Here is a 288,358-nt window from a genome sequence, read left to right on the forward strand (position 1 = left end):
GGAAGATGAACTTTATTATCGCGAAAGGCAGCGCGCGAGACGATCGCGATACGAGCTATAGGAATTCGCTAATTATGTAATTATGAGAAACAGATACCGAGACCCGACGTATATCATCGAGAGCATCTATTTCAGATTGGGATAATTATGCCTTTTGGATCAAGAAATCGCCGACTTGGGTAAAATTGTTAGCGTTTAACAGACGTAAAATAGTTTATCATTATTTCTAATCATATACGTTTTGCACTCACGTGCATGTAAGGTAGTTTATAATTACATATTATGTCTAATTTATAATATATATAAGAGTTTCGATATACAATTGTAAATATATCATTCAACGTTTCTCTCCTTAAAACGTGCCAATAAATAATCGTGTTAGTTTTCGGATGTATCGTCCAGCATCGTCTACATTGTTCGGCGATGATTCCACGTGTATAGGACCAATTGCCAATTGCAGCGGCTTAATGCAATCAGTAAATTGACGCCAATGTCGCGGTCGACTGCTTTCCCACAAAGTTTCAAGCGGAAGATCGACCCAATTACGCGTTAAAGCGATAATTGCTAAATTTATCGCCGTCGCCACCGCGCCGGTCAAGCGATCTCCTCCATTGGCCTGAGACGAGCTATTAATTGTCTAATTATCGTTAATGCTGACCCTCCGACAAATCACCCTCTTCCATCTCTCATCTCAGACGCGATTCCTCCACGGGGCATTCGGCTTGTACCACAGCTCGAATGTCATTTTATATTAAGACTTTTATTAATTAATTAAGTAGCAAGTATGGAGTAAATGCTTTTACGACATAACAACCGTGAAGAATGCTCCAAAAAATCCAATTAAAAGCAATTTTAAAGATACTGCGAATCCATTTTTAATAACGTTAAAAGAAGAATGTGATTAGATTTGAATGATGCATATACGCAACAAGCGAATCAAGCTGGATTCTGTCCTAACGATATTTCACGTTGAAAGTATCGCAGAGTGGTCGCTAATTGGTTAATGAACGTACGGATGACTGCTTTGAATGAGTCACGGGTAATCGATCTCGGGTTGTAAAATTACCGGAGTATCCCCTCCGTATTCCCCATCACGGACAGGATGCCACTTGGTCGCTACCGACTGCCCATCGCGTTATAAATTCCAGATAGGCGAATTAGAAATGCTAATTTCGCCGTCCGGAGGTAAGATGATTAGTTTTTGCACTCTCTCCGCGTCCGGCTCTCCGGGAACTGTGCCTCGCGCTCGTTCCAAATTAGTCGTACGGTCGCAGTATGAAAGTCCGCGAACGAAAGTGGACTCGATAGAGAAAAAGAGAGAAAGGGGCGTAAGAGAGAGAGAGAGAGAACAGCGAAGCACAGGGGGCGAGAAAGCGAAAGGAAGAGGACGGGGAGAAGAGGAAGCTCCTTCGCGGCCGCCTCTTGCGAACATCACAGAGCACCCGACCGCAACTCGGACTACCCTTTTACTTTATTTCATTTCGTTTTTAATTCCTCCCAATTCCGCGCCACTGTCAAGTCTCACCGGCGCGGCGCGGCGCGGTGTGGCGCGGCGTGGAGCACGGAGCACAAAAAACGCGGAGACGCGTCACAGGATCCTCCCAACTCCTCCTTCCGCGCGCCTGTTAATCGCTAATTCGACTCAAAGCCTGGGTTTACACTTGGCACCTTATCGCATGACATTTCTATCCAACGTTGCTATCATTGTCGTTGCAACATAACGTCTAATAAAAATTGTTTAACATTTACATTACGCCCGTAACGCTAAATATACGAAATGCAATGTCTGGTGAGTGTGCAAACTTAATGTAACAATTCTAAGGAGATCTACTTCGAGATAAAACTTTTGAGTCGGCTGCTTTTTCCTGACCTGCGCAAATTAAAGTTCTAATATGATCTTGTTTTAAGAAGAATGGTGACGTGGGTGCAGAAGAAAAACAAGTAGAATAAGAACGCAACGAACAAGAAAATTTATCTACAAATGCAACGCTTGATGATTAACATCAAAGCATGCAAATGTTGGAAGTTAACGAATTATCTTGCAATTTAGTTCAATGTATAATATGCTCCAACGAATATCAACTTCTCACGATTTTTCTGTACCTCTCTCGACCGTTTCTAATTTCTTTCTAGACTTGTATAGTAATCCGGTTACCCGGAAGAAAATCGCCTAATAGAAAGTAACTATAATGAAAAGTATAAATCTTTATTAATCGTTCAAAGCGAATTTTATGAACTGATCTGTTAAATGTGGCCCTATATATGGAAGCCGTCAATCACCCGAGCAATTACTCCAACGTATTGAAATTTCCTTTTACGGTTCCCCGTCAGAAGCCATCGATATCGACTTTCAAGCTGCTTTGCGTAACTCTTTTTACGGTATATCCCTTAGCGTAACATTGAAGAAATAGAACGAACTACTATGAGAACGAAAACGAGAAGTCGCTAACTATGAGGATTCCCACTCTTTCCACTCGCCGTAGACGTAGTGCTAATGTCATTATAATGGCCCGTCAAGTCGGCCAGTCATCTGTCTCGAAATTACCAAAAATAAAGGATTCGCTCGTATACGCGAGAGCGGATGGACTTCTATCGGCTCTGGAATTCCACGCTTCTCGCCGTGCCTGAAATCCACGGAGAAATTACCGGAGAGACACGTGACAAACAAAAAATTCCGCGTGATAAGATAGCGATATATATTTCGGATGTCGAGGGCATTAAAGCCCGAAACACCACAAGTGGGGAACAAGTTTTCAAGGAGTCAACAACGTGGGAATAAGGGTCATAAGCCATTAATGAGTTTTTAATGGATGTCCTTCTCCGCGCTTTTCCAACTCCCCGTCGGTGTATTATTTTTAAGAAGTGTCTTCTTCGGGTGTAGGGGAGCGTCATAATCGAACATGTCGATAATGGGTTCGCGTGTCTGTTGGAGGAGGACGGCGGCGGACGGAGAGAGTCGCCGCATTTTCGGCGACAAACAAGACTGGATATACATTTCGTATACATTACGGGTCGGTCCTGTTCGACAGCTGTTATCGATGCGCGACGCAATGATCGACTAAGCCCGCGGGCAAACTTGCCCGCTCCTCCCGTTTCGGCCCCGAAATGTCCGATCGCTTATTGGGCCACCTTCCGCGGGCCAAAAAGTTCATCGGTGGACATATCTCTCTCCCTGCGCCCTTTCTCCACATGTCCCTCGGCCGTTCGCCGTTCGTGGAACGACGTTTCCAATTCGCGTCGCGGCGATTTTTTGTAATTAATCTTGAGACCGCGCAAAGGAGGAACGCGAAGTCGAAGAGGGAAAAGGAGAAGGGAACGGGGAAGATCCAGGGAGGCACGATGCCTGGAATAAACGAACGGGTAAATAAAAGTAAGGAAGGAAGAGAAAGAGAGAGATCGAGAGAGAAAGAGAGGGAAGGAGGGAGGTGGCAGGGCAGAGAGCGAGAGGACAGACGAAGAGGGAAAAGGGAGAGATCGGAGAGCGAGGGTGAGAGGGCAGGACGAAGACGGGAGCACGGAGACCAGTCTGCCGCGGTGTATCCGCTTTTTGCGGGCGTCAGATGACAGTCGCTTATTTACCGGAGCCCGCGGCCATCTTGCTGCGATCCGAGTTAAGGAGGAGGCCCAACGCGCGCAGGAAAAAATAAAAAAGGAAATAAAGAAAAAAAGAGGAAAGAGAGAGAGAGAGAAAGAGAGGTTTAAAGCGAGGCGATGAATATGGACTCGGTTAGGGAATTAATCGATCTCGTGCATGCCCGCGAGAATCCCGAACAAGGAGTAACGACGAGGAGGACGGCGGCCCGCGGGAGGAAGGAAATTGCACGTTGACTGTAGGTGCACGCGTGCTGTGACCGCGAGAAGTGTCCCGGAACGAATACGTTCCTCCGTCTTGAAGCGAGAAGCGAGTGAAACGTAAAGGAGGTATTTCGAGAAAGAAAAAAATGTTTCGATCTTACGTAACGTCGATGTTTAAGCTAGTCCTGGCTAGCCACACTTATTTTCGAGTTCTTAATTCGCCACACTCCGGTCCGTGAGATCGCTCGACTTTGTCGCATTGTCATTTTCATTCTAATTAATATTTTTAAGCTTGTATTACTGTGTAGAAATTGGAAATGCAGACTCTGAATAACATGTTTATTCAGATGATAATATCAGGTCAAGAAAATGATTTGAATTTAAACTGAACTTATTATAAAGAAACCAGAAAATTATTATGTGAAAACTAGAAAACCGAAAAACGCGTTCAGCGGTCCACTGGACCGGAGTGTGGCGAGCTAGGGTTAAGAACAAACAAGAACGGAATACTTATGCGATTTGTGAGAACTTACACAGAAAAAGAAAAAGTGTCAAATCAACACTTATACACTCGTATGTACAACGATCTATAATCTTGAAGTGAGATTATATTCCGTTAAACGAAGAAAACTTGCTTGAACGGTCATTTATTTAGGTAAACGCAGTTTTATGTAGTTCAATCAAGAAAAAAAGTTGAAAAATAAGTTTGGACTTGACAGTTCATTTTTTTCTATGTACGGTATTTCTAGCTGAGTCTTAAGAATTTGAGACTTTCTCGCTCTTCAAATCCTTCGTTCGGCGCTGATTTTCGTTCTGCAGGAACCGGGGTACGTGATACGCTATAGAGGGCACGGATTTCCGGGGTTTCGGGCGCCTCGCGATCCGCTTAATGAGATACCCGTGGCTACCGCGGCTCCGCGCTCATTAACCATCCGGAGCAAGGGCCCAAGGTTATTCAATTAACGAACCGCAAACGCGAATAAATTAATTATGCCGGCGCGTCTCGGGATAGATTAGAACGCGCGATGTGTCTATGAAAAGGCAGGTATCGCGTATACTCGTGCGGAAGGAGAGAGAGGAGGAATAGCGACGATGCCGCTGAGGGCCCCGGCTTAATTACGGCCTCTCGCTAACACGTTTCTATATCTCGCAGTCAGTACCGTTTGCCACACTTCAAAAGGCTCGCGTACGTTTAAAGGAGCCTCATTATTGTTCTCGTACTTTTTTCTATCGCGTTAGTTCCGCGGACTCCACCTCGTTCCAAGGTAATTTCTTGAAGCGAAGGCGCACGATAGGAGGATAAGGAGGCGAGTAGTTTTCCATTACCATATACAGCTGTTTTTAGTATTTATGTAATCGTATAATACCGGCTCATAACAACGATACAACGATGAGCTGTCGAGCTGTCGATTTATACGTGTGCATAAATATATCAGTTTTTTTTAATTACATGTAACTCTCTTCTTGAGAGAATCAACTTGTGTTGCCACGCTTTATTATAAAAGTGGACGCCACGAAACAACTTGGATACAAGTTGTGCAATGTGTAGTTCCGTCATCATTCTTATACCATCGTTCGTCATATTTTAAATTTGAGAAACGGATCTCATCGGATGCCATATATTGGATGATCTGATACTGCGCTTAAACTCATCTGCGTTGCTTTTTTTTCGTGTTATTTTCGCTCGTGTGTTATTATCAACGTGTGTTGCATCGTAGAATACGTGTAAAATAGTATTTCACGTATTGATTCAACACGCTTTATGTATGTTCGAATTAACGTGTTGTTGATATTTATCGTTAAAATGCTGCGACTGAACTGCCGCGTTAACCCGAGAGAAATACACGAAGTCGAAGAGAAGCGAAGAAAATAGGACACCCCGGCAGCGGTGTATTTAGGATACATCCTGTCATTTGTCATTTCAAGGGTTTGCGCTTGACTCGTCAGCGATTCCCCCCATTGTCTACGCCACGGAGATAGTTTTGTCCTCGAGAAAGAGATTATAGTGACACTCGTGTGTATCGTTGCAAGTTTCGCGCAGACTCCGAAATCGTGTGGCGGTCGCAGGCCGCACCGCCGCGATGCCGCTGTGAATTCGAGCGACCCTCAAGCTTCGCAGAAAGAAGCTCGCCGAGGTCGAGAGTGAATGGCAGCTCTTAATAGTGTTTCTCCGCGACGACCGCGCGCGATCTGATTCTCTCTTAGAGCTAGAAAGTCGATCAAGAACCCCGGAAAGATACGCGACAGCGAAAAAAAATAATTTCAGAATCTACGTAATTTATACAGATATAGGTATATCGTGCGCTTCGTTTGCCGCGCGCTAATACGGCAATGTTTAACAAGCAATTCCCTAAACAAAACCGCGATCCGTTCTGTCAAGATTAACGCTCGCATGCGGGTCGGTTCGCAGTACGAATTACGGAAAAAAACTTGATGACCCTGACATTTGTAAGGATTAGAAAGAAAATCAGTAAAAACGGCAGCTTAACCCTCGACGTTGAAAATCTGGTCGTACCCTAATAATCCAGAGCGATTTCTCAAAAGACAATCTCGCGCGTCCTTTTTGCATTTCGCATCAATTTTGCCTCGTTGCAGAAATAACGCTATTCACGTTTCGTTCCTTTTCAGTCTACCGACACCAGTTTACCACGAAATATAAATATATTTGCAAAATTATCTTCTTTATATCATAAAATATTTCAATTTTATTATTTTTTTTATCACTAGTTTATTTTCATTATTAAGTTTATTTTTCAAATTTTATTACAATAGCAGTTGATTGTGTTTCAACGTTCAGAAATTATTGTCCTAAATATGTTACTTTTTTTTTTAGAAAACATAAAGTGTAAAGTAATGTACGATAAATTAAATTCACGCTTTTTGAAATCGTAGACCATTCGTTAATTATCCCATATCAAATACCAAAATTCGACTAGCCACGTAAACCCCGTTGCCTTTCGACCGGTTTACAACGAAGTTTAATTACGCGGTGCCAAGTTTGATGTAGTTAGGCCCATTGAACTGCCGGCAAGATTGTTTTACGAAGTAAATGAGGCAATGATGACTCGAGGCTTCGGGACCACCTAGCAGCCTGACGAAGTCCTTCCAGGCTTGCCTTTAAACTCCTTGCAAACTAATTAACGCGCGACCAACGCACGTATACACACATACACACACACAGCCATACATACGTACCCTGTATCTTCTCTTCTTCTTGCTTGCACGCCGTAGCTATCGCAGACTTTTAGAAAAATTTCTTGAGAATTCTGAAAGCCCGCTTAATCTAGGCTGCTATTATTGCCTGCTACATTATTAGAAGTGTGTGCATTAGACTTTTCATATACGTTATCTTTTCTGTAAATTCTCATTCATTTTATTTACGTGTAAATTCATATGCTCCGAACTTCAGTATTTGATCGATCACTGAAAAATTATACACTTTGATTTTTTTAATATAAAATTCTACTGCGCACGTTAAACGAAATCGTAGAACATATATAAAATAAAGATCTTGTTTTTCTTTATTAACTATAATATGTAAATAGATTGATTATGTAATACGGTTTCTCGCCTGCCTTCACGCAGCAAAGTCGCTATATTTAGTGAAATGCGTATCGTGCTGTGGAGATATGTGCTTAAATAAAATAAAATAAATTAAATACATATAGACAATGTGCAAAAACCATGGAATCAAACACAGTAGCAATAAATATTTCAATCGTATTATCAAGCCATATATTTATACAAACGAATTAAATACATGATCTATATAAAACTATCATTAAAATTTTCGCGTTAATGTACATTCGGGATGGATATATGGACAATTTCGATCATAAACAAACATTTATAAATCGAGGAAAGAGGAAGCATGTCCACGTTTCTACTTTATTTCTTCAATCGCACAGAAATTTAATGAATTACAAAGTTATTGTACTAATGTATAAATCAACAAGCCTTTTACGATCTTTGTCTCCACTACCTTCAGCATCTTTCCCTTACAAATCTGATCGTCACTACTTTTCTTAACAAATAGATCATACAGCAGTAAGTTTTGTAAAGACACAACAGCATAGAATACTCTTTTCCACAATTTGTCGGTAACGGATGCGTGTATATAAGGATCAAATATTTATATATTTAATATGTATGTATGAGAGAGATATATATGTATATACATTAATGTATAGATTGTGTATAAAAATATCTTGCATTAAATCGGCTATTATTAAACGTTAAAGGAAATTTGCTACATTATGTTCATACAGATCAGCTCGGCACCAGTTCCGTTCCTGAAACAAAAATCACATAGAAACCTTAAGAGGCGAATAACGACCGACACGCGCGTGAATACACGACACAGAATAATAAATAGGACAGTTTTCGGTCGTCAGACATCTGAATGCTAGCTTATAATATCAACGTGTGGGTTCTAAACACTATAGCGACACGTCGACCCGCGCGTTGCTTCCTACTCGATCTTGCCAAGGCTGAAATGCTATATATCTCTCACATGCTGAAACTGCTATTAATAGCTCATCTAATCGGCTTCTTGCTATTAAGCATCTTAAGAATTCCTCATTATTAGCAATAAATTAATAGATATTACAAAAAGCATCTTTCAACACCTCTTTCTTCTGAAAATTAGTACAGTTAATGTAAGCGTTAACAAACACAAGCGGTATTTCCATTTACATTCCCATTACAAAAAGTGGTCGTACATATCAAGAAATTAAAAGATTCTCACTGAAACATATGTAGGAATAATAACGTTAAGCATTAATATAGCATGCACGAAATAAACATTAGCTCGATATCTCCGACATACATCCTCGTTCTCTGTAAAATTTTCGTTTCTATATTAACTTCATATATATTAAACGTCACATTTTTTCCGTACAAGAGACCAAATTGCTTGTCGCTTTTTGCGTTCCGCCCGTCTCCTCTATATCTTTCCTCTTTCTTTATTTCTATTCCCCCCGCGCAAACTTTCTTCTAGTCCGAAGGGAATTTTCTTTATAGAAAATAAGCCAAGCGAGTCGATCAAAGCTCGCTCCGTTGTTTCATAGAGGGTGGATCCCATCAAGATTTGTATATAAACGATCGTATGTATGGCTTGTAGACGTGTTCGTCTCTCGTCTATACACGTCGAACGTCGGATTGACGAACTGTGTAGGACGAAACGCCTTACGCATGACTGACCCTCGTGAAACATTTTTCCGCACGCTATGCGGAGAATGGAGTCTACCCTTTCGCGTCCGTTCTTCTTTCTTATCTATCCACAGAATGATTTCCTAGAGTAATGCGGAAACGTAAGGCCGTTTCAGTTGACGTGTACGGATTATGGGCTCGTAGCGAAGTGCTTACCAGCAGAAATCATGTATTTCCGATTCCTAATTTAGAATACAGAAGCAAAAATATAATGAAAAATAATAAGATATTATTAACTAAATACTCTCAATATTAAAAGTAACGAGTGAAAAGGAAAAGCAGGCTATGAGAGTTAAACGTTATTTGTGCATGAGTTTACGTTATGTATTATTGTGTAATATTCAATTCATAATTTAAGACAAATTATAAATCGTACTAGTTTCGGCTATATTTTGAGCCATCTTCAGCGATCCGGTAATAAATAAATTAAATCATCTCAAGCTCTCCGTAAAGTATGAGTATTTAACAATTGAATGTACAAAGACAGTGATGTAAATTTCAAGAGAAACAAAATTCTGCTGATATTCATAGTCCGCAAAATATTCAGATTAGAAACGACAACAAGAAAAATAATAAGATATTTTCTCGTGAAGAAATGCGCCAAATAAAGTCAAATAAAAAAAAGTATACATAAAGTATACTTCAAACGTAATAAAAGAATAACACTCTTGTATAAAAAAGCCATAAGATTAAATGTTGGCGTAAATAGTCGCTGAAAGATGGAATTAACGTTTTTAACTGTTTCACAATTGCCTTATTCACGTTTTTCCGTAGAGATAAAGCACGCGACGCTAGAAGGACGGACACAAGTGAAAGGAACAATTCGCAAGTATAGCCACAGATATCCTCTAACTCTAGTCGATGGTGTTGCTCGTGGCGCTGCTTAAAATCACATTAAGGATGAGAACGGCGCCGAAAATGATGGGGCGGAGGGGGTAAATGTGCTGCAGGAGAAGAGATTAAAGCTGCATGAAATCGAGGATTATCACGAAAGCTATGCTCAAGCACATTTAAGTAATACAAAAATCAAATCGACAATCAACAGCAAATTATATTGCATGACCGCATATACTCGAAATTAAATGGTTTGCTTTCGAAAAACGTGTGTTTATAAATTATATAAATTAATAAAAATATATTTTTAATACATCTATACATTTATAAGATGTATATAATTTAAATTAAAAAAGAAATGCAAATCGATATCTATTTATTATAATTTAACGAATTTTCAACACATGCACTCAGCGAATTCATTCATATAAGATATCTCAATTAAGAGAGTTCAATTAATCAATGATGTCTCTTTCTCGATACGTAAAAAGAATATATATTTGAAAACAAAGAAGAGAAAAAAAAACGTAGAGATGTAGAAGGAAATAATTAATTGTACTGCGATCAATGAGACTCTTTCCTATCGCGCTGAAGAACCGAGAGAGAAAGTCTCCCCTTCGTCCTCCCCTTGCCTCGTCACATCTTCTTCTGTCTGTCTCTCGTCGTAGCTGACTGTGACAAATAATTACCGAGGCTTAACATAAGCCAGAGGCGGTATACTTAGCTAATAGCAAAAAAGAGCGGCGTTGGCCTCCAAGTCGCTCTACGCGCGAGCGGTCGACGCGTTTATGCCGGATCCACGGGCGAGATGGATTTCCGCGGACGATTCTGAGCGCTCTGTCAGCTATCGTGACGCATTCACGTGTGTACCAATAAAACCGAAAATCAAGACAATGAAGATTCTTGCACAACATGACGGATCTGTTGCCTGTGTCACTGTTTATTCCTCATTTATACACGATTTCTTATTTCTATATTCCCTGTTCCTATTGCCTGTTGCCTGGCATTGTGCAAGAGCCTTAAAGCACGTACGAATGTCTGTGTCATTCGATATTACGAGGGCAAATCTTCGAAAAATGATCGCGCTGCGAGCGTAAACGAATCCGACTCTTGTACCGGTAAAAATATGATTGCTCTCTCTTTTCAAATGGCACGGTGTGGATATATGCTCAGGGCCCATCTTAAATGATATAAATTAGCAGGTACTGAAAATGCTGTCTTTCTCTCCTTTTCTCTCTCCCGTTCTATGACTTTCTTTTTCTCTTTCTCGCTCGTTCGCCGGTCTCCTTCGTTCTCGCGGGACTCCGGTTTCTGAGCTAACTTATACTTATTATTGCATTACCTCGTGTTCTAGCATAATTCCAGCCTGTGCCGGAGGTAGCGGGGAGATGATGAGAGAGCCGGAGAAAAAAGTCGAGGAAGGCGATGCCTTCTTCTTTTTCTTTTATAGAATTCGGCGCATATAATCCGCGCCTCGAAGTCGAGTGCGCGTAATTGAGCGCATTGGTGACAGGTGCGTCGCCCTTTTCTTCTGCCTTGCGTTAGCGCGAGCAACGGACGCGTTAATGTCTTCATTACGACTTCATTCATCAAACTATCGCGCCGTTTTTCCCTCAATATCCGTTTACATGCCGGCGATTCTGCGTATCTCCTTCGTCGCGCGGAATAACAGTTTCCGTTCGTCGCAAAAGAGATTTTATTATTTAATAATTAAGATTTGCTTATTATTAAATCTAACCGAATATCATAATAATTAAAACATTGCCGTAATGTGAAGTAAAATGTAAAATACTTATTACTTAGAATGTTAATCTTTAAATGTTAATATTAAGGAAATAAATGGTATAAAACATCAGTCACGTTCAATAACGTTATACATATGTAATATATCCATACAATTATTTTTCGTTTTTTGAGATGTAAAAGATGACAATAATATGAAAGTTTTGCGAAACAAAAATATATGTCGTAACGCGCGTTTGATATTATATTGACCGCAAAAAATGGCAACGGTAAGAAATATTCGAAAAACGAAAGAAAAGAGCGTGAGGCTAATATATACTACTAATTTACACGAGCATCCCGTTCGACACTTCGCACGTACCCGACATCCACCCCTCATCCCGTGAGAACTGGAAGGGGTGGCGCGCTCTCATGAATGCGCCGCCGTCGAGTTTCGTGAGCTCCTTAATGAACCTAGTTCGCGAAAACCATTAATAACGAAAGGACTCGGCGAGGAGCGCGCGCGCGCACGCGGGCAGGAAAAGAGGAAGCCGATATTCGGCGAGGGCCCGAAACTGCAGATCTTTCGTGAGAAACTCTCCGGAATGGCGGCTGCTTTATACCTTCATTATTTTTTTGAAGATCGACTGCATCGTTCGTCTTGTTCGAACACGATCGGAAAATCATGAAGCCGAGAGAGTCAGAAAGAGAGAAAGAATTAGCGAAAATAAGATTTGTTTGTTACCGAAACAGGTCGGATCGAGGATGGCCTGTTTGCAGAGCGAATGAAGCCTCTGACGATAAGGCTCTTTTCCCTCGAAAACGGAATACAGGAAACCGAGAGATAGTCAGTCGGCATGGCGAAGGGTGTCGGCTAGCCCTAATGCGACGTATCAATATACGTGGATGGTGGTGATGGGCCAATATCGCATAAGTGGCTCGATTCGCAGTCATTTGTTACATTTTGTTCGGTCTAAGTAATTTAAGAGTCACCGTTTGCCTTCCCCCGCTCTCTCTCTCTCTCTTTCTGTCTCTCGAGAGGAGGGCCGAGCGACGACGAGGGATCGGGAAGAGAAGACGGAAATCTAAGAGAGAACGGGAGAATAAGAAAGGGGAAAGGGTGAAGGGTGGGTTAGGATGCTTGGACCTTGGTGGAAGTTACTACGACAGGAGGGGGGTCGGGCACGGGGCGAGGGTGGTGCACTTCGCCTCCATTCTTCGGCAAATCGCGGCATATTTGTCAGATTTTTGTTCGAGAACAAAACCTTACCGACCACCCCTGGCGCGAGTAAAAGGGAGAGAGGGAGGGAGAATGACGGAGGGATGCGGCGCCTTAAGTGGATTGGCTTCGTTCGTATATATGTATATATATACGGTGTATGTGTTTCTACGACGAATGCCTTAATTTCAGCCTCCCGCCAGAGGATCCTCGTCGCCTCCGATCTTCGGCTACGCGAGAGAAATCTCCGCTCTTTCGCGAAATTATATAGTATAGTATTATAAATGATACGCGCGCTTGCATATCGTTAACGTAACTATCCCACGCTCCCGAGTCGCATAATCGAGCGCGCACATCGAGTCTCAAGCGTGAGCAACGAGTAATCATAATTGCAAACTAATATAACGCAACGTAACATATCTGGTCTTGAAACCTGATTCACAAATTTTACGATATACTACACATATATGTGCACACATTGTATAACATACATATGCATGTGCTCTATATCTCTAAAACACCTATCGAGAGGAAGAAGAAGAGAAAAGTAGATTCCACAAATTTGTTCTCACTCACCCTTGAAGCCCTTCTCTGGCGATAAAGAATCGAAATTATGCGCATCGGACTCGACGTCGGTCTCATTTTCTAACGGCGCGTCAATCTGAAATCATAGATGTTCACGATACGTTATTAACAACAGTCGTAAGAACAAAAGCTCTTATTTTTATTACAAACTATTGGTTGCTAATCAGCTTCAAAATGCAGAAGCGATGTATGTATACGTTCTTAGGTATGTAATAAATGTTTGTGCATAATACACGTACTCATAACTCGTGATGAATAATAATTCGACTTTTTTAACCAAAGCAATATAATATAACAAAAATGTTTTATATTATTTTATTTGGAGCATTGGCTTTGGAGGAAGCAGAATGATCCGTATTAAATTTGAGCATCGGCTACACGTGTGAACAGCTGCCAACGGCTATAACAGCGTCTTCCCACGCGTCTTCTCGAAGCACATGTGATCCACCAATCTACGCGCCCCTCTATATATAATTACACGACTATACATTTCGTGTAAACGTGTAAACTATTACGATACATACGGTTGATATTATATACTGCACTGTAACATAAAATAATGTTAACACTATTGAAAAACTATACGTATAACAAAGTGTAAAAAGACGCGGGAGTAAAATAAACCGTACGTCGCTCATCTAACCTGTAAGCGTGTTAAAAAATAAATTAACAAATAAATTTTCATAAATTAGGTACGTGCGGGTGTACACATCGATATAATAGTACGTAAGATCAACACAAGATACAAGATCAATAATTAATTAGATCAACTTCATTTGACATAACTTAAATTATGATATCCTTATTTGACAAGACCAATTCTCATAATAAAAACCACCGAGTTTGTTAAAAAAAAAAGCGATACGTCACATTAAGGAAGAAAAAAGAATTTCTAATCGTTTAAAAAGTCGGCATGAGAATGCGAGTAAGCGGCACCCGCGTAGGTGTGATTACACGCCTCCGAAACCCTTTTTCCCATAGAACTAAATATAGCGGGTGTCATCTCTCTCTCTCTCTCTCTCTCTCTCTCCCTCCGATAACTTGGACACACGTGTCTCGCGCGACGTCGGTATAGCGGACTCACATCTGGTCGATGTTTCCTGCCGGCCGCAGCATCCTCTGTGCAATGTGATTTATTTTCAAGTATATGATCCCAGAGATTCGCCACGACGAGAGATCATCGCGGCGGCCGGAGCGGATAGTCAAAGGCAACGTGAAATATACAACGCGGTTACGAAAATAAAGCAAGGCCGATTAGGGGTAAGTACAATCGTGGCGTAAAATTGTAGGATGTATGTTAAACTTTTCTGCATATACGTATGCGCCTATATAGCCTATCGATACCTGAAAAATAATACTTGAAGTGAACCGAGTCTTAACGCTAAATCAAACTAATAGATAAAAAATAAATACGCGTGCGTACGTGAATCTAATAATGAAAATTATATTATTAAAATATCAAATTATATGGCAAATATTAGTTCCAATAAAAAATTCTAAAATCTCTCAAAACCTATCCGAAAAATTGACTTTCTCAATTAACGGGGACTGCGCATCGAAAACCTCTTCGCCAATAATTTTCGATCGTATAATAGCGATCGCGCGGCGTTGTAAAGCTGTAAGTCTACTCCAACGTCATCGTCGTCCGTCGACGCTTCCAATCGAGGCCGCTGGCGACGGGAGTGCATAGTCTCCGTGGTACGGATTCTCCGAAGTTCCTTTCTTTCATCGCCAAACGTTATTCTTGGGCCTTCTATTCCCTGGCGCGCGTTTTCCCCCCTTCGTCCCTCGTCTTCGGCCGCACGCTGGAGAACGCGTAAAGAGGAGGACGAAGGAAGGGAGAAACCAGGTAAAGAGCGTTCTCTCTACACGGGTATAAGGCCAGTTTTGAAATGCTCGGCAATATAGTGAGTTCGTTATGAGACCTCGCTCCGACGTGGTATGGCTCATAATTGTAGACTCGGGGCTCGAACCGTGCACCTCCGGGCACTGCGTTCTCCCCGACTGACACCTATTGTCCGCAGAAAATGCCGCGGATCCGTATACGAAAATCGTCGCGATCGCTCGTCGACGAGCGCGGGAGGATCGTCTTAAGGACGTTCTCTTGTGATAGTCCCTCTCAAAAGTTCCGCGCGCCGGGCGAAAGAAACTGCTGTACGCAGCGCCTCTCTGGAGAGGGAAACTTTTTACTATGACTGTACGCGCACACATAGCGACGCTCTATCTGTATATACGCCCATACTAGCTTACGTCGAGGATACGGCAACACTGCGCCTCAAGCTCAGAGTTGCGCGCGCAGTAAAAGCAACGAATGTATAGCCGCCAAGCTCCGAGCCTAACCTCTATCATTCTGTGTTGTGTAAAAAATTCCACTCAATTTCGCATTTCAAACGGCAGGTTTGCCAGGAAAAAGGCAGAAGAGAGTAAAAAAAAGAAACTTACAGCCATGTCTGCAGTTAAAAAAAAACGTATTCAGAAAATAAATAAAATGATTTATACATAATTGACCTTCATTTTGTGAATAAAAAATTTATTTATAACTGGAATAGAAAAATAAAAACTATCTATTACAATATTGGTAATGTGGATTATAATCAGAATATTCAGAATGTAACATTTTATTTTATTCTTATTTATTACAATATGTAACATATTTTATTTTATTTCTAAGCGCTTTTATCTTTTGTAATTTTTGGTTTTCTATCACCATTTTAGTTTTCTATCACATTTTATTTTATTTCTAAAAATGGAGGAGAAGAGGGTGTGTACACTTTTTACACTGCAAAATGTGAACCATATTGTATTAACTTAGTAATAATTTTATTTATAGCTTTTTTATTTTTCGTAATTTTTGGTTTTCCATTTTCACATTTTGCAGTGCAAAAAGTGTACACAGCCTTTTCTCCTCCATTTTTATACACTTCTTTCAAGTTCTCAAAACTGATATTTTGTTTCGCCATCCTTTTCAATAAATCTCGGGAAACAACACCTTTTAATAAATGTAACTTTTCTAAATTTGCCTTAATGGTATCATATTCTAATTGATCTGATAGACAAGTTTCGTATGGTTTCATGTATTTTAATAAATCATCTTCTTTTTTAAGAAATTTAATTAACTTCTGAAGAACTGAAACATCGAAAGTTGCATTATGAAAGTTTTCCAGAACGTCAGGACCTAAAATGTCTTGAGCTAATGTTGACAATTTAAACAATCCTGGACCTTTCCGTTCTGGAAAAGCTTTTTTGAAAACTGTCAACGTGTCAACAAATCCAACTATATTAGTAAGATCTAAGTGAACATTATTTTTAACCATTGCTCTGAGTAGTCGCGGAACATCGAACTTAGCGTTATGTGCGACGAGTACATTCATTTTCTCTGAACAACTTAAAAATCGATTAAGAGCAATTAAAGCATCTTTTATATGAATCGTGGAAACTATTTCATTATTTAAATGCAAATGTCCTTCTATAATACTTAAACCTGTTATATTCATTGCAGCAGGTGAGATAGGTTGCGTCGGGGTTACATAAACATTGAATTCGCGATTTTCTGATATTGCAGCTATTTGTAAAATGTCGTCAGTCATACTTAGACCACCAGTTTCAAGATCAAAATAAATTACATTATAAGCAAAAAATACTGATTCGGTAACAGTTGTTTGTGTAGGTGTTACATTCATACCACAATTCGATACATTTATACCACAATTCGATACATTCATACCACAATTCGATACATTCATACCACAATTCGATTTATATGTTACACCTTCTGAACTCTCCATTTTTTTTCTTAACTGTTCTCTCTTTATTACTAATTCAAGTCTCCGTAATTTTTTTTCTTTAGTAGATTCTCTTATTGCTCTTGCCCTTCTTTTCTTATCATATGTAATAGCATATTTAGCTGTGTGAGTGCCCGGTGACAATTGCAATTTTTTTTTAATATCTAAAATTGAAGCTTCGCCGTCATTTTTTGTGCATACTGCACTCGCAACACGGAAATCTGCTGCAGCGCTTTTACTGTGACATACGTTTTTATGCGCTTTGTGGGCTATAATATTATTTACGCTTTCATTTGCCTGACTAGAAGCTGCGACAGAAAACTTTCGAGCGTTATTAGCGTATTTAGAAAACAACGCATATAAGGCTGCATATAATTTTTCATCTTTTAGCTGTATTGTTTGTGCTCCGGAATTATTTCCCCGCCTGCACCAGTTACCGCAATTTTCATGTTGATTATAAATGTGATCGGGAATACTCCGGATGGCACTTGCAAGCTCTGCAGTTTTGCCTTTGTTCTGCGAGATTGCATAAGCAAAACATTTTTTTAAATGTGGAATTGCACCTTTTTTATTTAATTCTTTATGACTTTTTACTAACTCGTACAATTCTTTTCCGAAATTTTTTACTAAATGATTTTTATCTGCTAATTTGTATATAACTTCGGAATTTTCTTTTCGCACAGCTGCTATTGTGCTACTATCCTCGTCGCCAATAACAACTCGAACTTTCAAGCCTACATCTTTTAGTACTTGGCTGTGATTAATCAGTTGCGCTCCAGCATCCGCCTCCATAGCTTTTGCGCTTCCGTGATAATTTTTGCGGCAGTCATGATCTGCTTTATCATGTCCCCGGTCACATAATGCACACTTCCTATTGCGAGTAGCATAATCCAGAATCTTTCCACTCAAAAATCCGATGATTATTCCATAACCATTAAGGCTATCGTAGCTTCTTCCATTGCCTCTCTTGGTCCATCCCATGTCGTATGAAATTATAATATTTACTATATCTAATAATGCTGCATCCAACTCACAATTTAGATTATTATTGATGTCGGAGGATTCAAGGATTTGTAAATTAGGATAGATGTCATCAACTATTTCTGGCGGCCTATAAAAAAGTAAATAAATAGCAAATTATAAAAACATACAAAATGAAGTAGATCACAATGAAGATTTTATTTATGATTTCGTGTACTTAAAAAGTAGATATAAAAAAATAGTGTAAATTTTAGGATCACACGATGGATGATTTCTTCAAAATAAAATAAGATTAAAGTCAGTAAAATACATTGTTATACGTACAGTACATTTTTGGTACAAATCAGAGTAATCGAAGAAATCATCTTATAATAATTTTCTATGCGTCTACACATTTTTGACACAAGTCAGTAAAATAGATTGTTATATATATATACAGTACATTTTTGGTACATATCAGAGTAATCGAAGAACATACAGTACTATTGATACTTCTAACTTTTTCATTAGAATAATAATCTTATTATGTAATATTTCTAAAAATATAGTAGAATACATTTAAACATTTTTCATTAGCTTAAGGTAACATTCTGACCAAAAAAAATTTTTTCCTTCTTTTATGTTACCTTAATCATAAAAAGCTGTTGATTATTTACAATTATGTTCTTGCATGCATGTTGTATAACTACAATTATGTAATTACTGTAAAAAAAGTATTAATTACAATTCTTCACATAATCTCTTGACATTCTGGATGACAAGACGTCTCTCCTCTTCTGCAGCTCGTCTACAACTTTCTTTTGCAGCCTTTTCAATTGCTGGTCCTACTTCTCGTTCGTACCGTTTGTACAAGTCATTTGATATTGTTGGGATATTCATAACAGCCAGTAACTTATTCAATCCAGTACAGCCCATACCAGAATGTACAGCACCTGTCAAAGAGCATTTGAGGTTATTTTCAATATATATAATTAATATTTAAATAATGTATTCAACTTTATAACAGATGAATTATTATGTATCTAAAAGTAACAACGGACTTACCAAATACAGCTGCTGAATTGATGTCAGAGTAAATACGTTGTTGAGCTTGACACTCATGCTCTTTATTGGTACGAACTTCATTAATTCTTTTGCATTCACAACAGATAATTAAAGTAGAATCAAGTCCTGTATATTTTTCTTTCAAGACTTTATCTAAGTATAGGTATTCATTGCACTTCGAACATCTCAAATTTTTTGCAAGTACTTTGAGGTCTACGATGCGTTTCCCCTCACAGACATTTTCATCGCATTCACATAAAATATTCTGAATACGTCTTTTTTTAACTGCAGACATGGCTGTAAGTTTCTTTTTTTTTACTCTCTTCTGCCTTTTTCCTGGCAAACCTGCCGTTTGAAAATGCGAAATTGAGTGGAATTTTTTACACAACACAGGATGATAGAGGTTAGGCTCGGAGCTTGGCGGCTATACATTCGTTGCTTTTACTGCGCGCGCAACTCTGAGCTTGAGGCGCAGTGTTGTCGTATCCTCGACGTAAGCTAGTATGGGCGTATATACAGATAGAGCGTCGCTATGTGTGCGCGTACAGTCATAGTAAAAAGTTTCCCTCTCCAGAGAGGCGCTGCGTACAGCAGTTTCTTTCGCCCGGCGCGCGGAACTTTTGAGAGGGACTATCACAAGAGAACGTCCTTAATAGTCGCCCGGTGCCGGCGACGATTTTCGCGGCTCGCCGCGGCACGGTTCGCGCGCCCGCCGCTGTCTGCCGGCCGCGAAACGCGCGGAAGAAAGGCAGGGCGGACGCGGACAAAACATTTCATGGCCGGGCATGAAAATTATTAGCCCGAGAATGTCTTAATCCCCGGCAGCGAGCCCGGTCCCGCGGTCTTCGGCTTTAACATAGAACCCTTTTTTTTCACCGGCCGGGACTCACCGAGAGAAATGCCTCGGACGCGAGCTGCTGACGGTGCGCGCTCGCGAGGAGATGCGGCTAAAATGCTGGAACGCGGCGCAGTTCGGCGCGCATAATGTATGTGCTACGTCGAACGCGGCACCCCGTTTATTTCCAGGTTAATGCACGGTTTAAGGTACGGCGCGGCGCAATGCGCGCTTTTTCCTTCGCGAAGATCGAGATATACCGGGGCTATCGCATGCTTTACGTGTTTCTAGCGTCGCTTTGGAGAGCAAATGCACGCGGGTTTTTTTGCTCGGGATGTTTGCGATCGAAAAGAAAAAATCCGCGGAATGGTATAGACGCGGAAATTATGCAAATACACGTATCTTGATAATAAAAAAGAAGCATAAAGCTATCTTATAATCATGCTAAATGATTAACAGTTATGATAAGAACAAACGCATCTTGTTTCATTGAAAGGATAATTCGTTAATCAACATTATAGATAATTTACGAGATTTGTATTTCAAATTAACGTATACAGTTTGGTTCGTTTCAGAAAAATATCACATATTTTCTTTCTCTCTTTTTCAAATTACTAATATCTAATTTTGTGAAGATGTATATGATTAAACACATACGCTTTAAATATAAAGGCACACGTGGAATATCAAACGTTCTCACCACGCGAGAGAGTGAGTATCTTTTGGATTTACTCAAATATCATTAGAGTAGAAGTCTTAAGTTATTCCCAGGCTGTCCTGAGTTATTTATCTGTCTGCACGGTGAGGGTGAATCTTACCTCCTCTTTCTCCTCCGCCTGCTCAACCACGTCTTAATAGTACGAGCCACAGAGTTAATAAACCGACATAACGGCAATTCTCTCAGCGCATCTAGCTTCCTTCAATTTTTAACCGAGAAAAGTTAATTTATCTCGCATTTTCATTAAAATCAAATTTTTTCTCAATGTAGACAGTACGGAGAAAACGCGTTACATGTACATTTCTAAACTTCTACGATCAAGACAGAAAAAAAAATAAAAACTCTGGGATTCATGTTAAAATATGTACAAAGATCGAGATACGTTTATTTGCAAAATCCAAAATGTATATTTGCGACCGAGCAATAGGGAGATCAGGAAAACCTTTTGCGACCAACATCTCAGCTCGTTCGTTTTCGAAAAAGAAAAAAAACTTTTACGTCATAGGAGGTTTTCGTGGAAAAACGGGAAAAAGCTACAGGAAGAGACTTAATACAAGCTAGGTCGGTGGAAAACCGCGGAGTGCATAAATTCAAAGTAGATTAATATTGTCTCCGTGGCTGTCGCGGCGCCCAAACTTATGGCGCTAATTCGGCGGAGGAATTATTACCGGGGGCTTGCCTCGAGTCATCCCCACTGGCACTCGCGTGTTTTGCGAAAAGGGGGTATCTTGTCTTTAATAGAAACCGTACGTGCTTCACGGGATTCCATGCAAGCAACGCGTCTGTTAATATTTGAACCTCGGGACGTCCCGCTAAGAATTGTCCCAATATGACGAGAGATATCGTTAATACTTATGAATTATCCGAATATATCTGCAACAAACTAAACAACTGTTTTTTTTTTTTTTATTATGGTGTAATTACGCGAGTTCTAAAACTTGTTTTCGTTCATCTGTTTATGAAATATATACATGGAAATTTTACTGCAATGTAAAATCAAAATTACTCCATATTTAGTACAATTATGAAAACGAAGGGAACCTAAGCTGAACGTTATCAACGGGCGCGGCAAAAAAAATAGCTTTCTGAAGGTCTTTTAAGTAAATTAAGGGCACTTCGCATTGTCTTTCGTTCCGAGAAAGGACCGAGAAAGACGGCAGATTACAGCTGTTTAGCATCCTCGATGAAAAACTTGCTGGTAATTATTCAAATTATTTTCAAGGGTCACGCTTTTCGGTAGACCGGATCCGTTACGTGGTGAATGTCTTTATATACCGTCTCTTTCTACGTTTACTGGCTTACGGAAACGATGCAGCGCTCCTGCCGACAGTCACAAAATACAAACAAAACATTCAACATAACTGCAAGGTGTCTTTCAGGTGTTCCACGCTCCCGGACAATATCATTCTTAATCTAAATTATATCTCAAATGAATGTTAAATCTAACGTATAAGAAATTTATTTATAAAATTTTTTTATTTTTTTTACCGTTGCACGAGATATCGACGATCCCCGTAAAACAACGCGAATGTAATTCCGGATATCTATCATCGCGTGATAGCGTGAACGTAAACGCCGATATAAACGTGAAGAATAAAAGGGAAAAAACGTGGAGAAAGGAGGACTGTAGACGATAGAAAAGGAAGTGGAGATTAGGCGGGGAGGGACGCGCTTTTTAGACGGTCACTGACATTGCGGAGGTGTTGTGTGAGAAGTGACTGATGAGTTTTCCGCTCGATTGGATAACGGGCTAGGCCAACACACTCGCCCGTTTCTGGATTTTTTTTCCAACCTCTTCCCCGCAACACACGATGACGTTTGACCTGAATCCCGAGCAGACCTGATACGGCAGTGCTACGCGATCTCGAAACGTTGAATGTAAAGACTTTTATTTCAATTTCATTTTTTTATGCACGCTTATAATAACGTAAATAATTTTACGAATCTTATCCATTTGATATGTATATAGATCTTATAGATCTTACATGTACAGATATAAAAGCGAGTGTCGACGATGATGGAGATAAGAATCCAACATGATCAATTTGTAGCTTGATAGAAACAACGGTACGTGATACGGATTACCGCGCGTCTAATATGGAGAACACTGGAAAAGATATGCTGCCGATCGGGCGAATGAACCGTCGCGGACGCGGCACTTTAGGCCACGTCGTCCATAAAGAACGGACCATGCTTCCGCCAGGGACAAAGACTGCCTTCATCACCGAGCACCGACGCTCTTTGCCGTCGTGTTCGTCGTCGCTTGCGCTTCCCGACTCGGTGAAATCGAGCGACGCGCCGATCGCGCGCGTTGCGCGAAGACTTCTGCCGAGTAAATGTCAGACACGCGCGCGCTGAGAAACAAAAGTCGTGCAGCAACGAAATATAATAACGTTTGTAAGTCCTCCATATTTCGAGGTATTTGTCACGAATGTTGTGATTTCAGATTGCGATCGAAAAATGCGAAATTATATACATTCCTTGATCGAGTTTATTCACAGGCAGACATTCTAAGGAAATAAACCATTCAAACACTAAACGTGAAATATATTTTGGCAAGCAAAAGAAATTATTCGATAATTCTTCCACAATTTACTTGTTGATAATTATGGCATATCTCGATCTATTATTCGCAACGGATTAGCGTACATCATTTTTGTTCTCCATAGTGAAATTGATTAACAATCGGTTTTTTAACAGGTGAATTTAAATATGTAACGGAACAAGCAAGTATATATAAAATCAATCAAACAGAAAATAATTAGTTCGTTTATAGACAAAATATAGATATTTAATTCAAGACTAATAAATATTGCGATATTTGTTATTTCTCAGTTGCGCATCGATCCTACGGCACACACACAGCGGCAGGTTCGCTATTCCCCGCGATACGGTATCCTCTGCTCAAAGTAACGTAGAAGGGGAGAAGAACTGGCAAATTGCAGAGCGTTAGAGATCGCGAGCGCGATTTAGTTCCGCGACTGCGAGAAAGAGAAAGAGAGATGGATGAAGGCGGCGAGGCAGAGTAGAACGGCGAAATCACCCCTCGAGGAAACGCTCGGATAGTCCAGGGTGGTCTTAGCGTGTCGCTTAGCACCCTATCTGCAGGGATCTTCTCTCGGGCCAACCCCTACGGAGCTCGCTTCTCTCTCTCTTACTCTCTCTTACTCTCTCTTTCTGTCCCGCTTATGTCAGCCTCTCTTCCTCCCTTGCCGCGCTAGACCTCATGGGGGCTGCGTTTGTCGTGAGCATTACTCACTTTCTAGACGCCTACTTGCAAACCCCATCGAGTCGTCCCCGAGGCTCAGTGACTACATTAGGGAACAAATCTTCCTTCTCTCGAGGCAACGACTCCCGCGACTCGAAAGGCGACACACACGCTGATAGAATGGATTGTCCGGTCGGAGGCCCCCGCATTGTGACCGGCCACTCTCCACGTTGTCTACGATAGCGAAACGCCTTAGCGTATGATTTGTTTGTCTGCTAATTCGATCATGCTGCTGTAGATTAAAGTTGAAGTGGTGCTCCCTGCGTGTTTTCGATATTTCTTAATCTATCGTTGCAATACGTCACAAGTGTTCTAGAAAATTTAATATAATCAGAGAATTGTTTATTCAAACCATCAATTTTTTTCTAACAAACATCTACTATTTAAAAAAATTCCTTTTAGTATTCTAAAATCATCCTTAAATCATCAAAAAGAATGATTTTTTAAATTGTTTTTAACAATAAAGTAATTTTATATTAATATAGAGCAGACTATGTCAACAATTTGACAAACTTCTAAAATATCGTCGAAAAGTCGTCGTCGTGCTGCGGAGGACCTCCCGGCCCGTATCGCAAGGGTTTTGAAGTATTCCGCGGCCGGGATTAACGAGATCCACGTGTCCGGTATTATCGGCACGCACCCAAGACCACTTGTTCGAAGGAGCAACCTGTAGAGGCTGGCATACCAAGTGCGTGCGCCATAAGGAGGGAGCGACGAAATTCAGGGTTAGCCGTCGCGGCCAAACATAGAACCGAGGCGTATGTGGGAACACGTGTACGCGTTTCCATAAATATCTCCCCGTAACTCCACGCACTCCGAATGCGGGATGAAAGAAGGCATCCACGGAAGCCCGTGTAACCGGGTCTTGTCCCTCCGCCACTTCGAGCTGTCTCGATTAGCGCCTCGCGAGTGACAATGACCCCACAATTGGCGAGTATTCGATTTTCTTCGTCTTAAGACATTTTTAGCATAATAAAGTTAAAACGCAAAAAGTTACAAATAAGGGATATTTTTTGAGAGATATTTTAAACGTTAAATGTCTCTCTTGAAAAGATTGCCGAGCCCGAAGCACTTACGAAGCGTCGCGTCTACGCCATCGAAATTCGATTAATCGAACCGCTGAGAAGTACACGGAATTCATAGGACGTCGAGAGGCGAAATGCCTGGAGACCGACGTAATAAAGTGTGCTCTCTTTCTGGCGGCAGGAGGCCCTCATTCAGGAGCCGCCACATGTCCCTCTGCGAAAAGAGTAGCTCTTCCTCACGTCATCTGCCGAGACGAAACGGGACGGGGACGGGGACGGGATGGGGACGAAACGAGATGAGACGAGACGAGATGAGACGAGACGAGACGAGAGACGGGCAAGAAGAGAGGGGACGGACATCGAGAAGGACGGCTGACGAAGAGAAACAGAGAGGCCACCGAGAAGCCGAAAGCTAAACCCGCCGACGCGACGGTGGCGGTGGGTTGGCCGGCCGTAGCGAGCCGTCAGTATCAACAAACAGAAGCTTAGTTGTTACCGCTGCGAGAGGGCGAAAGGTTGAAGTGGACAGGGATTACACGACACACGCTACACGGAAATCGGCCTTCGGTTTTAAATCGTCGCTCCCTATTTCGAGCGCGCTTCAGCCACTTTTGACGTAACCCAGTTGACATAATTATCGTTTCTCGCTATTATACATCACAGTTCTATCAAATATGGAAATATCCTCGATAACATTGCAGGTTCTCCTCATCGAATGTCTTTCATTCGAAGCACATAGTTCCGCTACGTGCCCATTCGCAGCACGATGCAAAATAAGAATGCAGCATCCGCCCTCTCGCTGCAATCATAACTTATTCAGCGTTTAAGGGAACTCGATATACGATACGAGAGACGTCGAAGGCGGAGTGGGGGAGGGGAGAGGAGAGGAATCGGGCTCATAAATCACGGCATTTTCAGATTTCCTTTTATCAGCGACTCTCTCTCTAACCGCACCGGCGGTGGCTACGGTTCGCGACCGCCGTTGACCCAGCGCCATAAATATCCCTATTAATATTAACTTAGGCTGTGGCCTAGGAGAGGCGAGAATCGCGAGTGACCGAAACCGAGCGGACAGGAAAAAAAAGGAGAATCGCGGCCTGGGGGGAGAACGGGACGGGAGAGAAAAAAAATCTCGTATGCCCGGGGGCGAATCTCATATAGGACGCAGCTGGGAATTGGGCAACGTCCCGAAAAATTCATGGAGGAGCCCAAGTTCCAGGGAGACGCGTCCGCGCGCGAGCAGAGATCGCTGCTGCACCTCGTTTCTTCCCCCGCTCTTCGCCGGGGAAGCACGAATTGATTACCGCTCAACGGATCCTCGAATGTGCAGGGCCGCCTCCGTTTTCACTTGGTGTCACGTGTTTTATACGGCTTACGGCGCACGTTCTACGTTCGCGGTTCGAGCCGAGGATGACGACGGCCGCGGCAAAAAGCCAGTGTCGCGAAAATTCCGACATCGTTTTCGTTTACCTCCTATATTCAAAAAGATCGGTATTATACGGTGTATCGGTAATAACTAATGGTAATACATATATATATAAATGGCTTTTACGCGGTATCTAGCGGTGGGGAAGGCCGATAATGAAGAAGCCAATATTGAACTTCTTGCGCCATTTCATTCTTCAACGTCTATTAAGCCACACTTTCTTGCCGGGTATCACGGCATGCACCTGTCGTCGAACGGTCCACGCTCTCGGCGTCTCGCGCGCCCGTAAGCGGGATCGGTGATCGACGCGAGAAAAACATAACGTTATCGAAGTACAGCTTGTATACGCGCGATATGTAAACGATTGTAAATTAGATGCTGAGTTCACGAGCGATTACAGGGAGTTTTTATCAGATAACGTCACGAAGTCTCAAGTAATAATCAAGTATCGAAGCGAAGCGGCGTGAAATAGCGCGCCCGCGCGAGTAAGGCGATTCGCTATAATTATCGTGGCTAATGTCTCAAACGCGACGATCAAACGAGACGACCGACCGTTCTCCGTTAAGCTCTCTCGCCCGACGAAATACGTACGTCGTCCGGAGAATTTCCGCAGTCTACCTCGATTATTTTCAACGCATTCAAGAGCGAAATCGATGACGATGACGATGCCTTTTGAGCCTGCATCGGCTTAATTGATTTATTTCTGAGAGGGTCCACCGAGACGCCGCGGTTACCCTATTGGCCAACGCGAAAAAGGGGGCAGCGTAGCCCCAGCCGAGTCCTTTCGAAGGACTCTTTCACTCTCCGCACAGCCCTTTCTTCGATCTTATCTTCCGAGGCATCGATAATTAGGGACGATAATTACGGTGTACCGGCTACTGACCTCTAGCTACCGGTCTTTCGGCGATGAAAAAAAAAAAGAGGTGCCGCGACGATAATCGTCGCTAATGTAACGTTGTAATATCTCGATGTCCTTGCCGATGTCATTGTAACCGCCCGCGGACGACCATTCCGATCTGATCGCAAACGTACGTACGTCGAGTTCTTTTTTCTCAACGTCGCGTCTATAGTGTGTGTCCTTAAAAGACTCATAAATTTTTTCTCAAATCGATAGATGTAAATGCAATGACACAACCTTCCGATAAATCGACGCAAAGAGAACAAAAGTTATGAATTTTTACGAATCCAAGGCAAGTAATTAAAAGCCCATTAGATCCGCCACTTAGTTATTAGCGCGGTACATGCCGCGCGGAAAGGTCAAGTGTCAATAGCACGCGATTAAAATTTTTCACACAACGCTCGTTTCTCAGTTATTTTGCTTTAACATTCTTCGTATATAGAAACATATTTACATTAATTTTATATAAAACGGCATAAATTTCTTAAAGCCTTGTCGTGGCGAGAACTTCGTCAGTGCCACGTATGTGTCACGTATGTCGTGTATGATTTCTTATTAATCATCCGACTTTTTCTTTTTATTCCTTGATGTATTTCGAAATATTTATTTTCTCAAAAATGTAACGGGGAGAAGAATAATCATAAAAGAGTGACGAAGACACCGAACGCATCTAGTTCTATTACATGAGTATGGTCATTTTGTGGTTTACACAGGAAGACTCAATAAGGATTTATGGATCTTGAAGACCGAAGAGCACACTGAATCAGAAAGGTAACTTTTCGGCCGGTCAGGCCTGGTTGTTATGATTCGATTTTAATGCCGAGTTCACCGACGCGGATAATTGTCGCCATTACCTGCACGAGAGGGCACATTTACTGTCGTTCACATTGGAGAGAACTCGGGACTCGGTCTCGCTCTCAATCTCTCGTGTAAACGGGATTCTCGTTTGTCGGTAGGATACAGCGGACAGAAAGGAGCGGAGAGAGGAAAAAGTAAGGATAAACACGTGTCCATTTTCCAGCAGGAGGACAAACGTAAAAGAGGAATCGGCGGGTAAGTCGATGGAACGAGCGACATTTAATAGGGTAACGTTGTATTCGACATTGTTAAACCAGTCGTAAAAATTACACTGATTATGATTAATTACCTTTGCTCATCGTTACTGCCACGAATCGTATTTTTATTTTTAATCCTCCGTATGATGAGGATTTAAGGGGGCGAGAATTTAATCGAGAAAGTAATTAATTTCTAAAATCAAAATCGACGAAATGTGAGTTAAAGCGAAACGTCCGGCTGGAGATACAAGATTGCGAAAATCTATAGGTCTGCGAAGCGCGCATAGTGGCCCGACCGCGTGACTGTTCCGCGTGGACCCACGACGGATCGGCATATTTTGCGGGCCGGTTCCGACGCGGCGCGGCGGCACGTACCTTTTTATCGTGGGCCGCGGTAGCGAGGCCCTATCGGATGTTTCCAATTTTCTGTTGGCGCTCCTGAAGGGAGAGACTCGACCGAGTCCGTCATACGGGATTCTCTCTTGTACGAGAGAAGCGGGATGGCGCGCGAGATGGAAGGATCGCAGAATGGACGAGGGCGGGAGGGAGAGCGCGAGAACGAAACACGGGTGTACGAAAGAAAGAGGAGCATAGAAAACGAGGGGGGAGGAGGGGAAGCGGGGACGGGGGAGGGCGGGAGGAAGAGGAGAGGGAGGAGGAAGGCGAGCGCGTCCAACGCGGACATTCGTCACACGACATCAAACGCGGGTGCCGCCCGTTGGAGACTCGAGACTCGACCGACCGACTCTAAAGACCCCGGTCGATCAGCCATGAAGAGCAGCCTCTGACGAGGAATTGCAAAAAAATCGGGAAAAATTAAGGGTGGATCAAAAACAGTCTAGCCAACTCCGACATTGTGCGCAACTCTGTTGCTATTCTTTATCCCCTTTATCGTCCTTGTCCTCGATTACGACGTTTTATTTCATCAGAGCGAAAACGCGAATGTACGTGTCTTCATTAATATCTCGTCGCGGCGTGCGTTAATTATAGCTCGACGCATGCCGTTACTCTTCATATCTTTATCTCTAACGCGTGTCGCTCTCGCGACGACTAATACAGTTCACTTTCTGTCGGTACTAGAGGTACGCGCGAATTGCGCGATCGAACAAAAATGCGATCCGCCTTGTCAAGCTGCGTCAAGAATTTCGAACGCAATTTACAATTTGAGCTTCGAAAGCTGCAACACTCACGGCGCGCGCGTAAACTAAGACCGAATACAACGACTACTTGGAAGAGAGATCCATTTGCGACGAAGAAAGATCGATTAATCATGACGTGTAACGCGCTCATAAAAGCGCGCAAACAAACCGGATGGTGGAAAGGGAACGGTAGGGAGAGCGAAAGTAACATGAAAGAAAAGAGAGAGACAATCGACCTCGCGCGACGTAATGTCGTTGATCTCCTTCGGTCGACCGGATCGACCGAAAAAAAAAAGGTAGTGATATAATGTAGATACGTGGCAAGATATATTAACTTTGTACTTCGACGACCTTGAATTATTGCACGGACGATGACGGAGCGGAGCGGTAGCTGATATCTTCGCGAGACACTCGATCACCGATCTACGCCGCAAGTCATCCTGATCACTGTGCGTGCCACGGTGCCGGACCGGTAGCAAAATCAAGGACTAACCTTGCCTGAAACGCTTTAATCCGGTCTATCCGCCGCAGATATAGAGTATCCTGACAATTCCGACATATCGTTTGATATCGCGAGGCAGGTCTAAACAGGAGCAAAAGAGTTTTTAATCTATTGTGTTCTTGCAGTTTCTTTAGAAATTAAAATTTTTCCTGGGGCTTCGAGAACAGTTTTACGTGTACGTACATGTATCCCGAAATTAAGTAACTTCGACAATCGCAAGAATTTCAGGCTAAACAGAACGTAGCGATTGCCCAAGAAAGATTGCAGTCTCTCCTAAGCGATATGGTTTAAGTTACGGGAACAGCCGATCGGAACGGCCTAACTCCGGTTTATGCGATTATACATTATGCTTTTGAGTCGCATTAAGTTCGTCGTCCGGCGAACGAGCGGATTTTACGACGGAAGATTTCGCGAAACAATCTCGTTCTCGAGGGAGAGCTTCTTGCACATCGGGAGTCGGGGCCCCACGGTTATTCGCATAACCGCAAATAATTACCCGCCCGTTATGTACTTTTCAGTCACGTTATGGTTAACGATAGTTAAAAGCAGCTAGACGTGCCTCGGGATTTATCACCGTCGTTATATTCCCGACCACGGGAGAATCGACAGTTCCTCGCCGCCGTTTCGTCGAGCGTACATACATATAGAATTCCGGAGCAATTACACGAACCGCGAGAGATCCGTGTGAGAACAAAACGCGGAGCGAAAGTCAGGACATTTTTATTACTACGACCGATTCGTTCGGGACTTGATGTATTGTTCGAAAAGAGGAAAAAAAACGGAATGATAAGCCATTTGTCGTGTAACTTTGTCACGTCGGCGGTAATCAGCGCGATGGGACGCGGGAAGAAATTTTTCTGAAAACCGCAAAACCCATCGAAGCGTTTCAATCGGTGGAAACGTCGGCAGGTTGACTAAACTGGATTCTCCGGAGGCAAGACAGCAATTAGAATTCGCAGCTAGTGCAAACCGCAACCGGTGAACCAGTCCAGTCCAGCGAGGAGGCCGCGTCTCTCTCTCTCTCTCTCTCTCTCTCTCTCTCTCTCTCTCTCTCTCTCTCTCTCTCTCTCTCTCTTCCTTTTTCTCCCTTTTTCCCCCTGCCCTCTTTGTTCTTTCCGAACGTAGGATAGCGCGACTTGGGTTAACGGTTTTTGAGACTCTCTCTGTCGCTGATGCTGCGCGCACGCTGAGCTTAGCTCGCCGGTTGCTTTCATAAAGTCAGTCGACTGTGAACCGAGAGGAATGTATCGGAATCCTGGAATTATATTCCGCCGAACGAGAGAGAGCACCGAGAATTTTTCCTCCGCGACGCCGCCGTTTTCGCGGAGACGGCTGGCTCTCGACAAAAACCCGCGAGGGTTGGACGAGAGCGTTCCGCACGAGGAGTGCGAAAACAACGTGGCATATGGATAAACGTGTAGACGCCCGATATCATTGTCGCACGTTTCTCGACTTTCTCGCGTATAAATCAAGTCGGATACCCGGGGCCTGATTGGCGATAAAGTTGCAAGTTAACAACGATAACTATGTAAAACTATAAGAGTAAAACTTTCTTGCGATTCATCGGCAAAGCATATGGACCGAGTTTAAAATTTATTTGCGCTTACAGGAATTAGTAGCGACCGGTAGATTCGCCGAGGAGTGTAAGCTTCTCCTCGGGTAAGCTGCAATTTCTAACGACTTCGCTCTCCCGAGGCTAGGAGGGCACAGTTAACACTTCTAATCTCAAATAAGGCATTTTCGGCTAATCCCGGCGCGCGAAAACGCTGGCGTCGTTATCTAGGGGAGGCCATTGCCGGTCTCGGTTACTTATCCATTGTCTCGAACTTAAGGGAAACAGTGGCTAGATCTTAAATCTAAATTGCATCTGTTTGTCACTGTCCGGCTAGTCAGGCGGAACAAACGTATCGTTGTAACGACAATCGAGACGTCGTTGCGGGCCATCGAGGCGCCGCCGCGCCGCGCCGCGCCGGGATGAATCGTAAAACATTAAATGATAAAGTGTAGAATCTCCTGAGTACTTCTATTTTCCATAACGTGGAGATCTGCACGCATCAATGCATGCCGCTGCGTGTGAAAGCAGATTTATAACAACGTGAACTTAACGAGTGTACGCTTCATTGATCTCGAGAAGGACATTCGCACGCCGTGTGTCCCTGAATTCTTATAATTATACAAATAATTTTGCAAAAAGGACTTCTAGCGGTAAGATTTTCGAAAATACGCAAATTAGTTTCTTTCATTTCGCATATCTTTTATTTCTCCTGATTTAATCTTTGTTCAATTTGCTCGTAATATCTCGATAAAGAAAAAGATAAATGAGAGATAAAAGAAAAAAAAGGTAAAAGAAAAATATAGCTGACTTGAATCGAAATTTACCTTTAACGTAAGTAAAGCTCCAGGAAATATTCCGAGAGCCGCCAAGCTCAGATTATCGTCGATGAGTTCGTGTTCTCCTAACATTATATGCTGGTCGTACGGTCCAGCTCCACAAATCTGCATCGTCTGAAAGAAAGCAGAATTTTCCCATTTTATTTACCGGTGCCATTAAATCGAGTTATAATTTAACAAAAGAAAACGATTTCATCGGTTTCTTCAAATGTATATCGATCGATCGTGGATAATTAGTCTTTGCAGAAAGGTAAACGTGATTACTTCCGTTGAGAAATCGATGCATACTTTTGTTTCCCGTCAGGATTAGCTACGCCCGAAGACATCTGAAATGTATTTCAATACACGAACGCGCGAAGGTACTGCTCGTATAAGAACGAAGTTTGCGGCCGTGCGGAAAAACGAAAGGGTAGGGAGGAGGGGGGGGGGCTATTTGAGATTCTAGAAGTGGAAGAGTGCGCGAGACGAGCGTGAGCCTCGGTAATTGCTTAATTTGTGGAACCCGCGTAATGTTGCGTGGAGGGATACAGCTTGCGCCGCTGGGCTTGTCCACGGCGTCGGTGCGAGAACGTGTAGCTCGGTTTCTGTTTTACGATCGTCGAGTCGAACTGCGAAGCCGAGAGCCGAGCCAAGAAGCCCCGGGAGGAGGAACGCGAGAGAAGAGGCATCGCGAGGGCGCCGGAAAGCGACTAAGGGGGCGGGCGTCGTGTACAAAAAGACGATTACGAGCACACGCGCGATTGCGCTCGCGTTGCGCGCGTTTGGGCGTACAACAATCATTTTTCGTCAAATTATTCCCCGCTGAAAGTAACGTAAACGGAGCCGTAGAGTCGTCGCAGATGTTACTTGTCGCTGGATCGACAGTGTACGTTACGTCAGAACGTATCCTGCACGTGTCGCAAATGTCTTGCCGGACTTCGTACAACTGAAGAGAGAACGATGAGAACGAGGGGGAAACAAGAAGAGGCGATCAGGGTCAAGGAACCTCGGAGGCTTCCTCGTTAAAGGAAGGCGCCCAACGAGCGCGATAAATAGAGGTGGGTTTAACAAGGTTGCGAAGCGGCGGCGGGAGGCCAAATTGCCCCCGATGGTCGAAACTTCTGATATTTACGGATCCTGACAGCCGCGTCGCGCCTGCTGCGTACGTGCGTCGCTCGTCCGGAAGCCGCGACGGATTACCTCACAGACAGCTGCAATTGATAACGCGAGCTTTCCAGGACCTCTCTTTCTTTCTCTCTCTCTCTCTCTCTCTCTCTCCCTCTTCAACGACTTCTGCGATTTGCTTTCCAATCTATATCCGTGAAAAATCCGCGACGCGGACTGTTCGGCCGCGTTTTTTGCTCGGCCATAATTTTCCCGTGAACGAGCTATCCGCGCGTGGACGAACGTTTTTTCGTCCCGATGGCCATTGCGTCCGTGCCGCGGCGCAATGAGAGTAAGAAAGGCGATCGAGCGGTACCGAGCGGCGCGGGGAGAGAAAAAAAATGGAACTGGTGACACGGAATGTGCTAAAAAGTAATATTTACAGGCAGGCCACTTCATAGGCGTCACACCGGCGATTACGTAAAGCTTGCCCGCGCGCCCGACGAAGATCAGCAGCGGCTCTAGCCGCTATTGTCCCGATTCGCTTGCCCGCTAGCTCCGCGACATAACTGCATTCGACCATGAAACTCAAATATTTTTATTGGCGGTGCTTTTTGCACGACGGTAAAAAAAAAAGGCAACGGAGCGCGCGGCGTGACTCGCCCGCATTTTTGTCGGACGCGAGAACCAATCCGCGAACAGTGACACCCTTGAATCGTAACGCCGCCGCGGGATTTTCCAATGAAACAAAAACGTCATTTGCGCGCTTTCAAAGTGTGTAATTTTTTAATTTCTTCTAACATTACTGATAAGACTTAGCTCTCACGAGTTATAAGTATCTGAAGCCCGATCGAATGATTTATTTGGATTATTGACTTTCGTCAAACGAGAGACGAAATCAAGTCGAAAGACACAGGGCTATAAAAAGGGGGGAACGACAGTGAATGAGAAGAAGAGACGGGGCCTCGTATTTCCATTGACGCCGACAGCCGCTCTCGCGGGCGGGTATTAAAAGGGGACGTGTGTTCCACGGGGTGAAAGAGGCACGAACAAAAATTCAAGCTCGCTCCTCCGAGCTCGTGGTGAATAGATAGAGAGGAGTATCGCACACGCGTGTGTGAGACGGAGAGAGAGACACGCGAGATGAAGAGAGAGACCGAGCCGGGAGAAAGAGTCAAATGGAAGGTTGAGTGGAGCGAAGTGGAGTGAAGTGGAGTGGAGAAGTTGGAGACCTGTTATTAGCGCGAGGTTTATGCTCTTTCGAGTTTTTGCCAGTGGCTCCGTCAGGAAGGAAGGGCGGGGAAGAGGGGGAGGAGGAGGAGGAGGAGGATGAGGAGATGGCTACGGCCTCGCAATATAAATACGCTTAATAGTTTAAGCACACTGCCGGAGCCCGAGCATATGCTAACCAGCCATAACTACGCTTTACTACTCTTTCGTCCACCACGAGTCTCGGAGAACCGGGCAACCGGACCGGAGATAGCCAGGCCGAAGGATAGCGGCCGGGTTCGGGCAAACGCGTCTCTTCCCATTTCGGTTCGAACAATAAGCGCCGTAAAATACTTGCGCCGCAAATTGATTGATTATCCCGGGATAGCCCGCTTTCGTCAGGTGCGGCGAGCGCAAACAGATCAAGATATCGAATGGACTTTTTCCGATTTCTCTCTCGCAGCTATCTCGCTCTCTGTCACGTGAACGATTGTCACCGCTGCCACTAATAATTCCTCTTAATGATTTTTAGAACCTTTTAGATCCATATCGGATGCAATTTTTCTATAGAACGAAAGAAGTCTGAAATTTATCCGAAATTTGAGATACATCGCCGTGATAAAAACAAACATATTTTTTCGATTGTATTTTATCTCATGGGGTAGTTAAAGATTGAAATTGGTGTTGTAGCTAAATATATTAACAAGACACTTACCATTACTTTGAGTTCTTTCAAAGTAATCTCAGAAGACACTTTGAGTTCGTGAGATCCTTTTAATTTTCTCCTACTTCGTGATGGACGTGCCTTCCCCATCTTCGGCCTTTTTACCGCTACCTGTGACAAATGTTCGAAAAATCCGATAAATCAAAAGGCGCGCATATCTAAATAATTTTCTCTATAGCAAAATTTTTGCAGTAATAAAAACTCTTTGTTTGTAAAACTTTAATGATGCTTTTCCTATTTTAGTACCTCTTCAACATAAATGTTACAAAATATGTGTAAATGTAATGACACACAATATATAAAATGCACTTTTTCGTAATATATAAAAAGTAATCGTAAATATAAAATGTCTATTCTATATTTCTTTATTCGTCGGAAACTTACGCATATAAAAAAATATTAAATACAAAAAAAAAGAATGTAGTTTATAGTTAGTCACGTATATTATAAGCGCGGTTCTCCACAATTATTTCTAAATCAGCTTGAATCAAAAGCGAGCTACGTAAAAGGAAGCAGATAACTCTTAAGGTCACTTTGAGCAGAGACGTAATAATACTTATTACATCGTGAAATGCGTGAGATGGCATCAACTCGCCGTTATCGGTTAGAATTAATCTGGAAAGACGGCCGCTTCCAGGACACTTGATGACTCGGCACGTCGCGTCGGCCCATTAACAAAATTTCGTCTGAACGAGCCGATATAACTCGTTCATGCATATATATAAACGATATAAGATTTTCAATTTCTAACTATATCGCACGTAAAAAAAACGTAATAATAACGGGGATCGCGGTATAAATCATATTAATTATCTCATAAAAAATTGTACGTAATTGTATGTTACGAAATTGATGCCGAAGTGACGATTATCCGATAATGTATGCCGCATTTTTTAATTGTCTTCTTGATCGTACATATGATCAATTTATGTCAATAACTTTCATTCGTATCACAATTTATTGAATAATTGATTTAAGGTATTTTTGCCTTACCTCGTAATCGTTGTCCGTCTTAGATTCTTCGTTTTCGTCGATACATTTGACGTAGATTGTCGCTCTTTCGTATTTCAAGCTTTCTAGGCGTTCCTGTTCGATCTTCGCTAACATGCAGGCTGCGCACGGACCTGAAACAATAGGAGACTTTCCTGACGCTCGATGGGTTTCAAGCAGATCAATGTTACGTTTAAAAATATCTATTATTTTTTAAAAGCATTAAATATTTTCTAGAAATTCATTTATCACGATATAAATCTTGTGATAGTTCCTACTTCTCTTTTTAATATTTCAACAACTCTTACGTATAAGATTTATATCGTGATGCATCAACGCAAGAAAGTATTACCGCGATCTTCGCGACAATACGGAAACTTAAACCTGACGCGGCTCGACGCGACGCCGCTATTAACACCCCCCGGGGGTCAGATTTCGTTGGCCTCATCGAGCCCTCGTCGAGAGAGAGAGGACCGGGACGCGGGACGGCGCGGCGGCAGTTAGAAAGTCAAGTTAGAGGGTGCGCGCTCCGGGCGGGTTGGGTGGCGCTGTCGGTGGTGGCTCTTATCCCATGTATAATAGATTGCTTACGGCCGGTGAGATTAATACAGTAATTAATAATATACGGTGACCAGGGTGGTGTAAGAAGCGGCCATTGTTGCTGGCCGGACAGCACAAAAAGCGCTTCGGCCGCCGGTCCGGAGCCAAAGCTCGTATCCGAGCGTTACTCTCAGAGCGTTACGTCATGTTCAGACAGTTTTCCGGGGCGGTGGGAAACGCGCGGGAGGAGAAGGAGGAGGAGGAGGAGGAATCGTGACCCCGGCTGAATGCGAATTCGCGTCCACCCCCGCGTTACCGCTAATTACCGGCTCGTAGGAGCCAATAAGAGAACGCTGTAAGAAGCTATTTGCCCATTAACGAGTCAAGGAGATTAACGCGGAGCGTCGTCGTTCGATATACTTTCTTCTCGCGGCGAGAGAGAAGATTTCGCAAACGAGAGAAATAAATGTTGATCGTTTGCCCTGTCGCCGCGACCGGTGGGAGGGGGGAGGAGACGGCGGATTGAAAACGACGAAACGTTCCGTTCACGCAGCGGCTAATTTCCCCGCAACGGTAACGAAGGATAGGACGGAAGGACCCGCACGCCAAATGAATTCGAAGGTCCTCCCGTCGAATTCCTAATTACCCGCCGCCGGCGCGGCGCGGGGATGTCCGTGCGATAGGATCGTTTGCTATCGGGTTTAATCGGAAATACGGGAAGCTTAAGCTAATGAGAGATTCGTAGGGTCGCGAATGCAAATCTCTTCCGACGTACTACAAACAAAGTGCCTACCTATCGAGAATGCTGGCCGCACTTTTCCAGCCGACCGGGAACGGGCAGTCGTCTCTCACGCGAAAACTGTAGGTACGATCATCAATTACATTCCGTTCGCATAAACTCGGCTTTTCATCATAAGAATACTGTGCAGAAGTAACGAAACGTCTCTCGTACGAGCGTTTCGAAAGATGAGCAAATCGGCAGAGAAATGATTTTATGGCAAATGATACACAAAAGTCCGACGGTTTGTATAAGACTAAAGGGCGATGCAGAGGAGATCTAGTGTATTTCCCTAAAGTGCCATCGAAGAGCAATCAAACCATAAAGAGCGTCGAAACGGAGCAGAAACTTGCGCGATGTCGACGGAGAAGAAGTTTCGGGAGTTCCGACGAAGAGTCAGATGCCTTCGGATTTTATTTAGACCCGGTTAAACAACCAGGCGCTCTTGGAAGAACTCCTTGGTACCGCGATGTAAAACTTTTGGCAAACGATCGTCAAACGCCGCAATCACATCCCTAAAATATAAATACATAAATACGATAAGTGCAATTTTCATCGTTATAAAATATCAAATATCGTAAGCAGAAGTTTTATTAATATCAATGTCAATAAAATTAATATCAATGAAGTTTTATTAATATCAATGTTATTTTAATACAGATATCTCTCTGCGTTTTAAGAAATTTGAATAGACACAAGATTATATATTTCACATTTTATTTCTTCTTTTTGCAAAGTTTGGTTACAATTAAATTAAGGTAAATTAAAACTTAAAGTTCGTATACATCTTTCATACACAGTGAAAAAAGAGAAACTAACTTTGGCTAATGCTAATCAAAATGATGTATCACATAAGTAGCTAGAGAGAGATTTTATCCAATTATATACATTTAATTAAGATGTCCAGGCAGGTCTTTTCTTCGGCATTGACGAGTCGAACAAAGTGCTCATCTAATCATGGTGCTAATCACACTCCGGCCGATTGACGATCATCGATCAAGGGAAGCAATTACACTGTGATTACAGATACGTTGAGATAAGTAGGCGAATCGGTAGGACGAGGTCATTTGGTGCGAACAGTTAGCGGATGGGCGGAGAAGAATCGTGAAACGAAATAGGGGCGCTAACATTCGGATGTTAAATTGAAACGAGATACTATACGGATCGCCATCAAGGGATTTGAATTCCCTTCGAAATTTCCGTACTAATTATTTATATATCCGTTTAATTCGAATTGATTCCTAAAATCAAATGAAAGAATAAAATCTTTTGCGATAAAGGTGTAAATATATTGATCTTGAATTATCTCGAAGCCAAGTCAGAAGACGCACACGAGTCGCTCCGGCGAACTCTTCGATCAAAATCGAAAGCGCGTTAAGCGAAAAGACACCGGGTTCGCTATTATATTAAAAGGGCTGAACCGACTTTCATTCATAACTCCCGAGTCACCCCGTGAATGAAAGATTGATGTTCCCCCCAACCGTCGTGACTCGACGACGAGAACCGTTCACCCTTCCCGAAATATGTTTCGAATTCTTCGGAGTTTCCGGGAGAGAGAAAAGAAGAACCGTTCAACCCCAGTGAGTAAATAATGACTTTGTGCTTTGTAAACTGTTATTATTAAATTAATTGAATTTAGCAGCAACTAACAATGAAGATACTGTGCTTAATATAATAATGCTAATAAGCTAGTTGTAGCTGTATCTTTATACAGTATAATTAAACGATATACAACCGTTATGTTATACAAAAATGACAAGTAGATCTTTTGATTTTAGCCAGATGCTCATAATTTTTTTTGTACCAATTCGCCCGTTAGCGAGCGCCAGTAATTGGCAGCTAAAATCAAGTCGAATCTCTCAAACGTAACTCGGTGCAGGCGCCACCAACAGCGCAGCATCGACGTCGCGGGTAGCCGAGGAAGATCGACGTGGTAATAATGATTTCGCTAACGAACGTCTTCGAGAGCCACAACAAAGTCGAGGATCTAATCCTCTTACGGGATGACACCGAGCCCAGCAGTAGCGAGGGCATTCGACGGCATTACGCGCGTCTCTCCCGAAATCCGCAAAATGCGATTGTCACCCTGCGACGTGGAGATAGAAAGAGAGAGAGAGAGAGAGAGAGAGAGAGACGCTGCCTCGTGCGACGCGACGTTCGCAAATGAAGTGCTCCGCGAATGATCAACGAATTCGTTAATTAAACGTGAGATGTTTCGCCTCTACTTTGCAAATCGCTGGATTCGAACCGACGAACACGCAACGAGGTGTGTCAGCCGTAACTAACGAACTCCGGTTTTCCTCGGTGGCGTATATGTTTAAAACTCGTTTCTCGAATTACCTACTGCGCGAAAGAACGCAAAAATGATTATTTTTACCTGGAGAATTTGTCACGCAGTGACGAGACAAATTAGCAGTGTTAATGTTTTGCTGCGCCGAGTCGTTTCGTTTTATCCCCCTTTTACGTATACAGTGGAATAAACAACGACTGAAATATATACGCACGAAGGTACGCACATTTGAAAACTTTCTGCAACGCGAGGGGACAAACTTGGACGGCGGACAAACGCGGCGGTTTAAATCAAGCGATATGGACGATTAGACACCTCCAGATTATCGAGGGTCTCCTTCTGACGGGATCGGAAGATGCGGTCCTAGGACGTCGTTGGAAGAGGGGATCTGAGAGCAAGCCTTATCCTTGTTTTATCTTGTTTTCCTCCCAATCCCCCCCCGCCCCCGTTTTCCACCCTCGCATCACGGCTCCGCACACTCCACCGCTGCCGGAGGAGAACGAGCATCGGTCATCTAGGCGCTCCATTTAATCCTGGAGGAAAAGGACCCCCCGTAGGTCTACGGACAAGTGGGGATCTCCTTCGGGATAACAGAAGCAGCGAGGGGGAGCGTTCCGAGAGAGTGAGACCCAGCGGCAGGATGCGCTAATTCGTCCCTGCGAAATTTGTCCTGCCCGACTTTGCTCGTTTCCTGCGCGATTACGCGAAAACGCTGCTTTTTCCGTTTCCCCGCACGCTAATGTTTTCGCTAAGCCTCCCTTTTCTTATCTCATACATTGGTCGTCGTAAAAAAAAAAGAAAATATCTATGCAATCGTCGCGTTGACCAAAAATGAGTTTACGATTCTCGCTACTTAGTTAGTCCGACGTCGTTAGTTAAACAGTGGTAGAGCGCTTGAAGTTAATTGTAAAGTTGTTTTCTCTTTTAATACGTAAGATAGTTGAAGTTGAATGAAGTTGAATGAAACGATTGCGTTCCATTTCCGTTCAGTGAAAGCGCGATTATCGGGCGAACGAGGTCCGTCGAAATAAACTCTTAATCAAATGACAGCGTCCTGAGGCCTGTAAGTTTTCGAGCGAAAAAATTCCGAATATAGAAGTCGGTATCCACTACGGTGCAGCGACTTTGACCGCACGGCAGCGCGGCTCATAAGGGCATGTTCATTGGTCAGCGGATGTATATATTAAGACGTGTCCGGCGCACTTGTCGCAGGGTGGGGACAGGGGGCTAACAAATGTCTCTCCTGAATCGTTTGACCCCTTGGTAAGTTCAACCCCCTCAGGAAACTAAATCTCGAATCCAGGCCCGTCCCCAGGCCCCCGCCCTAGCCGCACGTTTATGGAAGGACGGACGGTCCGCTGCAACGTAGGCGACCGCATTTCTCGGGGAGGGAACTAATCAGCAAATTCGTGTTCTAAATCTAAATCGCCGTCCGAATATTAATTCGAGGCCGGTCTCTCTCCTATACCCGCCACCGCCGTCGCCGCCACCACCACCGCCGCCGCGCCGGTTTCTGCCCCCGTCTGTCTGCCCCGCGTGCACGGTTTTCTCGGTCTTGCTCACTCGTTCCTCATCGGTTTTGCGATACAACCAGTGCCGTATACCTTCGCCATGAACACGTCTGATTTGTGGTGCCGCCTGGCGCCTAAGCGATATTTACGAGCGACGTTTCGAAGAAACGAAACGGCGAGCGGCAACACGCCGCTCGCGTTTCTAGAATCAACTTCGATCTGGCGTATAAGGCGGCCTTCCGGAAGATTGACGCGCGAGACGCAATTTACATAATTATCGACGCGCGATTCAGAAAGAAATTTCTTTCTTTGAAATTTCATACTTTCTTCCAAATTGTTGTAGAGTATTTTTATATACATATATATATATATATATATATATATATATATATATATAATAATTGTGTGTATGTATGTGTGTTATCGAAAAGTAAAAATAAAAATCTATTTTATAGATTGAACTAGAAAAGATACGCGGTGTAATAAATTCGAGTTTCAATTGAAAAGTCCAAAACAAGAACGGAGATTTATATAAGATTCGTTTCATCAGGTTTAAAGCGCACTTTATGAATCACGGAATTAACTCTATCGTACATTAATTGATGCACTGTTTAATTTGTTTAAACACCTCGCAGATTATTAGTTTTGATCGCGTAGAATTCTTGGGGTCCAACCAACGATTAAGACGTCTCACATCAAGCTCTGGCCCGAGGCATTAACAAACGAGCTACGAGGCAACATTTCTTTCCCTCCGCTTAGGTTTTCCAGCATCGCCGTCGTCATCGAGCTGGTCGGAGGAGCAACGAGGCGTAGAGGGTGGTATTCAATCGCGTCACCTCCGGTTCTGTCAACTGGCGAGCGGGTGGTCTGGCGACGGGGGTATCGGGGGTAACCGGGTGATTGATACGAGGTTGGACGGTGCCTAATGTGCTTCCACGATCGAGGGAGACAGTGGACAGAAGGGGGAGAAAGAGAGCGAGAAAAGGGGAGATCCTTGAAGGCTTTAAGAGTAGCACAACCGGCTAGGACTCGTTAGTCAGGGCCGTATCAGTCACCAAAAGCAACCCCCCATTTTTTGCGCTTGGCAATCCGTCCCTCTCCCTTCCGCGCCCACCCCGAGGCCCTTCCTGTCCGCAAAGCGCGTCCTCAAAATAAGCTAAGTCGCCCGTTTGTGTCCGCAATTCCTCCTCGCTTCGCGTTCTCGAATATCATCGACATCGAGCAGTAAAGATAATTTGATAAGAACGCTAGGGATACACTTGCGAAAATAGACATGTAATAAATATAATATAAGAGATATATTCAAAAATGTTTAGAAACCTTTTTCTTAAGCATTCGATTTTTCTTCTACGTTTACACTACACTAATGCTCAAGTAACTGTTAGTGCTAAATGCGTAACGAGAATATATATTAGCTCGATTATCTCGACATTTGTACACCCACAAAAATCGTCGTTTTAACTCTAAACATCTCCATTTAGTCGGCGGACTTGTCGGTGTCCCGACCGGTGATACCGGGGCCATTCGATTCGCCGTCAACGAGAGGCGAGGTCTTTGCAATTCAGATGTTGCCGTCGGCGGCAACGACGGCGACGGCAGCGGCGGCCGCGTATAGCTTCCCGTCGCTCTAAAGGAACCCGAGGAGCGTCTTGACAAATGCCCCGGAAAAAAAAGGTGGCGCACTCGCGACCGAAAGACGGACAAGACAATGGGATGTTTAGAGATCCCCGGTTCCTCGCGCACACGATAAACGCCGGCGCGGGTTTCGGCGGCTAGCACGAGGCAGGACGTTGAGCGTCGTACTCCTTCTCGCATCACCGGTCCCCCGGGTGTTACCGTCGGAACCCAATTTGCCTGCCAGACGGCCGACAAGGATCGCTCTCGTCCAAGGAAGCGCCGCGACACGTGCCCGAAGAACCTGAATGAATCTCGATCGCCCCTCAGAGCATACGCGCGTACGCGCTCCATTCTTCATTCCGACCATCCAAATCGAGTTTGCGCGAATAATTGTACTTTCTACAGAGATTGTGGGATTCTTAGAATTTATGAGATTTGTAGAATCAATTAAAGGAAATGCAGATCGCGCACGATCGACGAAACAAAAACGTCGAATAAGTAAACATTCCGAGGACGGCACGTCGCGTGAAACGGGGGTGGGGAAGGGGGGGGAACTTTTGAGAGGGCCATTTGCGGTCGTCTCACCCGCCGTATCCCCGGCGCGGCGTGGCGCTGCTTTTTCTGCCAGTTAATTTTCAGGATACTTCTTAATTATAATGAGACACTTTGGGGCTTGGAGGAGAAAAGCCAACTGAGAAGACGGGAACGCGGAGGGAAGGGGGTTTTATGTAAATCGGCGGCTAATGTCTTCTGGCATTATTCCTTGGGTTAGGTTGGGAAAGAGGCGGAGTAGGAAGCTCATGGTAGCGACACACACGTACGGTTCTCCGTTTATCTGTATAAGATATATCGCTGAAACGCGATCCGAACCGAGCGCAACTTTTATATCACGGTTATTATCGGCGAATATCTCCGACGCACGTGCGTTGGAGTCATCGTTCAATAATAAAGTGCCACGAAGTGAAAGAAAAAAAAAAGTAAATCTATTGTACTCACCGGGATTCGTCTGATAGTCATCCGCAATCTTCTTTATGATAATAGGATAGTCGGCCTCGTAGAATTGCATGAGCTTCGACCATTCTTCCGCAGTTACTATACTGTATCTGTAACAATTAAATAATGTTCCGCTGTAATTCTAATCAAACTTGCACAGCGAAGTTTTCGATATTTATAACGAAATATTCGTAGAAACATACCGCGAGGGAAGAAAGAGAGAGGAAAAGATATATACAGTAGAACAAAATAATATCTGAACATCCAGTTTTCTTACAATAATTTCATTCGAAGGAATAATACATAAGTACAAAAAACATACAGTATATGCAATAAGTTACTTACGGGCACAATTCGTAATAATGAAACTGGGTGTGCAAATATTTTTTTGATTCACTGTGTGTGTATATATATATATATACATAGAGAGAGAGAGAGAGAGAGGCGCGGGAGGCAGAAAGAGAGAAAGAGAGAAAGCACGATTGGACGAGAGACGTATTTGCAAGATGGAATTTGCGATTTTCCGACAACGCCGTAGAATCCGTAATGCTTTTTGCATCGTCTCCCTTAATTATACCGCAAATTAGAAATTTCTTGCTGTGCCACGGCTCCAGCTTTTTGCCCTTGCAATTGTTCGCTCGATCCTGGCATGGTTCCTGAACCTCGTATCGCGAGAGAATCTCGCGTTAGTACGCAATCAATAATATTTCGCGAACTATGCTGCGCTATTAATATCCATAATTTCGAAACTGTCTATCCTTGGAGCAGTGCCGAGATTATACGATATCGCAAGAGTTATTATTAATTAATCTGGGAAAATTTATATAATCGTATAAACATTAATCACGAATAAACTGCGCAACGATGTAAAAAAGCACTTTAGCGGTTCTAGACTTATTCGCTATTACTCTTCGCAATTTACATCTCTCACAGTGATCGATAAAATATACATACCATGCGAGATATCTATCAATGATCGATCAATCAAGCGCGATTAAAGACGGCCGGGCCGGAGCCGCGCGATATAGACGGTAATTTGGCGCGATCGTTTGTCCCTCGGCAGGACGATGGACAATTATACAGCGACGCGACTCGCGCAATACGAAAACGAAAGAGAAGCCCCGAACGGCACGAAACGATGACGACTCGACCGATAATTAGTTGCGCGACATTAATTTCGATTCAGCGCAATATGCCGCGCGGTCTCATTTGAATTTTCACGGGGGCAAAAACGCGCGGACGAGCTTGTCGTCTCTCCTGTGTATTTGCCTAACGCCCGAATAATGGTGGATGCATCGAGGAGAGACGATGAAAGGAGGAGAAGAGAGGGGAGAAATCGAAGTAGAAAAAATATATACTACGCCAGACTACGCAGCGTTTCACGAATTTCCCCTCTCTCTCTCTCTCTCTCTCTCTCTCTCTGGCACGCGTTTTTATCGCATCGTCTTCAACTCGAATAATCCGTCGACGTAATCTTATATTCTCGATACATAAAAATGATATAGACATGGCTAAGTATTACTAAGTGTTAAAAACATAAGAACTAAATGTAGGAGATAAACTAGTAGCGATTAAAATAATAAATCAATAATCAAAATACTACGTTTATGTAAATTTGTCTGCTAAAAATCAAGAGATGTACTGCGAAAAATGTTGAGTAATCTACTCTTTGTCACTTCGACGGAAACGCGGTACGTCATATTTAGGTCAATCGCATTTTCAAGCATAACGTAACTGTAACGTGGTAAACTAATAATTCACAGAAGAAATCAGTGAATATTCGCGACAGATACTCCCGACAGATACGAGAATCGCCATCGCGGGAGGAAGGGGAGAAAAGGGACAAGATGGCAAAAATGATTTTTTAACGGTCTCGCCGAGACGGTGGAAAAGCGGACGACTTAAGCCGCCGGCTATCTTAGGCAGATAGTGGACAATGGTTTAGCATAATGGTCGGGGGATGTTGGATGGCGCGTTGGCCCCGGGGGCGTGCGAGTGACATTTTCGCGTATCCATCACGTCACAGGGGCCGAGGAACGAGAACGGAGAGGCACGGAGAAGGAGAGAAAGGCGTGCCAGGAGGTCACGCACTTTCGCTTTATAATATAGTGTCCTTCGAGAAATTCCCGTCAAGGAAAAATGCTCCCGAAACCACGGAGAGCCACTCTCCGTGTCCCTCAAGCGATTGACTTTATTTCCCTCCCGAAATACGATTCCCCTCCGCAGGCTTCGCGCGCGCGCGCGCGCGTGTGTGTGTGTGTAACGAGGCGTGCAACATGTATTTCAAACAAATGTTTTCTGGAAGGTATACACAGCGGATACTTACAGTTCGTTGTTAATTCTGGGCGTATGCAGGAATCCTTTATGCTCCTCGCAAAGGAGCGACGCGTTCTGGATGCTTGCCGGGGGCGTTCTCGAATAGATCTCTGCGTATCTGGAATCAAGAAATATACACGAGAACGTTATTAAATCAGAAATGACATCGTCAACATCGCGAATAATTTAGGCGCATCGTGTGAATAAAATAATGTATAAGCTCTTCAACATATATTTTATAAATTTGTAACAATTTTTCGAACTAATATTATTTTTATAATTGTTAAACGTCCTTATCCGCATATATCCGATTATAATCCACATCTTTAATCTTATTTAACTAATAATAGATTACAATTTATTTGCAATACTATATCTAGTGTAATTATTATGGGAAAATTTTCGTGCTTCTGTGGGTTCTGTTATTCGTATGACGAGATCCACTTGAAAAATTTCGAAGTCTCTGTAGCTACGTAGTTGCGAGCGAGTTAAATGTTCTCGATAATGCGAGCCCGTCCGTGACACGATCTCACGGATTACGAACCAGAAAGACGACAACGAGAACGACGACGGCGAACGTTTCCTTCGGGACTTTCCGGAGGTGATGTTTAAGGGACGGGGTTGTGCATCATTTTTCACATACCACAAGGGGGCGGATGGTTTTTGCCATCCCCCTAGCCGACGACCATCCAGATAATGCTCTTAAAGACGGATATCTCTCGCGAAGCGAGCCAGGTACGCTGTCATGCGACTCTTCCACGAGAAATAAACGGAAATCTTTTTGAATTTGCGTGTCACGACACGTGATGCGAGAAAAAAATCTAGGAATGAATCAAGCGCGATTCGATTAAAAAATTGCGAGCTAATTTTATTACTCCACGAATCCGGTCTTAAAGATCAGATCAATTGAAGAATAATTATGAAACATTTAATTCAGATACACCGCAAATAGTTTAATCTAAAGAAGAAAGTATATAATTGATCAAAACTATACAGATGAAAAATCCTATTAATAATTATAGAATATTTACAAAAATATATCTTTAAGAATCTCTTGTTTCCATATATATTTCAGGATAAATCTAAATCCAAGCAACGAATTTACCGTCAAAATTCCAGAGAACGATATCCTGGATTCGCGATACGCTCCACAAAAGAAAACCTTAAAACGAGATGAAAAATATCAGAGATATACATCGGAGCAGCCCAACGGAGAACTCGCGGAGGTATCGACGCGCTTTGCGGAAAGGCGACTATCCGAAGCCGTAGTTTAAAAATGTCCCTTTCCCCGCGTACCCCGGGCACCCCCCGAGCGCCGCGTTTTCCAGAAGCGAATGCGCGTATTAATTATGAGCCTTGTTCAAACAGTAGAACAGAGGAACGCCGCGCGGCAGGAGCGAATGGAGCCGCGGAGGGAGGTGGTCACCCTTATTACGGTCGTAGCCGGGACACCCCCCGGTTTCTACTATGTCCCTCCGTTTCTCCGTCTCTCTCTTCCCTGTTCTCTCTCGCCCGCGTCCCCGCTTTTTTATTTCTGCTTCGAGGCTTTGTTTAACTTCTGTCGCGAAATTTTTCCGCCCCGCAACGATTATTGCTCCCCGGAGATCGCGGAGATGGAGGAGGAAAACAGGATTCTCTGCTCGGTTGCCGGACTTTCCTGCCTTTGGACGACGCCGACGTATAGGGATGCAATCGGACACACGTAACATGTCCGCAAACGAAAACGTTCGGGAAAAAATCGCATCTTTGGCAATGGATCAAGGTGACGTATTTCTAAGAAACTTGAATCATATATCTTCGCTTATCCTCTTCTAAGAAGGGCATGTCGTAGGTATTGTTGTCACTTTTCCGCGATGCCGATTGGTTCTCTTGCTGCGCTTATACTTCATTTGCAGCTGTCATTGTATATTTTGACAGTTGTGTGTATCAAGGGTTGTTAATAGTGTAATAGTAATAGCATAATGTTAAAGCTAAATAGCGCGCGCGAAGCGCGCGTCTGTAGTATCTAGTACAAGAAAAAAAAACTCGAGAACACAGAGAACTACGAACAAAAACGTGCGAGCTCGGCGAGCCCAGGAATGTCAGTTATATAGCAATTATAACTGCTCCTGACATACAGAAAACAGTCATGGTGAATTGTTAGTCGAGAGACTTCGGTATATAGCGAAAGAATTAACGAAGGCGTTCATACAGCGGCGGCAAGGTCCGAACGAACGAGTTACGGATCGTTCGACAGGAGAAAAACAGTCGAGCCGAGTCATTGTGGTCGGCAACTTATATTGTTCGATACCGGTGCATAATATCCTGTTCTATGCACGAACAAACCTAGTGACAGCATCATTGTGGATGGCCTTAATCAACCGAGACGACCGAATCTCGCGCCGGTACTGGGCCAGTCCTTGCAAAAGAAAATGAATCATTACACGGATACAATCTGAGAACCGGATTATAATAATGCAAGGAGAAAATGTGCTGAAATGTTGATGAAACTGAAAAACATCGACACGATGCATTAATGTAATTAAATATCGACAGCGATTCTTCTTCCTGTACTTTATAATATTGTATTTACTATAATTCTATTAAAAAAATTATCCAAAATATATATATGTATTGCACATAATATTACAACAAATATTATACGACCGGGGTTAGAATCGAGAAAAAAATATTTTAAAAAATCAATTACAATATAAATGTCGCATTCTTTTGCGAGTTATATTGATTCTTACATTTTATACGATTTATATTTACTTATACATTCCGTTTCATTCTTTTATCTGTCCCTCGCATTGCAATATTGGCCCAAACTCGATGACAGGCGTTGTCATTCGTTCATGGACGCGTACGTATAGCTTTATCTTGCCCGGATTCTACTCTCGTCTTTCTATTCGCGCACGTACGTATACGGGCCAAGAAAAATTCGTTCCGATATAATCCGTCTCTCTCTCGTCTGGCCTTCCTTTCGCTCCTCGCGCGCTCACGCTCGTTCGACGAAACGAACCGCCTTTATCCCGCTCCTTCTCGCGCGCGCATTCCTCTCCAGCAGAAATAAATCTTATGTTTTCGCGTATAAGCGGCCTTTTAATATCACCACCCTTGATTTACCGCCGCAGACCGTGCATCTCCACGCATAAGAGAGACCGAGAGAGCCAAGCCGTTCCGCTGACATTTATCTTCCGGGCAACCCCGAGACCCAAAACGAGTGTCCCTAGGTTTTCCCTGATTTAGCGCTCCTCCCGTCAGTATTTGACTAGATGATTCTCGATCTCTCCCGGAAAGATTACCGCTCTTGTCAACGAATTATTGGCCGCGTTCGCGAGAGAGGCAAACTAATGGATCGGGACAAACGCTTATGAATTTTCACATATACATCAGTCGAAGAAAGGAACGGATATTATACCACTATCAAATATCAATTGTCACATTTCGCGAGAAAATATTGAGATTGATAAAATCGTAACTTATAACCGTAGAGAAATAATCGTAATTGTAAAATCAAGATTACGTATACAATTTACATTTCGATGCGATCATTACATCGACGTAATTTTACATTTATTGTTTTAGATTCGTTTATTTGTTATATTCATTATTTTTAACGAAAAAAACACGACAAATATATTTCCAATCTTTGTGCTAGCAATGAAGAAACCGAGAATGAAATGTCAACGAGATTCAGCGAACGATAGATGGATATACGCTTCTGCAAGATGCATCCTACGCGTCCGCTCTGCAGCATCCGGTTATGCAGCTCCGGACGCCGAGTGCATTGGAGCGTTGCGGTCATTACAAGAGGGCCCCTACGTGTCCGTGGTAAAAGGTCCTCGGTGTGTCCGAGTATTAAAAAAGGAATCCCAAAAGCCAGTCGTCAGATAGATGGCGAAAGAGCGCAGGAGAAGCGAGGAGCGCGAGAGGGGAAGAAGGGCAGAAGCAAGAGAAAAACAATGTTGCTGCCCGGTTACCGCGGGACACACTCGGGGAAAATAAGAGAACAACGTTGTGCGAGCCCGCGTATGTCCACGCTGATCATGAGAAACGAACCGACACGACGATGAGACAAACCGTTGATGTACATCAACGGACTTTCCCGTCGCCGAATATCCTCCGTCAGATGCGAGGCAGACTTAAATTTCCGGCGGTCGCGCACACGTAAATATCGATTTCAAGGAAAATAATAATTCGCACGAATAAAAGCGAGAAAAGCAAAAAAATATATATATATTATTAAAATAAGAGCGTGAAAATATTTGTATTCTACATATCCTGGGTATAAGTAATGTTCGAATTTTCTACCTAGAAGACCCTAAGTAGGCCAACTGTTATTAATAACTTTCTTTTCACAGTATCGATTTACGATCGGAGATATAACCGAGATATATACTTAATGCATATGAAAAGACGAACGTGTATCGTAGGCACGTTCGTATTTCGCTCGCGATTGATCGACGATGACGCCTAACTGTGTACCGGGCATCGTTTCTAAAACATAAACGCGACAAAAAGAACCAGTGGCTCGCGAGTTATTGCAAAAGCTAGCTAGCTATATGACTTCGACGTATATCCAGGAGGTCGTAGCGATTTAATGCAGGGCATTCCGACCAAGTTCGCGACGCGCCCGCGGCATAAAGAACCGCGATCTTCGCCTCTCCTCTATCGCTAAAGTATTTACAAATTTCGCTTTGTAACGAGGCTTCGTTACAACGGTACGAGAATTGTACAGTCAATTCGCATTCCGTGAGCTATCGGCTTGGAAAGTAGGAAAGAAGAACAGTATTTTTGGAAGTCATGGTTTCAAAGTCGAAAGTAACGATGATACTCCCGACCTAGTAAGGGGGTACATTATTTTCTCAATTATTTAGAAAACGGTGAATTTAAATAAGATGGCAGTTTTCCAATGCGGAAATATATCAGTGTATCAGATTAAAAACATAAAAAAAAACAAGAATCATCCAGATTCTAACGTCTTACATGCTTCTTTTTCTCTCGCGATTCCCGGAAAGTGAAAAGCGCATCATCATCATCACGACTCCAAGCTGTCCGATCACCGGAGGAAATGCTTGAGCCTTCGTTAAGTGATCCGGAGTCAGTGCCGCGCGACCGCTGAAATCGCCCGAGACCGAAAGAGGCGAGCGGCGCGGCGGCATAATACCGCGAAGAGCGAGAATGCGAAAGGTGAGAGAGAAAGAGAGAGAGAGAGAGAGAGAAAGAGAGAGGGAGAGAGAAAGAGGGACAATGGCCGGGCAAAGGAGAAAGATCGCGGCAAGCATAATGCGAGCAAGGAGTCTTCGATCGTTGTCAGCGGGCGGAAGCCGGCCGGCCGCGCGCTCAGCTCAGCTCGGCTCGGCTCGGTTCGGCACGGCACGGCCGCGGCGCGGCGCAGCGCAGCATAGCATAGCACGGCGCGGCGCGGCGGTGCGCGCTAGAATAACGAAAGCTAATTATGCGCTCGGCTCGAAAAAGGGGAATCACGGCAAAAACCGTCGATAATCGACATCCTGCCCGCAGTCCGTCGGTCAACAGGACTACCGCCGGTGTAACTTCAGACCGTCCTCCTCCTCCCTCTCCTCCTCCACCTCCTGCTTCTTCTTCTCCACGCTGTTTCCCTTCTCTCCCCCCTACCCCGCGCGAGGACTATCCCGCGCGACCGAAGATCCTCTCCCCCTCTGAGCAAACAAGAAGACCGACCGGAGGCTTTCGCCGATGTAATATAAAAAGGGGGTCCGTGGAGGATGCTCCGCTTCTGGTTGTCCACGGCCAGGCCTCGCTACGCGGGGTACATTATTATCGAGAGGCGAAAAGATATGCGACGTGTTTAATTGGTGGAAAGTAAAAAGCGAGCAAAAAGTCAGACCTTGGTAATCGATCATCAAAAATCGCTATCGCTGAAGTAGCTGTAAATAATAATTCATCGCTTTAACCGCGACTGAGGGGTGAAGATTGGAAGATTTTAAGGATTGTGGAACGTTAGAGCGAAAGATAACTGAACGAAGACTCGAGCAAATTCGCAACAATCATCAGAAGTAGGAATCTATCGATCGTGCGGAGTGCATCGTGCTTAATTTGTTTCACAAAGATAAGCAGATGAATTAATAGGTATAGGAGAGTATAAAAGAAATGTTTGCAATTCAATTCCTACGTCGTTCCTACAAACGTGAATTTTCTTTAACAAAGTCCGGGTAATAGGAAATCCGACGATAAGGCGAAGTCAACAGCGAAAGGAAACCCGGTCGTTGATAACTCTATAGGCCAGTTATAACGTAATGCGTCTGCTTTACGATACGTTACAATACGCTATAACGCGCGTCCGCTGCATGGCCGTTATTTCCTGAACACATTACACTTGCGCGGGGCACTGCTGCTTGGTTGCAAGGCGGCTAAGCTCGTTTTTTTGCCGGATCTCTCAATGCCGATCAAGCGTTCCCGATCGGAGAACAACACGCGTAGGTTGCTAGCCAGGCGTGACCACTGGGCTACCGCGATACACCACGAAAAACGCAGCCACCCGCCATGCTTGGTCGCGCCCGTCTATTTACATTGGCACCGTTGCGGAGAGAGCACAATCGGCGGTATGAACGTGCTCTCCCTGATATTCCCCTCTTCCCTTCCCGAACGAATAAAGTCACGATCGTTCTAAAAATTGACGATTCGGAGTCTGTGTAGCAGGTAGGCAATCGATAATTAAAGATACGCGAGGCAACATGCAGACGAGGCCGTCGAGACGCTAATGAAGAAAAAGAAAAGCGACGAAATTATGAATAGAAAATGTATGGAACGTCGTTAAAACAGTTCTTGTAGTTAGAAATAATTATATAAAAGATATTCAAAGCAATTACTCTGCCAAAGGTTCAAGACACAGCAACGGTTTGTATAAAATAATCCTATATATTTCATTAATGCTGTAGTGATTAAAAGATACTTTGAGCTTTTAACATCCTTGTGATCTGCGATGTTCAACAGAAAAACAACATTGTTTTACTTTCTATTGTTGATAAATTTTTCAAACTAGTGATACCGAGTCATAGAATATACATCTCGAACTTTAGACAAATGCCATAAGATTCCGTACCAATAAAAGCGTAACTTAGAAACACGAAAGTGCATCAAGTTGCGTACAATTTCTGTATGAACCTACTGTTAACCATATTTGTATAGAAAACTGCGGAGAAAACGTATGTAGAATAGCGACACGCAGACCTTAGATGAAGAGAATATGACGAGGAAAGAAGAAGGAAGGGAAAGGGAAAGAGAAAGAGAGAGAGGCGGGCGAAACGTTCAGCTCGCTTTACCGAGCACTGATGATAGTTTTTGCTCGGTAAGATTTTTTGCTTCTACCCCCGCGGCCACCCCCAAGGGTGGATGATATATGACCGCCCCCGAGACACTGGCCACCCCCGGGAGAATGAGGAATAGAGGTGGAGAAAGAGAAAGAGAGAGGGAGGACACATCCTGATTCAGAAAGAATTCCTTCCATGCGCCGAGCGTGCGTTCGCGAATCTACGAATCCAATTATCGACGAAAATAATAAAGATCAATTAAAACATCATTTACCGTTACATCCGTGTCGCGTGAAAAAATTTGCCTAAACACAAGCCGAGAATATTCGCGCGCGACACGCCGATTTCGAACATATGTTGGAAGACTCGTCGAAGAAATCGAACAATGTGACGATCGCGCAATTTCCCAACCAGGATCAATTTCCAAGGGTCCTACCGCGACGACGGTGGACTTTATTTCTCGAAAATTAGCGAAATATCAAAAGGACGAGGGAGGGAAGAAAAGCTCAGGACAGGCTCGAGTTTATGGTGGTAACGCGGCGCGCGGAGGTCTCTCGCAATGAATCAATTTATTTAAGGGTAGTTGGATTTCGCGAGTCGATGCACGACGACTACGAGCCACCCTTACTCCAATACCGAGACTCACCCCTCTTTTTCTAACGTGGCTCGTTTCGTCGAATGATTTATAGTTTTCCTTCCGCGAACACCCGTCCACCCCCCCTCCCCGTCCGTCGTGCGCTGCGCTCCTCTCTTTCCGCTGCGTTCGCCTCGGAGAAGCAGCGGCACCCTCCTGCCAAATGTACGCAAAATAGTCGGAATTTCTTCGGCGTTTCACCCCTCGTTGGAGAGGAAAGGGAAACCCATGCGTCGGGCCGCATCGAGTTATCGAAATAGCGGCAGACGCGACGCGCGCTTTTCCGTGAGAGCGAATCAGCCGATTGTCGTCTACCGATGAACAAGAGCGCAAAAAAATAACAAAAAAAAAAACAAAAAACACGTTGCGTACTCTTCTCGGGGAGAAAATTGAGTCTTTGAGTGGATTTGTACGCGCGAAAGATTTGCGTTCGAGCGCCAGACAGCCTAGCCGGCGTAAATGGCCACCGATGGCGAGCTGGACGAAGGACGGCGAGAATAATTAGTCATTTACGAGACCGTAAGTGGGGCCGCAAATCGGTCCTTCGCGGAGGGACGACGACGACGATGTTAGGGACTCTGCGGGGACGACGGCGTTATCTTGAAATTATTAATCATATCGTAACGCGCGCGTCGCGCGAGAGACAGCCGAAGTAGGGAGCGCGAGAAGGACGAGGAGAGACGAGAGACACAAGCTACCGGCTCCATGGACTTATCTGGCACCTTAATCAATTCCCAGTTATTAATTATGGCCTCTGCCCTTCCCCGACCACCTTTCTCCTCCACCTCCACCTCCTCCTTTCTACGTCAGCCTCGCGCGGCGCACGCTTTCGAGACCCATCGACGACGACGGCACTATTGTCCGCGGTGTTACAATGCGGTGTCAACAAGATCGCGGTCACATTTTCCCCGAGTATGATCATTAATAATTATTTACCGAAGTGCGAAAGTCAGGTTGGGGACGCGTGGCGGCCCGATGGGCGCCGACATCACGAGAAAGGTTGCATTCAGGTGCAATATAAGCATCGTACTCGTGCGTTTTGCCAGAAGAACGGAAAATTAATCGATCTTTCACGAATAAAATTATACATATATAGAATAACTTATCATAAATATCTGATACATTTGAAAAATAAATGCTTTTAATATTCGTAACCATAATTTGAATTTAAAATAGTTGTATTATGTCATTAAAAATGCAGCAAATTCATAGCAGGCTTTGTATAATATAAACTTCGTGCGATGTAGAATTAAATATCTCGCTATACTACTGTGTCTATTTATTGTTTCGTAATTAATTATATCTTTATGCCCGATATATCGAAGAGAGTATAGAAAGTGCATTTCTCAAACGAAAAATTAATATAATATTATAATCAACAGTTCCCCCATCTCACGGCTCATTTACGAAGTGTAGGTTTTTAAATCGCCAATGTCGCGGGGAATATCCATGCACGCGCCAAAAGAAAGAACGAGTGGCGTCAAGTGGAAGTTGAATGATCGTTTATGCAAATCCTAATCCTTTCGAAGATCCATCCGAGCGACGTTGACGGATTGGCGGGGGACTTTGTTTGAAGCTAGTTAAACGGATTGCAATTCTCGCCACCATTTGTTCTCCTAAGAACGCGGAAGTTTCCAACGCGCCCGATTAGCGAGTCTTACCTAATTATCGATAAAAAAGGTAGTGGAGGAAGCAAACGATTGCTTATCGTGAGAAATGAAATGAGATAATGTCTATATGCCTTCCGAAAGTGGACAGAAATCGATCAAAAGTAAGAAAACACTCGATTTACTTGTCGTACATGGTAGTCATGGCACACACACACACACACACACACACACACACACACACACACACACACACACACACACACACACACACACCACCCACCCAAACCCACCTACCCACCCACCCACCCCCCCACACACACACACATACATACACACACACACACACACACACACACACACACACATACATACACAACCACACACACCACACACACACGCACACACACACACACACACACACACACACACACACAATTGGAGTTCACTTTCAAAATAAAATTATATAAACTTAGTTAAATACTAATAAGTAATGTTAATTTTTATATTTTTGAGCGAAAGATTACCTACTTGTCGAAAAATTGCTTCTCTATGCTTTTAAATAAACAAAACTATTATTTGAAATTACTCAAACTGATATAATGCGCGATGAAAGAAATAAAAATGCATGCTTTCATGTGCATGCAACTCTAGAATACCTAGTATAAATATAGAAAATGTAATATACAAGATATATATGTATATGATGAGTAATTTTATATTTCAGGTATTGCAAAAAGTATACTATGCACTATATAATATAACTATGTGTAATGGAAGCAACGAACTATGGAGTTTTGTTCGAAAAATACAAAGAACGATTATACTGGCAGTGGTGGCGCAAAAAAGGGGCGGCATGCCCGACCTGCTGAAAAATTAATCACCGACGTCACAAAGGAGTCGGTCGAAGACAATGCCAGCGGTCCGGAAAAATATTTTTCACATTTTCTCTCCCTCGGTTAATAGCAAATTCTCGATAATGGATCACGGACACTCGCAATCTCAAGGAATGGGGACGAAGTAGCGAATTATAAAGTTTTTCTGTACGTGCAGTCTCTCCAAATCAAAATTTGATAGAACGGACTTTTTAATTCCATGAACGCCAGAATTATTTTCCAAGACACTGTTGAAAATTTATCACGTAGAAACGTAATTAATCTGTATTCATCTACATCGCACGAAAAAAGAAGAACGTTACAGTATATCCTCCTTCTTACTCGTGTAACTGCTTGTTTAATACGGGAACCCGACCACTTATTTCGTGGTTTTCATACCCCTTCGCGTATACCGTGTACATACCGAAATCGCGCGTGACACGACAAACGTGTAATCCGCGAGAAGGGTTGATCCCGGTTTAGCTTGCACACCGTTGAATCCACGAGATTTAAGCCCCGGCGAATTTGAATCTGTCAATCCGAAGTGTCCAGCCCAACGTGTCGCGCCGCGCGAGAGAATGTATAATAAGGGAGGGCATGCACGCGGATAATACCGTTCTGGATGTTAAAAGACTTTTTTTTCACTGTCGGGAGGATCCCGACGTATTTACGAGATCATATTCGGGCAGAGTCGCGCCGCAAAATCTATCTAATACTCCTCTGAAATATTTAGAGAAAAAATCTCTTTTGTTTGAAAAAGGACGCGTCCGATAAAAGCGACGATGTTCCTCTAATTCTCGTTTCGCGATAAAAAAAAAAAGACGAAGAGCACAGCAAAGAAATCTGACATCTGATTATAACCGGAAGAAAAAGTGATGTTTAAAATGATCCTTAAAAATCACCTTTTTGAGAAAAAAAATTTTGAACTGAACAAGATACCATTAAAAAAGTAAAATTTTTAAAGTAGATCATTATTTGCAAATAAACTATTACATTACGACATCAAGTTTTCAAAATATTGTAGATTAAAGTTCCAGTTACATTCCAATTGCCTATTATAATTTGTCAATAGTGATTGCTGCTGTTGCTAATGATAAGCTGAAGGAAGAATTGTTGCAGAAAATGATAAGACGCATATCTGTGTGTTACAAAAGTTAATGCAGTTGCAACAAAAAATTGGAATTTGATTATATAAAAAATCGCAGAATTGTCCGAGAAATATAGAAATAGAAACTTTTTGGCCTAAGAACGTTGCACTGCAATGCGAGAGAGAGTGTGTGCGCTAAACCGAATTCGATTTTCGAACACTACGTTGAGCGCAGCCAAAGTTCGAAATTGACTTCAATAGATCTTAATTCTGAAATAATTAACATTTATTATTTTATTGATCCAAAACGGATCATAACAACGTTATAAAAGTATACATATTTGTAATCAGTAAAAAATTACCTTTATATATATATATATATATATATATATATATATATATATAACCTGATGATATTTTTTAAATATTTTTCTATTTCTGCTCAAAAAGGGGATTTTCTGGGCGTCACTCTTTTAACTTCTTTGCGTTCAGATATTTAATTAATAATAAATTGTGTGGTTTATAAAGCATCGTGCATCCATCTGGAGTATTTACCGGCTTGATATTTTAAATTCGCAGATATTTTTGATCAACGGACAGAGTAAGAACGAAAATAGCTCAGATTCATTCCCGGTGGGAGCGTACTTGAGAAGTGCGTGGGACGTTTTCCCCAAGTGAAGTGTAGATTAGGGAGAGACGGTTATCAGAAAGGTAGAAACTCGAAGAAGATCGAGCGAGAGTCCAAATTGCATTTACGGTCTTGACCGTGGAAGAAGGCGAAACGATATTAAGACACCGGTGGCCCTTCGTCGGGGTCGATGTATCATTTGCCGGCGGGTCGTTAAGCGGTTTCAATTAGTTTTCTCCCATGCTGGCCCTCCCCCGCAGCCACACGAGCGAGGGACGAGAGAGCAAAAGAGAAAGAGAGAGAGAGAGAGAGAGAAAGGAGCCCGCCACCGCCGCCCAGCTTAATCGCGCGGTCCAGTTTTTTCTCATAATTAGGAAAAGCTCGTTAATACATCCCGGATATGTCTACCCTTCCCGTTCACCCTCCCTTTCCAACGTTTACGACAACCGGTTTCGACCACGGTCGACGAGCGCGAGATCGAGCGCACGTCACTGCGTTTCTCGCAAAAATTTCGCGATCATAGGAGGAAAGTCGAGACAAAAATTCGCGTTCGAATGTAGAACGTTTGAGAAAGAACGCGAGCAAATAATTGTACAGGGCAGTTTAAATTGTAACTCAATAAAACATTAGATATTCTCCAAACGCATCAACATGTTAAATTTAGAAAATAGTGAATTTATCTTAGAATTTTAGAAAATCTAAGATTAAAAAATACTCCATCTCTTCGTTAATTTTACCTGGCACAAATTTGGTACTATCTTTGCATCCGAATATTTGAGAAGAAGCACAAGTAGATAATTATATAGACAAGTTAAATTACATATTGATGAAATATTTTTACTCGATACAATTTTATCTTAATAGCAATTTCTATTTACGACACATATTTTCTCTCAAGCCCTCCCATTTTATTAAATAACTATTTTATTAAATATCTTCTCGTATATTATTTACCGATATTAAAAAAAAATGTCAAAAAAATATTATAGTGGCGAGCGATTGAAAAATTGTGTCGACGCACGCAATTTTCAAGACAACTAGCGTCATCGTAATTGCTACGTACGAATGTAGAAAAAACACTCGCAGTTAGTTACCAACAGCCAAGATTACAATGTAACGTCTGCAAATGTAAGACGTCGACAGCATATTGTAACCATAAAATGGTAACTTATCTCGGGAGATTTACACATTGTAGTATTAATTTCTTTTTTCGAAAATAAAATTGTCAAAATCCGGAATTATATTAAAATTAATTCATAAACGTGAAACTTAATTTTTACAAAATAATATATTGTCTAAATGGAGAGATTATTACGATGCACATTCATTCAAATATGCAATTATGATGCTTTTCGTCGATGCCACCGATTTGACATGAATAACATCAAATTTAAGCTCACCGAATGAAGGAACGCCAGCCGTCCAGGAAGTTCTTCTCAACGATGTAGAAGAATTTCTCGGGATCGTCGCACTTGGAGATTTCATTCCTATTCCTCCCGTAGTACAAGTCGGTGAGCTCGTCTTTCTGCTGCTTCGCCTTTATCTTGTCGTCTTTCTTCGCTCTTTGGGCATTTTCCATCCTCTCCTGAGAATCAACAATACACAGATGTAATTGAAAGATACTAAAAAAATATTTCAATAACTTATTCGCACATATGAAAAAGAGAGATTTAATCTACCTCGCAGATTGAACAGGATGGCGACCCAACGGGATATTCCTTCGAGTCTGGAAAATATTTTTTGAGAATCGTCCATGCCTCTTGAGGTATCACTTTTCTACTGGAATCTGCCGTTTTGAGAGACTTGTGTTCGCACAGCAAGTCTTCATTGAAGTTTATGATAGCCTCATTCTCCTTGTTCTCCTCGACTTCCTTCGGGCAATCGCTGCCGTCTTTGTCCGTACACTTGCTCTCCTCCTGCAGAGTATCCTGACAATCGTCTACCTTTTGTTCCACATCCTCTTGGAACGTTTCCATAGCTAATCTTCGCCACGATCGCAGTGAATCGGTACCGATTATATAGCTCGTCTCGGCACTAAAACGACAGAAATATCGTCACACGGTTATTATCATTGATGCTATTACTTCACGTTTTTTTTTTATTATAGCAAACGTAAAATTTACGAGAAGCTTACGATTCTTTAAACGTGCGAATTAACTCCCCGACTTCTTTGTGGTCTCGTTCAAGCGCTAGCTTGAAACGCAGTAATTTGCAGCGTCGTTTCACGCAAACTTCGCACAAAAATGTCTGATCTAATCGTGGACCTCCTTGATATTTGTCGTAAAGCATTTGGGCTGCTGCTTCCGGCACGCATTTCATACGGCTAACTTTCAGTGGATCGAGTCGATAGTGCGAGCACATTAAATTGGAATTGTCGATCGGACGAACGTCGACTGCAGAGGAATGTCCGTTCAACCATTTCGACAGCCAATCGGTTGGTATCCAATAATAATTATCCCAAGATACTGTTGACTGAATTATATTATATACATCTATTATGAGCTGCCGTTTGGAATTCTGATCCTCAATTTCTTTTTGCTGAAAAAAAAGGAAGTAATGTAGCATAAAAAATTATATAATAATTCTAGAATTGTTTCTACGTAATACAATCGATATATTTGCATACTTTTTCTTGTTGCGCGGCTAACAAGCTCAATTCATGTTTAACATTCTCTTGTCTGACAAGTTCACGCATCGTGCTACTTACTTGCCAATTCTCAAATTCCATCTGTAGAGAGAAAAATACGTTTAATCGAATCATATTTTGTTGAACAAAATCTAGGTAATATCTAAAAAAAATTTATATCTAAAAAAACTTACCTCTTCGTAAAAATCACGTTCTCCGCAACTCATAGCTCTGTGCGCATCGCCATTCAGTCGTTTGTAATCAAGTTTAACGACTTTCACCACTGGCTGTTTCAGACAGTGAACTTTATTCTGTAATTGTTCCAAGGTAGAATCGAGTGTGTCTTTACATCCATTTGTGCTAGCGACAGTCTTTTCAGTTTCACTCTTATCCGTGGTAGGTATATCAGTCTTTTTGGATATCGCAGCTTCATCTGTTTCTATTATATTCTCCGAATCCGATTTTGGTATCGTTTCAGGATTTTCTTCTTGAATTAATGGTGCGTCTTCAATATCAGGTTTCTGTTTCGTTTCGTCTAAAGTTTCATCCGATTTTTCTTTAACTATAAGCTTCTCGGAAGAAACGGTATCACTGGGAACATTCACCTCTGTATCAAGTTTCTTCAATTTCACTTTCTTCGTGTCATTTGTTCGCCAATCTGCAGTTAACTTTTTATAAACCAACATATAAGCCGTGTTGGATGACAGGAATCCTTTTGGAACACGTCCACGTTTCATTGATTTATCTATATACAAAAATAAAGAAAAAAACTGACTTTCTGTCTTCTCGGGTGTGAGAAGCCACACATTTCCTTCATTTTTTTCTATTAAATACAGTGATGAAAAATTAATTACCATTTACACCATCCTCGATTCGTTTATTCTGCATTTTTTCAACTTTATCGTCGCTAAATTGATACCATTCCCCGCTTGAATTACATATATTCGCGATATAATGCCCAGAATGTGCAGATGGACCTTTGTGGCTCAATACAGCGACCAGACTGTACAGATGAGTTTGAGGCTGACACCTAACATATTCCGACATATCGAGGTCTTCGGGAAACTGAATATACGAATTCAATTTTTTCTTCTGCCCGGAATCTCTGTTGTAAATAACTGCGCCATTATTTCGGACAGATCAAACTTGCAGTTTATCGTAAAATTCATAAAAGCCCAAGACTCACCTGTGGAATACAAAGCGCATTAACTGAATATTCAAAGTCTCCGGGAGGGACTCCAGTCGTATAAATCGCCTGGCGTCCTTCTTATCGTTACAAGTGACACAGTGGTATTGGTTCGCCCCCGTCAGCTGTTCCTCCAACAAATAATTGTCGATCGCCTCTTTCAGAGTCGCCGCCAGCTGCAGATCCAACTCGTAGAATGTGGTGGACGTCGGATACTCGGTGCTGCACGTGGAGCAACTGGATCACAAACACAAAATTCTAATTATCCACTAAAAAGTCATCTCTCTCTCCGTCGGATCAGTTGGTCGCGCCAGTCATCGTAGCGAGCAACGTGTCCTACCATGTTATCATCTGTCAAGATCATCAGCACCATCATCGCTTAGGAAAATTCTCATTGTTCCACTTCAGAAAACCCACCGATTGATATAGCTGTATTTTCCCTGAGTCAGCTTCTGCAGCATCGGCTTCAGCTCTGAGTTTTGCTGTAGCTTTCCTTCGATATGGCACAATAGCAGCTTGGAGAATTCCTGTGCGTCTTGTTGCGTTCTGGTATCCAGGGATAACGCGATAGCGAGATTGATCGGGTCGAGGAGGCTCCGATTGCCAAAGTGCATCATTGCGAAAATGTACTGCAATTGGCCGACCGCGGTTACCGGATGGTAGGGTATTCCCGCTTTCTTAGACTGGTACAACGCCTCCTTCTCCTCCGGATCTTCCGTAATATCCCATTTGTATATTATTCTCCTGTTGGCATTACATTTATCAAGATAACACGCGACGCGCGTACGCGAAAGATTCAAGTTTTAATCAATACATACCTCATGTCTTCGTTGTGAAACCACATTTGGATTAAGCTATTGACGTAGCAAGTAGCACCTAGATTCTTTAAGCCAACATACTGTGTCGGATCGCGTAACTCGGACAAGGAACTTTCCAACGACACCACCTCGGCCGGCTGGGACTTCATAAACTTTTCTTCTCCTAAACCTGTCAGACATTGGGGATTATAGGTGCAATTACGTCTGAAACAGCAAGATGACGCGCCTTAATTAAAATATATATTTACGGTAAACGTTACAATATTATAATACATTCACACAAATTCTCTTTCGTCCCGTGGAATATAAATTTCTAACCTACTTGCAGTTTTTGCAGCTCTTTAATCCAATCCTATATGCAGATTCTAAATGTGTTTTCTCAATCTCGTCTGGACCGACGGATTCTACCCATGCCCACGCTAACTTATCCAGGTCCCCCTTCTTCGTCGGCGGCATATCTGCGACATAAAACGTTATTTCAACGAAAAAGCTAATCATACAGTCATACGATCCGTGTAATGCGCAGTACAATAACAGCATGACGATCAATGTATATTACACATCAAGAAAATCAAAAAATAATAATTCATCCTTTCGTCAGCAATGAATTCAACAAACGCGTTAAAACAAATTACTTTTATACAAAATTGTACAATTTCACACAAGATGGATATATTCAAGTTCTAAAAATCTAGTCCAGTTCTAATAATCTCCACCCCCCCCCCCCACGACTGAATAAATTAAATAAATTAAGTTATTATTTATATTCTCAAATTATCATGTTTTATCACGTTATCGCGCAGTCCGCTTCCCTCGGAACGTTCGTTCTGGTCGAAAAAGAGTTGAAGATCGGGGGGGGAAACACACGTGCTCGTCCCTTAGAAACTCCGTATTTTTTTCGCGCCATAATAAAAAAAAAAGAACTTGTCATTCGGGGGTGGCAGTGTAAAGGGACAAAGAGACTTGTCAAAATGGGGGGGGGGGCGATCGACGGCTCCGGGGAACGCGGGCGTTATCGGAGCGCCCGAGGGAAGACCAGACGCGGGGGGCACACGCGATAAACCGGGGGTACGGCGACGCGGCGTCCGCGTAAACGTGCCTCTGGCGTGTGTGGCATCGAGGGGGGAGCGGGGGCGGAGACGGGGGAGCGGGGGCTGCCTTACCTCCGCACGATTTACGACTCTAGGTTATGGAGAAACACCGCCGCGCTACTCCCGCGGCATTGTCCCGCGAAACGTCCCGTGTGCCGCGCGCGGCGGGGCCCCGTCCCGTCGCCGTCGAGTATCTCGAGAGTGCCTCTCCGCGAAGTGGCGAAGTGCGCCGAGTGCAGCCGCGCGGGTGTCAGCGATGATCGCCAATCGCCACGGTGGTGCGCGATTGGGAAGAAAGAGAGAGAGAGAGAGAGAGTGAGAGAGTCAGAAAGATGAAAAAAGAGAAACGACCGAACGCTCCAACCGTCGGATGCGGTCGTACGGTCGGTCGGTCGGCTCGGAGCGCGCGGCGCGCGGCGCGCGTCAAATCAATCGGCCGGGATTTACCGACGCGGCCGGGGTATCCTTCGAACGGGAATAACCGCGCGGAGTTGTCAAACCGGATGAGTTGGATAGATATAATAGTCGGTGCCGCACCGGCGGAGACTGCCAGAGCAGAGAGTGCAGTGACCGAAACGGCGCTCGCGGGAAGCGGGGAGCGCGCCTCGCGCTCGGAACGCTCCCTCCTCCCCGCGGGATTATTGTTAACAACCTGTCAGTTTACATATACGAGATATACCCTTATCTTTCGTAGATACACGCACGGTATGTATATATATATGGTATATATGCTCACGAGTCACGCGTCTCGTTTTAAACAACCGCAGCAGTGCGCCGGTTGAAGTAAACGAAACGCTTTTCTGTTCGTGTATTTAAACTCTGCTATTTTTGTGAAAAGTTTGCAGGACGATTTGAAAAATGTCCAACACGTTTCTGTATTTCGCTTACGGGAGCAATTTGTTCTCCAAGAGGATACGTCTATCTAATCCGACTGCAGTAATGAAAAACATCGGTTACATAAAGGTAATTGGGAAGAGAAAATAAATATATACGTGATTTTTTTAGTTATCAAAGTTTGTATGTCGATTGATAAAATACTAGTTGATTCGATGTGGATTATTGCAAACTTTGTGTACATATGGATATGTATATGTCAGTCACGTATCTGTACTTTAAAGGTAAAGAATCGTACCTCCAGTCCCTCCAGTTTTTGTCAAATTTGGAGTTAATTTTTTTTTTTTAATATACCAGGAGTTAAATTGCATAATAGTAAAGGATCTTATATGTCTATTGTTACTAGTACCTAAGATATAATTGTTTAGAAAAAGTCTTATAAAAAATCTTCATAGAAATAATAAGCTTTAAATTTTGCAGTTTTCTTTAAATTTCTATAATAATAATAGAGATATGAGTCTTTACGTCTGATAAGATACAGATATATGGAGAAGTATTTTTTAAATAATATAATTTTACTCAATAATATAATTATAATGCTGATATGCTTTAAAAATGGTAATAGGGACGAGACAAACACACACACACACACACACACACACACATATATTGCATGCATAATACTAAACCTTGAAGATAAAGTAAGAATACAAAGAACAAAGATAAGATTGTGCCTCATTTTCAAAGTTCTATACATAGGAAGATTTTTGAATATACATTCATCAAATACAAGAATCTTAAAAAACTATATACATATAGAGATATATACAGAGATATTTAACAGTAATGCAAAATGTATTTTTGGATTTGCAAATGTAAACTAGAAATTATACTAAATGTAATATTAATTATTTGTACAGTTATTATATTTATTTACAGGGTGGATGCGAAATCATAGTACAAATGAGAACAAGATTATTTCTTTTTTTTTCCGATTAACGGATTTTGCTATAAACTGCCATTTCTGTTTGTAGACATCGGCAATGATTTGTTTCCTATCAGTTGTATTTATCTTGCTTAGCTCTCAGAAAAGAATTATTTTACAATTTTGACTTACTTTGGCACGAGAAATTACCTTGTTCTCGTTTGCACTACGATTTTGCCCGCACCCTGTATAACATATATATTTTTTTATATTTTTGTACATTATATATTTTTATTATATTATAGAATTTCAGATTGGATTTTCATCGATATTCTAAACGATGGCAAGGAGCATCCGCAACAATTGTGGAAACAGAAAATTCAGTCGTGTGGGGTGTAGTCTGGGAATTGAATAAATGCAATTTAGCTACGCTAGACAATCAAGAAGGTGTTCGCGATGATATATATCATCCGATGACAGTGAATGTTGAAACTCCTGATGGCACAACTTTAACCTGTAGAGTGTACCAGCAGTGTAATAATCCAAAGGAACATATAAAGCCAGAAAATTATCCAATGGATAGGAGGCCCTCGCCATTATATCTGTACGTAATATAAAAGAAATAACAATAATTTGAACATGATTATAACTAGTTGTATCTTCAACTTTTATCTAAAAAATTTGTCTTGATTATTTTGCGCAGAAATATGATATTAAAAGGAGCCGAAGAAAATCATCTTCCCACCGACTACGTGAAATTCTTGAAAACTATCCCACATAATGGATACAAAGGAGAATATGACGTTAGGTAAGTAACAAATTGAACCATCATAGATTCTTAGAACATAAAACTTTCCTTGTATAATAAATAGTTCTGTATGGGTATAATATAATTTCTATTAATATCTTATGTATACAAAATGCCATGTGAGCTTATCTGTTATCTAATCTTCTTTCTGTTTTTCCATGGTTATGTACAATGATGCATCGCAGCCTTTCCCTGATTGGAAGTTGACTGTTACAACATTTTTATTGTACGAATACTTTTGATAATACGGATCGAGAATCACGTATTCCAATGCTGTATCTGCCGTCATTTCTTCCAACTTACATCGTGGAATCTTCATTTTAAGAAATTCTCTTTTGTTTACCTAGATATGTATGGTGTAAACATAACAAATTAAAATTCAAAAAATAAAAACAGCGATATAAAAATATTAAAAACCCCACATATAAAATTTTACGGTTGTATTCTTCATATTATTATATTTTAATGATATTGGAATATATGTCATTGGATATATACTTACATAAACGTTCATTACGAGATTGTAACCCATGTCAATATCTGGCCATTTCTGTCCAAACAGATCTTTGTTGAAGTCAACTTCTGTATTATCTATAAGATGATGCTTCGCAGAACGAAAAATAGCCCATAATTCGGAAGCAAAATGCGGAGCGAATGGAGCGAGCATTATAATTTGAACAGCTAGCGCTCGTTCGAATTCGCGACTTTTTCCCAGACACTCTAGGCTAACTTTTCGTAAGCTATAATTACAGATTCAGATTTATATATTCAATGTATATTCGAATATTATAATCAGAGTTACTAAACGTATAATATAATTATTTACCTATTTGTAAGACCTTGCATTCGAGATATTGCTACACTAAGTTGCTGCGATTCTACTATATTAAATGTCACGTTTTTAAGAAAATAATTTCGACTGTCAAACATGTGCGCATCGTCTTTGACGTATTTAGGATCGGTAGGTTTGCTTTCGAGTTCCTTTGGAGATATTTTGTCGCGTTCAGCTTTAAATCGTTTAACAAGGGTCCAAAGACGGTTCTGCCAATTGTTTATACCGATAATAGCTGCAATGTTATGTGAATAAGTATGTTATCTTTCAATAATATCACCACTTAAACAGTTGACTTTTAAGAAACTTACTGTTTTCTGACCAATTTCTAGTGGACGTTGGTGCAACATCGGCCAGTATTAATAATCTTGTCGTATCTATTCCATATTTATCCAGCAAACTGAGAGGATCAACTCCATTATGCTTCGATTTTGACATTTTTTCCCAGCGCATAGAGACAAGTTCTCCAGACTTCGTCTTGTATTGATCCCCTTTGACATTTACCTCATTTTCTGGCACGTATTTGCCAGTACTCAAAACTTGACACGTTTTACCCATTACTACCCCTTGCACAAGAAGCTGTCTAAATGGTTCTCTGCATGGTAAAAGACCTTCCGAGTGCAGGAAATGACTCATAAACCGGGCGAAGTATAAATGAAGCACGGCTAAAAGATGCAAAATTTATAAAGGATATTTTAATTCGAGATATAAATGTCGAAATACAGTAATTAAGAAAATGTTGCTATTATACCATGTTCTTTTCCACCTATGTAGAGATCCACGGGAAAAGTTTCCTTAACTTTTTCTACTGAGAACATCTCTTTTGTATTTTTGGGATCAATAAATCTTAAAAAGTACCAGCTGCTATCTACAAATGTGTCCATCGTGTCGGCTTCCCTAGTCGCCTTTCCTCCGCACTTGGGACATTTCGTCTGCAACCAATCCTTCATGTCGTGGATCGACAATCTTTTATTCGAGCCCGAGTGCGTCATTTTTGGCAATGTCACGGGAAGTTGATCGCGAGGTACAGGTTGCGCGCCACAATTTGTACAATGAATAACAGGTATGGGTGTACCCCAATACCTCTGCCTAGAGATTAACCAATCCTGCAGCCTCGAGCTCACTGGATATCCGCCTATTCCCCATTCTCTAGCTTTTTGGAATACTTCAGATATCTTTTGCCGTTGCTGTTCGTAGCTACGTATCGAATGCCGGGAAAATGGTATTCCAACTAACTCCGAGAATTTCAAATCGTCCATCGATGCGGAAGGTATACCCAAACGAGTGTCTCTCCACGGTGGGTAAACGACTTTGTCAGTGATAAAAATCGGCAATTCTTCGCCGGAAAATGGATTTATTATTTTTGCGTTTAAACCTTTTATTCCGACGTCTATTTCATACGTGTGTTCTTTACGATGTAAAATACTTTGAGGGGATACAGCGACATACTTTGCGTACTCCACAAATTCTGGCATATCGATCCATATATTTAATGTCCCTGGGAATTCTGGAATTTTGGATACTAATTTAAAATCAATATTAATGCCATTGCAATCGCCACCTATCCAGTGTTTTTGAATTTTTATAATATCTTTCCATTCCTTCAATGTTGGATCGTCTAAACCTTCCAACAATGATCTATGACATAATTAATTTATTAATTAAAATATTAATTCTTCAGAACTTTATATATGTGAAACTTTCGAACTTACTTTGCAAAAGCGGTCGTTCTAATAAACCACTGCTTCAACAATTTTTTTTCCACGACCGCACCGGACCTCCAAGATCGCTGATTTGCATCTATCTGTTCCTCCGCTAGGACAGTCTGATCGACAGGATCCCAGTTAACGTAGGCTTCCTTTTGATACGCCAAACCTTTATCGTACAACTTGAGAAACAGTTCTTGGGTCCACTTGTAATAATCCGCGTCGCAGGTTGCGAATTCTCTATCCCAATCAAAAGAATAATTCAGCATCTTTAATTGGTTGCGCATTGTCTCTATATTTTCATTTGTCCATACGGCAGGATCGATTTCTCTCTCAATAGCAGCATTTTCCGCTGGCAATCCAAAGGCGTCCCAACCCATCGGGTGAATTACATTCTTACCTAAATTTATTATAAGATTCATTATGTCTCAGGGTAAGCTCGTGCCAGATTTAACAAATAGATAAATAAATAAAATCATAGATATTGTAACTTGTTGCGAGGCCTACCTTTCAGTCTATAAAATCGAGCTACAGTGTCGCTTATTGTATAAACTCGCACATGACCCATGTGCAAGGCACCCGATGGATAAGGAAACATTGAAAGAATATAAAATTTATCCTTGGCGTTATTAACACTGGGTTTGTGAAGATTAATTTTATCACTCCAGCATTTCTCTATCGCCTTTCTCATCTCTGACGAACATATTGATGAAGTCTGAAAAAGACAATATTTCAATAAATAACGTGACACGTTCAAAGCGAGATACAACAGTTTGAGAAACTTCACTAATAAAGTTTACTATAAGGTGACTACAAAATAGCGTTAAAAACTTTTACTATATTCGCGAATATATGAACAAAATAAAACCAATCTAGGTATATTTAACATTTAAATGCCCTGCAGAAAATCAATGGAATAGACAATTAAACAAAAATACCGGCGACGTATCAGCAGTTGACAGTGAAAACGACTGGTGAAAGAAGTGATTTAATAATCTTCGTATCTTCCATCGCGACATCACTCTGACGGAACAAGGTAAGCCTTGCATTATCGTGAAAATCAGATTCTTCCCGTGTAAACAAAAAGTGAGAAGTGAGACGTGAGACACGCGCTTGTATCGCGTCCAGGCGCGCACATAACCTTTGCACTTTGCGCCACGTGCGCTGCCATTTTTCTGTACGACTGCAGATAAATTACCGTTTGTGGATTAAAGAACGATTGTTTATTTTGCCGTTTCCATAACGTTAAATATCTTCGGATATTAACGTTGCAATTATTATTCCTGAAAAACACGGCGAAAGATTTCATTTTTGCGCAATAAAGATATTTCTGCTCCGAAAAGCGCCACTTTCGTTCCGCCGGTCTCGCGCTCCTTTTCCGGTTCGTCTCGCGTCCGTGAGTTGGTGAGTGAGTGGCGTAGGATTTTAATCTGCGCGAGGTATCAGCATCGTATATTATATGTAATATGTAACAACGGGAACGCGTAATTTTCTGTATTTCCAATTGCTTTCGCCTCATATATGTAATCTTTGTAACGAAATAGTTAATTTCTATTTGTGTTTAGTTTACACCGCGAAAGAGAGGTTAGGATCCGAGTTCAATGCTGTTGAACTTTTGTTTCCTTTGGTGACACTTCGTTACAGTTTTTTCTTCAATCTCAACAATTTAATGCTTTCAGTATCCATAATTTTGCGACAAATATGGATTGTTTATACACAGTGTCTACTTAACACTGCTTATGTGAACTGTTACAGATGCTAACCTCTCGTTTTTGAAATTGGAATTACAATGAAATTCAGAAGAATTCAGAATTAAATTAGTTGTCACATGATTACTTACGAAAATATTTAATATTCAGTTGCGCGTGGTGCACATTCAATTACCAAATTTTTGATTCTGTTGCAGATATTAGGCGTCAACCATGGGTAAGGGAAATAATATGATTCCAAATGGCCATTTCCATAAGGATTGGCAGCGATACGTCAAGACCTGGTTTAACCAACCAGCGAGGAAGATCCGTCGCAAGCAAAAACGTGCCAAGAAGGCACGAGCTCTCGCCCCTAGGTACATACATCCACCAAACATTTTGCATCATATCGATAATTGATATTTCCAGATCCAACCTTAGTTTATCGAATGTATATTTAATGCTTCCATAAGCGCGCGATGAAATTTACCTCTTGTTTGCATCTTGCTTCGGTAAATATCGTTGATCGTCTTCTTTTAGGCCTGTAAACCTTTTGAGACCCATCGTGCATTGCCCGACATTCCGCTATCATACCAAGGTTCGCGCTGGTAAAGGTTTCACGCTCGCCGAACTGAAAGCTAGCAGTCTGAACAGGAGATTCGCTAAGACGATCGGAATTGCGGTCGATCCACGTCGTCGCAACAAGTCCATCGAGTCTCTGCAAACAAATGCTCAGCGCTTAAAGGAGTACAAGGCTAAACTGATCCTGTTCCCCGTAAATGAGAAGAAGGTATGACATTCAAATTGTCTTATTTCTCGTATTACATTATTTTGAGATTTTTGAAAATATATTATGAAGAAAAATACACTTTTATGTTACGTATTCGTTTTATTTTAATTTATTTTCTTAAATTTTAGCCGAAGAAGGGCGATGCAACCGAAGAGGAGAGAAAACTTGCGGTTCAGATCAAGGGAGAGCCCATGCCAATCCGACATCAAGCACCCGCCAAGGCGAAGGCACGTCCCATCACCGAAGAGGAGACCAAATTCTCGGCATACGTAACCCTTCGCAAGGCACGAGCTGACGCGCGATTAGTCGGTATCCGTGCGAAGCGCGTTAAGGATGCGTCCGAGAATCCCGACGAGGTGACTAAAGTTGCAAAGGATAAGAAAACGAAGAAGTAGTTCTCTTTATAATGACACCTTTTTTCTTTATGTATATACAAAAATAAAATTTTCCTTTGATGGAAAATAATTTTCTCCTTTTTCTGGAATACCTTGCAATCATTTTTTTATTTTTTATTTATAACAACAAATGGATGACAGAATGTTTTATCAAAATTTGTTCGGTATTTGCAGCAAGTATGAGAATTACGTTAACAATTACTAATTATATCAAGCGTGTGTTTCTCCATAATTTTTTTATGTTTTTCCATGTAAATGCAAAAGTCAGAAAGGGAAGATTCCTGCATTGCCGAGTCTCTCCACATTGCACATTATTATAATTATGCAATTTATGGCTGCGTTCCGATATTCACTGTCAGTACTGAAAATCTATAGTGTACGTTACGTAAACTATAGATTTTCAGTTCTTGCAGTGAATATCGGAAATCGGAACGCAACCTATATATGTCATGATCAACAGTTATAAAATTTTTTACAAAAATAAACAAATTATGCTAAACACTTATTCGATTCTAAATCAGAGTATGAAAAATGAAACACTATAAGTTTTAATAAATTATTTTCTGCCAAATTTTTTCATTAATCTTAATAAATGATCAGTAGAAATCCCACTTGATGTCAAATCCAATTGTTTTAAAGATTTACATGATGCGAAAAAAGATATAATGTTGTGGACGTGATTAGAATTTTTATATTGTATATTACGTAAATTTAAACATTTTAATTTAAAGAGACTATATGATCTCGTGTTATTCTTCTGAGGCGTTTATCTACTGCAAATTCGACAACAATATTCATTGCCCCGATCGACGCGCTGACCGACGACGATCTCGTTGGAAGAGCTATAGGCGGGGCATTGTGTAATGTATGTACGTACATACATACTTTCGTATGGTTTCGTCCACGGAAGTCGTCATACCATCGCGATCCGCAGAGAAAAGTCGCATGGTATAAATTGTTGGGGGACTTCAAATTGATTTCTTCCAAGCGTTGACAGGAAGAATCTCTTGAGCCGAAGTTTTTTTTCCAGGATTATCTGGATTATACATTTCGTATATGGAAATTCTGACTGATAATATGCATTCACCGGATATTATACTCGAGATAGACACATGTGGGATATATTTGCTTCATCTGAGCAAAGAAGTCGCCATTGTGATCATCCATTATACATGAATCGCTTTCAGTTTAGAATGCTGCTCAACAATTGGGGTACATACATAACTGTCGCAAGTATGGTTCAATCGTAAAGAAAAAGTGAGGATCAGCTGTCAAATTAAATTAAATTAAAATTGTGAATATCCCGATGGCAAGAATACTTGTAGTTGACGAAGAGGGTATTCTATCTTGTCTAAATGGCTGTAGGAATATACCTTGCAATTTTTTTTTTTTTTTTTTTTTTCTCTTTTCAAATTTATATCAACAAACGGATGACAGAATGTTTCATCAAAATTTGTTCGGTATTTACAGCAAGTATGAATTACGTTAACAATTTCTAATTATATCAAGCGTGTGTTCTCCATAATTTTTTGATGTTTTTCTATGTATACAAAAGTCAGATAGGGAAGATTCCTGCATTGCCGAGTCTGTTGCACATTATTATAATTATGCAATTTATATATGTCATGATCAACAGTTGTAAAATTGTTTTTAATATTTGATTTAAAAAAAAAACATATTTTTTTTAAGAGAAAAAGAAAGAGAGATTGTGTGTATATATGTTACATACTACACGACTGTCAATCATTTATCCGTCGTGCACGTGTGCTTGTTTAATGCAAATCGCCGTCTCTGCGTGTTGTGTCGCCATTGTAGCGCATCTGTCACCTCCGGTAATTATACATCGGAAGTTAGAAAGAAATTAAACGCCCGTCGGGGGGGAGGGGGGGCGAACGTTAGATTCGTCGCGGCCGTTCGACGTTCGAGCCTCGAACGGCAGCCGAACGATCGAGTAAACCGAGATTGGCTTTGTCCGGAGTGAAGACGCTCGTCGAGACGTATACGCGGTTGGCCGCGAGGTTATGACGGCGGCCGTACGGGAGATGAGGTACGACCGATGTTTCTTGACGCGAGCTGATTGCGTCGGCGATGTGAGGAATTAAGCTCGGGGACTCGGTATCTCGCTAATATGATGGAGCTGAAGGTGTGGGTGGAGGGAATTCAACGCATTGTATGCGGCGTTACCGAGACCACCACCTGTCAAGTATGTATCGTCAGGAAGTTGACGTCATTCTATTATGTATACTTCGAACATGTGTGTGTACATATTTATATACATGCACACAGCTGTTATTTTTGTTTGTAACGGCTAAAATGAAATTAATTACACCATATTGTAGAGAAAGCCTGTCACTTTTCATTAGCACATGGGAATAGCGTGCATGTGAATTTACAAAAATAAATAAATATCAAAAATTTAGTTGGTTGCACAGTTCAGTGATTGTATTTCGCAACAGCGTACTTGTTATCATCGGGAGAATCATGTTTCCAATACTTTATATCTTATAAACGCTTGTGCCTGTTTTTAAAAGCCAACTGAAGAGCCAACTGCTGATGACAGTTTGTTTGTAGGATGTGGTGTACGCGCTCGCTCACGCCACAGCTCAGACAGGTAGATTCACTTTGGTGGAGCGCTGGCGAACCAACGAGCGTCTGCTGGCTCCTTATGAGAATCCTCTCAAGGTCAGGCATATAATCCAATACAATCTACTCTCAGATATCGCAAGTTTGCAATTTATTTCGTGGTATTAATTAATTTTGAAACTTTAATAAACCAAAATGCTTATATATCAGTGCAATCGCACGTATGAGAAGTGACAAAAATTGATGACGTACGATTTATGTGGATTAGATTTTGATGAAATGGGGCGAATACTCTTCGGAAGTTCAACTGATTCTGAGACGTTCCACGCCGGAAAATAGCAAAACAAACGCATTACCGTCACGAACTTATGCAACGCGCGCAAATGGACTGCCAATATCGTTGCCGGAGCATGGAACGGGTACTGCTGGGATGCAGGACGATAGCAAAAATGTGACAACCACGCAAAGTTCAGATTTCGATGATACGCCAGGAGGATTGGAAAGGAATAGAGACACTAGAAAATCTCTCACATTTAGCGGGTTTCACGGAAGTATCACGGAAGGTAGCACAGAGGTAAGTTTACATTCTTAATTAAAAAAAAAAAAGAAAAGAAAAGAAAAGAGAAAAAGACATTACACGCATTAATGATAAACATTTCAATACAAATTATTTTGGATAACTTCTTATGAGTTTACCCATGTCTCTGTCTACATTGTGAGTTTTCCATAATTAATTTTTACATCTACGTATATAAAAAAAAATGTTATTTTAGATTCAAATGGAAAATAATGTAGCTGTAGTTCAGCCCACGCCGCAGTTGAAGAATAAAGATTTAAATGTTCGAAAAAATGTACAAAAACCAGCACAGTCACCTACGCGAGGAACCAATACCGAAAGTGAGTCGTTCTATTCAATTCATTATTTATATTAAATATTATTTATATTATTTTTAAATTATATCACGCTGATATATATATATATATATATATATATATAAAAAATCGTATTTCAAACTAACTCTCTCTCATATGCTGCAACGATTCTCGTGATGTTACTTGTTTCGTTATTAATTCGTCGCTTTTTCCCTCAGTCGCGACGCACCTGTCGCAAAAGAAAGTGCGCGAGGTCCCACCTTACAGAGAGCCTCCAGGCCCAGCTTCGCCACCTGGCTTACGCACCTTGCCACCTTACCGGGATCCACCGCCGCCGAATTTAAACAGTCCTGGAAGATCGCAGTTCGTGCACGGCAGTGGAAGTCCTCATGTGCACAAGGACGATCAACCATCTTCTAGTAATTCCATGAAGCTGAAAAGAAATCTCATCCAGGTTTTGTTGCTATATTTACACTTGATGTAATAACTTACGATTATTTGTGTGCACATTTACAATATACCCTTTATAGGAGTTTCAAGATACAAAAGTGCCTACGCAATCTGTTAATCCGCTTTCTGTCACGGCACAAAATATGGCAACTGTTGCTTATACTCAACGATACGTTGAACTTATAAGACTAGTCAATAAGCAGCGGGACACTATTAACGCTCAACAAGCTGATTTAACAAAAGTAATACATATTCTTCGACAATTTAATTAATATATTATAATTTAAAAAATACCTATTTTTTCTAAGTAATTATTTACCTGCTTAAGATTATATTTGATTAATCTATCTACAAAAATGTGCGGTAAACTATAGTAATTACTTATTTTAGTTTGATGCAGAAATATTATACTGGGAAACAAAAAATAGGGAACAAATGCATCAAATGGATTATATTTCTCAAGAAATGAATCGCATTGAGTCTACTGGTCGTATCATTGAGGAACAGGTAACGTTTATTTATTTTTTTCTTGTCTACTGACCATATATTACACGATGTTAATGTCAATTATAATTATCAATTATTGTTAATCAGCTCAAAGAATTGGCGCATGTGGAAGAAGAAAGCGAGATAGTTAGACAGCAGGAAAAAACACTGAAGTCAGAAATAACATTGCTCAGATCAAAGCTTGCCAATTGTGAAACGGAACTCCTTCAATGTAAAAATAAAATTAGGTAAGTGCAAGCAATGTCTTTCATAGAATCGTAAGAATTGTTATCTCTTAAGTACTCTTTAATACAATACGTTATATTCTAAAAGATTACATTGCGTTAAAATTGAAATATGAAAATTATAATTACAGGTTAGTTATGGAAGAACTTGCAATGGAACAACACAATATGAGCCGCGAATCAGATGAACGGCAAATTATGGAAAGAAAAATAATCAGTGAAGTGGAGCATTTGCAAAATGAGGTGGAACAAGCTAAACGCGCGACTGAATTAGCTTCGCAACATGCCGAATCTTTAAAATTAGAAGTAGTTAATCTGGAATCGGCGATTGTTGAGAAGAAATTACAAGTAGAGAGATTGGTAGCCGACATGAAGGAGGCAAATCTACAAAGTTTAGCTGTTGCATGCTCAGATGAACAAGTCAAATCTTTATTAGAAGGTTTTTATTTTTATATATCACACGTTTGTAATGTCAAGTTTGTTTTGCACATGTAACTGTTTGACAAATAAGATTTTTTAATTATTAGGTGCCCATAAACCTGGCAGTACACGTAAGATGATAGGATCACCAAGGCAATTGGAAACTGCAGTACCCACAAGTAAGAATCCACATGGTGTGTGGGTATAAACAGAGAAACCAACATACCTGATAATATTGTCTTATATGTGAGAAAGCATATCAAAGAATATACGTTAAAATATTTGTATGTTTATAATTTTTAGTAAAGTACATAAAAGTACTTAATTTATCTTCATATCTTTTATGCATTTATCTCTCAGTAATATTAATTAATATTATTATTATATGTGTCATTAATAAGTTCTTATCTTTATGCATCTTAATCTATTATCCCATTTATTCACAAAATATTTGTGAAATTATTAATCAAATTTGCAGTAAAGTATTACATAAATTATTATATGTTAAATATTCTCATATTTTTGCGAATACTTAATATATTTTACATTTATTCTTACATGATTATAAAAAAAGAAAACTATTATGCTTTTAAGTATTATATGTACTTGTTAGAGCAAATTTCTTCTTCGTGATCAAGTATAGCTTTTCAGATATATAGGTAATTCAGTTTATGTAGGAAGTAATCTAAAAATCAAAATTATTAGTACACCTTGTTAATTTTGTACTTATTATATTTATATTTTACACACACACACACACACACACACACACACACACACACACACACACACACACACACACACACACACACACACACACACACACACACACACACACACAGTTATTTTATATTTTTTACACTAAGAAATATTTTGCCATAATAGATTTAATTATAGTTTTGTACTTTTTCTTAAATAAATCACAAACGTTAATAGGGGAGTTATTATTAATGATTCATTTAATTACATAATATTTTTAATATTTTCATAAATTATTGATATATGCCGTGTTAATCGTAAAACTGTAAAGTTGTTTGAGAAATCTGCATTTGAAATTTATTAACCAGAAAAGTCATGTTTGAAATTGCAAAAGGATTTGTTTATCTGAAAAATCTTTCAAACATTCAAGGTTTGTAAATTCGTAACTTTAATATATGACGCGGGGCACATAGTATAATTTCATGTTTTAAAAATGTATAATAAAAAATGTTTTTATGCAACTCGATAATCTTGCAATTTCGCGGTTTTGGCATAGCATCAACAACATTTGTCGCAAGTATATTATTTTTTATACATAAATGTCAAATATTTTTATGACATATTGATATTTTTATTAAGGACACATTTATTTTGTATACCTGTAGTTATGCCATTTAGAGAGAATTGAAAAATATATATATATATATCTTATAGTATATGTGAACAATGTTATAATTAATAATGTTATAATTAATGTCTGCAATACATTTGAACAGCTTAACTGTGCAATAATTGATTATATGATCTTTGTCTGAAAAATAACAAAATGTATTTTATGCATTTATACGCAATTTATGCGTTCTATAATAGTATTGTCATAGAAGAACCAGTTTAATTACTGTGTAATTAAATTTTTCTGGTGAAAATAAATATATGTTGCACAATTTACGAATTGTTAGAATTAATTTCTCCCTTATTTAAGAATTTTTATTTTACGTTGCCCTCTGCTTCGAGCCGTTTTCTTTTAGTTCAACTTTACCGATTCTCCTGCTTTGTCAATTTTTGAGATTCATGAGTTTTGCGATTTAATATTCCGAATTCTCGGAATTGCAATTCTTGGACCTTCGAAATATTCTGAAAATTTTAGGAGTGTTACCTTTTTGCCAGTTATATGTATTCTCCTGTGAGATACTTCATTGACTTTCGGGATTTGAAATCCTGAATTCTTGGTTCGCAATTTGTAGAATTTTAAATACCACTTTCTCGTTAATTCTATTCCTCTGATATTTTTGAAAGTTTAAATTTTCGTGATTTTATGACTGCCGGTAATTATCGCTGGTAAAGTCACTGATATCTTTACCGACTGTGACAATTATTAGTTTTGTTTGTGAAATACACGATACTTTTTGGATCGAGTAACGTTCGACATTTGTGATAGGTTTGCAAAAGCTGATAAAATGAGTTTGTGGGTTGACAAATATCGTCCAACGACGCTTGCGAAATTGGATTACCATCTCGATCAAGCGGAGGACTTGAAAAATATGGTGAGATATTAGGTCGAAGTAATATTGGAACATTGTGTGGAGAATGAGAGGTTAGCCGGCTTTAAAAGCGCGCCTTCCAAAGAAAGACAATAACAAATGTTTTTCGAAATAGAATAATACAATAGTTGGATGAATATGAGTTTTTGGATGATATGTATTTCACGAGTTATGAAATGAAAAAATTACATTAGCTTTAAAATTTATTTTAATAAAAAATACAGATTCAAATTATATATCTTCAAAAAATTATTTTTAATATAGAAATAAAAATTTTGCTGGAACGCATTACAGAATTATATCTGATTAGATGGAAAAATATGAATTATTTTTACTTTATTTCTATTTTTAAATGAACCCCCCAGGTGCAGAAACGAGACTTTCCACATTTATTAGTACATGGACCCTCTGGCGCAGGAAAGAAAACTCGAATATTATGTATTTTAAAGGAACTTTACGGGGCTGCGGCTGAGAGATTAAAAATAGAAAACATGCAGTTTGAGGTAATTAATTTTTTTCTTGTCTCAATTAATGTTACTGTCATTTAAAAAATCTACCTTTACTGTATTACAACAGTTGGTTTTTGCACATTTATGGTCATCAGTATTCTGCAGATTAGATAGAACACATAAGACTCCAGCAAACACAGAATACACCTTTGATAGCAAATTGTCGCCAATTGCTATCAAAGGTGTATTCTGTGTTTGCTGGGACATTAATTGAAAGATTATATTTGATAATTTGCTATCCTTATATACTGCGCTTTCAGACACCGTCTAAAAAGAAATTGGAAATACTGACGATAAGCAGTAATTACCACACAGAAGTAAATCCAAGTGACGCAGGGATATACGACAGAATTGTTGTCATGGAATTAATAAAGTCGACTGCGCAAACCCATCATATAGATATAGGCCAGAAGGAGTTTAAAGGTATTTAAGAGAGAAAACGGCATTAGAACATTTTTCATTGTTATGCGTTACAAATGTTTTGTGTGACAAAAATAAAGACTATTATATAGAAAACTAAAATTACAATTTTTTATTACACAAATAGTGGTGCTGCTGTCAAACGTGGATCAACTTACGAGGGATGCGCAGCACGCGCTTCGCAGGACAATGGAGAAGTACATCAGTACGTGCCGACTGATTCTTTGCGCGAATTCAACGTCGCGAGTTTTGCCCGCGATTCGATCGCGATGCGTGCGAATCCGAGTCCCCGCGCCAACTGCCTCCGAGATCAAAAGCATTTTACACTCGATTTGCAAACGCGAAGGACTCACTCTAACCGATGAGTTAGCCAATCGGCTGGTTGAGGCTAGCAATAGAAATCTTCGACGAGCAATACTGATGCTCGAGGCTTGCAAAGTCGAGCAGTAAGTAACACGAAATAAATATATAGAGATATATGTGAAAAATTCACTGATTTTTAAATCGTCAAGCTTTTTTCTTCATAGCTTTAAAGAGTCTTGTTTTGGTTTTCAGATATCCATTTACTGCCGATCAAAAGGTAGCAGAACCGGATTGGCAAGTGTACATACGAAATACAGCCAGTATGATGGTCTCTGAACAGTCCCCCAAAGTGCTTCTGGATGTACGCAACAGATTTTACGATCTGTTAACGCGCGCTATACCGAGCGATCTAATCTTCAGAGGATTGTTGCAAGAATGCGTAAAAAATTGTGACGATCAGTTGAAACGAGAAATTATCGATGTCGCGTCGGAGTATCAGCATAGAATGATACGTGGTTCAAAACCAATATTTCATTTGGAAGCTTTTGCCGCGCGGTTTATGGCGATTTACAAGAAATACATCGAATCATCCTTGGACGGTTTTATATAAAACTGTCTGTACTTCTACGATCTATTTGTAAAATAAATATTTTTTATATCTTTGATAAAACGGTCACAATACAGCAAACTCTTAATCTAAGTATTCTTTATTAATTATTTAAAGTATATAGTTTTTTTGTGTAATTATTTCTGTATAATTTCACAGGTTTTCATCTCGCTTTCTGTATGTTGTGATTGTCCTAAAAAATTCCCGTTTTTTAGTCCCTTATTTAGTATTATTTCTTCGTTTGTGCCTTAAGACTTATACTATCTTTTTATAAAAATAAACAAATTATGCTAACCACTTATTCGATTCTAAATCGGAGTATGAAAAATCGAACACATATAAGGTCTAATAAATTATTTTATTCTGTAATTGAGTCATTAATTCAATGCAGTTATAATATGATAAAACTAATTTTAAAGAATTGTTTCCTGAAGAATGTACGTCACTTACATCGCTGCAAGTGCAAGTGCGGAGATTGCTGCCAGGGCAGATACCACATATCCAGTGCTATACACTTTCTTGATCGATAGAAACATTCCCAAATCCCAAGCCTGCAAATTCATAAGAACACACATGACAATTTATTGATATAGCGTTAAAATGTAAAATGCTAATGAGATTATCGTGCCAACTCCTGAACAATAATGGAATGTAAGTTAAATATAATAATTGTCGATTTACATTGCCATTTTTAAATTAATATAATAAGAATTAGACAACCATACACACAATTGTTTTCAACTTTGTCTTCAACTTTGGCATGGACGACATATTCCCATAGACAAATATCCTCTATAAATTTGAACTAATTCTCATCATATTGATTTGAGCAACCATCCTTCTTAAAATAAGACCACATTTATCATATAATTATATAATATTGCAGTCACATACCAAATGACGTATTCCATTGAACAAGTGATAAGTAGCAGGCAGAGCAAGTAACATTTTGCCAGCGAACAGTACAGGCAAAGGCAAGCACAAATTATCCACTGTTTCTATAAAGCAGGGGACACCGCCAGGTATAAACAACGTGCCTGAAACATAAGATTTACAGATTCAACAATATCCAACTTGGGCATACTCGCATTACGTACACATTAGATAAACTAAACTGAATATATATAAAAAATTAGGATTATATATCTTACCTAAACCAAGGAACATTGCGTAACTGGCGAGCATAATACCAGTAGTGCGATGCGTTATTGAGAGCACCGTCGTTAACTGAATTTGATAGATGGTCATGTGCGGCGATAACGGTCTCTTCAGACGCATGTTCTTCTCATCGTGGGATTCGCATGTCGCGCTCGAAAGTAACGGTTTCGAAACCGTGGAGCTGAGAGGGCTGAAACAAGCATACGCTTTGTCAACGTCTTATTGCGACTTGCGAGACACAATCAATGGAAAATAAAGTGACAAGATTCATATGATAAACATGAGTATTCAAACTAAAGCTACGCGAGTAAATAGCGTTCCGTTTAATCCACACGTGATAATCTTGTGACTACTTTCGTAAAAAATAAATAGAAATTATATTCTTTATACTCTGACAGTTATGTAAATAAGAGGTTATGCATTATGTAAGGACTTACCTGCATGTGTATATGCTTCGGAAATGTCGAAAATCGACGTTACGCCGGCAGAGAAGTCTAAAAGAAAACATCGTTTTTCGTTTCAATCGAACAAGCAACATGTTTCAAAATAAAAAGCAAATTTACGGCATACCTAGCGTAGACCAGCGCCATATTTTTGTTGACGTTTGCAAATTGGCAAATATACGCTGCACTTTCGGCGGTTGATAAGCAAGTGTGTCAAATCGCGGATAGCGGATACGATTTTTATAAATTATTGCAACGAGATTGATGCACAGGAACTTTAACGCAGCAATAACGCAATGTCTCTTTAAACGTCATAAATAATTTCAGATGACGTGAACAGACTTGACAGTGGAAAATTGTCAACCAAGTTCAAGTCTTGTTTGACGTCGAAAAAGAGATAAAAAACTGATAATTAAGCAAATCGGCACGATCTTATACTCGGACTAGATTTCTTGATTTAAATTTTAATTATTTACTTACAAAAATCTTTGTATCACATATATCTTAAAAAAATATTTTTAAATTTTTATATGTATTTATTTATTTATTTTCGAGATCGACATTACATGGTCTCTACATTTATAAAATATTTTTTGTACATATGTATATGAAAGACTATTGTTTTGTGTAGATGTCTCGAAAGCGCATGTGTGATTTAACAAGTTTTATAAAATTCAACAATTCAATTTTACCATTAATTTTACCATCGCAATTAATTTAATTTTACTGTCTGGAATAATACCAGTGCCATTGCTATCAATACTCCGCTCTATTATTTGTCTACTTGCGATACCTATCACTAAACGACTGAAATTTTGATTGAAATCGAGATTGAAATTGAATCTTTGGAATATATAAGTTACTTCATCGTTTAGAATTGTAAAGTCATCTTTGATTATTTCATATAACTAATTAGTAATTTATAATATATACGTTCGATTTAAGTATGACGATAGACACCCCTGTGAAAGTCAAGAAATAAAATCTGAGATAGACACTTAGCTCATGAGAAATTGTTTTTAAAATTGTTAAATTTGCTTAACGTGAAAACAACGTGACAATTCCTGTAATTTAGAGAGAGAGAGAGATATATAAGTAATTTATAATTCCTGAACTGTACACGCGTATGCATATGTATGCTGAAATTAGGGTTTTAGTAACAGAAAATTTATCAGAGTAGTACAACTGGTTTATCATGACCATTGCTACATCAATAGAATACTAGAATATTAATAGAATTCACGCTTTAAAATCGTAATCATTTTCACATTGAAGTACATAAATTCTACGCGATCTCCATCCGTTTTGGATTGGAATCTATCTTTTAATTTGGTCTTCCCAGGGACCAACTAAAACATTTCTCGTTCTTTCTCAACGAATATCTATACATCTGTCTATCAGTTGCAGCATGCTGCCGATTTACTTGTGCTTACGAATGATGTACTCACAAATAAAGAAGGCTCATCCCAAGTGTAAATCGCATAATGTCAAAGTTATACAAATTTGTTGATAAAGATTGATAGAGTTTAAGAGGAAGGTTCCTCGTTTAAGAGTGGAGAAGAAAAAGTTCAAGAAAAAAAGACTAATTAGAGTAACAGAAGTTTTGTGTCAAATAACCGGAACTTCACAGTCTGGTATCAGTTGTAGACACAGCGATAAGATTAGTCTTATTCCAAACCTTAAAAACCCCCCGTTATTTAAATAATCAAAATGTGAAATTCATCATTTATAAGCTTAATCTTTGCGATATAAGCACAAATATTAAATACCCAAATTTTATGGATTATTGGGCGTATATTATTTTGTCAGTTCTTGCTTTTCTAGCAAATTTGCTATGTTACATAAGATTTGATTAAATTCTTACGGTTTTAATTTTTTCAAATTTGGTATCAGATCAAGTTCTTTTAAAGAACTTCTAAGCCCTTTGCTTTATAGGCACAAATATCAAATATATCCGAATTTTACAGATCGTTGACTGTGTATTATTTTGATCTGATACCAAATTTGGAAAAATTAAAATCGTAAGAATTTAATCAAATCTTTTTATGTATCTTCATTTCCGACCAAGTACATGCAAATCAGATCTGTATAGGTTTGGCATATGCCATGCATTTATACTTGGAAACCTTCCCTTGTCAGTCGTGCTAGCAACCGAGTACATTAATCTACGAGCTAAGACTGTACTATTTAACATTATATTATGTAAATTTTGGCGGCGGCGTCTTCCCTTCGACGTTTCGTGGGACGCGCGTCGCAACGTAAATAGTAACGCATGATCTAGCCACTTATAAATCGGTAAACACCTTTTTATCCAACTCAGAAATGAGGAGGCTGGTGTTTGAGATGGGTAGAGAGCATGAATAATCACGGCATATGAAGGCCGTCGCCCGGTTTTTCTGCGGCTTCATTCTTTTAACAATCATGTTTCTACGGAACAGTATGTTGTCCGATTGCTCAGCATCGGCTAATATGAGCACTCTACCAGGCATCAGACGCTCGCGGATTATGTCCAACATCTCAATCGTCTCCTTGGCATCCGTTTTCCCCGTTACATAAATCTGAAAAGAAAGACCCATTGCAGACACGTGTCGAGAGCTTACAATCTCACGAAAGCGCTATTGTCAGCGGCTTTTAATAGCAGAGGCACGCACCTGCGTCGGGTGATGATATTCGATTAGCGATAACATCATTTGTGGACATGCAGCCGGACAGCTCACAAGTTTGTTGCCGAACGCGCACAAAAGTTTCTCAGCTTTATTCCTGAGATCATCGCGATCCAGGTAAATCGCTAGGCGCAACATATTGGAACACGCGATTGAATTACTAGACGGCTGCGCGCCATCGTCAGCTGCAACAAGGACGTTAATAAAATTTATTAAACTGACGACTTATATGTATGTGAATTCTAGAAGAATGTAGTGAAATATTTAATAGATAATGTTGTAAAGATTTGGATGCGATAATCTTTACGGCAGAATTAGATTTCGCTTGACTTTGTTCACTTGATGTAATGGTCACTGCGTCACGTGCGTTAAATCTTGCCATTTAATGACCAAACTAAAATTATTAGAAAAGCAACCAAACGCACGTACAGTCTTTCATTCGTGTAAGTATTGAAGACTCCTCGGCCATAGCGAAGTAACCGCCATCCTCCGAGTCCCAGAACAATCGATCCTGAGTATCCTGCAGCTCTTCGGCAAATTCGATCCAATGCGGGTCGAAGGTAGCCTCGTATAAGTCGAGCAATCCCTTCACGAGGAACGCATAATCCTCATGGAAGCCAGGTATCGGGGCGCTCCTATAAATCGTATCATAGATTTTGTATGCGTCATATGAATGCAGATGTATAACAGTATTTACCTCTGTATAATTTTGTCGTCCGTCCTCCTGCGATAACAACTGCGAAGCAGTATGCGTTTCTTTTTATCAAATAGATATCGCTCCACGAATGTGGCAGCTTCTGTCGCTGCTTCAACATACTTCTTGTTTTTCACAGCTATTCCAGCACGCGCAAGGCCACTTATCATAAGACCTGTAAATAGATTTAAAAAATCGCAATTAGACATTACAGAAATGAGTGTCACGAAATCTGTCACGGCGACGATGACACAAACTTATCATAATTCATTACCGTTCCATGCTGTTACGATCTTGTCGTCCAGGCTGGGCCACGGTCTATTTGTTCTGTCGAAAAACAATGTAGTACAGGCCTCGTTTATATACTTTTGTGTGTCCTCTACGCTAAGCTTAAAATGGTTAGCGGTATCCTCTATTCCCGACTCCATCCAAAATACGTTCTTGCCTGTAAGCTCGCCATGAGGATCCTGTATTGCAGAACAATACCGCATTCACAAATTTTGCTTTAGAAATATCTTGTTTTACGATTTCGATTGCAAAACATACTTGTGGGCTTTCTACATTTCCCTCCTTCCGCACTGAGAATTGTCGGCAGATAAGGTCAAAATATCTAACATTGTCCTTACCAGGTACTTTCTTTTTTAAAAGAGTCTTAAGACTGTCATAGGTCCAAACATAAAATGCGCCTTCCCGCTTCGCTGGCGCATCTGACTTGGGTAGCGAGTCCGCGTCCTCCGCGCTGAAGAAACCACCTTCCTGAATAATGTACATGCTGTAAATATTTTATATCCTCCTACATGTTTGTCGCTCTGTACAACTTTGATTTCAAAAAGTCTAAGTGAGGAAAAATATTTCTTGTAAATTAGAATGAGCATTGTATCTAGGAAATACATTCAAAATACTGCTAGACGAACGAACGAAAAAGCAATATATAATACCATGTGTTGCAGCATACGTAGGACGTACACCGCGATATCGTCCACGATATCGGAAAAGAAGGTATCTTTCGTAATGATGTACGCGTCGGCGTAGCATTGTATTAACAGAGCTTGATCGTAAAGCATTTTCTCAAAGTGAGGAACTCTCCATCGTGCGTCCACGGTGTACCGGTGAAATCCCTGAAAGACGAACAATTTAAAACTATTCGATTCGCGTGTTGTAATAGCGAAAACGAAGGGGCCTTACTTTCCCTATGTGATCGTGAATTCCACCGTAAGCCATTTTCCTCAAGGTATTCAGAGTTGCATCTAAAGACATCTCAACCAACATGGTAGAAGTACTTAGAACGTGCATACTGAGAAGAAAATTTAAATTGCACGGTTCGGGAAATTTCGGTGAGTTCGGGTTCGTGGCGGATGAGCTGCCAAATCCGCCGTATTCCTTATCGTATATGTTCATTAGAACGTGAGCGCACAAGAAAGCGCAATCAATCGCAGGAACTCCATCGTCCTGTAGTGTCACAAAGATCGATGAATAAGATACGATGTTAAAATAGTTTCGAAGTCTCGAAATCTTTAGTAGCATTCGCTCACTTTCACGTCATGTCTGCTCGAGGCCAATTCCTTCAGACGTTCTGCTATAGTAGTGGCAGACTTGACCATTTTGTTTTTCTCCTCCGTCCACTAGAACAAAAGAAAATATCATTTATGTATCTATAATTTTATCCCGTAGGACGAAAATAACATTTAATTCGCACAATTATATATGACAAATTAAATGCGAATTCGTAACGTAAATCAAGCAAAAATGTTCGTATCAGATAAAAGTATCATACATAAGAAAGTATGTGCATATACCTCCTTCGCAATTCGTGTCAAGTACAACGTAAACATTGCAGAGTCGAAGTATGTTCCGCCCGTTAACGGCATCAAATCCGGCGTCAGGAAAACACTCAATGGCCAACCGCCATGGCCTCTCAATCTCTGTAAAATGTAGATACCTCTTCTTCAGAGTACATTCAACAGAATTAAAATATATAATTATAAGTAGCATATACATTTCGCTGTTTATTCTTGGCCCTCACATAGTGCATAGCAATAAATTTGACACCTACCTGTATAAACATCATGCACATCATGTCGATATCGGGCCTCTCTTCTCTATCCACTTTGATATTAACGTAGTTCTCGTTCATAATTTTCGCGACTTCTTCGTTCATAAACGATTCCTTCTCCATCACGTGACACCAGTGACACGTAGAGTAGCCGATCGACACAAAAATTAGCTTATTTTCCTTCTTCGCCTTTTCCAGGGCCTCGTCGCCCCAGGGATACCAGTCCACAGGATTGGTCGCATGTTCCAATAGATACGGCGACTTTTCCAGCCTCAAGCGATTCTTTTTCACTTCAGGCTGATCGGTTTCTTTCTCGCTATCCCGTCGGGATGTCGACGCCGTTCTGGCGGATGTCGACAGAATAGACACTGACTGGCACAACCTGGTTTTTTTTAAACGTGATTGATTAATAATCATCTTCAAACTTTAGTTTTTACCAAACAATAAGCAATACAATATAAATATAATAAATAAAATATATATAATCGTGTGCATATATGTGCGTAATATATAATTACTTCTTCATATCGCACTCAACGGAGGGTAGAGCACTTTTGGTGAGATACTTTTTGCGATACCCTTGCGTTCCCGCACTCCACTGTTTTTTAGATAACTCAGATATGCAGCGAGCTATTGATGATGAGTTACATCTTCCCGAAATCATAACACGCTTGGCATGGAGAATACACGCAGCGAAGATGACCCTGGACACACAATATATACAGCGCCGGTTAATTATTAAATAATAATTAAATCAAATTAATTTCAATTATTAATTATGAAATAAGCAGTATTATAATAGCGTTGCTCATTTAATGGGTGCATAATATCCAGGCAATAATAAGCAGTTCCTTTCAATAAAAATAGAGGATTTATATAGAAGTAAAAATCGAAATTTCTGAATTATTTCGGTAAATATTGGAGTAAAAAGTTTTACGTTTTATTTCTATGAAATTAATTGCCAAACGTGCAATTTTCCATTTAAAATAAAATAATTAAAAATCGAATACCACAGAGACAATACATATATTTTTCCGCATCTCAAAAAGTAATAATTATTAAGCAGGATGTATATGATTATATCGAATGCAAGTACGAAAAATACAAGAGTCAAGCTCAAGCGGATCATTCACCTTTTCTTTTATCATTTTCGTGATTTTTAATATCTCCTTAAATCATTATAATCTATATATAGTTATCTAATATATCGCAACTGAACAATTAACTTCAGCAAAGCAAACTCCTCTTACTTGATATTATATATTATAGAAAAACACAAAAATTCGTCATTTTCGCGTTTACAGCATTCGGAAGTCAAAAATTATCTAAAATTACAATGCGTAAGTACGGTAAAAGTATAAAATTGAAATATATGAATATACAAATTGTTTAAGTATGTCTAAAATAAATAGCTATACTTCAGTAATGCATTCTAGAGCATACAGGATGGCCTACTTAATCCGATATTCAAAATTCAGAAAGTGTATTGAATTTAAATAGAAAATTTAATGTATCAGTAGCACAGAAATACAAGATTCAAATCTCCGGGATATTCAGGGGGAAAGGGAAAGCTGGAAGTTAAGAGGGATTTTGTGGGTGGAATGCCGTAACAGAACGGTGAGGGATTCGGAGCGATTCGGGGGGAAAAAAAGGGATGCTACTCCATCCGTAAAAATGGTGGCGAGAGAGCGAGAAGGGGGGGGATACTCAAATATTTTGTGGAAACGGGAGATAAGAAAAGAGGTCCCCTGCTGCATTTCAGGGGCATGTGAGAGGGAGTGTTTTCACGGCACCCGTTGCATGACGTTATGCCTGGGCGATAGTGGATATATCATCGGGTCGACATCCTTGAGCCTCGCTTGAATTTTATATATTTCTATGCTAAAATACTTGTATTTTTAAAAGTGCATTGAAGTAAAATATTCGTCAAAAACGGCGAGTACTTTGCGAGATGTAGCTCGCGCATTTAGAAACGCGCTCTCGCAAAGCCGCGTTGTCAAAATTCGCGGGTCACCCGGTACAGCAAGCGAGAATAAAAAATGGCGGATCCACGTTCTATCGAGCGATTATCGCCGCGACAGCCGCGACAGTGCTGAGCGCGATGTCCGGCGGTCGCGAGAAATCGCCTGGCGAGTCGCGAGTCGCGAATCCGTGATCGTCGAGCTTCCGACAGCGGAATCAGATAAGAATAATAGATAAGCGCACGTCCGCGCTGATAACGGCGATACGCATTACGTACGGGGAGGTGCGTTCGGTCCAGCGTAGATTCGGCGTAACCTCGAATTCTCCTCGTCGATTCGCGCTGCCAGATAGCGCGCCGATGCCGATAGCGGGCTAATTGCTAATTGCTGCGCACTTCGCGGCATATGCATGCGTCGAGTGGTCGAGAGCTCGACCGAGCTTGCGCAATGCGCAACGTGGTCACGATGTCACGTGACCAAGCGCGCCGTGCGCGAACCGATTGTGAAAGATGTTTTCCCGCTCCATTAATAACAGCAATAATAAAGAGAAATTACATTGATGACCCGATGAAAATGCCCATTATGTCTGTTTCTATCTGATCAACTTTAATCTCGATTTAATGTACTCTTTTTATCTTTTTCTAGTTCTGAGATTGACCTGCATTGATAGAACTATATATATTGTTCGTATATTAGAACGACTTATAGAGACATGCTGAACCGGCTGCACTAGTTCAGAGTTTATCTTTTTTCCTTTTAATGATGTGAAGTAAAAAAGATAAACTCTGAATTATAGAGCAGCCTGTTCAGCAATAGAAAACAGACTCATAAATATTTTTAACCAAAAATCACGTTCTTTCCTTAAAAAATATATGTCGTTATCGGAAAAAGAATTAATTCTGGGATACCCTATTTAATTATAGCAGATGTAGGAATTAAACAATAACGCTACATGTAATGGTTCGCGCAATTTCTAATGCGCACTTTTTTTAATTTATTGATTATTGAAAAAACACAGGAAAGAAATCCTATGACTCTTCCTTTGTACTGAACAGTTATACAGAACAAGTTTTTGATCTCGTTTAGTAAGATGAGAAAACAATATATTTTTTTGCATTAACGCTTCGTGATTGCTTTACTCAGGGATTACTACGCGCGCTAATCGATAACATAATCACTTTTAATATTTCTTCGTTTACGGGAAACGTGTAGTTAAAATTCGGTATAAGACAAGATTCGGTCTCTTACGTATTTTTGGACACAAGTTAAAAGTAATTTGCTAATACTATGCATATAAAATATTGTGGAAATAATATTACATTCTCCTGGTATATATAGCTGCAACTTCGTCAGAATTAATTAAACAAGATTGGGTACTGGAACACTTATATTTGAACTTCATTTTACGATAATTTGTACCATTGTAACGTTTAATTTGGTTAACTGAACAGCAACTTCTCCTCTATCATGGTATCACGAGTTTAGAACTTAAATATGAATGGACTATGCAGAATAGTCCAGCAGTTAATTGAGAAATGCGTTAATGAGCCATCGTAGAACTCGAGAGAATTGGAGCAATCATCTTCGGAGCAATCGGTTGCTTAGAAAGAATTACATATTACATCATCAATATGTCCTTACGCTAAACATGCATTTTGCTGCCTTTCAACAATCTCATACATGTAACAGCGACAGTTTGTAAGCGCTTTTGCCGTTTATCATCCCAGTAATTCTTACATTATAATTTGATTTTCACCAAAATAAATCACAAGCAATTATTATTGTTAATATAATATTGGTCGCCCTTAGCCAATTCCGCTAATTCTTATAATTACAACGAACGTTACATTATGAGATTATTGATCAATGATCCCTATCACCATTTTGTACGATAAGGTTACTCCTCTGCAGAGATTTACAAACGTATGTAACAGATGATGTTGGTTAAATGGCGCCTTGTAGCAACGCGAAGAAACGATTTCGAAAGCCGTATTTAAATAATTTATAATCTCAAGTATTATACATATTGCTTTTTCTCGAGCGTGCATCTTGGCATTTGTCACAAATCGTCAGTAACATAATAAATGCATCAAATACATTCGATGTACGAATTATTCGCAAAGTTTAATAGAAAATGTGATGTAACTTGATATTTCTTTACAAGAGAATGTAAACTGTACTTATCACGGTTCTCAATATCTCAATATTCTCTGGTTGAAATTCAGTCTTATAAACAAAAGGAGTTATCTACATACTTAAAGCAGACTATCTTTACAGAGAAAGAGAGAGAGAGAGAGAGAAATCATTATGTCTTATATTACATTCTTGAATTATTGGGTACAGAAACGACCCTTTGCAATTAAATTAAAACTCTACTGAAAACTTAAGCTTGTATTTCGATTATTTACCAAAACACACATGTTTCTGGCGAATGTTAGGGGGAAGAGATTTTGCCTTTCTTTTTTTTTCATATAATAAAATGTTCGAAACTTTGTGTGTATATAATAGTTGCAATGCATTTTTTAAATAATACTTTAGACATTTGAATCTAAAACAGCTGGAATTTATTATTGCAAAATACAATAAAATATAAATACATGAACAAAGAATCTTATAAAATAATGTGATGCAATAAAAATGTAAAACAACGGCAGTAAATCGATAGAATATTCGCATTTTTTTCCATAACGTGATCTGTGCGCTGAATTGAGAGCGAAGAGATATCTCGAGAGAAATTAATAATAAATTAAATAAATTAAATACCGAAGATCGATGCGAGATGATTTCGTGGAATTTCAGAGAAAGGCAAAGTCTTTTTACAAAAATGCACATACATTACTTATATAATGCTCATCGATCGGCGGTAGCGTTTTCTAGTACTAGTTATAACAGGAACCGATACAGGAGCGGGAGGTGTTACAGGCGTAACTGGCGTTATCGGTGTAAGAGGAGTTAAAGGAGTTTCAGCCATTTGGGCTGAAGAGGGGGGCCTGAGCTACCAAATGTAATTTTCGGTTTGTGGAGATCGCATTACTCCCACGCCTCCGCCAAGCCTCCTGTAATTCATACAACCACATAGTTTCCATTGATTCTGTTCCGGATCGTATACTTCAATTGTTTTCAGATACGCAGTTCCGTCGAATCCGCCTACCGCATACAATTGACCGTTCACTACCGCTAGACCCACCTGAAATACACGATGACGATTGTTAAAATCTAATTTATCATTTTATAATTGCGGTTAAATTTTGAAATTCAAATATTGATGTTGTCTATTACACGGACAAATCATCTAACTGCTCTTTCATATATTTTCATGTTTCAAGATATCTGTAATCCTTATAAATAAAAAAAAACTTACTCCACTTCTCCTAGATGTCATCGCTACTATAGGACTCCAGGAATTCGTATGCGGATTATAACGTTCCGCGCTGGAAAGCTCCATACAATCGTCTCGTCCTCCCACAGCATAAATTACATTATTAAATACAGCACAGCCTAGATGTTTACGTCTCGTAGACATCGGGGACACTTGGGACCATTTGTTCTGTCTTGGATCGTATCTTTCTACCGTATTAAGAGGTGACTGCCCATCAGACCCGCCGATGGCATATAAATAACCTCCGAGCACTGCAACCGCCACTCCCAACCTTCTGGTAGTCATTGGCGACACTTTAGACCATTTGTTTTCTTTAGGATCGTATCTGCGAAGTTAAATATATCGTTACAAAGTGCTAACACACTATTTTACATATTTTTATATGTATTTGGACATTTGTCAGAAAATAATTAACATAGATACTTTACCTTTCAACGTGATTAAGGCATTGCACTCCATCCTGGCCTCCAACCGCGTACAGAAATCCATCCAATACAGCAACACCCACGCTGGTCCTGCAGGAAGTTGTAGGAGCGACGTCGCAAGACCACTGATTCGTTTGTGGGTCGTATCGCTCGATGCTATTTAAGTAGCTTTGTCCGTCATGCCCGCCGACCGCGTATAACAAGTCATTTAACACCGCTACGCCCACTCCGCATCTCCGTTTGCTCATCGGTGCGACCATTTTCCAATCGGCAGTATTAGGATCAAATCTCTCAACGCTGGCAATAGCGTCACCCGAACACCATCCACCAACAGCGAACAACACCTCCCCCCGTCTTGTAGGCTTCCTGGGTCTCGTCCTAGGTCCCTGCATCAATGGTCTTTCTTGCGGCAAAAGTAGGTAATTCTTCGCTTCATCCACGAGATCTCTGCAAGCATCATCAGAACGAACCAATAGATCCGATCCGACGGTGCCGACTAAAAATTTTGGACTGAGTAGTGGCAGTCGCACGTGCTGCAAGACTTGTGCCAGATGTTGCCTTCTCTCCGTGACATTGTATTTCACCCAATTCATCACGGCGCTAAAAACCTGCTCCTCCGTACGTACGTTTAATTCATCGGATGAAATAATGTCTACCAACTGTCCGACAGGTAGCAACAAAAATTCTTCGCTCTCCATTACCTACAAAGTACATAATAAAAGCAATAAATATCTCTAAATCGGAAAGTAACAACTAACGTCATATTTCTTGAACGTGTCATACCTCTTGGAAATTATGTTGAGTAAATTTATCGGCAATACGCAGAAGTTCGCGGCACGAGTGGGTATCCGCGAACGCCCGAATACCCAAGCAATTTGATGGATCTAATTGGCGTTTGAGAAATTCGCAACATATATCTTGAATTTCTGCTAATTGAAGAAGGCACGCTGCTGGAAGGAGAGTTTGAACATTAGCTTCTTCGACGATAATGTGAGAAGTGTAACAGAAGTCTATGAGCAACTCCATAGCCATTTCGTCTATGTCGCGTATCGTTACTTCAGTCTGTCTAGATTCCGCCAGCTCCCCAGTAAACATGGCCCTGAAAGAACAGAGAAAGAGAGACATCGAATTTGTCACAAGATTACGCAGTTCACTGCAATACGTTTAAATTAATTAAATACAAAAGAAAAATATCAAACGCGCGTTTGCGCCATTATATTATTATTACCTGAAGTATGGGCTACATGCTGAAAGGATGACGCGATGGGCGAATATCTTTCTGGAGCCGACATTGAGAACAACGTCGCACAGCTCCCGATGACGGCGTAGAACATTAAGCTCGGTTAGCGTCGCGCGAGGATGCTTCTCAGAGGTATGACTGAGGCGTGCTGGGGAGGGAGCGCGTTCCACGACTATTTCGCCCATCCTCTGCGAGGATGGGACGCCCGCAGCCACTCTCCCCGAGGCACCCCTAGTCCCCCCGGCTAGCTGGAGGCGCAGCGGGGGTGACGCCCAGCCCCACACGGAATCTATCTGCAACACCATTCACCAACCACCGCAGGTCTCAAATGTGCCTGCAGCAGGTCCCCTAATGTTGCGTGGTTTCCCTAGAGCGACAAGATGTATCTTTAATGTCGTGTGCAAATACATATTCCTAAGTAAATAAGATATTTGTTAATCATTGCTTGGTGTAGATTAAAGTAATTTGAAGATACTGATTAAAACTAGGAGAGGGTTAAAAAAAAAATACATACATAAAACTTATTCTAAATTCTACGAGAGGTACCAAGGCTTTATATAACTATGTGAATTATTCAGAGCAGTGATAAGTGCGATCTTTCTTTGAAATAGCGTGTGTGTAGACGGTGTCTCATTCTGACATCTCTTTACGACATCTCTTTTCTTTCTAGCAAATATATCTCCAGGCATACCGATTACATTTTTGTGATTTGAAAGCCTTCACACGTTGGTTAGTTAAAGCTTCTGAAAGCTCGCATGCACTCCACATTCAAAATCCAAACAAACATAAAGAGAAACGTGTGTAGACGGCAGCCTTCCCACTGAAATTTCCAGGGAATCGACAATGCAAAGTGCGAGAGACCGAGACGAATGTTTACGTCGCGGCCACGATCGAGAACAGGCTGCGAATTTAACGTCTCGCGATATCTCTGGAACACCCTCGCACCTCATCTCATCATAAAAGAGGATCGTGAGGAACGCAGGTGCAAGAAGCATGTCGCTCGCGAGGAATGTGTGTACAGTAGAGATCAGGATTACCGCAGGTGTGTACGCACTTTCGTTCGCTTTCCTCGGACCGCCAGGCGATATCAATGAGAGAGGGAGAGAAAGAGAGAGAGAGAAAGAGAGAGAAATAGAGCTGTCAGAGCACTGTGCTCGCGGTCTTCGGTTTCGGTGCTCGCCGACGTTTTTGTGTCAGCGACAGCGTGGCTGCCCGTCGCGTAACATCGGACGATTCGGACGTCGCCGACGGCGCCGTTGGCGTTTGCGATCGTGGTCAAAAACACACTGCCGCACTGCGAGCTATCACGAGGATGCTCTCATTTTGACGTTTTCCCGTGACGATGCATCACGGCGCGCGTCTCTCGTACCCCGACCGCTGTCGTGAACTGTGAACTCGCCTCGCCTCGCTCGACTCGACCCAACTTCCATAAGATAGAAGGGGTTGGACTGGTTAGAGAAGGAGGCACACTCTCGCACTCGATATCGCAATTATGCCGAGTCTCGATATTTCGATAATCGAATATTTCGATAGAATGTGAATCGATCCAGACAGCATAAAATATTTATGATAAATATATTTATAAATATTTTATAAAGATTTTGGAATAATACAAAAATTATTACCAACAATATGTAAAATATATTTTAGAAATGTATTGAAAACTATTTCTTGTGTGTATATACATTGAAATGTTTTTTGATATCCTTTGGCAATATAATATAAACATTTATTATAAACATTTCAATCCATATTAGATATATCTCTGTGACAAATATTGAAATATTACTTTTAAAAATATTCTATTTGACTCGCATAGTATCAGACGTGATACAAGATCAAAGTTTCATATTCAAATATCTCGTCATTATTAGTAGAACGTGATGAATACGAAACAAATTGATTTCGGGACGACTGCATAGTATCGCAATTTATTTAATTAGTAAGTAAAACCTATATCAACCCTGTATTTATTTTTTTTAATACATTTAACATTTAACCATCGCACGTAGATTCGGCATTCGCACATTGACGATCTATTAGAACGCATATTTCGCAAGGCTTATTCGGCCGAAGTAGTTTTGCGTAAATATTCGACAAAGTGATTGTATGTATGATATTGCAAATATTGCAGATATCAATTTTTACAAAAATCTACAATATCAACTTGTATATTTGACTAACATATATCAGGATCATAAAACGAAAAAATGACTGCTATATGAAGCAAGCGTATAGCATTTATTGTTGAAATGAGAAAACGCGAAAGTAAAAACGGGACGCGTATTATAGTGACGCTGCGCGCGGCGCGCGCGCTTTTTTGGCGCGTGAAGTTGCCCGCGCGGAAACGAAGCCGCCGCCATATTGATATTACGTTCTCTTTCCATTTTCCAGAAGGCGGCTGACACGGAACGGATCGGCTCCCGAACGAGTGGCGTCGCGGCTCATTTTAATCGGTAAGTACAACACATATTAACCTTTGTATGCGTTATATTCACTGCGGTATCTATCGCGCGGTATAGATTTAGAGCTCGGGTGTTGATATTTCCTGAAAATATACGTACGTGTTCCGCGGTACTTGTTCGGCCGAAGGCGCGCATCGCGTCGCGCGAGCAAATATCGCGAAAGTGACGATCGCATTTTCGAGTGTCGCGAATATTTGCACGCTATTCGCTAGAAAATATGTAAAATAACAATCGCGACACAATCGTAATAATAGGCGAGCTTGTAATATTTGATTTTCAAGTTTGGAAAATTCCATTGATCGCAAAAGTGAGAGTGAGGGATGTGTAGCGAGCGTAGCGACGCCGCGCGCCGCGGCGCTTATCGGCGTGAGAAGTTGACCGCGCGCGAGAAACGAATTGCGCCACCGCCATATTAAGTAATTACGTTTTCCTTTTCCAGAACGCGACGAATACGAGACGGATCGGTTCAGGAATGAGTGGCATATGACTTATTTAATTGGTAAGTATGTAACATGCATTAACTTTCTATTTCACATTTATTGCAATATCTATTGCGAAGTATATAGATTCGGCGCTCGGATATTAATATCCCAGCGAGAAATTAGACGTCGATTCGATGGGTTATTTCTCGCTGGGATGATAATCCGTTTGAATGCGTATTTCAAAAGCCTTGTTCGACCTATTGTAAGATCTATCGTGCGAATCAATCTATAGTGACGCCGCGTAGCTTTTAGCACCCGAAAAACCTTTTACGTCATCTTACACAGATATACATTTCGTTGCACTTTTATTTGAAATATCGTTGATATATATCGAATGTGCCATAATTTCTTTTACATTTATTTCTCCGCTGTCGCAATATAATTAAGTACGCGTCGCGTGTGATTAATATGTCGAGAGTATCATACAAAGTATATGGCAAAGCCGCGCGAAAAAATGTCTACTTGTGAATAATAAATAAGAAGTTTGATGCGTGTAAGAATTATTTAATATCAAATCAATTTATATGCTTCAGAAGAAAACGATGCGGAAAGTGTCGCATCGAGGGAGTTGACAACCCGAGAAGACAGCCTCTGAAAGGAAGAGGTGGCCTGGGAGAGGCGTCAGGTGCCAGCGGAACAACTTTGTGGTAAATATTATTTTTTATTTTGTATAAAAGTATTTTTTTGGTTATCCTTTTTGTTTCACCATAATTTAGAAATAATAGTTAGAAAAAGAAGAGTAATTTAATAGTTTATAAAAATTGATTCTTGTAAATATTATTTTCAAAAAATGTATAATTATTTAAATAAATATCTAATTAAATAATTAATAAAAAGTTCGATGCCATAGAAATTATGTTTTAAAATATTGGGTGTTTTTAAACACCGTTTTAATATGATTTTTATATTTGTATGTTACAGAATCAACGTAGCTACGTGGCAGATATAATTCCGCGGTTGCGCATCAGGGTCGGTGAGTGATAAATTAACATATTTATTAAAATAACAGATGTGTGGCAATTAAATTGTAAAATATACGTATCATATGTATTAAGAAATGTATGCAATTTGATAACAAAGTATTGCTTCTTAAGATGAAAATTATGGGCATAGCACGGACATACACTAAGCCTTTCATTGGCAGTGCCAGAAAATGTATATGCTAAATAGTTCCAATGTTGAAAATAGATGCGAGTGGCATATCAAGCAGTCTAGTAAAACGGTAAGAGCCTAAGTAGAATGGCTGATTCATAATTTTAAGACAATGTTTTATGTTTTAAATCTTTGTTCTTATAATAGTAACACACAATACTTAATTGTCTTGTGTGACACAAGGCATATTGTGCGTTACTAAAAACAAAGATTTAAAGCATAAAATATTGTCTTAAAATTATAAGTCAGCCATTCTGCTTAGGCCCTAACAAGCAAAACGCCGCAGCGCCGCTGGCGTAGCCGCTCTCAGGTTTCTCTCTGGTTCCAATATTCACTGTCGTTAACTAAAAATGTTTAGTGTACGCGACGTAACTATACATTTTATATTAGAGTGTATATTGGAATGCAACCCAGAGAGAAGCCTTTTCTCTGACGAGGGGCCGATAATATTTTACTATCTTCGGTTAACTTTATCGGCCAATTAATTTTAAGAATTGCCGCTGTATATAAAGTTTAAAACTGATCATCTCTATCCTAATTTCTTGGCTGTCAAAAACCTATATTGCTATTGCCACGTAAAAGCATTGCAAATGTATGAAAACCATGTGAGCTTGTAGTTTTTTTCTGCTATTTTTGAAGTTTACTGTTGATAATTCTGGGGATTTAATCGGGGCCACTATTTCCAACGTCTGTTAAGTTCTAACCGACCGTTAACTTTTAAGAATATGAAAATTTAAGTTGGATATTTTGAAAGTTGACGGTCGGTCAGAAGGTGGAAATACTGGCCTTCGGCCGATTACGTTAACCGGAGGTAAATAATGAGAGAGCGTTAACATTATCGATTGTCGATACAAACTTTTCAACCGTCAACATATATAAATATCTGAACACCTATATAATACTGCAATAGTAAATTTATGATTTTTTATTATATAAATGCTTCATAAATAAGCATTTATATTGACAATTTAATTGTTATATTATTATTTATATTGTCTCGCAAAACTACATTTTTTCTACTTATCACTGTCATAGATATTTAAATTTGAACGATAAATAATATACACATAATATATATAATTTCAAATAAAAGATTAATTTATTAAATTTGAATTTTGCAATATATACATTTATAATTATATTTTAAAATTTTTTACATAAAATATTAACAAATTTTTATTATTGTTAACATCTGTTTCTTTCTGCACTTTTCTATAAATAAATTTTGTAACATATATATATATATATATATATATATATATATATTAGAAATGGCACAAATTAATTAATTAATTTTGATTTTGATTGAAATATACAACGATTCCGATTCGTTATTCATTGTTGCGGCACTTCTGATATCTGATGTAAAGTGCAATATTACCATTTATTTAACTTTTTGTCACTTTTTCGTCTTTATACTTTCACCACCATGTTAGTCGAATCTACTTGGAGACCAGTCGTTCTTGCGACAGACGTGACGCGATTTGTAAACGTACATAGCATCTCTCAACGGTGAAAGCGTCAATCATTCGCATATTATTGGCCATCACAATCATCCTTTCGAGATTTCAGAATTTATATATGGGTATGCACAACACGGGGAAATAACATTAATTTATACAAACATACATATATATATATACAAAATGCATATTTCGTCGATTATTTATCATATACATATGTACATTCGTTATGTACATTTATTACACATGTGTATAAAAAACGTTGATTACATTATATAACGTACATATTTCCCGTTTCTTCATGTGTAACTACCGCGGGAGAAGTGAAGGAACAAGAAAGAGGGTGCAATGCGCATGTGTGTTCCAGGAATTATATTACAAGACAGAAAACATTGACTTTTGTTCATGTTATTAATATTTGTGAAGTAATAATCAATCAATCAAGAAGTAATCAATAATTAATTATTGGTTTAATAATCCAGATGTCTAATAAATAATACAATTGATTAAACTACTTATGTTTTTGCACCCCGTGATAGCATTTTAATTGAAGCAACAGCTTTTTTTTCTCAGTGTATCATATCTGCTTTATTTCAACACACATAGACAGAAAAGAGTTTATTAAATATTTCTTTCTCTTTTGTGATCCTTATTCCATCAAGAAGTTGAGCACTGTTAAATTCATAGTGTTAAATAACACGCAATTTGAATCATTTTTAATCATTCTTATAGGTCACTACTGCTCTTACTCGCAATATTTCGTCAATTTAACTAAAACACGACGTTAATTTAACTAAATCAATGGAGTTTAAATAATACTGTTTTGTGTTAAAATAATAAATTTTGACACACTTAGTAGTTAAAAATAACAGAATGTTATTTAACTCAAGATATTGATTTAAATAACTTTCATCCTTTAATATTGAACAGTAAGGGAGTTGAGGGAGACATTATTGCGCAAATTTTCTTAACGAACACAACAAATGGACAATGCGATCGGAAAATTCTATCTACTCGAGAAAGCAGATAAAGAAAGAAAAAGAAAAAAATAGCATTACAACTTTTTATCGTTCATTATCGAGCACGGCCGATATCTGCGGCGGTCGGTGCACGTACGATATAATTTTCATTTCTCCATGACAGAGAACACGAACGCGTTTGAAACGCAAAACATAACAATGCGCGTCGTCGTTTCATTGCTTGTATATCGAAATAACTCGATCGTATAGTCCTCCCTGGGACACGTGTGCATACCGCGAGCACCGTTCGTTAGTACGTAGTCGAGCGATAAAACGACGCTGCCGTACGTCGTCGTCGTCGTCGTCCGTCGTCATCGTACCTGCAAAGCGTTTGTGAAACATTAAAAGCCGCAATATGCGACGTTTGTCGCCTAATGACGCCCCTCGAGACGCCGCCGCCACGATAATTATTATTAGCGCGACGGCTTTATTGACGGTACACCGGAGAATACGTTCTCATCGTCTTTCTCTCTCTCTCCCTCCCTCTCTCTCTCTCCCTCACTGTGGTGGTACGTTATAATTCTGCGCGATGCGACGACGTCACTTTTGTTAATGTCGCACGGGGAATACGGCGATAAGGCGCGCCGACACCGCGCGGTTCAACAGAACCGCTGCTCGTTTGCGCCGCAGTAATCTAGAATTCAGATACATTCGATATATCTTGTTTAATGTCTCGTTTGCTTCTTTTTTTTTCTTTCCAATTCTTCGTATTTCGACGCTGGAGAAAGTACGCTGCTTGCGCAAAATTATAACGAAATCTCTATGTGCGATATTAAATTTGGAATTAATGTTGGGTACAATGCTATTAATCTCTCCAGGAATATTAAAATATTTTCTATAATTACAATTACTATATATACACATATATATAACTTGGAGTGTAAATTAATGAGAGAGGAACAAATAAAGAGAGCCTTTAGCTACTCTAATATATCATTGTTTTAAGTGAAAAATGAATAAATCCTTAGTTTATATGTTAGTTCCTTTAATTTCATAATTTTCTAAGTATCAAAGATCGGCAATCGTTAAACTCGTCAGCATGCAACTTTCAGAGGATTCGTGAGAAATACGTTTGAATAATTTACAACTAAGCAGAATAAACACGAATGATGGTGCAAATTGATAAGATCGCGACCATTGTAAAGTAATCGCGTTATTGAAGCGTTTTTATTAAAACCGCCCTTGTATCGATCAGTCTTTACGTTTTTCTTAACTTATTTGTATCATATCGTCCTCGCGCGTTTAGGAAGGTCTAATATTATTAAGCGCCTGTATATTTATATAGTTCGAACGACACGATTATCTTTGCATCACGTTCTTTAAATTCCTCAAACACAATCAAGACTTGAAGAAATGAAAATACTGAAAAATTTTTAAAATACTTTCAAAGAAATGATAAATCATGCGAGGAATGAACATACCGCAAATGCAACAAAATTCTTAAATGCTTAAGTATAATTAATGCAAAAAGTACGCGCATGGACGTTGGTTTGCTGAACAATTTGCAATTAATTAGGCGCTTCGTGCATGGGTTCTATCATTCGAGGTTCTATCACCGCGGGTATCGGAAACCGCTACACAGGTGTTGCCATTGATTCCCGCTGGGAAATTAACACTAACGCGAGCACTTTACATCACGAAGTCAGACGTCAGGTGCGCATTGACGTCTTAAAAACGCTTTACATTGCATCCGGCATCTCGAAAAGAGTGCTTAATATAAGTGAGCGCGCAGATGAAATGTACTTATGTTATTACAAATGTATAGGCACACTATAAGTTTCACGAAAATTTCACGATAATTGCAGCGAAAGTGTTATACCACGTAGACTGCACGCGAGTCCGTATACGCATTCTTTTCTGTAAGGCAGAAATTTGCGCTGTTTAAATGCGCACGAAGTCTATCATTATTTCCGTTGCGGGGTTCGAGGATGCGAATTCAATATAATATTGCGTGTTGCGTAAATCACGTTTCGAAATTTCAATCGCGTGACGTGGCTGTGATCCTTTATTTGATCTGCTACACACGCACACGTTTCTCCGCTGCCTCACCAATTTTTTACCTCAAGCGCGATATTTATAGAATACAGAAATTCTATACGCAATTGACAGACTACGTACGGCTATTTGTATAGTTTTTCCATCTCTCTAGAATATCAATCAATACTTACACAATGTCATACGATTTTAATTGCTCGGTCGACAACGCGCGTCTTATATGCGATGCGTTGTGGTAAGTTGCGACCACGATTGTGACTTTTCTTTATACTGACGTGGAAAATGCTTTTTCTCTGTACCGCAACTTATTACCGTTATTAGATAATATTCGCTGAAAAAGTAATGAAGAATGACTTCAAGGAAATTGTCAACAGCTAGATAATACAGTATGGTTTGCCATCGCGCAATAGCGGTAAATGTTCGGACGTTTAACTTTGTACAGGTAAACATAATCACTCTACGTGTGCGTATAAATATACTTACATACGTATCAATTTTTAATCCCTAAATAATCCCATAATCCCGCATAATTACGGCATTAATCCCATAAGATATACCGCAAACATTTAAAAACTTGCATTATATTGTAAAAGTTATTATAATTTTTTAAACGTAAATAAATAATTCATTTATAACAATTTATACTATAATTTTTTAGACGTAACAAATAATTTATTTATAACAATATATATTGTAATGTTTTAAATGTAACAAGTAATTCATTTGTAACAACTTTGTTACGTATATACATACAGCAAGGCTATAATCAGTGGATTATTTGTTATACGTTTAAAAATTATATTGATATTGCAATTTATTTGTTAAATACAACTGCTCTCATATCACAAGATTTCTTTCTCATTTTAGTTGAGCTTGGCTTTTTAAATTCATATTTTAAGATATCCCCGAATAATTACACTAATATACTTTCGTACATAAAACTTGTTTAATGTCACTTTTACTAGAATATTTTCTTGTATACGACTCTACGTCTCTCGTGGACGCATTTACTCGGCGAGCGCATGCATCATTTCGAGATCTCCCTTGATTTCGACTTCAGGGGGGAATCAGGTGCGAACGGCACGGGACGCGAAATCGGCCGAAACGGGAGCGTGCACCGTAAACGTGTAATTGACGCGAAAGCGTAATCGATAGTGCATTCAGCGAACATCCGTGTGGTACGTGTGTACATACACGATGTACGTACGCGCGTGCGGATGCGTCGTGAAACGGTACGGAAGCGAGAGGAGCAGCAGGTGAGAGATAGAGCAATGCGTGAGGGCCGTGCGCTCTCGTGCAGAAAATACGATGCACGCACGCACACACACACACACGCACACACATATACATGAGGCGTACGTCTCATTCGCGTGCCGGAGACACCGTTCTTAATTCCGGGGTCCTTGGAGGACTTAATAATGATAACGACACCGATGTGCCAGAAAAGCTCGATGTAAATAATCGCGGGGCGTAATCGCGGCTCTCTGTGTAGGTCGCCGCTCGAGTTTATGAAACTGCGAATGCGTGTATAATGTGTATCGTGTGTCACGTTACCCCGATCACACGCAATGACATCAAAAGTCTTAAATGCATGCAAACTTCACCGCGCGGAAATTCAGTATATTAATATTCGACAGCTAATTAATGGTTCTCTCTTGATGAAGTTCCTGGAACTCGTAAAGCACAAATATATTTCCAAATACTTTTTTCTTAATATCGCCCGATACTATGATAATATTTTCTAATTATAGTAGCTATATATTTAATTGTTATACCGATAGCAAAAAGCAAGTACGTAAAATGCGAGGCATAGATTGAACTATTGAAAATTATTTCAAAGATTATATTTGTATATAAAAAATGAAGATGGAACATTTTCTAGTCTCATTTTCGCATAATATATAAGTTCTAAAATAATTGTTGTCGACAACTCAACTATCTACAGGAAAGAAAAAATTCTGGATTTTTAATAAAACCGTGCTATTATTGCATAATTTCATGTGAAAGTTTTTAAATTTGATGTTACAACAAATTCTTATGATTGCGTAAAAATTGCCGAAATACGAGTTACACATATATGAAAATAAATCAATAGTAATAATATTTCAAAAATGTGAAAGGGGTCGAAATAGATATATGTTTTTACTATAGATGAATAAAAAGTAAATAAGGAATAGCATGCAAGAATGATATTCGATACACATAATACGATATTCAAATTCAATATTTCAGATATAGTTGGCAAATGAGTTAATTCACCTGAGGATTTCTTCAATCTTCTTTCAATGTTCTTTTGAGAATGCGCTTGATTCAACGTCTCGAGACGCAGGTACCAAGACGAACCGTGTAATTTTACGAGGCTTAAACGCGGTTACCGGGTTTCCGCGGCGAATCTGTTCCGAAGACAGGCATCATTTGCATTTTTCGTGCGTATCATTATCCGCGTGGAAGTCGCTGTCGAGATTGAAGCCACGAGGGGAAGAAAGAGAGAGAAAGAGCAATGAAGAGAAAAAGAGGATATGTGCGCTCGAGAATGTCGACATCGAACTCTTGACATAGGTGCCGACATTGCGCGAACGTCCATATAATTACTGTGAGGTTCGCTGATCGCACCGGTAAATCGTTCAGACTTACGAGTACCTATCGAACACATTGAGAGTTTCGCCGTTGAGACGATTAAGGCAACTAATTTATGTTCTCCTGAAACACTCGGATCGGGTAATTAATGGAATATGTTGCGATTAACGCGAGATTTTCGTGCACCCGAATGTAATAATGCTTCTCGTCGTTTACGTCGCAGAATCGTGCAGCTGTTCAACAATGCAACAATACCCGAAATTAGTGTGTATTATAGGTCGTCTCTAAAGTAGGCTTCAAAATAATCGATAAATCGACTTTTTATTAAAAACAAACTTATTCAAACGATTCGAGAAGACGATACAAAGCTGCTGATATTCCAACAAGCTCGATTAACTTCATATATTAGCGTATGATAGACACCTTGTCACGGATATAGCCGCGATCAATTCAGTTCCACTTTGGGCGTAAGCTTGATATAAAGCTTGCACATTTCTGCGCATGTCTTATTTCCGCCAGTTACGCAAACGTATAACACGCACACGTTATTTATGTGCATTATAATCGCACAATAATCGCGTCATACGTTCGTATCATATTAATTTCACGCGATACAACGGTTCATCGGCGCGAAAGCGAACGCAGCAACCGGCCTCGATTGAAATTTTCCTTGGAAATCGCTGAAAGAGGCCGAGAAAGAGAGAGAGAGAGAAAGAGAGAGAGAGAGAGAGAGAGAGAGAGAGAGAGAGAGAGAGAGAGAGAGAGAGAGAGAGAGAGAGAGAGAGAGAGAGAGAGAGAGAGAGAGAGAGAGAGAAAGAGAGAGGAGGAATCCGGCAAAGCCTGCCGCACGTCGCGTCGCGCATAACGATAATGGAGATTACAAACGCCAGTCCGTCAGTTTCTCATTCTGGGAGCGACGTGTGCTTGCGCAATATGATTAAAAGAAGCAGATTATCGTCGGCGAGGGGGCACGGGTTGTCGGCCGGCGCGGCGCGACGGGACAGCAAGGGGCGCCGAGGGGCGAGCTCGCATCGAGCGGAGTATAGACACGAGAACGATCACTTATCGGGCTTTATTAATTTCCTTGATGGGGCCTACGTGTGACGGATTGTATGTAGGAATAAAGCGGCATAATGCCGTCGGTCGATCGTTTGTGTAGCGTCGCGGATAACGAGTCGATCGCGAGGCGGAATAACGGCGCGTGTCTCTCGTCTAGGTATGTTGTACATTATACTTATACGTCTAGACTGCAACTCGAGCGAGGACCTGAGATCTCTCTCTTAAAAAAAAAAAAAATAATAATATGAATTAAATACAATATTAGTATAAAATAACATATTTCGCGAAACAAATGCGATAACTTTCGAATGTCTTTATACGATAAGACCGGGATGCATAATTTACATTTGCATGTCTCGAGCGATTAATGCTTTTATTATAACAGATGGGGAGGTGGAAGAGAAAGAGAGAGAGAGAGAGAGAGAGAGAGAGAGAGAGAGAGAGAGAGAGAGAGAGAGAGAGAGAGAGAGAGAGAGGAGAGAGAGAGAGAGAGAGAGAGAGAGAGTGAGAGAGAGAGAGAGAGAGAGAGAGGAGAGAGAGAGAGAGAGAGAAAGAAAGGAAAGGACATACTTTATTTTTATCTTCGATCATTTGCGTGATATAAGGCGAATGTGATCGTGCGGTACAGGTGCAGAAATGATTCCTATAAGATACGTAACTAATTCCGAATAATAACGGTGTGTCTTTTGTTTCGTTATACAAATTTATGAATAATGTAACATATATCAGCTACTTCTTCATGTACATATTATCATATTATTCTGTCTCACTTTTTTCATCTATACTTACAACAAGTGATTTGCGTTTAGATATGATATCCAGTCGCGAAGAACGTTTAGAGTACAAGCGACTGCGTACTGTCATGCAACGAGAGATAAACAGAATATAATATGTTGTCTAACAATTAATTACGCAACAAAAATTTAATAAAGATCTCCTACGTTGTTAATATACGTCTCGCTTTAGCTGAGTTTAAATCATAGATAACATATCAGGTTTTCTGGGTCATAAGGCAAACACACACACACACACACATTTAATAAAGAACAGTTAATAACTAAAATAAATAAATATCACAAAATAACTAAAATAAATATATATCACATAAATATATAATCATCGACAATAGCAACGTGAAGATTCAATTTTGTTTACACCAAATCTAATTAATCTACTCGAAATAAGACTGTGAGACCAAACATCTTTAGCAATTAACTAAATGTGATTAAAATTTAATTTTTAAATATATTACGTAAGAGCATTTTTGTATGCGTGCACTCTTGCAGCGTGATTGACAGCTCTACTTTCAATATCGTAGTGCGGCCTATTCTAAGGAAATTCTAATTGCGAGCATAAGAAAGCGATAGCTGGTTCCGTGTTATAATAACGATTACATTCTCTTTTTTGAAAAGAGTATATATCATTAAATTATCATTTTATTTAGATATCGTACATTTCATTTTTTTTATTGTCTCAGTTATTTAATGTTATCAAATAATATTCACCAGTGCACAGTGTATTGAGATAAACGACAATGGCTGCTATATTAAATATTATTAGTGCAAGGATTCTAGATAAAGTTATTTTTCCGTGCCTATTTTGTAGTGCGTATTTTACGATTACGAGAAACAATTGGGGAAAATTATATCGACGACTATAGGTTGAATCGAGGTTCAATTTTAATAAAAGGGACGGCACACGTTAATGTCAGGATATCGCGTCGCAGTCCCACGAGTCTCTTTGTAACAGGTCAAATAATTGATGTGTACATAGCGCACTGTGGAAACAGTACGTCACCTTGTCACAAAGAAATCGAGAGTCGAGGGTGATGTGGGTGGCAAATGTGGCGCGATCGTCGATTGGAGCTTCTTTACTGGGATGGATAGCATGAAACGTGGAGGGTCGTTTCTATAATACGTAAATAATTATCTAACTATGATTAGATCTATATTTTGAGGAATCATAATTTCTTTATTTAAGAAGACCACAAATGAAATAATAGTTTTATAATGTCTATATACTATTTTCTGTGTAATAGAATTTTATGTAAAAATATATATAATAATTTGAAAACTTTGGAGATTAAATAGTAGGTATTATGTATAAAAAGATTATATATGTTAGCATTACGAATAAAAAATGTGACATTGAACCGCGAAAGTTAAGAGACAAATCTTTAAATGCAAAATGTACACAAAGTTCTCTTTGTATAGAAAGTAAGTTGCACCTTCTTTTCACTTGCATGCATTAAAAAATTGTTTTAAAATCCATAATTATAAATCGTACGATATCGACAACGTTCTAATCAAACAAGAAGTATAATAAATTCTGATATACGTATTCTTTTTGGTTTGTTCGGGTGTTCGATTGCGAAAGAAAATGTAGCAAAATACGCGAGAAACACGGAATTGACAGGATTATAAATCTCTCAATCTTCGAACGTGGAATCACTGATACAGTACTATACTTAATAATCATAAATTTATGCGCAAAGTAAAATACAATAATTCGCTTGTACTTTATTTGGATATTGCAGCATGCTGTGAAAGATTTAGATTTTATATTGTACATCGATATCATCCGAACTGCAAAAATTAATAACAGACGACAGATCGGTACGCAATTACCGTGCTCCGAATGCACGAGCCAACGAGCGATGTTATTCACGACAGTAATCGCAGTTGCGCATTGATGTGCTTTTCGCCCGCAATCGTTTCGTGCGCATCAAATATCGCAAACCACGCTCGCGATGCTCTTGATTCCTAATCAAATGCATTCATGCGGCGAGGAATCGTCGCACCGGTGTTTGCTCAGCTTTACACGCGGCTTGCGTGATATATTGCAAAAAAAAATTATAAAGCGCGGGAGAGTAAAGCAGTAACGATTGCTTATTTAACGGTAGCGGTATAACAGGGCCTAGACCGTTATCTAGTATCCAGGCGCGTTATTTCCCGTCGATGGCAGATTTCATGGCGCGAATAATCTCTTTGAGAGATATGAGATAATCCTCCGTGAAAGTTTAATAGAATATTGAACGGTCCGAAGTTGAGTTTATCATTAAAAGAGAAGATTCTTTAAAGTATTAAACAACAAAAGCTTGTGCTTCCACATCAATCTTGGTCAATCGAGTGGTCAATTTTACGCGTAAAAAGATATAATAAATTTTCAGAAACGACATTTATTTTCTAGAATAGGAACCAAGGTGTTTTATTACATTCTGATGATTCTGTACTTTTTACACATTCTTTTACACATTCTTGTCTCCGACAAGAAGTTGTAAGGCGAACTGATTGCAATGTGAGTTCAGCCTGTCGCGATCACTCATAGATCGAACTATAGTTTTCCTGAATTTCCCGCAGAAATCTCATTCGAAATCTTGTATCGAAAAAATAAACATTACGTCACGGTAATTTTGATATGCTACTTTTGTTTTTAAAATATTTTTTCGGTTTTTCCTTACCTTTTTCAGAAAATTTTGAGTAAATCTATACATATATATATTATCCTCATACTATAAATAAATTACAGAATAATAATATATAATTAATAACAATGACTTTTAATTGGGGTGTAAAAATCACCCCAGACAACCATTTACGCAAAAAAAAGAAAATCAGGCGCCGTACCTGAAGTTGATTTGACCGTACGTCACGGTGCGTCAACAACGGCGGGTAACATTGTCGTTTGGTTGCGTCCGCTGAGTTGTGTCTCCTGATTTCTAATCGAACCACGAAGAGCGGCCGGCTCTGTTTGCTCTGCGGCATATCGGCACTTTCGCGTGTGTCTAACCGCGCGCGGCGCGGCGGCAGTATACACGCGGGTGTATTATATCTGCCCGGTTATACCACGAACGATTATTTGCCGTGTCATACAGTACGTGGCCGTATATGCGCACATTATGCGGGATACACGTCGCCGTTAGCGGCGATGTGTGCTTGCGATCGGTATCGGGGTTCGGGCCGGCGGCGACGGGTTGTATATCCTTCTTCCTCTCTGTTCCATACTTCCATGGCGCGATCGCGCTCCTGTGGCAGCGCGGCGGCCAGGATAATGAAAATAAAGTGGTGAATAAAGAAGCGTGGACGAGCGCGATCGATAGGAGCGGGTCTTACGCGAGAGAACCTACCCTTCGGCGACTCTGGGTAGCCGCGAAAGATCGAAAGGGCTCGCGCGACGAAAGGATAACAGGTGCGCTTTGCGGGAAGAGTACGCCGCACTAACGTTGTTTGACGAAATCGAACGGAGGAAATCATTTGTTCCGAGGACAAAGGATTGAAAATACATGAAATACTTGTTGAAATAAAAGAAAATATTTTTTTCCAAAAATAATGCCCGTTCTAGACTGGAAGATGATCCTACTCGCGGCTCATTCTAGTGAGTAGTGTAGATGTCTACGCCACTTACTAGGATGAGCCGCGAGTAGGATCATCTTCCAGTCTAGAATGGGCATAAGGAAAAGAACATACAGCGTGTCGCGCATCATATATGCCTATAATTTTTTTTCTTTGCGAGGAAAAAACTATAATCAATGTACGTAGTTCGTTCCCTGATCGCGAACAAAATTTATCTGTCGCGTTTGTACATGGATATTACGTCAGGAGGCTGTTAAAATAATTCGTACGGAGAGATGCGCAGTTTTTATTTTAGTCACGCAGATTTTTTAAAAGTAAAAACTTACGAGGTCAGACATGCCAGCTGATCTTGAACGATGAAATCGTGAACGCAAGACTGTGTAACAGGTGTTTGCTCGCTGATACACGTAATATTCCGTTGGCTGTTAGACAGACGGACAGTTATAAATTATGAAAGTTCCAGGCGGTGGACTCATTAAAAAAACCTTTGCATTTGCATTAGTTGCCTCAATCAACGGAGTGTCGAAATAAAAGCTTCAAAATAATGGGATATCGTGGTCACAGAGGTATTTCTCAATTCTCATCGGATTTTGTTATATTATTCACGTAATTTATATCATAATAACGAGCGACGCAAGCTGAAACAATGTGCTAGATTAATAAACTTTTGTAAGTATGTAATCTTTCACGCGGATGGTCAGTTTCTCGGATGCTAAGTTGAAACGTTAATTTTTACGTGACAAAATGCGACGCGACATTCGTGCTTTGATTTCGTGGAGACAGGAATTACGCAATCTATCCATATGCGAGAGCTTCCATCCAGCGTTCTTACATGGCTGCTGTAGTCGCGTGATTGTTCGCACGAGCGCATCGCACGCGTGCATTGTCGGCTCTATGGTTGCGTCAGCAGGTGCAGCCAGGAGTGCGATGCGGCGGGGGTTTAGTGTCGATCTGTAGCACGCGAATCGTTGGCTCGGCGTAACAAATCGAGGGTATTCCCTCGGCTTTTTTTCTTTACTTCTTTTTTTTTGTGACCGGCGGATGACTTTTATGTCCATATGCTGTTCCGCGCGCGCGCCGATATGATTTACGGATCGGCTATTTCCTTGGATGGTAATCCTGATATACCCGACGCGACTGGACGGGATAACGGAATTAACGTTGAGAAGGGCGCACGGAAAGATATACCGTACTCTTTTTTACGAGGATTATTACTGGTGGTTCTCGTTGTCTGTGCTTAATGAATTTATTATATCTTATTTCTTCAACTATAATTGTCTATATGAAGATGAAAGGTCGCGGATAAACGTCACAGAAAAATCTCTTAATAGCTAGCGTGGGAGGATATTACATCATACATACCAAGTAGCTAAATATCTAGAAGATTATGCGAGAAAAAAGAGAGGGAGAGAGAGAGAGAGAGAGAGAGAGAGAGAGAGAGAGAGAGAGAGAGAGAGAGAGAGAGAGAGAGAGAGAGAAATACTTTGAACTGTTCTAAATATTTACGAGAAGGGTGGCTAATTGCCTCAGTACTTATTCATATATCATTAAGCAATCTCGTAATGTTCCTTTCGCATTTACCATTACGATTGATCAACTTCGTGCGCTCGCAATCTTGCGAAAATTTCCGCATCGCCGACATTTTTATTTGTCGCCGGTGCATCACTTATTACCGTTATTTAGCGAATCTGTGTGTTTTTTTTAATTATCGCGAAAATGAGGAACGGAGCAAATCCGATGGGCGGGATCGGCCGCCAACGAGAGAGCGAAGTTAATAAAGTCGTGAGAGAGTTGCGTCGGGTGGGGAGAGCGAAATTATCCTTTAATCGCGGGCACACGACGTTGTTAAGAGGATTAATAAAAGGGCACCGTAACATTTTACGTGTGCGTCCTCGTCGCACCGCGGCTGGTTTTTTTTCCTCGCCGGAATCGTCGCTTCTCCCGGCCCATTTTTTTTCGTTTATATTATCGCATACGGAATTCTAAGTTTTGATTGAATAATCACAAACAGGTTTGCCACAATACGCACGCTGTGCGAATGGACCACACGAACGCGAACGGTGTGAATGATTGAGTATTTTCAAGATGGCATACGAGACGTTGACCGATGCAATCTGACGATACGCGTAAGTGCATCGCTGCTGCAGTCGACGTGGCATACTTACTCATCGAATTCGCAACGGTGGTGTGTACGTCTAAAGGTATAATTAAGCTGTCGATGGATCATCGATTTAGTCTTCGACTAATCGAGGCACCCATGCTGCAATTAGCATGCCGCGGCGGTAGAATTCCTCTCTGCGAACTGCGAAGTCATCTTTGCATTAAATCTCTTGAAGCGTGCACAATACGTATTAAAAGAAATCAACAAAGCGGAAGAATTTGCGAAATGACGATAATTCTGATTGCATATTTTCTACGACTTTTTGCGAAAAAAAATAGAAAATTGTTTTTGCAAAAAGATGGAGAACATAAAGAAGAACTGAGAAGATATAAAGAATACCTAGTTTTTAATATGTTATTGCTTTTTATTATAAAAAAAGCTCAATAAACAAAAAACTGACATAAGAAATTAGTTAAATGAATTTTTTGTGTTACAATTAATTAATTAATAATGCAAAATATTTATTTAATTATTGATTAAAGCATTTATTAAACAATTTTAAGAATTTTATTTGCTGGTAAGTGATTAATTGTTATAAATAAAGAAGTTGTGAAATTTTATCAAAATGTCATTACACACCAAGAAAAATCAACTCTATATGCGTCTTGCACAACAATTGTCTGAAAATTATTTAAAAATGACTGATACACGGTTGAGAGAGTAATTTGCAAATATATTAATTATTCAAATGGAAAATTTAATAATAAAAAAATAAACGAAATAAAAGTAATTCAAAATTAGCTTAACTTTGAAATTATTACTAACTATAATGTTCTCGCGGCCCTCTGTTACATCGATAAACTGCGAAAGAAATCGCATAGGTATTTATTTATAATATGTCCTTTTGTTGCCGTTCGTGCGAATACTTGGCGATACAAAAGAAACCACAAGGAACCAAGTAACGCAAAATCGCCCGGAAAAAGCGGGCCAAATGACGGGACAATTTGGCTTGAGAAAATCACTGCTAAGAACGCATCGGTGTCATGCCCGCATGAAATGTGGGCCCTAAGGGCCTTTAGCGAAGGGTTCCTTGACCGCGGTAGGAAGAGCTCGTGAGAGATCTGTATCTCCACGGCTAAAAATATGGCGGGCGCAGGAGGGAACGCGAGGAACGCGCAAAGGAAGAAACAAAAAAAAGGGCCAGGGTTCGAAGTTAGAATAAGGAAGAGCGGGATATCTGGGCGCGCGTGTGTGTCTTTAACCCCGAGTGCATCGAACGTAGAGCATTTTTGCGTGTTATATATTTTGCCGGCGATTATTTCGTCGCCGATTATAACGGGTGTTTTTTTTGCTCTTTTGCGCGGCCGCACGATAGTCGAAGTTGTCAGCTGTGACGCTCGGCCAACAGATGTATTTCGTTAACTTTGCTCTCATACGGGGTATTTAACGATACTATCGATTGCCATATGATCTTGATTTACTAATTGCTTATTAAAGCATATCGTAATTAATGCGAATGCGAACGACGCGTGTCTCATCGGAAGGTTCACCGACCGGCATCATTTTTGCTTCATCCTTTTGATTATTATCTGACGTTTTGCTTCTTAACATCAGTGAACCTCGTTGGATGCTTGGTTAAAAGAACAAAAAATGAAAAAAATGTTATTTTGAAGATACTGACAATTTTTATTAAATCAATCTTTATCATTTTTTATTAGCTAGTCTGCATATTTTATTTTAAGATATTTTAAATTAAATGCAGAAAAAGATCTTATACGCATGTTTTAGCTTAGCGTTCATAAAGATTCGTAAACTTCTAATTTGCGATTTTTATTAAGGACAAGTAGCAATCTAATGTTGAGAAGGAGCATGTTAGGAGTGCATAGTTGTGACATCCTGTACGTAAAAAAGAAACCGTATAAACGTATCCACACAAGTTAATATAGAAATAAGAGCCAGCTGTTTAAAATAAATTCCGATACATAACGTGCATATACGAGACGTGCGAGAACCATCAAGTCGAACGAATACTACGTTCCTCGCCATCCGCGAGTCTCGTAAAAATCAGCGCAATTAGTCGTCCTACGGACGTCCCTTTCAACCCGTTGCGGCCCAGAGTTCGCCGACCGGCGGCGAGTCGGGCCCCTTTTTCTCCCCCCTCTCCGTCTCTATCTCTCTTTCCTTCTTCCCCGGCGTTCTCTCTCGCTCCACTTCGTGCCATGCTGTGCTTTGCGGAAGATCGGATTTGTCAGATACCCGAGCGAGGAGGGTGGAGGCAGAAGGGGAGTGAGTCTTAAGTGGAGGGCATCCGGCTGCCAAAGGGCCCCGAGGGCTCCGGTCGGCCAGAGCAGCTGTTTTCGGGTGCGATGACACTTGCCGCCCCGCGCTCTCAGCATGCCCGCAGCAACGGCAACGGCAACGGCAATGTAACGCAACGCAACGCAACGCCCGACGCGCGACGCGACCCGTAGGGCCCCGCAAAAACCGCAGAAGGGCGAACCCTCAATGGGGCACGTGCCCTTACGAGTCAATTCACTCGCGAGGTGTATTCTTGGCGCTTCTCTTGCGCGCTCCCACTTTCTCCTTCTCTTTCTCTTCCTTTCTTCTTCTTTCATATACAGATAATTGATAACCAAACTTGTTTTCTATTCTTGGATCTTCTACACCGTTAAATTTATAGTGTCAAATTATACCTACTCATTTTAAGTCATTTTTAACTATTCCTATATAGGTTGTCACTGCTCCTACTCTAATATGTCATTAATTTAACTAAATCAATGGAGTTAAAATAATACTATTTTGTGTTAAAATAATAATTTTCGACACACATACTAAACTATACTAAAAAATAATAAAATGTTATCTAACTCAAGGTATTGGTTTAAATTTTGTCTTTTAATATTTAACAGCGAATGCTTTGTAAACAATTTTGAGCAATAATGATCTCGATAAAATCGTATCTTTGTTGTGGAGCCATTTACATCGATATATCCGCGTGAAACCGAAGCGCATAATACCCGCGGTACACTTTTCGTAACGATCGACATAGCTTCCCGACGCGGTAGCTCGGGCAGCTCGGCTCGAATGAATTATTCCAAGAATTTTCCCGCACGCGAGAGAGAGAGAGAGAGAGAGAGAGAATGCCACCGCCCTCGACCCCTCGTTTGCGGGAGGGTGGTCTCACCGCGGTTTTTATACAATTCCCAGTGTCTTCGTGTCGTATCGTATCAGCGATACGACCGACGTTTTTATTTGCACTGGTCGCGTTACGCGCGGTCGTGCCCGCCGCGCGCGCGAAAAGCGCTACTTATCTTTACAGCTTCGTATTGTATATACGATCGCACTCGTACGATCGCTTTTACCCTCGTGACATGGCTGGCGATCATTATCATTAGCGAGCGACGCGAGTTACTCTTCCTCTCGGCCTAATCAGCGATGACCCACTTCATTAAACCCTGTTAAATAATTTCTATATCGAGTGCGAGTCATCTGCCTACCTCTCCGCTCCCTTTCTTTACCTTTCGCAAAGAGAGAGCCGATTCTCCCTTCTTTTTCGTCTTCGTCGAATGGTCGCACGTGTATTATTGATATAACCTTTGATCTTTGCTTTTTAGACGGATTGACAGTTTTCTTTGTCCGACGGAAAATGATGTCTCGTATTTGCATTCTCGGGACAGCAAATTGTCAAGTTTTAATAATTTATAATTAGAGAATTATATTCATAGATTTCGGTCATTTCGTGGAATTCCTGATTAATCGCGAAAGAATTAACAAAGGGGGGGGGAAGAGGGTTTTATCACACAACCTATAGCGATATGTTTCTCATGTCCGCGGATTTATGCGATCAGCACGCAAGCTTGCAAATGAAACGTGAAATTTATGCGTACCGGACGATTGCGAGTAGCCCATTTCGCGAATATAAAGGGGAAAGTTTCGTATTGGATACCATCCGTTTTCGTTCTTTGCCAACGATAAGCCTCCGATTATCTTCGCAAAGAGAAGGTATTCAACACGAAACTTTCTCTTTACATTCAAAATGATTCCAGCTTTTGATGCGAAATAAAATCGTTTTGCCTTCTTTCATATTTCATCCAAAAAACTTGGCGTTGTTAAATAAATACGCATGCAAATGTTTCAGGTACTTAGAGAAAGAAGGCTGTCTCTCTTATGTATCAAATAAACTGCGCACATATTAAGAATTCTTATTCTTATTTATTTTTATAAATATTAAATATTAGGGTATATAAATATGAGAATATTCTTGTAATATAAATATTAAACACAGGGATATGTATAAATATTCCTATATTTATATCTTATATTTTATTCTTTTCCATTGTGCGTTACGTTTAATTATTTCTCATTCTCATTCCTAATATATTTAATATTTATTTTTATTCCCCTAATATATGTGTTCTATCGCAGAGCCTAAATTTACTTCGCGTAATATTTTTCTGATTCTGAAGACAATCACACTCATGAACTGACCACCGATTGATCTTGGATTAGACAGGATTGCGAGAGTATAAGGATTAGACGTACTCTTCGCGTATGGACGCGCGCGCGCGGGTGCAGGGTCCCGAACAGGACTCGAGTAACCCAAACCTCGGCAGGTTTTTCAGATGCAGGTGGTTTGCCAGCATGCGAACGTATGAATAGAAGACGAACGGGTGTATCCACTCATTGTGAACACGCAGAAGAGTGTGCCGTATATATATACGTTTGCGCGAGCAACGCGTGGGGAGAAGACGGTTTCTCGTTTCGTTTTCTTCATATTGTCCGCGTGGATATATACGGGTGGGTGTTAGCGATAATGACGCCAAACCTTACGGAACAGAACATATATTTCTCTTCTTATTCTGTCCAATTAGTAACGCGCGCAATTCAATGACCGCGAAAGAAAAGAGAGAAAAAATATTTATCTTGCCAATAAATCCCGAGTTAACAGTAAAATTGAGGGCGAGAATTTTATTTTGCCTCGTATTCGTCGAAATAACGTACGACAGGCAATATACATCGGTAGATAAAAGGAGAAAAATTATAATAAAAGGCGAAAGAGGAGAAAGATACGGTGAAACGCGCGTTCGGAGAAAGCACCGCACGACGCGACGCGTCTCGGGCGCCGGACTATATAATTATACTTATTCGATATCCATCGCGGATCCCCCCCCCCGCGTCGCGGTAATCCCGTCGATTATTAACACATGCCTAGGATCAATATCTTACGCATCCTTCCTCCCCGCGCCCGTGTGCACCGCGCCTTATGTCAAGGGGCCTCGACATCGAGGGGCCCGCGGGCCAACTGCTGCACTTGGCTGCGAGGCTGCACTTTCGATAGCGCGCGGGACGACTCGGCCGGACTCGGCGGGAGCCACGCGCCGGGCCTTATGGGCCTCACGGGGTAATTAATACCCCAGACGGGGTTATGCGTGTATACGAGCGTGTGTGTGCAACCGATATCGTACGCCCCCGCCGTCCGTATCTTCTCTCCTTCTCCCCCGTTCTCCCATCCCGTCGACTCGCCTCCTCTTTCTTTTTTTTTTCGTTTGAGATATTAGAGGCCTCTTCTCCACGGAGGCCGTATGGGCCCCGTAATAATTGGCACGTGCAAAAAGGGGACTGGTCGCCCTGCTAGCACGCTGTGCGCTGCCCTTAAAAATTCGACATTGGGTCAGTGATGCGCAAAATTGACCTGGTAGATCGACACGTTAGATTAATTCGCCTATCCAGCCGGGAGCAAAGGGGGAGGGAGGAGCAGCAGGTTATATTCGCTTTGAAAAAACACACAAGGTGCACGGCGATCGCGCGATGGCCAAGATTTGTTTAACAGTAATTAACTGCCGCTCGTGGCGCGTGTCAAGTAAAATATATGACGTAGGAATGTATAAACAAGGAATTCTTACTACAATTGATGCCCAATCAAAAAGATTTATATCCAAATAAGTCTAAATATCTTAATTAATATATGTTTGACATATGTACTATATATGCCAAATATAAAAACTGTTATCTTAATACGTTCATATATTGAAATCAAATTATAATATTAACAAAAATTTATGTTATCACAAATATCATAAATGTGAATACATTAATATAACAAAATTTGCTTATATTAAGTGTTTTTTTAAATTATTAATAAGAAATTTCTTAATAAATACACAGACTTGATATTTTTAGTGAAAACGATATTGTTAGAAAACTCAATGATTTTTTAAAATAAAAGTGATACAATTCTTTCTATTCAAGAATATTTCTGTAAAAAGGTACATTGAGAACCGCTGCAGCCACGAGGATAGGGAGGATTGAAGGCTCGAGAGACGCTGAGGGGATTATTAAACGGTGGTAATGGCGGTAATAAACACAATTACAATAATCTCGATGCTCGCGAGGCAGCGGCTGACCTCAGCAAGGTATAAAGTGATTTAGGTATACGATGTATCTCTTGACAAACGATGTCTTCATCACGCCAAGCTGCGAGCATCGCTCTCGAAAATCGTAAGAGACGAAGCTCGCACTAATCACGCACAATTAATTGTTCGCAATTTATATTTACGTAGCGATATTTACACGGCTACAAAGATAAAGTACCGGACACAACCGTTATACGTATAAAGAACGCATTAAATCGGTAATCGAGCGATTGTACGTGAGCAACTGCAATTGCGATTTTATTCCGCCCGTAGGTGATCGAAAGCGCGATTCGAAAGCCGCGAGAGAGATTAATCGAGCCGATTAAACCGAGTGCGATTAAAAAAAGAGGCGGAGATAAGGTGCCAATCGATAAGGCCGAATGCAGGCGGGCATCGGCGATCCGGAAATAAACGTGAGTGCATTAAACGGTGCCCCGATTGTCGCCACTGGCTAGCCCCCTCCCAACATAGTTGCTAACTTATCTGGCGAAATAACGGCGCCAGTTACTGTACTTATTTATGTTATACTTTATAATATGTAGGAGCGCGCCGAAATCTTCTGCGCGTTACTTATTGTCGAGAACTGCATTGCAGTATATTTATTGAGAAGAAAACTCGCAATTCCTGATTAATAAGAAAGCGACACCCGTTTGAGCGTTGCGTGTAGTCGAAATCGTCTTCGTCGCTACGGTAATGAGCCAAGAATTAACAAAGTTGATACATCTCTCAGCACATTGTCGCATATAATGATATAATTAATCACCGATTAAGATATCTAGAGTTACTTGGATATCACATAAGTGTTTTTGATCAGGAACATTAATCGAACTTTTACATATTAACGATGCTCGCGTATGGACGATCAGGTAAATTAATTAATCTTTTTTTGTCTTCTTTTCTACACGTTTTATTTTCGTGGCAAAAAAGTTTGTACGAACAAATTCGAATAACGTTCGTTTCCATCTAGCACGATGTTTGGTATTTTCAACCATGATAAGATAATTTCAAACGTATGTACATCTGCTTTCACGTAGTTTCTGCTCACGACACCGCGACGTAAGAATTTCTGTCCAACCGACGCGACACGACGGACAATACGCATTTGCACCGGCGGCGATGGCCAATCAAGTATTATAATTCGTCGCTCGCCCCGGAGCGGCGCATAATTTAATGCAAACAAGACCCTTAAGGATCGGCCCAGCAGCCGCTTTAAAAGTCACTGTTCACGCCTGTCACAATATTTTACGTACGAATGAACACTGAGACCTGCGGGGGTTGCCCTTTGTGTCGCCACCACGTCGCCCGTAATTTATGCCCTTTTAAATGAGGTGGACCCACAATCGAGAGGGGAGGAGGCTGGCTAACCACCAAAAAAATCCACGGAAAAATCGTTGAATACGTTCGTCTTCTCCTTCTCACCCCCCCCCCCCCGGCTCTCCGGCCCGCCGGCTCTCTGCCTCCCGAAACTTGTCGCGGGTGTAAATCACACGTGACATTGCTTTCGTTCATCTCGAGGGGTGAAGCGAGCTCGACCGAGTGAAAATTAGGACGAGAATTATGCAGTATTTCGCGCCTTGTCGGTGAGCGTCCTCGGGATCCTCGGGAACTTGCATTCAACCTTTCTCTCGAACAGGTTCTCTCGATTTTACGGGGGAGACAAGGGTTGTCGCAGCTTGACGGGGGTTGGATTACGCCGGGAAACACGCCCGGAGGTTTCGCCGTGACTTGGGGAACATTCGGGGGGAGAACTCTTGGTTAAAAATACTCCGGAATTATGATGCATTCAAGTAAACTTTTGATATCGTGGGATAGTTCGTTGCTTGGAATTTAACGAGCATGATTCTGTGAATGATTTGATCAGTCATTTACATCACGACGGACGAAAATGACGAAATCTGGAATAATTATATTCAAAATAATAAACCATTACTTAATAAAAATGCGTTAGCATTTGAGGAATTATTTATTTAAGTCACAAACAAATGTCTTTAAATTTCTTAAATTTTTTATTTAAGCGATCCAAAGGACTGAATCAAGAAAAGTGATACTTCATTATTCCGTTCTTATAAACATCTGCGGGTAACGGCGATTTCTCTCGACTTGATTGGCTCCGAGTTTGTTTGCGTTGAAAGGCTACGTTCTCTGTCGTCGCAATTGACGTAACGTGAACGGGAGGCTGCGGCAATAGCAGCCCGAGTGTTATACGGGTAAAAGGGCAGGTGGATCTGAATAGGCGGTGGTTTAGTGGCAATAAACGTCCGATGTTGCGTTAACACGTAAAACATGATAGGCGAGAAATACGTCGTCCCCTGCTAGTTGTTGACCACAACTTTTTCAGATTTTACCTTTGAGATATACCTTCTATATGAATGAAAAGAATTTATCTCTTTCGAGAGCGCACTTGACCCTCCGTACGACCTTAAGATTGTCGGAGCTCACTCTTGGGTATAAATCTAAGAGTTTTAAGGCCGACGACACGCTGAGAGCCGAGATTGAATAGGCAATCAACTGTTAAAAAAGTCATAAATCGGTAAAGAGATTTGCCGTACCACATTCTATTTCCGAGTTTATTCTATAATGTATATTATATCAAATAATATCAAAGCTTTTACTCAAACATAATCCGAAGACATGTGATTTTCTCCATGTATAATATAAATTAATTAACAATGTATATCAGTGTCAGTTAATTTAAAATCAACTTTGAAACAATTCGGTTAAAAAAATAAAAGATTTTAATTAACATGACTATTGTTTTGAAAAATGCAAGAAGAATTTTACTCTTCTTAAGCTAATTTTTTAATTATAATTTCTAATATAATAGTAAATGATAAAAATCACACATGCATATTATATAAACTTTCAAAAAATTGTAAAAAAATTAATCTTTGGCACAATGACTTAGGCAGGTATTCACAATTCGTTTTTATATTTAAGATCGTCGTAAGTACAGTCTTAAGATGTTATAAATGAATCACGGAACTGTTCTCTACTTGACGTTCGGATTTGGCGTTAAAACTGTAGGTTCCGTGTGCTTGTGTACAACCTGCGTGCGCACCACAAGCACATGACTTTGGGGGAGGCCCAGGTCCGACTAGGACTGTTGCGCCATTATGAATGAACGAATGAATATTAATCGTTTTTCCAATACATTCGGCAAAAAATCACCCTCAAAATATGGTAAGTTTGCCGTGGACAGTCAGGCTTTCGTCCGCAATCGTTCCGCAATTCATCGCAAATTGTCTTAAAAGAATTGATGTCTCTTATCCCAAACTCGGAAATGTTAACTTGTGTTAAAAACAGCGAAAAAATAACACAACTATATATCAACTTAATTATATACTGAGTGTACTGACTGTTTTGGGAAAATAGGAAAAATATATATAGTATGAAAATATCATTTTCAATAACAGTCTTAATTTTATATAAAATAGCGTTGAATAAAGTTTCCAATTGTTTGCTGGTGTCATTCAAATTAGGATATATTCCTTAACCAATCGATTTATAGTTCCCACGAGACGTAATGCCTGAGACGTTGACATTGGATCCCATCATATTTTTTCGATAATAGCTAAAAAAAAATCAATGTTAAATATATATAGTATTATTTATTATTCAACGTATTATATGCGCGAGAAAGTGAGAGTGGCAGAGAGGAAGATGTAGTATATATAATTCGTTATCGAACGCGTATTGATTATGAAATCTGTCATTTCCAGCGGCGAAAGGCACGCGATATTCTCGAATATAAATTTAAATCGTATATTTATTTATAAGAGCACGCAATTATCTTTTAAACTGTAAAAAAAAAGAAAGGATTATTTTTAATGAAAGCTGGAAGGTGAGCGTAAAGTGTGTAAAGATAGAGGAAAATATTTCTTGAACGCGAACATTTATTGTGGGAAGGAGAGAGAGAAATGGAGGGAAAAAATATATTGCAGCTGTGAACTTTTTAGATTCAATTCAATTGTCACCAAATTGGTTAACTGATTCGTTTAATTAAACGCCGATACGAGCCACGCAATCGAGTTACGGCGAACATTACGGCTAAGGCTCGCGCGCGAAATAATTTCCGCGCCGCTGATGTAATGCACGCGTGTGTCGGCGGTGTATATGTCCGGTAACGAGGGTCGAAGAACACCCGAAATAAATTGTAATTACTATTGCCCCGGCTGCAGGCGCGTGCCGCGGGATGTTAACCCTTCGTTCTTAAAGGTGCAATTAACTCTTCCGAAGTGAACGCGGCTCGTGTAACGCTCGGCATTGTAATACGCCACTTTTTTCGGATAAATATTCAAAAGCTGATGACGCTGTCCTCTTATCCTTCCTTATCGCTAAATTGATATAGCAACTCGATTGGGTCTCCTATCTTCTAATTAAAGGAGAATAATGTGCACCTTTTCCTTTGCTCTGCGAATGTTCTTGACGTCGCGTTATAAATATTAATTAACTTTGCTTCAAGAAAATATGCAGAACGGGATTATGCCAGGGAAAAGTGTGATCTTATATAATATAGAAAAGGAACAATTACATGTGTGTATGATTTTATTAATTAAAAAATAATTTAAAACTTTTTATTTCCACATATAGTTATCATAAAGTGAGTAAAAGAGGGTCGTATTATTAATCAGTTGACATATCCTAATACTCGTATATATATATGTCTTTTGGGTCTGGAATTAATTTGACTCTACAATTCAGCGTCACGTTTGTCATTTAAAATAGAAACGTCATGACTATGGATAAACAACTTAACTTTATTCAAATTGGTAATAAAAGCGCATTCACACAGAACCATATAAGACGCGAGACAACGTCTGCACAAAACTTTTATAGGCAGAAAGTAAGCCGTTTATTTTCCGCTGAGTTGTAAATATGGAGTTTAGGGGAAGCCGGGGTAAATGTTCATAAAATTTTACTCGCGTCGATGAATTTGGCTTTTTGCACTTCATTACGACGGCAGCTTGTGTGAAAGACAGAAAGAGAAAGAAAGAGATGCCGGCGCGACGCGCTGCATCGGATCGACTTGCAAATTGCTGGTTACCCCTTTTTTTTATTTGAATGTATATCTGAAATATTTTTGGGCGCTCGCGTAACGTGGCATTCGCGCAACAGGTAACCCGTGGACCGTTATCAGGAATCACGCAACCGAAATTACACTCGCGAAAGATAGTGGAATGACGTGGAATTGGTTCCTACCGCGGGAGAGTTGTTGCGACAAGGAGACCTTCGATCAATTAAGAGAATCGCGAATATACATTTATTACATTTATTGTGATTATACATTTTATTATTGTATTATTTATTATTATGATACATTTTTATTATCATCGGTAATAAGAAAATATGCATAAAATACACGTGCTACTTTTAGAATTATTATAATTTTTAGATAAGGTAAAATTCAATGAAGCTTTAGTCAGATTCAAAGGTCAAGGATTAGAGCATGTATATGTAGGGTGTTAATTGATTTATTCAAAAACAAGACTAATCAAACATTGTACATATTCGAACTTTTCAACTTTACTCACAATTAGTCTTCACATCAGCGGCGAATTACTTGAATATATAATATTTAATTAAATTAAGTGACCTATCTCGTGGATTGATGTGCGTGGATTAATGATTTTTAATAAAAATAAATAAAAGTAAAAGAGTGTCAAAATGTGTTTGTTTTTTAAATTTAAAATTTAATGATTTTAATGATCGAACTGTCAAGTAACACAAAAAATTCCATTCTGTATTAACGCGGCTAAACTTTATATTAGAGAAATTAAACCTCTCAACCCCATTTCATACACACGGTTTTCCGATAAAATAATGTTGCAGGATATCGATATAACGGTACAAATTATTTCGAACGTAAAAGCTGATGGTCGTCATCAAGCTGCGCCGACAAAGATTTTTAATAAGCTTGCCTCGCTACATCCATAATATTCTTGCAATGATAACGGAAGAGTGTCGCTATAAATTTTAGTCGAACCATCGTGATTCTGAGAAATCGTGATCGTTTATCACACGTTGCAACGGAAGTCATATAATCGCGAATTATTATAAAAAAAAAGAATAAGCACGCGTGTGTGTCCTTTCCCCTGCAAACGAATAATATCTATTCCGATAATAATTATGGAGAATTTGTTCAAATAAATTATAGAATTAAAACACTTTAATTTGTACTATATATATTCACTTGTACACTGCAAATCCAAGTGTGTTATTTTTGCACGCATAAACGTCTAAAAATGACACATTTGACTGAATCTCTTCTTCTCATGTAAAAAAAGCTTAGAAAGCTCTTTTTACATGTTTTTTTTTACATGACGCGATTTAAAACGGCAAGAAATGTGTAAGAAGCTTCAACTAAAATAACACATTTGAATTTGCAGTGTATATGCATCATTGGTAATAATAATATTAATGGTATAATATTTATAGCGTATAAATAATAGCAAACAGATAAATAAGTAGCACGTAGAGAGACTGCAAGTGTTTCGTGCGAATATAAATTTTGATGGAAAAAGCAAGTAGGAAAGGAAATTTAATAACGGTACACCCCGAGGAAGATTCCTTGGAGCGCGATACTTCGCCATGGCTGATTTTTTTTGTATTATAACGACGCGAGATTAATGCGGCGGAAGAATCGGAGCGAGACAGCGGCGCGGTATGCCGCGGTAGGTAATGAAGGTAATAAATGAGGGAAGCCAGAGCGAGGAAAGGGCAGGTGCGAGCGCGTGTCCCGTGATAAGGCGGATCCTTAAAGAGCTCTACATGCATACGTATATATGCCAGCAAGAAAGGAGCGTCATACAGAGGATGGCGTGTGCCTCTTACACGCGTTGTGCTGGCGCGCTTTTTGTTTTACAGTTTTTACACCACTGTCGCGACTCTCATTGTACGCGCTTGTCAAAAGCTTTTCTTTTGCGAAGCAGCGTCGTCACGACGAGAGCGCCTTTTCAATTTCGATGATCACCGACTGATCTCTTTATCGCAAATTGAAACTGATCAGTACTTCCGATCAAGTTACAGGAGCCGTAATAAAGCTAAAGCGATTACGGAATTTCGCACGCTACGTCGGTATCGATATATTTGGATTAATTACATGACAAATTCCTTATTTCTCGTGTATCTTAATTTTATAAAAAAACGTTGGAAAGAGGTTTGTGGATTTCAACTTACTTGTGGATCCCAACTCTTTTTTATATATATTGTTAATTAATTATTAGTTATTTTTATGTTAATTAAAAATATAAAATGAAAATTTAAATAAAATAGAATAAAATAGAATAAGAATTTAAAAGTTAATAGATTAAGTTTCTTGATTCAATTTATGGTGCGAAGAAGGAGAGAATCGAAGCTTATATATTTGTTAGGATGAAGAGACGAAGCTTCCGTCTTCTTAGCTCTGTTCATCTGGAGCGAAAGAAAATTAATGACTGAAGGCCTCCTATCCTGTTGAGAGATAATGAGGCACATAGGTATTCCTCGAAAATTTCCTCGTAAAGTGACCAGCTTCTCAGGGCGGCAGGTATTTTAAAAGCGTTTCTCACGTTAACGTGATTGCTACCTGTATTCAAATGTGCTAATAAGACATTCCTCGGATGAAACTAAACGCTTATTCTCGGTGTTTGAAAAATCCGTGAGAAAAATGTGCTTAGAGAAATGCAGTCCCGACCAAAATAAGTGTGAGACAGCCTTTAGTTGTGGTAGGTCAAATTAGTCGATGATCGCAAAGTGAAAAACACGGTAAATGAATTCAATTATATGTGACGTGCTTTAATGCAATAACGGAATATATTATAGTAAATTATGATTTGAATAATTTATTTGCAAAAATTATTATATGACTTCGTATTCTTCGTTCTCTTTGCAACGGGTTCTTTTATTAAGATGCATCTTATTATATTTTTGGAAGAAAATAAGTTATTTTTATGTCATACTTGTCACTTCTCATCCGCATAAAAAAGTTCTATCTTTACAAGAAGAAAGCAAAATACGCGCATCGTGCGTCGCGAATGAAGCCCGAGGACCGACAAGTGCGCGCGCGATTTATTAAATTATAAAGATCGAATATGCGATGCCCGCGCGAGATAACGCGGCCGTGCGGTTGTGCCGTTCTGCTGCTTCTCGTTTTTTCTCACTCTCCTTTATTTTTGCTTCAGATAATATTTTACATGGCTCTTGAAACTCTTGAAAATCCTAAACGTTTGGAAATGCAACCAACTGAATTTAATTTTAGTCACATTAAATGCAGCTTTGACTGTAGTGGACTTTTAAGGCTTTTAAACATTTTAGGCTCTCAAAATTTCCAACGCATTTAAAACTTTAAAAATATATATCAAGTTTTTTAATAACCTTATGATTTCAAATTATATTCGAAATAATACGAAAGTTTCTCAAATCTCGCAAGGCCAACTCTTTCAGATAGCTCCGTTTATCCATCAATGACATGACCATTTATCTGAATGTGATCGACAAAAGAATAGTTCCGCTTTGCGATTTCACATTTTGTTTTCACGAAATAGACAGCGGAAATGGCGTTAATATCATCTGGCTTTTAAATCGACTTGTTCCCCGAACGGTTGTTCATATATGTATACACGCGAATTTTGTTTTATATTTTCAGACATAAATGTATAGTAAAAAATTAATATCTAACATTCTTAATTTTATTTTAAAATAAAATTTTTCTTAAGTTTATTAAAATAATTTATTCAAATAAAGAAGGAAAAAAATGTATATTTAGATATAAATTATTCAAAATCTACAGGTGCAAAAGTGGTCTTTTCTTCTTCATTTTTAAATCTTAGACAGTAAAAAATAATAAGTTACATTTATACCTCAACGTTTAGTCATTTCTCGAGAGACGAGAATACTTCCGACCATAAAAGATCGAGCGGTCGAGTAAAATTAATATTCAAGAGGGAGGGAGATACGTTAAACGCAAAACATTTTCGACTGTTTGCGATCAGATCGGTTGTCCAGAACTTTGCGGGTGCATTTGCAGAAGGCACGACTGGGATTGAAATTCAACGCCTCTGCCCCGCGCGCAACCCTCCCGCGGTTCTATTATACACACCCCGGACCCCCGTAGCCGCCCGCGTCGTGTGGCAATTCACGGAATCCGGTAATCCTTATAATCGTCACGGCGCGGCAGCCTTACGGCGAAATTCGCGGTTTTCACCGAGGCGCGGCATGCCCATACTAGGTGCACCAGCGCACTTGCTTGGCAGCAATAACCGAGGTTTATGCACTTCTCGGCAAAGCCGCCTTGCGGCCCTCAAACGCCCGGTGTAGATTGACGGCCGGTAATGGACAATGCGTACCCCTAATCACGCCCTTGCCCGTCACGTTCCGCGAATATCGAAGAAATTAGCCGTGGGTGATTATAGATGCCGGGCTTCCCGCCGCGAGGTACGCTCCGTATACTTTAGCGCGGCCGTATTTATTGTTTTCCGTAATTCGCGCGGCGCAAAGTAACGATGCAGGCAAGATTTTATAGCGATCGAGCGCGGTTATAGAAAGCTTTACCAGAAACAAGCTACCGTAGTTCTTTGTGATCGAGCAGCAACGTCGAAAAGTTAACGATTTAATTGGATCAGATGATTTGCAACGTTAACAATTATCCTGTATGAGTTAAGCAAAGTAAAATTAATATATATGCATGAAACGCTATTTTCTCCATTTTCAGAGCTGTAAATTTGCAAAAAACTGAAGATTTTTATGTAACACAAAAATACTCGATTAAGAAGCTCTATATGTGTCAATTAAATTTATATCTATATATATATATATAAAATCGAATGTCTGTATGTATGCCTGTTCTTTATACACTCTTGAGCTATTCGACCGAATTTTTACCAAAAGTGTATAAAATAGGGGTGGAATTTTCCGGGGAGTGCTTTAGAGTGTATAGTTTTTTGTTACCGATCTTTTTGGGAACCGGTATCAGAAATTTTTCCAATTTTTCGGGAAATAATTGATCAAATCTTAAAGAATAATATTATTTTTTACTTCATATCTGCGCAAATATACTCATATGCATTTTTACATACCTACTTTACTATTTTTTGAAACTGCATTATTATTACAGATAAATTTACACGGTCACGTCGCTTTAGTACCCGATTTGACGGATGTTTTGCCTAATAATATCATCAAGTAGGTACCGTACGAAGAATGACGTTTGCTTTTGAATTATTTAGAACTTTTCTTATGTGGACCCGAAGCTTTCCAAAAATTTCTTCGATCTTATTTACAATATTGCAATAGTACATCTTCATATCTCAGTATAAGGACAGTTTACTTTAAGGAATATCTGTATGATTGCTTTTGTCGTAAAGGCCAGGTAACATGTTCTTTGTGCAAATAAATCAGAGCTTTAGCAAGTTTAATTTATTAAGTAACAAATAACAACTTTTATCTCGTTGCTAGGTGTTCCACTCTGTAGATTGGGATGGGTGGTTTTATGGACTAGGATTACCACCTATTTATTTGGGCCCCGTAAGAAGAACTGCTTGTCACCTTAAAGCGGAACAGTGGATCACCAGAACAAAGAATAGAAGAGGTGTTTTCTACGGTTAGACAATTAAGCGTTACCAATGATCTTAATAAAATAGAATTTTTAGCCTACTTGCATGCATCGCTTATGGTTTTGCCGAGGTATAAGTTACATATACTACGATATGCGGTTCTGCATGACCAGCATATCTGTGAAATACGGTAAATATGCTTGTCTATATTTAGATTGTTTCGTTATTGAGCAACATAACACGCACGTATCTTGCAGGTTCCTTTGGCTACGTTTGTGCATCAAATGTAAATGGTTAGAAATGGCTAGACACGCTTTAAAGTTTGCTTGCGAATACTGCTTGCCAAAGTATGCCTGCCCAATATTCCGCGATTTGTACGAATGGACAGTAACGCGTTACTTGGCGATTTCATGGTTTAAGGGGAAATATTTAAAAATGGTTCCTGAAACCCCCATAAAAGCATTGGAATCTATTCTTGGAGTTAAATTGGGTGATACAAACTGATCACAATCAATATTTCCTATATACATATTTATATATAATAATTAGTAGATGAGATACGTGAAAGAAGCAATACATATAAGTTGGTCACCTGATTCATACAAAGTAATTACGTTAATGAAGTAACAATTTATATTATGTATACTCTCTCATATACATTTAGTTTAATTTTAATAACTGCTATCCAAAAATTTACTACAAACAAATATTTAAGAGGAAAAGTAAAGAAATAAATGTATACTAAAAGAATATTTTAATGTTATCAGTATTTTAGAACTATAAAAATTTTTTTAATGTAATTCTGTTTTTTTAGCTATTTTGTGCACATAAAAATATAAAAAAATAAGACTATTAACAAAAATTATTTACGAGATATCTCCTTTACTTTAGTTTAGTGTATTTTATTATTCGATCGTATGTCATCATATTTATTCATTTATATTTCAGCTTTTACTTTTAATCTAACACAGCGCCAAGTTCTTTACATTAAATATTTTTCACAACACCTCCACGGAAATCTAAACATTCTTCTTATGGAAACCAACACTATACGTTGCGATGCATAATTATTTTTTATTTTTGATTGGATATATTAAAACAATATATATTTTGTACAACAGTTTTTCAATATATAGTAGCTTTTTATACTGGCGTATGCATTTGGCGAATTTTTTATCTCTTTTTTAAAAGAGATAATTTTCTATTTATTTTACTTTAATTATTGAAATATGTCTATATTCACTTCTTTTTCGTGATTAGCGAAGAAAGTTATTAAATAATTTGAGATTTCTGCGGAATTTCATTGAAACGCGAACGGCGGCAAGAAATCACGCGTCGGCGATCGATGTCGAGTCCACGTGCCTCGTTATCCCGCGAATATATTCCAGGAAGTCGACAGGTATTACCATAAAGGAGGGGATGACACGACGTATCAATTTATGCCAACGATCGGGAAGAGTGGCAAGTGCATAAATAAGCGCGGGCTCGCTCCGTGCATACCCGCGAACGTACCTACATAAGCGAACCGAAAACCGCCGAGGAGATACCTGTCCGAGCGTCCCTTCCCTCCTAACTCGATCAGGCCCTGCAACGGCGCACGGTCCTCTACAGGTGTTCCCTATCGGAGTATCACTGTATACATATTTAATGCCGCGTGGATTTTGCAACACGCCTTGGATTGAAGCGCGTAATTTATTCGATGCTGCGTGGCCGCCGCTGAAAACCGCCTCGGAAGGTTCTTGCCCTTGTAGACTTCGCGAGCATCTCTGACGCGAACAATAATCACCATGAAATTATTTTGAAAAATATAAATTTTTATTAGGAGTATGTATACATATGTGTGAATACAATTAAAAAATTATTATTTAGAAAATTATTCTGTTTTTCACAAAATTTTATTCCGTAAAACATTATTTTTACTTTTTATAGAAAAATTCTGATTTATAATCTAAGAATTAATCCCCCGAATTTTTTAAAGAGCTCTCGTATTTATTATTTATATTATGTTAAACATATTTGTAGTTTGTGAAATCGGTATCAGAAATCTCGCATGTGTTATTACAATTTAATGATAAGATGTTACAATAAGAAATCGATGGGGTCAAGGAAATCGGTGCGTGGCCACTACTTTCGAATGACGGATTGGTGAAATGTAATGCTTGACAGTCGAGAGTATAAGAAAGAGAAGAAAAAAAAGAGAAGGAAAGAGAATCGGTTAAATGATCGGGCATACGCCTTTTCGGTGTACAACAAATTAACGAAAATAGAGTGCTTTCGAGTGAAGAGAAGAAAATTGACGACACTCGCGAAGTGAATTACGATGTGACGTTTAAAACAATATTTATCCGGAGGGCCGTCGAAGTGCGTATTAAGTGGAAATGAAATAGCGAAAGCGACCGGAACGAAACAAAATTAAAAAATTAATTGTTAACTAACAACAACAAGGCTGATTGTGTATCGTATTAACAAGGTGATGACGCAACAACACTTCGCTTCTATATACGAGAAGAAATTCCGTTATAATTTAAAAGATTTGCATTACTTAAGATATAAGCATTGAAGCGCAAAGATAATTTGAAAGAGATTGCAAGGCAAATGGAAATTTAAAGTATTATTAATATTAAATGCTATATAGAGAATGTTATATTATAAGCTTTTTAAATGTTTAAAAAAGCTTAATAATCCGCTAAGGTTTGATCTGTCAATTAATGCTTTGATTAAAGATACTATCGGTACTTTTGATCTTGAGCATCGTCCTGAGAAGCATATCGCGATAAAAAATATTCCGTTTTATTTCAAGATACATTCGGCGAGCTACTTAAATCGTCTTACCACCACGAAAACGCCATTGTCTCACGAGAGGGTGTTCATTCTCTATCGTTCTTCTCTCCATGCCGGCGCGAAGGTGAGACGACGCGACGCCGCGACGACTCAATTTACTCGCGCTCGTAAAAATTCTGCATGCAGATGTCGCGGGAGCATAAAGCCATGTTAATTGCACGCGGAATTAAACGACCCTGTCAAAGGCGCGCTCTATAGGATCCATTAATGGCGCTCGTAATGATGTCATCTTACGTCCTTCGTTCAGCAAAATTTAAGGGAGTAAAAAACCAATGACATGGAAGAAGGAAAATGACAGAGACCGAGGTGGAGAGCAAGAAGATACGGGGAAAGAGATGAACGAAGTGGGAAGAACGAAAGGTAGAGAGGGGTTGTGCGATGCTCGACGAGGACCACTGGCGAGACGGCGCGGGCGCCGCGCGGCCGGAATAATTACCTACATAAGTATACACGCCGCGCGTCAGTTTAATTATCACCGAGAAGCATCCCGCTTAATTACTGTGTCGTGCTCTCTTTAAATTACAGACGGCAGGTGCCCTTCGCGGCGGCGGTGGTGGTGGCGAGTGCGCTTTACGATGACCGTTTCCTCAAGATTTAGAAATCACCGTGATGAGAGAGCGGGTTCATTAAAAGTTTATGCGGCCGGTAAAACGCGGGCGATAAATTACCTCGCCTTCATCTTTTGCGGATAGTCGCGGGTTGGAAGCTGGAATATTGAAATTGCACGCTCCGATGCGATTTATTAACATATATTTTATGTACATACCTCGCACGCGAGCAAGCTGACTTCTTGTTGTTTCGAGAGAGCGCAATTAATTAGTGCGACGTTACATCAACACACCGCGTTTTATTTCGCGTGAATGACGTGTAAATTGTCTGATAGTCGGGATGAGAAGGTAATTATCGACATAGCATGTAACAAATATCCCGGTATTCCTGATGCTTTTAAATAAAAAGTTGACAAAAATATTCGGTAATTAAAGATATAACAAACGCAACGAATTAAATACATGATGACTTTTATGATGTAAACCATGTTATACACATTAACAAAGTGATACACATTTTCTATATAGTGTCACTTCAAAATGTAAATTGTTTTGCCTGTATGCTCGATCCAGAAGCAGTGGGTGCGTTCCACTTAACGCTTACAACGCTCGCAAGCATCATTTCGTCCTTGTTTAATATTTGATAAACAACAAGGATGAAATGATTCCACGAGCGTTGCGAGTGTTAAGTGGAACGCACCTCAGTGTGTTTGAGAAAAATAAAAATATACAAAATAAAAGAAAGAAGAAGCGAGACGCAGGTATAGTTCCGGCTCGATTTGCTCGAAATGATTTATTATCATCACAAGAACTAATCGAGTCATATGGATTTATATTCCATGCTATATGAATAGCAACGACGACCCTTTATCAGTTTTATTAGATGACGATGGATCTAATCTTCGTCAACATCAGACCTTTTCGCCCGACATTTTCCAAATCTGCATAAGAAGCGTTGTTTCGGAAAACACTTTTTATTATGTTAAGCGGAAGGCTGGACATAATATGCATTTAATCTTGAAAAGATGGTTATACATTATGAATACAGTATATCTTCCAAAAGATAATATACTACTGATCGTATCTCTGACTTAAACTATATAAAAAAATTTTTTTTGAATAATTTATTAAATTTTTGTATTTTTTTTACGAATAATATGTTGATAAATAATTCTCCAATTAGCCTACGCTGGTGGTTTATACCTTAAAACTGTTTAAACTATAATTATCAGGTGCATATGTTTAAGTAATTTTATTTTTCTAATCGTAAGTAATCAGTAATTTTATTTATTTTTATATATTTCTTGAAAAATTCTGTAGTTTTTCTATCTATATCTTCAACAAGTTAATTTTTGCTTTGTCCAGGAGAACACCTGATGAAAATCTGCATTAAGCAAATACTCAAGATTCGATGTATTCTCTTCTATGATTATCAGTCCTTTATGATGCTAACTATAACTTGTCGCATTCGAATCGAGTGACGGTCCACAATGAACCTCGTTAAGCATGAAAATTTCTTGCCCACAACGTCATCCTTCTCGCGGACAGTATTAGTAATAACGAAACATCCCGATTGTGTGGCCTGTCGTACATCGTGCTTAGCAGTGAATGCAGTTATCTAATGTTGGACCAGTGAAACGCAGTTTGTGTTTATGGTTCTCCCAGTTCCCCCGGAAGTGTCATCGGCCGATATTCTTCGTCGTCTGTCCGAGAGAACAAGCCGGTGTGTCAATTTGAGATCGAGCAAAGGAGTTGTACCGACGCGGGCGTTGCGCGTGACACGAAGGGAGAAGAAAGTGGAATTCCATCAGTTCTCTACCCAGAGTCGATACGTATCAATAAATAATTGTGTTGCATGCGTGCGCGTGTTATGAATAATTTCTAATAATGACAGATACGTGGTTTACGGAAAGTAACGTCCCCCGGGGATACTGATGTCATACGAAATTCCATATTTCCTGTAATAACAGAACGGAGCTCGACATTTCTTTTCTCTCTCTCTCTCTCTCTCTCTCTCTGTCTTTCTCGCGGGGGAATTAAATTAATCGTCCGCGTAAACCGCACACATACGTATAACCGCGCGTTGCGTTTTATATTATACTTTATAAAACCCCCGACGGGACGTTCATGCTCGTGGGATGCGTTTATCGTTGGAACATATCTCGACCGCTCGCGCTGCGACACGTCCGCGTCGCAATGTTTATCAGGTTGCCATCCCTTGCAAAATTCCTAGTATCTCACTCCTTTTCCACCGAATGATGCTAAAGTATGCAGGAATTAATTAATTGGATATATACGATGTTCGATAAAACCGTTCGAAGAATGCTCGCACAAAAGCGGTGCTTACGTAATTTTCATTATATTGTAAGCTCGGCGAACAGCGAATAAACCTGATATTAAACATGATTATTTGAACAAAAAAGATCAATAATGTAAAATGCAGAATTTCTGATATCTGATTAATAATATATAGACATTGCAATAAAAATTAAATAGAATATTTAATAAAAGAACAGTAGATATTTTTAATTTAAAATGTATAATACAAATAATCTATAAAATTTAAGGTTTATATTGAAAAGTGCGGATACTCAGTAAACAAAATATAGACAAATAATGCTGTCGTACACGGAAAGAACGATTTTGCTGAAGTATCTAAAAATTTAACTAGATACGGATCTGAAAATGATTTTGTTGCACCATCAAAATAATTATAGTAGGTCGCTGAAGTATATGTTGATAAATTGCTGTAAAAAATTTTGACATTTTAGCAATCAGTTTGAGTGTTTTACATAATTATTTTGATGGTGCAACGAAATTATCTTCAGATCTGTATCCAGCTAAATTTTTAGATACTTCAGTAAAACCGTTCTTTCCGTGTACATGATAATGGAATAACAATAGCATTTGCGATCGCGTTCGCATGATCAGCTTTTAAAAGATTAGACATTCAGTATACATTTGGGTTGTGATCTACGTGTATGTGTTCGTCATATATTAAGTGAGTCACGGCCGTTGTGATAACAATCAAGTAAATAGAAAATGTGCCAATATACGGTCAGAGGCTGGATTTTTCGTGTCTAATAATATTTTTTCGCGTAAATTAATATATGTATTCGATTGACGGCTTTGCCACTTGAAACTTGAAATCGATCGGAGCAACTTGGATGGGACACGCGAGACATCCGCCGCGGAATCATGGGAATTAATGCCACTGAAATATTTACGTCCTAGTGCTTCGTGATCGTGCCACACGGATTGGGGTTCGACCCTTCGAAACCGCCGTCTTTTACGCACGACCCGATTTTCCACTCGCTCGCAACGCACGTAGGTCTAAGAAGGCCTCTTCGGCCTCATAAAGCTAAGTAGTATAATTATCGTCCGCCGACGTACGCAAATATAATTACGCGCGTTTGTTGCTAATCGCTATCGCAACCTTCGCGTTACGACGTTTGTTTCGCTATATCCTGCTTCGCTCTCGTCAGGCGCGAAAACAATACAGATTGATTTATGTCAAGTTGTCATATATAAAACAAAAAGTTAAATGTTGTTTTCGGTTTAATTAACTGGAAAGGTAACAAACTTGATTAAAACGTATTTCCTTTTGCAGAATTTTTTCTGCTGATTGACATCAAATTGTCAAGAATAAATATTTTTTTGATTACACATTCAATGACAGTTTGTAATAAATTGTTTTAAACTACTAAAAGAATTAACGGATATTCAATTAGCGAAAGCGATGTGCGAAAATCATTGCTCTTGAAATTCGTAGAGATGCAGCTACATTGCTGACGAGCACTTTACGCTTGCACATGTTGAATGTGCAGGCCCGTGACGTAATCGTCGGCAATAAATCAAGCTTCAGAAATAATAATTGCGTCGGTGCGCGATCGCTATTTTGCCATAGATAATTGCGTTAATGAGAGCGTGTCAGTAGGGTTGGTAGCGGCCGGTGCGGTGGCGAGAAAGATATTTTCCACGGCACATAAGATATACTTGCGGTTAATATTACGATACATGACAGTAGAAAATTTTTGAAAGTTTTGGTGGCACAATCTCTTTTTATTATACTTATTATGTTTTTCTGATACGTTGTTGATTTTTATTCTAAAATTTTTAAATTTGAAATTCTAAAAATTAGAGAAGATCCTTAAAATCTTCGTTAGTTTAGTAAATAGATATATAATATGTGTTTCAAATTATATATATATATATATATATATATATATATATATATATATAAATGCACGTTTTATTATATTTTCAAAACTTATGTATAATTAAAAGTCAGTAAATCATGTTAAAAAAAAAAGATTGTTTCATCGCAGCAATGTCGAAAAGTTATGAATCGTGAATAATGAACGATTCGTGCAAATTTGAATGATTTTGTGAGTTTCTCGTGCTCGCGCTTTCGCGACTTTCAGCAACTTTACATGCGATGCGGCTTTTAAGTGTACATTTTATTACCATCGTAAACGTGGTGTTATCGTCGCAGTTATTAGCGTGAATTTCTCTATTACCATACATATAGATTTAGAAATCAGCACTCTCGCGCAATCTCAAAGCGTGACATGAACAGTATCGTAACCGATAGAAGCTACTCTCATTTCTTACCATTAAATATCAGTTTCACGTTAAATGTGATATTATCTTATAGCGTACTCAAGTATTTATACATATATCGACGTCCTATAGTGGAAATCGGTTAACAATTTTTTAAAATAAAAGCGGAAGAAAGTTTAATTCTCTATAAAATGTATTTTTTATTATATACAATCCTTTATTTTTTTTTATAAATACAATTAATACTGATATATTATAAATTATAATTTAAATCGGACGAAAAAGTAGAAACAAAATAAAAATAAATCTCCAAAAAGGAGCGATAATTTTATAAATCCATTGGTTAAAGACGCATTAACAAGTACGCGATTAATTACCAGTCAATAATCTTCTTTTACAAGGGATGGTTGTTCGCAGAGACTCGTCCGTTATGCATCAAGAAGTGACCTAATCGGACTACGTAAAAAAAAAACTATGTGCAAATGACTCGAGCGGAAAGCGCGCTCGAGCGACGATGCGAGGGAAAAGTCGGGTTTTTGAACATCTGTGTTATAGGGCGAGTTTACTGCCCATCCATAATTAGCGGTAATAAACTCAGAGATGTGGAAACCAGAGCAGGGAATCGGTCGATGATACCGAAATACCGACGGTACCGGAGCATAATAAAAAAAAAAAGAAGCGCGTTTATAGGCCGGACAGAATTCTCTAACGATAGGTTTGACTTGATTGGAAGAGAGAATGTTCTCACGTACAATATTCAAAATCCTACGTAATGGAAATAATAACAGAACTTGTATTAAAATGTTGCGTAGAGAAGTTAAAGAAAATGAAGAACAGGGAGATCGCAATATTATCTCGTGAAAGATATCGATATAATGATCTGACAGCTATATAACTTTTTATGTTCTTTCATATAAGAAGCCAGAAGTGATCTCGATAATTTACAAACTGATATAAGTACGATGAACTATACCGTGCGGAATACCAGTAGAAGAGAAAAGACAAGCCTCCGCTCGATTTTGATTAATTTACAATCGTGTTCGATTCTCGCGTGAAGAATTTCAATTTTAGATCGCAAACGTGTCATCGACTAATGACTCGATTGCCGATGATTACAACTTGTGAAGCTCATAAAGAGCGCCACAAAGTTGCGGCCGATTATAAGCGATTACAACAAATTCATTTGCGGTTGATCCGCGGCTCCATTGAGTGCGAGGGGAAAAAGTTAATTGAGGACTAATGGTGGTTAATACGAACCCCAGGCGTACGATGTACCGTACGTTTGCACAAGAATGAAGCGAGAAACGAAGAAAGTCGGAGATAATAGGTCTACAAAGTTAAGACAGTTACCCGTTAAAAATTGAACTTTTATTAGGTTGTTGTTAGGCGAGAATGAAATGCCGTTCGCTTATGTACATCTAATTTTTTGAAAATAAAGATGTCTCTCGTATGTCTTCTTCACATTTAGGCACTTACAATTAGTGTTTAACACTCCGTCGGTCGTAGTTGAAAAAGTTACTCCAATAGTCGCATGTATCTCTCAAATACTGACATATTCTAATTAATTAAACTAACTTTTTATTTTCAAATAAATCCATAAATAAATTCTGATCACGGAAATAAACTGTGTAAAGTCATAATTTAAAAAAGAAAGATATATAGAGGATGGAGGGAGATTTAACTCGTTATCGTTTGACTATATCGAACTTATGAACTGTAAACTGTATATCACATATATTGTAACTGATGGAGCATTAATTGTAAATTTTACACTAAAAAAAAATACTTAGATCCAAGAAAATATTTTTTCACATAGTACCAATGGCTTATTTACTTAATATAATCACATTTATTTTTTTTTAGAATTAGATATTTTTACTTAATTTTTAAGTAAAGATATCTAATTCTAAATATATATATATATATATATATATATATATATATATAAATATGTGATTATATTAAGTAAATAAGCCATTGGTACTATGTGAAAAAATATTTTCTTGGATCTAAGTATTTTTTCTTTCAATGTAGTATAATATTCAGGAAAATATATATTCTTAATACAATGGTGGGCAGCGTGTCATTATATCGTGACAATGAAATAAAGAATATGCGAATACACGCTAAGATGAGAGCTAACTTCAGAAGAAATCATCAGCCCGTGCAGGTGAAAAAAAGGACGAAGGGCGGGAGAATCGGGCGCCGTCCCACCACCCGGTAATAAATTATCGGCAATCGTTCCTCGCCGCAGGAAGAAACCGTCGAAGAAAGGAGGCGGCTTTGTGAGGTAGATGGCGGAAACAAAAAATAAATTGATTATCCGTATCCAGCAGGATAATTTGTTTTCGCCTTTTCGCTCAAGATAGGGCTATCTCTGATCAATATTATCTGAAAACATCGCTATACAAACAGCGACTAAAAAAAACAGATAAACGTTCTTAAGTCGTTAATTCATTAGTTTTTTTTCTACCGTCCATACGGTTGGCATGACGAAGCACCAGCGACGTGTTAAAATATGGACAAGTATCGTTTCATGGCTTTAAGAAATATCTGATGTTTTTTCTTATTGGTAAAACACAAAAAACTTGTAATTGTTCTACTTCCAAGATAATAAAAACACGGTGCGCTGGGATATATTTGTAAGATGATAATTTACTTCGAGAAGATTCATTCGGTTAAGGGCACGTTCAAACCGGTTGGTGCCCCGTGCTTTCATTCTCGAATTCCCGTTTATACGTGTGAGGTCATTCGGATGTAGCAAGGCCGCGTCGTTTATTTTGGCCCGTAAATCTGTTGACTTTACGGTTTCTTAAATTACTGAAGATGTCTTCAACGTTCAGCAGTATAAGATGAATAAGATGAGAATTTAAAGGACTGTGCATTGAAGGGTAGTACCTGTAATAATAATGAAAAAACCATTTCAGTTAACCATGCACTCTTGTTACATACCACACACTAATAAAACACCATAATATTAAAAAAGACATCAAGATATACTAATTAAATAATACTAAAACCATGCTAATAATAATATGAATTACTTATATGAGAATCGTCTGTGAGCAATGGTCTAAAAAAATCAATAGATATATAATCATTGACAGTACATATTATGTTACTCCCTTCTAATTTTAATTATTACTGTTCTTTATGATATACAGAAAAAAATTAATTTTCTAAAGACTCAAATTAAAATCTTTCTTAAAAACTTAAACCGAGATCTATTAAAGATTTCTCAAAGTGGTGGAGATGATAATTAAGGATGCAACAGAGGTTGCACGTTAACTGAAAAATTTTCTGACATGCAAATGCAACACGCGCCTCACGTAGCACGCGCGCGAGCACCGCTCGAGACCGCGCATCGTCGACTCACGCAGGTGAATCGAGAAAGCGAACAGAGTTCGCTCTTTCCCGGCGAGGATGGCGACTTATCGTGCCGATCGTATAAATTGCCGCATTCCGATAGAAATCGGGCAGTGTGGCCCGATTATCTCGCGCTCGCCCTCTCTCTTTCTCTCTCTCTCTCTCTCTTCCTCCATTATCTCACGAATCGCGGCTCGCCTTCGCCCCGGATCGCGAAATGCAAATTGGCCAATTACGGACGCAACGTGCGCACCGTCGACACCGTGCACGGCGGTTTATCTCATTTTTTGGATTTCTCAATTTACTGACCGAGACGCACGCCTGAAGTCTCGAAGAGTTATGCAGAGGAATAACGGATAATTTTGGTATTTTATGCTACGTCACGAGATAAATAGTGTAACATTTTATTTTTATTCACATATATTATTACTGCGAAGAATATTTTTCTTTGTGCATATTTTTTTTATAAAATTAACATGCCTTTTTTAGAAATAGATATGTATTGTAAGAAAATTTTTATATATGTTTATATATAAAGAAATTTAATGTTTACTTTTTAAAAATTCTTTTTATATAACATTACAAATTTTCCTTAAAATATTTGTTTTATTTATGATAGAAAAAACTATCAAAAATATTTATTCGATCAAGTTTTAAATTTTAACAGACAAATACATTAATATTTTAAGAACTGCGTTACTTGAATAATACACGAATTTGCAAATCGTATCGCTCGTTACAACTGACGCTTTATCGTAATTTGGACCTTTACCTTGTAATTACGCCGATTGTTCATAATTGCACGATACAATGAGCAATTGCGCTGCAACATGCAGGAATGTCGTAAGCAAAGTGGCACAATTTCCGGCTTTACTGTGGCACATTTATCATTAATCCGGCGAGAAATACACTTTAGGGATTGCATTACACGTTTGGTGGAATCATAAATACTGATTGCTTGCACAGTTCACTGTAATTACGATACATATGAGCCGATCCTCTTTCGAGGAAACGTAATTACATCGCGCACATGCTGCATCGACACGTAAGCTCTCTTGCTTAACGCTTTTTTTTTGTTTCCCCGCAATGAAATCAATGCGATAATACGATAACATTGTGCGATCGATTCATCAATATACAACACATCCTGTTATGCATATTAATCAGATTATATCGACTAACCCTAGTTACATCAAGTCAACAAGTTGCATATCACGTGTCATTAATTATTTAGTACAAAAGATCTCTCAATATTCAATTTGGCACGTAATAATATTATATTATATTTATTATTTCTTAATAAATGCAATAGTTTTATCTGATACGTTATTAAAGAATTAGTAAATATATTTTGAAAATGGAGAGGAACTTAAGAAAGATTATTGGATCTGCTTTTATTTTAGATGAATAAAAGTGTCTATGTGCTCACGAGAATATAAATCAATTTACAATTATTTAAAACTTAAGAAATATATAACATGTCATCATTAGTTCTGGGTTATACTTAAAACGAATTGATTGCAATTGATAAATACATCAAATTGCTGGAATAAGTACACGGTAATTGCGTTTGCGGTGCAAAGTCCACACAATTATACGAAACGCTAAATGTGCGCGGAAATTCTTACACATTTCAATCGGGTATTATGATAGATTATATGCGATTCATTTTTTTTTGCGCACGAAACTAACGTATTTGCTCCTAGATGGGTGTCGTTAGAATTTTCCGTAAACGATTATGCGGTTAATTGCTCGAACACACGTAACATAATTATCTTATCGCGGCAATGGCCGACCTTCGGCATCCAAGGAAAAATGCATACCAAATTGCGGAGAATTAGCAAGAGACAGATGACATATAGAAAAATTTTGCATTAGTCAGAACACAACGATTTTACGTTCAAAAAAATACAAATTGGCCACGTATATATCGCGTATACGGACATTTCATATTTACGGGACAACTGAAAGAGTAAAATATTGTCTAAAGCGTGTATTTTTACAGAAGAGCAGAAAAGATTGGAGAAATTGAACAATAAAATATTCTATTTAATTATTTATCAATGTATTCCAAATTTCTAAGTGCAAACTTTTACGTAAGAGATGTTGGTTATTCGACAATTCAACTTGTAATTGCAGATGATTATAATTTATAGATAATTTGCGGAGTAACATGTGTGTTTAAATATAATAATAAATAATGTTTAAAATGGGCGTTTAAGAAAATAATAAGACATTTAGATTGAGAAAATTAAAGTGGTAATTATATTGAGCCTTGAAATATTAAAAACGTATAGGAACTTGGTAATGATTAAAAAGCGTTTTTATTAAATTATGCAGTATGCAATATGCATTAAAAACACGGATATGATACAGTAATGTGAAAGATGAATGTATAATGGAAAAAATCGTTGTAAAAATGTCACAAAAGGCGTTTATAAGAAAAACAATTTATTCGATCAATATCTTCTTTAGCAATAATAAACATATTTTTGGTTTTACCGATTAACATGAATCGCTCGCTCATGTTCGCAAAATCTTTTATCACTATTGTGTGCTCTCTCTCTCTCTCTCTCTCTCTCTCTCTCTCTCTCTCTCTCTCTCATACACACGCTCACTTTCAGACATATATACGCGCGTTTTTTTCTTTTCACACTCGATGGATACATACACGAATATCTTGAAAGGTACCTATACTTACTGATCTATCGATCGCGATCCTTCTCACATAAGTTTATATAATTATAATATGTATATATAGCACAAAATTGCTTAACGCACGAGCCTCGTGTCGGACGTGTCGCGCTATGGTATTCGCTAATTAATTAATATTTACCCGTCTTAATTGGTTAATTAAAACGGGAGAACGGTACCTCCGCGCGCGATCCGATTCGTCGATCGTGATCTTCGATCGCGGGCCTTTCATCGCCAGCGAATTAACGAAACATCGTTGTCGAACAATTAATCTAAACTAGTCTTAATCTTCGCACATAATTAATCAACTAACTAATCCTAATGGTATGTTACAATCTGTACGTAGGTAGGACCGGGATCTCTGGTAAGCCTCGAGTTTTCGCGAGTTATCTCGTCGTCTTCGTGCGCGATAACTCTCTCTCTCGTTTCGCGTTTATATTTTATTTAAATTCCGAAGAAAACCCGATTGCGCTACCAACCGATCAGGTCCAGCTTATGCTATCTTTGGTCCTCTAGCCGCTATGATTCGTTGCCGGATATGCAAATTTCGCTTGCGTCGTCGCTTCTCGCGATCCTTTTCGCTTATTATACGTTCACGCGGGGACGGATTAATCATTCAGAGATTTTGAAAAATTCGGATATTTCTACGGTGGAGAAATCCTTATATTTACATAAAGCTTTCGCGCGTGCTTTAAAAGCCATATTTCAGAAATTTCATAGCGATCGCGAGCCTGCGGTCCGTGTATATTATAACATCGATGTTTCTTTTTTTTTCTGTGCAGGTAAAGTACAGCGTGCTTATCACTTAAGCTACATATTTCGCTTTTCTCTCTGCATCGATACAAAAATAATCGCTTCCATTCACGCTTTTCTTTCACAGCAATATAACCTCCCGCGGGAAGTATATCTTAATTAACGACGTATAAAAAATACGTCCGTCGATAATATTTTTACCGATATCTACATTGCAGAAGTATGCTAAAGAGCGCGCAAATAAAACGTAAGAATTAAAATCGCAAATAACAAATAAAAGAATTTGAAAATATTGATCAGGAAATATCTCGTTAAGTCGATGATATTATTAAAAAAAAAAAGAAACAGATGACTTTGGCTTCGATGGACTATGATACGTGGTAGAAAATAATATTCGCAATCAGCTCAAAGCTCTTGATACATCCTGTGTACATTTTTATTTTGTTACATTTAGACTAGCAGATATCAATTGTAAAAATAGAAATAACACAAAAAAAATAGTTTTTCAATAATTCCGATCAACAGACAAATTAATTTTTTTTGTAAGTTATATTATATGACTTTATTGATTATGCGAAGTTTATGTTATATAAGTTTAATGGCCAAGATGCCCACTTGAAATTCACAGGAAATGTCGCATTAAACGCGGTTTTATATCATATTAAAAAACTATATAATAATAATATATAATTAAAGAAACGTACGTGTTAAAAGTAATTTTGATATCTGCATCTAGGCATTATGAGGCTTAAGTGTACACCAAACACACATATTATTTATGTATTTAAAGGTGAAGAAGCACTTTAATACAGTATATATATATATATATATATATATATATATATATAGGAGTGCAGTAATATTTCATAAATATAAATCGGATATACGACGACACCGAAGAAGGCACGTTCAGGCACTCAGTTTCACTAGCAACCTCAGGTCAAGTTAAATTGTCTAAATTTATTGCGAAGAAAATTAATAGCTCGAATTAAAATATAGAAATTTTTTCAATTTCGATTTAGTTCTCACTTGTTTACCGTAAGCACCAAAATATCGAAAATAATAATTGTAAAAGCAGAACTTTACGAATACAATATCTTGCATACGTGCCTCAAGAAATATAATACATATGTATATGTAATATATATATATATATATATATATATATATATATATATATAGTGTTCTTGTTCACTATTAAATTTTGCAAATGTCATTATAAATTATCGTTTCTAACAACAAATTGGAGATTTAATCATTAATATAATGCGGTTTTATATACTCGAGTAATATATTAATAAAAGCGAGTCTTGAGAAACATTTTGAAAATTGAAAGATGAAGATTTTTTGAATCTTGATTATCAGTACATCTTACAATCAAAGTAATTGTATTGAATGTCGTAGAAAATCTTATTTGCGTGAACTTTAAATTCATTTCAGACTCATTCATCTGTCATGCTTAATTTTCGATCGGACAACGCGATATCAATTAGAAACATTTTGAAAATTAAAAGATAAAGATTTTTTAAAATCGTCTTGATTATCAGTACATCTTACAATAAAAATAATTGTATTAAATGTCGTAAAAAATCGTATTTGCGTGAAACTTTGAATTCTTTTCAGATTCATTCATCTGTTATGCTTAATTATTTTTGATCGGCCAACGCGATATCAATTAGAAAAACAAGAAAGAAGTAAACTGAAGAAGACGTAAAAAATAACACTCGTCTCAAAGCTTATATAATAATAATAATTCTAACTACGTCAGAAGTACAGAAATACTAAGGCATTGGCAGATTTTAATAAAACACACGGTCGTCCGACTGATTTATGTAAATACTTCGCGTTCGATTACGTGCTTCACGCTCCATAATTACAGAGCTCCGAAGAACAGACATTGCGATGTGGTGATTTCAACGGAAAATATTTACAATTCCGCTTCTCACCTGAGCGTAAGCGAGAAACGGCTCGCGGGGAGACAGCGCGAACGTTCAGCGCCACGAATCTGTATATCGTGCAATCACGCGTGCAATCGCGGCTGTGTGTATCTTATCGTTATTTGAGATAAGACCGACCTATGTCACTTTCGGTTCCGTTCGAGATGCACGTATCCTACTTCGATGACTCGCGGTACACTTTCGCGGATATTCCGAGACGTCGACATCGCCGATACATCACTAGAGCTATTAAAGTATAGCTCGCAATTAAATCAGGCCGATGAAACGAAAGGAGTGATTTAATGCGAAAATAACATCGCGTCTAATGTAATTTATATTCGCGTTCCGACACGGATATACGATACATATATCGATGCTATTTCGACGTCGAGATGTATCGCGCATTGCTCAAGAAGCCAATATTAGCATGTTGCATGTATAAAAGTATATCACGCCATAGAAAGAAAGTAGGCGTGATCATTGATGCGACTGTCTTTGATACGCGCGCATGCATCGCTACACGTCATTCATTCGTTAATAAAATTAATTGAGAAGGCACACGTGTCCTCACGTTCAAGCGTCACACTCGCCGATGCGGACCCGTAAGAGCCGTTTCCGATAATCCGCATTAATTCATATGCGTCATCTAGATACCGATATACCGAACCGGATAGCCACGAAAGTTGAAGATAAAAGCGCCGGTATTTTTAATGTGAGGGTATCTCACAATCAGACTTCTGATTTTATGTACAATTTTAACGAGAGACTTTAATTACCTCCGTTTGCATATAGAACGCTGAGATCTTTCTTCGACTCCGATTCGAGAAGTTGTATTGCGGGATTCGATCTTATTATACCTTACCGTATTCAATCTCGCACAGTAATTAAATTAGTCGCGAAGAGACGCCGACATCCTACGGGTATCGCTGTCGCACAAAATACGTTCACTGATGCAAACACACACACACACACACACACACACACACACACACACACACACACACACACACACACACACACACACACACACACACACGCACGCACGCACGCACGCATACATAGATACGCGCATGATGCGTTACTCCGTCCAGCCAACTCCATCGAAGTTAAAGTTATCTACGAAATCTCGCTTCCGGCTGCCGATCTCGCAGTACTCGCGGTATTGCCCTTCCCCAACCGGTCGCGGCAATGCCCGCGATCCAACGATACGTACCGCTCTCGGTTTCGAGGGCCTGATGCGCGTTCACGGACGAAGCGTCTGTCAGATGAACGAGTCTCAGCTACTGCCGGGCACAGATATCACGTGGTATCCCGCAGAGGATGTTGAGCGCGGTGATATCGGCGAGTGCCGGTTGCCATTTGGCTGCTGTTGCTGCTGCTGCTGTTGCTGCTGTGGCGGCACCTGCAGAGAGCGATAATCGAGCGCCGGCGCCGCCGGGTGCTGACCTTCCCGGTGTCTACGTAAATCGACCTTCCTTTGGAACGCCTTTTCGCAGAGGCCGCACTGAAACGGTTTGTAGCCGGTGTGCTTACGCATGTGCGTGATCAGGTTGCTGCTCTGGGAGAACGCCTTGCCGCACACGACGCACTTGTGCGGTTTCTCACCTGTAACACATAACCGAGGACGGTGCCTGGATCAGTATGCTGTTGCACTTTCGTTCGACTATGTATGCGGTCCACTTGACGCTACAAATTCTTTGGAGCGTCCTTCTTCTCTTTCTTTCTTCATTGAAAGAAAAGAGAAGAGGAATGCTTCGAAGCATTTGTAGCGTCAAGTGGACCGCAGCCTATAATTACGATATAATCCTATATACAAGATTATTTGCTACATCTGAATTTGATAGAGCTCCATTTATAATTTTCTACATGTATATTTTGCGATTTTTCAGATGTTTTATATATTGAATACTGATGCGAGTTGAATTATTTGAAAAAAAGGAAAAAAAAAAGATTCAAGGATACAAAATAGACGGGACTTCTGAAAACTTTCTGAATTCTGCAACGCGTAATTACCACCCGTCTAATTAAAAAATAATAATGTTGCGTTTCTGATGTAAAGTCATTCAATTAAATACAGCGTTAATGAACTCGTGAGTACGGTATAGGCACGATAGATTTTGATCGACGATTAGCTACGACGATTAGTCGTCGGATGGAAGACGTGAATTGCGAATGCACGCACTGCAAATTCGATTGTCGCGCGAGGAAGAGAACCGACGAGTGGTCTGGAATAATGAACCAAGGTTAACCAAACGCAACTGAATCAACCAATAAATCGTGGCGTCAGCCGATAATAGAGCACTTGCGCGCGTCTGACGGCGATGACTAAAGTCTTTCGCTCGGTTCTTCCGAGAACAGCCGATCGTTACCACCTTAACTTGGCTCGTTCAAGCACAAAGTGCAATTAAGCGCAATTATTTTACATGTAAAATAAGCAATCGAAGTGTGTCGTCACGTCCGCGATACTGATATAATACTGACGGCTGACAAATAATCGATATCGCTTGACGCCGTCTTTGAGAGAAATTAGTAGGGAAATTAAAGGAGACACCGATGATCGCGAGACGTTGTGAGTGAAAGAAGGTAATCGATTACTTGGTATACACACCCTATGTTAAACCTAGACGTATTAAAAAAATATTACAAGACTACGGACTCTTGTATATAGCGCTCATTAAAAGAAGTGTAAAAATATCTAAGCAATATAGGTCAAGAAATTATAATTTCCATACGATTTTTTTCCCCCAAGTTGATTCCTTTAGTTATTTTGCATATAAAAGTATTATAATAAGGCAAGATTGTCGACAAGTGGAGATTATCAGAGATACTTTATCCCGATAATATTCTGGAATATAAATGAATCGGTAAAAAAAAAAGAAAAAAAAATAATGCAGAAATGCAAGTAAATCACTTGTGTTAACAAACCGAAAATCGCTTCTACCTTTGACAAGGTTAATTTTTCGACCAGCTTGATGACTAAATATTGTTTGCTCGCCTTAGTGAATACGCATAAAAAATCTTTTATTCTTTTTAACTCTACTTTAATTCCTTTTTTCACGTGATTTTTCGGCAAGGAAATGTTACAGTAATAAAAAAAAACCGCGGAGCTATATTTCATCGTAAAATTCCCCGGCAAATGCGGTTTCATCGAAGGCAGAAAGTGTCACGAGCGGCATCATTTATTAGCGTCAGCCGCATAATCTCGCACGCATCTCGCAATTGCTCTCGCGATATCGTTACACGAGAGAAAAAAAAAACAAAAACTTCTGCGTTAATCGCTCCCGCGAATCTTGACGCGCTCAAGTACGATCGTCCCGCACGCAGATCGCGGCCTCGTGGTAGAGAGAGATAGCAATGATAATAAAGAAAAAATAAAAAAAAATAAAAAAAGAAAAACGAGAGTGACCGTACCTGCAAACTCCTGTCACGGCCTTCTAAAAGTCCGCCGTCGCTCGTCTAACGACGATCGACGGTGATAGTACCGAGCAAACACCTGTGCCCGCGGAGAGAGAGAGAAAGAGAGCGAGAGAGACGAAGCTCCCCCCTTCCTCACTTCGCTCGAAATTCCGAGCAAACAATTTTATGATTGTAAAGCGACGATAAAAGCGAACGGACGCCTCCGAATGTTGTAACGCGACGGAAGGCGCCGTCGTTAAGATTCTATCGAAAAGAAATTAATTCCGCGAGCGGACGGGACGTTGCGCAAGCGGTATCTTCCTCTCTTTCTCTCTCTCTCTCTTTCGAACGAGCGTGCATAAACGGTGGAAGAGAGAATTCACGAGTGTCCTGCGGGATAAAAAAGAAACGAGCGGCTCTCTTCGCGGAAAAAGTAGGAACTTTATGTCATCGTACGAAGCGCGAGTAATCGCGCCGGGATACTTAATGCTCGCATCGCGCGGAAGATAGGATCGGTGACGAAAACATTTCGATTTACATCTAATTGACGTTCAATTTGCAATGCCACGGCGAAATGTGGACGCTGTAAGTGTTCACGGAATTATATTCCAACACTCGATACGTAACGAAAGGACTAAAGATCGATTTCTCGTATCTCACGTGCGCACGGAATAAAGAAACTTTCTTCCCTTCTGAGTCATTCGGCGCGCGTTGACGCAGACGACCGTTCTTTTCTTTAAATTAAAATTTACTGACGTTTCATTTCGATATATTATTGTCGGAATTATCGGCCGCAACAACATGGGCGCGTACAATAGCGCGGTGGATGACAGTGTCGGCTTTGTCCGCGGCAGGCACGCCGTTTCTTACCATCCTTTCGCGACTGTACGAAGGAAAATACAATTATCGTAATTGTACCACCGACGATTCAATTTTTATATCGTATTGCTTGACGCGGGGAAAAGCGCCGTTCGGTATGCTGTTAATATCTCAAGACAATTTATGGGTTTAGAGCAAACACATCGATTTTTGCTTCGTAATATTTTGCGATATATTTCCCGCACATGTGTATCAACAATGGATAAGATAATTGTGAAAGAACAAATTGTGAATAATCTATAAGTTAAACTAACATCATTTGGGAGAAGCGGTATCACGATAATTGAAGCGTCATATGAAGTATTAAATTCATATATCGCGAATTATACGTCTCAATATTTATCTCCTGCGCTTTAAAGACAGACGCAACGCTAAAAAAAAATCTCGCTAAGCACACTAAAGTCCATTTCTACCAATGTAGATTAATTTTAATCTCGGTTTAACTTATTTTTCGTCTTTTTCTAATTCTTAGAACTAAAAAAAAAGATAAAAAGTAAATTAAATCGAGATTAAAATTAATCTACGTTGGTGGAAATGGGCATAAGAACTGAAGATCTGATTGTAGTTGCGTTACAAGTTACAAACGATGATTTTAAAATAAAATAACTGAAGCAGGTAATGCGAGGGCTCGGCAAAGAACTCAGCGCGAATGTGCCGCTGAAGTCGACACACAGTGAAAATCGCGCGTCGCTAACGCAATTTGCCTGCGACTTTGGTAATTTTATGTGCGCAAACATATACAATGTCCGTCGAATGTATCGCACTGATACATACCATTTATTACATATTTATTACCGAGTTCGTTACGCGTACAACTAATGGGATGGTAATAAAAAGTTGCGCATGCAAACTTGCAAATGCCGCGTGCTTAATTACAACATTCGCCTCGAGCGAGCAAATGCGACCGATTGTTATTCCGTCTACACGTTTTCCACGACTATATATGTCGCGTTTGACTCGTGTTTGACGGCATATATGCGTCACCCTGTTGAAGCTACGAACATCTTTTTACCGTGTTTTATTTCGCGACGAAATGTATTTCCTCGCGTTAAGGTGGTCCTTTCGCGGACCCAGCTAGTCAAGTAACAGTCCGTCATGAGGTAATTGAAAACAAACATTACACAGCATTCCAATAATTATAATAATATAACATGATTTTACACGCACGCGTTAATCGTATTTAATTATTTACTAATTAAAAAAATATCACAATAGTAGTGCGGTTGGACACGATTTAGGTTAGGTCAGGCATAACAGTACGAGTAAAGCAATATGCGCGTGGATCCACTATTTATTTAACCTCATATATCATCAGAGAGCAAAACATTCGACAAGCCCTTATTTTCAAGGTATGTACGAAGTCCGGAAACTTCAGGGAATATTTTAAGACATGAATAATGTATTCATCTGATCGCTAAGTACATGTATTATTCGTTGAAAACCTCGGCCGTGGCGATTTGCATCGTTCTATCTTTCTCGTTCATTATAGATGTAAACAAGGATAGAATGGCAATGGCACGCTCCGCGAACGCACATTTAGAATGACTTATTTCTTGTAAAGTGTCGGTAACCTCACTTGATTTTTCGTACACATGTCCCTTATTACTGTATATTTAACATATATCAAATTTAGAGGTACTTATCTAATACTTGTTCTCACGAAAGGACCACCTTAAGGTACTTTTTTACGTTGACGCTCGACGTTTATTTTCAGCAAGCAAAAATATTCAGAAATAATATCTTTTATTTATATATGTATCCATAAAATATTATTACTTGAAGATATTACTTGAAAATAATTAATATTTTACGTATTTCGAAGTCTATGTTTGATTGTACTGGGACGATTAACGACGATTCAGCGACGACGCTGAACATTAAACAAATTCAACTTCGGGCCAAAGCACATATGACAGTCGTAGTCGTGGACGTAAGTAACGCACAAGCTTTGGCGTATCCTGATCTGTCAGGTCGGGGACTACACCGTCGTATATCGCTACGCCATGTTATGTGCTTTGACCCTTCATTTCTTTGACGCTAGCGTCAAAGCGAAACCACCATGTTCACCTTGTTGACGCTCATTTTCAGCGTCTCATGAATTGGCAGAATAAAATGACGCGAAAAATACGGTCATACTTTCAGGAACGATACAGTATTATATCTTACAAAGTTAGAAGTGAGAGAGCGCGAGAACGTCGTTTCCATGCGTAAAGCTTTATCGGGAAATTTATTAGGAATTCGCGCTCACGATTCAGAGCTTTCATAGCCCGGCAGCCTTGAAGGCACGACGGTGAACAACTTTGCTTTGGAATAGGAGCTAATGGAACTCGACGAGAAAACCGATAGAACGACATTAAAAACAACGCGCGAAGTATTCCGCACTTGAAACACAAGACAATCGCAAATGCCAGTTATAGTATTTAGTTAATTAGCCTGAGAAAAAGGGAGGTCGAGTGGCGATTAAATCACATTTGCCGCGTCTATTTGACTTTCAAGACCAACGTAACGTGGCGCGTTTTGTAGGGAGGGCGAACGGCTCTCGCGGGGCTCAGGGGAGAAAGAGGAGGAAAAGAGTATGACAGCGCGATGTTTGCCCTAGACTTTTTAATTTCTCCGGGACGAGGGTGGTATCGCCGTCATCTCTCGCGCGCGCGGACGCGGCGCACAAACGAAGAAACTTGGATAGGTATACGATTCCGCGCGGGCTGCCGGATAATATTTATCGAGAGTGTCAGCGACCCATACGAACGTGCGTATACACCTCGTCCTACGTACTCCGCCTATCGATCCATCTCGACTCTCATTACCGGCCCCTTACCGGCCGACTTAAATATTTACCGGCTGAAACGTTTGCTTCGCAGCCGATTATAATGATAGGAGCGAATAGCGCGCTTCTTTGTGCGTGTGTGTGTGTGCGCGCGCACATCCGTGCGGGACGCACACGGCGGAGCGAGTCCTCTTAATTATGCAGGTCCGTCTCTTTTAACGAACGTGATGTAATGGCGGCGATATCGACTGCGATGACGGAGAGAAGGGGAAGGGCGAGAAAGAGAGAGAGAGAGAGAGAGGAGAGATCGATTTCGTGCGGATTTTTCGCGCTAGAGAAATGAAGCTCGTTAAAAGATTTCCGACGTCACGCGATACCCCAGCGATTTTGGGAAAGATGTCGAACCCCTGTCGTCCGAACTTAAATTACAACAATCAAGATTTTTCCGAGAACTCCTCGGAAGTGATGCTTATTGTTCAGATTAGGACCGTTACTTTTCGACAGCTTCGAACCTTCGAAGTTCGAAGTTGACTTGGAAGCTTTGAAGCTTCGAAAAATATATATGCGATATAACTTGCAAAATTATAAATTTTATTCGAATTTTGTCATAGAATTTTATAAATGTGTGTCTATTGCGATACTATTATTATTATATTAAATTAATAATTTGATTTTAACATAAATTTTTTTTATTAAGCGGTCTGATAGATCATGGCATACTTTTTTTGTAAACTTTTTGAATTTTTGCAATATCTTCAAAATTGAAGAAAATATAGTACACGAAAGTGTGCTGTGACGTCATACTTTATATAAGAAATAACGTCATACCTTTTGAAGTTGCCGTCATCAAAGAAACTTTAGCAAGCTATAACTTTCTCAAATTTAGGTTTTTTTTTTAAATTCGAAAAGTACTAAAAATCGGCTTAGATTCTCTACATTAATTATGGATACCGTTTAATAAAAAAAAAAATGTTAAAACCGAATTGTATATAATTTTGATTCTTCGAAGACTTTAACGTCGAAGCTTTGAAGTTCGAATATCGAAGTCTTCGAAGAAAATCATCAGCTTCAGATCCGCGGTGATCAACGTGTGTTCTATACGAATTTCACTGCTGCGCCAAGTAAATGTACGTTGATAAAATAATACGAGCGATGACAACAAACTGTGCGTTTCGTGAAAGCCCACCTTCCCGAACGCCCCATTCTTTGTTTTCCCGCCCCCTTCGGGGTTCAATGACGCGCCGGGAAATCATAGCGTTTGCCGGCACAATTTGCGACGGCAACGTAACATTTCGCTTGATACCCGCGCATTCGCCTCGATTACTCTTTCAGAGCGCACTTGCGGACGATTGTTTCAGCGAATGACGAGGTAGATAGCGCGACCTGAGAGCGCGCATTATCTCGCGCGGATGCCTGCATAGGCAAATGTTCACAGTCGCGGAAAACACGCAGCCGGCGGACGACCGTATTTTTTTCTTCCCGCCAATTGCTGCTTGGCATGCGGAAAAAAGTTGTCCACCATCGGCGTCGTTCGCCGGAAGCGATCGTCCCTTACGACTTACTCCCGCGCGCGTATACGCGGCTCTCTCCTCTCTTTTCTTTCCCCCTTTCCGACCGGCAACGCGGCGAAAGGGGTGAACGGGAGATCTTATCGATCCGCTCGGAAAAGTCCGGCGGACGGATCAAAATTGTCGGAATAAAAAAGTGCCTTCGATAATGATAAAAGTGCGCGCGAGAGAGGCAGCGGACATTTTTTTCGTCAATGACCGTCATCGCGGACGACGGGGGTGCGCATTCCGTCGCGCGATGCGACACGAGAGATGCATTACGCAAAAATTTTATCGGACATGTACGTTATTCGTAACCCGAAGTGAATCATTGACGACATATCGCTTTCCATTTGGTCTGAGCTCGCGACCGTCGTCGCGCGATGATACACTTAACATCGATCGACGGCAACCTTTCGTCGCACAAATCACCGTTATTACTTGAACTTTTTTTTGCAGTTACGAGAATACATTCAGAGAATATCGAACGTTGTAAGTAACAGATAATACTCGTGGAGAAAAGAGGATAATTACTGATCCATAGTTCTGTAATCAAGACATCAATTTTTATTTCCGCGACTCGAGCGCTCGATCGCTTCCATGCAATATTTCTTTCCTATTCAATTTCAAGGAAAAGTCATAGGAGAGAGACTCGAACCTCCAATCAAACAGTAAGATTACGGTGAATGATAATTTCAAAGCGAGGGAAAGTAAAGATTTCAAACATTTACCAAGCCGCGGGAGTTGAAAATCGTCGGTATATTAGAAGGACTTCAGCTAACGATAAGTTTATACATTTTCGATGCGACGCCGGAGAAACGTACATACGTTCGACACACGATTCGTGTTTTCCTCCACGTTGTATGCATAAAGCATATTCCGTGCGTTTGAGACGCGATGGAATCGATGATACGCGATCGTCAATTATGCAGGAAATCAAATTGCAGCGGCGACATCGCTACCCTAACAAAAAGACACCGCGGCCGCGCGCGACGCGACGGTGACAATGAGAGACCTGGCGCGCATCCCCACGTTCGGGAATTATTTATGCTTTCGTTGCGGGAGAAGGAAAAACATCGACGGCACATTTTTTGAATCTTTACTTTCTTCGAACGAAAAATATTATTACCGTAAAGAATAAGAGATCGTTAAAGCATTACACTTTGAAAATAGTCTGGAAAACCGAGACCGCGTACGGCGCATTTCCCATAAGAATATTTATATCGCGTGAGACTTCGCGTGAAAATACCTCTGAATCTTTACTTCTTGGAAGAACCCCATTATGACGCGTACCAGGGGAAACTTTCGAAGCGTTGCATTCGTAAAATGATTGGGAGTTATATAGAATGCTTTTTTTCTTAAAAAAAAAAAGCTTTAATGGCCGGATAATGTTCTTTTATGAGAAAAAACGGTGAAAATTTTCACATTTTACAATTATCTGCATTATTCTTCTTACGTTTATTTTCGTATTTTTCACCGTGGCTTGGAATAAAAATGTTTGCGCCGATCGATTCTATACTTAACTGATGTTGTAACCCACGTATTGTTATTAACGTTAGTATTATTATGGTATCAAATGTATTTTCGACTGACAATGAGACACTTTAAGATACGCTTAAGATACGCTTTTGCCATAATTTCAAACCATAAATTGCGTTTACAATAAATACTCTAAAGTCCATTATCACCTGCAATTACATTTCAAGGAGTTTGATAACGCATGCAGGAGCGAGGAGCTACCACAAGTTTTTCTGAAAATTACCGTAAACGTCGGTGATTCGTATATTACAAGTATTTAAATGATAAAAATATACTTATTTTCCATATATTCTACGTTATCTTCTTTCGCTATGTATAATGCGAAAACATTTGTGGTCGCTGATTACTTGCACTTTAATTTTAAGGTAATACTCGCGATACACAAAATTGTGAGCAAGCGAAAAATATCATTGCTGTTATGAAATAAATTCTTGTAAATTATTAAAGTCAAGCGAGGAATATTATTAAATTCTCTAAAAATATGTACACACAAAATCGGCTAATTCAAGAAAACAAATTTAAATGAATATATATTTGTTTTATAAGTTTGTCGCGAATTTATTTAATTGAATTTAAATTATCTATAAGCGAGATTTTATTCAGAAAAAGAACGTTCGCTCGCTTAACTGGATGTGGCTAACTTAACTAATCAAATTCTTTCACGTTGTCGTCCTTTGAAGGTATAATTAAGACATAAATCCCGAGTGTTGCAACTGACCGTCGCGGTGCTATACGTTACGAAAGAAAGAGAGAGAACGAAATTGGTAGCGGAAAGTCGCTGCGGAGAGGGGTCGATTAAATTCGCATTATTACGCTCGCCCCTCGCGGAGAAACGTGTGTAGAGAGTATACAAAGTGGCTGGAGCGAGTTCCTCGAGCATTCGAGGGTGCTGTCGCCGTCGCTCCCTTTCTCGGTAGCTCCCTAACCCACGACGACGAGCGGCTTGTTCTCTTAGCCGCTAATTAGCGCGGGACACGCACGCCCCTAACCCACGACGAACCCGTGTCGGGCACGTGGCGTGCCGGAAACTCGCTTAGCGCGCGACAAACAGACCGTTTCCCATCGTGCATGCGCTCCTTCCGGCTGGGTTTCCACGAGAAAACGTGGCCGAAGCAGCTGATTAAATCGCCATTAAAACGTGTCCCTATCGCTCCCGATCGCCGCTTTCTTTCATGTCCCACTTTTGCGACCGCGGGACGCGGGACGCGGTCGCTTAAGAAAAACGGTCGGACCCGCAATTTACACCGGAGGGAGGGGATCGGATCACACGTTATTCGATACACGCTGGGATTCAATTTGCGAATAACTTAATGTGTAGACCGCGGTCGCCGAAATGTTTTCGGTTAATTACTTTTTCATCGAGATTACTGTTTCAGTGGGACATTTAATCGTGCTTGCAACAATCACGAGCGCGTGCGTGGCGTCATACAAATAGATTAATTACATTCTTTATTTTCATGTATTTTCTTACCAGAAGAAGAAATCTTTTGAGAAAGCTCTTAAATTATCATTTTATTGATGACTAAAATATTCTGTTACATTTATGCGATTTTAAAATGTACACTAGAATATTATTTCTTTATACTTTCCTCTAGTAAGTTAGCAGACATGAAATCAAACGCATAGAACGCAAAACCGAATACGCTGCATTTCATGAATATTTCAAAGCGCTAGGTAATCATTTTAACAACAAATCCACGTTTCTCCGTAAAAAAGTTATTGTTAGAATGCGAGTAGTTATTTTCCTTTCTCGAGAAATTACCGATAATAAGCCGCAGTGAGTTGTGGAAAAATCATGCTGCGATTGTGGCCGTTTGTTAGATACACTCGGTATCGAAGTATGGCGCGGGTATATCCAATACAATCATTTTTTATGTACGCTATACAAATATCTTTCTCGTCTGAAAATTATCTCTCAATATGACAACAAATCGCCGTTCGAAAATCACCCTTAATATCGCGAACATCTCGTCAAATATTAAGGTAGTTGTGTCACAAAACCTATTTTCATAGAAATCTTTTATAATTTGAACAGCATATTAATGTAAACACGCTCTACACACACGTGCAAGTAGAAAAAGCTTTACTATACCAAAGTTGAAATAATGGAAATCAAACTTAGCACTTTTTACATGTATCGTAGGACGAAAACGACTTCCTATATCACGTTTGTAATTGTAGCGATCAAACTACTCATAGGATTTTAATGAAAAACAAAGAGATGACAAAAGAGACTTGTAAAAATATTCTTACAAAAGTACAAGACCCTTATCTATTTAGTTTTGAAGCAATTGTTACATAAAGTACACAATTTCTCATAGCGGTGGACGCATACGACAGCTAACCTGTAAAAATCTTGCAACACTGTGCATATGAAGATTAGATATATATGTAGTTCAGACATTGCCGCTAAAGCTTTATGTCTTTTCTTTAATACTTTTTTTTTTCATTTTAATCTTCCTCTGTAATGTTCAACAGATATTTCCGCTTCTATTTCTTCTATTTATTCAAAATAACCTCAATAGCATATTAACGCGAGCGTCGCGAGTTAATCTCGATGGTATACTGACATTACTAACGCGAGTGAAAACAGTAAAAACAGTACAAGCTCAGTCAAAAGTTTTACACAGATAAGTAGAGTTTTCCGTACATTATCGTATTGCAGTGTGACCATTATTTTTGACTAATACTGTCGCGATACAACTACCTTAATTATTTTGGTGATTTATATCGCGTTCGAAAAACAATTAAAGATCAATTTCCACTAAATTTCTAGTTTTACGTAATGATGTTAATTTCTTTTTGCTATACCGATTTACTTTATATATGCCATGAAATTATATGATATAATATTTAATACACCTATATATTTTACCTATCAAAAGATTTTAGAGCCTATTAAAATATAGATCATATTATTATTGAATTATTCGAGGAATTATTATGATGATTAATTGTTAAGTTTCACTTTATAAATAATAGTAAAAATGTATATGTAAGAAAAATATTTTAGAGATTTTAAAATACTTTTACAAAATACAACAACGATTTTACGATAATGACTCCTAATAAATTTCACTATTCGTTATACGGCGGGCTAATTTTGTGCTTCAGACATGACGAAAGAAAGAAAAATAACCGTCCGCGTGTGCGTGACGAGACACGATTTCCCATACGAAACAGCCTGATGATCTGCCGATATATTTATTGCGGGCAATATGCGCGTGTTCGCGTATGGGTCTGCCGCGACACACAAACCTCGAATGAATCAAGTCCCGAAGCTAATCTGATTGCATGCCAATCCATTTTTTTCCCCGGCTTCTATTGTAAAAGAGGATAATTGTCCTATCCGCCGCTGAGCGAACGAAATGGCGAAGAACGCGGTTTTGATGACAGCGCATTTTGCGTATAAGCTAGATTTTAGCAAGTGATTTGCCCCTTATCATTTGTCTGCGGAGCAGCGTTTTGTACGTCGCGAATTAAATGGCAATGTTGAAGTTTAACGACGCGCTAATGGTCTAACTTCGCGGCAGGGGGGCTAGGGGTGAGGTACAAAGTACAAACATTGTAAGAACACATCGATTTATCTTCGGGACATATTGTCATCCTTTTTATATTCGCTTATTGCAAGGAACATTGCTTGAAGATTCCGTTTGAGATCTCTCGTTGAATACGAATAAGGGGATATTTATATCGAAAATTAGATTTATACGCTGTTTCTCCTCTATTTCCTCTTTCTGTCTAAATTATACGCGATATGGTGACGCGATATCGATTCCCGGTGCGGTACCGTGTCGGTGTATATGCTCTATCTGCGTGATTCTTTCATATGCGAAAAGGGTCAGTCGCGTAGAGACGTGGGTGCGACATTCGCGGGGACACCCCTATTGAGGATGCGTCGTGGCGGGTCGCACACATTTTTAAACGCGTATATGCGTCCGTTATTATAGGCCATAGGCGCGGTTGCGCGAGTCCGTTGTCCCCCTTCGTTTTTCGTCGTCGCGCTTGATCGAACGGATGCGCGTTGCAACGCAATCTCATTTGCGCGATAACGCGCATCAAGCAAATGCGACTTTTTGCAAGTGCTCCCTCTGCAAATAGCGTACGAGGTGTATTACGCTTAATGGATTGAATTGCAGCAACGACGTCTTAAGATCTTAATTAATTTGTTTTAATTTGCGCGCGACGGAAGCGTTTAATTCACAAGCGTTTTAATTCGTTAAAATATTTATAAGATATTTTTTGTAATATATAATAACCGCAATTTACGTATCGTTTATTTACAAAAAAATTGTCACATCTCGTAAATATACGAACGAATTCAACTCTATCAGAGTTCAGTCAACTTTTTTATACTTCACGAAATTATGACATTATATAATTACTTTTCTCGCGTTGTTTTTTTGATAAATGCACTTTGCGTATAGAATCAGGATGTGTTTACTTTTTCAATAAACCTCACTTGTTATTTCTCAAAAATTGGAGAATATATTTGTTTAATTCTCATTCCATGACCTGCGCGACTTATATGATCGAACATTTCGCCGATCACAAGACACCAATGTTCTGAATAATGTACAAAGTGGTCTACGGTGGCAACAAGGCAGTCCTCATAAATAATTCGGAACCCACCCGCCGAGGACTCGATCGCACGTCTTTTGTTCCAAGTAACGCGCGGAATATTATGCATTTCGAGATGCGCGATAAAATATGAAAGATAAAAATGACAACTAGATTTCAAGGATCGAGTATATATATACAGCTAATACACAATTGCAGTAATATTCAAATTGATATTCACTTTGTTTACACACTTTGTTTCAAGTATTTGCTTGAGAGATTAATATGTTATCATGGAGCATCTAAAGAATATAATATTAGCTATTAATTATTTTAGTAGTTTAGTAGTAGAGAGAAAAAAAAAAGAAATAAAGCTGTCACCGGTGTCCTGCTATTGAAACTATTTTTAACTGCTCGCTTTGCGTCTTCCGTTTGGATGTAGAGACTATAAAGGACAGAAGCTCGTTAATGCCAGCAATTGTAGCTATCGATCGGCGATACGTAGCAGCAACATTTGATCGAAGACCGCGCGGAGAAAGAAGAAGTTTAAGGGAGAACACGCGACAAGCTGTAATTCCGAGGACAAAAGTTGGGCTATACGAGTATAGGCCGCAGCGCAAAAATTAAATATACAAAGTAGAGGCTTGTTACTGACAATCGCAATTATCGATGCTCACGCAATGCCCCCTCGTATGCCCCGAAACTTTGCCATATGGTTCCCCCGTATTGTCTGGTTAACGCATTATAATCTCTCTTTAGAAAAGTCTGTAAGGTGACGAGACAAAGAGATCAATGCAGCATATTGTATTTCCGAAAATCATTTATATTATCAAGCTAGGACATTAGTGAAAGCTGTATGAAAATAACTTCTTTTATGAATCTCCGTTTTACTTTGTGATTGAAATTATTTGCATATAATGTTCTAATTTTTTCCGCAACTCATCGTGATCGAGAATTAGTTACGCAATCTCGTTAACATGTTAGAAATTGAAACGCGGTAAATTGGATTGCTGACACTCACCGGTGTGGATGTAGGTGTGCTTCTTCATGTCCGACTTCTGGTGAAACCTCTTGCCACAATATTGACAGGGATAAGGCCTCGTGTCGGAGTGGATCAGCAGGTGAGTGCTGAGCGTGCTTGACCGTTTGAAGGCCTTACCGCATTGCTTACACTATTGTAACAAACAAAGAAATTGGTTTACCTTAGTGCTACGTCTGTTTAGTGAAGCTATCTAATTATCCTTGCAAATATTGTATACATACAAATACATTCCTTGAAACTCGGTTATTTTTTATTGTGCCTTTAATCAAACGAGGCAGAGAAATTGGTCCCATATAATAACGGCTATAATAATCATTAATAATATTCTGACATACGCGTCAGAAATTTGAAAATACTATTTTACTGATTTCAATAATGCGAAATCATTCTGCCGTTAATAGGAATTTCCTTTCCTGAGACAAATCACCATCGTCCAACTGTTAAACCGTTAAGTAGCTAATTTGTCAATTTCTCCTGGACAGTTCGTGTTTCCCGAGGTGTTTCCGCACGCGATATTGATTGCATCCCTCTCAAGAAAATTCTTTCCGCGATTCTATACGCTTCCCAATCTCGTGGAAATCTCTCCCCTGTTATATATCATATTATATATATCATATCACATATTAATAATGTTCATTCAGAATCTATTAATGAGATCATTTCGAGTAACTCCACACGAATTTACAACGATCTATCCATTTATCAATTGCAATAAAAATATCTAAAAATGTCTGCGTTGCATTATAATAACGATATAATAATAAATGAACTCGCCGGAGCTTATTTGTTTTTTCAAATTCTCGTTCGAGAAACTTATCTCTTCCTACTTACGACAATTATTCTAATTTCCGTAAAACGTACCGCATTTTTCCCGGCGCGATTTGCCAACGCCGTAAAGTCTCTCGTGCTTTTCAACCGCGGACGCGGTTAGGAAAGGGAATAAAAGCGGACAACGCGGAGAGAGATAGAAGACGGCACCGCTCCTGGGCGCCGGGACGCCAGGCACACCTGTGTTCACGAAGCGTCGCGTTACTTCTCTCCTTCTCTCACTTTCTCTATCACTCCTCTAGCTCATTGTCACACGGGCGCCAGTCGTCACAATGCCCCGACGACGCGCGACGGTGCGGTTCGATGCGTGTCCAGGCTGACAATTTATACGGGGTATGAATATGCCAACCGCGGAATATTATTGCGCGCGCGAGTACGCATGATTCACGTCGCGTCGCGATCAATATATACGGAAGAGCGACCTGTCTTCACGCGACGTTCAACTTCTTCGCGATGATATCGCGCCGCGCGCGAATCTTAATCCCCGTCGTTCAGAATTGACAGAGTCGAAGGTACCGGTAGTGATCGGTAGATAAATGAGATTGCTGGCTGAGATCGTGATTACTAAAATATTATGGTTGCTCTTCTGAGAGACAGTGACAGCTTACGAAACGTAACCAAATTCAAAAATTATTTGAACATATTACTTGCGTGTGAAGGTACTCAAGAAAGGATCATTTTCCATGCTAATTTCTGCTCAAAATTGCAGATTGCGTTGCATATTTACATATGACGAAATCTATATTTACATCTTATACATTCAAGATTTTAAACAATATATAACGATCTTGTCCGTTTTTTATCTCTCAAGACGAGGAAGCTATTCCGGTCAATGTACTACGTACAATAAAGAAGGACAGAGCAACGTATTCAGAACTCTGCCACTTAACTGTAATTAAAGCAAGATGGTCACGTCGCCGGTGTACCGATCGCGACAATGGAGACTCCCACGCACAACAATTGTCACCCTTAATTGCTCCCGATGTCGTCCACCTGTGGCAAAATGGGGAGCTCTCGGAGCGGTCAACGGTGAGACACCGTCATCCCGTTCGCGGATACGAGGGAAAGGAAAGGAAAGCGGCGCGGCGCCTTGGTGGGAGGGTTTTCGTTAATAAGCACCGCCGGAACGCCCGTGTGTCGAGAGATCGTGAAGGAAACGACGGATTGTGGGAAGGAAGGATGGATGAGGCGAGGCAGCCTCGCCATTGTCGCCGCACGAAAGCGTCTGCTTCCGGTACGGTTCGGAAACAAAGCCGAGAAAGAGATAAAGAGGGGGGAGGGAGAGAGAGAGAGAGAGAGAGAGAGAGAGAGAGAGAGAGAGAGAGAGAGAGAGAGAGAGAGAGAGAGAGAGAGAGAGAGTCCGTGCCTACGTTCTTGCTCTCTGGCCGCCTTCCATCAGTTTCTGCGCTCCTCGCAATTCGCGGCTCCTCGAAATCGTGTAATTACCGTTAATCTCTTGCGACGCTCTTTGTACGCGGCCCGAAACATCTGTCGCTCGTCGGCGAAGGCGCGAATTAAATATAAAAAAGACTGCGGCTTTCCCACGGATAGCTTACCTATAAATGTCGCCCGTGAATCATCGCGGTATCGCGAATGCCGATTATCGCGACAGGTAAGTTACGCGTTGCTTAAGCCATTTTCTCAAATTTAAGCTTAAGCCTCACGAAACCTAGAAGAATCCAGGAGAACCGGTTAGGAAGATCGTAATCTGTCATTTGGTTAGGGAATCCCGGACGCGTTTAGAGAAACTCGTGATTCTAATTTATTAGAAATCATAGAATTTTGATACTTTATCAAAAAATGAGATATTGCACTTGTGACTAAAATGAAAGAACGTTATGTCCATCAAAAGAGAAGCGAAATCCCATTAGTTTCGCCTGAAAGCGGATATTAATAAAGATCACGACGTTGACCTACTAAATAGTCTTTACACTTATATTGTGTTATAAAGAGATTTAAGTACGTTGGAAAAGACTTCGCTGATATTAAAAGCAAAATCGTAATAGAAATCTAAAATGTGAAGCATATGAATCAGTAATAGAACAGTTTATCGTAAATTGTTTCTACTAATAGCTATGTAACATCGATGTAATTACAGTAGGTATACATTTATGGAGTAAGAAAAATATAATTCTAAAAAATATTTGGGAATTCAATTACCTTAATACTTCAGGACTAATAGTCTGCTCTAAATCTAGGCTGAAATAATGACTGAACAGACTAAAAGGCTGAGCAATATCAAGAATTTAATATCAATTTCACATCATAACGTATATACATACGTATATACATGTGTGCGGTCCACATATTCTAATATGTCGAGTTACGTGTCGTGGACGTAAAACCACGGCGAGGCGAGTTTCTCTACTTCCACTCAATCACACGTAATTGAGGCGGCGCGGTCTTTTGTCGAGGTCCATGTAGGTACTCGTCAAAAACGTTTGACCCGTTTCCTCGCCCCGACGCACTTACGGGTATTTGCGCGCCCCGCAAGAAATTCATATCGCGTGACTCCTCGAACGCCGAAGCCCGATTTTTTTCTTTCTCCGAACGGAACGGAGATCGACCGGTTTTACGCTCTCGGTATGTAGGCACGCGTAAAACCCCGCGGTCGCGTACTCTCTGTGCGTACCAAAAGGAAACATTCGCGCCGCGATAAAGTCGAAGATGGACCGAGCGCGACGCGCGTTCGACAACTCGTCCGTCCGGATTGCTTCGTTATGTTAATTAAACCGTGCCTAAGTTGTAACAGATGTGTGATGGCTCCGATTATGATGTTTTATTTAATTAAACTTAAGCATTTGACACACAGGCGTTTCTTTTAAAACAGCTGGAAAGTCATTATGACCTCTCTTATAACGATCCATTAAAATTTATTTAATTTCTTTAGTCGCATGTGTGTGTGTGTGGTGGAATACGCATCGTTTATATTTGCTTCATGAAATATTACTGTAATTACTGTATAGCATTGGTTAAATCAGTTATCGAACGAAACTGCTAATCGAACGTAATTGCTAATTATTGAATTAGCTATAAAAATTAAAAATGTTGCTGAAAATCGTACATAACTGTTACTTAAAAAATAAGTAAGTTGCGTAAGAGAGAGAGAGAGAGAGAGAGAGAGAGAGAGAGAGAGAGAGAGAGAGAGTTTGCCTAGATTGATATTTGCCTGAGCAAACCGTTTCTTCCTTTGTGATAAAAAACTTGGTAAATATGCATGACTGGAAGAGAGAAAAATATCGATTTTCAAGGAAATCAACGTGACCTGACCTGACCATCAGATTGGCGAGGAGCACTTTCCCGTGGCTCGTAAAAAAAAAAAAAAAAAAAAAAAAAAAAAAAAAAAAAAAAAAAAAAAAAAGCGGACACCAGCAAGCTCCACATATCGATCATCGGCGACCTTTTTCAAAAGCTGTCGCGTTCTGAGAAGCTGAGCTTCACGTAAACAATGAATCGGGCCGAGAATAATAATTTTGTCTTTGTTTATAGAAAAATTGGGTTAAGTTAATTCATTTACGAAGCATTAATTGAAAATACGGCGATGATTTAAAAAAATAGCCAATTCCGTCTTAAATGTTTTTATTAAATCTTCTAATTAATTTTACACTCGCGTTATATTTTTTTAAATACTCATTGACGATATTTTTTTTTTATTATAATCATTAATTATTAAAGAAAATTAATCACAGTTCTGATTTTACATTGAACTTATAACATTTTCTTACAATTAGTTAGGATACATTACGTACATAAGATAAAAATTATGTTTAGAACGTAATCAAACTCATTACTAGCGAGAGACAGAAATAGAATTAATCCAAACAATCAACGGATAGCTTATTCTCCTGTCAAGTAAGCTATTAATATCAATCAATGGGTTGATTATAGCTGTCAGTTAGAACGACTGTGCGGTTAGATTCTTGGAAATAGATAGGTCGCATCAAAACTCTGAAACAGAGGGAAGAAACGAAGAAAAGAGCAGAGGGGAAGGTCGCTAAGATGGGACCAATTACCGCCGGCGATACGTTCTTTAGGGGTGCCGCGATCGGCCGGTTCGATCGATACCGAAGCTGCGCGCGTGGAAATCGAAGCTTCTTTACGAGCGCGAGGCGCGATCGCCAATAAAAGCTCGAGTCGAATGTTTGCCGACCTCGTAAAATCGGCAATCGTACGGGACACGCGCGCGCAACCACGCGGTCCACTTGCCACGATGGGTTGAATATCGTGGACGCAGTGGAGTCGAGATTTCCAGGACCGATATCAGTCGTCTTCCTCGAAAGCTTATCGGCCGCCTTCCGCGGCAGCGGATTCGCAATGATTTACCCGCGCGATTTACGCGGAGAACCGCGTCGTGAAAATCTTTCTTTACGACACGGCAGTACCGGTGTTTGCGACAATCGCTCACGATTTTTAAATCATCAAGAAACTCCGATACTGTCTTTTCGATTTTTCCGAATCGATTGAGACGACGAAGTGACGCGAAATAAATTCTTTCCAAAACGCACTTTTTTTCCAAGAGAGAATTACGTTGTATTGTTACAGATTATCATTAAAAATCATGATTGAGTACGCTCTTCGGAGTATTACTTCACCGAAATAACGAGTCATGCGCTTACGGAGAAAACAGCTTCAGCAGTTGGTACTTATATATCTAGCGAAGCAGGATAAAGTGCGCGCGAGTGAGAATAAGGAGGTATAATACAGGAACACTCACTTGAAAAGTCCTTTCCGTCGAGGAGGGCGGTGTAAGCGGTGAATGATGAATTTGCCGCGTAATTATAGGGGTCGAGGACGGACTCCTGGAGGACGGTGCTCTCGTTTCTCTGGCCTCCCTCTCGCACACCGAGCCCGGCGACCAGATTTCACTTTTTCTGCTGCCGATACTCGACGAGACGTCGCTCGGCTTCGTGCTGAGGTTCAACGGCACCTCCTCCTCTGAAACGAGAAGTCACCCGTCTATTTCGTCACTCGAGCGCTCGCCAAATCGCTGCCAATCTCTCATAATACAAAATACAATACTTTACTTGTTTTACATTAAAATAAACAAATCTTTTATTCATGTAATGTAATACGAAATGATAAAATTTTTCAAAGTGTAAATCCATATAAAATATATAAAGAATAATTTACACATACATTTAAAAATGGAAATCAAAAATAAGTATATATTAAGCATTTACCAAGAAATATTTCATCATAAATTTAATTGAACGTATTTATAACACGGAGAGCACAAAGAAACAAGAAACTTCATATATCGTCGCATCAAGATATCGAAAAAAAGTGATAATTTATGATCGATCATGTAACATCATCACTAAAGGCGGAGAAATTTTATAGTTTTTGCACACCATATATACATGTATGCGCAGATAGCAATTAATTGATCGTAATTAGTATCCGTGCAGCAAAGTCAAGCGGCGGCGATAAATGATGCTTCGTGTGACAACGTCGGTCGATCGATAGCACCCACTTACTGATAATTGCTCATTAACCGGTCTACTGTTTTAAAAGAAGCATATTTCGAACGTTCTGAAAAAGGTTTATCCCGGGAAGCTGGCTGAAGACAACTTCACCAGACTTACTCTTCTAAATCGTGATCTTTATCAATTTCGGAAATGCTCAATTATTTCACTAAAGTATCCGCGTTTTCGTTTCTACACTCATTAAACTTGTAGACACATAATTTAATCCAAAATACGATGCTTATAAATATATAAAGATGCCCAATTCAGCGACTGGACATTTTTTTATAACGCAATATAAAATAATGACTAGATATTGGATTTTTTATGCAGATTGTTGGAAAAGAGCAATTAAATAACTAAGATTTAAGTTGTTTATAATATTCAACGTATTTATGCTGTAACACACACATATGTTGGATATTATAAATAACCTAAATTTTTAGTTATTAATTGCTCTTTTCTAACAATCTGCATATAAAAAATCCGATGACTAATAATGACAGGATTCATAATCAATGTTTTTGAAATAAATATCGACTAAATTATTATGCAAATTATTATTCAGGATGCTAATCAAAAGTAACTTAACTAATATACCCCGATAAATTTTGCATGATTTGGTGCTTTTTAAGTAACAATGTCGTTTCCTGGCAAGAGTTCCTTCTCTCACAATCTCTCAGTCGTAACATGCTAAACATTTGCAGATTGGTTTAAGAGGAGATTCAAGCAAATCTCACCGAACTTGGCCTTCTCCGGTGTGCATCTCCGGGGTGATCCGGGACGTGCCGGACTGAGAGGTTCCGAATGAATGGGCGAGCAATTCGTGACCGGTGTCGTCTGTTGGGACGGGATTCTCGTAGGCGGGAGCAAAGAATGTGGCAGCAGCAGGCCCATGTGACGGGCCCACCAGGCACCCCCAGACGCCCCATAGCCGCCGTACATAAGACCGCAACGCATGTCTGAGACAACAAAGGTAACCAGGCTGAGTTCAAAGTGTGGAATTTGGAAGTGTGATGATCTTCTTCAAGTAACAGAGAATTTACAAAATGCTTATGGAGATTACGTCGCCGAGCGAATATTCTCGTACACGTAAAGGAATAATTAACATACATACAAACACAAGAAACATTTAATAATATATAAGACTAATTAACTTAAGAAATATTATAATCAAATATTTCTATTTGAAATATATCGCGCGGTTCAATTGACAATTATAGATTGATAAATACATTTAAGTTATATAGACGACATCAAAACTTTCTCCCTTATCCACGTCATCCACTCTTTCACGACTTACCTCGCGCGGCAACGCTAGCGCTGAGTGGTAGACTTTGCAGTCTCAGATCGGGATTGTAATTCGATACGAGGGTAAAGGCGCTGAAACGATCGGGGACGGGTTGACAAAGGCCCAATGGTGCATTGGTGGTGGAGGCGATGGTGCTCGAACTGCTTCCCGGTACACCTGGGCTCCAAGGCGAGGATGGTAGCGTGATTATGCTCGGGCTGCCGGGTGGCGAGAGGGTGGCCGGGGGTGACAAGGCGCCCGCCGGAACTCCCACGGGATTGCAATGAAGTTCCGGTTTCATGTGCCAAGTTCGAGGTACCGCTTCTATTACGAGAGAGAGCAAATACTTGGCTTATATTATTTCGCACGCTGCACCACGCACGAACGCAAAATGTGCATATAGCATATAAATTTCGAAATTGCGATGATTCCACCGTGTTATTATCGGTGAGCTCTTTTCTAAGTACGTACTTAAAACTCAATAAACATATGTTTATGTGTGTGTGTGTGTGTGTGTGTGTGTGTGTAGCTAAAACTCCATGTTAGATAAATTGACTCTTATAAATTACGCACGTGCTAAAGTTGCAAAATACTATTTTCTAAAGGTTATTAAAACTAATGGCATTTAATTAAGGCAATTGAAAAACTTTTATGTAATAACAAAAATGGCTTGCAGAATTTTTACTTAATGAATATCATTCGTTTGATGTGTGTGTGTGTGTGTAAATGATATTTCTTGGTAACTTTTGTGAATCTTTAGACAGTGAATATCATGAAAATATATATGTAAATATTAAATACTTGGACTAGAACTACATAGATAAAGACGAAAACATTTATAAAACAGAAGACGTTAAAGTGAAATAGGTACTCTTTATCTGTTTTGAAGAATCTTTTACAGATTATATCTAACATGATTTTAATTTCTAAAATGTTTCTAAGAAATTTGATAGGTATCTTAAGTGTTTAGTATTATTTTAACATTTTCTAATAAATATTCCTAACTGTTTAGGTATATTATCTTTCTTCATATTGTCTACTTTCAATTCATTCTCTATTTCTACGTGGTTTAATATCTCGAATATGATAATAAAACCTCTATGGAATAAAGGAACTACGGAAATTCACGTTAAGTGTGAGTTATATATGTATTTCGCGTAAAAACATGCGTAGAGTGGCTACATTCCACAAACGCGTTCATTACGTACACGAAACATATACGTTAACAGAGAAATGAATAATACATGGAGCCTTGAAGCGGATTCTTTCGTGATGCATAAAATCTGGTGATGCTGATCGCGATCGAAATCTTTTTTTATTTGCATTAATTGTAAAATATTTTATGCGCAATCGCTTAAGTATTTATAGAATTATTCTGCGAACTGGGATACCAATTTATCATTTTCTATAAAGTAGCATTAAAAATAAATATTAAGAATCTCAAATAAGAAATTATCACAATTCTCTAATTACATGTTTTTTCATATATATAGTTACACGCAACTTAAAGATTTTTTATTCATGTCGATTTGAAAATTGATCGTGCAATTTAAACATTACCGGAGTAATTAATCGCGATATACGTCCGCCGTATCAGGATCCGATCGACAAATCATATTTATTGCAAAAAATATAACTAAATCGGAGATTGTATGTATAGGTACTACGATACAAAACGTCGAGTTTCCCCCCTGAATTATATGCTCGTTGCACTCCACAATCTCGTCCGTTCGATAATAGAGAATTAGGAATGCCGCGGTGATTATGAGCTCCATATTCATAACAATCGTCCGGCCCCGCTAAGAGAGTTATTTAAAAACCGTTGCTGGCTTCCATATCGCACGATCTCGCGCGCCGATGAATATACGGAATAATTATGCTCGCCGCGTTTAACGCGAGCATGTCGGCGTTTAATGCATTGTCGGCGACGTTTTAACGCGTATCAGATTCGTTGGCGGAATAAAGAAGAAAAAAAAAATTTGCGCGCAAAAGGGCAAACGTGCGCGAGCGCGGGAAAGAAATCACGAACGCGCGGCCGGCGAAATGCGAATTATAAATCGTGCGTGTGCGCGACTCGCGGCCGAGTATCGAGTACCGGACGGACGTATCGAGACGACGAGATCCTAATCGCGCGAGGTCGGACAGATGTGATTGCTCGACGCAGATCTCTGCGACGAGTCGCGCGATAAAGTATCCCGGCCGCGCCGTCCGACGCAAACTTGACGGGGCAGGCTCTCAAAAGCGAGCGCGCCGACTGCCGATCAGTTTTCGCGTAGCGATAATCAGTGGCAATGAAATAAATATATTTTGCGCGCACAGGTTGTTCTCCGTCACGCAATACGTGTTCCGTACTGATTTCTCAAGCTGTCATGAAATTCTACCGATCGGCGCAGTCAAGGAGAAAACTTTAATCGGCCACGGCGTCGATCATTTTTGTGTGTGCCACGCATTCTTTAGAAAAATTACGTAATACAGTTATATAATTTTCATACATGTAATAGCGCGTTTCGAGATTATAGTCAACAATCTGTAATTTTTTGAATTTTTATAAAACGCACGTGGGTTTCCTTAATATATTTCAAACAACATACATTATGTAATTTTGTAGTGTGTAAAATCTGGTCGAGAAATTAAAAAATTGTTCTAATTAAAATGTGTTCTAATTCACATAAGTTGACGGGATGAGATATTTTTTAACGAGCCGCAAACAAACGAATAATTAACAAGCATCGAGCACGATGCGAGTGCAGTTTTTCGCTGGCGCGGCGCGCGCGCGGGGGTGATTTGTAAGCACACGCGAGTGTGCGAGTGGAAATAGAAATAGCCATTTTGCGTGAAACGACGATGTGTCGGGAAGCCAGGTGATAACCCACGAAGTAAATCACTGGCTCGAAGGTCCCACCGTGTGCGATAAGGATCGCGTCTGGACATAAACTACGACTAATAACCGCCGCTACTCGTTGTTTGAATAAATCTGTAATGCATTCGTACGAGCTGCATTTTCCTACATAATTCATGCGCGGACGCATCGGTAGCGACTGTAGCGAGAATTTGTTACTCGTTTCCATAGATAACGGTGCACGATGTAGTGTATACGCTGCCAATCGCCTGGCTTATTCCGAATTTCAGTTACACTGTTCCTCGGTTTTAGACGAGCGAATTGAAAAGGGAAACGAGCGCATTACAATTCGTCCGACATAGTTGCAAAAAAAAATAAGAACAAAAGCGTACCGCTGATAAGAGGCGCACGTAATTTTCCGTGCCAGATAACTTAAATAATAATTCAGCAGGAAAAAGAAGAAACGGAAGAGAGATGGATCGAATGTATCGATCTTCGTCTCGAGTCTAATTGTGATGAAAATATGGCTGCATTTCGATATTCATTGTCAGTACTGAATATCTATATATTTTTCTATATTTTACGTCACGTATACTACAGATTTTCAGTACCGACAGTGAATATCGGAATGCAGCCTACGTATGAGATTAGGGCGCGAGAAATGGTTTGGTTTCCGAGATAAAATATGCATGGAAATATGTTAAAAAAAATTTCGCTCGTTAAACCAGAGACGGAAAAGGAAAGCAGCAAAGAGAGCCACGATTTTGACGCGGGACATTCTCGTGTTGAAATTCGAGGTCTCGATATTAGATGGACACGTATTTAGACAGGTGAGGCCAATTCAACGATATATCACGCTGCACTTCTGCGTTGTTATCATCCATGCATCATGTCACCCACAGAATAAAAAAACCGCGTACTGCTGTTTGTATGAGAGTATATAAATCATGAGCGTCGCAAACCTGATTTCCTGCTATCTTTTCAATTTTGCGCGACGACAAGGAATAAGCTACGAATAATACCAAACAGAAATGTCGAAAACATTATGTGTTCGCGAGAAATACAATATGAAAATAACATTATAATGTACATTATATAATAAAATATACTGACATAATGTATATTTTAGCAAAGTTAAAAATGTATTTACATCGAATTTACTGCGTTCACTATTGCGCTTAATTATTATCGATCGGATAGAACAACTAAAGAAATAAAGCATATAGGTGAATTCATAGAAAATATATTCTATCGCAGATTGTTTCGAGTGTGTTAGCGTTGAATCATCGTCAAACTCGCGCGAATACAATTTACATCTTTAACAGCGAATATGCTAATCCATGTTTTAGCAATCTTCAGTACAAATTTAAGACGTAACAAATTTAAGACAGACGATAGCAAACTGCAGAGAGACGTGCGCGATAATCGGTGCAATGAAAAAAAATCTTCGATTAATGATAAAGATTGATTGATTCAGCGCGTGGCCACCTGTGGAAATACACATCTGTCATTTTAACAGATTCGAGGTACGTTTAACTGCGTCATTTCTTAATTTCACACTTGAGGCTCGACACGTTTCACAGCCACACGAAATGAATTCCGAGTCAGTGAGTCGTTCGTGTTCTCATCGTCGAAATTAATAGCGCGGCCAGATGGAACTCTTTTAATTACCGATTAATCACTCGTGACTCACGCAGTGTTCCCGTGAACGACAAACGTTTTCAATTCATACGAATTTCGGAATTGGACAAAATTTCCCTTTATGGACAATGTGATTACGTTACATTGGCGAAAGTTTCCGATCGTGTTTTTGGTAAATTTCTATCTAACGGCAGCTTGTACATATCGCTCTATATATGAAATCCAAATGACAGACAATGAGAAGACATCTGCCAATTAACGAATCGATTAATTGATGATAAACGGGGCTCTATAGGCCTCGTAAACGGCTAATCGTTTGCTCGTTAATTACGAAAGTAACTCCCACCGCAACGACTCATCGTCAAATCTCAAAAAACAATCATGAATATTTACGCGATGCCTTGATTAAGCTGTGTGAACAAGTGTCAGATGTTCTTCTCGCCTGAGTATCTTTAAGACGGATTTTTGAACTTACAACCTGTCATTTTCGAACGGAGATTAAAATAAGCATTCAATTTTTTATTTCAGAGACAAATGTTATAGTCTTTTTATACAGGACAATGATATGTATTATATATAATAATGCAATATTTAATATACATTTTTAACGAATTTAATAAATGCATTAGAAATAAATTTTTTTAAAATAATTCACTCATTATAAAATGATCCAAAATTAACGATTTCTCAAAAATTTCATTATGATAAATTATCTTATTATACGCGAACAATTATCATAAATACTTAAAATAAAATTTGCACTTAATAGAAAAGACTAAAAAACGAAAATGTAGAATACGACACATCTATTAATGAATAAAGTTTACTTGTGATATTTTATTGAAGAAAGCTATTTATTATATTTCGTGCAAGAGCATAATAATTAGGGTAGGTATATAGTCCAACAATGCACCATGTAAATTTCAGAGGCTTATATCTCTTTCAATTATTGAGTTGGAGATCTGGGTTTTTGCATACAGTTATGAATTTAGTTGGCTACGGCTACATACTGTATAAGATGAGTCACAAGTTATTTTTAGAGTTTAGCCACAATTTCGATTTTTTTAAAACAATGTCAAATGGTTCATCGTGTACAGGGGCGTGTACACAATGAACATAGCCATTTTTAACAATGAATCATGTATTGTGAATTGTTAGTGTTATTTTAGTTTTATTATGTCCTAAAAAGTTTATTTAGAGAAGAAATTGCATTAGATTTTTCAACGCAATAGAGAGTTGCATGCCAGTGATAGTACTTTATGCAAGCGAGCAAATTGCGACGATGTTTTGGAAATTTACACGTGTTCCTAACATTATATTTGCATTCACATGATGTGTTTAAAATACTCGCAATTCTAATGTCTGGTGCTTCGGTTATCATCGGCTTATCCGCAGTACTTTTTCGCTTTTGCGATTACGATAATATACGCGCGGTGCTAAAATCTCTCATTTGTTTAAGAAGCCGTGCGCTTCACAAAGGTGTACCTTCATATAAACATTATTTGCAATCTATTAGATCCGAGATTAAATCTAATCGTTTGTACAGGTAGAAACACGTGGAATAAATACGTTTATTTTCAGATATGCAAAATATCGACTTAACAAAATAGTCAGTCAATTGAGGTAAATAAATGATATGCTTTCAAATAAGTTCAAAATTCAAGAATGTAGAGTTTTCGCGTTATGAATAAAAAGAAGACAAATTTGAATAAATTTCCATTAACAATAAGACATAGATAAATGACAAAATTTTAATTTTAAAAAGAACAATGTATTTTTTATATGTCTTTACGATCGTAGAATATGAATCAGCTAAAATTTACATCTAAAATTATGAAATTGTGAACGATAAAACAAAAATGGGAAGTTCATTCTGCTTATTATAGTAGATTGCGCAAACATTTTTTTTTTTTTTTTTACAGAAGAATCTCGGATTTTTATCAAGATTGAAAAGCTGTACGTTTCGGGATAAAACTGCAAATGTGTAATTTGGCGGCGGAAGTTTGCTAAAAAAATGTGACGAGATCTTGGCGTTTTTTGAATATTTAATCACTCATAAAACACACAAATAAATAGCATACCTAATCGATAAGCTATAATACCGACGTTCGAAAATTTTTCAAGTAATCGGTTGTATAAATTTTGTTTACATGTGAATTAAAACAACCCCGAGCGGATTTCAAATGTACTCTTATTAACGATTGTTATTAACAAGTTAATCATTATTAACAATTAACCATTACTACCATTACGACAAGTGAATTATAACAAATACTCTTGTGTCACGAAAAAAATGCGATAAACTCGCAAATGTATACCTGTTTAAAATACACGTGCTTTGCGTTTTAAAATGTTAGATGCCAAAATAATCGCGGAATACGTTCAAGGGGCTGACGAGGACAAAAGCGATCAACACGAAGACTTACTTTGTAACGTTTAATTGTAAGACACGATGATAAAGATCAGGTGCGGATCGGCGGAAAAAAACAGAAGTGATACTCTTGATAAGAGTTGCGATTGACGTCGTGAAAAGTTACAAGGGAGATCAAAACTTTAAATCAGCTTTAAATCGTGTCATCGTCATGTTAAAAATCAGTTCGTGTCACTTCGATCGACAGGATCGTCGATGATTAATAGCGTGCATATGGTACATTCCCATACAACTCATTATTACTTGTGTTCGCTTATGTTTCCTATACCTAATAGATTCAAGATTCAATATACTATATAGTTTCTGTGATGCACAATGCAATCTTTTTCTTAAAAAGTTATGTGTGCTTACATACATTTTCTATAAAATTATAAAACGCACAAACAAATCAAATTTTGATATTTTATAGCAAGTTTTTATTCTTTTATCAATAATGATCAATAATTTAATTCTTCCTTTTTTTGTGTATAACAATTGAGAGCTTGTATCACAAATTTTAAGAATTTCTCTCACCAATCGATCCCATGTTGTTCTATGTAACGTACATACCTACAAGCTTGACGCGTAGAATGAAATACATATAACTCTCGGCAAGTGCGTGATATACGTGTAAACTTGTTGCGATCGGCAAAGTTTACCGTATATAGTTAAGAGTCGGGTGTCACGTGTTGTCGCGGTGATTATATTAACGATGTATCCAAAGACATTAACTAAATCTTGTACTCACCACACATCACGTTCAGGTGTTGCAGGCGATGCTAGAACGATGTGTTAATATTGTATGCCGCTCATGGAGCCGCGCACTATCCCGATCGCGGTCTCCGCGCGCACCGTGCCTGCCAGATTCAGAGTTCGGCGCGCGCGAATCACACAGAATTTCTTTGGCAAACGTCCAACCACCGGGCACACGTTGCCGCCTTCTCGCACAGATACTTTCGCGGAAACACGCGATCTTGGTCGCTCGTTCAAACGCGCGAGTTCAAAAGTGTTCTCTCGAACGACCTTGCAACTGGTTCCGTTCACCGTTCACCGACCGGTCGGTCGAAGTCTCTTTCCGGAAGTCACGATTCATCAAGGTCGATCGCGACGAGAACGCGAATCATCGTTTAAACCAAATCTTCTCTTCAATAGTTAGAGTCGCTTCAGTCTTGAATCTCGAAGAGCCATGAACCGCGAGATATTTTAAATCCCTTGACAAAACCTTGACATCAGCCGCTGACTTCCTCCTACTCCGTTTTCTGTTTCCTTGACAATTAACGGACTGCTACGGTGTGTGTCGCCGAGAGCAGCCAGTAGGTACTAGTACTACAGGTAACTTGTTGTCTGAACGTCAGTTCAGTCCGTGCGAAGAAGAAGAAGAAATAGAAGAAGAAATTCTCACTCTTCCCTCTCGGAGTGTCCTGACTCAGAGCAGGACCCCGACTGACCCCGCGGTGTGGCCGAGGAGGGCACGCACGGTCTCTCGCGTATGAGGACGAGCGTGTGTCGGCCAGCCCGTGGCTTCCCCTTACCTGGTCTGCCTCACCACGCTCAGGTTTCGCTCTTCTCTCACCTGCGCGTCGGTCTCGTGTGCCTACCTGGAAGCCCCGCCTACCATCGCTCGCTCGTGGTGCGGAGTACGCCGGCGTTCGACGTGGTGGGAAACGAGGAGAGACGAGTACGCGCGCGTCCTCCTTCCCTTCCCCCTTCATCCCCTTGTCTGTCCCCGCGGAAATCGCTGGTAGCGCACGATAGAAACGTGCGGTCTTCACGACATCGAACCCCCACCACTGCCCTTATAGACAGAGAATACGCGGGAGATGCGTTCTATCGTAAGCGTATCGCACCAACGGGTGGGCGGTTTCCACCTCGCTCATCGCTGTAGCCGCAGCGGGAAAAGGAATCGCGAGGTGCAGGTGTTCGATGCCGTATCAGTGTTCCGTTTCGAGACGAAATTCTCGATAGCGGATTAATTGCCGCGCGGAAAGCGACTATAGAATTAACGCATCCGCGTGGACGTGGCGGACGCGTTGTCCCCCCGGTTGAAACAGACCCGGCCCGGCCGTCGTTTCGCACGACACGCGCCGTGGATCGTTGATCGGTTAATTAACGGTTCCGCGACTCCCCGCGCATGAGAAACGATCGAGCGGCGTTGAGTGTTCTTAAATTCAAGTTGCACTTGCCCTGTTTTGCAATTAAAATTTTTGGTTCGCGTGTCCGCTTGGCGCTTACGGCGATAGCACGTGACAGATTCTCGGGCGCAGCATCTTACAATTAGCTCCGCATAAGAGATTAACTTTGTACAATATCTTTATCGCGCATCCCGATCGCGATGATCTGATTAATCGCGATTAGAATCCCATGAAATAAAAAGATCATTCGGATTGTTAAACCATTTCGAAATGATTATTATGAAATAATAGTTATTGAGATATTCATAACTTTCATATAATTCTCATTATTAAGCAATAAATGAGTAAATAAACTTAATAGATTTTTCAAACAAATCCAGCCAGATTAAACTTACACTTTACTTCCGTGATCTCTCCTTCATATATCAAACAACAAAAAATTAATAATTCTATCGACATTAACAAAATAGTGCAGGTATTACTTGATAAGTTAATCACTGATTAGATTAATCAAAGTTTGATCAGTGGTAAAAACAGGGAAATCGGAGATTTCGTTGATGTTCTCTAATAGCGTCAGAAACGCGTGGTCCATGATCTAGGGTACCATCGCGCAACGTCCATCTTAACTCGGCGCCCGGGTGCAGACGCCAATAGGCACTCTCCCGAGCGGCCGTGCGCGCGCACGAGATATCCGTCGTTAGATTTGATTCGGCGGACCATCTCACGAGAGTAGGAGAGAGCCCGAGTGCGTCGGCGCCGCTGTCGGAATCGCTCTCTATTGGCTGCTCTCTCCTAGGAGAGAGGCGAGGTATCGTATCGTCTCGCTCGCGTGAACCCGCCGTATCCTAGACGAGAGCGCTGAGAGGGGCCAGGCGCGCCGTCTTCGCGACGACCTTGGGTTTAAACCGCGATGCTGAGTCTCTAGGTCATCGAAAAGGCAGACGACGACGTCGCAGAACGAAAGAGCGGTATTATAAGAATATTAAACGTAATGATCGGGAACGAAACTCGCGCGCGTATACCCCCAAAGTACTTTAATTACTCTACCTCGGTGACGAGGTAGCAAAAAGACCTGTAATTGCGGCGCCTGTAATTATTTTTGCAATGCTAGACAGCTCATTCGATTGTTTCACGCATCGCGATATTCGACGCTCAAATTTTCTTTTTTGCTAATAAGGATTTCACATCTTCAGTTTTTTTTTGCTAATGTGAATTTGAAGCTTTCAGTCTTTCAAGGCGCCTTACGTTTGCGTTTCGCAACGACATTTTCGCGTGATGCGCAGTATATTTGCCCGGCGTATCGTCTGAGCGAGACGATTAACGTGTTGCACACCTTGCGGAGATAACGTTTGTGATTAGCTCATGGCGGTTAGTTCGTTTCCGAATGAGCGCGGTTAATCACGATCAGCCGGCCGGAGTCATCAACTGCGCAAGGGCTTTCATTAGCCGCCGTTATCGTCACCTCCGCCTCGTTATATACCGGATAGATAATCCTCGGTAATTTGTGACGCAACAACGTGCATATAAAATTGAAAACGGGGAGGTACGAAAGTAGATTGCAGCAGCTCGTGTTAATCGCGCGCCATGGCCTTAACAAGCTTAAACATGGCGGTTTATTGCGATAAAAACGCTCTTTTAAGAAGTATTACTTTTAACACGAGAGAATTGTAGCAACAGTACAAACAGCTGTTAGTTTTGACATTTTTAAAGATTCGAAGCTTCGAAGTTTAAAGCTTCGAAAAAAATATTTGCGACATAAGCGACATAACTGCAACATTAGAAATTTTGTTCGGATTTTGTCATATAATTTTATAAATGGATACCTATTGCGGTATTATTGCTATTATATTAAATAAAATAATTGTATAATTTTTTGATTCTCTTCAAAGCTTCGGAGGTTGAAGTATCGAAGCTTCGAAAGTTCGAATATCGAAGCCTTCGAAGCAAATCACCAGCTCTATCTACAAAAAAGGTTGTTTTCAAAATTTTCGTAAAGAGAGCGTACAAATCTTGTGTGGAGCCGCTGTTAATCTTGAAAAGTGGCTAATATTCAATTCGACGTTTCGATTCGAATCAATTGAATTATTCATTGCGATCGTGTTCTCGTGACAGAAACGCGAGGCTAGCTCGCTCACGGTGACGTGAATCGCCGCATAGATCACGATCGAGGCATTCTTCTTTTTCTTCTTCGCTTCTCCCCCCCTTCCCCCCGCGTCTCCCGACCCACCGCGGCGCGCGATGAATGTATATGCGCGTATATCGTCGCACAATGCAGACGAAATTAGCATCGCAATGCGCCGCTGCACGCTGCTGCTGCTGCTGCTGTTGGAAAACTGGGTAAACAGCTGTGCGAACAATGCGAGCGCGCTGTGACTTCCTTCACCTCTGCCTCGCCACTCGCCACCACGTCGCTCTTCCCTCTTCATTTTTCTTCACTTCGTTTCTCCGCCCCTCTCAGTCACCTGCCTGCACTATGAGGCCTGCATGACGACGATTGCATCGAGGTTACGGATACGAGCGTGACCGAGAATGTATTCATTCTGTATTAGTCCACGGATCAAGAACTCGGGTTTCCCGCAAAGGATGATTGTCGGGTTTCTCGAGAGTAGCCGATAAGTAATTATCGATAGTTCGACAAGTAATTTTCGATTTGTACCAATATGGTGATTAACAGAAACAGTAAATTATAAAGACATCACGAGAAATTTGCATTACAATGCCAATGGGTAAATGAACAACTTAAGGGGTTACATACCTTTATCTCGCGTGCAAGAAATGGCCTATCTTCAGGAATTTTTTTTCAGTAAATAACGTAGTAATCAATGCATTTTCTTATTTTATTCGTTATATATTTAAGTGTATATGTATATATTACAAATTAATTAAGTTTTATAAAAAAAATATAACGTTTATAATAGCAAGTTGCATATACTCCAATGCATGATTAAAAAATATATCAAATAAAATAAAAAAAATCCTGCATTGATTACTATATTATTTACTGACAATGAGAAAAAATTCTTAAAGATACCTAACCATTTTTGGCCGCGACAAATTATGTAACCTTTTAATAAAGATATAATAAAGCTATAATAAGAAGATATTTATTATATCATAATAATATAATATAATATCGATACAATACTCAGTAAATAAGTAATTAATTTTTCAATTATTATAGGTATTCTGCAAAAATTATAATCTACGTATGCACGTATATTTTACTTGCTGTAGTGTAGATGATCACTTCTGTGTAGATTACATTCATAAATTATTGTATCTATGAAATATGCTATATATGTGTGTATATATATATATATATATATATATATATATATACATATATATAAAGGAAGATGTCCTGCTGATTCACTGACTCACTCACTCATCAACGCCCAGCCTAAACGCCTAAATCGTGTTTTTACCAAAAGTATATAAAATAGGGGTAGAATTTTCCGGGGAGTGCCACTATGTGTATAGTTTTTTGTTACCGATTTTTTTGAAACCGGTTTTTCTAATTTTTCTAATTTTTCTAATTTTTTGGGAAATAAATAACCGAATCTCAAAAAGAGAAAGAGAGAGAGAGAGAGAGAGAGAAAAAGAGAGAGAGAGAGAGAGAAAGAGAGAGGGAGAGAGAGAAATTGAAAATACTCCAAACGATCCAGAACACTTCCCTAAAAACAACTCCGAAAACCATGAAAGAAAGCGAGCGGCGAACTTCAAAAATTAGATAAAGAGGTCCTTAAGTAGGAAAAAAAAGGTCATACTGGGATATCTACAAACAGGTTTTGCCTATTATTTAAAATTAAAATTTATGTAACCATAATTATGAATAATTATAAGGTTTTTGATTGACGTTGGGTAATTGTGCTAAATTTAAATTATTTATTGTAATTAAAGGAAAGTTGATTGGAGTCAAAATATATTTAAAATAATTAAATACCGGAGTAAAATACAGGTATTAAGTTAATTTTATTTATAGTGGAATAGGCTCATTGGGGAAACCACTTAAAAAAAAACGCATTCAAAATAGTACCTCAAGAGTGATGTGGAAATCTATTGGCGTAAAATGTAAATATATACGTTAACACTTATCTTTTTGGAAATCGGTATCAGTGGAAATCTATTGGCGTAAAATGTAAATATATACGTTAACACTTATCTTTTTGGAAATCGGTATCAAAAATTTTTCGAATTTTTCGGGAAATATTTGATCGAATGTTAAAGAAGTGTATAATTTTTCATTACCGATCTTTTTGGAAATTAAAAAGATCGGTAATGAAAAAAAAAATGAGAGAGAGAGAGACTATTTGCGTGTCTTAATACACATGATCTCCGGGGCGAAGCCCGACGGGGCATGCTAGTATATATATATATATATATATATATATATATATATATATATATCTCGACGTATTAAAAGAATTAGATTAGACGATCGGGCAATTAGAAATACAAAACAAGTGTTGCAATCTTTTGAGCACACGTTCCATGCTTTGTTGGAACAACTCCGAGCTGTTACGGAAAGGTAAAAACGTATCGCGTAGTACAATTGATAAAATACCAGTTGCCAGTTGCGATATGGTGCAATTTGTAACGAAACGGCGCACAATTACGGATAGAAATAATGATATGCGAGAACAGAAACTTGCAATTAGGCCGCAAATGGTGCTAAAGTGATACTTATCACATAAGTGAAAAAACCCTGTAAAGCGCATTTTTCCTTAAAAACCTCAAATTGAAACTTTTTTTTTAATAATAGTCAAAATTATATATATATTGTTATAATTATATATAATTATAATAGATAAAGCTTGAAAAAATAATATTTAATGTATATATCATTGATAAAAAAGAGTTTTAGAATATTATATTTGAAGCATCATCTATAAGTTTGAGTATTATTAGAAAATCATTTTTTTCTTTGAATTTTTAATGTATGCAGCCTTTTCGTCAAGTGTCGGTTTGTTGGTTGACTGTTGCATGTATATTCGATTAGCTTTCACATCTTTATTAAGTTGTAACTCTCAAGACCCATTTACATTCAATCTACCTCTACTAACAAATGTAAAAATTTTGTCGATTAAGGTAAACATTGGAGCAACCCGATCCTCTCTATCGCAATTTGCAGTAAATTAGCTAAAATGTGAAATACCATAAATTAATAAAGGTGCTAACCAAACAAATTTGTCATACACTCTGTTGAGGAAGTTATTATAACATTAATAACAGTCATTCGAGAAACGCGCGTGAAATAAGTTTCTTCATTACTAGCGAATAAAAAAAAAACATGTGTGGTTTATTATTAATGTAGTCGACGTTATAACAATTACAACATAGTTAAGGACGCAATTGTAAGTGAGTGTCTTTAAGGACACGCTTATAGAAAATCGCGATTGCTTTCGATATCGCATATACGCAAGGACACTGAATGACTTTCTCGCTTCGGTGCGCTAATTACAATTCGCAATTAACATCGCGTCCTTTGTCGACTGTGTCCAGATACGACTTAATTTGGCGTGCACAATTCACGATCCCGGGAATTGAAGTCATAACAATAAATTCGCAGGAGTTAATATTGTACCGAGTACGCTGCGTTAACCGTCACGTTTCGAGGGATAAGCGCAACCGCAGAGTAACATTATTGTAATTGCAGCTGGAATCGCAATTGTTTTATATCACCTGCGGCAGAAGAGGTTTGCCGCGCGCGCGCGTTTTCAGACTTTCTAATATTTACACATATGGGAGGAATGAATATTGGGGATATGCGGGTATAGTTTTGTTAATTTAGCCATATGAGGCGATTAAAATGAAAAGGCAAAATTATAAAAAAATTATCTTACAAAAGAATTTTTGCACGCAAGATTGCACGAAACTTGCACGAATTCCAATAGCAATATGAACGCGGGAAAGAAGAAAAGAATATCTCCAGTTAGCACGTAAAAATATGTTATAAAATAAAGCGAAGCTATATTTGAAGTTTAATTACAACTGGTTAATTGGTACATTGCCAGTTTTATGCCAGACAATGAAACGTTGATATTTTGTTGTATGAGTCGAGAGAAGAGGAGACACGTTATTGAAATAGCGAATATCATCACGCATGCTGACATTAGGCAGACGGATAACGGTCGTTCGCGAAAGTTTTCTTCGCACGGTCATCCCGTTATCGCGACATTCACACTTCGTACAATGTGCAATCGCTCGCCATTCATATCCGCAAAGTGACAACTACCGTTCGAAATGACGTACGGAAGGAAGAAGGCGTTTCCTCTCGATATATGGAAAGTATCGGCGAAGTGACGAGAAAGTGATGTCAGGTCGGGCCGCGGGAAATTTCGGGAGACGCCCACTCGCCTTTAAGAAGATACAATCGTTGCAACATTCTCTCTTCCTCTTGAAAAAAAGGGAAAATAAAAATAACACGTCCGCGTCACGTTAACCGGTGTCACTGTGGCGCGGCCGTTCTTTGTACGACGCGGAAGCACGAATGAAGAAGGTTCATGCCGCAGACTTTCCCGCCATATCGGTCGACGAGGATGCGCGAAATCTCTTTCTTCGGACCAAACCTCGACCAAAATCGAGACGAAAGAGGGCAAAATTGCACGCGATCCCGTTGCGAGTACAGTGAATTGAAAAAGTGAGGATCATCGTGGCAAATGAGTGCGCTGCGATTGAATTTAATCTCATCTCGATATTGTCAGATTATATTATGTAATAAATGAGCGTTAAGCAAAGTTATTTTTATTACATATATGCTTTCGACGATGAGAATTAATTTATTTTCATAAAAACCTGAAATGCAGCGGGAGGAGTAAACTAAAACCGACATATAAAATTGCTTATTCATCAAATATATTAATACATTTATAAATAAATAATTGATAGTGATTTTTAATTTTTTTCTGTAGATGAGATGGTTTCTGCTACAAGACCAACTATCCTAACAGATATTTGCATTAACAGTCTTTCAATATGTTGCTCTGTGATAATCTATTCTCGCTTTTAATTCTCTCGAACGATCATCCACTTGCTGGAGATACGAAATACTTCCAGAGATACTTACCAGACCTTCTTAGGTCGGAGTGTACGCGCGATCTGTTCCTTTTAACCGAGGACGAGAACGTCCTTTGTTGCGCGTAAGTGCCAGTACTTGCGGCTTGATGCGTGATGCGTGATATCTTCTCCGCTGCAATAACGACAACGGCGACGCATCCACGTTCCCCGAGCGCGAGTTCCGTTGCGAATCCGCACGCCGCTTTCGCAACTCAAACGGGAAGTTTCGCAATTTCTGCCATTGCCCGGGCGGCCCAGAACGATTCGTGCTACGCCCATCGTGCCAATTCCGGACGCCCTCGTTTCCCAGAGCCGTGTGTGACCGGAAATCTTAAGAGGAGCGCCTCCTCTCCACTCTCTCGAGATGAGATGTATCTCGGACGGGGGAGAGGATCACACTCGCGATTGTCCATCTCGCGCGTCGCGGTCGATTTTACGCGTCTCTGCGGTTTCGTTCTCTGAAACAAAGTCAAGTGAAACATTGCCTGAATTGGGTTATTTGGTCAAAATTCACTATCTACCTTTTTTTATATCAAACTGCAGATTATTGCAGAGCTAACCCTAGCTTTTTCCGTTTTCTAGCTTTCACATATAATATAATTTTCTAGTTTCCTTGTAATAAGTTCAATTTAAACTCAAATAATTTTCCTGACCTGTTATTATCATAAACATCTTATTCAGACTCTGTATTTCCAATTCCTACGTCACAAGCTTAAAAATATTAATTAAGAATGAAAATGATAATGCGACAAAGTCGAGCGGTCTCATGGACGAGTTTGACGAATTAAGGACTCGAAAATAAATGTGACTAGTTAGGGTTAAATATACTTCCAAATATATTTTGTATTATTAGATTTAATTCATATAAAAATGTATTTGAGATACATAATGCGATTCAATGTTTAATCTTTCAGGATCATGCTATAGAAATATTGTCCTTTTTCATATTGATTAACACTGAGATTTTTTGAGAATATATAATCGTGCCGTTAGCATCAGAGAAATCGAGTTGTACATACATACACATATACACATATATTTCTCAGGTATGAGGCAAGTTAATCAGCTTATTAGCGGAGATTTATTAATTTCCATCGAAAGCCGCAACATTCGGGCCGGGCGCACGGGAAGCAGTACAACGTACGGAGCGAGCCAGCGATTCCGATGATAATTGCCGCTCGTTAACGCAACGGCATCCCGTAATAAAACTTCGCGGCCCGGCGCGCGAGATCGAGATTTGTCTCGGGTTGTAGCCCTTAATCTCTCGCCGCGATCCGCCGAATCGCTTCTGGGACCGAAAACTACCGTTGCAGGTGCAAAGCGGGAACGGAATAACAAGCTTGAGGGGCGGTAGCGCGGGGAGAAAAAAACGTCAAGCAGTATATAGTGAGGGGAATAATTAACAAGTGCGGCATAATTGTCGATCGCACGCGGGGCGCGCGTGTGTTCGTAACGTCCAGTTTCAATTTCTCAATTAATTTAATCTGATGGATTATATCGCGCGTAATTGCAATTCGACGAATTCCCGTTCCTTCGAGGACAATGCCCAATATGCCTTCCGTTTTTGAATATTCCAATACGACGAGCGATGTATTATGCAATTGTAATAAATCCATGGAAAAATCCAAACCGATCATAGAGCTAGCAAACAGAAAAGCTTACAACGTAAATATGACTTTGTCTCTAATAGTTCTCGAGTAATTTGTTTTTTCTTGTTTCTTAATTTGTTTTTCATTAATAATAAAATAATAATATAAACAGCAGCAAAAATAAAAGTAAGAATTATTAATTAAGAAAAGTGTATGGATGATAAAAATATTTTGCAACAAAATCTTCCTGCTTTCTGTATAAAATTATTCCAAACGAGGTAGAAGGTGCAAATATCTATTTTTTTATTTATCGTACATTTCTGGTATATTCCACGACGCACGCTAAATTGGTTTATACGCGATACATATTTATGCAACTTTGTAATTTGGATATTCTTAAAAATGCGATAACGATTAAAGAAGCATCGCGAAAGTACGTACAATCTTCATTGCCGAGTGGTATAATTGCAGCGCTAAAATCACGAATAAATTTATCATTACGTCTTACGGCGTAACAACCGTTAATTTTCAAACCAGATAATATAACCGTCGGTAATGACCGGTTTCCCGTTCAGCCGTACGAGAAGAGACGCCGCTATCGAAAAAACTTCAATTCTTATCTTTGTCATGCGAAGAGTCTCGAAGTCGCACCGTACAAATTACATTCCTGCTTTATCTCGGCGTTACATGTTTACCATAAACGCGAAGAGACGGCATTTTCATAGCAGGTGTATGTTAAATCGTCGCGCATACGACCAGTAGAAGATTTAAAGAAAGAGCGGCGGGAGGGCAGGGGGGAGGGTGGCAGCACGAGGATGGGATGAGGCAGCAATTAACCAGATACGAGTAATTACGAGGACGCGCGAAACAGGGATGCTGGAGCTACGGGAGGGACGGGGGGGGGGAGATATAGGGGAAGGCAGAATACCGACGTGTCGAGAAGGTAATGGATAACGCGCTGCAGTCCGGTGTGTGCCGTCTCCTCTCGTCGCGTCGGTTCCCGTTAGCTTCCAGGACCCGCCCGAGTCAGGCCGGACTCGTCGCACCGCTTGTCGCGTGTCGTGTCTACCCGTGTACGCGCGCAAGGCTTGCGAGCGGTTGCGGATTTCACGTGTTCCTCTGACAAGCTTCTCCTGACAAAGCTGCTTCGCATACGATGCGAAAGATACGGGCGCACGAAGAGCAGGTTTCACTCTTTCCCCCTCTTCATTCACGATGATTTTTGGCATCAGTATCTCTCTCTCTCTCTCTCTCTCTCTCTCTCTCTCTCTCTCTCTCTCTCTCTCTCTCTCTCTCTCTCTCTCTCTCTCTCTCTCTCTCTCTCTCTCTCTCTCTCTCTCTCTCTCTCTCTCTCTCTCTCTCTTTCTCTCTCTCTCTCTCCTAAATTATGTATAGAAACTTGCGTTTGATTGGACGCCGATTACTTTGAAATACGAAAGTCGCGTGTATTATCTTTTGAATCACGAATATCAGATCGGTTCAACGTCGAGAAATCGATAGTTACTGCACAGAAATTTGCACGCAAATTAGCTTAATTAAAGGTGCACGTACTGCACGTTTCGGCGAAATTAAATGCTTGAATGACAAGATATGTCAATTAAGATACAGCTCGCTCGCGCGCTACATTTTAAAATCTGTCAATCATAAGTCGGTATGTAAAATGTTACAGCATTTCCAATTGCCAATTAGCGATTTCATTTATAAACACAGAGCGAATAGCGCTATGAAATAACAACTTCGGCGCATTGCGCATTGTGTGTCTCGAATTCGCACGTAACGTTTCACGGGGAAATAAGCCAATCGTATAGGATTCGTTGCGCAAAATGCCTCCCTCTCTCATTTGAATTTGTAATCTTTTATTCGTGCATGCGAGGCCAGCGGGGGCTGGCCACCTGCGCTCATCATTCGCCGCCAAGATTAAGTAAGCGGTTTCGTTACGTTTGAAGAATTGCGCAACGCGCAATACTGTCGGAAAGCACGTTTCTCAAAATTAATATCAATCTAACGTCTGCTTTACTTCGTATTGTGGGCATTTATGTATTTCTTAATGAGGCAATTTCTTTTATTGAACAAAAGGAAAGTAGTAGCATACGTGATTTCCATATGTGTGTAAACTATGCAAGTTAAATATGCATGTGTGCTATTATTTAAATTTCTTTTTCTCTGTTTTGGTATATCTATATTCATGTTAATTAATAAATTATTAATCTCTACATTTATTGCACGCGCACGCATGGTAAATCCTCGATTAATCTTTTCTATCCTGTTAAAGAATGTATATATACAGTCAATAATTTTGATGAAATCTTTCGAAGAGAAAAGTTTATTTAAAAATAAAATTTTCCTGAAATGTTTGTTTGATCAGCTCTATATATAAATAGAATGCGATAATTAATGAAAGAAGCTTTTTATTTATTAATTACCGAGTTCGTATGTGAATGCGTGTAGGATCCGATTTGATCGATCGCCTCTTAAATCCACTGGAAAAATGGATGATTCGGGCTGTTCCTAAAATCAGTCAGAGACGCGTGCACGAAGGATGCACCTAAGGATGCACCAACCGGAACGAGCACCCGACACACGTTCGCGCGCGAACACAACCGACTTCCCTTCCCCTGGGCAAAAAAGGTAATCCGTCATTGGCGTACGGTTAATATTTTCTAGACAACAATACGCCAATATAAATCATCAAGGATCAAGAATTGTTGACGAATAATTTTGTTCAAGAAATCTTTATTATCCCTTCAAAGCCGTCTATCTAACGCACTTTTTTTTGAAAATTGTTTATGATATTTGCAACTTCCTTATGATAGATATTTCTAATACGCACGACCAAGTTCATTTGTAGTTATAGATAAGTTTACATTTAAAAAAGATTACACTACAAAGGATATTACAATGTTGCGAAAGAACATTTGTGACAGTATTTGGCATAATTTTATTATAGATATAAAGAAGTAAATTGTTTCCCCCTTCCCTAAAAGAAATAACATTACGTAGTGATTTCCATTGTTTATTTCAACCAAAAAAGCTTGTTATGACTTAACAATCGTTTTGGTAATCAATCTTACCTGCGTATCGGATTGAAGGATGATTACGCCAATGTTTGGTGAGCACGTGACTCAAGCACACGCCGGCACGCGCCACGTTTCTCACGAAGAGCACGCGCCTCTCGCTTACTTCGCATCTCGCTCTCTCCCTCGATTTCTTACTCCCGCACTTTGTTTCTTAACTGCTTCTCTCTTTTTTTTTCTCTTTGTCTCTCACACAATTTCTTTTTTTCTTTCAAGTTTAAATACACTCTCCTCTCATTCGCTCCTATTTTGCATCTTCTGTTCTCTCTTTATTTGCCGCGATATCTTTTTTCAGATTATAATCTCAAGCTCACTTTGGACGATCTATTACAGAATAGAATTCTGTTTATTTTATATGCCGCATATTATATGGTACATATATCCTGATCCTTTAAATGTTTTTGCATTATATAAAATTATTTTAATTTTATGATAGGAATTATAGATTGTCTAAATTTTATCTTCTCTTGTAGTAATCCAACTATCTTTTGTTATACCCGGTATAGTTTTCGTAATTATTTAAGTTTTTTTTTGGTTTCTTCGCTTCTTTCTGTCTCGCTCAACATACTCTTTGTTTTCTCCCATTCTCATCGTTTCTTCCCTTATTACTTCGCACGGGATCTTCACATGTTGGCACGTGCCTTCACGCGCGGCCTATCCCTGGTGAAGTATTTCTCGCCGATTTGAATTTATTACTCGAATTTGGGATCGGATGCGATTTGTCTAAAGATTGTTTTAGAGTTATTTCAAAAGAAAAAAATTACTTGTGCTTTTACCATGATGCTTTTATATAACCATGTGTAGAAGAGAATCACGTGCAACGCATTTACATAATAAATACGTATTATAAATTAATATATCTTTAAATCTAATCTATGCGTGAGAGAGAGACAAAAAAATATTATACAAGATAATGATCATCTTAAATTATTTATTTGATTCTATTTATTTTTTTTAAGTCGTATATTGTTTTATTTTGTACTTTATTTATCATGTGTCTTATTTTATTTGCGATAGAAAATTTGGAATTATCTTCTCCCATTAAAGATAGTTAATAAATTAGACATTGATTTTTTATGTATATAGCATAATTGTGATTGTCATTTGCAAAGAGATGATAAATAAAGCATTTGAAAAAGCAATGCTTGAGATAAAAATTTAAAACCCGGAAAGAGTAAACAATAAGTCGCGTTATAAATGGACACAAAACTGACCAAACGTGAAAGTGCGCTGCAAGTTCTAACGAACGCTTGTCGGATTCGATACAGGAGTATGTCATTGTCGTATGAAAATCCTCGCTTTGCAGTGCGACATGCATTATTCAATAAGCGGATTCGTGAGAAACGCGTGACATTATACCACGATACATGTTCTCCATACCACTTACGTATGAAGGTACCTGCCGCGTGCAGAATTTTCAAGAGAGACATTCAATTCGTTTTTTTATGAGATTAATAGATTGATATAATATGGTACGTTAACGCTCGTTCAATTTCTAGACGGACGATTCTGGAAACTATACATATTTTCCTATCTGTTAATATAATAAAAATGAGCTGAATTAGTTGATGATTACAATTTCTAATCAAATTTAATATACAGCAGTAACTACTACTTGTGCATGCAAACAAATCTGTTTTCTTTGGGTATTAAAAAATTGTTCTAATCTGAGTTAATAATTATCTAAAAACTACTTTGTCATGTATATTAATTATATTTAATATGTATGTGTGATAAAAAAAAACACATGTTTTTACGCAACTATGTTTTGTAAACTTCGCGTAGTAAATTGTTATTCGGGAATACAAAAATGAAGGACTTAACGCAACAGCTAACTGAGGCAAAAAACCGATTTTTGATGAGCCTCTATATAGGGAGGTATATATCGCTTTGACGTCACGCGCGACGACGACGCGTACACGCACTCGCGTGCGTGTGCGAAGCGAAGGAGCAGCTGCACGCCAACGCGCAACGGTCGTATACGCCCGCACACGCGCTTTGCGGAGAATGGCGATTAAATAAAACGAGAAAGAGCCGCGTACGTGTGAAGGCGGGTTAATGTCTCACCGGTAGCCCGGAAGCTTCAACGATATACTACAACAAAACACTTCACTTACAATTAGACTGGTACAATGGAGTACCGATACTTCGTTTTCGAGTTACATTTGGAATTAGCACTTTACCTTTGCTATATGTAGATATCAATATATTGCGTTACATTTGTATATAAGTCACTTTAATTGTTCGAAAACATCAAGATGTTCTATGTGAAATCTCTTTCGATTTTTAAAACATTATTTTTAACATTATAATGCATTTTTGTTCTGAAAATAAAACTTTTCTGGTCACTCTTGAGCGATTAACAATGCTTTTAAGAATCTTTCTACGTAAAAACACGAGAGAAACTATTTTTTGGACGTATAATGTATTTTTCGGTGCTATAAATTGAGAAACGTGTGTCCGCGGCATATGTCATGCAATCGCGACAACAACCACCGGATTCAAACGGTCTGTCCAGTTAAACCACTTACACCACGACGAGAGCCGGTTAAAAGTCGGCGCATCGTGGACGGGAACATCTGGTTCAGGCACTGCCATAGGTGGAGACCAGCGAGCGCGTGTATGGTGGCCGTTCATCCCCTGCAGGGTGATTAAATGAAGCATCACGATTCATGAAGGAGACCAACCGTGAAACGCTGCTGCACCCCTATATCGTCCGAAAACTTTAGACAAAGGGCAGGGTCGTTCTGTTAGGTCGAGGAGTCACTCGTCCAAGTTTAACTTACACAACGCCACATTCTTTATCGCTCAAAAAATACACCACTATTCGATTGAAAGAGATGTCCGTTTGCTTCCATCTAATATCAACGAGAAGGAGAGTTTAGTTTATATCGTGAAAACGAACTTGAAGCACTATGTATAAATGGACTTCAAATCATTAGCGCGCATAATCGCATAGCGCGCGACGTTGTTGAGCAACGGGTAAAACTCGATGGTATCAAAGTGATGAGTTTTTAACACATCAGCATTAACCTTAATAATTGTTAGCCTGAATAGTGTGAGACCCACGCGAGGGCTATAAAGGAATAATTATCGCGCGATCCCGGCATCACTTTTACCTACTTGGCGGAGCGTTTCTTCGTACACGTGTCATCACTTTATGGCCGGTCTCGCTAAAATACGATATTATCTTTACATTTATCCACTCATGACCCAAGTGGCTTTATTGCCACTAGAAACGCCAGCCTCGAGGAACAATATAATGTGTATGCACATCGGATGATTTGTACCTAGTCGTAAACCGTGTGTCTACTCTTAACATTTACACCTGCATGGCACCGCGGCATCTACATCTACATCCTACATCTACATACATTCGTTAACGTTCGTTAAATCAAGCGCGCGTATATCGCGCATTTAAAATTGATTGGCGCAATGTAATGGTTTTCGCTGTTATTAGCAGTAAAACTGATAATTTTAAGATCGAAATTATGTGTGTGGACACATGTAACTATAACTATATTAAAATGTAATTCTCTTTTAACTCTCTCACATACTGTAGTGTTTAATTATTACAAAATTATTAAAAAGAGATAGATAAAAAATCGATACGTTGTCTTATTTACTTAGAAATTTCAATTAGGGTTTAATTCTTTGTAAAATCCCGCATGTAAGACGGAATTGGACAAGCTAATATCTCTTTTGCGAGCGATTCGCGATTAATTTATTTCTTTAAGTAGCGGCACTACATTAACACGTCTTTATAAATGAATTTACAGTCTCCTGTTAATATTTTGGTCGCCCCAAAATAATCTTAATCGCCTCCTCTCGAAATCGCGCAAAGTTTCGTTCGTTTTTCGCGGGATAGCCCAGATTCCAAGCCGTTGGCCCACAATAACCGCACATATGCCGGTGCGCGACGGTAAGAAAAATGATTCGTCCGACGTGGATTAATTTAATGCGGCGGTCGGACATCGGGAGCGAGAAAGGACTGTCCTCGCTCTCTCTCGCGCTGTCGATACATGAAGAAGCGTAATTGTAGCGTTTAATAAAGAAATGACACACTAGAAGGAATATCCGGGCCGTCTTGGCCCCGAATTTACGAGCGCGTGCTACCGCAGATCTAGAGGGGAAAATTGGTCGCGGTGTCCACCCGTCGAGCGTAACGGGTAATTAATGTCCACCTTCGCTTTTTGCACGATCTTCGCTCTCGCTCCACGTGTCTCCACCTCGTTATAATTTATTATTTCAACGGCACGGCGTCGCACACGTGGTAGTGATTGGCGTCGACATATACGACATAGATTAATGTTTTAATGTCGGATCTAAGGAAATCTGAAGAACTGTGGCGCATCTTCTAATTAATAATCTAATTGGTCTCTTTTGTGATATTACTAGTTTTGAAGATCTGTGTGAATTGTTTCATTTCGAATGCGTTATTACTTTTATTTCAGTGCATTCATATATAACAGAATAATTACTGAGTTAAAAAGAAAGAGATAAATTTCATTTTAAAAATATCTCATTTATGCAAGGTAATAAAAACAAAGGGCACGCGCGTGGATTTCATCGTCTGCTAGATATAATAACGGCTAGAGAGTAATCGAGAAAATCCCGGAAGGAATCCTGGAATGCCCATCAGAGGCACGCGACTGGCACACGACGCTCGGCAAGGGGGTGCGCATAAGGTGCCCCTTTTTTTTCGGACCGCCCTTCGTGTACGCGCGAGCCCGTGTGCGGCGTGTGTGTTTGGACGCGCTCGGGAAACCGTGGTGGATCCGGAGAGTGGTTACCCCGGTGTCATCTGGCAAGCAGAGAAACCGGCGAACCCCGAAAGCACATGGATGTTTCGATCGCGTCGTCGTGTGCGTTTCTACTTATATAGCGCGATGTCCGTGCGTGTCGACATAACGGTCGGATCGGTCGATTCGAACCGATACAGCCGGTGTATACAGCGCGGCAGAAAGAATTCGTTACGAGATTCCGTTTTGCGCTGCATTTAAATGTAGCTGGACTTTAACTTGCGTTAATTACAAGTCCACTCGGTGCATTGCCTTACCGACAAGCTTTGACAGATCAATTTAAAATTGCATCGTAAACTTCGTATCGCTGAGATTAAGGTCGAGAGCTCCGAGAAACCCAGTATTTCGTTTTTGATGCTATCTACGTCAGTTTTTACAGAAGTAATTTAGCACTTTATTGCTGTTGTAAATAATTATAGAATATTGTGAGAGAATTGAAGAAAAATGTATAATAATTTCTAATTGTGTCATAATTTACTATTGCAGCCGTAATTTTCCATTTTTTTAATTATACACGCACACATTTTTTATAAATTTTCTTTTCTACTGTTACTTTTTACAAATGTCATTTGTGATTGTCGGAGTGACACACTGAACATTCGCGCGACCCGCTTCGTTGATCTGGAGCGGTTAATCAGTTAACCGCGCACACACGTATGCGGTACATCGACGCGGTGCGCCCGATGGTTTTTAATGCCCTAATTGAAAGAAGCTGATGAGCCATGGCATTCTCGACCAGGGAATTGGGATAATCGTATAACCTGCCCGGACCGACGAAAAAGGTACAAATGAGGAAACGGAATGGCCGACATGGAACCTCATTTCATTTGGCTGCATTCGATTTAACTTTTTTAATTAACATCGCCATATGTCGTACTCTGATTCGGACGTGCGGTTTGTCCGCTGCGATTTTGTAGCATGTGCCCAAATTATGCCAAATTTAAATAATTATATTATTAAGATTTTTATATATTAATTTAATATATACATTTTTTATTTTTTAATTATATATGTATATTTTTATATATATAATCTAAAAAATATCATTCTTTAGAACGGCTTTCCTTTTTTTATATTCTATTTTTCTTAGGTAAATAATAAAGATGATAATAATAAAGATACATAAATGATAAGTTTTATTATTATATTTACAATTGTATTAATGTGTATTCAAAATATATACGTAAAATCTAGTATTTTAATCAACTTTCCCTTCAGACACACAGAGACACGTTCACATCTTTAAAATAACAAATTACATATCATTATATATTATTCTCAATATATTGATATTTAAGGGGGAAAAAATCACGAAAAGTGATCATAAAAGAAGAATAAATATAACTTTTTTTAAAATAAAATTTCTTTTTTTAAAATTCTGACGGGTTAACTACGAAATAAGGTAAAAACAAACATACGCGCTCTAAAGGGAGCAGAAAGAAATAAAGATATGCATTTCGTTGGTTGGGAAGAAGAAAATTGAGAAGACATACATATACGTCGGTATAAATACAGAGGTCTGACTCTGCCACTCAAGAAACGATATTAACGATTCGATTATGCTTTCTCTCTGTCTCTTTTTTCTTCTCGCTCTCTCTCGCCAATCCGCCGCACCGTGGGTGGCAGTCATTCTGCAGCTTCCACACGATGCGTACGAGTAATATACCATGTAGGTACGTATGTATGCACGCGGCGAGCAATACGTTTACATGTACACGTATACGTTCCAGATTTACCGGATAGTCTTTCAGCCACGTATTCTTTGACCATTTTCAAAGCGACTTCATCTTAAAAAGAATTTGATAGAGATTGACTTTTTCATTTCTGACACTAATTATCCTAGTAATTTAGCATTAAATTGAATATTTATTTGAGGGAAATATTTATTACAAAATAACTGAGAAATCTGCGATATATCTGCATTGTGACTTGGCGGAATTTTTAATATAAATTAATTACATAATTATGTTACATAAAATTCTAAGACGATGGTCAACAAGAGTGAAATTTTTTAAATCAATTTTTGATTATTATTTTCTGCAATAGAATTATGCTTGCCGCACATTGCGCAAATTGATGGATCGTAAAGGCCGCTTTAAACTGATGTTCGCCATGTATGACAATGCTTATACAATGTTGAGGACCAGTTTTTTTTATCAGCGTGACTTTCGCGATGTTGAGTGCAACTCGTATTTTCCACAAAAAAATTTTCGTGCACACTTTAATTGGACACTATCGTTTCTCGGCGATCTTAAAGTGGTTAATGAACACGTGTGTTAAGGGAAATACGTTACGTTTCAAATGCAATATTTCAGTCAGTAAGATCGGATCATCTCCGAACGTCTGTCTCGATGAAGTCCCACAATTAGTAATACTGTTGGAAGTAAAGATAAAGATGCGAGAAATAGTTTATGATTTTTGCTAATCTCGATGTTTATATACATAATACCCCCAATACATAATACTACAATGTTCTAAAGATTAATTGATCTAAAAATCAAATTTTGAGTTGAAAATTTTGATATAAAAATGTCACGTGATATAATGTTTGAGTTAAGTTGTTAGTTAATAATGGTTGTGGACGCTATAGAGTTGTCAGTCACAGATAGTAACTCCACGTTTATGACCAGTTACCGGAAGCCGTTCATTTCGTTTGACAACAGAACTGAACCTGACAATGAGTGGATGTGAAGCATATTTGCCATTGATTATTCTGCACTTGAAATATATAGGTACATGAGAGGACGATATATCTACGATGCGAAAAAATAGATAGCATATGCGAACAGTCTGCATCCTGAGTGTTACGTAATCCGAAGATAATTAGTTTATAGTCTCTTTACAAGTGTTGCGTATTTTTAGAGCGATTTTCCAAGGCTTTGACTATTGGCACTGTCACACGATGAAAGTTATTCCTTTGCAAATTAACAGTCTTCTTCAATGTCAGGTAATGATCTTGACTAGTACTTGCTTTGACTCGCGTTTATGACTTATCTGTTATATCATATTTTATAGGCCCATTAACAACTGATTTTAAACTGGATCAAAAAATTTCAATAATATTTACTAATAAATTAAAATAATATTAATAATAAGATATTAAACTCTACAAGTTCTTGCGTTTGAATGTTCGATCCAAAAACGCTTCTTTGTGCAACCCTAAGATAAGAAAGTAACACACAATATATAATCGCCAAGTATTTTAATTCTGTTTTGAAATATAGGCCTTTTCTCTTGAGTAGAATATTCTTCTCAGTAACGTAAATTTAACAAAACTTTTTGAGCCCGAAACGGCTGCGACACTCCGTGGCCTTAATTATCGGAATAATTGATTTATTTCCGATTGGCACGAAGGCGCACGGTATAGTAATAACATTTATGTGTATATAAGATCGCGTCGTTTATCACTTTTCTGCAACACCTGCTACACGGCATTTTTTACATACAGCGTAATAATCAGTCGTTGTAATATCGCCTGGCATGACGACGATACGTTCGCTTTATTTGGACGTAAATCAGCGAGACGAGTGAAAGGACAGCGATCAGGAGAACGGTTTTGCGATGCAAATCGCGTTTGTGTCGCCGCTTTTAACTTGACATCTGCGCAAAATTAAATGGAGACATCTCCATAACAACGTCATCTCGTTTCCATATGCTTGAGCGGTTGCGGATCCGAGAGAAAGGTGTGCTTACACCTAAAATTGCGTAAAAATAACATTTTCCGTGTTTTTAGTGTTTTTATACGTTACATAAATTAATATAATTTTTTATACATCAGCGTGCGACGATAAACACAATTATCTGCTTTTTATTAAATAAGCCTGGCATAACATTTTGTTTTGTTTGCCTTTTCCCACACCATAATCTCACTTAAATAAAGCGTAAATAAAGAGAGACGAGATTTATTTAATCAAAATTAATACCCAGGTCCTCAGTGATATATCTTCAGGTTCTTTATCAGTTTTCGTCGTTCGTTCCGCTTGCCCACATTTCGCGGTGTTCGGGTGGCATCCGACCGTAAGCAGCGAAATTATTATATCTGGCCGGCTTTCGCGATTGCGTATACATGTATTATACACACACACGCACACACACACACACACACACACACACACATGCGTTTGGTCTCCGGTCTCGAACGTGCGAGTACGCAAACACACAAGGTTGAAATTATATGGAAATTGGCCGGCGTGCCGCGCCGGCTACATCGGAGTGTTATGACGGTGTTCCCAGCACCGATGGTGCGACGGGACCGACGGACGCGGGGCCCCGGCCCCCGCCGTCGGAGAGGGAGCGCACTCCCGGGGACCACACCGAGTATCATTTGCCATTCCGCGCCATTATGCCGGGCCAAAAACGCGGAACCGCGTTTCACAGACGTCTACTTAAGTGATTTCACCGGCGATTAAAGCCGCGTCCCTTCGGCTGATCGCCCGGTACCGGTGCCGCTGCACCGTCGTCGTGCTCGCCAGAAGCAAAATTAGGTCTCGGATTTGCCATTTGGGAAACGTTACTCGCCGTGAGAAGGGAAGTAAAAGAAATACGGTTTGTTTCTCGTTGAGAATGTTGAGATCCGTATATCGATGTTTGAATGCCGACGTCGGTATTGAATTTGCACGCGATCGCATAATACGTTATTCATTGAAATACATTGGTTTTCGGCAAATTATCGCCTAAAATTATTACTTAAAAGCAGAAAAGTACAGTTGAGTTTTTATAGAAGTGAGAGCAGTTAAGACGACAAGAATTTATATAAGTTCAGAAATATATTCATTTTCAGCCAAAATTCAATTTTGTAATTTACTCGAATCTTGCGTGATTCGCGTGTTCTTCAATTGTTGGACATAACTCGGACTATAAATACATAGTTCATTGATTAATCAATTATTTATATATCTATGTGTCGTATATACTATATAATTAATTTTATTTGCAAGTAAAACATTGACTGCTCATTGCGAGATATCGAAATCCCTGAATTTTCGTTCAAGAAGAAAAATAAAAAAAAGCTCGATCTTAAGATCATCTTAAAGAATAAAGGGAAAGCATAAGGAGGGAGCGAAAGAGAAGCGTAACGCTGCCAGCTGCACGCGCTTCGTGATTGCACCTGACCACTGAGCTTCTTTTCCAAGCACGAGCGAACACTCCATCCATGCCGTTCCGATAGAGGGTTCGTTAATAAGACGCTCTTCGGCTCGAGTTTGCCCCTAATAAGGGGTTTTCCTTTTCCGTTAGGGTTGCCAGCAGATTGTGATCTATTGTACGTACGTACGGGGCCATACGAATGAAAAAACATGCGTCTCATTGTAGACGCGAAGCTTGACTCTGAAAGGCATCACAGTTTCATGTTCTCGACAAGGTTACAGGTGGTACAGTTGATGACATGGAAGGCTTTCGCTATCGAAGTAAGTAAATTCGAGTAAGATGGACTCGATGCATACGTTTGAAAAACGCGTGCTTACCAAATTTACCTTCCAAAAGAAGCAAAAATACAATGTTTATGATATACTATACAGTTGCTTCAATTCTTGAATTTTTTCTTTTGTGTGTGACATTTTTCAGTTATTAATTTTAGAACGTAGGGTGGATGTTTGATTAAAAACCAACTGCACCTTTCTGAGTTCAAGCAACTTGATTTGAGCAATAATTAAAAACTCGAGAATTTCCGACGAAAGTAACGTTGCAAGCAAGCGAGGAACTTGACGTCATAATTTAATATAACTACAGCGATAAAAGGTTTAATATTAAATAAAACGCATCAATCAAATAGCAACGTTTATCAATGGCGTCGAGCTAACCACCGTTGTAAATTTCATTTAGCCATAAACCACGCCGTTCCGAGAATAAAGTAATTTATTCTCTCGTTAGACCGGCTCTTAATTAAAGCCTTAAGCGACGTATATCGCCATTCGCTTCCCCTTGCCGCCGCTATCACTCCCGCCCGCTTGCCGATAAAGTTAAAACGTGATTTACAAGCTGCTTGCATCAGGCAGCTTTCAGCTTTCTGTCATTTGCTCTATGCGGGTTATTAATTTGCATTTGAAAATCGGAATCACATCTAGCAACCCGAGTGGCCGCTGGTTTTATTACCATAGCGCATATGTATGAGTGTCGTTTAACTTCATCGTCCGTTTATCGTATTCGCTGCTTATTCGTTCTCTCTCACACATTTATCTTCTTTAAACGATTCACTATTTATTGAAGAAAATGCTGGTACTCAATTGATCTATCTTTCAATTTCTCCACAGTTTAGAGACGATATTTTCAGATGCGTCATCTTTGTTTTAGAAACTAGTTAAAAGAGGTTTTTTTTAATAAACATTTGATGAATAAGAGTAAGATATCTGACGACAAGTGTTTTGACATGTTGCATTTAAGTTGTGCTAAGAAATTACTTTGAATTAATTAATTTCAAGTATATCTTTGTGAGCATAATTCGTCAATAATTAATGAGCTTGTTATAACACGTGCGGTGAATAACGTCGTCAAGACGGTTTAAGAGTTAACCTGCGGTTTTCTTTCTTTCTATTAAATGAGCTTGTTTTCCACTAACGCAATTAAGAAGCTAATAAAAGGGATAGTTCACGATGACGGCGGCGAGTGAAATTACAGACCGGTTTTCTCCGAAGAGAGATAATTGAAAGGGCGAGAAGTAACCCGTTGCCTCGGGGTTGAATGAAGAGGGTAAAAAGAAACGGCTCATGCTTCCGTTTATGGTACCTTAAGGTACTATAGGATATGAATGAGCACGTAGAAGACCCTTCCCTTGCATTTCACCGATGAATGAAGTCGCAAAACTTTTCGACCCCCGACACGGACATGTTCTTCGTCAATGAGTGACGAAAAGTGGTTGTCGCCCTTTCAGGCCGGCCAGCCCGAACATTTTTATTTCGGCCGATCGTGTCGCGCTGCGAGAAACAACGAAAAAAAAAAAGAATTACAACTACTCTAAACAAGCGTCGCGGTAATAAATCTCTACGGGAAGCCATTTGGCGGTCAAGAACGATAATAACGGACGGCGCTTTTATTAATGAAGGAATGCAGGAAACGAGGGCCATTAACTCCTCCTCCCTCCCCTTACCCGGATCAAATCAGCTGTTCTTCGGAGTCTCTTTCCTGATGGTTGCGCGCAGAGGGCAAACACGCCCCTTTAAATCTCGGTGGAGGACCGTAAAAGCTGAGACAGCCACAAGATACGACGACAAGATGGACCACACGCCCGTTAATCCGTTGCGGACTCGAAAATAAAACATTGTAATCGTAGGTAACATTTTCACCTCTCGAGTATTAAAACGTGACTGCACATTGTCATATACTCTATAGTGATTTAAATTCTTCTCTTGAAAGTTTTCGAACAATTTAATTGTACAAAGATTCGAAGTGTTTACGTATTATTTACCGAGAATTCTCCGAAAAGTTCAAAGAATCTCCAATAATATCTCGAAACTCTCAAAAATTTTTCCGTAAAAGTGAATATCTAAATGTTTGGAACTTTTAAAAATAAAATGAAGATACTTACGATATGTGATAATTTCGATTAAATCTTCTAAATATAATTAAATATAAAAATATATTCGACGAACAAACTATTTATCAATAACATCAGCAAAGAAATTAAATTCTTTGTCATTTCAAAGATTACGTAATGTATGCAAAATATTTTAAAGCATTAACCAAGGAGAAATAACGGCAATCGAATCAAATCGCCGTAAAATCTAACCAAGTAACGATATCAGCGATCGTTCCTCGAGGATATGGGGTGAAGCTGCTCTCGATCTTTCCGTCTGATCTTCTCGATCACCGCGCGATACAGCGCGATATCTTTTACGGTCGAGACGATACCGAAAGCAGGAAGGTGCGCAAGATAACAAAACAGAATTTAGGTTGGGCCCGCGGTTAAAAGCATGGTTACGATCGCGAAGAGCCCCGACGCGTAATTGAATGCGCCGAGCGAGGCGTATGATTTTGCCGATATATCCCCGGGGCGCGAGTAAGCCGCGCTTAATTTAAACTAAATGCCAGCGGTATAAACGTCGCGCGCGCGGGCGCGCGCTGATAAGCTCCCTTGATTTGAACCGGCCGCACATACGCTCGCCGGTCCCCTCTGTACTTTGGTGTCGTTAAGGGAAGTAATTAAATTGCCGTACGCGGGGCCCACCATCGTCGACCGGGACTTTTTCGAATTCCCGAGACGCGAGTGAAAGACGTGTGCGCCTCCACGACTGATTATATTAATGCGCGCATTCATCCGACGCGTTCGTTTATGCCTCGCAGATAATTATTCGCTGCGAAAATATTATCTAATATTGTTAGATTAGAAGGTAAAATATATATTTCCAAAGCTTAAATTAATTACATATTTGTGAAGAATTATACTGAATTTAAATTATAAGAAATAAATTACGGTTTAAAAGATTCAGATTTAGTAGAAAGTGAATAATTAAATTTCCTCCCGCGTTGCTATTCCTCTATTTTTATAAGATTTTTTAAATTATTGTGGCCATTCACACACACACACACACACACACACACATTCTTAAAAAATATTCTTGTTTTCTTTAGCAGGACTTTTTAATTTTAACGCAAAACCATGAAATATTTAGTCGATTCTAAAGAGATTAAGAAGAAAGTAATATTATATATTCTGTTAAAAAAAACAAAATTAAAAAAAGTGGGATTTTTGTACGAAATTAATATGGCACGCCTAAATATACATGGGAATTATATTACGTAGCATCACCGAAATTTTAGGGAGTGAAGCCAATTTTCTGACATCTTGCAACGTATCTACCCTCGGAAGTGGTATAAGATGATAAAGGGCGTGCACTCTCTCATCTTAAGAGGAGCATAAAATCACTAAGCATATAACGGGGCATTCAGATGCGAGGCTAAATTGCGATCGTGTTACGAGCATGTGAGAAAAACAGCTGCCGACTCGCTCGATTCCTCCTTCTGGTAGCTTAATTGTCACTTGATCGCCTTAACCACGGACTCGACAAGCCGATGTGTGTCGCCAGTATTTCATTTAACATCGGTAGTAAAATGTAAAGACACACGGCAAGTTTTTCTTACTACTGTCATCTGCTTAGCAAGGCGCCAAGTTTAAGCGAGATCGTAAAAATCAGCACGTGACGATTGCAAGAGTGAAAAAAGCGTCGAGTTATAATATACATTATACACAGTAAAAAATAAAATGTTAATCGTAACATTTTTCAAATGTCCCAGAAAGTCCACTCTAAATTTTGAGTTAAAATAACTCATTCATCGTGTGTTACTTGTTGACAAATTAGAAATGGTAATTTATTGACACTATATTTTACATTTATATTTGTTCTTTTAACTTTAAGTATAATGTAAAAATAACTTATTTCATATAGTTATTTAAACTTAAGAGAAATGTTGTTTTGAACATTTCATTGTAGTAGGATTATTTTGTATGTCAAAATTTACGATTATTTGAGAGAAGATTTACTTTAACTTTTGTTTATGTTAAAATAACTTTAAAGCGTGTTGATTTTTTGAAATAATTATGTTAAAAGAACTCAAAATAATATTCAATTTCTAAATGACATACATAAAGCGTTAAGTTATCACGTTGACATTAATATAACATATGAAAATGTTACGAAAATAATAACATAGCTGTTGTATGTTAGTTTTACATTGAAATAATAGTGAAATCTTGGTAACACAAGAAAATTTTAACATTTAAACGCACAATTTTTTTACTGTGTACAATGAAGTGTTTTGCCAAGAATATGACATTTACTACAAATTAATGCAAACGATATGTGAAAATTTCGATCGTAAAAAAAATAAAAACTAAAGTCGAAATATTTAGTAACGCTATGTATTATGTAATTGTAATTTACCTGCATTAAGTGCGAATTATATTAATTAATTTTAAAAATTTACCCTTATCTTAAAATATGTCATATTATCAAATTTCACATTGATTACAGGTCGATAATTTCTTTATTTCACGAAAAGAAAAGATCTTAATTAAGACACGAGTATAATTATAGAGAAAGTTCGTCAATTTTTTTTACTTTTTTATATAACGTCTCTTTATGTCTGTAATTTATTGTTTTACCTGTGCAAAATTACACTCGTGTGTATTACATGATATTGAATTTGTATGTAATTAACGAGTTGTCAATGCATATCTTACCGTAAAAAGTGGCTATATAGAATCTCTCGTGAATCATCGGTTACGAGAGTTTCCAGCCTTAATTGTATTTCATTATTCGACACGATTACACGAAACAGAGAGGAGGAGAGAGAGAGAGAGAAAGAACCAATAACATCAATAAGAATTCTGGCGCGCAAATATATCATCTCTCATATTCACTTTATCGCATAAAGATCTTCAATTTACACATCAAAGGTTAATTTTCTTTAGTATATATTTCTCATTAACACGCATTAACGACAGAATACGTCATAGCTTACAATTAAACTAGGCGACCTCGGCAAAGTCTCTCGATGTTCAGAAACACAAAATTATTAACGCAACTGCTTTGCAAGAAAGTGTCGCGTCCTAAATTCGACGATATTGAGAAGTCCTATTTCAGCTTTCTTTATGTGTTATCGTACGTGCAACTAGGTCGAACATTTATAAATGCTGTTATACGCGGCTAAAAAGTGACGCGTGTTTGCAAGAAACGTAACACTGTACAGCAATTTAATGGTACCGGGCGCGCGAGCCTCCTGCTTTCACGCGAGAACAAGGTGTTGCAAACGTTGAAGGTCAACGTGCAGACCTCTCCATTCAATTATCGATTACGCAAATACTTTTCCGCAAAACGCGTAACGCTCTTCCTTCCGCATTTATCTGCAGTTTTATCTCGCATGATTTGTTCGTGTCCATGTGCTGCTTTATTTGCTATAATTTTGTAAAACACTTTTGAAGAATGTTAGCTATTGTATATATTTTCAACAATTACTATAACTTGAAAGAAATATTTTTATGCATATATAGTAATTGAATAATGATCCTCAAAAAACACATTTATAGTTTATTTTATCCATAATATAAAACGTATTCGATTATTGATTAAAATTAAAAAAAAAATCCATGGCAGTTTTGCTCAATGACCAGAAATAAGTTTGTCATTCTTAATTATCAATAATACAAAAGATAATGGCATATATTGTTACTATGTAACTTCAGCTTGTAATTGAAGTCATGCGGGATATGTCATGTCAAAGAAAATCTACGAGTTTTGTTAATTTCGGACATTTCCTCTATTAACTTTTCTTATATATCATATTCGTAATCTTTTTGCAGTGGACGCAAGAGATAAAAAATTTACGATCGCGTACTTGCATCTGCAACTTATGCTTTGACCGCATTTTCGTAACAAATGTATATAAATATCTACAATTTATTATTCATAATATATGAGGCACAATCGTTCGTGTCTCAAGACGCGCCGAATAATTGACGAATAACGAGATAATTTCTCTCAGAAATAAACTCCAGGCTTTCATTAGATTGAATAAAATTCGATTGCATGTGCATTTGGCCTCAAACACAAGTGAATAAAAAAGTAACACACCTTATATAAAGATGTAATTAATTTTTAAATTATAAACGGCATTTCTTTTTGACACGTGGTATATAAATGCTTTATCGCGGTTTTAATCCTGACACATCGCCACCCCTGCCGCCAACCGACCTCATTTTTAATTTAACATTAATCTCTGAACCGATACTGTTTATGATAATTAATATTCGGAAGCCCGATTGTCCGATTGTTCCCGATGCTCCGTGGATAATCCTCTTACGGGTTACGCTACGATTTCTCTCGCATAAAGTAAATGTTCGTAATTGTTAACAGGATACAATTTCATGGGGCAAGTATAACATGGACGGTAAAGCACAGCATTACGTTAATCGCCGTGAATGTCCGACGTGTATAATTTTCCCCAGAACGTCTCTTCGGGAGAAACGTATCGTATATACGTTCGCGATACGTTGGACACTGCAAATCGCAAGTAATCAGAAGTAATTGCCGAGTTAATAATTACGTAATCAACCTTTGTCGTGCGCTCAAGTATAGTAGCTCGGTAATACGAATAATAATGATGATTATATGCTCGTTTCGTGCGCTCTGCTACGAATTGTCGCATGCTGATAAAAAAAAACTGTCTGAGAGCTGTCTCGGTGAAACATAATTATAACTTACGATTGTTTACAAGTAAGTGAGGAATGATGCATTTTATATATCTTGAAAGACAGATTAAGTTGTAATTTCTCTTTTCTCTCTCTTTCTCTCGACTTTTTTCTCGATTATTTGTTATAAACTTTTTCCAAATTTTCTTGGTCTAATTTTCAATAGAAGACACCTTAGTTACTAAATTATATATGCGTGTATTTTATTACATGAATAAATAAATAAAACTAGTTTTAAATTGTGTTAAAAAAAATCCATTGGAGAAATAAATTTTTGTAACTTGCATATCCTTGAATATTAAATCGGAATTAAGACTTTTCAATTTCGCGTACGATTCAACTTAATCATTATTTCCCTTAGTCAAGTTTTTAATCGTCGTAATTCAGCGCACAGAAGCGTGCCTCATATCTGGTACGATTTATAACACCGGGGAGTAATAAATCATTACGACGGGGATCTATTTTTAGACTATTATTCTTTATCGTTTGGACATTGGGCAGGAACGACGATGACATAAGAGGATTACACAAATCCCGGAACCTAGTAATCCCGCCTGCGAAAGAAAAGAGATAAAAAAGAATAAATTGGTCAGTTAATCCTGCAGCGCGTTCTCTGGTGAACGACTGTTCGCTCGGCTTCTCCTTCTCTTCTTGCTTACACACGTGCGCAGAAGCGCATTGTGGGGCCCCGATGTGCCAGATGATAACACCGAGAGTAAGACAAGTATCGTTGAGGATATCGCGTAACGCCGCGAAGTTAATAGGCCGAATAAAACCCCGAAAATTTGCATAGCGCGACACTCGAGTAAAAGACCCCAATTTCTGCAATTAGCTATAACTAGTAAGTAATAATAACTAATAATAACTAACAGTAAATAGTAATAGTAAATAATAATAGTAAATAATAGTAAGTATAATAAAGAATTGTATTCTCTTTTTGTTGCGTTACGTAAAATTGCATCTAAATTGCATACTAAATCACTGTTTTCACCTACACTCACACTCACACACATACAAAGAGCTTTAAAAAAGTCATTTTCGAGTATTTACTCAAATATTTCTTGATTTTTTTTTAGAGACGAAAAGATTTACGGACGCAAAATAATTATGTACGTCGCAACTAACGAACGGAGCCATTCGCCGAATGACCGATCGCGCTGCGTGTCCTCATTTAAATTCAAACATCGACGAGGTTGATTTATCTCGCTTTTTAATGCTTAGACGGGACCGAAACAAAACGGAGTCGATTGTGTTGAAGGCTCTCTACACCTGGAAGTGACTGCCGGTTAGGATCACCCCGAAGGTCCATCCGAGAGTTCGCTACCTTCGTGGCGGGATGTACCAGGTTGAGTTACGAGATAGCACAGAAGAAGAGGGGGGGGCGGGCACCTGTGCGGCAGGTGACCGCTCTACCACGTATAGAACACGACGAAACTCCGATACGTGTGTGCGTGTTCACGACGCACACGCGTGTAATCGGGTCAAAAATGTCTGTATATTAGATTCATATCGCCTACATTTATCGAGGTCTCATCTAAACTGTCGACGGGTAGATCAGAAACATTATGTTCCCGTCTTGAAAGAATCATTTAGTATTTACGTAGCCCGTTTCGTTAAAATTATCGCGAGATTATTGTTGTTTTGCCAAAAATAACAATAATCGAAATAATAAAATATAAAGGAAAATAATCGTCTTTGCGTGCACACATGCCTTATTCTTAAAAAGAATTTTGAAGATTTTTAAACATATAATAGAAGTAAATATATTGTAACATGATATAATCTCCCCTTTTTAAAAGAATGAGATAAAATGGCTTTTGCAGTACAATAAGTTTTTAATTCTTTTATTCTGTGTTTCAATTAATATACATAATTTATTAGATTTATTCAATTTAAATTATAATAATTGGATAAATAACAAGACTTTTTATTTATATTACATTTATATTATTTAATTTCTGTGCGCGCGCGCGTGCAATTCACAATGAAAATAGATATGAAAAACACTTTTAAATAATAATTATAGCGTAATGATCAATTAGCAGGAACATCTACGGAAACAATTAGTAGATTTTACGGATTTGCCACAGTATCGCATAAAAAGCACTATCGACCTTACCACAAATCGACCGCTTTCTTTTCGCTGGACCAGCGTATCGTGCAAAAAACAGTGGTTTCAATTATGAACGAACTTACGGCCACTTAAACCCCTCAAGCTTTATAACTGGCTCATAAAACTGACTATTCTAGCGATATTCGTTATACCTCCTATAATAGCAAAATTGATGTGTCATAATCGATCGTCGAGTTTCCATTTCGCGAGTCTTCCATTTTACAAGTCTTTATGCTATTATTGCCGCGAAAAATATGAAACAAACAAGCATGGTCTACTGGAATTAATCAAAATAATTGTGATATGACATTTTCCTGTAATTATAATCGGCATAATAAAGAGATTTAGTGATCTGTGCGATCGGAAAATTCGCGACGCTCCGCAGTTCAACGGAAGCAACCGTGACACGACGAGGTGCCGTGCGTGTATTCTGACCAAATATCAATTACGGCACGCCGAGAAAGCAATAAACGGCGCATTCGTACTAATTAGAAGGCGCGGCAATTGCCGCTTATATTTCGATCCGTGTACGAATCCGCGCGTAATTTAGCGGCGCGGCACGGTAGTGCAATTAAAAAAAGGGCGATCGACCGGTCGGGAAAGGACGGACCCGCGCAGACACGCAAAAGGGCTTTCTCCGACCGCGTTCGTTAAGGGCGCCGTGATTGGCTTCTCGTGACGGGACAGGTGCATATCGTGAAACGAAGGGAGACTCTTCGCCGTCTCTGTCGATATTGCGGACCTTTTGTTACGCAAAGTCCTCTGAATCTTTTATACATTTGTGCAGTTTCTTTTGCGCTCCAAGTTGCGCTCAGAAGATTTCGTAATAAAATTGCCAATAAAATTAATCTAGGTTGACATAAATACTGTTTTTCTCAAAACTGAAATAATTGGTGCATCAATCAGAAAATTCGTGAAGAAAGTTCATTGATTTTCTTGTTTTCTGAGAGATCATTTTGCATTGTTAATCCATTCGCTGCGCGTCACTATGTCAGTAATCAAAGTTTTCATAGTTTGGCATGTAAAATTTAAAAGAAAGAAATAAACGATGGGAAAAAACACTTAATTAAACGTAAACTAAGAAATAACAAATAAAAGTCATTTTAATAGTATATGTGCTGGGTAAACTGGGTTCAAAGCGAGAATATACTCGGCGAAATTTCAGCCGCATCAGTTCCTCGCCTATCAGTAGGACTCGCACTGAAAGGATTGACATTATTTATTTATAAATTATTTTGACTCGTAATTTTAACTTTATGAAAATTAGTATAAATATTTTTTTCAAATAATATCATTGTGTGTGTGGAAGGATGTATAAAAATGATAAATATCATTTGTTTTATATATATATATATATATATATATATATATAATATGTATCGTAAGCAAAAAATATATTAAATCCCAAAGTACAAGCGATCGAGATTATCAGTGAAGGGACACACGGCATAAAATAAATGAAGGAAAAGAAAGTGAAACGGAACGATGCGTTTTTCCAACATGCAAATGCACACCGAATTATATAGATATAATGCGTGATTAAATTTTTGAATATCAATCTCGATGCCTGTGCATCGTCATGAATATTGAAATGAGATTCTTATGCTGGTACTAATTATATACACGCATAAGAAGCATAAGGTCTTTATCTAAAATATTCATTCATCAATAGAGGTTATATCTGGAATTATAACGATAATTAAACCTTCAATCTGCAGAGTATTAATCTGCAGAGTCTTAAAATATGTATACTTTTTTAAAGTTTTCTAAATGTTAAAACTTAAATTAATAAATGTATTTATTATAAAAAATTTAATCAATTGTTTATGTAATTGCTATTAAAGCTATTAAAATTTAAAGTTTTTAACAAATAATGAAGTTTTTAAATTATATTTCGCTATATAATTTTGTTTTCATATTAAGACGCTGAAAAAATGTTTAAAGTGCAATGTGAATAATAATTCTACCTTATGAAAGTTTTGTCCAGCTTTAAAAATAGCTTTAGACATTTATATATATTTGCAATTAAAAAAGAATGTAAATATTGAAACACTTGATACATTATTCCTGCCATGCATTGCTTTTTCAGGAAGACATCTGTGTTATTTGCATATATCATTCCAATCAAGTCTATATACGTGTGGGTAGCGCATTTGCATATCAGTGAAAAATTCTTGACAAGTAGTGCCATCATCGCGGCCTAATCGTCGGATAAACGAGCGGAGGACAAGCGAGGCGACGACGTTTAATCGCAAATTGTATGCGCGAAAAGGAGGAATTGTCGCCCATAAAATAAAGAAGAATGCTGGCTCGTATTCGGCGTTAACAAGCGCGTGACAAGTTAACGCACAATTTCACGACGCGTATAATATATCCTCATACCGGCCAGCCTGAACTGCCTCAATCTTTGCTCGGCAATTGCGAGCGACCGTGTATCGTGATGTACGAGCATATAAACAGGACGTCTTTTAAACGTCGCATGATCACGACGAATAATACTCTTTCTTTCGTTATTAGCCAAAAATTGGAACTCCGGATCTTCGACTTAATCTAAATTATGTGTGCATACCCCGAGATTTATCGCAATAAATACGACATCCGGTCGGAATATTAATAACGTATTAGAGACGCGTGCTTTCTTGCGTAATTGAATATTAAGAATCGAACAGACGAGAAGAGGTATATAATCGACGAGGTCTGCTAATCATAGCGACGAGAACGGCGCCCAACGTCCGAGATTACAAATTGGCTAATTAAAAGAAGAGGAGAAAGCGATGCCGGATATCTGATTGGAAGGGACACAAGCCGGAATTAGGAATAACTTAAAGAGGAGGGACACGGGAGAAAAGAGGCAGCGTGACCACGAAGCCGGGCACGCATGTTTGACCGATGTTACGAAAATGTTACGACGTGGTGAGTCTCGTGTGTTTAATTGCGGATCAAGAAACATCATCTAATCGCGTTCGATCTATGCGCAAATTGATTGCCCATGCGAACGTAATTAGCGTTTGACGGCACGCGGAATTGCGCCATGTTCCGCAGGCTCGTTATTTGCATAGCCAATGCGCGATATAATTAAAGATAATACACGATGTTACGCAAAGAATGCAAATTAAAGTCCGCGCATCTTACTGTAAAATAAAACTAAATAATATTAAAAGATGAAACATTTTAATAACATAGTAAAAAAATAAAAAAACAACGTTTAATGATACGTGAAGCGATCAGCGCAAAAGAAGATAGGAAAGGTATATAAAGATACGCAGATTGCTTTGAAAAAAACCTTTCTGAAGGAATATACAATTCCTTCGACAATAAATAAAAACGAAGAAAATGCATGGAAGTTTAATATCGCATTGTTCATGCCGCTTTAAAATATTGTGACTTCCTCTCGATTTACGACTGTTGAAGGTTTATGAATGCGATATGGTTTTACGAATCGTCTTCCAGAGACGACTTTCTGCGCACCCAATGTGTGCAGACATCATCTGCGGACAAACATGCGTGGATCGAAAATCTCGTGTGTCGAAAGCCGGATGGTACGGGAGCCTTGACTTCGTCTCTTCCCTCTCTTTATTTTCGTTTTCTTCGCTTTTGCGCGCTTCGCGGTCGATATCCGGTGCCCGAACCGAAGTCTGCCATCCTTCGGGGTCTTCATTCGCGCAGAAGCGCTTTCGGAACATTAACCGCGCAACTGCTGTTTAAACTCGCTCATCGGACCCGACGCGATCGAATCTCGCTCGCTCGCTCGCGCCCCTCCTACCCTCCTTTCCCCCCCGGGCTCGATTAATCATCCAATTTACGAGTCTTGATAGAAAGCAGTGTGTCGATCCATCGGCGGCTCGCGCACCGACGATGAACACGTATCCCCCGATGATCGGGACGTGCATAGAGCGATCTGGGCGCCGATCGTTTCCGATAGCGAAATGCGCGCCGACACGCACGTCGGGATGTATACGAACTCACGTATATCGATAGCTCGCAATTTTCGAGATAAGCTCCCCGTGCCGAAAGATTCAAAGCGCGCCCCAGCGCGCGATTTTTGTTTCCTTATTTATTCGAACGCACGCCACACACGTTGTGTCGTGTACAAATTTACATTTAAATGTTAACAAGACAGATTGTAAGATTACAGATGACTGTAAAAGGAAAAGATTCCTGGTAAGCTTTGAAATTAAGAGACAGTTGGACATCTTTTCTGCATCGCTGCCTGACCGAGACGAATGGGACGTAATTCGTCCCTATATCTTACAACAATCGTCCTTTTTTTTACGACGTATCCAGATCTAAGATATTGCATCTATCTATATATGCGCCGGACATCGACATCGATGATTACACCGCCGTGGATGAATCGGCCAGGCACATGAAAGGGGTGTGTAACTAATGAACTAATCCGGTGTCGACGACATCATTACCAGCCTGACGCGGTGCGCACCTCGAGCGTGTAATTAATATACACAGGTCGCCCGTAACTCAATCAACAAGAACCCTTCCTCCCTCTCTCTCTCTCTCTCTCTCTCTCTCTCTCCTTCTTTTCCCCATGTATCCCGTGTCTCACTTTCTCCCTCACTCGCTCTCACTCTCTCTTTTTTCTCTCTTCCTCGCGCGCTGCATTTTCTGCCTTCTATGGCTGCATCGGCTACGAAAAGATATCGCCTCTCAATATTCCTCTCGCCGACGCGATACCGAATGCGATATAAAGCGCAACCGAACACCGCCGGAGCGGAGGCCGCTCTGGGCCTGGCACGCGCCGAAAGCCGAGTCGCCCGTTTCCACGGCCGGTTGCCCGGCAATTTGCCGGCTCGCTACCCCTCGCAAAAAAATTACACTCGGGGGCCCCACTTTGTACCTCCGGCTTTACTTTACTTTCTTCGCAACGGCGGTTTTTGCGCGCCGCGTCGGCGCGCCGAGCGAACGCACGCTCCCGATATAGACCGCCCGCGACAGACGCGGGAAATGCACCGGGAATCGGAATTCCTATCCGATCATCATGCAGAAAGTGTTTGCGTTGTAATATCGATGTCATAGGAATTGTATAGAAAATAATTTCAAAAGTGTGTATCTATTATTTTATTAAATCATTGGGCTCGGTTTTATGCCAAGCAATACGAGGTAAATGGGCCAATAATTCGAGTTAAAAATTCAAGATATTATATTAAAAATAAATTTTATTTATAACTTTACGTATTAGTCTTCTTCAGTACTAAATTAGAATTTACAAGAATAAGAATAATAATTGATCATGAGGGGATTAGTTCACCATAATGCGAATACGTCGAAATAATAAATAACACATTGTTTAGAATAAAATAAAACTTAAAAAATAATAAGAAACATTACATGAAACGTAAGAGGCTGAAAACAATGGCATAAAACATGGTTCTTTTATATATAATGTTAGAATTATTCAAATAATTAAATCAAAATTCGAGCCGTTGGATCGTGTAGTCGTTAGTTAAAATAAATGTATCTATTATATTTTTGAGCCTAACACTTTTCATAGATTGGTTGGATAGAGTAACCTTGTGCGTGTCTCAAAGAATCATGCAATTGTAATTTAAAACAAAGCACTAATGTATAGCACCAATTTCACACTTTCTCCGAGAGATCGGTGTAGTCCTTTTTATTGTAGCAAGGTGCCCGACAAGCTTTTCAGACGGTTTGATTAATTCCTTTATAAACATTACAAATGCATTCGCCATGCGGCGCATTTAAGCGAACGTTGCGCAGCGATGCGCGACCTCGCCGAAGAGTAATGCACGAACGTATTACGGAAGTAATTCGATACGCGAGTATTTTTAAACGAAGGGAAAAGGGGGTCTTTTAAAACGCGAGTATCTCGCCGTCGCCGTCGCCGCCGCGCCGGAATAATTAATCGGTCGCGATACTGATAATAATCAAGGGAGCGAATACGAGAGACGCGCAGCGTTAAGTGCGCGCGAATCCTACTTTTCGCCCGCCGCGCACGGAGAAGAGAATTGATTCGAGGTACGAACCGGGTACCGTTACGTGCGCGCAGATAAATAACCGTCCTCGCAAAGTACGCGCGACGTTCTATAAATCAATGCAACTTTAATAAATGAGAGTGCAGTGTCGCATTTATCGATCATTTCCGGTCGATTGAACGTTTCGCAGAAAATGCACATACACGCATACTAATCCGCTGTTAATGATCAAAATATGCATGCATGCATGTGATAATTTCGATCGTGCGACATTTTAATCTTTTGCGAATCTTTTCACGAGTTTGACTTGAGAGAAAATAAATTTATTATTTGTTGATTAAATTAATTATTTTCGGTGTTCAGATTACAATAACTGTTCTACAACAACGAGAATTACTATGCAAATAATTACTACATAATTACTTTTTAATTTATATTTAGAATAATTTTATTACAGATTTCAGCGCGCATATTTCGCGAGTATTCAACAACAACATATTAATAATTGCTTTCTATGCATATGTTGAAAGTGACTGATAAAACGATAAATAATATATCGCGGCCAATTTCGGAAATTTCATCGACAAATTGATATCAAATCGGTGTCAGGTGGCTTCGCGATACTGGCGAAAATTTCCGAGAAACTCGCTGGCTGAATTGAATTATGAGGCCAATTACAGAGTAACTTTCGCGTGGTCTTGAAGATTAACTTTGTACGACGCCTTTGGTGGCAGTAATATACGTACGGCGCTAATGATACATGCACTACTTCCTTGATCGATCTGATCAAGTTTAGCTTCGAGGCCCGTGCTTCGGTACTTGAATAGATTATAAATGAAATTCGGAAAAATATATATTTACAATTTATGTAGATGTTTTTACACATACTGATTTAATTTAGAATTAATTTTGTCATTCTGAAAATGATTTATTTGAGAAATCAGGCACGGAAAATTACACATAAGAATTGACATGTATAAAAATAACGATTTTATTTTTCTGCCTTTTTTTTAACTACAGATACAGAAATCGATAAAACAAGATGCACAAAATTAAGAAACGCTCCTCCATAAATTTCCTTCGAATAATTTTCGTTCAAGATTTACGCTTTTTACGATTTAACTTAGAACAAGTTATTGACCAATTAATTAAATCTAATAAATATTTCATGAAGGACCCCGAACTTTCCATGCTTTTTGCGGTATTGGTACGAACGCTGCGACACGAAATCGTGAAATCGCACACACGAGAAATAACAGAATACGAGAATTGAATGCTTTAGCGTAATGCAATTTAAGGAGCGACTCCTTTTTCTGTTATTGACCAACGACACATGACGCGACATACCAAATTAGCGATATAAGAAAGAACCGATTCACAGTGCAGATTTTACAACACTGACCTATTTAGATAAGCATGAAATTCAAATCCGACACAGCTGTCCTTCGAAAGAATTCCTTTGTTGGAGTTTCTTCCATCAGCACAAAATACTTTTATCTAATCAAGAGACACGGTAGTGTCTCGCGCCAAGTACACGCGGAGCGAGACCGACCGTGACTCTTTTACGCGACGCGACGGGTTGCGATTAACAATTACTCGATACATATTACAGATAATTTTTAATTTAAGATATATTTGTGGAAAGCAAAGCTCAATTAATCTTTAAATTAATTTCGCTTAACTTACTCTTTATAGATTAATTTCTTAATAACAAAGTTAATGACAAATTATACTTGAGAAAGTATTTTTAATTCTCTTCTTCTTGTATTTCATTAAAAGCAAATTGTTTGACTACTTTCGATTCCTTGAGGCACGTAGCATGATAAGAAGCGCCATTCATGATGTCATTATCGGAGGCTGAATATTGAATATGCGATTGCTAGGCGGAGCGGTACGCCCGTCGATTCCAAAGCGACACATGTAGCCTTCAGGCGACATACGGGTCCCCATTCTCCTAAGCCGGACCATCCCGCACGACTTTACAGCTTATTCAAAACAGCGGTCAAATTTTACGCTCTATTAATCTCCGTGTTGAATTTTTAAGGAATCGCTGGAGCCAGCCATATGACGTGCAACCTGATAATCTTCCAAAGTATAGAACTCGTCATAACTCCAAACATAACTTCAGCATTTCGAGACCTAATTAGAGCACATGGTAAAAATAAACCGAATGATAAAGATAAATTGCCGATGATTGAACGCATAAAATAAAAAATGTATATGTAAATTATATCCCGCGTGTTTTTAATAAAACATTAAGATCGAAACGAAACCAATCATTAAAACTAAATTTCCATTAATTCGTTTAACGTTCTAGAGATACTTTTTAATTTTTAAGTGAATTTTCAACAGATTGCATTATAAAATGCCCTTAATATTACTAATCTTTTTGAAGATACAAAGAAAGTGCTATGACCTGTTAGGTTTGATAGGACGCATAGCAGATGAAGTATAAATGTATATGATGAATCTTAAGCAAAGCACAAAGAATTACACGCCACAATAATCAATCCAATCATGCGGCACCTGCCACGAGACATGACTGATTTTTATTATTACGATTCATCCCACTTCTTCCTTCTTGCGTAATTGCATCCATAAAAATATACACAGTGGCACTTGGCACTTCCTAAGTAAGACGTGGCAATTAAAGTCGGTCGGTTAACGTTGTCCGCGAGAGTTAATAAAATGTTAAAGTGATGAATATATATGGAATAATTGTAAAAGCGAATTATTACTTTGTTTTTTGACTGTTTGTTATACGCGAATCGGCAACAATAATATATATATTATAATTCATATACACGTATACGTAGTAAGTCAACACCAAAGTAACGAATACGTATATCTTTATACATATTTATAAAATGCTTAATCCATTTAATTCGTTATTTCATTCAACTTTTACCTTTTTAAATAAGCACGTTGCATGTATAAATCGAAATATCGAAATTGCAATTATCAGAAATTTTATGAGTGTGTCAAAAATAATTTTTGTCTGCTCGAAAAGATAACCATGCAGTAGTGCGGCGAGGTACTGGGCAGGAGGAAGAAAGGAGGACTGCGGCAGAGGATATTGTAGAATTGATTGACTCATTTTCTTGCAGATGAAAGCACAGGCCAAATTACGTAACTTAATTTGCGAAGCTCCGCGAGTGTCAGAATTATTGCGCACAAATTAATCCAATGTCGTCATTATTCCTGATCAAACGATGCCGTCGTGCATCAACAATATAATTTTTATTGGCTCATATTAACCCGCGTTCTCTTTTTTTTCACTTTTAGCTAAATTTTTCAACGCGATAAAGATGTTGCTGCAGGAAGGGTTTCTCTTAATTTTACACAAAATAGAGAGAATAATCTTCTACGTCAGAACTCGAAGGAGTTCTGAGTTGTTTACCAATTTCTTCGCCGAATCAATACTACGCGTCTTAAGCGCAAAAAAAAAAAACGATGATTTCGCTCCGCGCATCGTTGCGACGATGTAGGTTAATAAAAGAGACGTGGCGAGAAAAAGCGCCGGTAAATTTTCGAAAATCGAGCATAAGACGTTAATGCGCTCTCACTATGATTAACACGTAATGGTATCGGCATACCGTGTGCGGATCCCGGCGAATCCCGCGAGAAATAATAAAAAGTGCGAATCGCGCAAGGTACAGTTTTAAGTGCTCGTTACCGATGTGAGTGTCGGAGGTGGGCCCTCCTTACTTTTCGTCGAGATAAGTGAAGCCCCGCGGAAGCCGAACGGCGGCGGTTCGCTAATTACGTGACGGAGTTGAAATTGCTAATTATGGTTGGAGCGGACCGATTCGGTTCACAGGAGATTTTCGCGAGCGAGGAGAGAACTGAGGACGTGAGAAGGTTGCACAATCGTGAGTAAACACGTTGCCGATTCGATTTAACACAGTTTGCTGATTTAATGTTTCATACTCTCTCGCCGTCGGAAACCTCATGCATGTCAATGTAAATGATGCTGCTCATAACGTTTTTCAATTCAAACGTATAGTTAAAGAATCGAGTATATAAATTCTAATTATATTGCTCTAATAATATTTTGTTAGAAATATTTCCGATTAATGAAAAAAAGATATGTGTAACATTAGCATTACAACAGCTATACCTTGTAACAATATCGGAACTGCTTCGTGGAAGGTAATTAATTACGCTGTCGAATAACGTCGTTGCACAACACGCGGAGCATTTTAATTCAGAAATTCGGATCGGATTATCCGAGGTGACAAGGTACTCATATGGGAGTCCTCATGGCAGGAAGCGCATGCAGATTATGGTCTCATCTAATTCTGAACAGGATGCTTGTATTTGCATCCGATTACTTTTTAAGCCCGACAAGCGAATTCATGATCAAATGAATGCAACGACGGCAAAAAATAGTAGGTCATAACAGAAACAATCAAAAGCGTTTAATGCGTGTTAAAAGATAACCAAAAAAATAATATATTCTAACATTATGACGGAAATTGTGTTATTTTTATTTAAAAATATTTCATACGTTTTTTGTATTTTACAAAAATATTATTGTAATTCTGATATTTTAATGCACAATTTAAAATGTCAAAATTTAAAATATCAAAAAGTCGATTCTAAATTTTTAGTAATAAATAATGTAGTACTTAAATTTTACAAACTTTACAACAGAATGTTTTTTTTTGTACGAAAGAATACATTCTTATGATTTATACCATAAATCGTAAAAATATTTTCACCGCAGGAATTTAAATATCCCTTATCTCCGCGAAAAAAGGAACGAGAGCTACTTACTTCGTTCGTAGAAATCACATCCACAACGTCCACATTTCTCTCTTCCTCGTCTTTCCCCGGCCTCCGTTATGCTACCAGTCATAATTTTCGCCGGAGTATAAAAACGCCGAGCATCTCTCGGCGGCATCCAGACGCGGGACGCGCGGATGCGCGTCGCCGATATAAAACGCAAGTTTCGGAAGAGACTAACGCGGGAAGGCGGGGAACGGCGACGCGAGATGAAAGAGGCGCGGCGGTAATTATCCTGCGAGTTATTCTCATCGCGGTGGCATTACAAGAATCGCTGCCAGAACAGCAGCTGCTTGGTTGCATTCCCGGCTTCAGGCTCCAGTTCCTGCTCGCGTGTGGCAGCGCGCTCACGCTCGTCCTCTCGCACGTGAAGGAGACGAGAGCGGAAAGAAAAGAGAGAAAGAGAGAGAGAGAGAGAGAGAGAGAGAAGGAGAGAACCCACAAGTGGACGCGAGAAGAAAAGTTTGATGCGTAGCAACATCAATCACTGCGTCACCGCTTACGCATGTATCAACGCATATATGTGCATTCTTTACAACGTATACATACATCACGCAGCAACTGCATTCGCGGCACAACATGGACGTGCGCGCGCGCGCGTGCGTAATTTGTCGAGCATCGCGTCTCGCGTTTTGAGTTTTTTCTTTACGAGTAGCCCGATATATATTTTCCTCTCGAAGCAAAGCGGCGTCGACGTAATAACTCTTCCCGAACGAAACGACGAGATAATTTATCGTTAAGTTCTCCAGTCTCTCTTCTAATTATCACGTTGTGTGCGTAGTTCATTTCGGAGGAGACCCCGATGGCAAAGGGGAGATATTTTTTAATGGACTCTTGCTCATTACAATTGCAATGTCATTTACGCACGATCAATCTTTATGTTAATTATTTTTTTAAATATATTTTTAATTTACGCTAAATGAAAAAGAAGTTGAAAGTGGCGGTCGCTCAAATTATTGTTAAGAAGATATTTACTTCAAATTTTCTTCACGAAGAATTTGTAAAAGAAAAAAAATGAAATATAACATAATATCTCGTGTGGTCAGTTAATATTACTTGGTTATTTGGTTTTTATGTATGGTAAATATGGTATTTAATTCATTACTTTCAATATTGAACGAGATGTTTATCACCGCCAAAAAATTTCTGATTTATTTAATTCTTATTCAATCCGCGTTTTTAACGTAAGTAACCGATGGAAATTGGCGAAAGAAATTCGGCCTTCGTGAGGCGGTCTCTCGTCATTCGTGGTTTTTCCGTTATATTCATCGTTTTCGGTGAAACCAAAAAATTGATGGTTTACAGTTTTCAGACGGGTCCACCGCCGAAAAACAGTCGCCGGGACGTGGCGAACGCCGCAAGTCGCGCTTGCGACGCGCCGCGGCGCAGCGTGACGCAATCTCAACGAAATCTTCCTTCGTCCATTCATCACTGTCGCTGGTCGTGGTTACCGTCCGCGATCGTGCATGAATTTCACAGGTATGGACAGCTTCTCCCGGGCGGCAAAACACGCTCGTCGGACCGGCCAGCGGAGGCGATATACGTTAATCGTGAATGACGACTAAATGCAAACGCAGCCGCGGGCTGCGAAACGTGCGTCTTCATCTTGACGAGCTAGGTACTTGAGAAAATGTGCGATGACGCGTGTTAAAGTATCATTCGCAGGAATCTCGGTACCGTTGCATTGGAATGTTGTATAAGAAGAATAATTGAATGAACCTCTTTTATCGCCGTTTACCTATTCTTGATATTTTTAATAATTAATAATTAACACTATAAAAATTTTCAATACGACTTTTCCTAAATATTTTACCTTATATCAACTAGTAATAATAGACATATAAGACGCTTTATACAATTTAAGCTCCCATCATACAATTTAGGCTCCTGTTCTATTGAAAAGTATATTAACTCCATTTTGACAAAAACTGGAGATACGATCCTTTACTTCTAAAATACAAATATATTTCAAAAATATATAAGTATATCATTCTCTACAGTGCATTATTAATCTTCCACAAATATCGCTCATTGCGCGGCAAATGTTCCGCAAGACACGTCGACAGGTTTGTATGTTACATACGTAACTCCGTCTTCTGCCGATGGCACACATAAGATGTATCACAATCGCGCTGAAATGTTGAATGCTGCCAAGCCCTTGCTAGGAGCGATCGAGATTCGCGGCATGCTCGCCGAATTTTTCACGAGATGCACGCGCCGCGGCATCTCCGACGCACGCGATGCATCCCCGTTAGCGATCGGTAATCGGCGCGGCGACTTTATGAATTTGATAGAAAGTGAAAATCACCCAGCAGCAACCGAGTCGCGACGGCGGTGGCGGCAAACGGTCGAAAATCGGGAACCGTGGGTGGAGAACAGTCCACAGAAACGACGATACCTTACCGGGTTAATTCTCTCCATTAGCCGGGAGATTGACCCATATCCTCGGGGTTCACGTTTTCGGAGAGGACGACGACGGTCTGAGCTGAGACCAGTTGGATGGAGCTCCGCGATTTTAAACTGCATCGTAAACTACGTTTCGATTCGGGAATACCTCGTGATGCATCGAAACGCGCGTCCTCGATTGCTGATCAATCTGATCAGTCGACGTGCCGTTCGGGATATTAGCTAGCTGTATAAGAAAAACCATGCGTATAGTTTCGCATGTTCAACCGTCAATCAATTAACATAATGTGACGTATACGCTATACTAGGCTATCTCGAACTTGTATCTTACTCTTACACGCTTTATTATTCATTCTCCTTAACTCGTTTTAACGTCTTCTCGTTACCGTCCCGGATAATGCAGCGAAAACTCGTTATTAGCTCTCTCAAAAAATATCCTACGCGTGTGTGTGTCGGGCGAAAAATTTGTAGCTTCTTTCCTTATATTTTAATCATCCGCAAGTGTATACAAAATTACTATACTTTACGTTATACGTGCATGCACTTTGCATCGCGTCACGTAAAGCAGTGCGAATGAACGCACAATCCAGCAACCGCTCCCGTTAATGACATTCCCATCCTATTATAATATAAATATGTAGAAGGGGTAGAGAGAAAGAGAGAGAGAGAGAGAGAATGTGTGTGTGTGTGTGTGTGTGCGTGTATTACGCAGATTAAAGCGTCATCAGCATCGGACACCCGAGAGCACCTCTTTGTCGATTACCGCGCACTTATCGTGGAGATGTGACTGGCGGATATAAAGACATTGCCGTTAATTGCGCATTAAATATATCGGGCCGCGAACATACGCTATAAAGGAAACGTTATAGGGGTCCGGTTTGCCGGGTTTGCGAAACCGGCCAACGAGATCGCACGTTCTTTCCCGCGGCGGTCAGTATGCGGTGCAGAAATTTCACTGTAAGGTGCGCGGAAAGAGCGAGGTGGGCCGCCGATTATCGGAGCTAACGAACCCACTAGCTTTAACGAACTCGCACGCACGGTCCAGAATCGATAAAATTTCGTGTGTGTGTGTATATATATATATATATATATATATATATATATATATGTATATATGCGCAATCTTACGCGAAATAATATTCCCGCGTAACCTGAATAATTGGCCCGAGGCAAGGTGCTATATTTATGGGCAGTGACGAGCATGCTTACTAATTGACACGTAAAAGTCGGACGCTATATAGTAATAAAACTGAGCGACGAAATCGGAAAAACAACGGATCGCATCTGAAAGCGTGGGACTCGTAAAAATTTCGTGCGTATCCAGCCCCGAACAGCCGCGATCGTGCGAAAGGTATACAACGCAAACGGGATCGGCGATCAGTCGCAAATATTTGCGCCTGCAAATGCTGCAAATAAATGCATAAAGCCGCGTAATGCTGAAGAATCTATTTATATAATGATAGAATCTATTTACGAACAAAGGTTAGTTGCAGCTGTATTTCAATTATTTACCTGTAAAAACTGTATTATTTCAGAATAATAAATTTCTTTCGCCAGTATATAGAATAACAATTAAAGTAATTTAAATCGACCTGACTGGCAATATATATAACGTCTTTCCGGAAAGACGTATTTCGTATTTATTATTAAGACGTATTATTTCAGTTAATAGAAATATATTTTTTTCTTAAAGAATTATGAAAAAAGATATTTCCCCAAATCTATTTCAAGATCTCATTTCATAAACTAAAACGCGGCAAACTTATTTGGGCCACATGTTTCATGGCTCTCCGGTTATCGTGTAGCTTCGCGACACGTAAAAACATGCGTGTATATCCTTGTGCTTTTACGTAATCGAATAATAATCGGCAGCCGGGTGCGAAGCTAGCACGCGCGACACGGGCCCGGCCCGGCCGGTGCGTCGCGCGTTTTGTCGCATCGTATCTCGTATCGTGCCGTGTCGCATTTGCGACAGGCGCCTTAAACGGGCGTTAATGAATTCCATCCACGCACCCCCGGAGGAGCAGCAACAGCAACGTGCACACGCGTCGCTTCTTGCACCGGCACGATCCCCGATTTCTCCTCTCTCGCGTGGTGTCGCGAAAAACGTCCGACACTTTCACGGCGCGCGATGCGCGTGCGGTGCGTGCAGCTGTCGCAGCAGCGAAAGAGATAGGTACTCGTTACACGCGGTTACACCCGATTCACCGTACTGCGCGACGGAAGGGGGATTCGACTCGCGTGCTGCTGCTGCTGCTGCTGCTGCTGCAGGCAACGGGAAACGCGGGCTCTGCGGGGCCCCGCTCGGGACCGGATATCGATCCTCGATCCGAGCGTTTTGCGCGCGCACGATCCGTTGAACATAAATCGTATTAACGATAATACGTGCGTCGTGTACTCATATATATATGCGTGATTTTCTTCGAGAGTCGCCGGGACGTCGTCCACGATTCGTCGGTCGCCACGCGGTTCCCCGACTCCTCGTAATCGCTCGTTCGCGCGAACCGCTCACGTCAATTAAGGCGTCGATAATTTTATTAACGCTTAATTTACGAGCGCGGCCCCGGCACGTAAAGATTATACAAGCGATCGCAATATCAATAAACGTGCAAATTTAATGCTCGAATGGCGCGTTTTCGACGCATCGATCCGACGATTTCTCGCTCTCGCATCACCGCGCATGAATTTCACGACGTTAATATGCCGTCCACCGCAGTACTATACACAGAGGCGGCTTCACTTCCGGCAACTATTTTACGACTCTTACGCGATCTGTTCGAAAGTACGTCCGTACGTGATATGTGTCGGACATAAATTCTCGGGGGATATGGTAAATTTGATCGTAGTTTTGCGCTCGCATTTATGGACTTCCTACCGCCTTTCACCTTGTTTTGATAGATGTAGAAGAGCTTTACGCGGATAAGTACTTATACGGGCTTTACGGTATATTTGCGATTATTGCTATTTATATGCCACGTATATTTCCCCTTTCTAAATTTATGTATACAAGCATGTGATTTTTGACGTCTAAGTAGTATAAGGATAAAATATAAATTCTATCAATCCTATAATCTGTATCTTCTTTCATCTTATTCGTAAAGTTTGTACCTTTCGTATATAATTTTCACTTTCGCTTTATTCCAATATATTTCATGTGTAATTTATACTCGATTATGATATTCTCTTCGTGTACACACACACAGAGAGAGAGAGAGAGAGAGAGAGAGAGAAAGAAGGGATATACTTAGTTTGAAAATATATTTAGTTTCAACGTGGAAATCTTGAATGAGATTATATCGCGTTAAATAAAGAAAACTTGCTTGTGAATATAGTTTAATCAAGGAAAAAAAGTTGAATTTCTTATAAGAAGATTATGTATATAGATTCAACCTCAAAGAATAAAAAATTTATTAACGGGCCATGAAGCCCCTAAAATATATATATTAGGCTTCATGGACCTTAACATAAGTTTTTATTCTTTGAGTTCGATTCTTTGTGAGTCTCTTTACACTAGCTAATTATTATTTTTTAGATAGATTATTTTACGTATTTACGAATATATAACTTTTGATTTGATATGCTTTCTTGTTTTCTGTATATTTTGCACAAAATTACGCATTCTCGCCATTTAATGCAACATATTACACGATTATTTCAAAGATGTGGTATCTACACAATTTGTTGTATTTCGCAAAACCAGGTCATAGCTATTTGCCACTTTATTCTCCGCCTATTGGCACTACAATTTTTTAAATGGTTACTAATATCTCTCATTTCTCGTTTTTCTCTTAAGTGCGAATTAGCATTTCGCCATTAGAGGAAAAAAAACAGGCTTTTTTTCACTCTGCTGATGTTATTATCATTCTTTTATCGCCGATTCTCGATCTTTTCCACGATGGTGCAGCAATCAAGCGCGATGCACCGTTTCCGAGACACGATATCATCGGCACTTTGCAACGTACTTCACCATTCTTACATGTTTCTCGTATTACGCGTTTCACGCGGCACGCGCGAGTCCGGGCACGTAAATGGCATTAGCCTAATTGCGGAGTGGCGTCGATGCGCGGCGAAGAAGGCGATAAATCGTTGCGACGCGCGAATATAAAGGCGGCTATACCTGATGGATAATAATGAAATTATCACAATTATCGGCCGCGCATCGGTATCATTACGAGGGGCCCCGGCGTCGCCCGGGCACGCCGACGGCGCGCGATGACTCCGTTCGAAAAAACGGTTTTCTTTTCCCCCTTTCTTTTTTTCTTTTCTATCTTCTTCCCCCTTCGTCAGGGGGATCCTCCAAAAGAGAAAACGAGCCCGCAGCTACAAGAACAACGTATGCAACCGTGTTTCGAGACCCTCTTTTGAGACGCGCGTTCAAGCCGCCCGACAATATACGTGCAAATAATATTGCAAACTTGAGATCGGGAATGGGGAGGGTACGGTGGATTGCACGAGACGCGAACGGAGAGCAGCCCAGGAGAAAATCTGCTCGGAGCTATGGAATCGCGTGCGGAGAGCGAGTGGCGTTCGCCGAATCGCCGCATATGTGCTACGGCGCCGCGCCCGCCGCGCCGTGGCCGTGTGGTCGCGGCGCGAAGCGGCGTGCCACCGCAGCATCTGCGAGCGCGAGCCGCGCGAGGTGGGACACACACGTGGCCGGAAAATATTATTCGACGAAATTGCGCAACCTGTATCCGCGATATATAGCATTGACTACCGGTGTATCTCAAGGCGGCTAAGCGATTGTGAAACGGCATTAAACTCGTGTATCTGCATTATATATAGGAGCATTGAAATCTCCCTGCTCTCCGACGTGCTATCGATAGATCTGTGATCGCACCACGTGTTGAAATTGATATTACATTTGTACGATGCATCAAACTTTCTTTCTCTTTTTCTCTTTCTCTGGTACAGATGTATTTTTTTTATTTAATTTATTCTATAGAATGGACACATGCCGTCTGTTGACGAATGATAAAAAGATTTGGAATATAATAACTTTTGCAAACTCCGATTGTAACTGCAGATAATGTTACTTTTATTTTTTCCATTACAACCCAAAATAATATCGTGGAAGCGTCAAGTTAAACGTTTAAATATTATAACGGCATATTCCATATAAAAATGTTCGGTATAACACAGAAGCTTTTTTCACGAGACGAATGAAAAGTTAAAGCGAAGTATTACACCGCGAGATCTCTCTCACCCCTTATAAGCTTTATATACGAATCACTCGAAAGTCGAGAGCAGGTCGAGCAGGTATAGTCCAGGTACGATTGAATCGGGAGAAAAAGAAAGGCAGATGAGAGCAGAAGCGAAGAATAAAATAGGCTGAGAAAAACGGAGCAAATTCCCAGCGCGTACGCGATGCGCATACGAGTGCGTTTGCGCGAACGTACGATAGATATATTATTGCTTCATTTAAAAAACAGCGTGCGGCCCGCGTCCGTGTATCGAAAGAGAAATTCGAACGGCTGCTGCGCGTGGCGCGTGCGTAAGTACGCGTGCAACAAGTGGCGCACGCGGTAAACACACTCGTGCCGTTGCGCACGATAGTAATCTCGCCTGCTTAATGGTCTCGCGAAGAAGGATACTTACGAGAAGGAGATTCGGGAGACCCGTAAAGATATAGATTCGCGTGATTGACGGCTGAATAACGCCTGTTCGTCTGGTACACTTTATCCGAGAGATTTTTGTGAGAAACCGCACTAACATGTCTGAGTGATTATGTATTTATGTTCTCGAAAATGCGAGTATACGAATACACATAATTAACATTATTTACGATCTTATAGGAAGATATTGTATACGTTTGTACGTTAAGTATGTAATTAATATCATTATTAATCAACTATTAACTTAAAAGAAACTTATACACTTTATAAACTGCAAAGAATACACATGAGATATCTAAGACGGCGCAATAAAATTTTGAAGGTATTACAATACAGAATATTTTGTTTCTTAAAAACATCAAATACTTATTATTTATATATATAATGTAATACACAAAGTATAATAATACAGAAAGAAATTTAATAATAAATATACATTGTTAAATATATATATTAAATGATAATGATAAATTTAAACCAATACTTTGAGTCAAATAACATTTTGTTATTTTTAATTACTATGTATGTCAAAAATTATTTTAACACAACGGAGTATTATTTTAACACATCATTGGTTCATTATATATTTTTAAATTAAATTGACATTGTTTTTATAGTTAAATTAACGATATATTGAGTAAAGGCAATAACGATCTATAAGAATGATTAAAATAAGTTACTCAAATCGAGTACCTATAAACAGTGTATATAAATATATATGCAATATACATTCTTTTTACATAACAATGATAAATTTCTCCTCAATTTAAAATCTTTTATCTAAAGATTTAATTGCTGAAATGACCGTTATTCTTAATCTGCGAATCTTTTTCACTGCGGCGATCGCGCAGCAAAGGCAATTTAGAATGTTGTTAAACATCACCACTCGTCAGTCAGTGGGTAAACGAATCCGCGTGGCGATCGGTACCTACCGGTACGGCACGTGTTTCTCGAACGTCTTCGGAAACCGGGCGAGCGAGGGAACAAGACGAATCGAAGTGGGCGGCACTCGTGCCTCCGCGACGGCAGCTGTCTCTCGGTTCGCGCGCGACCAGCCTTCTCCTTATTAATTAAACCGGTATATACACGCGAGTACACACGCGAGCGTGGTGCGGCCGGTATATCTCTTTCGCGCGGTTAACGCGCTGCCGCTCCCTGGCTTAAGTTCAGAGCAGCGCCGTGTCTAATTAAGAGTCGTCCTCGCGAAAGTCGAAGGCCGCAGCTAGCTGACTTACGCTTTGTCGTAAAAGAGACATGATCGAATATCGGCCGCTTCTCGGCTTCTTCGTGCCTCGCGATCGCGCCCGATTGTCCCCGGTCCCCGCGCGTCCCGGAGCGAATAGTCCAGTCACTATGTACATTTAAAAAAGACATAATTCTGACCCAGGATTTTTCTTTTGGGGGGTGTTGGGGGGATCAAAAAAAGCTTAATCTCAAGTTTTCGACCTTTGTTTCCCGCTTGCTTTTTTTACGGGAATAAAAAATGTGAAAAATGGTTTTTCCGCGATAATTCGGTTTCTAATAAAGTTACAAGGTCGAATCGGAGCTCATTTTAAAGTTTTTTTTACGCTCTACAAATTATGTCGTATGACATTTTTACGTATAATCGATTGTTTTCGAGACATGGAACGAGAAAGGGAAATAAAAAAGTATGAGAGATATTTAGTTTTTTCTCTTTACTCATTATTGTCGTCCGAAATTGCAAAAATGCTTCAAATGAAACTTGTAGAGCGTAAAAAAACCTACAATTTTTATTTGTTATTCATTTCATTTCGTTGAAAATTACGCCTTGTAGAGCACCTCAAAGTGGAGAGTCGTCGCCATCGCGTCAGCGATAAAGTATTTCTTTCTTATAAACTTACTTCACAAATATTGTCACTTAGATATAAAACTGCACGCTTTCATGTATTCTTCAATGAAACGGTAAGTGTAATTAAGAAAACTTGACGGTTTCAAAATAGCTACAATAATTTCAGGCTTTGCAAGATTTATTTGCAACTTTGAGGCGTAGTGCGATATGGAATTTTCAACGAAATTAAAGTAATAAATAAAAACATTTTACGAATTTTATTGCTGTGCAAGTTTTATTTGAAGCGTTTATACAGATTCGTGTGCGAAAAACGATAAAATAGAAAAAAACGAACAAAAATGCTCAATTTTTCCTTTTCTCTTTCGATATCTCGAAAACTATCGATCGTACGCCAAAATATCACTGAACGTAACTTGTAGAGCGGGAAAAATCCTATAAAAAACACCTATTATGTTACTTATTTGCGTCAATGAAGTCGGAAATCTTAGCGAAAGCGTTCGGTGCCGCGTATCGACGTAACCAACGCGCCGCTAACGCGATGACGACGACTCTCCACTTTGAGGCGTTCTACAAGGCGTAATTTTCAACGAAATAAAATAAATAACAAATAAAAATTGTAGGTTTTTTTACGCTCTACAAGTTTTATTTGAAGCATTTTTGCAAGTTCGGACGACAATAATGAGTAAAAAGAAAAAACTAAATATATCTCTCTCATACTTTTTTATTTCCCTTTCTCGTTCGATGTCTCGAAAACAATCGATCATACGTAAAAATGTCATACGACATAATTTGTAGAGCGTAAAAAAAGCTTTAAAATGAGCTCCGATTCGACCTTGTAACTTTATTAGAAACCGAGTTATCGCGGAAAAACCATTTTTTCACATTTTTTACTCCCGTAAAAAAAGCAAGCGGGAAACAGAGGTCGAAAACTTGAGATTAAGCTTTTCTTGAGCCCCCCAACACCCCCCAAAAGAAAAATCCTGGGTCAGAATTATGTCTTTTATAATCCGTTTTTTTGTACATAGTGACTGGACTAGAACCGCTCCGCGCGAACTGCCGCTGCCCGGGGACGCTTCCGGTTGCGTGCAGCGCGCGTCGCGCTTTAATTCGGTTGGCGTATATAACGGTAGTGAAAACGTTACGGACTTTTTTTATTCGCACTCGCGTAATCCGCTCGTAAATTACCGCGCGCAGCCCGTATGCGAATCTCGTTTGTCGGGATGCCGCGAAAGGCGGCGTTGTCGTTAACTAAATGAAAGATATAAGAACAAAGATATAGAGAAACGATGACGTAATGCCAAAGACGTAAAGAGACAAAGGCAAATGTATAGAAATTATGCATTTGTTGGTGTCCTATCGATATATTTTTAATTTCCACCGAAAAATTATGCGTTGTTGAGTTAATCACACTTTACAAGTTACAAAAGTATTGAGTTTTGGAGAAAATAATAAGATATGAAGATATTCCAATCTCTCATTGTCAGACTTGACAATCGCTCGTGTAAGAAATCAAGATGAAAATTTTGCAAAGAATCAGCGGCCGTAATTCTCGACGGCCGATGTGTTTTTTTTTTTTTTTTTTTTTAACGAACATTACGCGAACGGGTATAATCTTCGCGGTGCATACAGAGTCGGACACAATGCAAAAAGGCCGGCTTGTTTATACGTCGTTAACATAAAAAAGTAAGGGAGGGAAGGAGGTATAAACCGGCCGAATAATCGGCGTTGTTCGTCAAAAGTGGACACGACGTTGTCGTACCTTGTAAAAAAACGTACCACGTGCTGCAGCGGAGGAGCCGTAAATGGCGTTACAGCTGCAAGTGCGTGCCTCGTCGAATGCATGAGAGGAAAGGGGGAGAAAAAGAAGAAGAAGAAGAAGAAGAAGCCGCGAAGGTTCAAGCCGCAAATCAGATATTTCGGTTGCTCGATTGGCTCGATTCGGCTTTCGAGTCGCTTTTGGACATACTTTAGCGCCGACCCGATCGGAATCGCGAGTCTTTTACGTCGCCGGTTCCCGGAATACCTCGGCGCAATTAAATATGTTTCGTCAGTGTCCGTTAAACGAATATTAATCGCACGGTGAACAGTTCTAAACGGTGCTCCGATATACATATTTTTGTAAATAGTTCAACGACACACAGGCGCAACAATCGAATTTGTGGAACGCGGCATTCGTAACCCGCGGCGTTTCGACGCCAAAAATGCGGCCGATTTGACGAGAATCGCGTGCCTCTCTCCCTTGAAATAATTATCTGCAGAAAGTTCCGAGACGTTTACTTCATTATCTTTCGAAAAACGCGCAAACGCGCCCGACGCGTTTCAGACGAGTAAGTCGGGAGCAATGCGATATAATGCGAGCGCAAAATGCTCGTTACACGCGAAATTATCCGCGGTATCTCTGCGATCGACACCTTGCGCAAATTGTAATTCGAGGGTATTAGCGCAATTAGGATTTCCTCAAATTTCTCTCTCGTCCTTGAATGCCGGAATTATGTACACCCGACCGGCCGGCAGCGTAACTACCCTCGTGCCGTAGCGATTATTACCGGATGCCATTGGTGGGCCGGGGCTCAATAGTATGACGATCACACGAGGTATTTGGTCCGAAAGAAAGTAAGTCGGAAAGGCGCGAGGGGGATGGAGAAGTAGGAAGAGGACCGCCAGAAAAGATCGCCGGGAGCAATCGGAATCAGAGGAATCGGCGAACGTGGAGGCATTATTTAGCCCGGGTCCGCATAAAGCTGTTATTACACGCAAGCTGTAACCGCGCGCGATTCGGTTGCTTTCGATTTTCGGGTGAGAAAGTGTCCACCCAAGAGGTGGTTAATAATAATTTTTCCCCTTCGTGACACGCTGCGCCACGCCGCGCGACGGCACGCAGACCATGCCGATTGCGACCGTAACAAATCGCTGGAACGACGAGCGAAACTCGCCCGATAAAACGGATGTCGTTGATTTCGCTCCGGTTAAATTATTGTTGAACCACGGCGTTCGATGGAACGGTAGAAATTATACCATCAATTTCTACGTGTCAATTATGCTGTAGCGAGGATAATTTTTTACCACGTTCGACGATGACAAATATCGATCTACGTTTGATCAAAATGCAAGGAATATCAATATTGTATAGTAATAAAACGTACAGAAGTAGATCGCAAATATAACGAAATATTCATAACATTTTTTGTTTTGATTTTATTTAAATATTAGATTTTTTTATTTAGAAAGCATTTTAAAATTTGTCATCCTTGCACCGTTTAAATAGGCGAGCACTTGCTGAATATTTTGTTTTATTTATTTTTATTCTAAATCGATAAAAAGTACTATAAAAGATAACAAAATGCAAAAAAGGCACGATCCGTATCTCCGCTTGCACAATGATCCACCGCGCGATTGTAAAGTTCCCACTTTGGAACCCGGAGAGGTTTCTCGAATTCATTTCTTCTTTGAAAACGCATTTTGCAAGTCCGATCGGTTGCATTGTACTATATCACGAGAATGACAGTTTCGAATTAAGAGAGCATTATTGAAGATGTTATCAACGCGTCTTCACTGACCCGAAAACGTTATTTCGCTGATCGAAGAGTCAGACCTGAGTATAGTCGTAAGTTTTATCGGCTCGCGCGGTCCGTGCCTCCGAGCGAAATGGAGCGCAGGAGAGTGAGTAATTGTAACTGAGCGGGCTCGATATGAATGCTCTCGCGAGAGAGCGATTTCGGGAGCACCTGTTGATATCTTGTCGTCCCAGTTAGAGACCGGACATGATACATGAAACGCTCTCAATGTCCTCATCATATCATTTTAGCAATGTTATACAGCCTTACATTGTGATGCAAGACGCGATTATGCACTTGTGTTATTTCGTTTGACGTATTAGTGTATTCAATGATGGAAATCGAATCCAATGTAATTCCATTGCATTCCGATTTTAACAATATAATATGTCGTTTATTCTTTTGCTGTATATCTTTATATGTATATCTAATTATCTAATAATTTACTTAAGCAAAGATATACACATATATAAATAATTATGCGAGGAAAGGAGAAAAAAGCAAGCGAGTTAAATCTTGAATACATGTGAATACAAATCTTTCTTATAAACGTTAGTTAAAACTGATTCTCTCTGTCTCTCTTTAGTTCTGTTTCTATAAAGAACCGGAGATCCGATTTATAATGTACATAATATATTCATCCACTTAAGCAATACATCAAAAGAATAAACGACATATCATATTGTTAGAATCGAATTTCCGGTTCTTTATGGAAACGGAATTAAAAAGAGACAGAGATTAGTTTTAACTAATGTTTATAAGAAATATTTACATTCATATGTATTAAAGATTTAAACTCGCTTACTTTTTCTCTCTCTTCCGCGTATAATTAGATACAGATATAAATACTTGGAAGATTATAACTTCCTCGACTCTCAGCGTGCAACGATATCCCGCCGTGCGTGCTCCCTCTTTTTATTGTCGGCGCATGTTTTCGGATGCTCGAAATTTTAATTTGTCTTCCGTAACTTCGGTTTAATTTATCCCACCGCGATACAGCAAACAGAAAGATAATGACACCTCATTGCTCGCACATGTTCATTTCGCTCGCGAATGATACGGGTAAGAGCCAACGGTGAATCGCCGAATAATAAATGATTCCTACTGTGCGCCGCCATGTCGAGAAATAGGATGGCAATAATCCAACAATTAAGAAGGCAGCCAGCTGCGAATCATCAATTTCTATCAAAAAGAGGCGCACCGGGAAAATAACACTTGATTTCTAACTTGTATTTTATTTTATTTTAGTGCGTGCATCGCGCGCTTAGGACACAGTCTTGTCGCAAGAAGATCAATCCTTCATTTCGCTTCAGTAAATACTTATGTTCACATTCGGAGAATACCTCGATCTTTGTCGTAATATAGTGTATATATATATATATATATATATATGCAAAATATACGATTACGATTGTTTTACGGTCAATAAACTCTCACGCGGAGTGCATTATCAGTTGATGATTGTGGCAGTAAAATTTGTGATAGCATATATAAATTAATCGTACAGCCGCTTCCCCTATGTTACGCTTTGACTCATCAGTCAACTGCCTACAGGGACAGGGAGTACGTAATTTGAAAGTTCTACGATCGTGGCTGAGATATGCCCCGGGAATCGATGAAAACGATTGATACGTCGTTAAGTGCTCGTTAGGACTCTTGTGCGGGCCGATGATCCTTGAAACCGGAAACTCCTAGACGCTCTCACGTCTACTCGCCAAGTCTAAGTCGCAGGTGCTTGGCTAAGCTTGCCTAAACGGCTAGGGGTGATGACTTCTTTCCAAAGCACGTGCGCGATGAGAATTTCCTGCCCAAGTATTCGTCTTATTTCCCTAACGCGCCTAAGACGTTGCTCGCGAAGGTATAAAGGGGATGAACCTGTATAACACCTGTAACACGAACGGATGCGGGAAGAAGAATCGTATAACGTACTTTCCGTGCGACATTACTTGTAAGCCTCAGGTGACACGTTCGCGTGGACAGTTTGGTGTACTTGATGATTAATACTCGGGCGGTTAACTCCTCGTTGCGCGAAAGGAAAACAGCACGTGCTTGAAACGACAACACAACGGTGTATTTGTGCTAAATCGCTCTGTGAAAGATACTGAGAGTTTACAATTCTAATATTTTCTGACTAAAACGCACAAAGAGTAGTGCTATCGTGCGCTAGGGCTATCATGTTTGCAATATTAATAAAGGAACTTTTTTTTTAATTAAGGAAATCTTTGTTATAAACAATCAGAATACGATCTTGCCTAATTATATTATTCGCGAATTTATGTACAATTTATCGCTTTATTATTATTTTGTCTTATTTCAGAAGTGTGATCGGACCAATCTACGTCGCAATTTAACGTTCGGACGTTTATTTTTTATACGTCACGAACAATAAGTAGTGGCTTAATTCCAAGGCTGTTTCGACAAACGCCACGACGGACGAGAGAATAAATTATTGAAGCCGGGAAGAAGAAAGGAAAACGGCGACGTTTGAGAACAGGAAACGACGCCGACTACTATCGGCGCCATCGTCCGCCCCATTGGACAGTCTGCATACGTACCGGAGTACGCTGGTACTCCGCACAAGTGACGTAGTACAAAGCGGCGAGTATCGGAGAGTATTCAACGACAACGATCTATTTAATTACACGTGAGGCTCCGCAGGTGTACCCTTCGTGGGGCTACTCCCCCTTTTCTCTCGCTGCCTCCTTGTTTTTTTTCCTCATTTTAATTCGCCGCCTTACGTATATCACATTCGTATACGGTCGATCGTGCGTGAGAACCATTCCTGGAAACGATATCGAGGCGGAAAAGAAATGTCGGACTGCCCGCATTAAGGACTGCCGCTAATTCACCACGGGAACAATAATCAAGCGTAACACGCTCAAAGTTCTCGATGAGAGACTAGAGAGAGAGAAACGCGCGCCTTCGATCGTGTGAAATTTTCATCGTCTGGATTCTCTTTGTGATGTCACGATAAGTCTTTCCGCGAGACCGAATCAACATTGCTCGATCGATCAATGTACGAGATACTGATCTGTGGCGAACAGCTATATTAGAAAATAAAATATCTTTACTAACATTAACCCCAGCTAGCCATACTTATTTTCGAGTCCTTAATTCGACACACTTCGGTCCGCTCGACTTTGTCGCATTGTCATTTTCATTCTAATTAATATTTTAATATTTTAAGCTTGTAATTGGAAATATAGAGTCTGAATAAGTTGTTTATAATAATATTAGATCAAGAAAGTGATTTGAATTCAAACTGAACCTATTATAAGAAAAAGATTGTGAGGAAATAGAGAAAAAGAGTGTTTTCGAAAAAAAAATTCTCAAATGGTTTTGCAAATGTAACAAAAAGTAATGTTTATTCGTTGTAGCGAATACCTACCTTCATTTATATTTAAAAAAATATTTAAAAGTATTTATAAAATATTAAAAAAAATAGTATGCCACGATTCGTTCCAAAAAGTATATTAATTTAGTCATTTAAATTGAAGTAATTTTCACAAAGAAATAACCAGGTTAACTACAGATAGTATATAAAGTAATAAGATATATGAGTACAGGTTTTGTAAAATACAAACTTTTAGTATGATTTCACATCAAGCATAGATTGTTATAAGTATTTGGATTTGTTAAAGAATTATTTTAAAAACTTATTTTTTTAAACAAAAATAATGTAAAAAAAAAACTAGAAAACCGAAAAACGTTCAGCGGCCCACTGGACCGGAATGTGGTAAGCTGCGAGTTAAAATAATATGACTTTACAAAATTCCGTTCACTAAAAATTGAAAGAAGATCTTTGGATCGACGGAACATTTTGGCGAGTTCTTTTTCACGTGACGAGTTACGTAATTTCAAACCTTAAACATTGTCATCGCGACCACTTGAGATACGATTAACTCGCGACTAATCCATTCAATGGTCGAGCAAATTTTCGTATACGGAGCATATGTCGCGCGTGCTTGAGCAACAACCGGCGCGACCGGCGCGGCGCGGCGGCTCGAACAGGCGTTGATATGGAAAGATATATTAGAGGAACCCAGTTATCCGAACTACGGACGGCGGCAGGAAAGAGAACTGATACAATACCGCGCGAAAGGAACCGACCGATCGACGAGAAACCGCATTGGGCGCGACAGGTGGTCTTACATTGTAATACGTCGAATTGCAACAATGTATGATAATTATTGCCTCGCATGCAATAGGAAGGCGTAGAAAGGTAACGAACAGGAAGGGTTATTATCCGCCAATATTGTCCGCGAAATTGGAAGGTGGGGTAAGAGAGTCCTCTCGTCACGGAAGAGGGTTGCTTGTTGCTCAATCACACATGCCTGCTCGTTCGAAAGGAAGTTCGATTTTTTTTGTCGAGCACTTTTACCAGTGAATTGCAGAAAGTTCAATTGAAAAACAAATGTAAGACCGATAAAATGAAACTTGGATTTGATAAGTTATTCAACAATATGATATTTCACCATGTCTACTGCTCTTGGAAAAAAAGAATTAAGTTTAATTGTAGCATCATCAATGTCTCCATTACAGTCAATATATTCTTTATTTATTTCGCTATTTATTTTCTGTTATTCGGATATTGTTATCAGTTTTTTATAAATTAAATAAGACTAGAAATTGTTTAGACAGTTAAAGAGTTAAATTATTAAAACACTTAATAAATGTTTAGTGTGCGCGCAAAGTTACAGCGAATGACAAATATCATCGATGCGTGAGCCGCAAGCTCGCTGGCAGATGGTCTCGGTTTCCTCGAAAAAGCGTACGAAAGCTAATCATTCGGAAACGATGAAAGGCATCAGATAAAGAAATACGCGACGATACGGGGGGTGAAGAAGGGAGGTACGGGAGGAGGGAATAGAAAAGACAGAGAAACGATGTTTCTTGCAAAATCTTGCTGCACGCACGACCGCAAACCGGCACACGCGGTAAAGTGATGCGCGCGGCACGAGGTACCGCGACGGTTGCCCGCATTTTTATTTCTTCTTCGCCTTACCACCCTTCCTCCTCTTTCTTCTCCCTTCTCCCGCCGCTACTTACGTGCCGCGTGGACTCGACCGTTTTAGAGACGGTGCAAATAAAGCAGGTAAAAAAGACGAGAGAACGGCGAAGGAGGAGCGCGAACGAGGACGAGAGGAAGAGAGACAGGGAGAATGAAGTGAGGAGGACGTAGGTGCGACGGTGGAGGGAAATAGCGGGGTACAGCACGAGCCATTCGCCCCCTGCACCATCTGTTGCACCGTTGCATCGAAGACGTTGCGCCCAGGCTTCGCGCAGGGACACCATATGCTTACTGTAATACCGCGCCGATAGGTATTACAGGAGACCACGACGCTTTTATTGTTTTAAATATCTTACCTGTCGAGCGTAGTGATTAAGGTTCGCAGCGATCTCCAATGTATATATCTCCATTGCGCGTCTGCGACAGATAGAATATATTATACTGAACTCCAGTTCACGTTTGCAGTTGCCACCATAAACCGTCGTCGGTTATTAATAGAGATTTAACTTTTGTCCGTCATGAAAAATCTACTTAAATTCAAAAGATCAAGTTGTTTAGAATACTACAAAGTGCCCGGTGAATCGTATATTATGAGAATATAAAAAACCTGTGACCTCATTTTCGAAAAATCAGCTGTTCAGGCTTTTATCCTCGCCCGACACGACACCGCGGCAATCGTGCACGTTAACGGCAGAACGTAATGAATATTTATAAATGAAAAGATCGGTATCGTATCGTTCCACATAGAAACCATCGCTTCTTCGGCTGTCAATTACGCGCGTATGTAAGTTGTACTCCTTGACAGAATAAGATCCAATTTCACGCATTCTTATCTCTCTCTTAGCTCTCTTGTTAATTAGAAATTGGATAAATACGCACGTAGAAGAATTCTTATAACGCAATCAAAAGTTGCATCTTTTATTTAATTTTAATTTTTATATTATTATATTATTTCTTGTATTACTTAAAAAAATAATTACATATATTTTTACGGTGGCTTGGTCGAAAAGTAATCAAAACAGATAAATAAAAATCTGTAACGCAGATGTAATTAGGTAATTACAACTGGATGACGTCGTCTGCCCGTTCTCATAGAGATACTTAAGTACATATATTGGAAGCGGATCATCGTAGGTAATCTCACGAAATGAGTTCGTGAGATCGCATTCCTATTCGCGTCATGGAACGACGCGCGTCGAACATCAAAGGCGTCGCTGCTCGTTCCGTGGAACGGAACGGAGCACGTTGATAAACACGTATACGTGCACACGCACGAGTCTACGCACGAGCGAGTCCGAGGATAGCTTTTAACTTCCCTTCTTTCATTTCTTTCCCTCTCTTTTTTTTTCCCTTTTTTTTTACCTGAGCCACGTGGCGACGCGTGCTGACTCCAGGGGACAGTTGCGAGGGCTCATCGGCCGTCGCCTCGCTCGTCGTGTGTGATTCAGGGGCCAGGGAGCTACTTTTTTTAGGTGGAGGAGGTAGAGAGAAAGAGAGATGAGGAACATCGGCGCGTTGGAAAGAGGAAGAGCTACTTGTCAGCGAAAAGGTCCCGCGAGTTTCCGGCAAAACGAGATCGTCTCCTCCTTATCCCGTGAAGGTAGCTGGACATTCGGATCGCGGCCGTTGATCCACGTTGATCTTCGGGGAACACGATTCAGCCATATGGGCTTATCTTGTTAATCTTCTTTCCCTGCATCTTATTAACGCGCCGTCTCGAGTCTTTTTCTTTACGACGAATGTTGGATAATTAAGAACTCTCTTTTTTCTTTCTTGGTAAAAATATGTTCTAAAGTGACTAGGATATATAAGAATTTAAATTTCACAATTATAAATAACGCAGTGATTTTAAGCGGAACGTGTTCGACACGCCAAACCGGCTGAAACGAAAGGGGAAAGATATAAAATTGATGTTCCACGACCGAGCATCTGTCCCGTATATATCGGTTTTAAAATCGTACATCTAACCCCGTATAACCGGTCACGTGTTTCCTCCGATATTTTATAATACCATTCGGTATATTTGCTGTGGGTCGCGTACATGGGAACTCATAACAACGAAGATACTCACACTCTTTTTTATGTCAATCATGAAATACGATCTGTGTCCCCGATCATTCCTAAGTGCCAAACGTATCCTCTTTCTCTCCCGGGTCTTCCATGATTATAATACAACATTATATATATTAATTAATTATTTACTAATTCATTTGGAGAAGAGCATGTTCAAACAGCAGCATTTTTCATTATTATACTATTACATTTTTACTTTTCTTTTTGTCTTTATTGATTGCGTCCAAATGACTTTCAGTAAGACTGACGTCACGAGATAGGCAGTTCGAAAACCGTTCAATGACCGTTAGATGGAAAATCGTCGTACCGGAAACGTTTAACTTTATGTGGTTCTCCCCAATTAATCCCCGGAAAATCGAGTCTAGCCTCTCGAGGTGTGAAATTCCGTTAGCCACATGGCACGCGTGATGTGTATTTTACGTAAGCTATTCGAGAGACAAACACTCCGTGCTAATTTATTGCTATGCGATCTTTTCCTAAAAAATTTTTTTGGAATAATTCTAGTAGCTATCAAACTAATCATATAAGTATATCTATAATAATGCGATTTTTTAAAGAAAATTCTTTTAACTTTATGTGGTTCTCCCCAATTAATCCCCGGAAAATCGAGTCTAGCCCCTCGAGGTGTGAAATTCCGTTAGCCACATGGCACGCGTGATGTGTATTTTACGTAAGCTATTCGAGAGACAAACACTCCGTGCTAATTTATTGCTATGCGATCTTTTCCTAAAAAAATTTTTTGGAATAATTCTAGTAGCTATCAAACTAATTATATGAGTATATCTATAAAAATGCGATTTTTTTAAGAAAATTCTATCTTGCACGCGCGCACTGTAGAATGTTTTTCCGTTATTTAAACATGAGTCACTCTCGGGAGGATCTCGAATTCGAAAAATCGCAGGGAACAACAGACGCTGGCGATCGACACCGCTCCCGTATAGGGGTGGATTTAGTGATTAGCAATTAACTTTGACCCTCTTGCTGGCCGCTGATGTCCGAGCGAGTGCTTCTTCTTTTCGACTATTTTTTTCTACCCTCGATCCACCGGCCGCCGATTTCCGTTCGTCGGAAACGTCATGTGGCACATTAATTGGATCCGCGTGGAGAATAAAAGGAGGCTCCTACACAGCGAACTTAGAAACGGACCGTTCTCCATTGAGATATAAATAGCGACGGCATGACAGAGAGAGAGAGAGAGAGAGAGAGAGAGAGAGAGAGAGAGAGAGAGAGAGAGAGAGAGAGAGAGAGAGAGAGAGAGAGAGAGAGAGAGAGTGATTGACGCCGATAAACGGAATTTCAAAAGTTATAGCGAATATGTATTTCAACTTATATATATTGTAATTAAAATATAGAAATATTGCGTGAGTAATGTGTACGTGTGTGTTTGCGACGCTATAGAATTACCTATAATGTAATTGTATATTACTAATATACAATTAATAAATCAATAAATTAATTAATAGAATACAATAAATATAGATAGAATCAATAGAATTTTATGCCTAGCGCAACACGTTAATTAACATAAAATTATGTAATACAAGTCATCTATTTAACATTATCGGCTTAAGATCTATCAAATCCACTTTCTCTCAATGAATAATCATTATTAATATTTTCAGCAGATGCAACAAAATTATGTGCCGCCGTTTTGATACCATCCTTGTGTGCGTGTGTTTGTGTGTGTAAAAAACCTAGGTACTAAATAATATTTTACAAGTAAACGTAAATTTTACAAATATATTTAAGAAAAATATTATATTTTTAAATTACTTTGCTACGTTTTTAAAATTTATTTTTTAATTGTTCTACATTTTTTATACTTATATAAAAAAATAGAGTTTATTTCCTTGGTTGTTCTAAATTTCAAATAAAATGTAACTACTTATTTTTTGTTAACAAACGTTCGAAAATACCATATGTGTGTTAAAATGAAATTATTTGTAATCAAAATCACATTCTAATCAGAACTTTCTCGTGTCAATCGTTATCATTAATTTTTCAACGGTATACCGAACGATTGAAACCTTGGAAAGACATAACGGAGAGATGAATGCCACACACCGTGTTGAGGAAAAAGACAGAGAAAGTCGTCCGGTACCCCTTCACCTTCTCCGACGATGGCAGCGTGGTGACAAATTAAAATGGCTTAAGAGAAGCAGGTGATGCCAACTCGGTAGCTCATTTATCTTGTACGTTAGTCGGTTTTTAAATATTTGATAGAATTCTCGCGATATTGTAATAAATGTAATGCATATGTAATGAGACGTATATCACATCATTACGAAAGCGCCGTCTCTATCTCATCTTTTATCTCTCGTTTGTGGCATATCTTTAATAATTTATTTACTTGACATTTGACACTCTTAAATATGTTCTAGATAATAAAAGTATGTAATATAAAATAATAAATTAGAAGCAAAGAATAAATAATAAATTGTCTTTAAATCACAACGCTTCGTATTTTCGCTTTTGATTACATCACGTTCACATTACGATTTGAATTTATAACTAAAAAATAATTAAAATCAGTAGATCAGAAAGATTTGTGCTCCTTTCTCTCTTGATAAAATATGATTGTTTCATCTATATATGTCTACACAAAAATAAGCATAGATTTAATAACCCTCTAATTCACCTATCTTAATTAAATAACACATATGAAATGAAGTAATAAATGGCAATATAATAAAAATATATACATACGTAATATCGATACTAATTGTAAGTAAAAAAAAAATACCAATAAATTTTTCAATAGAAATATCTGGGAAATCGTTATTATCGCGTCAATGCAAGTACGGATTACTCTGGGAACCGAAGCAATCATCGACAGCATTGCCACAATAACAGTCGTCCAGATCGTCCGAAGATTCACCCGTGTTCGCGTTAGCAGAGGGTGAATCACCCCAGGGATTTGGGCGGTGTTTAGCACGCTCCAGCGAATCGAAGCGTCGCCGTGGTTGGAACGAGAAGTCCGAGCGGCAATACCACGTAAGTGGAAGAGGAACGGGGCCAGAGGTGGAGGACCAACGGTGCGTGACCCCCTCTAAAAGGGTCAAGTACCGGAAGTAGGCACCGAACGCAATGCCCCCCGAAAGCAGTGGGTCACGTGGATGAACAACAAATTAACCGGCGTCGAAGCATCGCGGCCCGTTCGCCCCACCAGCGGACGAAAACCTATCTACCCCTCTGATAGGCATCCCTGAACATCCCTCGGTTTGGCGTATTCTGGCCGCCGCCATATGCTGCGCAGGTGAAGAGAGACTGTCCAGGCTGACACCGACGAAACGACTCCGCTGTATTATCGTAGTTCTTAGATACAGCTTCGAAATGACGATACCCGCGTGATACACGGTGGTTCCTAATAATACTGACGAATTTCATGTATGAGTTGTTTGCTGAATTTGCGATAAGTTTCTTCCTAGAGACAAGATTTGATTAAATATTGTCTTTTTTATTTTTATAGTTTTCTATATTAAATATCTGGATGCAATTATATATATATATATATATATATATATATATATATATATAATTAAAATTGAAATTGTGCTGCACAGTCCATACAAGGTCGAAGAAAAGCAAGATAGGAAGATTATAGTCTTTGATTTAATATTTTAATTTTTAAATCAAGGCAACATTTTTAATTTCAAATATATTTCACGTTGTGCGTGATTGGTGACTTTTTTTAAATAAATGAACGCGCGCGCGAAACTAATTTTTTTATTATATACATTAAGGTGTTTGACTAGGAAAAAGAATCACATAGAACAACGAAGGTTAAAGTGATATGAAAGAGAATTTACATAATTGCCGATCAGAGTGATCCATACACCTCGTTTACGTTACATATCTTTATTTACCAATTCCAATGGAACCATTAATTCAGTCCTGTCGTATCCCTGTCCCGTCCCGATAATACTAAATGCCCGCTTCTGTATGCACGGATCTGTCTGTGTTTCCCTATCACATCTACAAGGGAACTGCTCGAAGATAAATTTCTATATATACGTTAGCATTAGGAGGCGTGTGGTGGATTGTGCGGCATCGCGGGAAGTTTAATTTGGACGGCTTTGTTCCAGCAGTTGATACAGCTGCGGAGAACGAGCTCCGTGCGATTAGATCAAGGATTACGTCTGAAAGGAGATGAAAATTTCTGTTCGGTCGCGGCCGGAATGTATACATGCGATCGGATGGCGCAACGACTCTCTCGTTTACGTGCTCTTTAACAAATCGCATCAAATCCTCACAAAAGAGTAAACGCGAGACACCGCGACGACAATCGAAACGCGGAAACCTATTTGTAATCCAGGTCCATTCGACCGACGACGACGTGTTCCGGTTCTTATATGCAAATAATGAACCCACATCCACGTCGTTGCTATGGGCTTCGTGTACATACGTGTGACGAGGCCACAGCACGATAATATTGAGTGAAAAAGAAATACATGGCGCTTCATTAAGGCAGGTGCATATTAACCGATATTTAAATACTTTTAAAACGTCAGAGATTTTCAATAAACGTGGAATGCAACCAACTCGATTAATTCTTATCATACGTATACATTCAACAAAAGCATATCGTATGCACAATGTTCGAATGCATATAGAAAACGGCAATAGAATATTAATATAACGTCGAAGTGTCGGTGGTCTTTTAATTAGCATATCTTCTGCGTTAATGAATTCATCGGAATTCATGATTTTATATAAGTGCGGAGGAAAGACGTGAGATATCGAATGATACTTTAATTTACAAAAATCATACTCGATAGTTATTTAAAGAGAAATGCCAATACGAATTAATATCGTTCTTATTCAAGGGAACGTTTGGAACTGTTCCTCATCGATTTTGATAAGTTTTGGATATGTTGTAGAGTAGCGAAAAATAATAAACTTTTGAATGATATTAATGTATAATTAGTATTTTTTAAGTACTAACCATAATTTTTAAAATGTAATGCAGTTTTTCTACAGAAAATTCGTTTTACAGCAAATATTTTCTAATAAACAAATAGTAATTGTAAACAATAGAAGTCTTTTTTATCGATGTTTTTGAGAGAAAGGAGAAGCTTGATAGAGAGATAGAGAGAGAGGGAGGAGCTCATTTTCATCGAAATTCTACATTCTTATATTTCTATGCTTTGCAGGCTCACATTGCGTTTCTTACTTTTTTCATTATTCGCTGTAGCATCTCGCATATGCACTTTTTTTCTCTTACTTTGCGGATATAGTAAGGCGATAGAGTAAATGAGAATACAGTAACATACGCAGTCTTACGCTATAGCTGCGCTCTGAGTAAGAATAACCGAAACAAAACCGTACAACTGTTAAACAAAAAGAACTGTTTCTAACCGACAACCTAATACTGCTATTGACCGTGACCGCGACTATCTGATCTGAGCGCTCGCTCTCTCGGAGCGAGTACCGTTTCGTTTCGATTATTCTTACTTATTGTCAGAGCGCAGCTAGCTAAGGGCCAGCGCACGAACATTGCCGTAGCGTTTTACGCCTTATGTGAGAATCTTGCGTTACGCGACACACAAGCCAATCTTACGGCAACGCACAAAGAAGAACGTAACGTTAACATATGACTAATTACGTTACGTTCTTCTTTGTGCATTGCCGTAAGATTGGGTTGCGTGTCGCGTAACGCAAGATTCTCACGTAAGGCATAAGAACGCTACGGCAATGTTCGTGCGCTGGCTCTAAGACTGCATGCGTATATCAGTGTATTTTCATTGCCCCCGTACAGTATTATATTTATTAAATATAGGTACTTATATATATATATATATATATATATATATATATATATATATATATATATAAGTACCTATATTTAATAAATATAATACTGTACGGGGGCAATGAAAATACACTGATATACGCATGCAGTCTTAAAGCCAGCGCACGAACATTGCCGTAGCGTTCTTATATATATATATATATATATATATATATATATATATTCGTATACACTCTATCGTTTTATCACGTTTTCACAGTAAGAAAAGAAAAATCTGCATGCGAGATGTTATATAACAAACATTGAAAAAGGTAGGAAACGTAGCGTAAACTTACAAGGTAAAATGCTATAAAACTGGTGAAGGTGAATTTGCCTGAAATTGAATTATAAAAATGTGGAATTTTGATAAAAATAAATACAGATAAAGTTTGAAGCGTTTATAAAAAAAAATTTTTTTTTTAATTGCCTTAATTTAAAAAAAGTTAAAAATATATATTTATTTATTTATATGAAAAACTATAAAATTATAACAGAAAACCAATGCAAAAGCAATAAACAAAAGATAACAAAAGATAAAAAAAAGAGCAGAATAAAATCTTCACGAAAACACTGATTCCTGTAATTTGTGGTGAAATGTACAAGTGTAAAAACAATCTCGAATATTCTTGACTGTAAGAATAAAATAGTTTGTTAATAGTCGAGGCCCAAAAGTGCTCGGTTAAGCTTTTTAATATCCTTAGTAGTAAGTATGCATATATATAATAACGACTTGTAAATAAAATATTTCTAACGACTGTTCCTGAGTTTTGTGCCAAAAAATGTACAAGTGCACACACACACACAGACATTCTCCAAGATTTATTACGTTAAAAGAACAGTATTTTAATTTTATAGTTTTACATATAAGTACATATATTTCTTTCTATAATTTCTTTTAATTAAAACAAATTTTTTATTTTTGCTTCCCAGAACGCTCCAAACTTCAACTACATCTTTTACCAGTGACTCTGTCACTTTTGAGAGTATAGATTGATAAATGGTAATGGCTTTAAAAACGATCGGGGTCTTCCGATCTTTGATCCAGGTGGTCCCGCAAGCAAGACTCGCCGCAAGTTCCGTTTTGAAAGAACGGTGCCGAAAAAGTGTCTCGGACTCGATCCGGGATAATTGGGCGAACCTCGCTTTCCTCTCTGTAATAATCGGCGCATTTAGTAGTGACGTAAGCAAAGGCAGATGGCCCGTGCTTGTGTCATCGCGGGGCACCCGATGAAGGAAATTAGTCTGCTTTTCACCGAGTGTGCCAGATTACCAACGCGCGCGTCACTCATATCACGTTTCTACAGCAGACCGCATACATTTTGCTTTACGTTTCTTCATACGCAACGATGCATACGTTACAAAATATTACGTAAAACTTGCACGGAGTGTACCATGAGCTTTCAATCGTATGCAATGATTTCATAGAAATATTTAATTATACCCTACAATATTTCGTTAATTGATGGACAGTATAATAATTCTCAATAATGAACCAAACGGACTTACGTGTCCTATTTAAATGTAAGATAATCTGTCTTGTTTGACTTTCGTGTGAGAGTGACGTTATATACTCGCAGAAGGCAGCCATCGAATGTTACAACTATAAAATACGAATTGTTGCCGATGAGACTCATAGTGTTCGTTTAAAGGCACTTTCTGCGGGACCGCAACGGAAAAATATGTACGAATACGTACTGCACAGGTGGTACTGCAAAAGAACCACCTGCATTTATCGCGGCTATGTACCGTGCGAATGCATATGTTCCTTCGTAATAATACAATAATAAATATTACAAGTTTAATTGATTTGCATCTAATTTAATATTACGTAACATAGAGCAGTTGTTTACTTGACAAAAAAGCCGTTATTGTTTGGTTTGAATAAAAAAATTGTCTATTTTTCGTTCAACATAATTTTATATTTGCAAAATGCATTATTATCATTTTCAACGTAATAACGCTTGTAATTTAATCGCCTGATAATTATTGTGTAAAATTCATTTCAATATTATTAAAGTTTGGTAGTACGCATGTCGAGAAGCCAATTAATCTCGTTAAAATAAGAATATTATTTAATGGAATTGTTGCTGTGGTTACGGAAGTATCCAAGTGTCGAGAAATCTTTCGGCTGCCAAGAAGAGAAGTTCGGAAATCATAATAACATACTCTCGAACCTTTATGCACTTTACGATCGGAGAAGGCGGCGCGGCGGCAGCAATCTCCTTTAATATATAATCTTCGGCATTACCGTTTCGTCGAGCCCGAAAAATGGACCGACGCGATGCGCTTAAAAATCCCCATATGGAAACTTGAACGAAATTCGCACGCATTGATACCCAAAGTGCGTGCTTGATCTAAATAAAATTCGCTTCCAACTTACTGCTGCCAATAGTATATCAAGTTATCATAACTCGACAACGCACATTAAATTCTTTACCATAAACTCTAATATATTTTGACGTATAACTAATATAATAAATACAACAATAGATTGTTATCGTTATACGTACAAAGATAATGATCTCTTCTCAAATATGCAAATTTAATATCAATCCTGAATTAACGCCTGTATGATAATTATAATATTATTTCTAAAATGTAGACTATTGAAGACATAAATTTTTGTCGTGTATTAAGTCGACGCGAGACAATTCTAAATTTGAAATACATTTGTGTGACACAGTCCAGTTCGCCAATCGTTTTTGCTAAAATTTAACGAGCCTTCTGAGATATTAAATTGAAAGAGTTTAATATGAAATACATGATCGCGCGATTGTTATTGGATGAATCTGACCGTCGCGCTGCCTTTTTACATGCACCCGCGCAGTCGGATTGGCGCGTAAAATTATCCCGAGCATAAAAAGACTTTGGCTCGGTTAATATCCCTCGGCTAATTAAGCGGGAAAAGGTTTATTTGGTATTAAACGCAATGAGCAAGTGGCAAGAAGAGGAAAAAACTTTAAAATGTGGGTATTGAATTCACGAGCAATGTATGCATAATCTTCATATACAAACGAGCACATGTATATATAGAGCTGAGATATAAGCAATTATTCGATTTATAACACACTTTTTTTTTCACTAAAATAATTCCTCAAAAATTCACATAAAAATTTACACATGCACAACTTTCTTCCGGCCAAATTAAATTCGTATTGCAAGTGTATAAAGTATAATTAATATTATATAAAAAGTACTGCAGGTCCGAAAATGAGCCGAATAATTTAATGTGGCGATCATTTTGATTCGATAATTGATATTTTACACTTCGATAACGCGTAAAATAATTTACGAGATATTTATAATTATATTTGTAATTAATTTCCTCAGTAAATGATTTCTGAAAGGGGCTTTGGAGTAATAAAGATAACATTGAAACAAGTGCATGTCGAGTCGCGAAGGGATTATTTCGAAGAAGATTAGTCCACAATTATAATAAGTTTATTAATGTAAAAATCCGGATTAAAGTTTGCACATTTCTTGAACAGATTTCTTTGTTCGCAAGAAATACGAATATAACGTCGCACAATAACACTACGTCGTATTATTCCCTTAACTGCAACCCATTTTCTATATTTACTTCTTGCATTAGCTCTTCATCTTAGGTTAAATGTTTCTTCTCTACAACTAGCGGCACGACCTAAAGGGATAAAAATCTCATCGAAATTCCGACCTTCGGAAAATTAAGATCTTGTAAAATTTCGATAAATTTCTGAGCCCAGTCGCTCTGCAAATGATTAATAAAACCGATTCTTGAGCGCCATTAAACCGGTTTCATTTCAAACGCACTCGCGTTACCCCAATGACTCCGCGAGACCCAGTTTCGTGAAGCTCGTGCCGCGCGAGTTCGCGTCACCCACTTCCGCCGGCTGATCAGATATACGCAGCGGCGAGGAAAACCGGCGGTGCCCTTCGTCCGCGCAGGTTGCATCCGCGATGGACGGTACGCGTGTACCTGTTACGCACATACATGACGTGTGCGTACGTGCGTGCACACCGCGATGAGAGATCGTCGTCGTCTGGAAATTGCGGAGGCAACCCTCGACGTGCGCGCCTAAAAAACTGGGCCAAGTGTATGATAATAAATAATCCGCGCTTACCCGATCCGGTTTAAACGCATGGTATTCTTCGTCTTCGACCCGCAAACGACGCGTATGTCGTTGCATCTATACATCTATAACGTTTTCAAAATTGCGGTAAATCCATCAATCTGCAGCTTCCCTAGCTGGATCTACAAATTAAAACTCTAAGCGCTACAAAAATCTTAACAAACCAGATAAATACATATGATTGAGAGACGTTCATGAGTTGATTTGTGAAGACAATCTTGGAATATTATGTAAATATGCTTAAAAAAAAATTTATTAAAAATATTTTAATAATCGCTTAACAATTTATGGAAGCTCGCAATGTGCTTATTTGCACATATATAAATCCATGTGCGCGCAATGTGCACGTATGATTCGATATGCGCGCATGATGCACGAATATCTTCAGCTGTCTCCCTATTTAACCGCGTCTCAAGAGAAAGGAAGACCTTCGGTGGAGAGAAAGAAAAAGGGTAACGTTAGTAAGACTCCGTTCTCTGCACGACACTTATTTTTATGCCCACTCATTTGCACCCGCTTATGGCCGGGCACGTGCTACCCGGATCGATAAAGAATAGTCTGCATTGTGTTGTACTCATGCACCCCGTAAATACGTTTTGTGCACATCGGACAATTCCTCCATTATTATCTCGTGTCTTTAATTAGAAATAAGTCTATATTTTATCGCAATGTAATTAAAACATTTCTATTGTTTTGAGCTTCAAAATATAGAGGAATTAAGCATTTTTTACGATGTAAATACAGTTCACATTGTTTAAAGCAAGTATATTGAAAGTGGTATAAAAATATCATATTGGTATTTTTCAACTTTAAGTATATAACAATAATAAAATTATTTTTGTTTTTAATTTTTGATGTAAGCTGTTTTCTTGATAATTTCTCCAAAGTTTTCATTAAATTTAGGCGTCTCGATATTTTTTATATAAAAACTATAACGAAAATAATTGAAACAAACAACCTAAAAATCGATAATTAAAAATTAAAGATTTATACAAGAAGATATATAAAGAATACGAGATCGATTTTTAAAAGAAAGAACAGATACAATGTGTGTGACGGGTACGCTCCCTGATGATCGCGTGGCGGCCTTCTTTCACTTCATACCGTGGATTATAAACCGCCGGAGGGTACCGCGTTTAGCCACGAAAACTGCAATAATGTAAGCTTAAGACTCAAACCCATGCATGTAGCGGTACGACGCATCGCAAATTTAAAATTACGCTGACAACTCACTCCGATAAGCATCATTGGAATGAAGCAATAAATTGGCCATCGGCAAAAAACCGATCGATAAACCGCATAAACCATAAATTAATGATCTTCAGGGAAAAACGACGCGTAAAATTATAATTTTATTCCTGAAAAATATATCCTGGGTAAATATTGCCGAAGACACGACTGGCCACATCGTCTGTTTGTGATACTGAATACTGATTTGCATCGCAGAATGCAGATAAAGTTTAGAGCGTTCATAAAAAAAAACATTAAAAAATTACCTTAATTAAAAAAATTATAAATATATATATATATATGTATATATATATTTTTTTTTAAATATTATATATATATATATATATACATATATATATTTGTATAAAACACTATAAAATTATAACAAAAGAACAAATTTAAAAGTAATAAATAAATACAAAAGATAAAAAAGGAAGCAGGATAAAATTTTTACAAAAACGTTGATTCCTGTGATTTGTAATAAAACGACTGTTCCTGCGTTTGTGCCAAAATGTACATATGCGAGGACATGCATTCTCCAAGATTTATTACGTTAATAGAAACAAAGGTTATTTGTATTAATTATTATGTCATATGTTTCTTTGTATAATTCTTTTTGATTAGGAAAGTTCCTCGAGATATTTACGATCATGCTCGTGTTGGAAGAAGAGCATTTTTGCATAACGTTTTCGCATTTCTGATGGAGAACGATATACGCTATATGTATGATAGGGATGCGCTGTATCTTTAATCAAATAAAGAGACAAAGAAGAGAGAAACAGCAAAGCCTGATGACTCGGGCTTTTCCAGGCTAAAAGAACGTCGAACAGCTGGCGCAAGGTGCCCCCTTTCTGCGTTCCTGCCGAAAGTCCGTTCAAGTCCGCTTGCTGGACGCAACCTTGCGGTATTTCCTTCACAGGCACGTGCCAATTGAACCCCTCTGAATTCACCGAGCGTAAAAACTTCGAAATTCGTCACCTAAATAGTTGGCGAGTAAGGCTGCGTTCGGAAACGTCACCCGAGTGCACATGAGTATACTCCCTTCTCTTTTTATCTCAGCGAGTTAGAAGAGGAGAAGGGAGTATACCCGGCGTGTGTACCCGGGTGACGTTTCCGAACGCAGGCTAAGCGTTATGATGTCTCGGTAAGCTGACGCCAGTTCTTGATATCTATCTTTCTCAAAGTCGATAGACGTTTTATTCCTACTTCATCTATAATACCTCGACGAAATATACATTTCTTTTTTCGTGTTGTATATAACACGATTGTGAATCAATAATATATTTGTAATAATATGAAAATTACATGTAATTATTTGTAATAATATGTGAATAATATGTGAATAACCAAGCTCACGTACAGCTTTTGATGATTATTATTTCGTATCAAATTTCAAAGTAGAGGATTCTAGGCAGAAAATCTATGTATGTATGTATCATAATTAGAACTTCAAGTTGGATAAATTTGATCCAAAAATTTAAAAAATACCAGATAAACAAAATAAGTTAAAAGAAGAATTGCACTATGTAAAATTTCAGTGATTTTCCCAATTTCCAAGAATTACAATTTAAAAAATTCGGGATTTTAAGTCACAAAAATCAATCTCGAAAATTAATAATTGGCTGATGCAGTCCACTTGACGCTACAAATGCTATGAAGCGTTCCTTCTTCTGCTTCTTTCTTCAGTTTCTTCATTCAAAGAAAAGATCGAGAAGAGGAATGCTTCGAGGCATTTGTAGCGTCAAGTGGACCGCAGCAAAGTATCGAAGAGAATATAATCGGTAAGAAAGTTACATTATATAAAATTCTACGAATTTTCCAGGATTTCCAAGAATTGCAGTTCCAAGAATTAGAGATTTCAAATCACGAAATAAAAATTAAAAAATCTTAAAAATCGACAGGAAAATATAGGTAATTGGAAGGAGCTAGGTCGCACTGTTTAAAATTTCAAGAAACACGATATCGAATTCTAAATTAATATTCCTAGAATTTTAAGTTTGGATCGCAAAAATACAAATTCTTGAAAATTGGCAATGTATAATTAACAGTACGTAACATACATAGAATTAGGTACAAGATAAAACAAACAATAACTTCAAGTGTTTTAATTCCGAAAATCAGAAGTTTATTATTTCTTTTTTTATAAACGACACTATATAATATGATTATTATAATAAATTATGTAAATACTACAATTAACATATCGATTTGTCAAGTATTTTCAGCTCATGTTCTTCTTAATTCTTCTTTTTATTGAAAAAAACGGCATTGGCAGAGCCATCTGACCAGCTTTGTTAGTACAAACTTGTTTGCAAACTCGCCGATAAACAATGGTAACGCTATGCTTCCTATAAAAAATTAATTTTTGATACAAAAAAGCCTCTACTAAATTAATAGTCTAAATTAATAAATTAATACAAAAAATATTTTAGAAAGTACTAGCAAAAATATAAATACTACGATATCATGCGAGCAATTCGTGAACAAAAATGTTTATTACTTATTGTTAGTTAGTAATTTACTTTCAGCAGAAAACATAAATTACTATATTATCCGACGAGACTGTGGTAATACGTAGTTCCAGCAATTCTGTTGCATACCTTGTGCTCGCAAATGTCGCTCTTCATGATTGAAAAGTTGTATACATACACGTGTGTACTGTTCTTTTTCTAAAAAGCCGAAAACTTTACGGAAAAATATACACGATATGATATTAAATTTGTGTAGCAGAGTTTACAAGTTTATTTTACGGTTTATATCGTAGCAAGTTTTCTTTCACAGGCAACATTAAAATCGAGTCTGTTAGAAAATAACCAACTAGCCTGTCCTGTGTGTTTGTCTCACGAATATTATAAAATATGAATCTCCTCCCGAAAACGCACGAGGAATTCAGTCACGCGGAATACTGGAACACGTTCTTTAAAAAGCGTGGCAAGAAAACGTTCGAATGGTAAAAATTCTACAGTTATGTTAACATTTTTTTTTTGTATACAACTTGCTGTTCACTATTCTGTCTGACTTCAGGTACGGTGAATATCCAGAATTGTGCGAAATACTTGTGAAATATATCAAAATAAAGGATGATATTCTGATCGTTGGTTGTGGAAATTCTACGTTAAGCATGTCTTTGTACGACGTTGGCTACAGGTATAACTTGTATATATCTTTCACAACGAGCTATTATGATAGATAGCTTGCTAAGTTTCTAACGTACAGTCGGCATTCTTATGGAAAAATAAATCTCAAGGTTGAACTTACAGAAATATCATTAATATCGATATATCGCATATTGTCATAAAACAAATGCGCGATATAAATAATGGCACGAGACCGGATCTGATATATGAACATATGGATGCCACGCAAATGACATATCCCGATGAGAAATTTAGCGTGGTTCTCGACAAAGGTACGCTGGATGCTCTAATGCCAGATACCAAAGAGACAACGATATCTATAATTGATAGATATTTCAAGGTGAGTTTCTGATTACTAGAAAAGTCACTATAAAAGTTTCCTTTTCAATAAACTATAGAATTGGCTACAATTTATTTTAGGAAATCACACGAGTGTTACGGAATGGAGGCAGGTACATTTGCATATCATTGCTACAAGAGCACATTCTGCGTAAGCTTTTGTCGTACTTTCCTGCTTCGGGTTTTATGTTCCGCATAGTACGATGCCACGAGGCCGAGTCGAAAGCACGTGTGGAGGAAGGCAGTTCAGTTCCAGTCTTCGTGATTGTTGCTACAAAATTCACCAAGTTATCCCAGACTGTACGTTGCGGCAAAAGATGACTAGAATTCTTGCAGCCTTGTAATCTTAAAGCCTGAACACAATACAAAGATACAGGCAATGGAAACAGGGAATAAAACAGGCAACAGAAATAATCTCATTTCAACTCACCAAAAACTGTGTATTAATGCAATGGAATATGAAATAAGCAATAGGAACAGAATTTTCGACACGTTGAATTTCTATTCTCTGTTGCCTGTATCTGAACACAATCAGTAATTCAGTTTTATTATAAAATGAAATGTGGTTATTCTGACGAAAAATTGTCAGTTTTTATTCGATCACCACCTTTCGGAAGGTAATCTACTGAAAATATATTGTCACGTGAATTACTCTGTTTTTAAAGAGGAAATGGGCAAAAAGTCAGGCAGTCAATTTTATTCTCTAATACAGTTTTAAAATTTATCGTCAATCTTGGATTTCTTCCATACTGTTGCTAGGCTTCGAACAAGCCCTATGTTTCATAAATCTCGAATTTCTGAAAAATTAAAGGACAATATTGGAGAATAAAATTTAGTCTGACTTTTTTGCCCAACTCCCACAACAGCCACTGTCCAACTCCCAACCTGAGGTTGGAGACCAGTTTCCTCTTTAAATACAGAGAGGTTCATGTGGCAATATACTCTAGGTGCCATCACCTTCCCAGAGGTGGCGATTGAATAAAAACTGACAATTTTTGGTCGGATTTGAACTTGAACCTCTGACTCTCGTTCAGGTTTATTAAATCATTGTACATTTCTCTGCCACAATCGCCACAACAGATTATACGTATATATTTTTGCTCTTAGTACGCTTCTCTGTTAAGCCTATAATAACCACATTTCAACTTATAATAAAACTGAATTACTGTGATTGTTCAGATACAGGCAACAGAGAATAGAAATCCAACGCGTCGGAAAATTTTGTTTCTATTGCCTATTTCATATTCTATTGGCACAGTTTGATACACAGTTTTCGGGTTAATACACATTAAGTTAAAATGGGGTTCTACTGCCTGTCTCATTTCCTGTTCCTATTATCTGTGCATTCGTATATTGTGTTCAGGCCTTTAAGACTTAGCCGGGTAAGCAAGTTTGTCGAAACTTATTTTTTAGATTGTAATCCCAATAGGTTCTCGAGATAGCTCTGGTCGATGGTCCACCTGAGCGAGTGTCTACGACGGATGACATTGTATCCGTAATATTGTCTGTACAACAATCGGCATTGGTGTGCAATAGTCTTTATAAGAGAAGCGTCGCCGATGTGGGAGAAGTATCGTTGGATTTACATCGTCCGGGCGATAAGCATCCACGATACACCGTCTACGTTCTCGATCAACCGCGCACACGGACAAGGACATACGCGGCTTTCATTGTCCCGCAAGGAAAGTACGTTCGATTTCTATAGTTAAATAGAAACTTGCTACCAAGTTGCTACAAATGACAAGACTATATGCTTCATTATTTTTCGATTTAACAGAGAAACGGATTGGTTGTTCAGTACAAAAGAAGGACGACAACAGGTTCTGAAAAGCGCGCAGCGAGATAGACTCGCCATTGTCACCTTATGCAGAGAACACAAATTTGAAAGTTGGGATACTGTGAAAGCAGAGTTAGAAGATTGCGTTCGGAATTTAGCACCGGCTGGCTTGTGCGGCAAGAATGATATTCCCTTCTTGTCTTTGGGTTCTGATGTTGGCGTTCGAAACGTTTGCTACGAAGGAAAGAGCGATATCAGCGGGCCGTTTGTTATCGAAGAAGTGGAGAAGGATGGCCACGAGTTCAGGCGACTCTTGTTCTTGAACAATCCATATGTCATTCAGAGTGAAGCCAGACTGAAGGAAGGTACTAACTTGTAATAAATTTGGAAATTCTATGATAATGACACAATGATTGCACGCAATTGCGACTGATAAATATCTATATAATTGTGATGACAATTATTTTTAGCAAAATCTAGACGTGGCAAAACGAAGAAAATTGCCGATCCCGGATTCTTAGCTTGTGAACATCATATACATATGAGCGCTGGCGTAAATGCGGTAATTGATACGAAGGAACAGGAAGAAATTATGATTGTAGGACTTGGAGGTGGTGGTCTTTGCATGTTCTTACATCAATGTTTTCCCAAAGTATGTATCTTCAGATAACATTCATTATTACTGTGTCGTCGAACATTACATACCTAAATCTTTTTTCTAATATAAATCGAAATTGTTTTTCAGTTAAAAATTACTGCAGTCGAAATTGACAGTGCAATGCTAAAGGTGGCTACCGAATACTTCAATCTCGTTCTTGATGAGCGAATGAAAGTGGAGATCGCGGATGGAATTCGATATATTAAAAACGTTGCAGCATCCGAGACGAAGTATAAGGCGATACTTTTTGATATTGATAGCAAAGACACTACTATTGGAATGAGTTGTCCGCCGAAACAATTTCTCGAAATGTCAGTACTGAAAGCAGTCGCGGCGTGTTTAACGAAGAACGGTCTTTTTATCTTGAATTTAGTCAGTAGAGATAAAAATTTGAAAGAGAAAGCCAAGGATGATCTGAAATCGGTATTCCAGTCGGTCACTTGCCATGCTATTCAAGATGAAATAAACGAAATCGTTATGTGTTTTGTCGAAAAACACAACCCGAAAGAATTGAAAAACAGACTTAGACTCGCCGTCGTTGACTTGAACAAGCAAGCGACCGCAAGAAAATTATCCTCTTTCAAGGAATCATTTGATGTCTCTACATTTTTAGAAAGTTTATCTGTGGAATCCTAATCGCTTTGTACAAATGTATTTATCGTGATTTAACATATATATATATTCCAAAACATCTCATTAATGTGCATTGTGCATTTATCAATGTAAATATTTTTTATAATATTAAAAAATATATTTGTATGTGTCACATATGTGTGCATAAAAATTCACAATCTAATAATATAAGGTGTAATCAAATGAAAAGGTAACGAAGCCTGTAATGAAAAGGTAAATTTTGTTACACATATTTGGATATCGTTCGTATTTTTCCTCTAGGGTGGATTCGGTGGAAGCGTAAAAAGTAAAAAATTTTACGTGAACTAGGCGAACATGTAACTGCGGAAAGTGCGGAAGTGTGAAACTTTTCACGTAAACTTGGTAACCACGCAATTTGCTAGCGGAAAAGATGCCGTCTATCTAGCTCTTTCCATTTAACATTTAACATAAAAATTATTTAAACAAGTGGGCAACAATTTGACTTTTGGAAAGTAACAACAATTGTAAAAATTAATATTTATTTTTTAGAATTACTATATAAGTATGGTTGCGAGTCTTATTACTAGCAGTTTCTGATGGATACATAAAAATAATACAAATTTTATTCTAATTTCATATTAAATTATCTTATGTGTTGGTATCATATATTATACTATATACCACAGTATATCACACATTTCGATACGTAATCGTTCTATGATTTGTGGGAATTTGGAAAGGCTCACGTGGAATCTAAATAAGCAGAATTGTGAAAAATAAAACCGCGTTTGTCAGAACTACAAATATCGCATGTACATACAACAATTACTTGCACAGCTGATCGGTCTTGGAATCGAAGCTAACCACGACAGTGTGCATGTATGTAAGCAGGTTAGTAAATATTTTGTGTATACATATATTTTTGTACATACATGTGGTATGTGTATGTGTATATACTAACAAAATCTGTAATAAAAATTAAAATAAAATAATCTGTTACACAATAGCAACAAGATGAATAGAGGTGGGTACAGTTGTGCCATGAGTAAATGCCCCAATATTTCAGGACGAGTACCTGGGCTTAGTTTTTTTCGTTTCCCGAAAGATACAGAAAGGTAAAAATAATCATTCTTATTAATTATACATTTTAATTTATAAAATCTCCAAAAACTCGTTAAATATATTTCACTATTTCAGGTGTAAACTGTGGTTAAAAAATTGCGGGCGTACATTTAAAGTTCCAATGGAAAAGTTACATACATCGTACCGAGTTTGTGGAAATCATTTTGAGTCCAGGATATTTTTAAACCATTTGAAGAATCGTCTCCAACCACATGCAGTGCCAAAGCCAATAGATGTAGAAATAGAAGAACCAAAAATAGTAAATAATCGAATAGAATATAAACCATATAAACCATTATTCGTTTTAGAGGATCACATATATTCTCAATATAATAGTAAGCCGAATTTCAATAATTTTAAAACTTTTTTATTTTTTTCAACTTTTCTTTCAAGTATTCTTTGTCAATACTAAAAACTGTATGTTGTTATTAAATATCTAATTGATAATTATGAAATTTTAGATAAAGATGTAAAGAGTATGGATAAAGAACGTCAAAAGGAGCTGATAGTACAAACTGAAGAACCACCTGTTAAACAAGATAAAACAATACAAACAAGTGGTATATTATTGCACAATTTACACCGAGGGAAAAAATACTGAAAAAGAAAATTCGTTCATTACAAAGGAAACTACGAAGAGTTGAGGAACAACAACAGAAAGCTAATAGTATGAGGAATATTGATAAGCTCTTCATAAAGGAATATTGTGAGGCAACGGATCTACTTTTCCCACCATCTATTGCAAATTTTGTGAAAGTACAATTATACCTCAGTCAAAACTCACCAGAGGGTAGGAAAAAATTATATTCTTCAGAATTTAAAAAATTTTGTTCAAATCTATACGCGAGTGGGCATAAAACCTATGATATTTTATCAAAACATTTTCATTTACCAAGTACAAGAACTCTCCATCGATTCAACACAACCTGAAAAATACCGGACCTCGATATTTTAATTAGTTTCCGACATATATTCGGCCTGTTATGTTTAAAATTTGTCACTCTTATAATAATTATCAAGGAATCATCCTATTTGTGATGAGGAATTAGACTCGATTATGCGCAAAATAGAAATCGTACGCTCTGTATGTATATTATGTACCTAGAACAGCATCCTAGCAAACACCAAGTAACATGCAACTTACATGCAAATTACAATTTCCTGTACAACAATGTAAATGCATATAACACATGTGTTGTGTAGGAAATTGTAACATTTCATGTAAGTTGTATGTTACTTGGTGTTTGCTGGAATATCAATGGCTTACAATTAACAACGTAATCAGCTGAACTTAGTAGTCTCATTTTTTATTACACGACGGTCTTGCTATATTATTTGAAAAAGCTCATGAAAATGTAATTGATTTATTTAACAGTTCTTTAAGTCATTCTCATTTTGTAAGCCCAGAATATCGATAGATTATGTTTTATATTTTTAGTAAATCTTTATAGTAGATATAAGAAGAAATTCAGTTATAAATTTTATGTACGATGAACGGGATAATAACGCTCGGGATGATATCGAAACACTGGAAGAAAACTTTGTTACCTAGTTTTGACGTTATTTAAGCTTGTATTTTTTTATCGATAAATGCGCGCATTTATTTCTGTAGCGGGATTCTGTAACTCCTTAACGACAGTTTTGGATCTTCTCGTGTTTTTTATATCCTCTTTTTTTATTACTTTCCATTCCACACACACACACACACATAAGCCCATTTCTTTTAAATTCTTTACATCTTCACATTATGTGTTCACCTCTCTATTTCATTAATTTTCACCTGTTTAACCGAATTGCATCTTTCTTTACTGTTAATGACGATAAATTTTTTTATTGTATCATCTTTAGCTCACTAACTCTCAATGAATTTTGGTCCGCACAAGGGGATTCAGCCAGTCGTTCAGCGTAAAAAGATTACATATTACGTGATTTTTTAAATTGAATAATGTACGCACACGCAGACATTATGATCCTATCATAAGCTGGACACAAGAAAACCCAATCTACGGAAAGTCGACACAATTATTTCAATGCATTGCGTCACAGTTCACAGTTACGATAAACGGTGAATACTTACAAGTTTAGTGACAAAGATTTTTTAGAAGGTATTAAAATATGGCTTACACCGAGAGAATCCCGGTCTTCATATATGTGAGGCATATTGCAGAAGATGGTTGGATAATGGTGGACATTTGGCATTCTGGTACATATTAAACCAAACAAAAAAATTATCTATATTTATAATAATTTTCTGAAATTGAATACTAATTATTATAATGGTATGTCTTACACTTATATCAACAAATATCTCGATCATATGAATATCGTATATGTATTTGAAATGTTATAAAAAGACCATGTAAAATCTTTTGCATGCAATGTATTCGCAGTTTGATAACAAGAATAGATCAAGCATTTCAAGAAATTGGCATCAAACGTGTACGCATTAAGCTAATACTAAACCGAAAGAATCTGTTGACATCATCCAATAAGAAGAGAGAAAGATTCCTCGCTATTATATCGACTAATATAATATCTGTAATAAGAAATAAAAAGATGATATTTTGTATTTATCATGTAGTCTTGCTTGTATCTTTTTAAACAAAACACAGAACAACAGCGAGGAATATTTATTATTGGAATACCCGTCGCTAAATCGCGCGAATGTATGCTGCTTCGCAAAATTTAATTAATTAATTTTTTCATAACTATTAAGATAATTAGTAGAGGACTATTCTATTCAATTTAACTCACTTTACCTATTTACGAGAAGTGATACAGTTAATATTAGACCTCTTCTAAAAATATTATAAATAATATAAGTATTTTAAAAAATAAATACATTTTAAGATTAAACAATTACAATAATATAATTTTACTATCCAAAATTTAAGAAAGTGTAAAATCAAATATTTGAATAAATTAACTCAGCTTGTTTTCTAACGAAAGAACCTGTTGACTTTATCTAAGAAGGACAATGAGAGTCGTCGTGAACCGACTAGTATTATAAACAATTCGTATATTAGTTTTGAAATCCGTAACCTTCGAGGTATCTACGATATTGTTAGTCTGTGATGACCTGTCGAAAGATTAAGATCGCACTGCTCGCAGCAACTAAAGGTATATTACTATAGCAATCTAATTTCGATAATTACGAATATATAGAATATAGCACAAAATTATATCGTAATATTATAATTTCGGTATATACGCACATTAAGTTGTGTAAATTATAACCTTACATATATAGGTATATGTTCCCGTTTTAAGAATAAGCCATTGGAAAATATACATATATACGACAAGTGCAGTATTACATTATTAAAATCGTCTTCTAGTATAATCGACGCATATAGTTGATATAATACATTTATCCATATCAATAATCATATATGCACAATTTGCGTATTATAAACATTAAAACGTAATATTATTATACTTGAAAATACTGTGAGATCTGAACATCAAGGTAAGTTAAATAACTACGTGGAAAAAAACAAGCTCTTTATAAAATTTCATATTTGTTGCAATAATATAATAAACACGTCCGGCACAAGATAAAACATTATTTTGAAGATGTAAATGTTAAGCGTTATTTGAATAAGTGGACGCGACATATCTGTGTATCAATTCTTAATGTAATGATTTTTCATGTAACAATTCTATGGTTTTTAAGTATGCATCACTATAGGTACTATTGACATTAGTATCAGCGGATTCTTTCTTTAATAAAAATGTTTCGGCAGGTATACTTAATCGGAACGGAAATTGATTCAATATGAATCTAAGAAGCTTATATATAATATGTAATTTAATAAGAAGCATCTTGATATTTATTACCACGATAAATATTTCTACCGGTGAAGAGCTAAATAATTCCAGCATTCTAAAACACTGCCAATTTCCGTCCAACGTGGTCCCGGAGCATTATGACATTAAACTAATATATTTGTCTCTCGAGAAATACGATTTCAATAAGGCACAGCCGTCATATACGAAACGAGAACACGCGAGCAGTTTTATTTTTCATGGTGAATCCTGTATAGTTATCATAATCTGTAATCCGACGCAAAATATAAAACTCCATACACCAAACCTGGCTATAACTAAGGAGGATAGTAAATTGATTGACAGCAATAATACAATTTATACATACGAGAAATTTATATATAATTTTGGAACAGAATATTTAGACCTGCATTTCGTCGATATGTTATCTCCCGGACGTTACACCTTGCAAATAAAATTTCACGGTCGCATTACAAATAATAACGCAGACAACTTCGTCAGAAATTTTTACATAAACAAAAGAGAGAACATAACGTGAGTATATGTTGATATTACACAGATATTGATAATATAAACATTCTTTATTATTCTCTTGAAAGTCCATTTCCGAGACATATTCCATATGTAAGCGATAGAATCGAAATGTTTAATTGACAGCTAGCACTTTCAAACAAGCTGTACAACCTTAATACATGCATTAATGTCAAAAATATTATTCAAATCCAAATTATACTATAAGTAAAAATTTTTTAACACATTTTATGTTATTTAAAACAATTATAAAAATTAACTTATGCTAGGTGGATAGCACCACAAGTTGAAGCCCGACGATTGTTTCCCTGTTGGGATGAACCGCACTTAAAATCCACGTTTAAAATTTCTATAAAGCATCATCGTAATTTTACGGCTTTATCTAACATGCCGATACAAGCCAAATATGAGGATGAGGATGACGATGACTCAATGTGGACACACTTTCGTACCACTCCTCCAATGTCCACTTACCAAGTCTCGGTTGTTTTGTTAAATTTTTGTCGTGTTCAGATTAATGAAAATATCAATTTATGGTATGCCAATTGCTCAAAGCTACCGTTACTAAATTACGCTAAACGAGTTATAGAAGTCATCACGTCGCATTTGGAATCTGAATTTAATGAAATAAAGATTCCAAAAATAGATCATATTGTATTTCCAAATTTACAATACAACGGCATATCGAAATGGGGACTCGCCTTTTATAGGTAAGACATAATTCCGTACATAAAACGACGTTTGTAGAGCAAATTATAACATTTTGCTTTAAATAAGAATATATTTAGCTAGCAGGAACATTTATATTAATTATATTAATTATCAGTGAAGCAGATCTTATTTGTATTGAGAAATTTGATCCGATTATGCGCCAAATAGAAGTCGCACGCTCTATAGCACTTAAAATAACATCTCAATGGCTTGGCAACGTACTCAGCCCAACTTGGTGGTCTCAGTTTTGGTTATACGATGGTCTTGCTATATTATTCGGAGAAGAAGCTGTCGTTAAGGTAATTTTATATTTTTTAATATCGTAAAAATATCATTGATTATTTTACGTGCTCTTTAAGTCGTTCTCATTCCGTAAGCTCAGAATATCGATAGATTATGTTTTATAAAATTTTGAAAAACCTATAGAATAAAAAAAATAATTAGCATTTTAGCGGATTAAACCACAATGAAAGTATATATAGTACGGTCTATGTGATTGCACTTTATTTTCAGATGTATGCTAATTCTCGGATAATGAACTTATTCATAGTTCAGAGTCAATACGACGCTCTTCATTTAGATTCTCATGTTGATATGAATCCTCCACAAATTAATAGTCAATCAGAGATTAATAATTCAGCTTTAATTCGTTCTCGTTACAAAGGTAGGAATTCATAAATAATGACCTACATTTTTTTTTAAATACAAATTATTAAAAACAAATGTAAAGAAAATTGGTTTAAAGAAATTTAATTAAAATTTGCATATTTTTGATAATAGTAATCATTGTTCTGCGAATGCTTCAAGACGGATTTACCGATAAAGTGTTTCGAGAGGGTGTCCACGCATGTCTGTACAAATAGTGAGTAACACGAACAAATATAGTAACTACAGTATAACTGCTATATTCCCATTAAATCTTTTATACTCTTCTTTCGCATTACTTTTTGCATATTTATAAATATTCGTGTTTTCCTATCTTGTTTCTCTTCTCCTTTATATGTATATGTATAACTTCTCGTACTTTTTTATCCTTTATTTTACTTCTTATTAGCTCATTCCTTATATCTTTTACTTACGCCTTCATTTATTTTTACCTCCCTATTCCATTAATTTTTATATTTTTATATCCGTTATATTCTGTATAACGATAAACTATTAAATTTAGCATGTTCAACACGATGACTGTCAATCAATTTTGGTCCACACAAAAAGATTCAGCTACAGGTGCTAATCATTTAGAACATGAATCTTACATATTACGTAATTTCCTATATTGGATAATGAATAAACATTATCCTATCGTAAGCTGGATTCGCATAACCCATTTTTCCAAAAAATTGACGCAATATTCCAATGCATCGCGTTGTAATTATGGTAAATGGTTGATACCTACCAGTTTACTGTCAAAGAATACTTTAGACGGTATTAAACCGTTATGGCTAACACCGAAAAAACCGTCTTCATATATGGGCCGCAATCCTGAAGATAGGATAATAGTCGACATTAGGCAAGCTGGTAAATATTAAAGCACAAAAGTTTATATATATATATATATATATCCTTATTTTTTTAAATTGTATATACTATAATCGCATTTTTTATTAATAATAAATATTCAATAAATATTCCATGCATATAAATATAATACTATGCGATACAACTTAATTTATATATAAAACATGTAGAATGTTATTCCATTATTGAATCATTATCCAAGATAAAATAAATTATATAATATCAAGGGAAAGGTTCCAAATGTAAATCTTATAATAATACCAAATTTATACTTACAGATCTGTTATTTCGATAACCAAAAAGTAAAATTCACCATTTATAAGCCTAACTTTGTCGATATAACCACAAACAAATATCAAATATACCCAAAATATATACATTTTCAGTACGTTTTATTTCCAATGCAAAAGGCAGTCTTTAAATTCATGTTTACTATATTGGTACATTCTGCAAGAAAAGCAAGCACCGAAACAATAACACGATCAATGATTTGTAAAATTCGGGTACATTTGATATTTGTTTGTGCTTATATTGCAAAGGTTGGTGAATTTCACTCTTTAGTTGCCCAAATAATAGATCTAGGCATTATTATGAGATTTACACTTAGGACCTTTTCTTTGTAAAGCTTATATGAAATTCTTAAACCTACAAAATAACTTCTAAAATTATTAGAATATTAAAATTGTTATAATCAGTATATATTAAAACAGGACAAATATGCATAATGTGTACTTGTATGGAAATGTGGATGTACGTACGCAGTCGCGCATATGAATATGGAATTGTGTATACTTTGAATATCTTTCTTAAATTTCTTTAACATGAAAAAAAAATGAAAACAAATACGAAATTATTGGTCCCAATCTAATCACCTGAATATAATCTTCAGCAAAATTTCTTTTGTTGTGCAACAGGATACTATCGCGTCTATTATGAAGTGAGCGACTTGTGCAAAATTGAACGTTTCCTGAATTCTGAAAAATATAAATATATAAGTGTTATTAATCGTGCTAAAATTATTGATGACGCGTTTCATTTCCTGCTGATACGTCAGTTTAATTCAACTGATCTATTCTGGAAACTCGCATTTGACTTAACGCGAGAGACAGATTACGTAGCATGGTATCCTATGTTCAAAGTGTTTGAATATATATCGAGTGCGATTCCATTGGCAAAAGACAACATTAATTTTATAAAACTTAAGGTAACGAACAACAGATATAAATATAAAATTAATATTATTTAATATGTTAATTAATCAAGCAAACATTATAAGAACGTTCGATAGTAAACACACACACACACACACACACACACACACATATTTACAGGGTGTATCAGATCACCCGACCCACTCGATTTTCTCATAAATATGAATAAGTGCAAGGAAATTGGGGAAAATGTTAAGCCTTAATTATTATATCTTATCCAAAGAATCGAATGAGGTTATTTTCGTTTTTCGGAACTCACTGGAAATAGTAACTACTATGGTTAACTTAAAAATTTTTAATAGAAACGTATATCGTGTAGGGTATCGTTGGATAGATCTTGAAAAAAAAGAACATCTTTTATTTGAACATATCTAATCGCGATATCTCCAATCGTGGGGAAACGTTGACTTGGAAACTGAACGGTGATTTAAACAAAGATATAATAGTTTCTGTTTCTGATGTTATCTATATGTAGCTCGGAGAATTTTTGCATCACTTGGCGCGCGCGATCAGCATGCTGCCCAAATTTGTTTAATCTAATCTAATAATTAAAACGATTTTATTTCCGTCTTTGTTTAAATCAAAACAAAAGGCACATTGAACATTTGTAAGGCTTAATGAAAGCAATATTTCTCGTTTCGGATACGAAACTTCGTTATTATTACGACGCGTTAACATCACCGTTCAGTTTTACAGAGTCTCTCCTCAAACACCGGCATAGACGGTCGTACTTATTGTTAACGCGATGACCCGCGCGTTCTTTCTACAGTTCCGTTAATAGACTCTGTTCTTTTGTATCGTAGTATAAATACATTAAATGGTTGTTGAGACTGTACTGTGTTCTATTCCCGCCCCTTTACAGAGTAGCCTTCTTCTATTTGTTTCCATCCTGCATAAACTATTATACATTTCGGAAGGTCAAGCCGGACGTTATATTAAATTCGGATTCTTGTAAAAGCAGGAATCTTCCAGTAAATTACGATACTTTACATGACATACGTTTCCATTTAAAATTTTAAAGTTGATCCGCAGTAGCCACTACTTCCAGTCAGTTCCCGAAAACAAAAATACCCTCATTTGATTCTTCGAATAAAATATAATATTATTTATTATTTGTACAATATAAAGCCTATAGAATTATTGTATAGGAACTAACAGTAAATCTAGAAAAGATGAGCTGAATAATGATTAAGACATACACCAGATATTATGCCTTTCGTAAATGTAACATAACAAAATTTATGTCATTTCAGAATACAATGAGAGAATTAATATCGAAGACTCTGAAAATACTAGGATTTAAAGAAAGTCCGTTAGAAAACGATTTTAATAAATGGTTAAGACTAGAGATCGTAAAATGGGCATGTACACTCGAATTGCCTGAGTGCCTACAAAAGGCTAAATCTAATTTAATAGAACATCTAAAAGATCCGGAGAAAAAGTAAATTTTTTTGTATAAATATCATTTCTTTTTTAATAGTTACAGTTTCTTGCATACGACGACTACATTGTCATTTTTATGATAAATATTCTTAATATCTTTTTGAAAACCATAGAATTTTACCAGAGTGGAAAGACTGGATATATTGTAAAGGTTTTAAAGGTCTTACTGCTACGGGTTTCCTTGATAAAGATTTGATAACATGGCCAGATCTAACAAGCGATGGTCGCATAAATCTATATCCATACACTGATGGCAGATATGTGGAATATATTCCTTGTTTTGAAGATCAACTTGCTGTGATTAAAATATTTCACATTCTTAAATATAAAAAATCAGAGTTAGGAAGACAATATTATATACAGGATGAGGACATCTACGATTGTATTAATATTTTCAATTCCTTTATTGCAAAACATGCTAGGAAAAAAAACAAACTTGAGAATATATTATTAAACTTTCATAACATCATACCACCGTAATAATATTTTTCCTATAAATATTTTATCTGTAATCGTGGTAAATTATAATATGTATTAATTGTAAATGTGTACTGTTTTTAGAGAAATTAGTACTGCTGCAGGATTAATTAATATCATCAACCACATATACAATACAACAGAGCTTAATATGGTAAGTTATTTAAAACAAAATATTATACTTAATTATTAAAAATTTTATTAAGCATATTTTTATAGCTTATATATAAATACTATAAATATTATAAATATTATAAATACAACTACAAATACTGTAAAATATATACACAAGTGTGTATGCACAAACAAACAGTTAGACATACATACATATTCACATTTATAGACATATACATTGTATATACCTATATTCTAATATTAATTCTGATCGTTTAAAAGTAATGAATTATTGCATGATAATATAACCATCTAAACATTATGTTGTATAAGATATTGCTGATCAAACATTATGGTTTATGAGAGATTAATGTGTTAAGAAGAATAAATTATAATATTTATTAACCTTATAGCCTTCCACACTGGGGTGTCTGTAACCTCAGGTAAAATTCTCTAGTTTGCTACTTCAAATTTACCTTTTCTTTACAAGCGAATATTTTCTAAACTACTGTCTTTTTCATATTTTCTTATTCATAGGCATATTCCTTGATGTCTAGCGTATACAACGTGGGGTAGCCTGTACCCCAGTGTGGGAAGCTCATAAAAATTTGGAGAAGTGTGGGAAGTTAGGGTTAATAATATATCTTCGACAAATATTGACATGTTTCAGCTAAGTCTTTCTTTAAAGAATGAAAGAACGTCAATACATTTAGGACAAATAACGACAAAAGTTTTTAGCAAGATTGAAACACGTATATCTGAAATTAAAAAACATATTGAGCATTTGGATATGTTTTTATAAAAGACTATCACATAAGATTTTGTGAACTGTTGCTCAAAGAAATCAGAAACTCACATATGCAATTCTAACTACAGAAATAAACTACAGAAGTAAACTACAAAAAATATAGTTGCAGAGCTCTAGCGAGCGAATATTTACCTTAACTTTAAATATTTCTTTGCGTTATTTTTATTTATTTTTAATTAAATATTACCTATATTGTAAAAGTTATATCTTTACATAGTTGAAAAATTTGTGTACTTTTGTGAAAAAATCTGCTGGTTAAAGTTTTCGTGTTAAATAATCAACATATTCATGTGTAAATTTAATACATGTCTGCTATGTTATAACTAAACTTAACAAATATAAAATGTAATTATTATAATAATTTAAAAAATATGTTAAAGTAACACAATTTGTACGTATTTATTAAGTGTTAAAATTGACAGAAAAAGAGTGTTGATTTTTACTCTAAGAGTAAAATCAACACTCTTTTTGAGTTTAACTTCAAATTATAATCAAAATTACATTTATTTTTGTTGAAATATTAACATAGTATTAGTGTTACCATTTAACACATCCATATTATGTTGAATTAACACAAAAATTTGAGTGGATCGTTTGGGACATGAGATTTATGTTAAAAACTCAAGTTTTTCAACTGTGTACGTATTACTTCTAATTTATGTTGCTAATGCCATTTCTCTTGTATTATTTATATTATATTGTAATTATTAATATTACTATTGTTCTAAGATTGCATGCGTCCCATTTTTAACGTTAACTTATTAAGATTGGAACAGCGATTTCGCTATGATCTATGATTAATTCGTATAATAAATTATTTATACAGCTATTTTGTGTGTGCACAATTATTTTTATACATTATTAACAAAATATCTGACGTACCTAATACTTATTACTTTCAGCAAATAGTGTTCTGTAATGCTGTTGCAGAAACTAAAGTAAGAATATTTTTTTGAAAGGACTCCGCATAAACCTTATTTTAAATAATGGCCCTCGGTGAAATTGGCTGAAACTCTAGAATGTTATAATTTTTCACTCACTGATCAAATGTCTTCATAGGCACAAAGCTCTGCTATGGCTATACTTTTTTGTTACAGAGTTATAGTACCTAATAATATATATCGGCTATGTCTATATCATTTCGCATCTCTCGGCTTAACCCAACTAAAAAAGAGACAGATTTAGAACATCACTCAAATGATGCTAAAGTTTGACATTTCAAATAGCTGTAACAAAAAAGTAGCCATAGCAGAGCTTTGTGCCTATAAAGACTTTTGATCAGTGAGTCAAACACAACATCCTAGAGTTTCAACCAATTTCATCAAAGGCCATAAGGTTTGTATATACGTAGAGTCCTTCATATTAGCTATAAAATAAAATAATCATAATTTACTATATGTTCATTAATTTTTTACGTTTACATTGCATGTCTATGTTAAAGTTTAAATTATTTTAAAAGCAAAAGTTGAAAAAATTTTTTTATTTAAAAAGTTTGTTAAAATAAATGTAGGTATATCTTGAACAATAGAAAAAATAATTTTTTAAATTTATTTTTTAATTAACTCAAAATACTTGCGCACACTTGCATATAAAAAATTGAAGATTCCATCAGTAGTTACATCTGCGCTGAGAGCACAAGAGCAATTATATTAGGAATTATCTTATTATATTTTGTAATGTCACACACTGACGTGAAAATTACTGCATTTTTTTTTTCCAAACAAATTGCGAGAAACATCGCTTTGAATATTTATTATTTACTAGACTTAACCTACTAGAATAATGGTTCTGTAATACTTTTTGTTTTTTTTTAATTACGTATGTATCCAGAATTTGTTTCTTATTATAATCATATTGTTCTAAATATACATATAGAACATTCTAAATGCATTTGTAAGCATGTTATACATATATAAAGCGGATTTTAAGTTTTCGCTCCAAGAATATCCCAAGCTTCAGCAACGTATATCATAAATATCAAAGATATTAAAAAAACACTTTTATTTTCATTTCTCCTATATTGTCCAAATTAAACCTGACATGAAAGTATTATATTGTTTCCACTTCTTTAATTACATTAATTGTAAGTTTTCGAGTAAGGACGGCGGTAATTTTACGTACGCAAAATATGTATCGTTATTTTATTTCAAAATTTATTTAAAATTTTATCCAGTTAAAAAACAGATCGACCTGTCGAGGCCCTCCACCACCCCCGCCAACTTTAATTGACGGTCCTCTTTTCTTTAAATGTGTGCTTTTTTATTATTTGTTATTCTTTTCTCGTTATAGAATTTCTAATATATCCATGTATATAAATGTATAATTACAATTTATTTATCACAATTTGTAATTTACAATCTGTTTTACATAAAAAAATAAAAAATATACAAAATTGTAAAATACATTACAAAACAATTTACTTTCGAGATATTTATATACATACATTTATATTATGAATACATACATTTAAGTTTCTTTACTGATGCCAGATTACACGAAGACGTTCGAAATAAGTATATAATATACCACCAAAATTCACAATTTTATATCAAATATTCAACTGTTGTAAATATTTTAAAAAATGATTAATTTTTTATTTTTGACTTTTCTTATTATGGAAAAGATAAGTATGAGAAACTTGGAGATGCAAGTCAACGATCAAATAAAAGAAACGAAACTGTAATAAAAAATTTGCAGTGTTAAACGCGATGAATAAAAAAGGTCTTATGCCTATTTTAAAGCTTAAAAATCGCGAGTACAAAAATCATGTTACCACTGTATTTAGGGAAGCAATAATTATCCAACGATTTATCAGAGCAAAGATCCTTCCGCCAGGTGATACGCCCGTCAGCTGCCGACGTAGAGAAGAACGATTCTCAAGATGGAAAATATGAGCTCTCAATATATCTCAATATATCTCAATATATAGATACCCTGATTTGTTGAGCCCCATGAAATTACAAGAAAATAAATTAAGCAACCCGTTAAGTAAACGTCGAAGGCCCCGCTGCAGGAAGGAATGAATCCCCGATCTTCCGGATTGCCCCTAATAGCGATCATTTCGGCAGTCGGCAGTGAGTTAACGACGATCATTTTTCAAATGATTGCATCCCGTACATTTACACTATGAAATATTCTTCCATTGTTAAGGTACATTTCTATCTTATAATTAAAATATGTCTATTATACGATATATAATTTCTCTTATTTAAAAATATATATGAATAAAATAATTGTTATCTCGGAGTAGTCACAAACGGGGGTATATTTTATAACAAAATGCCTAAAATATATGCATTCGATAATTAATATCGATATTCTGGACCGGTAAAATCTATGGTTCGTGGAAATAGTTTCCCAGCATGAAAAACAAAAAATTAAAAAATAAAATGTAATCGTTTGTAACTACATTACATATCAAAGACGTATCATAATTGTATCCTGGTATTTTTATTTTTTTTTTAAATTTATTTTCTATCTTTTTTATCTCTTTTTTCTTTATTTTTCTTTTTTTTCTCTTTTTCTATTATTTTTTAATTTTTTCTTTTTCCATTTCATAAACAGTTATTTCATTCATATACACTTTACTGTCTTTTTATCAGCAAGACAGAAGTATGACTTATACTAGCGTTAATGGGAGAATATTTATTGAGAAGATTGCTTTTATATTTAATTTAATTCTAATTAATTTCCCGAATCGATATCGTGTACGTACTCGTGCCGAAATCACTGTTTCCGAGAATCCGAGACATAAGAAAACCCGGGATTAATTCTGGTTCATGGCAGTAACAGGGTCTTCGATCTTTAACAAAGCACCGAACTAGTAACCCTCCACGTTGAAAATTGCAACAATTTCCGCCGGTACGAACGTATTTCTTAACGTCCAACTGACATGAGAAATGCGGATGGAGAAAAAGGCCGAAATAGCGATCGCATTCAAAAACGTAAAAACACAGTTTTCAATATTGCGAAGTATCAAATATTTAATGAAATCCAGATAAAATTACGATAATTTTACGTCACGAATTTTATAATAATTTTGAAAAATATATTGTTCAATTTTAGGCAGATGTCAAATTTCGCGAACGGAGAAGCTGTTAATTATTTGATCATTGATTCAACATTCAAATAACCTTCACGTCTTCACATTTATATAAAATTTATAATAATTAGCGAATAAATCTTTAAAATGCGAAATTCTGGATAAACAATAAAAATCGTTGAGTATTCTAAAAAATTGTAAAAATGCAATGGTTCTTAAACGCGCTAATTTAGCGAATTTTGTATTATCATACGTCTTCAATTTCGTATAATATATCCGGCATTAGTATCACATAATTTTGAATCTAATACAAAATTTTTCTTATAATTTTTTATTATAATAATTTTCTTATAATTAATATTACATATAATTAACGTTACAAGTTATAATTTCTCCGTATTCCTATCTACTCGGACTTTTATCTCTATACATATATATATATTCCCTGCCTATCCATATATTACTATATGTTCATATTCCTACCTAACCATATTTCTATTCTATTTACCTAATGCGTCACCTATTTACCTATTTACCTTTCTGCCCACCCGAATTGATTAGTTTATTTATAAATAAATAAACTATATAGTTCAATTAGTTTTAGTTTATTTGAATTATCAATATTAATTAGTCGCGACCGCGATTTCCCGAGATTAACACAAAGTGTAAAAGAATTAAAGTTTAAAAGATTTTAAGTTCGCGGTTAATTACAAGTTAATTAAGAGATTAAAATAGAGACGTCACTTTTCCGTCTCCGATTACGTGTACACATGTGCAAGAAATGTTATCCTACCTTTGCATGCACATTGTATACTAAATTGGTGACGTTCCACACCAACCTACCTTGTGTAGATCTTTCTCTTTCGGCCAGTTTGATCATTTAATTCCTAGCCAAATCCACTCTAGCAAACTCAGAGACAGGAAGGAGAAATATTCCTTCTCTTGCCGGCTGATCATAGACGGCAGATAAGCGTAATAATTTTACGCTCTTTCCCACGATGCGCGAAACACGACCGCGTCGCGAAGGGCCATTTATAGCAAAATTAATTTAATTAATTATAAAATTATATTAACGTTCAAAATCTAATTATTATCTTATATACTATAATTCACACATGTGATAATTTTCTCGATTAAAAACCAAAAAGATATTAGTTAGAAGCTGTTAATTTGGAAAATCTTTCAATCAACCGCGAATATAATATAATCCGAATAAATTCAACTATATTTTGCAAATGACAAGAACTTTAATTTAAATGTGATATAAGCATGCAGAATTTTTATAAAAATGCAAAATAAATTAGTAACAATTGATTAACGCAAACTAAAAAATCTAAGGCCCATTTTTTCGATTTATCGTTTCGAATATCGAGTCTCACCTCAAAAGGGTGAGAAATAAAAAATTAATGACGTGAGTTCCGAGAGGGATAATCAATTTTCCGCACAATATTAAGCTAATATATGAATATTTTATGCACTCAAGCGAACAGAATTTAAATTTTGATAGCTACATATCTTGTTACGATAATTATACTATTAAAAATCAAGTATTTATATTAATCCGAAATTGATCAAATTTAGAATAATTGTTACAAAAAATTTTCTGTTTCGCGAAATATCATTTATTGGATCTCACGTCATATTTTTAACTTATAGTATAAAAACCAGTTGTCAATACATATGGATAGACTGAAAGTTTAGACTAAAATTGGCGCGTTATAAGAATCAATAATTTTAAATAATGATCGTAAATACACATCTAATTTTGTTAAAAATATATATAGAGAGATTACGTAAGAAATATATTAAATATATTAAAAATAGATTATAACAAATGATTATATAAAATATTGCAAGATATCCTTTATCTCTTCGATCACGATATGTGCAGGCTAAGAACATTTCTATAAGGGCCGGTTATTCAAACTTGTTGGTAAACTAACTAATAGTTAAATCATATATGTGTATTTGTTTTTCCTTCAAATTAAACAAGGATATACATATGTTGTTTTAACCATTATAGTTAATTTACCAATAGGTTGAAACAACCAGCCCTAAGTGTAAATATTACATTCTTACGCACCAATTTATGTAATATTTAATCCTGAATGATATTTGGGATGGAATAAGGATAGAATGTACACACATCAATAAATCAATTTACGTAAGTTATCCAGGATTAAATGTTAAAAATCTGACCCAGTCAATCCATTTTAGGGCAACGAATCTATGAAACGTAATATATCTTATAATTTACTATAGTAACTTGACAAAAGCGTTTCTGTAATATGTTTAACGTAATTGTCATAGGTTCGTTACCTTAATTAGAAAATTTTAATCATCACTCACCGACCGATGCGCAACAGCGAAGTTATTCTGCAACATCGCTACGATGATTCTGTAACAAACAAATATAAAATCCAAATTAAAGCAAGGCATAAAAGAAAGAGAGAGAGAGAGAGAGCCAATATTTCAAAAAAATAATCAGTGAACACTAAATTCTATATTATACTGTTTGTTAGGCAAATTTAATAAAATAATTATGTAATTTTTTAGAGTAATATATCAGTCCATTGGACATAAGCTTCTATGGAACTTCTAAAATAAAACTCTTTTTCTTTCTCTAAGTTTTATTTTCTGAATATCTGGTAGAAAAGTGTAAATGACTCATCTCCGAATAAGATATAATAATAATATATGTATATGTATAAATCAATTATATTTACCGCATGTTGCTTCGCCGGCGCCTGATGTCTCTTCTGGCCTCCACCTCCTCTCAGGCTGCTTGGACTTGCAGGTTTGCAGGAAACACTTAAGTGTTTCCTCGATGCGACAAAGCTTCTTCCCGCGTGGATATTTTCTGAAACATATCAATAATCGAGTCGATTAAATAACTGTTACGCGGATCAAACATCTTATTCATTATTCAATTTAATATAATATTTATTTAAATTACTATTGCAAAAAAGTTCTTTATCAGAATAAACTTTATAAATCAAACTTTCAAATTAGTTATTCTACTTTCAATCTAGTTATACTAATTTAATTTCCGAATCATGGTGTAATAAAACAACAGAAAGAATAAACCAAAAACGGGATTATCTTTAGAAAAAATAAATAATATTTACCAAAAAGTTGTTACGCCGATGCCCGATGCCTCTCCTAGGCCTCCTCTTCCTCTCAGGCTGCTCGGGCTGTCAACTTATTCGCGTAGGATTCTCTCGCTGCTTCGACTTTCAGCGTCGTTATTTTCTGAAACATTGAAATGAAAACGATTCAATTAAAAGTGACAGAATAGGGAAAATTTTTGTACGTAACATAGTGGAACGTAAAAATCAATTACACTCACCACTTTCTCTCAGGCTGTTCTCGTTGCAAATTCCGTAGGACTCTCCTCCGGCATTCGTAAGAATGCGGTTTCCACAGATCGTAGATCTGATTGAGCGACTCGTGGCAATGCTGTGTTGAAATCGCCGAGCATTTTACGCGACACCCTCGATGTTGACCGTCCGCGAGACTCCTGTATTTCAAATAAACGATTGATTGAGATCAAATCGTCGTGCGAAAATTCGCGATGTTATAGAAGATCCGGCACTCCCGTCGCGTGTCGCTTCGATTTCCGCGAATGAATAGATTGCGCGAAATATTATTTAATTCATATTTGATCATCGAGTATTCATCACCCGATATTCGATATACCCGCGCGTATTATTGACCATAAGAGTTAATTAATTGTGCGGGAAGTATATAATTGCGTATTGTACGCGAAGAACGGTCGAGAGATATTTAAACGCTACGACGTAACGCCTGCACGAAACAATTCTGCGCTGCCTATAATAATAGCTACCTGCCGAATTTAATTGTTCTCGCACGGTGGCGTGCGTAAACAAAAGGTGCGCCGCATACAAAAAACAACCCCCTCCCGCGTGTCAGTCCCGATATCGTTTCCCGGAATATCTCACCACTTTCTAGCACAGATTACGCGAATGGCGACAAAGTCCTTGGAATTGGAAGATGCCGCGACTTCTCGACGCGCGATCGGCGCGATATACTACGCGAGTCAAGCAGCGGACACGCATTATTAAGGCATTAATTATTGGGTGCGTTCAGCCGATACTCCGCTAGCCTAGCAATCGTGAGCAGTCGCTCGCGTTTTCGCTCGTTTCCTCTTCTTTGACCCAATGGATTGAAAGGAGAGGAAACGAGCGAAAACGAGCGACTGCTCGCACGATTGCTAGGCTAGCGGAGTTATCGGCTGAACGCACCCATTAACACTTTGCACGAAGAATTGTGATTGCCGGCTGTTAACTTACGCGACGCGAAATATACACGAGATTATTGAAGTGTATCAAAGTATCGGAACGGGCGACGTATCACGGCGTTCCGTCACTTAGATCACTCGATACGACATATATTATATTCGACAATATCACTCGACCTTCTCCCTTCGGAGAGAATCGGAAATAAATCATACAATTCCGACACGGCGTTCATCAAAGCGCGACGCGAGATGCATGAATTCTTCATTCGAGTCCAGACATGAACAGAACCATTATCACCCGCGAATATCACAGCAAAATTGTACATTACTCACCACAATTGCCGTACGTCTCGAGCGAGCGATTTGCGTGACACATCTTTCCGACGAACACTTGCACGTCTTGCACTTTGCAGCTTGCACTTGCAGATTCTTGAGTGCGTATTCCCGCGGAACGAGGAGCAGGAGTGCCAATCGCAGGAACGACACTTCATATCCGTGCGAGATTTATTGGGTGAATAAATAGTCGATCCGTAAGCAACGATACGCCGAACGTTGAGGTAGCAAAGTCGCTCGCCGATAAAAAACAATCGACCGCGCACCGATTTTGAATTGAAGACACGTCGTTTCGAAATAGCTCGTTCAACGGTCGCGTCTAGTAAGTACGCCGCAAAGCCGCAACGCCGCTCCACCGGTGCGCCTTAAATGTGCGCTGGTGGCTCGAACGTGATTGGCCGGATCCGAGGGCTCGACTCGCTAGGAGCCAATCGCGTTCAACGGCTCCCCCGACTGTGCGGCGGCGCGACGCCGGCAAGTAATACGCGACTCATTTCACGTACGGTACTACGTTGCGACTGGTGCGAGGCGTTGTCGATCGTCTAATTTTTCTTTCTCGTGAACGAAAAGAAATCTGGATGTAGAATGTTGCAAGCTGAACGTACATACGCTGAATACTCCGTTCCTTCTTGTGTCGACTACAACGAGTGGGATACCATTGCTGGACGAAATGAACGCCGAATGCCGTGCTGGACGTCGTGCGTGGTGCAGTGGTGCAGTCACTCCCCGGCTGTGTGATTTGGCGGATCTTCTGCGGTGCTCCGGGCCGTGATCGGTGAGTGAATTGTGCATGAGAAACGAATGATTGGAAGCGAGATACATCCGTATCTCAATAGAATCGTTGTCCTGCGTGTCGCAGCGAGACGATAACCTCCGAATTTGCGCGTCTCCTGCCTCCGTTTCGATTCCGACTTCGAATGGAGCGAATCGCGCGCGAGAAAATTTCAGTGAATATCTTGTTCGGTGAACCTCTCGTTAAGCGCGGGCTGACAATTGATAATTAATTGAGCGATTGAAGAGGACGATCGCACGTTTGGCGTTCTCTGCACTTCGCTTGTCGCGAACGAGGGAGCGAGATATCGAGCTTGCTCCGATATAAGTGTATGAACGTCGAAAGCGCGAACAAACTCAAATCAATCTTCTGTGTGTCATTAAAAAACGGGCACGTAAAATTCGCTTGTTCGCTCGTAATTCGTCGCAAATGTTTCAAATTTATTCGGTATACGTGTGCTTCTTTATTTATCAACCTCTACTTTACAGAAAATTAATGTTAAATTGTATTATATTTGTAAAAATTTCTTCGCGATCGTCCCCACAGCGCGGTATAAAAACGATGAATCGTCGCCGCCAAAAGATATTTAAAAATTGTAAAATATTCTCTGTGTTGCTTATGTTTTTCCCAAATATATATTATTTGTTTTGCTTATAAACTTTTTTTATAAACGAGCTTATTGCCGCGCATTTCGCCCTCTTGTCTTGTAGATTTATTAGCAAAAAAGAAAAGAAAATAACGTTAATTCCATCGAGAACGCTTTGAAATAGAAATATTTGTGAAAGTTTTTTATATTATATAATTTTTTATATAAAAAACGAAATACATAAAGAATGTTAAACATTTAATATATTTTATTGCCACTTTCAGATTTCTTTTTGGTGCTATCTTATCAGTGACTGTCCTCTAATTCGAAAGTGTATAAAATCTCAGCGATCGATTGTGTATCTTGAGGTGAAAATTACAAAAGTGGACAGGTTTACTTGATTTCGACAAATAAAATCGTAGATACTCTCATAAATTTCCTCATTTTTGTTAATTTTACCTCGTTTCAACAGATACACAATCGACTCCCTAGCACTGTGTCCCTAGTGGGTAGTGGGCCTAGTGTATTTTCATGTATCGATATATCGATGCTACCTATATCGATTGCGACCTAGTAAGTGCAGTACTCGATTATCGATGCGCGTAGCGATAGCAAACAATTTCAAAGTAGCAGCGTAGTGTTTGGTACGTTTAGGTTAGAATAGCTGTTTTCACAATTAAAAGTATTTCACGCTGATAGGACGATGTCGCGCGATCGCCACGAGACATTCGGACATTACACGCTGGCCGATGATCGAACGTAACTTCACCGGACGAAGTTACCCGTTGCACGTGCGGACGGACTGTCATGGAGTGACGGGCTCTCGAAGAGCATTGTTCGTGACCCCCTCGTCAAAACGATTCGGATTAAGGTTAAATCATTGGTGATCGCCTGTTTCAACGGTGCACGTGGACCAAACCGAGAGAAATGACCTCAAACGAAGCAGGCGTATCGCTCGGCGTCGCCCGGGAAGACGTCAACTGGCGGAAGGATATAATTTCGCAGTTACGCGAGAGGAATAGATCGCAAACCAATTGTTTCGCAGATCTCATTAGCCTACGTAAGTTTCTCGCGGCTTTATTATTAAGTTAAGTCAATTGGACACAAGTATCAATACGGGATACATCTTATTTTGGACAGAGAACTGCTCTTACGAAGCTGTGTCGTGTGCCATATGTCTTACTTGATCAGCTTTCACCTACAGCTCATTATCATCTGATTATATGTCTTATTTGCTTGTTTTCTTCCTTATTTGTTTCATCTTTTATAAAAAGTATCTATTAGCTTGTTAGTTTAGCGCTTCTGTTTATCGGTTCTGTCAGCTGAGAGCCGTTTACTTCGGTTTCATTATTTTATAAATTAATTTGATAATATTTCTATTATATTTTGCAGATAATAGGTTATTTGAAAATGCAAATACATTGCGAAATACAAATATGCAATTAACAATTGCAAATGAAACTCTTCGTCGCGAAGCGGCTAATGGTAGTATTGGCATGGGTGGCAATCCCGATCTTGAAGCTAGACTATTGAAGCAAGCGGAGGAATTAGCAATGCTACATAAGAGGAAAGGAGAGCATACGCAACAAATAGTAGATCTTAATAACAAATTGCAGGAAATGACAAAAGAACTTCAAGCAAAGGAAACTAGGTAATTTATGATATTTATCTATATATTTGTACTTAGAGGTGAAGGATCGTATATCTATTTTTGAACATTTCGAGAAACAGTTTAAAGTTTTAAATAGAGAAATGACATTTTTGTAGATATATGTAAAATAAAAGTAGCTTGATTTATTAAGTTTTTAGTGAAGTATTTTAACTGACATGTTTAATAATGTAACTGCTAATGATACGCTGTACCTAATTTAAAAATTAGGTACTATGAAAATTTTTAATGAATTTTTTTTATACATTGTATCTTAGGAACTAGTAACAATGAACATCAGATGCTTTATCATTATACAATGTAAGTTTCTGTTATATTGAAAAGTGTATTAATTCTATTTTGACAAAAACTAGAGATACGATCTTTTATCTCTAAGGTATATATATATAGATATAATTTGTTAGTTTATAAATTAATAAACTTTATAAATTTATACCATTTTTTAATTGATCCGTTTGTTCTTTCCAGCCTTGCAGAACGTTCAGAAGCTAATACTAACTTACGTTTAGAAATAACTAAATGCCTTGGTAGAGAGAAAGAATTAGAAGGGATTAATCAGATGCTCAAGGATGAACACCAAGCCTTACAACTTGCTTTTGCATCTTTAGAAGAAAAGCTTAGAAAAACACAAGTATGTCATAAAATTTTGGTTTTTATTTTCTTTTAAAAATTTATATACGCATATAATTTTGTTGTATATTGTTAAAAGAAATTGGACAACTTGTAGATACTTATTTACTTATATCACTTATTTACTATTTAATATTTATTTTTCAACTTTGTAAATTTATAGGAAGAAAATCGACAGCTGATTGAACGCTTAATAAAATATAAAGCCAGAGATGCTGAAAAGATGAATGAAGAAAATGATAACTTTTTAAGGTAAGTGTGTATATGAAACAATAATGTGTATTGTGAGTTTAAAAAGAGAACAAAAATTATCCGCGCGTATTGCCTTTTTTTATTATTAATAATGTAATTAATTTGCGAAAAGTAATGAATTCTGATTTGCAACATTAAAATCTATAAGATATTGGGCGAGTATTTTTGTAGTTATAGAATTGTTCTTATAAATCCAAGAGCAAAGTAGTATTGATTTCGGCTATTATATTATTTTAATTAAACATATGTGTTTTTTTCTTGGCTATCTTTGCATGCAACATGAAAAATATGTATAGTCTTGCATGCTAATTATGATTTTCCGTTAATTTATAATCTCGTGTAGTATAGTAAATGTATTTCTGCTTAGTTACAGCTTTTAAAGATTAACCTATTTTTCTGCATTTTAGTTGATTTGGTTCTTATGCATTTGTATGTACGTGTTATGTATTGTAGTATAGTTTTGCGTAAAGGGGTGTTTTAGTTTACTTGCAACATAATCTACTGTCTAAAATCTTTATCTTTTTTTTACACTACTTTTTTGTAGAATCTCTACTTTTTTTACTAAGTGAATGTTATTATATTACTTCTGAGAGTACATACAATCTTATTCAGTTTTAAAATATTACCTATTTTTTAACTTATTTCAGTTCCACCTTCTATGTATACAATATGCGTACGATAAATCTTTTCAAGTTTGTTCTTAAATAATTCATATTGTTATAATTAATTGAAGCAGCTAAAATGCATGTTACAGAATTTCAATTTTAAATCTATGAATTATATGTTCATTATTGTTGTGATACGTATTCCATATATTGTATAGTAAATTTTTAATCAATTAAAAAATTAATTTATATTTCTATATATAGACCATAATAAAATTCAGCAGAGAAAACTTTTGAGTATTGAATATAAATTTGTATATATTAATAATAGATTTCACATTAATAGAGTTTTTACAAGCCTATAAGCTATAGATACTATATCTAATTTGAGCTTTACAGAGTATACACAATATTCAGTCACTCTAGGGCTTTATACACAAGCACTTCACACGGCTTGACATTTTCGTTTCAGTTTTACGAGTCCAACAGCCTTTTTGATGCATACCTTGTCAAAATTTGGGTAAGTTTGACGAAATGTAGTGAACGCTTAATGCTAGCTTTGGGATGGTAATTTAACGAGGTTACAGACTATGCTGCACTTTATATCTTATGATTTATATACTATATCTGTTGGTGGCGTTTATTCTATGTAGCGTGTATATAATATATTTTTATATATTATTAAAAAAAATGAAAATTGTACAAATTTACTGAAATAAATTATTGAACAATTAAATTACTGAGCAATATAAATTTTTGTCTTTAATTCTTCGTACATCAAAATGAAAGATAAAAAGGATATAATATGAATTACTGTATTATACCTATATATATAATCATAGAAAACAAACTTGAAAAGATAATCAAATTTATATAATCTCTCTCTAGATTTACATTATTTTCTATAATATTTTTATAGAAATATTGAGATTTTCTTAATATTAGAGCAAAACTGTACAGTCTATGTACATAACAGTGTTATATCTTATAATTTATACTATTTAATAGATGTGCAAGAAAAATAAATATATATTCAAAAAATAAAATGCATATTTGTAAAATATTTAATTGAAAATTAATAAAAATTTGCATTATAAAATATTCATTCAAATAACGGATTACATAATATAATCTTTTTACATTAAGGCAATAGTGTGAAAGAGACTGCAGAATGTATCAACGTTGTTATATATATGCTTTAAGTTGCTTTGCAACTTTGTTGAATGCTAATGATATCGCATATACTTAATGTATATGTTTCTTATTACTTTATAGGAAGAGACAAGCAAAGATGCAAAAGGAATTGGAAGATGCAGCACGAGATACGCGACCTGTTAGTCCTGATCGTTTAAGCTTAAAAGAAGTTGCCGGTCTTCCGACAGCAGTGCCAACGAAAGTATCCGTAACGTTTGTACGTTGAATCTAAAATATATCATATTGTGCTATCATCATGAAAGCATTAACACCAATCCGTATCTGACATTCCTAATGACATTAAAATACGGGACTGCATGCTTTGTGTATGTATATATATATACGAATGGATTTATATTAAATATACAGGGTATATTCAATATAAATTTTACATTTATGAATTATAAGATATTATTTAATTTAATTTTTAACATACGTCTTAATTTTTATTTTAAACAAAATTATAACTTAATTTTAATTCAACGATTAGACAAACACTTTTTTCTAGATTTATTTTGATACTCGACGCTTCCTAAATATTGGATTATTTGTTTTTTTTTTACAGTCAATTACACCGTAAAGAGTGGTGTAGGTTACATGCTGTGGTTGTGACGTTTCTGTTACATGAAAGGCTGTGTATTGTATATGCTTTGCAATGTACAATTCGACATATCAATGTCTTTTTAACCAAGGTCTTAAGACCTTTGTATTTAACTAATTTATTTAACTTTATATTTACTTATAAATCAGAAAATGACTAGTTTCTTTTTTCAACTTTAGAGGAATGACATTTTTGTGTAGAATTTCAAAAATATGAATCTAACGCTTGGGATCTACCGATCGAAAAATAATCCATTAGTTTATTTAGTTATTACTGAGGCTGAATCAGATTAAAATAGGATTACTTGATTTTATTTGTACAGTTATATTAACTTATAATAATTAAGGGTTAAGTATATATATTAAAAACGTGACTTTTCTGTTTATCTATCCTTATGAAATGTATTTTTTATATGATAATGTACGTTATCACAACACATACACACATCACTACACATATATAAGAATAATATTATAGCATTGGTTAAGTTTCTCTAAAATTTTAGATACGTTTACGTAATACACAATACAGTATTGTTCGTAGAATGTAGTGTGTATGTGATTGAAGATGCATAATGTTATAACTTTTATCAAGATTCGATTAAGTACAAGTATTTTTAAAATATTACAAGATGCTTTTATTAAGACAATCGATAATCTCCAGATCTCCTGAGCCTCATTCTTTCCATCTCCCTATTCTTAATCAATTATCAGCCTCCGTAAACATGGTTTATCATCATTTTCTTTTTTATTTATTAATGTATCTATTTTTAAAGCGTTTTATTTGTACAATTATATATGAATCTTCGTATTCTTAGAATATGTTACACATATTGCGATTTTATTTCTTTCTTTAGACCATATATTCTGACATAGAATATGTATGCAGAATGATATGCAGGAGTAATCACTGCTTAAACTAGTAAATTCGAAAAATAGGAGAAACATTAAATAATATATAAATTATTGAAGTTAATTTCGCTGCAAGCTTTATTACAAGACAGTTTAAACTTACAAAGTGTGAACAAGAAGTTCTGTCATCTCCTCTGTCTCTATTTTATTTATTATATATCCAAGATGTCTTATATATATATATATATATATATATATATATATATAATGACTAATTACAAAAAAATTACATAGAATAAGTATTGAATTTCTTTTTATATTCATAAAACATCAGCTTTAAATTTTTTAACTTCAGCATATAAGGTCGCACTTAATTTCACGGTTTATAGTAGATATTCTTAATTTAATAATCAGGTATTTTCATGTTTTAATTATTCGCTAGTGAAATCGCTTGTGTGTAAAAGTATAAAAACAAGATATTTAAAATAATACAATTTATGTGTATAATTTAAGGACATTGGTTTTTAATTTGTCTTGTGATATTGTCGTGCACTGTGCGAACGAATCTATGTTAACATAACATTTATGCAATAGATTGAATGCATGGAAGATGTCTAGCAATCTCATACATCAAGTGCTTATAAACCTTACAGAGTGCCCATGAGGGAGAAGTATACGCTGTTAAATGGTCGCCTACTGATAGAATATTGGCTACTGGTGGTGCTGACAGGAAGGTGAAGCTTTGGAACATTACGAAAGGTAACTAATAAAATGGATAATAATCTATATTTTTAATTATATTATTTAAAAATTAAATTTATTAATTTTGTTTTTAAGAAAGTTCAAAATATAATATAAAATTTAGTTGAAAATTAAATTAGAATTGTTCTACAGAGATCTTGAAGAGACCTTTGCACATTGTTTATTATATTTAATAATTAAATGAAAAATGATTTAATACTAAAGGGACACAAATGATTTTATTATTTATAAAATTTTAAGATTAGGTCATTTATTTTATCGCGTTTTTTCAGTATTGAATATTTCAAATTTGGGATATGTAAAGAATAAAATTTTATTTATACTTGTAAAAGTTTAATA

General features: G+C 38.5%; 15 protein-coding genes and 2 long non-coding RNA genes across 41 annotated transcripts in view; 9 read left to right on the forward strand and 8 right to left on the reverse strand.

The window, feature by feature from the left end:
• Nucleotides 1–7,516: 7,516 nt before the first annotated feature.
• On the reverse strand, nucleotides 7,517–64,524 carry LOC143903258 (ubiquitin carboxyl-terminal hydrolase 48). Of its 6 annotated transcripts, none has more exons than XM_077416710.1 (18): nucleotides 64,383–64,524; nucleotides 63,542–63,677; nucleotides 63,220–63,423; nucleotides 62,819–63,145; nucleotides 62,402–62,638; nucleotides 62,070–62,320; nucleotides 61,410–61,960; nucleotides 61,216–61,317; nucleotides 60,724–61,127; nucleotides 60,269–60,623; nucleotides 59,990–60,174; nucleotides 46,492–46,599; nucleotides 44,169–44,275; nucleotides 36,440–36,570; nucleotides 35,438–35,557; nucleotides 32,419–32,544; nucleotides 13,358–13,442; nucleotides 7,517–8,087 (listed from the first exon to the last, which is right to left on the reverse strand). In XM_077416710.1, the coding sequence occupies exons 2-18, from the start codon at nucleotides 63,673–63,675 to the stop codon at nucleotides 8,065–8,067; spliced, it is 3,450 nt and encodes a 1,149-aa protein (XP_077272836.1). In that variant the 5' UTR covers nucleotides 63,676–63,677; nucleotides 64,383–64,524; the 3' UTR covers nucleotides 7,517–8,064. The 6 variants fall into 6 exon arrangements, with proteins under 6 accessions (XP_077272836.1, XP_077272837.1, XP_077272839.1 ...); XM_077416711.1 differs by lacking the exon at nucleotides 64,383–64,524 and adding an exon at nucleotides 64,011–64,168; XM_077416713.1 differs by lacking the exon at nucleotides 64,383–64,524 and having other exon boundaries at nucleotides 63,220–63,388; nucleotides 63,542–63,679.
• Nucleotides 18,266–19,525, reverse strand: LOC143903313 (uncharacterized). Its single transcript, XM_077416819.1, has 2 exons — nucleotides 19,174–19,525; nucleotides 18,266–19,061 (listed from the first exon to the last, which is right to left on the reverse strand). The coding sequence occupies exons 1-2, from the start codon at nucleotides 19,466–19,468 to the stop codon at nucleotides 18,850–18,852; spliced, it is 507 nt and encodes a 168-aa protein (XP_077272945.1). The 5' UTR covers nucleotides 19,469–19,525; the 3' UTR covers nucleotides 18,266–18,849.
• Nucleotides 64,525–64,737: 213 nt separating the features above from the next.
• LOC143903261 (gamma-glutamylcyclotransferase) lies at nucleotides 64,738–68,002 on the forward strand. The gene is made up of 5 exons (XM_077416720.1): nucleotides 64,738–65,015; nucleotides 65,149–65,273; nucleotides 66,375–66,673; nucleotides 66,773–66,877; nucleotides 67,063–68,002. The coding sequence occupies exons 2-5, from the start codon at nucleotides 65,169–65,171 to the stop codon at nucleotides 67,082–67,084; spliced, it is 531 nt and encodes a 176-aa protein (XP_077272846.1). The 5' UTR covers nucleotides 64,738–65,015; nucleotides 65,149–65,168; the 3' UTR covers nucleotides 67,085–68,002.
• Nucleotides 66,953–70,586, reverse strand: Leurs-m (Leucyl-tRNA synthetase, mitochondrial). The gene is made up of 8 exons (XM_077416717.1): nucleotides 70,354–70,586; nucleotides 69,923–70,130; nucleotides 69,422–69,815; nucleotides 68,461–69,347; nucleotides 68,021–68,374; nucleotides 67,704–67,944; nucleotides 67,380–67,617; nucleotides 66,953–67,220 (listed from the first exon to the last, which is right to left on the reverse strand). Exons 1-8 carry the CDS (start codon nucleotides 70,462–70,464, stop codon nucleotides 67,014–67,016), a joined length of 2,640 nt encoding a protein of 879 aa, XP_077272843.1. The 5' UTR covers nucleotides 70,465–70,586; the 3' UTR covers nucleotides 66,953–67,013.
• Nucleotides 70,587–70,692: 106 nt separating this feature from the next.
• Nucleotides 70,693–72,358, forward strand: Rpl13 (ribosomal protein L13). 2 transcript variants are annotated; one of them, XM_077416719.1, is made up of 4 exons: nucleotides 70,693–70,819; nucleotides 71,322–71,480; nucleotides 71,644–71,893; nucleotides 72,022–72,358. In XM_077416719.1, exons 2-4 carry the CDS (start codon nucleotides 71,338–71,340, stop codon nucleotides 72,286–72,288), a joined length of 660 nt encoding a protein of 219 aa, XP_077272845.1. In that variant the 5' UTR covers nucleotides 70,693–70,819; nucleotides 71,322–71,337; the 3' UTR covers nucleotides 72,289–72,358. The 2 variants fall into 2 exon arrangements, with proteins under 2 accessions (XP_077272845.1, XP_077272844.1); XM_077416718.1 differs by having other exon boundaries at nucleotides 70,769–70,854.
• Nucleotides 72,359–74,142: 1,784 nt separating this feature from the next.
• On the forward strand, nucleotides 74,143–78,992 carry Rassf8 (ras association domain-containing protein 8). Its single transcript, XM_077416725.1, has 10 exons — nucleotides 74,143–74,491; nucleotides 74,860–74,970; nucleotides 75,140–75,445; nucleotides 75,645–75,768; nucleotides 75,963–76,198; nucleotides 76,275–76,436; nucleotides 76,585–76,701; nucleotides 76,789–76,928; nucleotides 77,057–77,364; nucleotides 77,453–78,992. The coding sequence occupies exons 1-10, from the start codon at nucleotides 74,417–74,419 to the stop codon at nucleotides 77,551–77,553; spliced, it is 1,680 nt and encodes a 559-aa protein (XP_077272851.1). The 5' UTR covers nucleotides 74,143–74,416; the 3' UTR covers nucleotides 77,554–78,992.
• A 424-nt stretch (nucleotides 78,993–79,416) lies between these two features.
• Rfc38 (replication factor C subunit RfC38) lies at nucleotides 79,417–81,939 on the forward strand. Its single transcript, XM_077416728.1, has 5 exons — nucleotides 79,417–79,588; nucleotides 79,951–80,088; nucleotides 80,355–80,517; nucleotides 80,642–80,960; nucleotides 81,070–81,939. Exons 1-5 carry the CDS (start codon nucleotides 79,502–79,504, stop codon nucleotides 81,425–81,427), a joined length of 1,065 nt encoding a protein of 354 aa, XP_077272854.1. The 5' UTR covers nucleotides 79,417–79,501; the 3' UTR covers nucleotides 81,428–81,939.
• Nucleotides 81,450–83,288, reverse strand: LOC143903268 (succinate dehydrogenase cytochrome b560 subunit, mitochondrial). Its single transcript, XM_077416729.1, has 6 exons — nucleotides 83,153–83,288; nucleotides 83,020–83,076; nucleotides 82,576–82,772; nucleotides 82,319–82,461; nucleotides 81,875–81,975; nucleotides 81,450–81,617 (listed from the first exon to the last, which is right to left on the reverse strand). Exons 1-6 carry the CDS (start codon nucleotides 83,170–83,172, stop codon nucleotides 81,578–81,580), a joined length of 558 nt encoding a protein of 185 aa, XP_077272855.1. The 5' UTR covers nucleotides 83,173–83,288; the 3' UTR covers nucleotides 81,450–81,577.
• A 516-nt stretch (nucleotides 83,289–83,804) lies between these two features.
• Nucleotides 83,805–90,815, reverse strand: LOC143903262 (spermatogenesis-associated protein 20). Its single transcript, XM_077416721.1, has 13 exons — nucleotides 90,675–90,815; nucleotides 88,954–89,139; nucleotides 88,436–88,817; nucleotides 88,179–88,304; nucleotides 87,915–88,004; nucleotides 87,568–87,831; nucleotides 87,321–87,500; nucleotides 86,929–87,138; nucleotides 86,657–86,849; nucleotides 86,386–86,557; nucleotides 86,118–86,323; nucleotides 85,677–85,873; nucleotides 83,805–85,583 (listed from the first exon to the last, which is right to left on the reverse strand). Exons 2-13 carry the CDS (start codon nucleotides 89,097–89,099, stop codon nucleotides 85,311–85,313), a joined length of 2,439 nt encoding a protein of 812 aa, XP_077272847.1. The 5' UTR covers nucleotides 89,100–89,139; nucleotides 90,675–90,815; the 3' UTR covers nucleotides 83,805–85,310.
• A 536-nt stretch (nucleotides 90,816–91,351) lies between these two features.
• On the reverse strand, nucleotides 91,352–96,878 carry Dbo (Kelch-like protein diablo). 3 transcript variants are annotated; one of them, XM_077416723.1, is made up of 6 exons: nucleotides 96,495–96,878; nucleotides 95,429–95,807; nucleotides 94,984–95,299; nucleotides 94,204–94,901; nucleotides 93,758–94,100; nucleotides 91,352–93,583 (listed from the first exon to the last, which is right to left on the reverse strand). In XM_077416723.1, the coding sequence occupies exons 2-6, from the start codon at nucleotides 95,743–95,745 to the stop codon at nucleotides 93,392–93,394; spliced, it is 1,866 nt and encodes a 621-aa protein (XP_077272849.1). In that variant the 5' UTR covers nucleotides 95,746–95,807; nucleotides 96,495–96,878; the 3' UTR covers nucleotides 91,352–93,391. The 3 variants fall into 3 exon arrangements, with proteins under 3 accessions (XP_077272849.1, XP_077272850.1, XP_077272848.1); XM_077416724.1 differs by having other exon boundaries at nucleotides 96,478–96,878; XM_077416722.1 differs by having other exon boundaries at nucleotides 95,429–96,878.
• Nucleotides 96,879–97,798: 920 nt separating this feature from the next.
• Nucleotides 97,799–238,342, forward strand: LOC143903269 (uncharacterized). 6 transcript variants are annotated; one of them, XR_013258666.1, is made up of 7 exons: nucleotides 97,799–97,896; nucleotides 98,345–98,404; nucleotides 98,921–99,034; nucleotides 99,309–99,360; nucleotides 130,609–130,863; nucleotides 130,950–131,094; nucleotides 170,480–170,609. It is a non-coding gene; the product is annotated as an uncharacterized LOC143903269 (long non-coding RNA). The 6 variants fall into 6 exon arrangements; XR_013258661.1 differs by lacking the exon at nucleotides 170,480–170,609 and adding an exon at nucleotides 131,305–131,870 and having other exon boundaries at nucleotides 130,950–131,237; XR_013258662.1 differs by lacking the exon at nucleotides 170,480–170,609 and adding an exon at nucleotides 131,305–131,870 and having other exon boundaries at nucleotides 130,609–130,676; nucleotides 130,950–131,237.
• LOC143903266 (uncharacterized) lies at nucleotides 144,800–179,521 on the reverse strand. 2 transcript variants are annotated; one of them, XM_077416727.1, is made up of 6 exons: nucleotides 178,702–179,521; nucleotides 171,076–171,409; nucleotides 170,513–170,734; nucleotides 169,022–169,242; nucleotides 163,459–163,609; nucleotides 144,800–149,354 (listed from the first exon to the last, which is right to left on the reverse strand). In XM_077416727.1, the coding sequence occupies exons 2-6, from the start codon at nucleotides 171,362–171,364 to the stop codon at nucleotides 149,026–149,028; spliced, it is 1,212 nt and encodes a 403-aa protein (XP_077272853.1). In that variant the 5' UTR covers nucleotides 171,365–171,409; nucleotides 178,702–179,521; the 3' UTR covers nucleotides 144,800–149,025. The 2 variants fall into 2 exon arrangements, with proteins under 2 accessions (XP_077272853.1, XP_077272852.1); XM_077416726.1 differs by having other exon boundaries at nucleotides 171,076–171,387; nucleotides 178,702–179,520.
• A 17,511-nt stretch (nucleotides 238,343–255,853) lies between the features above and the next one.
• On the forward strand, nucleotides 255,854–259,896 carry LOC143903291 (eEF1A lysine and N-terminal methyltransferase homolog). The gene is made up of 8 exons (XM_077416782.1): nucleotides 255,854–256,182; nucleotides 256,257–256,379; nucleotides 256,493–256,709; nucleotides 256,790–257,008; nucleotides 258,138–258,394; nucleotides 258,486–258,850; nucleotides 258,956–259,137; nucleotides 259,231–259,896. The coding sequence occupies exons 1-8, from the start codon at nucleotides 256,091–256,093 to the stop codon at nucleotides 259,777–259,779; spliced, it is 2,004 nt and encodes a 667-aa protein (XP_077272908.1). The 5' UTR covers nucleotides 255,854–256,090; the 3' UTR covers nucleotides 259,780–259,896.
• A 148-nt stretch (nucleotides 259,897–260,044) lies between these two features.
• LOC143903292 (THAP domain-containing protein 11-like) lies at nucleotides 260,045–263,758 on the forward strand. 3 transcript variants are annotated; one of them, XM_077416783.1, is made up of 4 exons: nucleotides 260,045–260,628; nucleotides 260,745–260,852; nucleotides 260,935–261,194; nucleotides 261,321–263,758. In XM_077416783.1, the coding sequence occupies exons 1-4, from the start codon at nucleotides 260,615–260,617 to the stop codon at nucleotides 261,458–261,460; spliced, it is 522 nt and encodes a 173-aa protein (XP_077272909.1). In that variant the 5' UTR covers nucleotides 260,045–260,614; the 3' UTR covers nucleotides 261,461–263,758. The 3 variants fall into 3 exon arrangements, with proteins under 3 accessions (XP_077272909.1, XP_077272911.1, XP_077272910.1); XM_077416785.1 differs by having other exon boundaries at nucleotides 260,935–261,118; XM_077416784.1 differs by having other exon boundaries at nucleotides 260,045–260,616.
• A 136-nt stretch (nucleotides 263,759–263,894) lies between these two features.
• On the forward strand, nucleotides 263,895–273,844 carry LOC143903290 (aminopeptidase N-like). Of its 2 annotated transcripts, none has more exons than XR_013258679.1 (13): nucleotides 263,895–263,979; nucleotides 264,110–264,328; nucleotides 264,606–265,182; nucleotides 265,449–265,889; nucleotides 266,006–266,189; nucleotides 266,404–266,554; nucleotides 266,671–266,752; nucleotides 267,059–267,408; nucleotides 268,323–268,612; nucleotides 269,873–270,060; nucleotides 270,176–270,359; nucleotides 270,624–270,693; nucleotides 271,324–271,395. XR_013258679.1 is itself a non-coding variant. In XM_077416781.1 (13 exons), exons 3-13 carry the CDS (start codon nucleotides 264,638–264,640, stop codon nucleotides 271,453–271,455), a joined length of 2,796 nt encoding a protein of 931 aa, XP_077272907.1. In that variant the 5' UTR covers nucleotides 263,895–263,979; nucleotides 264,110–264,328; nucleotides 264,606–264,637; the 3' UTR covers nucleotides 271,456–273,844. The 2 variants fall into 2 exon arrangements, 1 of the variants encoding a protein (XP_077272907.1); XM_077416781.1 differs by having other exon boundaries at nucleotides 270,176–270,538; nucleotides 271,324–273,844.
• A 1,064-nt stretch (nucleotides 273,845–274,908) lies between these two features.
• On the reverse strand, nucleotides 274,909–280,196 carry LOC143903294 (uncharacterized). Its single transcript, XR_013258680.1, has 5 exons — nucleotides 280,098–280,196; nucleotides 278,853–279,023; nucleotides 278,632–278,755; nucleotides 278,230–278,363; nucleotides 274,909–277,901 (listed from the first exon to the last, which is right to left on the reverse strand). It is a non-coding gene; the product is annotated as an uncharacterized LOC143903294 (long non-coding RNA).
• Nucleotides 280,197–282,059: 1,863 nt separating this feature from the next.
• Nucleotides 282,060–288,358, forward strand: part of Atg16 (Autophagy-related 16) — a 221,586-nt gene continuing 215,287 nt past the window's right edge. For 7 of the 8 annotated variants that reach the window (XR_013258681.1, XM_077416792.1, XM_077416793.1 and 4 more), the window contains exons 1-7: nucleotides 282,060–282,515; nucleotides 282,848–283,106; nucleotides 283,593–283,755; nucleotides 283,918–284,006; nucleotides 285,084–285,131; nucleotides 285,887–286,022; nucleotides 287,911–288,016. Coding sequence is in view for 7 of the 8 variants with exons in the window: in XM_077416792.1 (XP_077272918.1) it covers nucleotides 282,383–282,515; nucleotides 282,848–283,106; nucleotides 283,593–283,755; nucleotides 283,918–284,006; nucleotides 285,084–285,131; nucleotides 285,887–286,022; nucleotides 287,911–288,016 (934 nt within the window). In the remaining variant the exon portion in view is untranslated. The remainder of the gene's footprint in view (nucleotides 282,516–282,847; nucleotides 283,107–283,592; nucleotides 283,756–283,917; nucleotides 284,007–285,083; nucleotides 285,132–285,886; nucleotides 286,023–287,910; nucleotides 288,017–288,358) is intronic. The other variant, XM_077416790.1, reaches the window with a different exon arrangement.

This window comes from Temnothorax americanus, unplaced genomic scaffold (assembly GCF_048541705.1).
Source record: "Temnothorax americanus isolate GAGA-0224 unplaced genomic scaffold, ASM4854170v1 Scaffold45, whole genome shotgun sequence".
NCBI lineage: Eukaryota > Metazoa > Arthropoda > Insecta > Hymenoptera > Formicidae > Temnothorax > Temnothorax americanus.

Coding starts and splice junctions, on each gene's coding strand:
- LOC143903258 (XM_077416710.1), bottom strand. CDS start 63,675: ATGCCGCCGACGAAGAAGGGGGACCTGGATAAGTTAGCGTGGGCATGG. Junction 62,639..62,818: donor AAATACAGCTATATCAATCG/GTGGGTTTTCTG, acceptor TTTGTGATCCAG/TTGCTCCACGTGCAGCACCG. Junction 61,128..61,215: donor TAGCCGCGCAACAAGAAAAA/GTATGCAAATAT, acceptor CTTTTTTTTCAG/CAAAAAGAAATTGAGGATCA.
- LOC143903291 (XM_077416782.1), top strand. CDS start 256,091: ATGAATCTCCTCCCGAAAACGCACGAGGAATTCAGTCACGCGGAATAC. Junction 258,395..258,485: donor TTCATTGTCCCGCAAGGAAA/GTACGTTCGATT, acceptor TCGATTTAACAG/AGAAACGGATTGGTTGTTCA. Junction 259,138..259,230: donor TACATCAATGTTTTCCCAAA/GTATGTATCTTC, acceptor ATTGTTTTTCAG/TTAAAAATTACTGCAGTCGA.
- Dbo (XM_077416723.1), bottom strand. CDS start 95,745: ATGGTGTTGCAGATAGATTCCGTGTGGGGCTGGGCGTCACCCCCGCTG. Junction 95,300..95,428: donor GCATGTAGCCCATACTTCAG/GTAATAATAATA, acceptor CTGTTCTTTCAG/GGCCATGTTTACTGGGGAGC. Junction 93,584..93,757: donor TGACATCTAGGAGAAGTGGA/GTAAGTTTTTTT, acceptor CGTGTATTTCAG/GTGGGTCTAGCGGTAGTGAA.
- Leurs-m (XM_077416717.1), bottom strand. CDS start 70,464: ATGCAAGGCTTACCTTGTTCCGTCAGAGTGATGTCGCGATGGAAGATA. Junction 68,375..68,460: donor CATAGGTGGAAAAGAACATG/GTATAATAGCAA, acceptor TGCATCTTTTAG/CCGTGCTTCATTTATACTTC. Junction 67,221..67,379: donor ATCTCGTAATGAACGTTTAT/GTAAGTATATAT, acceptor ATACATATCTAG/GTAAACAAAAGAGAATTTCT.
- Rfc38 (XM_077416728.1), top strand. CDS start 79,502: ATGAGTTTGTGGGTTGACAAATATCGTCCAACGACGCTTGCGAAATTG. Junction 80,089..80,354: donor TAGAAAACATGCAGTTTGAG/GTAATTAATTTT, acceptor CTGCGCTTTCAG/ACACCGTCTAAAAAGAAATT. Junction 80,961..81,069: donor GAGGCTTGCAAAGTCGAGCA/GTAAGTAACACG, acceptor TTTGGTTTTCAG/ATATCCATTTACTGCCGATC.
- LOC143903292 (XM_077416783.1), top strand. Junction 260,853..260,934: donor TTCCCGAAAGATACAGAAAG/GTAAAAATAATC, acceptor TCACTATTTCAG/GTGTAAACTGTGGTTAAAAA. Junction 261,195..261,320: donor CATATATTCTCAATATAATA/GTAAGCCGAATT, acceptor ATGAAATTTTAG/ATAAAGATGTAAAGAGTATG.
- Rpl13 (XM_077416719.1), top strand. CDS start 71,338: ATGGGTAAGGGAAATAATATGATTCCAAATGGCCATTTCCATAAGGAT. Junction 71,481..71,643: donor GCACGAGCTCTCGCCCCTAG/GTACATACATCC, acceptor GTCTTCTTTTAG/GCCTGTAAACCTTTTGAGAC. Junction 71,894..72,021: donor TCCCCGTAAATGAGAAGAAG/GTATGACATTCA, acceptor CTTAAATTTTAG/CCGAAGAAGGGCGATGCAAC.
- LOC143903266 (XM_077416726.1), bottom strand. Junction 170,735..171,075: donor CGCTAGCGTTGCCGCGCGAG/GTAAGTCGTGAA, acceptor TTGTTGTCTCAG/ACATGCGTTGCGGTCTTATG. Junction 169,243..170,512: donor ACCGGAGAAGGCCAAGTTCG/GTGAGATTTGCT, acceptor TTCTCGTTTCAG/AGGAGGAGGTGCCGTTGAAC.
- LOC143903268 (XM_077416729.1), bottom strand. CDS start 83,172: ATGGCGCTGGTCTACGCTAG. Junction 81,976..82,318: donor TCAATGGAATACGTCATTTG/GTATGTGACTGC, acceptor ATGAATTTGCAG/GCTTGGGATTTGGGAATGTT. Junction 81,618..81,874: donor GCACTTGCACTTGCAGCGAT/GTAAGTGACGTA, acceptor GGAATTTTTTAG/GACAATCACAACATACAGAA.
- LOC143903261 (XM_077416720.1), top strand. CDS start 65,169: ATGTCCAACACGTTTCTGTATTTCGCTTACGGGAGCAATTTGTTCTCC. Junction 65,274..66,374: donor AAAACATCGGTTACATAAAG/GTAATTGGGAAG, acceptor ATTATATTATAG/AATTTCAGATTGGATTTTCA. Junction 66,674..66,772: donor AGGCCCTCGCCATTATATCT/GTACGTAATATA, acceptor TATTTTGCGCAG/AAATATGATATTAAAAGGAG.
- Rassf8 (XM_077416725.1), top strand. CDS start 74,417: ATGATGGAGCTGAAGGTGTGGGTGGAGGGAATTCAACGCATTGTATGC. Junction 74,971..75,139: donor CTTATGAGAATCCTCTCAAG/GTCAGGCATATA, acceptor TATGTGGATTAG/ATTTTGATGAAATGGGGCGA. Junction 76,929..77,056: donor CAATGTAAAAATAAAATTAG/GTAAGTGCAAGC, acceptor TTATAATTACAG/GTTAGTTATGGAAGAACTTG.
- LOC143903262 (XM_077416721.1), bottom strand. CDS start 89,099: ATGATTTCGGGAAGATGTAACTCATCATCAATAGCTCGCTGCATATCT. Junction 88,305..88,435: donor TGTGCATGATGTTTATACAG/GTAGGTGTCAAA, acceptor TACATTTTACAG/AGATTGAGAGGCCATGGCGG. Junction 86,850..86,928: donor GAAATGTAGAAAGCCCACAA/GTATGTTTTGCA, acceptor TCTGCAATACAG/GATCCTCATGGCGAGCTTAC.
- LOC143903313 (XM_077416819.1), bottom strand. CDS start 19,468: ATGTCTGCAGTTAAAAAAAGACGTATTCAGAATATTTTATGTGAATGC. Junction 19,062..19,173: donor CAATTCAGCAGCTGTATTTG/GTAAGTCCGTTG, acceptor GCTCTTTGACAG/GTGCTGTACATTCTGGTATG.
- LOC143903290 (XM_077416781.1), top strand. CDS start 264,638: ATGAATCTAAGAAGCTTATATATAATATGTAATTTAATAAGAAGCATC. Junction 266,190..266,403: donor GAGAAGAAGCTGTCGTTAAG/GTAATTTTATAT, acceptor CTTTATTTTCAG/ATGTATGCTAATTCTCGGAT. Junction 267,409..268,322: donor AGTCGACATTAGGCAAGCTG/GTAAATATTAAA, acceptor GTTGTGCAACAG/GATACTATCGCGTCTATTAT.